We start from the raw sequence: 288358 nt of genomic DNA, 5'->3' as shown, positions 1-288358 counted from the left end.
AAAGCAGAGACATTACTTTGCCAACAAAGGTCCGTCTGGTCAAGGCTATGGTTTTTCCAGTGGTCATGTATGGATGTGAGAGTTGGACTGTGAAGAAAGCTGAGTGCTGAAAAATTGATGCTTTTGAACTGTGGTGTTGGAGAAGACTCTTGAGTCCCTTGGACTGCAAGGAGATCCAACCAGCCCATCCCAAAGGAGATCAGTCCTGGGTGTTCATTGGAAGGACTGATGCTGAAGCTGAAACTCCAATACTTTGGCCACCTGGTGTGAAGAGCTGACTCATTGGAAAAGACCCTGATGCTGGGAGGGATTGGGGGCAGGAGGAGAAGGGGACAACAGAGGATGAGATGGCTGGATGGCATCACTGACTCGATGGACATGAGTTTGAGTAAACTCCAGGAGTTAGTGATGGACAGGGGACAGGGAGGCCTGGCGTGCTGCGATTCACGGGGTTGCAAAGAGTCGGACACGACTGAGCAACTGAACTGAACTGAACTGAGGACTTCCCCGGTAGCCCAGTGGTTAAGACTTTGCATTCCCAGTGCAGGGGGCCAGGGTTTGATCCCTGGTCAGGGAACTAGATCCCGCATAGTGCAACTAAAGATCTTGCATGCCGCAAAAAAGATGGAAGATCCTGAGTGCTGCAACTTAGGCCTGGTGCAGCCACACTAAAAAAAAAAAAAAAAAAAGAATTATGCTGTCTACCACAATTAATGTGGAGAAGGAAATGGCAACCCACTCCAGTATTCTTGCTTGGAAACTCCCATGGACGGAGGAGCCTTGGCAGGCTACAGTCCATGGGGTCACAAAGAGTCAGACACGACTGAGCAACTTCACTAGCACATAATGGGTATGTGTATGGAATAAAATATGAGCACATGGATTAAGATACGATTACTTATACCATCACTCACTTTACAAGTGAGGAAACAGGCCTAGAAGATTAAAATTGCCTTGATAGCAAAACTAGGACTTGGATTTGGAACTTCTGGTTCTTAGCTCAAAGCTAAGAAAGCCTATAAGACTTCTGATTCTTAAGTCGAAGCCTAAAGGTCTAGAGATTTCCACTCCATACCCAACTTCTTTCTCGTATAGTAGAGCTGGGACACATGAACTTTTAAAGAGGTTTCTGTCTAAAATGGCAATTCTTTTAAAGAGTTTAATAAAGTTATCTTTGAGAAAGCAACCCAAGCGTCCATTGATAGATGAGTGGATAAGCAATATATGGTGTATACATACAATGGGTAACTCAGCCCCCTTCTGCGGGAGGACAGAGATTGGGGCTGGATATATCCTGGAAACTGGCCTAGAACAGGCTTTCCCCAAATCAGTTTTTTGGGGCTCTGTGCTTCATTCATCCAAAATGCAGCAAAGACTAAACAAAAGCTCCATCACAGCGTTGTGCTTGGGAGAGAAGGTAAGGAATAAAGCAGCGCTAAAGGTGACCTGAGCCATTCCCACTTTCCCTGTGTAAGGTGAGGGGAGAACCTTGGGACAGGCCTCCACTTCTGTTTCCTGATTTGAGGAAGCACATTACTTTGCCAAGAAAGTTCTGTCTAGTCAAAGCTATGGTTTTTCCAGTAGTCATGTATGGATGTGAGAGTTGGATTATAAGGAAAACTGAGCGCCAAAGAATTGATGCTTTTGAACTGTGGTGTTGGAGAAGACTCTTGAGAGTCCCTTGGACTGCAAGGAGATCCAACCAGTCCATCCTCAAGGAAATCAGTCCTGAATATTCATTGGAAGGACGGATGCTGAAGCTGAAACTCCAATATCTTGGCTACCTGATGCGAAGAGCTGACTCATTTGAAAAGACCCTGATGCTGGGAAAGATTGAAGGCAGGAGGAGAAGGGGATGACAGAGGATGAGATGGTTGGATGGCAATACTGACTCAATAGACATGAGTTTGAGCAAACTCTGGGACATAGTGAAGGACAGGGAAACCTGGTGTGCTGCAGTTCATGGGGCCGCAAAGAGTCGGATGTGGCTGAGCAGCTGAAAAAGAACAACAGCATGCCCAGGAGTGGGATTACTGGATCGTAGGGTAGCTCTATTTTTCGTTTTTTAAGGAACCTCCACACTGTTCTTCACAGTGGCTGCACCAATTTACATTCTCCACCAACAGTGTATGAGGGTTCCCTTTCCTCCACAAGCTCACCAACTTTTGTTATCCATGTTCTTTTTGATGATAGCCATCCTGACATGTACGAGGTGATACCTCGTTGTGGTTTGGACTTGCCTATCTCTGTTAGAGTTGTCACACGTCGTTTCTTCTCTGTCTTTGCCTTTTCCCTTTTGGCTGCAACTGCATGACTTACAGGATCTTAGTTCCCCGATCAGGGATTTAACCCGGGCCCTCAGCAGTCCTAACCATTGGATTGCTCGAGAATTCCCTGAGCATCTTTGCCTGTGCCTGTTGACCATCTGTATGTCTTCTTTGGAAAAGTATCTATTCGACTCTCCTGCTCATTTTTTGATTGGGTTGTTTGTGTATTGAGTTTTTGGAGTTGTTGATCAAATTTTGGATATTAAACCCTTGTCAGTCACATTATTTGCGAATACTCTCTCCCATGCCCTAGGCTGTGTTTTCATTTTGTTGGTGGTTTCCTTTGCAGTGCACAAGCTTTTAAATTTAATTAAGTTCCATTTGTTTACATTTGCTTTTACTTCTTTTGCCTTTGGAGGCTGATCCAAGAAAATCTTGCTACGATTTATGTCAAAGAGCATTCCACCCATGTTCTCCTCTAGGAGTTGTGTGGGTTCAGATCTTTCATTTTGGTCTGTAAACCTGTTTTGAGGGTTTTTTTTTTTTTGTATATGATGTGAGGAAATGTTCTAACCTCATTGTTTAACGTGTCACGGTCCAGTTTTCCCAGCACTACTTGTTGAAGAGACTGCCTTTTCTCCATTGTATATTCTTGCCTCCTTTGTCATAGGGACTTCTGGACTTCCCCGGTGGTCCAGTGGTTAAGAATCCACCTGCCAATGCAGAGGACATGAGTTCAATTCCTGGTTGAGGAACTAAGATCATGCCATGGGGCAACTAAGGCCATGCGCCACAACTACTGAACTTGCAATCTCGAGCCTGCGTGCTGCAGCTCCTGAAGCCTGCACGCCCTAGAGCCTGTGCTCGGCAACAGCAGAAGCCGCCCCGATGAGAAGCCCACACACCACAGCTAGAGAGGAGCCCCATCGCTGCAACTAGAGAAAGCCCGTGGGCAGCAACGAAGACCCCGAGCAGCCAAACATAAATAAATAAACAAATAAAAATGATCGTAGGTATCTGGGTTCAATATTTTTATCGATTTATACTCCATTTAAAGTTATTATGGGGGGGCCTTCCCAGGTGGTCCAGTGGCTAAGACTCTGCACTCCCAATGTAGGGGGCCCAGGCTTGATCCCTGGTCAGGGAGTTAGATCCCAGACACCACAGCTAAGGCTCAGTGCAGTCAAATAAATTTTAAAGAAATTTTTTTTTAAGTTATTACATGGAATTCCCTGGGGGTCCAGTGGTTAGGCCTCTGAACTGTCACTGCAGAGGGCCCTGGTTCAATCCCTGATTGAGGGACTAAAATCCCACAAGCCGTGTGGGGTGGCTATAAATAAAGAAATAAAGTTATTATAAAATGTGGCTACATTTCCCTGTGCTATATATTTTATAAAAATATATCCTTGTTGCTTATTTATTTCCTTTTCTTAAAAATGGTCCCCGGGTGGGGTTCAGGACATACTGCTCCCAAATACGGCACCCTGGATATTGAATATTTTAAGCTGAAGGATTTGAGAAAATACCGGAAGCAGGAAAAGTCATTCTGACCTCCTTCCTTAACCCTTCTTCCCTGAAAGAGTCTCCCATAAAACCCTCAATAAGGGGTGCCCTCTCTCTACCCAGAGGAAAGGAGAATCCTTATCTCTGAAGAAAAAGGGAGGCAAAGAAGAATCCTAAGAAACTGGCATGGCCAGATATCCTCTGTCTGTGCAGGTTCTCTCTGGTGGCTAAGGGGTTAAAAAAAAATCCCCCTGCCAATGCAGAAGACACGGGTTCAAACTCTAGGTCTGGAAGATCCCCTGGAAAAGGAAATGACAACCCACTCAAGTATCCGTGCCTGAGAAATTCCATGGACAGAGGAGCCTGGTGGGCTATAGTCCATGAGGTTGCAAAGAGCTGGACACGCCTGAGCAACTAACACACAACAACAGCAATTTCTACACAGCTGCCCACTGTTTGTCAAGCCTCACATGAATACAGGTAGGTCTCTCCCTACGCATATTGCCTCTGCCTCTGGCTCACCTGGCTCTGCTCCTTGGCCTCAGTTTTCACTCATGTAAAATGGGCCTCTCTAGAGTCCCTTGTGGTTTTAACAGTCCACATAAGTCTATGAAAGTCTTTGCCAAACTGAAAAGAACATTAAGAACTTGAGTCTGACAGCCCATCTGAACGCCTCCCCACTCAGCAGCAAAATGTATTTCTGTCTTGGCATCTAAAACAGAAGCTTAATTGCTGATAAGCGGCTGACAACTGGTAAAGGGCTTGGGGTGGATTAGGGGAACTCAATCTATAATGGGCATCAGATGCTGCTCTCAAAAGTTGAGAGTGAAGCTGGGGGCCTGCAGGCGGTGGGGAAAACGCCTGCCTGACCGGGAACCTGTGGGCCCTGGGAATGACAGCCCCATCCTCCACAGCCTCTCGGCCAGAAGTGACAGCAGAGACAACATGTGCCGCTTAGAGGGCACTTGCTGTGTCCCCCCTGCACTAACTTCTTTTGTGCATTATCTCGTATACTGCTCCTGACGACCCTATGGTCATACCTAATGACGAATATCATTTATTGAAAACACAATTGTGGCAGCTCGATGCTGAGCTTTTCATGTAAAATATCTCATTTCATCCTCTCACCTCTATGGAGGTAGATACTATTATTATACCCAAGTTACAGATGGGAAGGGGCTTCCCTGGTAGCTCAGCTGGTAAAGAATCCGCCTGCAGTGCAGGAGACCCTGGTTCGATTCCTGGGTTGGGAAGATCCCCTGGAGAAGGGAAAGGCTACCCACTCCAGTATTTTGGCCTGGAGAATTCCACAGACTGTATAGTCCATGGGATCGCAAAGAGTCAGACACGACTGAGCAACTTTCACTTTCACTTACAGATGGGAAACTAAGGCACAGGTGCCCAAGTCAAATGTAAGTGGACCTGGGACCTGCATCAATTAATCTGGCTTCAGCATTCATGCTTTTAACTTATATACACTTAATAGTTTTTTTTTTTTGGTCTTGCGGTGAGGCTTGCGGGATCTTAGTTCCCAGACCAGGGATTGAAACTGTGCCCTCAGCAGTGAAAGCTCTGAGTCCTAACCACTGGACTGCCAGGAAATTCCCAACGCAGACAGTTTCAACAAAAATTATTACATATTCACTTTATCCTAAAATAACTGATTCTAAAGAGACAGCAAATTCTTAGTTCACAAGAGGACGCAGCAATGTAATTGCGAAGATAAATAGTAACAGCTAATATTATTGTTTCCATGCCAGCCACCATTCTAAATAGGATGTGTACATTATCACTTTGAATCCTTACAATCACACTCTAAGGTAAACGCTATGATTAAACCCATTTTTCAGCTGAGTTCACTGCTATCCTCTTCACATCTGTCCTCTGCTCTCTTTCAGGATTGTTCTGAAGGAGGTGCTATTATTATTATTATTTCCATTTCATGAATGATGAAACTGAGGCCCAGAGAGGTCAAGGACTGAAGGCTGCATAGCATTTAAGTGACAGAACCAGGATTCAGTCCCAGGTTTATGGGTTTTCAAAGCCCACGTTGTTCACCATCACCCCACATTACCTTTCTGGGTAGGTTACCAAGGGGATGCGGTGTTCCCAGCTCTGTGCTGGGAGCAGCTGGGGAAACACAAGCAGAAGAGAGAAGTTGTGGAAGTGCTGTCAGGCAGGACACATCTGTCTTTGCTCTGGAATTGTCACTAATTCGCTGTGTGGCCTCAGGCAAGTCATGGCCCCTCTCTGGGCCCCTGAGTCCCATCTGTAAATGAGAGGTCGCGTGTTCTCCAATTTGTGGCCAGGACATGTCCAGTGACATGCAAGAAGGATATGAGGGCCTGACAAGGGGCAAACGAAGAGATGATCCAGCTGCTTCAGACTCCCAAGGAGGACAGAGGGCCTCCAGGGTGTGTCCCCATCTCTTTCACTTCTTCCCAGAGGAGAAAGACCAGGAAAAGGAATGATGGGAAAGGGAGGCATGTGTATTAGTCTCCTGTCACCGCTGTGAGGGTTTCCCAGGTGGTGCTAGTGGTAAAGAACACGTCTGCCAATGCAGGAGACATAAAAGATGCGGGTTTGATCCCTCGGTCGGGCAGATCCCCTGGAGGAGGGCATAGCAACCCACTCCAGTATTCTTGCCTGGAGAATGCCATGCACAGAGGAGCCTGGAGGGCTACTGTCCAAGGTCAAAAGGGTTGGACATGACTGAAGTGACGTAGCACACATCACTGTAACAAATTGCCACAAATGTGATGAGAGAAATGTATTTTCTCACAATACTAGAGGCCAGAAATCTAAACCACAGTGTGAGGAGTAGTACTCCTTCGTGAGGCTCTAGGGAAGAATATGTTCCTTGTCTTCTGCTTTGGTGGCTGTCAGCATCCCTTGGCTTGTGGCTGCATCTCTTTCTGCTGCGTTTTCACATGGCCTTCTCTTCTGTGTATCTGTCTTCATCTCCCTCTACCTTCTCTCTCTATATATAATTATATTTATATATTCTCTCTATAAATCTATGTATGTATTTCAAACTGGTGATTTGTGACTTTACTATTAATTCTTTTGTTTATGGATACATTTTCCCCATTTTAAATGTCTCTGTATTTTTTATTATCTTTTGCCCACAATGCACGGCATGTGGGATCTTAGTTCCCCAACCAGGGATTGAACCAGCACTCCCTGCATTGGAAGCACAGAGTCTTAACCACTGGACTACCAGGGAAGCCCTCTTTCCCATTTTTCATTGTGATAAAATATACATAAGATAAAATTCACTTCCTTAGCCATTTTAAGTGTACGATTCAGTGCCATTTAAATACATTCATGATGCCGTACAACCATCATTACCGTCCATTTCCATAACTGTTTTCATCTTGTAAAACAAAACTGTACCCATTAAACAATGACTCCCCAACCTCCCCTCCCCCCCAGCTCCTAACAACCACCATTCTACTTTCTACCCAATGTATCCGACAGCTCTAAGTACCTCATTTAAGTGCAGCTTCATTTGTGACCCGTTTGTTTCACTTAACATAATGTCCTCAAGTTCTCTCCATGTTGTGGCATGTGTCAGAACCTCCTTCTTTCTAAAGCCTGAATAATATTCCATTGCATGTTTATACCACATTCTGCTTAGCAATTCAATGCAAGGACACTTGCGTTGCTTCCACACTTTACCTGTTGTGAGCAACGCTGCTATTCTGCTACACAGTCACTTGTGATTGTATTCAGGGCTCATTGGGACAATCCAAGATGATCTTCTCAAATTCAAAATCCTAAAATTAACTGTATCTGTAACAACCCACTTTCAAAATTAGGTATCATTTACGGGTTCTGGGAACTAGGATATGAACCTATCTTTGTGGGGGGGCATTTTCTTTTTCTATTACATTTTATTATCTTCGTTTTTGGCTTCACACGGGCTCTTCTCTAGTTGCTGCGAGTGGGGGGCTAATCTTCGTTGTGCTTCAGGGGCTTATCACTGGGGAGGCTTCTCTTGTTGCATAGCCTTGGCTCTAGGGGGCGTGGACTTCAGTAGTTGGGGTGAGCGGGCTCAGCTGCTCCCTGACATGTGGAATCTTCCCAGATCAGGGAAAGGATCAAAGCTGTGCCTCCATTGGCGGGCAGATTCTAACCCCTGGACCACCAGGGTAGTACTGAAGGGCGTTTTTCACACGAGGTAAGAGGAAGAAGAAAGAAGGACAAGGTAAGAGGAGCCAGAAAGAGGGACAAATGAAAGTGGGGGGTGGAGGCTTACATGAGGGGTGATTTTTCAAGCCCTCGTCTCTGCCAAAATGCCTAATAATTGCTCTCTGTTGTCCTGTTCCTTTAGTGAGCCTGTGCAGATTTGTATGACCTTCTTGGGTTGTGGCTCAGTTGGTAAAGAATATGCCTGCAATGCGGGAGACCTGGGTTCGACCCCTGGGTTGGGAAGATCCCCTGGAAAAGGATAAGCTACCCACTCCAGTATTCTGGGCCTGGAGAATTCCATGGACTGTATAGTCCACGGCGTTGCAAAGAGTCGGACACGACTGAGCGACTTTCACCTTCACTTGGGTGAGGTGCGTGAGCAGATTCTGTCCTGAGGCCCAACAGGGCGCAGCAGTAGTGTTAGAGTTCCTGCTGGTTTGCCTTCCTGGTGCTGGGAATCCTCTGGACTGTATGCTGAAGGTCTGAAGCCTGGGCCCTCGTTCCAGGTCAGCTGCGCTTGGACCCTCCGTAGGATCTCCAGCGAGATTGCTGCACCCCTCTGAGCCTCAGCGCCTTTCTCACCTTATTCCCTCTGCTCGGATCTCATTTGTTTCCACCCTCTCTCCCATAGCTCAGATCTCAGCGTATATACCTCTTCCAGGGACTTCCCTGGCGGTCCACTGCTTTGAACTTTGCCTTCTAACACAGCAGGTGTGGGTCTGATCCCTGGCTGGGGAACTAAGAGTCCACATGTCTCATGGCCAAAAAAACAAAACATAAAACAGAAGCAATACGCAATAAATTCAATGAAGACTTTAAAAATGGTCAGCATAAAAAAAAAAAACTTAAAAAATAGTATCTCTTCCTGAAGGTCTTTTCTTAGCTCCCAGGGTGGGGCTTCTCGGTGCCCCAGAAATGGCCTATTTCCTTGTCTGTTGTCTGCACACACTTGCCAGACTGCGGCCAACTGCAAGGACCACTATAGTGACCAAGAGCCCGGAGCCTGACTGCCTGGCAACCGATCCAGGCTCTGCCATTTACTATCTGTGTAGCCTCTAGCAAGTTACCATTTCTGCGCCTCCACTTTCCTCCTTTGTAAACGGGAATAATAACAACAACGTGATTGTGATCACTCAGTGAGCTGTTATCCGTCAAGTGCTTAGAGCAGCGCCTGGCGTGAGGTTGGCACAGGTGCTCATGACTGTCTTATCAGGCTCTGTATCCTGGGGTCTGGCACACAGAGGGCACTCCCGGGAACATTGAGTGGAACCAGGTGTTTTCCAAGTCCTTTCTGGTTCTCCCGCTTTTCTGATTTTGTGTAGTTGACATGCATGGATGTGAGAGTTGGATTATAAAGAAAGCCGAGCACCAAAGAATTGATGCTTTTGAACTGGGGTGTTGGAAAAGACCCTTGAGAGTCCCTTGGACTTCAAGGAAATCCAACCAGTCCATCCTAAAGGAGATCAGTCCTGAGTTTTCTTTGGTAAGACTGATGTTGAAGCTGAAACTCCAATACTTTGGCCACCTGATGCGAAGAGCTGACTCCTTTGAAAAGACCTTGATGTTGAGAAAGGGTCTGAGGGCAGGAGGAGAAGGGGACAGCAGAGGATGAGACGGTTGGATGGCATCACCGACTCAATGGAGGTGAGTTTGAGTAAACTCTGGGAGTTGGTGATGGACAGGGAGGCCTGGCGTGCTGTGGTCCATGGGGTCTCAAAGAGTCGGACATGACTGAGCGACTGAACTGGACTGAACTGACAAGCTGGAGCAGTTGAGGCCAAGGAGGAGCCACAGGAAAATGCAGTGACTTGAGAGCATCTGGGCTTGGAGTCTGGGCAGAGTGGAGTTTAGCCACGCGTTTCATCTGTGATAACAGTTTTTCCCAGAGAGGATTCAGCTCTTCTGTTTCTCTTCTCAGTCTCAGCTGCCCCGGTGGATGTTCTCCTAGGATCCGCTTGTCTGAAAGCTGCCATGAACTGAGCAGGTCATTGACTGACCAGCCCCAGAGAGTCCCGGTCCTCAATGTCCGCAGGCGACCACAATGCTGAGTCACCGGGAGGAGGAGCCTGGGCCAGAGCAGACCTGCGGCTCGGCAGGGAGACCTCAAGTCAGCTTCGAGGGAACAGACCCCCCCACACCTGCCCACCTGCCCCCCCCACATTTGTACACTGGCTATGCATGCGAAGTTGTTTCAGTTGTGTCTGGCTCTTTGTGGCCCTCTGGACTGTAGCCCACCAGGCTCCTCTGTCTGTGGGACTCTCCAGGCAAGGATACTGGGTTGCCATGTAAATACTGGAGTGGGTTGCCATGCCCTCCTCCAGGGGATCTTCCCGACCTAGGCAATGAATCCATGTCTCTTAGTCTCCTGCATTGGCAGGTGGGTTCTTTACCACTAGCGCCACCTGGGAAGCCCACCTATTGGCTATAAACACCCCTCTTTTTTATCTCTTGTCTTGGTGGACCAGTTTTGGGACTTATGACATCAAGGGATGAAGAACCCGTGACTCGGGTGGCCTATAAGATTTATTTATTTTATATACTCTGTTTTCTCCCCAAAATAGATCTGAAGCACCAAGAGGTCTTTCAGGGTGACCTCGCCTGGGTTGGCACTGAGCAAAGTTGTAATTCCCTCTTCCTGTCCCCAGGACATGCATCTTCCCACTCCAGTCCCCAAGATTGTGGTCCTTCCCAGCTGCATGTCATCCAAGCCCAGCTGAAGCTTGATTGGTCAATGACCTTTCCTCAGGATGTTTGCATTTGAGAAGAACAGGAAGTCCCAGCATCTTACTTCTTCCAGGCCACATTTCCCAGGAGCCCAGTGTTCTGGGAGATGGTCCCAGATAATTTTATGCATTCAATCAACAACAAACATTCACTGGTGCCAGAGATGGAGCTACAGTGGAGAAAATGAGGATCCTGCTCTAAGGCCTCACCAATAACTAGGGAGACGTTCAAAATAAGATCATTGCAATATTCGAAATGGGAATGAGGTACTATGGGAGGCCAATCATAGGAGCTGACATTTACCCAGGGCTTCCTATTGTCAGGAGTTCTGCTACATACTTCCATTACACTTCATCACATTGGAACTTCATGCTGATCCTGTGAGATGCCCATTTTACAGATGAACAAATTGAGACTCAGGAAAGAAAAGCAATCTGAAAGGTCCCACAGTTCATGAGTACTTGAGCCAGATTTGCCAGACTCAAATCTTCCTGAGAAGTCAGGGAGACTTCACAGAGGAGGCAGGATTTTTTTTTTTTTTTTGCTTCTCTGGGTCTTCGTTGCTATGCGCTGGCTTTTCTCTAGTTGCGGTAAGCAGAGACTATGCTCCATTGCGGTGTGCAGTCTTCTCATTGCAGTGGTTTCTCTTATTGCAGAGCTAGGGCTCTAGAGCACAGGCTTCAGTCTTTGCGGTTCTCAGGCTGACTTGCTTCGCAGCATGCGGGATCTTCCCTGACCAGGGATCAAACCCATGTTTCCTGTATTGGGAGGGATAATCTTTTTTTTCTTTTTTAAATTTTATGTATTTATTCATTTTTGGCTATGCTGTTTCTTCATTGCTGTGTGTGCTTCCTCTAGTTGTGGCGAGCAGGGGCTACTCTCTAGCTGCAGTTCACGGGCTTCTCATTTGCTGTGGCTTCTCTTGTTGCAGGGCACGGGCTCTGGCATGTGCGGGCTTCAGTAGTTGCGGCGTGTGGCCTCAGTGGTTGGGGTTCCTGGACTCTAGAGCACAGACTCAGAAGTCGCAGCACACGGGCTGAGTCGCTCCGCGGCATGTGGGATCCTCCTGGATCAGGGACCAAACCCACATCTCCTGCATTGGCAGGTGGATGCTTAACCACTGGACCACCAGGGATGTTAGAGGAGGCAGCTTTTAAATTGAGCCTTTAAGACGGAACAGGAGATGGCCAGAAGGAAAAATTGAGGGGGGTGGGAGAGGAAGACAGCCCACCAGTTGGTCGATTTTGGTCTCTCCCTTAGCTCTCTGGCAGGAAGCAGTTCAAGGAGGGAAAGTGACAAGAGCACGTGCCTTGGGACTAAACCCACCTGGGTTCAGACTCCAGCTTGGTAACTTCCTAGCTGTGCGGGCAAGGGGCTTTCCATCCCTGAGCCTCTGTTTCCCCACCCGTGATAGGGAGCTGACGCCACCTCTGCAGCCTGTACTAACGCTGAATCACTGGGAGGATGCGGCCAAACCTCCCGTCACTGCCTTGGCACAGCAAGTGGCAGCTGTTATTCTTATTAGGAGGTCCATGGATGACTGCTTCAATTCCAGCTAGTTAATTTCAGGGGCTGAGACATTTTCCATGGGAGCAGATGCCCACTGGCTCTAATGACAGTCTGTGGGCAAAAATCTCTGCAGGATGCAAAGAGGATTAAACTAAACGAAGCAATTCATGTGTACAGAGAGCTCTGTCCAACGGCTAGCACGTAGCGGGTGGTGCTCCAGAAATGAGCGCTCTCCCTGATATTTATAATTCAACAAGCTTTCTTATGCAGACTGAAAATGGCTCTAGCACAAGGTAAATAACCATGACTTAACAGAGGATTTTTTCAGGGATTCATCTCATGCCCCCTATCAAGGGACCCCTATCTTGTGCAATGACTTTATCTCTCTTTACAAACCTTGTTAGGTTCTGTCTGTGTACTTTAAGGAAAAATTACTTTCTGGCAAGCTTGAGTCTATAACCAGGAAAGGGATATGACTGCTTTAGGACCAGAGAACCCGTGTGTGAGGTTGCCATGGAAACAATTTAATGTAAACTTTATTTTACAGTAAACCCAGCTGAGTAATTGGTCGGGAAGGCGAGGAGAGAGGCTAGAAGCAATTTTCTCCAAAAAAAAAAGGAGAGAGAAATAATAATTAGGGAAAAGCTGATGGGTGAAGAGTAATGTTTTTCTGCTCAGGGAAAAGGTAGTTAAAATGTTCATGCTGCTGGTGAGGGGAGAGGCCACGCGAGGCGGACCTGGCTTTCTTTTCTTTCGTTTTCTTCTGTCTATGGATTGAGATACAGGGGCAGATATAGGAGTAGAGAAAAAAGGGACAACAGTAAAGTTAATTAGCACTCCCAACTAAAAATATGTAGTCTTTATGGCTATGAGAACACTGCTGGCAAGTAAGAAAAGCCACATGTATGGCCTTTTGTAGTAAAGGTGTTTTCAAGCCCCACAGAAGTATTTAGATATACATCCCAGGAAGTTTCAGACTGTTAAGAGATGAAGAATGAATTCAAGATACTTTCTGTTCTGGCCAGAGCCCTAAGTCAAGGTTAAAACTAGCAATAATAAATAATGGTTAAGAATTAGTGATACCTGGCTACTTGTATTAAACTAATTGTTATTCTGATTGCATATATATATTAATATTTATCCTATTTGGCTGTACAGGGTCTTAGTTGTGGCATGCAGGATCTTTAGTTGCACCATGTGGGATCTAGTTCCCTGGCCAAACTGCATTGGGGGCACACAGTTCCAGCCACTGGACCACCAGGGAAGTCCCATAATAATATAATATACTATTATATAGAATTATTATTATTATTTCATATAATATGTTATTTTACAGAACAGTAACATTTTGCCAGTGTTTCTTTGGTCTTTTTAAAACACAAAGTTGGGCTTCCCTGGCGGCTCAGTGGTAAAGAATCCCAGGGATTGAACTCACATCCTCTGCATTGGGAGGTAGATTATTAACCGCTACACCACTAGGAAGTCCCGAAACAGATGTGAACCTTGCCCTCCAAAACCTTGCACACCGCGTCAGGAGGCAGCTATGTGAAGGTCTTCCTGACCAGGGTTCTCAGCTCAAAATTAATTAAGCATTGTGACCACAAAAAAAAGAAAAAAGAAAAATCAAAGCAATGGCATTTTATTTTATTTTTTTTAATTAGAAATGTTGTTTTGGACAGAGGTTATTGGTCAGGAATTTGGAAAAATCATCCAGTAGAATTGGTAGGAATAGCCAGGAATCGGGACAGAAGTCCCCAGGATCCAGGGGGGCTCCTGGGTAAAAGGAGAATCCCTTCCACTCCCCAGGGTAGGAGCTCATCTGAACCTCCCTCCTCACTCTTCGGGCAAGCCACCACCTGGACCTGCTCCGAAAACCCTGAACAGCCAAGAATAGTTAACAAGCCTGAAGAGCCAAGAGGAAGGAGGCTTGCGGGACACCCGGGTTTGCTGGGTGCACACCAGGCCTATTTCTAGCATCACCACCTAAAGAGAGCAGCTATCAAGCACGTGAGGCTCCTAGAAACAGGCCTGGAAAAGGAGTGAACCAGGGGAGGCCCCGGGAGACATGGAGGCGACGATCCAGAGGTGGGACCCTTGAGGATCCCACTCACCAATGACCCCTGGGTGACCTTGGGCAGCCAGTGTACCCCCCTGGGCCTTAGTCTCTTCTTCCTGCTATTCCCACCGCTTCCACAGTATGATGTCTCCAAATCCCTGACTGATTCCCGAGAGGAAAGGTGTGTGACCTTGTTTAAGGTCGTGGCTAAGAAGTGAGGTGCCTGGATACAGACCCTGGCTCTCCTCCCCACATGTCTCCATCCTTTCCACACTCAAAGGCTGGGCTCCCGCACCGAGTCAGCCCCTGGAGCAAAGGATCCGTTTGCTCTCAGGGAGTTTCCCTAAATTCGTCCCATCGCACCCCACCTTCTCCCTACTCCTCCCGACCACCCTGGGGCTCCCTGAGAGCCCAACCAGGCATCACTCCCTCATCCTGCCCAACTCATCCCTGAGCACTCAGCGGAACGGGTCTGTGATTGATGAATGCAAGCATTGCCCTGAAAAAATAATTAAAATCCACAGAGCATGTGCAGCCTCAGCTGTTGGGGTGGCAAGTGCTGCCTCGGTTATTTCTGAAATAATTAATGACTGCGCTTGTCTCATCTCACTTGAGGTGTCAGGAGCAGGGAATGCGGGGTGTCGCTGCCTCTGCCCACGAGGGACCAGCAGAGTTTTTTTATAAGTTGGGCCTCAGAGCCTTTGTGGACATAGCCCTCCTTCCCTGTTGGGTGGCTTCAAGACGGCAGACGGTTCTACCTGAACCTCCCCCGAGGAGACAGTTCTAGACACACTTTCCCCATACTCAGGCCACACACAAGCAGTTGTGCACCATCCCCATCAGCTATACCCCAGAAGTCACGCGGAGGATCACAGTACCATTCTAGCCAGAGGCAGGCCGCACCCCCGCAGCATGGCCTCCTCTGGCTGAAACCTCACTGTGCTGAAAGCCAGCAGCTTAGGCATCACATCTACCATGTGCTAGGCTCACTAGCAGCATATTTCCTCTTGCAACATCTGCCTGGAGAGGAGTTTTATCACTTCACCCCCCCCCGCCCCGCCCATTTTTCAGATGGGGAAACGGGTTTAAAGAGAATAAACCGCCTGCCCAGAATTCTATGCATAGCATATGGCAGAGGTGGACCGGACCTCTGGGACCTAGAGCCAGGAAATGAATCTGGGAGAGCCAGAAGTTCAGTGGAAACCAAGCTGAATGGAAATCTCAAATGCGACTGACCATTTGAGCAAAGCATCTCAGGGGTGAACAAAGCCACCGTCTATCTCCTTCCAGAAATAATGAATTTGCAACTCTTAGGGGTCCCAGCCTGGTGGCTCAAATGGTAAAGAAGCTGCTTGCAATGCTGGAGACCCAGGTTTGACCCCTGGGTCGGGAAGATCCCCTGGAGAAGGAAATGGCAACCCACTGCAATATTCTTGCCTGGAAAATCCCATGGACAGAGGAACTTGGCAGGCTACCGTGCATGGGGTCGCAAAGAGTTGGACACGACTGAATGACTAACAATTTCACTTTCACAGGTGTCCAAGCAGCTCTCTGGGGACCATACACCCAGAGGCCCTGGGCAGCTGGAAGAGCCTCTTCCTGCTCAGCCTCCTTGAGGACAGAGGCTGGCATGGGGCCCCAGGAGCTCCTCACTCTGCTTGTGCCTCCCTGTTCTGTTCCTGAAACACGCCGCTCAGATCCCACTAATATACTGGAGAGTATGCATGTTTCTCTTGTGCAGGGCCAGGGAGGTGCTTGGAGGGCCAACTCTGTTGGGGTAGAAACCCAGAACCTGAAACTTCTGAGGAGGAGGAAAGCAACATACATTTTGCCAGAATAGGCTCAAGAAGCCAGCAGAAGCTGTCTGCACCATGTCTGAAGCACCAAAGGTTTGCGTGAAGGTCTTCCTGACCAGGGTTCTCAGCTCAAAATTAATTAAGCATTGTGACCAAAAAAAAAAGAAAGAAAGAAAGAAAAGAAAAATCAAAGCAATGGCAGTTTATTTATTTATTTTTTAACTAGAAATGTTATGCCTGCCTGCGTGCTGTCACCTCAGTTGTGTCTGACTCTTTGCAACCCTATGGAATGCAGCCCGCCAGGCTCCTCTGGCCATGGGATTCTCCAGGCAAGAGTACTAGAGTGGGTTGCCATGCCCTCCTCCAGGGGATCTTTCCAGCCCGGGGATCAGACCTATGTCTCTTACATCTGCCTGCACTGGCAGGCAGATTCTTTACCACGAGCACCACCTGAAAAGCCCAAGTTATGCACGGTCATGTGTAAAGAAAAAATTTCTTTTTTAATGCCTAAACAAGTGTATGTGCGTGTCAGTGTGTATACTGTTAGGGCTTTCTGTTTTTTTTTTTTTTTGCTTTCTTCCCCTAACCAAAAAAATCATTTTTATTATTCTAGAACATACTGTTTTCATTTAATAATATACTGTGGACATCTTTCCAATATTTTTTAGATCTGTGTATTCTTTTAATTAGTCTAAAAGTTTAATAAGGGACTTCCCTGGTGGTCCAGTGACTAAAACTTCATGCTCCCAGTGCAGGGGGCCCAGGTTCAATCTCTGGTCAGGGAAATAGATCTCACATGCCACAACTAAGACCTGGTGCAGCTAATAAATAAATACTAAAAATAAAACAGAGAGAGACCACTAATGCCTGGTACATGGTGAGTTCTCAAAAAATATTTAAAAAATAAATAAAAATAAAATTTTAATAAGCAATACATTCACATGGTTCAAAATTCCAAAGGTACACAAGAGTATTCGAAAGAGGAGCTTGTCCCCACCCCTCTCGTTCAGGTACCTGGCTAACTTGCCAGAAGCAATGAGCTTTACCTTTCTCGTGTATCCTTCTAGATCTGCTAGGCATGGACAAGCAAATATGCACATACATTGTCCCTCCAAGTTTACATGTCAACATATATCATATATATTGCACATATGATATATTCTATTCTGCACCTTTCCTTTTTTCTTAATATCATGTCTAGAAGTCAGTCATATCCATATGCCACGTTTCATTCTGTTTGGTCATTAACAACATTGCACAGGAGGTCTGTAGACTAATTTATTCAGCCCTTCCACGGATGGACCTTCAGGTTGCTTTCCATTTCTTTCATTCTGCTATTACGAAGAGTGAATAGCAGAAACTATTTCAGTGAATCTCCTGTATGCCTACTCATGTGTGGCCATGCTTTTGTTTCAAACTGACAGATTGCTAGAAGTGGAATTGCTGAGTCAAAAAGGATGCAGGCAGGCTTTAAATTTTAACAAGTTGTGCCAGATTATTTTCCCAAAGGTTGGAGCAATTTGTGAGCTCTGTATTTTATGAGTTGTTTACATTTTTTGCCCATCTGATGAGAGAAGAAGATAGCATCTCCTGGTTCAGAATGCACATTTCCCTGACTCCTCTGTGGGGATGAGCATCTTTTCATTAGCATTTACCCATTTGCAGTCAATTTCTGCGATTGTCTGTGTCTTTAGCCCATTTATCACTGGTTCACCCACTAGAACTCTAGTGAGTTCTTCGTCTTCTTATTTACTTCTTAGGACCGGTTTTTGCATTAACCCTTTGTTTTATGTGAAAATATATCCCCCTAATTTATCTCAACATTGTGTATAGTGCCACGTGCCAAAGAGAAAAATTTATCTTTGTGTGTTGTCAAATCTGTTCAGGATGATACTATTTTAAGGAAAAGAAATTTGTTTTTATCTCACAAGATAAAGTTTTTAATTTAGACAGTGAAATTTCAGCACAACTGCCAATTTTGCTTGATTGCCAGATGCTTTACTATTCTAGGAATTGTGAAATAGAAAATGACAGAGGTCACTGGATACAACAAGTCTTTTTACACTGCTTTGTACACTGTCCCCACCTTCCGATGATGGAGATGATAATGATGACGACAAAGACGATGACAAAAGCACCCGCTCTGCATCGCGTGCTATGCTACGCTCTTCATTACACTCTACTCTGCACTATCTCATTTCACCCTTACAACAGCTTTTGAAGGTAGGGTTTTTCTGTTTTGTTTGTTTCCTTGAAATAGAATTCCCAGATCATAAAATTCACCCTTTTAAAATGTATAATTAAAAAAAACCCCAAAGCATAAAATGTATAATTCAGTGATTTTTGGTCTATTCACAAAACTGGGTAACCATCACCACTATCTAAATCTAGAACATTTTCATCATCACCACCCCCCAAAATAACAAAATATCATGGTAAACTGTTCTCATCTCCAGACAAGGAAACAGACTCAGAGAGGTGATGTAACTTGGCCAAGACCACATAGTTGAGTCTGGATTTGAACCAAAGCCCCATTGCCTGAGATGGCATCTTCCTAACAGATCCAGTATTCTAGACCAGGGATCAGCAAACTTTTTCTTTAAAGAGCCAGATGGTAAATATTTTAGACTCTGAGCCACTCAGTAGGTAAGTATTTTTTTTTCATTGAATTTAGGGCAAACCAAGGATAACTCCATATGAAGAAGAACTTTCTAAATGCCCAAAAGTGAGTCAAGATTCCAGGGAGGTATTCAAGCAGAAAGCAGGAAAGTAAGAAACAGTTTTTTTTGTTTTTTTTTAAGAAACAGTTTTAAAGGGTTGGGTCCAGAATAGACGTATTGGAGCAGAGACTCCAGTTCAAAGTCGAGAGCACCAGATCTGTGAGAAATCTCCCCTCTAAGCTCCTATGCCTAAGACCACACCTGGCATACAGCAGGCCATTCGGGGGGTGCATTGTAAGGTCCACAGCATCAGGGTGCTGCCCTGGTCTTTGTGAGTCTCACAGGGCGTCAAAGTCTAGCTCCCCTGCTCCAGACATACTACCCTCCCCCACCACAGGGAAAGGCTCCCCACCCTGCTAATTCCCCTATCAGCCAGATCAGCTGCCCAACCTGACCTGCTCAACCTAGCCTATTCCAACTCCCTGCCAACCTGAGAAATCATTCAAACAAGCCAATCACTTCCTCCCAAGGAAACCAGGGGTCAGCTCACCCTCTCTTTTACTATAAAGCTCACCCCCCACAGCTCCTGCTGGCTCACTCTGTTCCTGAGTGTAACCCCCACGTGGCCCTCTGGCCGGCCATGTCCTCTTCTGGGCTGTGTGTTTGGTTAACGTTACCCGCTATTTGAGCTCATCCGTCCAGGGTCAGGTGTCTTGCGTTCAGCTATCTATACTATTTAGGGCAGAGTTCCTCTCTCAACAACCTGGCAAACAGGGCAAGCAGAAGACATCCCCTGCCCTTCCCCAGCATCATTTTCTGGTGTTGATGATCTGATTTTCCACTGGGAACGCCCACCCCCCAACACAGACCTTGTGGTTCGGGTAGGACTGGCTCCGGCCATAACTCAGACCTGGCTAGTTAGCACGTCACGTCCATTTTGCCACAGTGGTTGGTTCAGAGACAGACACATGACCCAACTTGATCCACTGAGAGTCAATTCCAGGGCTTTTTTCCTTAAACTATTCAGAAAGAGACACTTTCTTTCTGCTAAGGTGGCTAAGCAAGTAAGATAATCACCAGAATTTACTGGTGGCTGCTTTATTTCACTCACGGGGAACCTGTTTGAGAATGAAGCTGATCTAGTGGAAAACAGAGCCTGGATCCAGCTACACCTGAAGTGGTGCCATTCTTAGACATTTTAAGTTCTGTGAGTCAGTAAGTAGCCTCCCCCCCGCCTTTTTTTTTTGGCTTAGCTCAAAAGTGTTGACTAACAATACTCTCAGTAAATACAAACCAAATGAATGAATTCATTCTCAGTGCTTGCTGCATCTGGTAGGTTTTAATCTTTACCACATGAAATCATCCATTTAAGAGAGAAGAAACCTTATCTGCTGGAAGCAGATAGAAGAAATCTAAGATGTGCGTAAAATTTGGAGGGGGGGAAGTTGTGTGTTTTCATGTCCTCAAGCCACCCACTGAGGACACCAAGAACCAGAAAGTACCTCCCTACCCGGGAGGAACGTCCCTTGGTGGGCCTGTTCCCTTGGATGAATTGTTCAAACCAAAGGCTTTTTCCTCCCAGGTGAGTACAATGTGGTTGGAGAGTGTCACGTACTTGGCCAAATATTTGGTTTTCCATGAAACAAGCCACTGACAAGTTATCAAAGCACACCTATGACTGATTCCTAGTATAACTCAATGCAGTGACTATAGTTACAGTCTTCACAGGTAGTGCTAAACTGGGTCTATGGACTCCTGAGTTCCAAGGACAGAATTCAGGCAGGACATGGACTTGAATGGGGAAAAACTTATACCTTCATTTTCACTATCTTCTATCCCAAAGTTAGAATGAATCAGGGCAATAGTCATACCTGTGCTCTTGGTTCCAATAAAAAATCACAGATATTTTGGTTCCACATGTGGAGGAGAGGAGACTAAAAAAGTTGGCTTAAAGCTCAACATTCAGAAAACTAAGATCATGGCATCTGGTCCCATCACTTCATGGCAAATAGATTGGCAAACAGTGGAAACAGTGGATGAGTTTATTTTTGAGGGGCTCCAAGATCCCTGCAGATAGTGATTGCAGCAATGAAACTAAAAGGCACTTACTCCTTGGAAGGAAAGTTATGACCAACCTGAAAGTGAAAGTGAAGTCACTCAGTCGTGTCCGACTCTTTTCAACCCCAGGGACTGTAGCCTGCCAGGATCCTCCGTCCATGGGATTTTCCAGGCAAGAATACCAAGACAGCATATTAAAAAGCAGAGACATTACTTTGCAAACAAAGGTCCATCTAGTCAAGGCTATGGTTTTTCCAGTGGTCATGTATGGATGTGAGAGTTGGACTATAAAGAAAGCTGAGTGCCGAAAAATTGATGCTTTTGAACTATGGTGTTGGGGAAGACTCTTGAGAGTCCCTTGGACTGGAAGGAGATCCACCCAGTCCATCCTAAAGGAGATCAGTCCTGGGTGTTCATTGGAAGGACTGATGTTGAAGCTGAAACTCCAGTATTTTGGCCACCTGATGCGAAGAGCTGACTCATTTGAGAAGACCCTGATGCTGGGAAAGATTGGGGGCAGGAGGAGAAGGGGCCGACAGAGGATGAGATGGTTGGATGGCATCACCAACTCAATGGGCATGGATTTGGGTGGACTCCGTGAGTTGTGATGGACAGGGAGGCCTGGTGTGCTGCAGTTCATGGGGTCGCAAAGAGTTGGATACGACTGAGCGACTGAACTGAACTGAACTGATGGTTATTGCAGATACCCTGAAATATTGTTTACGTCACTGAAGTGAAGTGAAAGTCGCTCAGTTGCGTCCGACTCTTTGCAACACTGTGGACTGTAGTCTGCGGGATTCTCCAGGCCAGAAGACTGGAATGGATAGCCTTTCCTTTCTCCAGGGGATCTTCAAAACCTGGGGATTGAACACAGGTCTCCCAAATTGCAGGCAAATTCTTTACCAGCTAAGCCACAAGGGAAACCCAAGAATACCAGAGTGGGTAGCCTATCCCGTCTCCAGTGGATCTTCCCGACCCAGAAATCAAACCAGGGTCTCCTGCGCAGCAGGTGAATTTTTTACCAGCAGAGCTATCAGGGAAGCCAGTGTATGTCACAACAACTTTGAAATGCGAGTGCCAGGTCTTGTTACTTAACGTGCTAATAAAGAAACACTCTTATTATATCATGGGGCTTTTCAAAAGTATTCTGACAACTGTATTTCATTATCATTTGTTTTCTTGCAACCCTATGTATTTTATTCTGGGCATTTAAAAACACATTCTGAGGAGGAGTCTATAGGTTTCACTAGACTGTCAAAGGGGTCTGAAGCTCAAAAAGATCCCTTTTGTGTTGTTATTCCCTGAATCCAGTTCTTAGCCTCAAGGAACTTCTGTATACCTACCATAAACAGGAACAGGAAAACCTGTATTACAAGGTAATTGTGGGACTTCCCTGGTGGTCCACTGATTAAGACTTTGCACTCCCAATGCAGGGAGTACGGGTTTAATCCCTCGTCAGGGGACTAGATCCCAAATTCCTCAACTAAGGCCTGGCACAGCCAAATAAATAAATATATGGTTTGTTTTTTTTTAATGCAAGATAATTGTAATGTTTAAATGACACAAACCTAGTATCTAGCCTGCTGCTTAAAACATACAAGGGCATCTGGGCATGTTTATTCCCCTTTCTTCATTTCCAGCAGTTCCTAGCTGGTGATGCAGCGTAAGGCACAGGGAATCAACCCTAGAACTTTCCAGGTTCAAATCCCACTTTTGCTGTTTTATTAGCTGTATGATCTTAGTTCTCTAAGTCTGCTTCCTCATTGTTGAACTGGGTCATTTCTTTCCAGTGGTGTTACAAGCATGAAAGATTTTATATATGTAAAATGCCCCACATAGTGCCTGGAGCAGAGGAGATTCTGAAAAATAGAAGCTACAGAGTTCCTTTGTAGTTCCAGTGGCTAAGACTCCTTGTTCCCAACGCAGGGGGCCCGGGTTCCATCCCTGGTCAGGAAACTAGATCCCACATGCCAGAACTGAGACCCGTCACAGCCAAATAAATAAATATTAAAAACAAAAAATAGAAGCTGTTCTCATCACCAACAGTCACAACAGTTTCTATCCAAAAAAAAAAGCCAAACACTGCCTAGCACGTGCCCAAGTTATCCTTGCTTTGCCAGAGAAACAGCCTCATCCTCAGCTCACCCCTTAGTGGTCTTAGTCATCTCTTCTAAGTGTTGGGTAGGTATCTGGGGATTTCTCCTCCCTGATTTAGCTTTTCCCCTAGTCACTCCCTCAGGATAGTTCTGGAGGCAGCCTGGTACTATCCGCACGCATAAAATACTAGGTAGTCAGAGCTGAAATGACCTTTGGACCTTGTGTTATACATGGGGAAACTGAGTCCCATGAGAACAAAGAGTTTTTTTTTTTTTTTCAAGGTTGTGCAGATTTCCTTCAAGAACATAGATTAAGTTGCTATCCTTTCTAGAAATTGTTCCATCTTTTCTCTGCATCCTTCCTCCCTGAAAAAGAATGAAAATGTAGGTGTTTCAAGAAAGCGTAGGTGAATAATAATGAGAAATAATAAAAGAGCTAACTGTTGAGCATTTAATCATGCCTGGCCTTGTGGTACAAAATGAAGCAGGGCAAAGGCTAACAGAGTTTTGCCAAGAGAACGCACTGGTCATAGCAAACACCCTCTTCCAACAACATAGGAGACAGCCCTACACATGGACATCACCAGATGGTCAATACTGAAATCAGATTGATTATTCTTTGCAGCCAAAGATGGAGAAGCTCCATACCGTCAGCAAAAACAAGACTGGGAGCTGATTGTGGCTCAGATCATGAACTCCTTATTGCAAAATTCAGACTTAAATTGAAGAAAGTAGGGAAAACCACTAGATCATTCAGGTATGACCCTTACAATTATACAGTGGAAGTGACAAATAGATTCAAGGGATTAGATCTGTTAGACAGAATGCCTGAAGAACTATGGATGGAGGTTCATAACCCTGAACAGAAAAAGAAATGCAAAATATACAGAAAAAGAAATGCAAAAAGCCCAAATGGTTGTCTGAGGAGGCCTTACAAATAGCTGAGAAAAGAAGAGAAGCTAAAGGCAAAGGAGAAAAGGAAAGATATATCCATCTGAATGCGGAGTTCCAAAGAACAGCAAGGAGAGATAAGAAAGTCTTCCTCAATGATCAATGCAAAGATAGAATGGGAAAGACTAGAGATCTCTTCAAGAAAATTAGAGATACCAAGGGAACATTTCATGCAAAGATGGGCTCAATAAAGGTCAGAAACGGTATGGACCTAACAGGAGCAAAAGATATTAAAAAGAGGTGGCAATAATAGTCAGAAGAACTATACAAAAAAGATTTTCATGACACAGATAATCACAATAGTGTGATCACTCACCTAGAACCAGACATCCTGGACTGTGAGGTCAGGTGGGCCTTAGGAAGCATCACTACGAACAAAGCTAGTGGAGGTGATGGAATTCCAGCTGAGCTATTTCAAATCCTGAAAGATGATGCTGTGAAAGTGCTGCACTCAATATGCCAGCAAATTTGGAAAACTCAGCAATGGCCACAGGACTGAAAAAAGTCAGTTTTCATTCCAATCCCAAAGAAAGGCAATGCCAAAGAATGCTCAAACTACTGCACAATTGCACTCATCTCACATACTAGCAAGGTAATGCTCAAAATTCTCCAAGTTAGGCTTCAACAGTATGTGAACAGAGAACTTCCAGATGTTCAAGCTGGGCTTAGAAAAGGCAGAGGAACCAGAGATCAAATTGCCAACATCCGTTGAATCATCGAAAAAACAAGAGAATTCCAGAAAACTTCTGCTTCACTGACTACACTAAAGCCTTTGACTGTGTGGATCACAACAAACTGGAAAATTCTTAAAGAGGTGGGAATACCAGACCACCTTACCTGCCTCTTGAGGAATCTATAAGCAGTCAAGAAGCAATAGTTAGAACCAGACATGGAACAACGAACTGGTTGCAAATAGGGAAAGGAGTACGTCAAGGCTGTATATTATCACCCTACTTATTTAACTTATATGCAGAGTACATCATGAGAAATGCCTGGCTGGATGATCACAAGCTGGAATCAAGACTGCAGGGAGAAATATCAATAACCGCAGATATGCAGATGACACCACCCTTATGGCAGAAAGTGAAGAGGAACTAAAGAGCCTTTTGATGAAAGTGAATGAGAAGAGTGAAAAAACTGGCTTAAAACTCAACATTCAAAAAATGAAGATCATGGTATCTGGTCCCATCACTTCATGGCAAATAGATGGGGAAACAGTGACAGACTTTATTTTCTTGGGCTCCAAAATCACTGCAGATGGTGACTGAAGCCATGAAATTAAAAGACATTTGCTCCTTGGAAGAAAAGTTATGACCAACCTAGACAGCATATTAAAAAGCAGAAACATTACTTTGCCAACAAAGGTCAAGGCTGTGGTTTTTCCAGTAGTCATGTATGGATTGATGTGAGAGTTGGACTATAAAGAAAGCTGAGTGCTGAAGAATGGATGCTTTTGAACTGTGGTGTTGGAGAAGACTTTTGAGAGTCCATTGGACTGCAAGGAGATCCAACCAGTCCATCCTCAAGGAGATCAGTCCTGAATATTCATTGGAAAGACTGATGTTGAAGCTGAAACTCCAATACTTCAGCCACATGATGTGAAGAACTGAGTCATTTGAAAAGACCCTGATGCTGGGAAAGATTGAAGGCAGGAGGAGAAGGGGACTACAGGGGATGAGACGGTTGGGTGGCATCACCGACTCGATGGACATGAGTTTGAGCAAGTTCCGGGAGTTAGTGGTGGACAGGGAGGCCTGGCGTGCTGCAGTCCATGGATTGCAAAGAGTCAGACACCACTGATCGACTGAACTGAACGGAGCCTTGTGTTAAGAGCTGGACACACAGCCCCTCACACCACCTTGCTCCAACCTAGGAAGCAGGTATTGCTGTCTCCACCTCACAGAAACGGGAGCCCCATAGAGGCATCCCTACCCAGTACCTTGTCCTCAGTCCCCAGGAGCAAGTGGCAGGGCCAGGGCTTGAATCCTGAGCTGGCGCGGCACCTGTGCTCTTTCCCGGGTGACATTCCAAAGCCTCTTGTTCTGCTTCCCAGTTCCGATGACACTGTGACTTTACACTCGTGCTGTTGCCTGGGGTCAGCGCTGCCCCTGGGGGTGGGGGACTCTCACTCCTGGAGTCTATCGCGTGGACAGCACTGTGCCCTCTACCCCGACCCCCGGCGTCAAGAGTTGGTGCCGGCTGTAGTCCATGTCTGCTCCAACCAGAACCCAAGTTCAAGGGGAGCCTTGGAGCTGAGTTGACTAGTGGCCTGCTCCTTGGATATCGCTCTTCCTGTCTCTCATACAGGGCTGCATGGACCTGCTAGGGCTTCCCTGGGGGCTAAGACCTTAAAGAATCCGCCTGCAATGCAGGAAACCTGGTTCAATCCCTGGGTCAGGAAGATCCCCTGGAGAAGGGAATGGCTACCCACTCCAGTATTCTTGCCTGGAGAATTCCCTGGACAGAGGAGCCTGGCAGGCTGCAGCCCATGGGGTTGCAAAGCGTTGGATGAGACTGAGCGGCTAACGCATGCTACGATACCTGCTACATGGACCTGTTAATTGTGTTTGCATTATTGGGGTTGATTTGTATGTGTGCTCAGCGTGCATCCACAGCTCCTACCTTGCAAGCAGATGGGCACTCTGTGCCTTCAAAAGAAACATAATTAAGGCAATTTAGCATCTTTCTCAAAGGATGCTCTTTCTCCACATGGGAGGAAATAACTTTGGAGCTGCGTTAAAATGTTTGAAGTTTAATTCTGTGATGCTCACAGCTGCTCTAATCTAGAGGGGTGGTGGGGGAAGCATTTTTCCCTCTGGGGCGGGATATGGGGGAGGGGACACAAGAAGAGAGGGAGTGGGGCTTCCTTTGTGACTCTGAGAAGGTCTCTTTCCCTTTCTGAGGCTCAGTGACCACATTTGTCTCTTAGGTAACGTAAAAATAAAACAACCACTCAGCGATAGTTTGAGGAGCAGCCTTACTGATTCAGAATCCCTGGAGACACTTAACAAGCTTCACAAGAGATCCTGACTCAAGCCAGGCTGGGAACCCTCTGGTTCAGAATTACAGTATCCTGGGAGACTGGTTCTCAGACATCCTATCGATACCAAAATCCATGATGCTCAGTTCAGTTCAGTTCATTTGTCACTCAGTCATGTCCGACTCTTTGTGACCCCATGGACTGCAGCATACAGGCCTCCCTGTCCATTCCCAACTCCCGGAGCTTACTCCAACTCATGTCCATTGAGTCAGTGATGCCATCCAACCATCTCATCCTCTGTCGTCCCCTTCTCCTCCTGCCTTCAATCTTTCCCAGCATCAGGATCTTTTCCAATGACTCAGTTCTTCACATCAGGTGGCCAAAGTATTGGAGTTTCAGCTTCAGCATCAGTCTTTCCAATGAATATTCAGGTCTGATTTCCTTTAGGATGGACTGGTTGGATCTCCTTGCAGTCCAATGGACTCTCGAGAGTCTTCTCCAACACCACAGTTCAAAAGCATCCATTCTTTGGTGCTCAGCTTTCTTTATAGTCCAACTCTCACATCCATACGTGACTACTGGAAAAACCATAGCTTTGACTAGACAGACCTTTGTTGCAAAGTAATGTCTCTGGTTTTTAATATGCTGTCTAGGTTGGTCATAGCTTTTCTTCCAAGGAGCAAGCATCTTTTAATTTCATGGCTGCAATGAAACTATGAGCCATGCCATGTAGGGCCACCCAAGACGGACAGGTCATGGTGGAGAGTTCTGACAAAATATGGTCCACTGGAGAAGGCAATGGCAAAGCACTTCAGTATTCTTGCCTTGAGAACCCCATGAACAGTATGAAAAGACAGAAAGATAGGACACTGAAAGATGAACTCTCCAGGTTGGTAGGTGCCAATATGCTACTGGAGATCAGTGGAGAAATAACTCCAGAAAGAATGAAGAGATGGAACCAAAGCAAAAACAACACCCAGTTGTGGATGGGACTGGTGATGGAAGTAAAATCCGATGCTGTAAAGAGCAATATTGCATAGGAATCTGGAATGTTAGGTCCATGAATCAAGGCAAATTGGAAGTGGTCAAACAGGAGATGGCAAGAGTGAACATCAACATATTAGGAATCAGCAAACTAAAATGGACTGGAATGGGTGAATTTAACTCAGATGACCATTATATCTACTACTGTGGGCAGGAATCCCTTAGAAGAAATGGAATAGCTATAGTAGTCAACAAAAGAGTCTGAAATGCAGTACTTGGATGCAATCTCAAAAATGACAGAATGATCTCTGTTCGTTTCCAAGGCAAACCATTCAATATCACAGTAATCCAAGTCTATGCCCTGACCAGTAATGCTGAAGAAGGGGAAGCTGAACGGTTCTAGGAAGACCTACAAGACCTTCTAGAACTAACACCAAAAAATGATGATGCTCGAGTCCCTTACAATTGGTCCTACATATCCCTGGTGTGGAACCTGTTGGATAAGGAGAGTCAACTCTATTCTTTGCTTTATTGAAAATGCTTTTATTTTTTGTGTTTGTAGAATTTTAGAGCCAGAATTTTACATAGCTTCTCTTAAATAGTGTGGAACATGAAGCTTGCTAATGTAGTGTAGCTTGCTCAAAAGCCTCATAATTAATTTTTCTCTTATATATGTATATGTATTTTTAAAGTTTATCGACAGTTTATTAAACCACACAAAGACATAACAAATCCAGAAAAATCCCAAAGTACAAGCAGTGCGAAACTTAAAATTTTCTATCATTTTGTATATGTATTTTGAATACACATAAGTTATATAGTTGTTAAAAAAATGCCAACAATAAGAGGAAAATGCCAACATATAAGAGAGTAAAACATGAAATTCCTTTGCATTCACTCTGTTCCCTTCCCTCCTCAGCTGACTTTTAAAAAAATATTTATTTTTATTTATTTTAGCTGTGCCAGGTCTTAGTTGCAGCATGGTGGGACATAGTTCCCTGACTAGGAATCAAACTTGGGCCCCCTGCATTAGGAGGAAGGAGGCTTAGCCACTGGACCACCAGGGAAGTCCCCAGCTGACCACTGTTAATAACTTGGTGTGATTCCTTCCAGGTCACTTTGCTAGCAGTTATGTGCATTTTTAAAGTTTTACATATACACAAATGTAGTTTTGGTACATGAGTGGAATCACACCATACACTGTTCTGTAACTTACTTTTTTCACTTTAGCTTTTTTCACTCAGAGAGCTTATCACACCAATACACAGAAATCTGCCTATTTTTAATTGCTTTATGGTAACTCATAAGTAGACATAAAATAACTTAGTTAGCTAAAGGAATACAAAGGCTTTGAAGTCATCTTCATTTTTTTACAATGATAAACATACATCTGTGTACACATGGGAGAGTTTATTTTTACAATGATGCTTAGCAATGGAATTGTCAAAAGCATGCTTACTCAAACTTTTGATAGTTGAAGCCAATTTATCTTCCAAAAAGACTACCCTTATTTGCACTTCTCTCAGTAGTGAATAGGGCTTCCCTGAAGGTTCATAACAGTAAAGAATCTGCCTGCAATGCCAGAGACCCAGATTCGATCCCTCGGTTGGGAAGATCCCCTGAAGAAGGGAATGGCTACCCACTTCAGTATTCTTGCCTGGAGAATTCCATGGAATTTTGAGAAGCCTGGTGGTCTACAGTCCATGGGGCTGCAAAGAGTCAGGTGTGACGACTGAGCATAGTAGTGAATGAGGGTGCCGTTTCCCCACACCCTAGTCAACGTTGGGATTTTAAAACTTCTCTGATGGGTGAAAGTCAGTTCTAATTTTACAAATTGTGTTTCAGATGAAAGTTTATAGCTGCATGGAATTCAGAGGGTTTTTTTTTTTTACATTTTGAAGGAAACACCTGAGATTTTATTTTATTTATTTATTTTTATTTATTTATTTTCATTTATTTTTATTAGTTGGAGGCTAATTACTTTACAATATTGTAGTGGTTTTTGTCATACATTGACATGAATCAGCCATGGATTTACATGTGTTCCCCACCACCACCTGAGATTTTAAAAGGATGCTTGGGAATCTCAAATGGATCTGTCAAGTCATTATCCATGTCAGAAAGTTCCCTTGAATTTCAGAAACTGTCAAACTTTCTCTTTTTTTGGAGTAATGAGAGCTGATCTTTACCTGATGATTAAATTTGGAAGCATCCGTGCATTTTTTTTCTTCCAAACCACTTTGTAGAATTAAATTGTGCCTTTCAGCTTAGTTGGGGCCCAGTGGGTGTGGTATGATGGGGTTATAAAGTAATGAGACCGGTAGATGTGTGGGTTTACAGCATCAGCCACACTTGTCTCTGCTCAGTCCAACTTTAAGAATCTGTGGGCTTCCCTGGTGGTCCAGAGGCTAAGCCTTAGAGTTCTTAAAGCAAGGGGCTGGGTTTCAATCCTTGGTTGGGGAACTAGATCCCACATTAAAAATTAAAGGATCCTGCACAGCCAAATAAATAAATGTGGGCCCCAGGGCCAGCTGCCTGCATTGGAATCCTGGCGCCGTCATTTACTACCTGTGAGACCTTAGGAAAATTACCACCCTCTCTGTGTTGTTTCCTCATCTGTAAAATTGGGATAATCAAGTACAGACCTCATGATCAGCTGGGAGCTATTTCATGAAAAGTGTGCCTCAAGGTGGTGGTTGGCATCCAACGGGCCCTTAGTGGGTGGCTCTTGATTTTTCCCAGCTCTCGCAACGGAGCCCCAGAGAGTTATTTCAGCCCTCTGAGCCTCAGATAGTCCATCTGTAAAATGGGAACAACAGGGACTTCCGTGGTGGTCCAATGCCTAAGACTCTGGACTCCCAGTGGATCCCAGGTTCAATCCCAGGTCAGGGAACTAGATCCCACATGCTGCAATTAAGACCCAGTGCAGCCAAATAAATCAAATAAATTTTTTAAAAAATGGGAATGAGAGTCCACTCCTCAAATGCTGTTGTGAGATTAGTTAAGGAATTATTTGAGTGCTGTGCCCAGCACCTTGACACCCTCCTGGCCTCATCTGTTTCTCTGGCCTTAGCTCTTTCTCTTGTTGATGGACACGTTGAGAGGAGTGGCGTCCTGGAATTCTCTGGGAACTACAAGATTGTGGAGGGCGGCAGGATTGACTGAGGATGCTCTCTGTGTCTCTCCCTGAGTCTAAAATTGGTCCTGTGGACCTCATGGGCTTCTCAGAAATAGTCTGATTTTTCTTCCCTCATCTTCCCCACAACCACTGCCTGCAGTCAGGCCCCACACCTCCTCCTGCCTGGTCTTCCCTTCTGCAGATCCTCATCTTCACCCACCCTTTACCCTCCACATCACACACCAAGTCTGTGTTACCAAACCAAACCTGGGTCCACTCACCTGGGCAGTAAAACCAGTGAACTGACACTCAGTTGCTGTGAAGACCAGTGCAGCATTTATTGCCGAGCACCGAGCAAGGAGTCCAGGCAGCTAACGCTCAAAAGACCTGAGCCCCTGATGGTTTTTAGAGAAAGTGTTTTTTCTTTCTCTCTCTCTCTCTTCAAAATTTATTCACTTATTTGGCTATGCTGGATCTTAGTTGCAGCATGCAAACTCTTACTTGTAGCATGTGGGATGTTGTTCCCTGACCAAGGATCAAACCTGGGCTTTTTGAACTGTGGTGTTGGAGAAGACTCTTAAGAGTCCCTTGGACTGCAAGGAGATCCAACCAGTTCATCCTAAGGGAAATCAGTCCTGAATATTCATTAGAAGGGCTGATGCTGAAGCTGAAACTCCAATACTTTGGCCACCTGATGTGAAGAACCGACTCATTTGAAAAGACCCTGATGCTGGGAAAGATTGAAGGCAGGAGGAGAAGGGGACAACAGAGGATGAGATGATTGGATGATATCACCGACTTGATGGAAATGAGTTTGAGCAAGCTCTGGGAGTTGGTGATGGACAGTGAAGCCTGGCATGCTGCAGGCAATGGGGTCGCAAAGAGTCAGACACAACTGAGCGACTGAACTGAACTGAACCAGAAAATCAGCTCCTCTTGGGGGACATACCTCCATCCTCAAATAATTAAACAGTTAGACCAAGTTGAATTTTGCCTTTTTTCTCCTTTCAACAGAACTGATCAGTGGATTTTGTTAAAATGACTAATCTGGCCCCAACCACAAGTCAGCCCTTCAGGAAGTGAGGAAAATGCGTTCTCCTTTTTTGCAAATGACTAACTCTCCAACTTAGCCTGGAGACGTTTCAGAGAGGAAGAAAGTTATTCTAAACCACAATCTTTCCTCAGAAATTTCTTCCCTCCATGAAAAATCCTGAGGACCTGGTGGTGATAGAAGGGCTGAATAATGTTCAGATTTAACAAACACTTAAGAAGTGCCTGCTGTGGGCCAGGCTCAGTGAGGTATTTCCATATCCATGTCTCATTTCGTTTTCACAATAACACAGTAAAGTAGGCACTAACATCCCTAGTTTACAGATGAGAAAAGTGTGGCTCAGAGAAGTACCCTACCTGCCCAAGTTCATACCGTAAAAGAATAGCAGCACTGGAATTTTTTCCTGGGCATAATTCCCAAGTGCATTTTTCTGACACTTATCTCCCTTCTGTTTTCCAGTTTCTGTCTTATTTATTCCCTGTCACCCAATAACAAGAAAGATGTTGTTATTCTCATTTTATAGGTAGATCAGGTGAATGCATGGGTGGAGTTATTTCCATTTTACAGATGAGGATGCTGAGGCTCGGGAAGTTAAAGTATCAGAATTTGAACTCAGGCTCACTGGCTTTACACTATAGCCCAACAGCCCCAAGGAAGACAGTTGGAGTGATGTGAATGGGAAAAATGAGAAATATCAAACTTTGCCAAATTCTGTGGCTGGTTTAAACTTCTTACAGTTTGTATCACAGAATCTAAAACGTCCCAAGATCCTGTAGGGAAAGAATCTTGCCTTGGGTGGTTCACACCAAATGTCCTCTGTGAGCCGAACTTCTCTGCTGCAGCTAAACCCCATGGGTTGATCTGAGTCAAAAGAGGCCCTGCCACCCTCTTGGGCTATCACCAGCCTCAGCGCTCCCCTCCCCTTGGATTTCTATTCCCTGGGCAAAGCAATCAAGCTCGTAATTAAATTCTCTGGTTAGAAGTCAAGCCAGAGGAAAACAAACAGAAAAACCTCGCCTGTGGGACCTGTCTCTTCCTTGCAGGGACGTTTGAAGCTGGAGATAGGATCTCAGCTGCACCCGGACGGCCATCCCTCGCTGCTCCTCGGGCATTTCCTGTTGGCTCCTTCCCCGCCGCGGCCCCACCCCGTCTGGCCCAGAGGAAATTGCAAAGGGAGATGTTTGGGATGTTATCAAGAGTCTCCTGCGTGTTCCAGTGAGGAGGAGTCTCTGGACCCCAGTCAGGTCGGGAGGGTGGGGGCTTGAAGCTTTCCAAGGTGGCGAGGAGCAGCGGCAGGAAGTCCTGTGACAGGGCTCAGGGGCCTCTGGGCTCTTCTCCCCAAGGACAGCAGATACCTGATCACAGACATCCTTCCTCCCCAGGCGACTCCCACTCTCCTCCGACTACACTCTAATGGACCCAAGAAGCCGCGGAGAGCTAGAAAGAGCACTGGACTGTGAGTCAGGAAGCCCGGTGTCTAGATCAGATCTGTCACTAACTCAACGCGTGACTGGTTAATCGTAATCAGAGCAAAATGTGTCATGGTGTTACCTGTTAAGTGTTATGCTAAATGCCACACGTGGATAATCTTACTTCATTCTTACAATTTTACCCCTATTTTTCCCCCCAAAGAAACTGAAGTTCAGAGAGGTTAAGTGGCCAACCCAAAGTCACACAGCTCGTAAGTGGTAGAGCAGAGAGATTCAAACCAGTCTGTCTGCAGAGCCCAAGCTCCTGACCACATCCTCTAGTTAGTTCCCCCGTCTAGGTCTCAGCTTCTCCATCTGTAAATGAACAGGATCGGTGTTCTTGCACTCCAAAGACCCTCCCAACTCTGACAATCTGCGCCATATTCAATATTCCCAGGGAATTCTCTGGGCTGGGAATACAAAGATGAGTGAGGCTTAACCTCTGTCACCAGGTTATAAACTCTTTGAGAGTAGAAATCACAGCGGAATTATCCTTACTCACCTGCACTGCTTCCCTCAGCCACCTTGAAGAGAAGTTGCTCAAAGTATTTGTTGACTAGACATATGATTCATGGGGGAGTACGGGCATAGGGACTTAGACATAATTGAAGGACTTCCCTGGTGGTCCAGTGGTTAATAATCTGCCTGCCAATGCAGGGGACGTGGGTCCCATCCCTGGTTCGGAAAGATCCCACATGCCACGGGGCAGCTAAACCTTTGCACCACAACTACCAAAGGCCGAGTGCACTAGAGCCTGTGCTCCGTGACAAAAGAAGCCATTGCAATAAGAAGCCCCTATGTGCCGAAACTAGAGAAAACAGCGATGAGGACCTAGCACAGTCAAAAAAATAATAAATAGATAAAATCAAGGTCCCATCCGCTTACTACCCTTGCAAGAGAAAACCCCCTCACTTCTGTGTCTGGTTGCTTATCCAGCAGCAACCTGCAATGGTACTTCGTTGCAGGGTTATGGAGCGGGGAGTACACATCAAACACTTAGCCTAGTGCTTGGCACATTGGAAAGGAAAGTGAAGTCGCTCAGTCATGTCCAACTCTTTGAGACCCCATGGACTATAGCCTACCAGGCTCCTCTGTCCATGGGATTTTTGAGGCAAGAGTACTGGAGTGGGTTGCCATTTCCTTCTCTAGGAGATCTTCCCGACACAGGGATTGAACCCGGGTCTTCCGCAGTACAGGCAGACGCCTTATTGTCTAAGTCACCAGGGAAGTCCATAAGAACTGCTCAGTAAATATTGGTTCCTTCCCTTGATGGATTCTCCATCCTTCCCCTGACTCTTGACACCAGCTGATGAGGGGCCATGCTGTATCCCTCCCCAGGTCAAAGCTGAGAACTAATTTCCACTGCTGGGGACTAGTAGCCAATTTGCTTAGCCAGCTCCTGAGAGATGAGGAAGGAAGAAAACAGGGAGGAGGCTGGTCTTCCGGTTCTCTGAAATTCCCTGGATTCTGATTCCCAAGCAGTGACTGCTCCTCCCTGGTACAGCTGTCTCTGTCTAGACTGCTCTCCCCTGAAGAAATTACAAACCGCTGACTGTCCGATGACAAAGCTTGCCCCAGACACTAGTCCCCTGACACACCAATTCATTCAGCCCTCTTCAGAAAAGAGCAAGTTGGGGTGGATTTTATGAGAGCAGGAGTGTCTGGATGGCTTCTTTCATTAATTTATCCATCCATCCATCTATCCATTCATCCATTCATCTTTGGTTGAGTGCCTACAAAGCCCGAAACTCAGTGCTGGACATGGAGCGTGGTTAGATGTATAACCTCTACCCTTGGGGAACTCCTGATATTGAGGGAGGTGGATGCAATATAATTGTGAAAAGTGTGGCATTCCAGTTAGAATGACAGTGATAGTGAACACTCATGGAGGGCTTACTGTGTGCCAGGCACTGGGCTATGAACTGAGATACATGACTTTAAGTTGGCCCTCATGATAATCCCACAAAGCAGGGACTGTTATTGTGATCCTTTGACACATGAATAAACTGAGGCTCAGGGCATTTAGATGGGCTTCCAGGTGGCTCAGCGTAAAGAATCCTCCTGCTAAGCAGATCTGGGTTCAATCCCCGGGTCAGGTAGATCCCCTAGAGAAGGAAATGACATCCCACTCCAGTATTCTTGCCTGGGAAATCGCATGGACAGAGGAGCCTGGCGGGCTACCGTCCATGGGGTCGCAGAGTCAGACACGCACAACTTAGTGATTAAATAGCAGCAGCAGCACAGAATTGAGATAACTTGTCCAGGGTTGCACGGTTACTGAGCAGTGAGATCAAGATTCAAACTCAGTCTGATCACTGAGGCAACACTTTTGACTCCCCAAGGAGGGAGTCGCACTCCAAGGAGGGAACCACCATTTCTGCTCAAAGGAAGGAGACGGACCTGGCAGAGAAGGGGATTTTGGAGCTGGGCCTGGAGGGATGAGTCATGGTGAGCCAAGGAGGCATGAAAGATTCTGGAATGGGGGTGGGGGGGATTCTGAGCAAAGGAAATGAAGGTCAGAACTTTCCGCATGGGAGGAAAAGCATAAGCCAGGTTTGAGAAGTCAGGATACAGAGTGGGGACAGGCTGGGAAGAGCCTGGGATGCCAGGACAAGGGAGTCAGGACCTCTTCAGGAGGGAGAGGGGAGGGACTGGAGCTGTCTGGGCAGTGGGGGTCCATGAGTTTAGGAAACCTGCCCTCTTAAAACACGGAGGATGGTTTGGAGTGGGAGAGAGCCCATCAGAAATTGCCCCCAGGTTTTTTTCATCGTGGTGGCCGAAGTGGGGATCGTGGTGATTTCTACCTGGGGGTCAGAGTTCAGGGTACCATGGATTGCCAGTCTGCCAGTCATGCCTCTCCCTTGCCCAAAGCCCTTCCCTGGCTCCCACAGCTCTCAGGATAAAACATGGGCACCTTTACCTGCCATTCAAGGCTCTTCATGAACTGGTCCCTTCCTGCCTCTCCAGCTTCATCTTTTTATTGTTATTATTATTAGTTTTATTGGAATATAGCTGCTTTACGAAGCTGTGTTAGTTTCTGCTGTTAGCAAAGTGAATCCGCCATATGTTCACATATCTCCTCTCTTGTTTGGATTTCCTCCCCACGTAGGTCACCACACAGCACTGCGTACAGTTCCCTGCTCTGTGCAGTAGGTTCCCATTAGTTATCCGTTTTATACATGGTGTCCAAAGTGCATATATGTCAATCCCAGTCTCCCAGTTCATCCCACTCACCCCCTTCCCCTTTGGTATCCATATCTTTGTTCTCTACATCTGTGTCTCTATTTCTGCTTTGCAAATAAGATCATCTATACCATTTTTCTAGATTCCACATATATGCATTCATATACGGTATTTGTTTTCCTCTGTCTGACTTACTTCATTCTATGACAGTCTCTGGGTCCATCCACATCTCTGCACATGACACAGTTTTGATCCTTTTTATGTCCAGCCTCATGCTGACTACTTCTCCCCACTCTAGCAGTATCTGCAGGCTTCCAGTTTCCGTAACCAAATTCACTCTTTTCACCCCTTTGCACACGGTGTTCCTTCTACCAGGGAAGGAACAAAGGTTCGTCTAGTCAAAGCTATGGTTTTTCGAGTAGTCATGTATGGATCTGAGAGTTGGACTATAAAGAAAGCTGAGTGTGGAAGAACTGATGCTTTTGAACTGTGGTGTTGGAGAAGACTCTTAAGAGTCCCTTGGACTGGAAGGAGATCCAACCAGTCCATCCTCAAGGAAATCAGTCCTGAATATTCATTGGAAGGACTGATGCTGAAGCTGAAACTCCAATACTTTGGCCACCTGGTGTGAAGAGCTGACTCTTTTGAAAAGATCCTGATGCTGGGAAAGATTGAAGGTGGGAGGAGAAGGGGACGACAGAGGATGAGATGGTTGGATGGCATCACCGACTTGATGGACATGAGTTTGAGCAGGCTCCGGGAGTTAGTGATGGACACGGAAGCCTGGCATGCTGCAATCCATGGGGTTGCAAAGAGTCAGACACGACTGAGCAACTGAACTGAACTGCCAGAGAACTTGTCTGCTCTCCTTCCCCCTTCTTTGCTCAGAAGCCTCCTACTCACCCTTCAAGGCTCAGCACAGAGTTGGCCCTTGCTCACCTCCAGGTGGGGCAGGGAGTCCTCTGAGTTCCTTACCATGCCCTCCCCACCTCTCCCCCTCCCCCTCCCCCACACGGTGCTATGCTTAAATGCCTGTGGGTTTTTCTTCCTGGTCTGTGTGCTTCCTGAGAGCTGGGACTGGGCTTCACACATCCGCTGGCCCTGGGTGAGGGCTGAGCTGAATTGAACCCTCTCCCGCAGACCCAGCCTTTCCCCTAAACCATCTTTCCAACAGCACTGCGCATCTCTGGCTGCTTTTATTGTTAAATGATGTCAGCTGTCTGCTGAGAGGCTGCAGTCTCACTCTTTTTGCCCTCTCTCCTGTCCCTTCTGTTTCTCATCTCTGGTTAGGGTCGCTTCTGGGGCTGTCAGGGTCTTTTCAGTGAGGACACACCCTAGGCGTATCTATATTTACACTGCTATGTGATTTCCACCGCCGATCTCAGGCTAGGATCTTGGCGGCACCTACAAATGCTTGAGTTGTGTAGACAGGACCCCTTCCTCCTCTACAAACCTTCAACGCGGGACATCAGCAGCACACCCATTTTGGGCAATGCCTACATTTGGCACTCATCGGCCCATCTTCCCACTTCCTCGCTGGGAGAAGAACCCAGGGCCTGAGTAGAGTGGAGAAGGCTGAGGTATGGCTGCCGGTAACTCCTATTTGCCAGTGATTTATCTGCCTGGGATTTGCACTAAGACAAAAAGAACGTTTGCATTATTAATACTCATCGATCACAGCCTTCCAAAAAAGAGAAAGAGGGAGAGAGCTGAAGGTTCCAGGCCGACCATTAGATGGTAAGCCAGGAGGGTGAGGAGTGGAGGAAGGTGGGGAGGGCCAGGTGGGTAGAGAATGCGTGGAGCAGAAGGGCACAGAAGGACACTGGAAAGGAAGTCTGGAGGAGCTGCTGAGTTTGGGGTAAACCAGATGTCAAACAGCTGTGGGTGCTGTAAATAAACCAGCCTCTCCTGACAGCCAGTTAAGGAGACGTCACCACAAGAGCTGTTACCAGGGACAGAGGGTCACTTCATAATGCTAAAAGGATCAGTTCATCAAGAAGACATGACAACCCTAGCAGCGGATGCACAGATTGGAAATAATCCAAATAACACAGCCTGGAAATACATGAACAAGGAGACAGAAAGCTCATAAGGAGACAGAAGGCCAGCTCCCTCTGAAGGCGTGAAACCTGGACCTAGCCAGGCCTGGACCTCCTCCTGAACCTTTCCTGTGGTTCCTCTTTGTGCTCAAAGTCTTCTCTTGACCCTGTTCTCGGAACCAGGCACCCCCAATACCTGCTGGAACCTGGGGGTTGAGAATTTGCTGTTTGCAAGAGGGAGGCAACTGCCCCTTCCCCGGCCTCCCTGACCTCAACTCCTACTCCTCACTGCCCCCCGGGCCGTCCTCACGTGGGGTGTGGTGCCCCCTTATTTCTGCAGGGCTCACTCTCTCACCCCCTGTTCAGATGTCACTTTCCCAGGGAGGCCTCCCCCGACCTCCCTGTTCGAGCCTGCACTTCACTCTATCTCCTTTCTCTGCTTCATCGTCCTCCACGCCATTTACCTCTAAAATCACTTCTTACCTTTTACTCACTACCTGCTCGTCACCTCCTTTAGGTCAACATCCGTTTTGTTCACTGGTCCGTCCCCACTGCCTAGAACGTGCCTGACACACACATCCATCAGTATTTGTTAAATGAAGGAAAGGGGCTTCCGTGGTGGCTCAGATGCTGAAGTGTCTGCCTGCAGTGCGGGAGACCCAGGCTCGATCCCTAGCTAGAGAGAAAGACAGGGGACAGGAACAGATGGGGGAGGCTAGGCTTTCACCAGGGGTCTCGGGCAGGGCCCACCTGTCACCACCCTTCCTCTGGACCCAGTCTGTCCTCTCTCCTACAGGTGGGGCCCCGAGGTACCGGGCTGGGGATTTTCTCAACCTCTCTTCCTTCGCGCCCACCTACCCATGAAGCTGGGGCTGCTGCGAGGGCGGGAGACGTGGGCTCGGAGCTCGGGGCCACGCGTCCGGGATCGGAAGGGGGCCGAGCCTCCCTCGGGCGGGCGGCGGGCAGGGTGGGGAGGGAGCCTCGCGGGGGAGGAGCTGGGGGCAGGGAGCGCAGAGCGGCGGCGGGCGCGGGAAGGGGAGCCTGGAGCCAGAGCCGCAGGGCTCCGGGAGGTGGGCATCGCGAGGGCGCGGGGCCAGGGAAGGGCCCCCGGGGCGGCGGGGCGGGCGGCGCGCCCCGAGCTCCACTAGGGAGGTCGCGGCGGAGATGCGGCGGCCGCCAGCGGGGAGACGAAGCGCTGGCCGAAGACAAGGACCCGGGCCGGCGAGCCCGCGGTCCGCACCTGCGTGCCCGGGAGCGGGTAAGCGCTCGGAGCCCGGTGCCGCCCCGGGGAGGGGCGCCGGGGCCCCGGCGGCTCGCAGTCCGGCCACCCAGGTGGAGCTGGGCGGGGAGGCGGCGCCCTCCTCAGCGCCCCGCGGGCCCGAGCGTCCCGCCTCTCGGCGCCTTCGGACGCGGGGGGCTCTCGCCCGAACGCCTGAAGGGGGTCCCCGGAGGACCTGCCCGGCCGGAGGGGCGCGTCGCGGGGGGCGCCGTCCCGAGCCCCAGGATGGAGGGTGGGTCGAGGCAGCGCCCGGGGGCGGCTGCGGGATGCCTGCCTGGCGCGCGTTCCCGGAGATCTGGCGGGGCGGGAGGCTTCCCCTCACCCCCCGGGCCGGGGGCTGCGACGCCCCCCGCCCCAAGTGGCCGGGGGCGGCCGAGGGAAGCCGGGTGCCGCCCCCTGTCCACCAGGTCCGGGCGCCGCGGGGCCGCTCCTTTCTGGAGTCGGAGGAACGTCTAGTGTGGAGAGCGAAATCCGGCGGCCCTAACTTGCTTTGTGACCTTGGGCGGGTCACCGCGTCTCCTCGAGCCTCAGTGTGCACATCTATCAAATGGAGAAGCTAATTCTTTCACCCTACAGGGTCCGTGCGGGGGGGAAAAATGAGATGCCTTATGAATGTCTTTTTATATACTGTAAAGCTCTGTCCAAATCCCAGTAAATTACATAACATCGGACATGGAAGAGTACTAAGAAAGCTGCTTGACTGCAGGCGCAGAGAGCAGGGGATAAACCTCGCCCAAGGTCATGCTGCGTGGAAGAGAAGAGAAGACCGAAGTCCCTTGCCTCACTAGCTGGGGAAGGTCTAAGGTTAAGAGCAGGGGCTCTCAGTCAGATTGGCTGCCTTAGCACACAGCGCTTGGCTATTTACTAGCTGTGTGACCTTGGGAAAGCCCTTTATTTCTCTGAGCCTTGATTTCCTCCCATGTCAAAACGGGATTTCGGGTGGCCACCTCACAGCGTGGCTGTGCAAATCAAATAGGGTCATTACTGAGCACAGCGCCTGGCTGCAGACAGCAGCTCAGGCACTTGTGGCCGTCATTGCTCCGGTTGGTAGGAGCAACCTCTCACTGTCTTCCCTGGAATCAGCTTCCAATGCTTTTTTTTTTTAATACTCATTGATTTTTATTATTTGGCTCTCCAGGTTTTAGTTGTGGCATGCCAACTCCTAGTTGCAGCATGGGATCTAGCTCCCTGAGCAGGGATTGAACCTGGATCCCCTGCTCTGGGAGCATGGAGTCTTAGCCACTGGACCACCAGGGAAGTCCCTCCAGTGTTTTCTAATCACCACACATTGCTCTCCTCCGGGTGGTTCTCTTCCTCCACAGCCCAGGGTCTTGGCCTTCCTCACCAGGGCATCAAGGAACTCTTTATCAACAGCCACCAGCAAAAGTCACTGGGGCAAAAAAAAAGAAAAAGTCACTGGGGCAACTGGGCCTTTTGCAGCTTTCAGTCCTGTCCAGGTGGTGGGGAGAAGTGGGTGGCCTTTGGCATGAAGGCATTGGGAAGCCAGCACCTAGAGGATAGCATGGGCGTGACTGGCAGGGTCTGGGGCCTCTTCATCTCCTAGTGGTGCCTAGGACAGGCTGGGAAATACAGAGATGCTTCCTCAGTTTGTCAGTTGTCTGATGGGACATAAGTTCGATCCCTGGTCAGGGAACTAAGATCCCCATGCCACCATGGTGCAGCCAAAAAAAAAAAAGAAAGAAAAAGGAAAAGAATTTGGGGTGCATGGCAGGGAAGATTTTGTTTCCCTGGAAGGGAGGTCTCATGGAATAGACATCATTGGCCCCGGGTCCTCTTCACTTGCTGACTCTATTTGTTGCCAGGGCTTAGCTTCAAAGCTGCCTTTTCTTTCTTTTTTATTCATTTATTTATTTTGGCTCCACTGAGTCTTCCTTGCTCTGTGCAGACTTTCTCTAGTTGGCAGCAAGTGGGGGCTACTCTTCGTTGCGGTAGGTGGGCTCTAGGGTTCAAGAGCTTCAGTAGCCGTGGCTTACAGGCTCAAATAGGGTCACTGTGGTGCACCGGCTTAGTGGCCCCACAGCATGTGGAATCTTCCCAGTCCAGGGAGCGAACCTGTGTCCCCTGCGTTGGCAGGAGGATTCTTATCTACTACACCACCAAGGAAGTTCCTTCAAAGCCACTTTCAGCAGGGATCTTAGGGCTGCTGCGGGCGGCTGTCTTTCCCATGGCTCCTTGCCTGCTCCAATGTCCTCCTCCGTGGTGGCAGCTTCCAGGAGGGTTTCCCCAGGGCCATGGTGTCTTCCTAAGAGCAGGACCCACATCTGTGTGGCTCTTGGCAACATGTGATAGGCCTTTTTTTTGGCCACACTGTACAGCTTGTGGAATCTTAGTTGCCCCACCAGGGATCGAACCCGTGCCCCTTGCAACGGGAGCATGGATTCTTAACCACTGGACCGACAGGGAATTCCTGTGATAGGCTTTAAGTCATTCACTATTGAAGGGACGATGAGTCAACAGCTTCAGACAGGTGGAATAGTTTGCCCAAGGTCACAGAGCTAATAAATGGCCGAGCTGGGAAGCAAATTCCCCTAACTCCAAAGCCCTACCTGACTTTGAAGTTTATATTCTCATCATGGCTTGTCTTGTGCGTCCCAGCAGGGAAAGCAGATGGTGAATCCTGTAAATACCAACAAATTCAGTGTTTCATTTCTAGGAAATGAATTCCTGTTGTAAGTACCCTGCTCAACCAGTCTGGAGAAGTCAGCCTCTCCCCCGTCCTGAAAACGGTTTCACTCCATCCATTAGCTCAAGTGCTTTCTGGGGACCCAGATGTGTAGCATCTGGCGGGGAGGGGCAAGTTGAGCTGTAGGACCAGAGGCTGCGGCCCTAGAGGTTTCTTGCAGTGTGGTATGCCCTGCCAGTCTGCTCCCGGGATTACTTCCTTTGTGTGGAAGCTCAGAGGGGAAGTGGGGAGAGGATGTGACAATGCCGGAAGCATGTGGTATGACTTGGGTGTGACAGTGTCTGCATACACCTGCCCTGGATTCTGCCGCCAGCTGGAGACGGTGGATGGAAAGGGGCATGGATGGGACTCCGAAGATGCAGTCTCTGCCTGTAACTCGCCATGTGACCTTTGGCTAGTGTCTTGCCCTTTCTCTCCCTATCAGCACCATCAGGGAGCTGGAGTGGGTCATTCCTAAGGGTCCTTCTTGCTCTGACACGCTGAGATCCTGCCTAAACCCCAGGGCTGACATTACTGTTATCCTCATGCGAGTCGGTGTCATCAGCGGAGCTGCAGCATCACCTGGCAGCCAGTCTGAAATGCTGCGTCTCAGCTCCTGCTCCAGACCCACAGAATCGGAATCTGCATTTTTAAGAAGTAGTTATTTATTGGGACTTCCCTGGTGGCTCAATGGTAGAGTCTGCCTGCCAATGCAGGAGACATGGGTTTGATCCCTGGCCTGGGAAGATCCTACGTGCCGCGGAGCATCTAAGCCCCTGTGCCACAACGACTGAGCCTGGGCTCTGGAGCAACGACTGAGCCCACGTGCCACACTTCTGAAGCTCACACTTCTGGAGCCCGTGCTCTGGAACGAGGGAAGCCACCACAATGAGAAGCCCTCACGCCGTAGCTAGAGTCGCCCCTGCTCGCCGCAGCTAGAGAAAAAGCCCGCACAGCAACAAAGACCCAGCATAGCGAAAATTAAAAAATTTTTAATTAAAAAAAAATTTATTTGGCTATATCAGGTCTTAGTTGCAGCAGGTGGGATCTCTTAGCTGCAGCATGTGGGATCTAGTTCCCTGACCAGTGTTCGAACCTGGGTCTCCAGCGTTGGGAGTGCGGAGTCTTAGCCATTGGACCAGGGAAGTCCCAGAATCTGCATTTTTAAAAAGATTGTAGGTAATGCATGTGTACATTCAAGTGTGAGAAGCACTGCTATAACCACCTTCCTGCCCTTCTCTTTGGGCTGTGGTGAAAAAGCAAGCAGAGGATCGTGTGCAGAGTGCGAAAGGCGGGTGTCTGGGCACCCTCCCCTGGGCCTGAGTCTCTCTCTGGACCTGGCAGAGGGAGGCCCTATTCAGGCGAGAGTGATGGAGCCCAGAACATGCCAGGGACCCAGCGGAGCTTTTTGAACATGTGGCATCACATGTAGTTTAATAGTTGTGAATGAAGAAGCAACAGGGACTGACTTGACTCAGCACCTTTTATGAGTGGTGGAGCTTGGAACAGAGCAATCCAGGTTCCAATTTAGATCTGTAGTGTCCTAACTTTGGGGCCTTAGACAAAACACTTCTTTGAGCCTCAGCTTCCTTCCCTGGGAAATGGATATAATAATAACACCAACCTCAGAGGGTTGTGTCCAGACTTCAGCGAGCTGATATAGAGGAAGTGCTTAGCACAGTGCCTGGCACATAGTAAGCTGTTAATAATGTCGCCCATTACTTGACTACTACTGCTATTCCAACCCCTGCCCACAAGCTCCAGGTAGTGTCCTAAACCCCGTCCTGGGACTGCATGGAATTTCATGAGAATTGTTGTTGAGTTGCTAAGTTGTGTCCGACTTTTTGTGACCCCATGAACTGCAGAACACCAGGCTTCCCTGTCCTTCACTATCTCCCAGAGTTTGCTCAAGTAGTAATATCATCCAACCATCTCATCTTCTATGGCCCCCTTCTCCTCTTGCTCAATCTTTCCCAGCATCAGGGTCTTCTCCAATGAGTCGGCTCTTCACACCAGGCCAAAGTATTTGAACTTCAGCTTCAGCATCAGTCCTTCCACTGAATTTTCAGGTTGATTTTATTTAGGATTGACTGGTTTGATCTCCTTGCAGTCCAAGGGACTCTCAAGAGTCTTCTCCAGCACCACAGTTCAAAAGCAGTAATTCTTTGGCATTCAGCCTTCTTTATGGTCCAACTCTCACATCTGTACATGACTATTAGAAAAACCATAGTTTTGACTATAGACTTTTGTTGGCAAAGTGATGTCCCCGGTTTTTAATATACTGTCTAGGTTTGTCATAGCGTTCCTTCCAAAGAGCAAGGGTCTTTTAATTTCATGGCTGCAGTCACTGTCCGCAGTGATTTTGAAGCCCAAGAAAATAAAGTCTGTCACTGTTTCCTTTGTTTCCCCATCTATTTGCCATGAAGTGATGAGACTGGATGCCATGATCTTTGTTCTTTGAATGTTGAGTTTTAAGCCAGCTTTTTCACTCTCCTCTTTCACCTTCATCAAGAGGCTCTTTAGATCCTTTTTGCTTTCTGCCATAAGGGTGGTGTCATCTGCATATCTGGGGTTATTGATATTTCTCCTGGCAATCTTCACTCCAGCCTGGTATTTTGCATGATGTACTCTTCATATAAGTTAAATAAGCAGGGTGACAATATACAGCCTTGACATACACCTTTTCCAATTTTGAGCCAGTCCATTGTTCCATATCTGGTTATAACTGTTGCTTATTGGCCTGCCTACAGGTTTCTCAGGAGACAGGTAAGGTGGTCTGGTATTCCCATCTCTTGAAGAATTTTCCACAGTTTGTTGTGATCCACATGGTCAAAGGTTTTAGTGTGGTCGATGAAGCAGAAGTAGATGTTTTTTGAAATTCCTTTGCTTTTTCTGTGATCCAGAGGATGTTGGTTATTTGATCTCTGGTTCCTCAGCCTTTTCTAAATCCTGCTTGAACATCTGGAAGCTCTCAGTTCACATACTGTTGAAGCCTAGCTTGAAGGATTTTGAGCATTACTTTACTAGCATGTGAAATGAGCCCAATTGTACGGTAGTTGAAACATTCTTTGGCATCACCTTTATTTGGGATTGGAATGAAAACTGACCTTTTCCAGTCCGGTGGCTACTGCTGAGTTTTCCAAATTTGCTGGCATATTTGAGTGCAGCACTTTAACAGCATCATCTTTTAAGATCTGAAATAGCTCAACTGGAATTCCATCACCTTCACTAGCTTTGTTTGTAATAATGCTTCCCAAGGCCTGCTTGACTTCGCATTCCAGGATGTCTGGCTCTAGGCGAGTGACCACACTTTCGTGGTTATTCAGATCATTAAATCCTTTTTTTGTATAGGTCTTCTGAGTATTCTTGCCATCTCTTCTTAATCTCTTCTGCTTCTATTAGGTCCTTTCTTGCCATTTCTGTCCTTTTTTGTGCTCATCTATGCATGAAATATTCCCATCCCTCCAATTTTCTTGAAGAGATCTCTAATCTTTCCCATTCTATTGCTTTCCTCTATTTCTTTACATTGTTCACTTAAGAAGGCTTTCTTATCTCTCCTTCCTATTCTCTGGAACTCTGCATTCAGTTGGGTATATCTTTCCCTTTCTTCTTTGCTTTCACTTCTCTCTTTTCTCAGCTGTTTAAGGCTTCCTCAGACAACCACTTTGCCTACTTGCATTTTTCTTTTTTGAGACTAGAGTCCCAAAATGATCCCTAGGGGGCAATATTGCTTTTGTTTTCATGTTTTGTTTTTTTTTTGCATATGGGATTTTAGCTCCCAGACCAGGGATTGAGCCAGCTTACCAAGCATTGGAAAGCGAAGTCTTAACCACTGGGCAATCAGGGAAGACCCCACAGATGTAACTGTAGACCTAGAAAATTTAGAGGTAGCCACTTTAAAATAAAAGTGAAATTGATTTTGATATATATTTTACTTATTCAACATATCCAAAATGTCATCATGTGATTGATATAAATATTTATTCTATTAATGGGGTATTTTACATTCTTTTTTGAAGTAAGACTGAAGTCCAGTGTGTTTCACACTTTGAGGCTCTCGGGGCCACATGTGGCCAGTAGTGACTATTCTCCAGTTTCTCGGGACTGGCTGTGAATTCCAGCTGTGCCTCTTACTGCCTGTGTGGCCTTGGGCTAGTCGTTTTACCTCTCTGAACTTCAGCTTCTTCATCTGTAATATGGGGCAATTTCTGCCCCAAGAGGTAGTGTGAGAGGTTACTGGTGAGAGTTTAAAACGTTTCTGCCCTCTTTCTCACAAGCATGAGAGCACCCGGGGGGGTCTTTGTGCAATTTAGTCGTTCAAAGTGGTTCCTTCCCTGTTGAGGGCTGGTAACTGACACAGCACAAGGTTGAAAGTAAAACAGGTTTGGATTCTCGTGTTTCCCTGTTATAAAGGCCTTGGAAACAACCTTTACCTTGTTTCAAGATAACCAGATTGCCAGGGATGAAGATCCCCAGAGATCATCCAGGCCAGTGGTTTCCAAACCTGGTCGCACCTCTGAAACACATGAGGAGCTCTGAACAATTACAGTGCCCGGGCTCTGTCCCTCAGGGGTTTAAGCCTGGACATCTGTATTTTCTTGTTGTTTGTAACGGCATTTGTATTTTTTTTAAAGTTCCCCCAGGTGATTCTGATGCACAGCAAGAGAATCTCTGATCTGACCCAACCCTTTCATTTTCAAGATAAAGACAGTTTCAGAGGAGGTCACAGAGAATTCATGGCAGAACCAAGCTAAAGCCCAGGGCTGCCATCTCTCAGTCCAGTACCCTGTTCTTAGGCCCATTCCTCAGTTCATGGAGCCTTTCATAAACCTTTATTGACCTCTTGCTGTGGGCTAGGTGTCATGGTTATAGGAGCTAAATAAGATATGGTCCCTGCACTCAATCTTCAGTGATGGAGAGTTTGGTGTGGTAAGAGCCTTGGTGGTGGGCATCCAGAAGAGGGGTACCTAACCCGAGCTGGTGGGGGGAAAGCCTTTAGAAAAGGCTTCCTGGGGAGATGCCAGTTTAGTCCTGAAGGGTGACTTAGGCAGAGGACACAGAAGAGACAGAGGTATAGAGCAGGACACAGCACTGGGAATGGGTATGGCAGGAGGGTGCCATCAGGAAATCAAGCAGGTCTGTGATGCTAGACTGTGAAGGTCACAGCCTGCTAGATTCAGAGGTAATGCTGCAGATGTAATTAAAGGTTCATGAAGGGGATTGGGTAGAGAGGGAGGTGGGAGGGGGGATCGGGATGGGGAATACATGTAAATCCATGGCTGATTCATTCAATGTATGACAAAAACCACTACAATATTGTAAAGTAATTAGCCTCCAACTAATAAAAATAAATGAAAAAAAAGGTTCATGAAGGTTCTCTTAGACCCAATGATGGAGCTGAGACTTAATCCCAGGTGCAGGGGGAGCCACTGGAGGATTTTAAGAGACTTTTGTTGGTCAGACTTTTAGTTAAAAGGAAGATTCTGAGTGTTACGTGGTAAGAGAATGGAAGGGAGTGGAGGCAGGGAGATAGTTTAAGCCAGAGACAGACTTCCCTGGTGGTCCAGTGGCTGTGACTCCATGCTTCCAGTGCAGGGGGCTCGGGTTCAATCCCTGGTCAGGGAACTAGATCCCACATGTCACAGATAAGAGTTTGCATACCTCAACTAAAGATCTTGCATGCTGCAAAGAAGATTGAAGATCCTGCGTGCTGCAGCTAAGACCTGGTACAGCTAAATAAATAGATAAAATAAATTAATAAATAAAAACTCTATTAAGCCAGAGGAAATTTTGGCCCCAAACAGGAAGTGGCAACAGGGGTAGAGAAGAATGAAGAGAGCCAAGGCAGAGTTAGGCCTAGGCAGTGAAATTGGTAGAATTCAGTAGTTCAGTACCACTATACTATACTTACTATACTAAGAGGAGACTATATCAGTCACTATGGCTGTGTAACAAGCTACCCTCAAACTCAGTGGATTAAAACAGTAACATTTACTACTAAAATTCATGCTTCTGGAGACCGGCTGATTTAATCTGAAATGGACCGGGCATTTTTGCTATTTTAGCTGGGCTCACACGTGTATCTGCCAGTCAACTGAGGCGCTCTATTCTCCGTGGGGATTTGCTGGGGCCATTGGTATAAGCAGCTCTGTTCCACATGTCTTTGTCCCCTCCTCTTGGGACCAGTGGTTAGCCCATACATGGTCTTCTCATGGAGATGATGGACCACAGGCAGAAATATGCACAGCATCTTGAGAACTAGATTTAGAACAAGTTCACTGTCACCTTTGCCTGACCCTGTTGGCTATAGGTGGTCCATGCTGAGCCCAGATTCAGGAAATATATGCCTTCTCTTGACAGGGGGAGATGGGGGCAGCATGGGGTGGTGGAAACACTGAGCTGAGTTGGGAGGGAGGTAAAACTTTCCTCTCTAATCTTGGGCAAGACACCCGTCTCTTTGGGTCTTAGCATCTCAGCTCATTATATTGGATTATATCATTTTAAAAGTTCCTTCAAGGGATGTCCCTGGTGGTCTAGTGGCTAAGACTCCATGATCCTAGTGCAAGGGGCCCCGGTTCGATCCCTGGTGAGGGAACTAGATCCCACATGCTGCAACTAAAGATCCCCCGCAACTAGGACCCAATGCAGTCAAATAAATAAATGTTTTTAAAAATAAACAAAAAATAAATAAATAAAAGTTCCTTCAAGATCATGTTTGCTAGGGAGGGACTGTTAATTACAACTAACTAAAATGTCTGAAACATCTGCTCCACAGCGGGTGCTTTTCATCCAGCTCATTCAAACAAAATAGCCTTGTGGTGTTGGTACTGTTACCATACCCATTTTCCACATGGAGAAACTAAACTCAAGAGGTTAAATGACAAGTTCCAGGTCCCCTTTAAGCGCAAAACTGGTACCCAGAGTTCTTAGGCACTTAACCACTAATTTTGGGGGGTAAACATTTTTATGAAAGCGAAAGTACCCCAAACACGAATGTACAGCCTGATGAATATTCACAAAGTGAACACACCTTGTTCAAGAAACTGAATACAGTAAGTCCCCTCCATACAAACGAATTATGGTCTGAGAACACAAGTCCAATTTGTTTGTAAGTCTGACCCCATTAGCCTAGGTACCCAACTAACACAATCAGCTATTTAATACTGTGTGATAGGTCTATAATACTTTTCACACAAATAATACATTTTAAAAAACAAAAAATAAAGCATTTTTAATTTTATAGTGCAGTACCTTGGGAAGTACAGTAGTACAGTACAATAGCTGGCATCCAAGGGCTGGCATCGAGTGAACAGGCAAGAAGAGTTACTGACTGCATGAGGGAGGAGAGGTGGGAGATGATAGATCTGAAGGATCGTCAGCAACAGGAGACGGGGGGCAAGCTGCAGTTTCACTCACGCCGGACGTTGATGGCACAGGTTCTGGTTCCTTGCTGGAACCAGATGCAAATATCTTTGAAACTTCACAACTTGAAAGTTCACATGTAGCGGGCTGACTATATGACCTTCACCCAGCAGCCCCTCTCATATTCCCTCCCCATCACTGCCTCTTTCCCCTCAAACACAACACACTAGCATGACTTCCATCACAGCAGGTCAGTTTTGCCCACTCATGAGCTTCAGGAAGTTTGACTCACATGTGGGGACATAGTATTGAGTTTCTTCTGTTCCGTGAAGTTCATCCGCGTGGCTGTGTGTGGCAGGGAGGTGGGACTCATTCTCACTGACCTGTAGTGTTCTGCTGTAGGAATATGCCACAGTGGATTTATCCATTCAACTGTTGACCTTTGTTTTGGGTGGCTTCCAGTTTGGGGTTGCTCAATAGTGCTGTTATGAATAATTCTTGCACATGCCTTTTGGTGAACAGTTGTCTGTGTTTTTATCGTGTATATATCTGGGAGCAGAAGTTCTAGGTCAGAGGTTTGGCTGCTTTTGATTTTTTGACATTTGCCAGATTTTTTAAGAGGCCATTTTATTTTGTTATTATTTTATCGTGAGTGTGCTGGGTCTTTGTTGTGGCACACAGGCTTCTCCAGTTGCAGCACCTGAGCTTAGCTGCCCGGCAGCATGTGGGATCTTAGTTCCCTGACCAGGGATCGAACCCATGTCCTATGCATTGGAAGGTGGATTCTTAGCTACTGGACCACCAAGGAAGTCCCGATTTTCCAGATTTTATAATTGAGGTGAAATGTTGACTTGCTCAAGAAACTGACTAGATTTCAAAACTTGCATTCATTTACAGATATACTGATTGACGGATAGATGGACACACGCTCCTATTAAAATTTTTTAATCTTCCTCTCATATTTATTTCACCCGTGGGAGATAGACTTGATACCCTGATTTTACAGAGAAGCCCAAGACTGTGGGAGGTCCCATGCTGTAGAGAGAATAGATAAAATAACAGCTGTGGATGTGCTTTGTAAAATATAAAGCAGTGTTCAGATTTGAGGAGAATGGTTTCCCCGGTCAGGGCTCACTCATCCGTACCTCACAGCTTCCAGAGAAAGAACAGACATGAATTCCTCCGTGGGGCATTGATTCTGCTGCATCAAATCTTTATCACAGGCTTGTTGGTTTTGTTTTTTTTTTTCCCCTCCAAAAGGACGGGACAGACTTCTGAGGATACATTAAACGCATACATCCTCTTTGTTTCTGGCAAGGTTTTATGACTCACTCAGTTAAAATAAAGCTTCTTCTGAAAGGGGGGGTGACAAATTCTTCTGCAGGCTGGAGGAGATGAGCCTGGGTGGGAAGCCTTAGTGAAGAGGGATTAAAAAGGACGCCTGCGGCGTGACAGCCGCTGTGCCTTCCCGGCATCCACATTGCAGTTCTGGGCAAAAGGCGTTAGGACCCCAATTTGCAGATGAGAAAGAAAAGCGCAGGAGGTGAAATGACTTGCCTCCTTCCCACAGCAGGGATTGTTTGGTGGGAAGGAGCTGAAAATCCTCTGTCTGATTTCTCTTTCTCCCGGCCTGTTGTGTCCATTTGAACTGGCTCAACAGGAAAAGTGTGCTGCTGCTGCTCCTAAGTCACACTCTGTGTGACCCCATAGACGGCAGCCCACCAGGCTCTCCCGTCCCTGGGATTCTCCAGGCAAGAACACTGGAGTGGGTTGCCATTGCCTTCTCCAATGCATGAAAGTGAAAAATGAAAGTGAAGTCACTCAGTCGTGTCCGACTCTTAGCGACCCCATGGACTGCAGCCTACCAGGCTCCTCCATCCACGGGATTTTCCAGCAAGAGTACTGGAGTGGGGTGCCATTGCCTTCTCCACAGGAAAAGTGTAAGTTGCTACAAATGAGGTTTCCTTGGCCCAGAGGCTGCTCGTGGACGTCTAAGGGTAAGGAGTATTCACTAGGCTTGGAAGGCTCCTTCCTTCTCCTCTCCTGGGGCAGGTGGGTCTCCTGCCTCCCTGCTCCCTTCTCCGTGTGCCCTGTCCCCCTGCCTCTCTCTGCGGACCTGTTGGTTGGTGTTTACTGGTGGCTTTTCCCACCCCACCCCCCACCATCACGTGCCCCTTGGTCACGGCTGTGGCCCAATTCCTGCCCCAGCATCCTTAGCGTTGAGTTGCTCCCCCTCCATCAGCTCTCTACCCAGCTGTTCACAGTCTCCAGTTTAAATTCCCCAAAGAAAACCTGCTGGTTTTGGCTCACAAGTCCACCCTGGTCCAGCCAGCTGTGTTCAGCGGTAGCCTGTGGACCAAGTCGGAACTGGGACCCAGGCATCGCTGCTTTTTCCTCTCTACCCCTCTGCAGAGATACTGGCGCTGGGAGGCGTATGGTATGGCTAGAGTCTGTGTGATGTGGACTCCAGGGAAGATGCAGCTGGGCTTGGGAGAGGCCGAGGAAGGTCCTAACTTCCGCTTTGATGACTACCAGGACTGTGGTGGGCAGGGGAGAAGCTCCCTGGTACAGCTGGTAGTTCTGACAATGGTGCCATCACTCGCTAAAATGGACAGGGATGCCTTGTTTCTAGCGAGGGAAGAGACCTGACTGCCTGGAGACCTGAAGATGATTGGATCCATCCTGGAGAAACCAGGAAGTCATCGTTTACTACGTTGGGCATTAAGATCCATGCTCTAATCAGTTCTCCCTAAATTCTGGTGAGGTGTGAATTATCACCTTCATCACTGGAACTCGGAGAGCTTAAGTAACTTACCCAATGGTTACAGCCAGAAAGTGGAGCAACGGGGATTGGGACTTGAGCCTGCCTGACCCAAAATGTATGCTTATGGCCATTCCCCTCCAGCCCCGTTATTATGGTTACATTTGTTCAGGATGCTACAATTACATCCTATCATATATACGATCTTATTGGAACACCCCTTTGGGGCAGCACAGCCATGCTAATGTTCCCGTTTTTTACAAATGAAGAAACTGATAGTCAAAGAGAAATCATATCTTGCCCATGGTTACCCTGCTGATCAGAGGCAGAGCTGGGATCAGAACTCAGAAATTTGGGACTAGGATGTATGGATAGGTATTAATGTGTCAAAATCAAGGTATTGGTGCTGGTTCCAATACTACCAGTGCTGGTCATGTGCATTTCTTTTTTATAATGTACAAAATTGATTAAGAAAAAATATGAAAATATCAATTTCCTACAAAAGAATACATGTGTGTGTGTGTGTGTCTGTGTGAATGTATTTATAAAACATACTTACTGATTAAAGACTAACAATTAACAACCACGTACTCACTACTGCCTTAAAAAACATCACTGATAACCTTTAAAACCCTTCCGTGATGATTACATCCCTGTTTCCTTTCCCCTCTAGTGGTAACCACTAGCCTGAATTTTATTGCTGTTTTTATTTATTTATTTACTACACCGCTTGCAGGATTTTAATTCCCTGATCAGGGATCAAACCCACTCCCCTTCCAATGAAAGCTCTGGACCGCCAGGGAATTCCCCTGAGTTTTATGTTGAATGTTCCCTTGCTTTTCCTTATGGCTTTGCCACATATATTTATATCCTTAAACAGTTTGTTTCTTCTGGCATGTTTTTGTTGTTGGCACTGGTATTCACGCGCTTTGATTTACCCAGTCTCGCTTCTCTGTAGCAGCCGTTACAGGAATATACCACATTCTGCCATCCTGCTCCTGATGGATGATTGGGTGGTTTCCAGTTGTTTGCTGTTACAGTCATTACTACTGTGATTATTCTTGTTGCTGTCTGCCGGGGAACACATTGAAAAGTGTCTCTGTCTTATATACCTGGGAGTGGAATTACTGGGTCATGAAGTGGTCATTGCATTTTTAGATTTATGACATAAGGCCAAATTGTTTGCTAACAAGTGTCCTCCAAAGTATACTTAACCAGTGGGAGGTGATAATTCCTGTTGCTCCCGCCTTTACCAAATGACATGACACAACTAGATTAAAATTTTTTACCTATCTGCTGACTGAAGACGGTAACTCGTTGTTTGAATTTCTGTATTTTTACCTTATTATTTGAAATTACATAAGATTTCTGTTTTTTATCTTTTTATTTATTGGGAGGGTTGACTATGGACCTAGTCTATATCTCCAAAGGTAGCTGGATTGTGGGAAATTCCCCCAACTTTGTTCAAGTTGGGGAACAGTAGACAGGAGACAGCCTCAGAATCATGGGACTCCCAAGCGGCACACAGAAACGGGGGACTATTACTCAGCTGTAAAAGGAACAAAATAGTGTTATTTGCAGAGACATGGACAGACCTAGAAGCAGTCATACAGAGTGAAGTAAGTCAGAAAGAAAAGCAGCTGTTGTATTTAATGCTTCTGCGCGGAATCTACAAAGATTTGGTACAGATGAACTTATTTGCAAAGCAGAAATAGAGACACAGACCTAGAGAACAAAGTTGTGGATGCCAAGGGGTGAATGGGGAAAGGATGAGCTGGGAGATGGGGATCGACAGATATACACTACCGTGTATAAAATAGGTAGCTGATGAGAACTGCCTGTATAGCACAGCGAACTCTACTGAGTGCTCCGTGGTGAGCTAAATGGGAAGCAAATCCAAAGAAGAGAAGGTAGATGTATTCGTATTGTATTCATGGTTCATGATTCATGTATTCATGATTCCCTTTGCTATACAGCAGAGACTAACACAACACTGTAAACAGCTATATGCCAATAAAAATTAATTAAAAAAAAAAAAGAATCATGTGGCTTGCTACAAAACTCCAGCCTGGCATTCCTGACCAAGGCAATCCACACTGTCCTTCTTCCCAAGATGTCACCCACCAGCCTCCTGGGCCTTTCTGAGCCCACGCCTTTCGCTGGAATGCCTGGAACCCAGGGAGTGACCGCCTGGGTCTGTGGGGCAAGCATACCAGTCTTCCGTGGGAGATGACACCACCTTGCTCACCCAGACCATCTGGAGCGAAGAAAATTCTGAACAGTCCAACCTGACTTCACATTTTCCCTGTGAACCAAAGGAGAGCTTCAGCCAGAGGCCTTTGGGGTGGAGGATGGGACAAGGAGAGGGGGTGGGGTAGCGTGAAGGAATCACCACTTTCATTTATCTCCAGGAGATCCCAAACCAGCTTCATGCCTAGAAGCAAACTTGCCGGAGGGCTTTTCTTCCTGAACTGAGGCAGTGTGGAGAGGAGTGGAAATGTCAGAGCTGACCCTGGACCCGGTTTTTCCACTTCCACCTGGTGACCTTGGGGCAGGTGACATCACCTTTCTGAGCACTGGTTGGTTCATTTGTCAGTTGGGGGCCATAGGTGGAGTGGGTCCCAGCCTGGAACACACCAAGAGCTCCATCAAAGGTGCGACGATAATATTCCTCAAATTCAGGGAATGTTTCAGAACAGGTAGCTTAAGAAGGGTTTTCTTAAACTCAGGCTGTTTTCCGTCCTCTAGGCAGATTTTTTTTTTTTAAAGACAAAGCACACTTTTGGGGTGTGAGAGGGAAACTACCATCTTGCATGTTTAGCTTCTTAATGATTTAAAAAAAATAAAAATAAATTAATTAATTAAATAAAAAATAAATAAATAAAATTAAAATAAAAAAAATAAAAAAATACGGACTTCCCTGGTGGTTCAGCAGTTAAGAATCCACCTTCCAATGCAAGGGATGTGGGTTCGATGCTGGTCCAGGAACTCAGATCCCACATGTCATGAGGAGTAACTAAGCCTGCATACTACACCTGCTATGTCCATGGGCCACATCAGGAGAATTCTTGGGCTGCAACTAAAGATCCCACATGACACAACAAAGACCCTGTGTCCCACAACTAAGACCCAACACAACCAAATTAATTAATTAAATCAAAAATAAAACCAATCAACAGCCATAGACTGAACTTTCCCAACAAAGCCCTGAGCCGAGCAGAAGGAGGGAAGTAGGGTGACAGTGATTCTTGACATCTCTCGGGCTTTCAGTGGGTTTCAAAGGCTGACCTTGCCAGGAGCAATGAAAGCCCCACAGCAGTCCTGGTTGGCAGATGGGGTGGCAGCTGTTTTGGGGAAGAAATCTGAGACTTAAGGACTTGCCCAAGGTCACCCAGGAGGGCTGGGGTAGAACAAGGACTAGAGCCTAGACCGCCCCAGTCCAAGCGAAACTCTTACCCCATGCCCTGCTGCCCACCAGCACCCCCCACGCCTGAAGCCTGATCCTCTGCTCTCCGCACTCCAGGCTCCAGACCTTTACTGTTATCTTTCCAGCCACCAGGAACGCCATCCCTCTCGACGCTGACTACTGAGACCCTTCTCCTTAATGTAGGCAACCAATGGAACAACATGCAGTCCTTAAGAATGAAATTGTGGGGACTTCTCTGGTGGTCCAGTGGTTAAGAATCTGCCTTGCAAAACACAGGGGACTGGGGTTTCGAACCCTGGTAGGGGAACTAAGATCCCACCCGCTGCTCGGTACCACCAATAAAGAAAGTGACATCACACTTTTTAGAAAAGCATGTATATATAATATATATTCTGCCTTGCCAGCTCCATCCCAGGGTCCTTGACACTACATGTCTGCCTCCCTTCCTGGGCTGTGAATGCTCTCAGGGCAAGACCTGTTTGCTAAGTTGAGCTGGAAGAGATAACGATAAATGAATTATAGGGATTCCTAGTGGAGTTGTAGCATTCCACACAAGATGGGGGAGACACAGTAGGGTTATTGATGGGGCTAAGGGGTCTTAGCATTCTTCTTCCCAACCCCATACACCCAGGGGCTTCCTGCCAGGCCCTGTGGACTTCAGATACCAGGACTTGCCTGTGTCTCAAATACTGAAACCCAGATTCAAGTCCACAGACACAGAGAAGAAAAGAAAATGATTCTTCAAGATTTTTTTGTGACTTAATTTCCAATTCTCATTTGCAAAGCCAATTTTATTTTTGTATTTAAACTTTCACTGTGAAAAAAAGCACAGGATTTTTATTTTTGCAGTTAGTTGTTTTTGTTTTTGTTTTTTTTGCCACATGGCTCGTGGGATCTTAGTTCCCCAACCAAGGATCAAACCCGGGCCCACAGTCATGAAAGTGGAGAGTCTTTACAGCTGGACCACCAGGGAGTTCCCTGCAGTTCAATTTCTTTGCTTAATGAAAAGGTGTTGTTTCCACTTTTTACTTTAAGAGTCATACATGCTCACTCTAGGAAATTTGGAAAACTCATATGATAGGAAAAAGGTCACCACCGCCCCCTCCCCCAATTCCTAGAGAAACACATGGTAACAATTTGGTATCTTTCCCAGTGGCCTCTGTGTGTGTGTGTGTGTGTGTGTACACAGTTATTTTGTTTAGTTTCCATTGTTTATGAATAAGTAGGATGATTCCTGATTCACAATGCACAGAGCTAGTTTCATGTACTTGTAAGAAACCTGTGATATGTCCAGCAGCTGTGATACTTTGCCCACTCTGAGAATTGTGGGGGTGGGGCACCTTGCCCTCCCCTGTCTTCTCCAGACCTGTGTGAAAATGCCAGTTTGGCTGCACCACTGCCAGCACTAAACAGCATCCTTTTAACCTCATAGTTAATTTCAAACGTCTAAATTGTCCTTCTAGAACCTAACTCTACTTTTTGTCTTTCCTTAACCCCCAGAACTTCTGAACACGTGCCCTTCGGGATGAACCTACAATCATCTCTTTGTTTTGCCTTCTCCCAGCTCAGGCATCTTCGAGTCTTGGTAACTGGAATGTTTTGTCTGTTCAGGCTCCAGACGTTGAGTGGGACAGGAACCAAAGTTAACATCCTCATGACACATGCAGACGAACCTGGGAAAACTGTGAGCTGTTGACTGCACTGCCTCGCTGAACCAGCTGGCACTTCTTTTTGTCTCTAGTTAAAAAAAAAAAAAAAAAAAATCCCCAGGGGTGACCTGAAATCCAGAATCTTCTCAGAATAGAATGGAGGAAATTCTTAAGTTCTCATTAAACACATTTATCTCTCAAGCTTTGGATGGAGCCAAAATGCCAAAAGCAAGAATTCCAGAGCGTTGCAGACACTGTTTTGACATCCTGGTAAATGTCTAACAAATCCAGCATGTGTCCTCAACGCCTGATCAGTTGCTGGGCAGAGTTCCAGAACAGTGAGACATCTTGGGTTTCATCTGATTTAGGAAAGACCTTTAACTACCAGGTGGTAGGCACCTCAGTGTTCTTCCAACGGTCGAGTTTTGAGGGCTTTTCGCTGGGTTCTGTTCTGACGGCTGCCTCCCACCAGTGCGAAACAAAAGGATGACCTTATTCTGTGAGCAGGACAACTGTGAAAGAAGGAGCTGTGTATGTGAAAGTCTGTGGAAAGACAGAGCCACCTAGAATGTCCCCCCCAAACCAGTCAGTAGAAGGGCTTCTGCAGGGGGCTCCCAACAGATCCCTGAATGCCGCAGAAACCCCAGGGGCTTGGGACCCAGGGACCCTCCAAGCCCTCAAGATTGCTTTTGCCGTGGTCCTTTCCATCATCACCCTGGCCACAGTCCTTTCCAATGCCTTTGTGCTTACCACCATCTTCCTGACCAAGAAGCTCCATACCCCAGCCAACTGTCTCATTGGCTCCCTGGCCATGACCGACCTCTTGGTTTCCATCTTGGTCATGCCCATCAGCATCGCCTATACCACCACCCACACCTGGAGCTTCGGCCAACTCCTGTGTGACATCTGGCTGTCCTCTGACGTCACATGCTGCACGGCCTCTATCCTGCATCTCTGCGTCATTGCTCTGGACAGGTACTGGGCCATCACGGATGCCCTGGAGTACAGTAAACGCCGGACTGCGGGCCACGCAGCCGCCATGATCGCCATGGTCTGGGCCATCTCGGTCTGCATCTCCATCCCACCCCTCTTTTGGCGGCAGGCCAAAACTCACGAAGAGATGTCGGACTGCCTGGTGAACACGTCTCAGATCTCCTACACTATCTACTCCACCTGTGGGGCCTTCTACATCCCGTCCGTGTTGCTCATCATCCTCTATGGCCGTATCTACATGGCCGCCCGAAACCGCATCCTGAACCCATCGTCCCTCTACGGGAAGCGCTTCACCACCGCGCATCTCATCACAGGCTCTGCAGGGTCCTCACTGTGCTCACTCAACCCCAGCCTTCACGAGGGGCATTCTCATTCAGCCGGCTCCCCTCTCTTTTTTAACCATGTGAAAATCAAGCTTGCCGATAGTGTCCTGGAACGCAAGAGGATTTCTGCTGCCCGAGAGAGGAAAGCCACAAAAACCCTGGGGATCATTCTGGGGGCCTTTATCGTCTGCTGGCTGCCCTTCTTTGTAGCATCTCTGGTCCTTCCCATCTGCAGAGACTCCTGCTGGATCCACCCAGCACTTTTTGACTTTTTCACCTGGCTAGGCTATCTGAACTCCCTCATCAATCCAATAATCTATACTGTGTTTAACGAAGAGTTTCGGCAAGCGTTTCAGAAAGTTGTCCGTTTCAGGAAAACCTGTTAGTCTTATTTGGTGGTAACTCTTGTTATCTTTTATGTCCTGTAAACCAACTGGAAATTGTCTTTTTTATTTTTCCTGAGAGTTGGGTTAGTTCCAATATCTTGGGGTTTGGTCCAGTTGATAGAATTGTTCAGCGTTCTTTTTTGCTGTTGTCTTCTAGACTTTTGAGCCACCAAAAGCTGGGTAGCTGTGTGAAAGGGGACAAGACTTCACTTAGTGTAATATTTTCATGGTTCATCCATGTTGGAAAGAATGTGATCTACAGGTTTCTCCATTGATGCAATTCAAACAGAAAGCTGGCTGACTCTGTAGAAAGACCCCAAGCTCAAAATGGGAGGCTTTCTGGTCTACCAAAGTTTTTTTATGGTGCTCTAAAGAGAGTCAGTGAAATGAATGACCTGAGTTGAAACAGAATTGGAGTGGGATGAAGGGTTTCCATTCCATGCGGCACCTTAGCTGGAAAATAACACCCAAGTATATCTTGCACTGAGTCCTTCTTAGATTGAACCTCCCTTCGTTGTTCATGAGGAAAGAGTCAGCATCTGAGGTGCCAATGATATAGAGTGATGATACAGAGTGACAGAGAGAGATTTGGAAGCCAGGGGCAGGGGAGTGGATGGCTGGGACCAGATCAGCTACCCATCCTCCTTCTGCACCATCTGAATGTCCTGAAGTTAAAACCCACAATTACCCCCACTGAAGCAGATTGACAGAATTTGCACCTACCAGGCTTTCAATGGAACACCATTCTGAACTTTTTTCCTGAATTATTTTTTTATGTCCCATTCTCATTAAAGATCTTAAGGTGTTGAGTCTTGTCAAATAAAAAGCATGAGACCTCATTATCAGTAAAGTCTTTGAGTAGTTTTTACCCCCTCCCTGGATGTAGGAACTTTTCAATTCAATTTAGTCTCTAGCATTTATTGAGCACCTACCACATGCCAGGCCCTGTGCCAGAATCCTGGTATTTATTGTTTGATGGCAGTCTGATAACAACGGGGCAGGCTAAGTTGCTTCTGTTGTGACCGGCTCTGTGCGACCCTATGGACTGTAGCCCACCAGGCCCCTCTAAGGGATTCTCCAGGCAATACTGGAGTGGGTTGCCATGCCCTCCTCCAGGGGATCTTCCCAACCCAGGGATCGAACCCCCATCTCTTTACATCTCCTGCATTGCAGGTGGATTCTTTATCACCAGCACCCCTTGGGAAGCCCTGTAACAATGGAAGTCAATATAACATGATGACTGATGCCTCTTCAAATCCAAGTACTATCAATTTCTACCTGGATGACCTTGGACAAGTTTCTTAATCTCTCTTTACCTCACGTTCCTCAAATGTGAAATGAGGAAAATAATGGGTGGTTATTGTAGATTTTAATACAGTGGTTGGCACAAGAGCTCTTATCATTTCAGAGATGCAGAAACTCACCTGCCCAAGATTAAGCAACATAAAAATAATAGCTGCTATGTACTGAGTGCCTGCAATGCTCCTCATATACGATTTCTGTCTTGCTTTCCATCCTCATTTTACAGATGCAGTAAAGAAACTTGCCTATGATTAGGGAAGGTTTCATAAGGAGGTGACACATCAGATGATGAACCTTTAGGGGATGGGAAACTGAGAAAGGGGAGGTGTGATGGAGCTTCGGGGGAAGTTGGTTTAGAGCAAAAGGAAGGTAGGGAAGGTCACGCCAGATGGAGAAAAGAGCAAGGACAGAGCCTAGGAGGCCCATAAGGCTCCATGGGATCGCTGGGTACATGGCGAAGAGTCAGGAATACGGAATATCAGAAAGGGAGAGATACGCAGGGAGGCCAAGATTGGGGTAAGGGGAGCACCCAGAGGAGTCTTGTGCTGACCTTTAAGTTTCTGCTCAGCAAAACTCACAGTGTGTTTGCTGACCATCTGCATCAGAATCTCCCAGGGAGACTCTGTCAACCTTGAATTTCTGGTTCCCAACTCAGACCCACTACATCAGTTAAACCCAGGAATTGGGTTTTAAATAAACCTCTCTTCACTTCTTGCATTAGGTGAATTCTATGCACTAGGTTGTTCCCAGTATTCTATAGTTTCTAAAATGACTGCATTATTGTCTTGCTCCCTCCATGGGAGTGCTCCCTGAGTCCAGAGACATGTCTCTGCACACTCACTCCTCTCCTCTGCTCCTGAGTGCCCTTCCTGACTTTCCTTTAAGGCTGCACTCTTCCTCACCAACTCTGTCTCACCTAGGGCCATCTTTCTGATCTGGGAAAGATTAGGAAACCAAAGACTGGACAGGGATCTATGTACACACAGTACGCATCAGTGGTTAAGGGCACAGGCTGTGAGGTCAGAAATACCTGCAGCCAGAGCCCAGTTCTGCCATTTATCAGCTCTGTGAGCTGGGGCAAGTCCCTAATCTCTCCATGCTCCGGTTTCTTCATTGGTTAATGGAGTTGTCCATATCTAAGTCATAGGATCTCTGTGAAGATTAGATGAGGCAGTGATTTGCAAAATGCTTCTCACGTAGCACTTAGCCTGACACTAAGTGCTTCAGTCGCTAAGTCGCTTCAGTCGTGTCCGACTCTGTGCGACCCCATAGATGGCAGCCCACCAGGCTCCCCCGTCCCTGGGATTCTCCAGGCAAGAACACTGGAGTGGGTTTCCATACCTGTTACTGTTTGAGAACTTTGAGCCAGTTCCAAAAGAGGCTCAAATGACACCATTTGAGCCTTCTTTAACTGTCTAGAACAAAAGTTTTTTCTTTATTTCAGTTCTGTTCAGTTCAGTCGCTCAGTCATGTCCGACTCTTTGAGACCCCATGGACTGCAGCACTCCAGGCCTCCAGGTCCATCACCAACTCCTGGAATTTACTCAGGTTCATGTCCATTGAGTCAGTGATGCCATCCAACCATCTCATCCTCTTTCGTCCCCTTCTCTTCCTGCCCTCAATCTTTCCCAGCATCAGGGTCTTTTCCAATGAGTCAGCTCTTCCCATCAGATGGCCAAAGTATTGGAGTTTCAGCTTCAGCATCAGTCCTTTCAATGAACACCCAGGACTGATCTCCTTTAGGATTGACTGGTTGGATCTCCTTGCAGTCCAGTGGACTCTCAAGAGTCTTCTCCAACACCACAGTTCAAAAGCATCAATTCTTTGGCGTTCAGCTTTCTTTATAGTCCAACTCTCACATCCATACATGACTACTGGAAAAACCATAGCCTTGACTAGATGGACCTTTGCTGACAAAGTAATGTCTCTGCTTTATAATATGCTGTCTAGGTTGGTCATAACTTTTCTTCCAAGGAGCAAATGTCTTTTAATTTCTTGGCAGCAGTCACCATCTGCAGTGATTTTGGAGCCCCCCAAAATAAAGTCAGCCACTCTTTCCACTGTTTCCCTATCCATTTGCCATGAAGTGATGGGATCAGATACCATGATCTTAGTTTTCGAATGTTGAGCTTTAGGCCAACTTTTTCACTCTCCTCTTTCACTTTCATCAAGAGGCTCTTTAGTTCTTCTTCACTTTCTGCCATAAGGGTGGTGTCATCTGCATATCTGAGGTTATTGATATTTCTCCCAGCAATCTTGATTCCAGCTTGTGCTTCCTCCAGCCCAGCATTTCTCATGATGTACTCTGCATATAAGTTAAATAAGCAGGGTGACAATATACAGCCTTGACGTACTCCTTTTCCTATTTGGAACCAGTCTGTTGTTCCATGTCCAGTTCTAACTGTTGCTTCCTGACCTGCATACAGATTTCTCAGGAGGCAGGTCAAGTGGTCTGGTATGACCATCTCTTGAGGAATTTCCCACCGTTTATTGCGATCCACACAGTCAGAGGCTGTGGCGCTAGGCTGCACCATATGGGATCTTAGTTCTCTGACCAGAGAGCCAGCTTGTGCCCCCTGCAGTGGAAGTCCATTCTCAACCACTGGACCACCAGGGAATTCTGGTAAACCTTTTAAAAACAGCTTTATTGAGATATAATTCATACACCACACAACTCACTCATTTAAAGTGTACAATTCCATGCCTTATTAGTATTTTCATAGAGTTGTGGAACTATCACCACATTCAGTTTTCATCACCCCAAAAAGAAACCCTTCACCCTTTAGCCATCACTGCCCAGTCTCTCTAGTCCTAAGCAGTCAGTAGTTCATTTTTGCTATAGATGGACTCTTCTGGATATTTCATAAATGGAATCATACACTATGTCACTTTGTGACTGGCTTCTTCTACTTAGCATAATCTTTTCACAGTTCGCCCATATTGTAGCATGTATCACTATTACATTTCTTCTTATCGTTAGAAAATATTCCATTGTATAACTATACTACTTTTTATTTATTCATTCATTCATCACTGGCTACTATGAATAATGCTGCTCTGAAATTTATGGTACAAGTTTTTTGTGGACATATACTTTCATTTCTCTTAGGTATATACCGAGGAGTTGAGCTGCGGGGTCATATGGTTATCTACGTCTCCCCTTGGAGGGACTGCCAGACTTTTTTCCAAAGTGGCTGCACCATTTTTCATTCTCTTTAGCAGTGTGTGAGAGTTCCAGTTTGTTCACATCCTCATCTGTGCTTGTCACTGTGTGTCTTTTATGATAGCCATTCTAGTGGGTGTGAAATGGTATCTCCTTGTGAAGGCTAACTTTAAGAGCCAGATAGTAAATAGTTTCAGCTTCACAGGTCATATAACCTCTGTTGTAATTATTCTACTCTGCCACTGTAGCATGAAAACAGTCATAAACAATACATAAATCGATGAGCTTGGTTGTATTCCAATAAAATGTTATTTACTAAAATAGGTAAGAAGACCTCTGATCCAGAAAAGCAGGTACCCCTTTCCTTCATCTGCCTAACCACCTCTACCCCCGTCTCTGGTTTTCTCTATTATATTTACTACTGATGATGATACATATTAGTTCTTGCTTGTTGTCTGTCTGCCATCTCTAGAATGTCAGCTTCATAAGGGTGAGGATTTTTACATACCATGATTTGATCTCCAACACACTGAAGTGCCTGGACATGGTAGGTATTCAGTAAATATTTGTTTGTTTGAATGAATGAAATGTCGTTTCCAGGTTTACAAATGACTTCTTCTCAAAGCCTTTGTCTTTAAAGCTTTAAGAGATGGTGACTGGTTCCTGTGGCTGGAACCTCACAAATCATGAGCTTTGCTGTCAGGTAAATGTCAGTCAGACTCAGGGTGGTTCTGTCCTGAGTGTAGCTAAGGTAAGAGGTGAGGGAGGAGGCTAGGTGACCCCAATATCCCGCTGGAGCTGGAGCTGGGGCTGACCCCTTAGCCTGCCCTCAGCCCAGCCCCTCTGTCCTGCTCAGATGTCCCCTCCTCCACAGTCTCTACCCAGGGACAGTCAAAGGAAAATCCAGCTCAGGAGAAAAATCAACTGTTTTCTGGGTTTGTTAGTATTACCTGAAAATTGCCCGTTTAGAAATCATGCCTGAAGAATTGCACACTAATTAGATCACATTAGTGTCAGATTAAAAATAAACTTGTTTTCCATGACCACAGAGGAAGCCTGTATTTTGGGGCCTTTCTCCTTCCCCCCTCCCCCAACATCCTTGTCATGCTCCTAATTCTTTCACACTTAGTCACAAACACACACACGCAGCATGGTGGTGATGATGCCGGTGGAGAGCAGAGCCTAGCCTAGGACAGGAGTTTTCTGGTTTCTGATGCACACAAGTGTGGCAGACACTGCAGATGCCCGTCTAGCAGCCAATCCTGCTTCCTTGCTCACAGAACCTCACAGCAGGTTAAACGGCAACATGCCATTTCCCCCAAGAGGTAAATCTTGATTGGTTTAAACCAGTTGGAATACTTCCATTCTCTTTACTAGTGATTGGTCAAGGGATGGACATTGACCCAGTTCTGGCCAATGGTATATAAGTAGGGACACCAACTGGTCAGATCTGCCAGGGAGGAGGGGGTTCCCAGGATCTGCAAATTTAGGTGAAAAATGGAAAAGTACCTGGCAAACCGAGACAAAATTGTTATGCAAGGTATAAGGGGAAACTAACACAACATCGTAAATCAACTATACTTCAATTTTTAAAATTAATAAATAAAAAGATATAAGGGGAATTTGCTAGTGGCTTTGGGAAAGATACTCCTTATAGGAAAAGAGAGACATGCAAGGGAAAAAAGGTTCTTCCTGCTTAAGGGCTGTCTGGTGAGGATGGGAAGCTTAGGCAGTCATCCCGTGATCCTGCAGGAAAAACATTGTGGATGCCCTGAAGATGGCAGAGGAGAAAGAGCAACATCCTTGACTGAATCACCGAGGTACCAAAGCATCCCTGGAACCACCTGTTGCAGATTACTTGTTAAGTGAGTAGTGACCATCCTGTAACAGTAACACTGTTCGCTGGATTTTTCCGTTACTTGCTTCTGATCACGTCCAGACAGACACCAGGAGGACACACCTCTTTCTTGCTATTCGGTCCTCCCAGAGGCTGGATGGCAGCGAGGCTGGGCAGCACTCTCAGACTGGCACGGGGTTGGTGTCCTGAGCAGGGATCTGGGGACAGCCAGAGGATGTTTCTCAGTGTGAGCCAGTCCGTGGGGTAAATAGCTGATGTTCACTGGCTGCTTCGAGAGGTGACCCAGGGATTTCCAGTGCATCATGAGTACTCTCTGAGGTCCACGGGCTCAGAGAGGAGGACTTCTCTGAGGTCACGCTCACATTAACTAGTCTGAATCAAGGTCCGTCCCATCCAAAGTGCATACTCTTTTCTTTCTCTTCACAACACAGTCTTGGTTACATCTCAAAGAAGGGATACCTCTTAGAACATTCTTGGTGACAAGGAGATCAGTGCCCAGGAGATGCCCAGGCCATCTTGGTCAGCACTGACTGATCTTCCCTCTGGGTCCAAATCTGATTTCTGGTAACTTCCACTTGCCTGTGACTTTTTTTTTTTTTAATAATCTTATTTATTTATTTTTGGTTGTGCTGGGTTTTTGTTGCTGCTTGAGTGGTTTTCTCTAGTTTTGGCGATGGGGGCTACTTTCTAGTTGCGGTCCACGGGTGTCTCATTGCAGTATTGTCTCTTATTTCAAGCTCTAGGGTTTTCGGGCTTCAGTAGTTATGGCACATGGGTTCAGTAGTTTTGGCTCCTGAACTCTAGAGCAAGGGCTCAATAGCTGTGGTACATGGGCTTAGTTGCTCCACAACATGTGGGATCTTCCTGCACCAGGGATCGAACCCATGTCTCTTGCGCTGGCAGTCGGAGTCTTTACCACTGAGCCACTAGGGAAGCCCTGCCTGTCCCTATCTTGACTTTCTGAAACCTGGAGGCCAGAGATGTGTCTCCTCAGGCTGATCAGCCTCATGTCTCATCATGACTTAACCCAGGAAGGAATCAAAGTATGACTTCTAGTCAAACTAAAAGTGCCAAGTCTTTTCTTTTAAATATATATTCATGTATTTGACTGTGTCGAGTCTTAGCTGTGGCATGCACAAGGGCTGCTCTCCAGCTGTGCACTTGGGCTCCATGGTGTGGGCTCAGCAGTCGTGGTGCCCAGGCTCAGCTGCCCTGTGGCGTGTGGAACCTTAGTCCCCGGACCAGGAATCGAATCTGTGTGCCCTACATTGCAAGGTCAATTCTGAACCACTGGGTCACCAGAGAAGTTCCTCAAAATGCCAAGTATTTATCCACGTCTAGTGTTTTTTATCTGCCCGCACTCTCCCACCCCCGACCCCTGACTCTATCTCTGCACAATTGAGCCCAAGGGGAGGACTTTTCACTGATCCGTGTTACACTTCTTGTAGATTCCTACACATTGTTCTGAAGATTAAGTGGGTTTTGAATCCTGATTATTTCAGCCTCTATATTTGCTCTCTCTCCCGGCTTTGTGTGATCCTTGTAGTAAATGCATCCCAAATATTAACCAACTGTTACATCTACTGGGGACAGTGTCAAGGCCCTCGGACGAGCTTCTTCAGGCTAGGATCGCTAAACATAAGAAGGATATCTCTTCTGGCAAAGGTATTGGTACTGCCCCTCCTTTTTCAGAATTCTCCAGAGAAATGGAACAAATAGGACATGCATTTATATAAAAGGAGATTTATTTCAAGGAATCGACTTATGTAATTGTGGAGGCTTGATGAATCCAAAATCTGATGGGGAGGCCAACAGGCTGTAGATTCAGACAAAAGAGTCCCACCTTGCAGACTTTCCAGATGGTCCAGCGGCTAAGACTCTATGTTCCGAATGCAGGGGGGCCCAGGTTCAATCCCTGGTCAGGAAACTAGATCTCACATGCTTCAGCTGAAAGATCTCACATACTGCAATGAAAATCGAAGATCCTGTGTGCCACAACTAAACTGGTACAGCCAACTAAGTAAATAAATAAACATTTTTTTTAGAAAGTTCCACCTTGAGTCTAAAGGCAGTCTGCTGTAGAAGAGCCAGCATTGCTGATGAAGTCCAAAGGCCATCTTCTTAAGAAGTCACTCTTGCTTGTGTTTTATTTGGGCTTTAAACTGATCGGATAAGGCCCACCCACATTATGGAGGGCAATCTGCTTTTCTCAAAGTCCACTGGCTTAAACATCCATCTCATCCAAAAAGAACCTCACGGAAACATCCAGAGTAATATTTGACTGACTATCTGGGCACTGTGGTCCTGACAAGCTGACATGTAGAGTCCACCACCACCCGCCTTGCTTCCCCAGCCAGGCTCCCTGACAGCAGTCGCTCTGACCTCTGTCCTCTGATCAGACCTTGAGCCCCACAGGGACTCTCATTGATCTTTGTACTCCCAGTACCTGGCACACAGCCAGTGCTCAACTGATGATAACAATAGCCAGCATTTATTGAACTCTTACTGTGTACCCAGGTACAGTCCTAAGTGTTTTATGGGCATTAACTCATTTAACCTGCATGCAGATGGTCCAAATCCCAGACGTCCCGAGAGGTTAGATGATTTGCCCAGCATCACGCTGCTAGTTAGTGCCAAGTGAAGTGTCCGATTCTTTGCGACCCCATGCGCTGTAGCCCATCAGGCTCCTCTGTCCATGGAATTTTCCAGGCAAGAATAATGGAGTGGATTGCCGTTTCCTACTCCAGGGGGGGCGGGTCTTCCCAACCCAGGATCAAACCTGCATCTCTTGTATCTACTGCACTGGCGGGCAGATTCATTACCAACAGCGTCACCTGGGAAGCTGGTTAGTGGTAGAGCCCGAATTCTAGCCCTACAGTTATAACTCAAGAGTTCACACTCAACCCCAGAGGATGTGTCCAGGGCCAAAATGGCATGTGGTTGTGAGGGAAAAGCACAGGCTTGAGAATCAGACGGATGGGGCTACATGAGCCAGCTCTTCCATTGCTTGTTTACCATCTCCGTGAGCCTTGGTTTGCTCTCTGTGCGGCACAGATAATGATAACGCTGGCCTCACAGGGTGGTTGAGACCTGACTCAGTGTCCAGGACTGTGGCATTCAAAACCAGGCGGACTATTGGGACTTCCCTGGTGGCCCAGGGAGGCTAAACTTGGCTAAATTGGCTAAAACTCTCCCAATACAGGCAGCCCGGGTTTTATCCCTGATCAGGAAACTAATCCATGTTCCACAATAAGGAGTTTGTATGCCACAGCCAAAGATTACACATGCCACAACTTAAAAGATCCCACATGCTGCAACCAAGACCCAGCACAGCCGAATAAATAAATATTTAAAACAAAACAGAAGCAGGGAGAATATTGATTGAGCCTGGGCCATGGTTTACTCATGAGGAATTTTCATTGAGCACCTGCTATGTTCCAGATGCTTTACATACATTTTCGTATTTAATCTTCGCATCAACTCTGGGAGGAGTCTGTGTCGTTATCCTCCTTCTTGCAGATGAGGAAATGGAGTTCAGAGCGCTCGTGCATCACATAACAGACTAGGATTTGTCCCATTGTCCTCAGATATTACAAAGCCCATGCTCTTCCCCAGGGTCCCCTGCAGGCTGCTCCCAGGGTCACAAAGAATCTCAGGGATCATAAACTCAAGGGACTAAGGCTCAGAATGGTTAAGTGACTTGCACAGTCGTAAGTGCCTGAAGCTGACTGGTGTGATACGACTAGGAGGTATGGGGACTGGTGACTGAGGCTCATGTGCCCTGACCTAAGGTGGCAGCCACTGCTCATCTCCTATGACCTCTCCCAGGCAGAAGTATACCAGCTCTACTGACTCTGAAAAGAGTAAGGAATTGGGATTTTCTATGAAATTCCCTTATTTTTAAATGTTGACAACTAGTTTAAAAGCAAACCACTGTGCAACTATCCAGACCGCAAATCAAACCCGAGGGCCCGATCTGGCCCCTGGGCCACCATGTGGCAACCTCTGAACCTCCCCCGGCTATTGGTTAATGTTTGTACCCTGGACAGCAGTTGGATCCCTCATGGGGCTCATAGTTTATCTGGGGACCAAAGTGCACGAGCAGATTAGAGAGCCAGACAGCCTGTTCACCACTGCACTGTCCCATAACCATCCTGTGTCCGCCCCCTCGGCTTCCTCAGATGCCAAACTCAAACACAGGAAAGGCTGGCTTGTGGAGCAGGGGAGGGCAGTGCCCTGGTTACCTGCCCCTGGCAAGGAGCAGATGCAAGCACTCCTCTGGGAGTCTTAGGACAGTGCATTTACCTCCTTCCCCAGGGTCCCCTGCATTCTGCTCCCAGAGGCAAAGGCAGAGAATCCAGACCTGAAGAATATCAGACGGGAGGGGACCTTCAAGGTCATCCAGGACAACCCCAATCAAACCACTAACATCAAAGCGTGCAGGTGTGCTAAGTCGCTTCAGTCATGTCCGACTTTTTGCGACCCCATGGACTGTAGCCCGCCAGGCTCTTCTGTCCAGGGATTCTCCAGGCAAGAATACTGGAGTGGGTTGCCATGCCCTTCTCCAACATCAAAGCAGCAGTGCACGTTTTGATTGCTTTACCTTCTTCATCCGCCAACAACTTGGTGAGGCAGGAACTACTTATCCCCATTCTGCAGCTGGGGAGACTGAGACTCAGAACGGTGAAGTGAGTTACACAGCAATTAAATGGCAAAGCCAGGATAAACATCTAGTCGGTGTGCCAAGAATCAGTATTGCTAACTATCAGCCTGCACGGCCTCCCCGAGCCACAGTTCTGCTGGCTGCTCAACTCCTTCCCATTCCTATCAAGTTATCCTGGAGCCTCTGCTCACACGTCCAGTGATGGGTGCTCACTCCCTGTCTACGTTTTTAACCACAGCTATACTCACCCAGCACCAACTAGGCCCTGGGCCTTGCACTAGGCATTTTAAAAATATTTCGTATCGTTCTTTCCTTGCAACAGTCCTGTGTACCCCACATTATACCCATTTTACAGATGAGTGAACCAAGGCTTACCATGATGAAGAAACTTGTCCAAGGTTACAAACACACAGCCATTGGGAACTCTATGGTGACCTAGATGGATGGGATGGGAGCGGGGTGGGAGGCAGATCCCACAGTGAGGGGATATATGTTTGTATGTAACTAATTCACCTTGTGGTACAGCAGAGGCTGGCACATCCTTGTAGAGCAACTATACTCTATTTTTTAAAAATATCTAGTTAGGCGCAGACTGGGATTTAAATTCAGGTCTGTTCTTTTTTTTCTAGCTCAGACTGAAAACTTCTTTTGGTTAGGGGGGAGAAATATCTGTCCCCTTGAAGTAGCAGCCTTTATTCCTAGTTCTCCCAGTCCTTTCCCCCAGATTCCCTCTCCAGATATTTGAAGGAAGACACATGTACCCCTTGAGTCTTTTTTAGACCAGAGTCAATATTCTGGTTCCTTCAACTGTTCCCCCGTATAATGTGGTTTTTTGAGATCCCTCTTTCAGCTATTATTTCGTGAATGAGTTATACTTTCTCCGTGTCATTTTCAAAGTTCTGATTCCAAATGGGACCTCAGACATGGGCAGAATGCCTTTCACCTCTTTCATTGTATACCGTTGTTGCTTACTTGCTAAGTCCCTTCTGACTCTTTCATGTCCGACTCTTTCATGACCCCATAAACGGAGTGGGTCGCCATTTCCTCCTCCAGGGGATCGTCCCAACCCAGGCATCAAACCTGCGTCTCCTGTGGCTCCTGCATTGGCAGCTGCGTTCTTTACCATTGACCCACCAGGGAAGCCCCACATGGTATCTTCAGTGTTTCTGTGAATGCAGCCGCAAACCCAGTAACGCATCTATGAATGAAGCACTGACTGGTGCGCTTGTGATAGAGAGGGAACAAGCCAGCAACTTCCCTGACTTCCTGGAATTTACATTCTTCCCACGGAGCTAAGGAAGGAGGCAGAGTCACAGGTCACTTAGTGAACTTCAGACATAACCCTAGAACACCAGAGCTGGTAGGGCCCAGTCTCTTCAGGCCCGTTTTTATAAATGAGGATCCTGAACCCAGAGAGGGGAAGTGACAGGCCCAAGAATCCACGGAATTGAGACGGAATCAAGGCAAGTGAGTCTGCCTTTCTCCAAATTTCAGGTGCAGGTGAGCCCTGGGGTCTTAGAGGGGAATGTAGGCTGAGATGAAAATGCTTTTTACCCTGGAGAATTTGTTTAATGTGCTTCCATCCTCAGAGCAGAAAGCCCTCTATTCCAGGTATGACCACCAGGTGGCGGAAGGGCACCAGAGAAAGGCACAGAAATCGGCGGGCGGGTGGGTGCCTTCCTCATTCAGAGCAATTCTCTTTGGCAAGTGGGAATAATGAGATGGGAAGACTATGTGCTCTGGGACAGCATCCGGCAACTGTGTTCATTATGGACATACACAGGGGTGAATTCTGCCTCCACCAAGGAGACCATGTAAGGGAATTGTTAAAAGCTTGGGCACAGGCATCATGGAGACTTGGAAGGAAATCTAGCTTCCCTTCACTGTTTTATCATGTCAGCTCCCCAACAGTTAGCCTCGGACACAGAGAAAGGATGCCGGATAATGTCCTCGTTTTCCAGGGTTCTACACAGAGCCCGAGTTGCTGGTGCTGGCTTCCCGACTGATCCCTTTTCCGGGTCGATGGTTAGCAGTTCCTCCTGGCAAAGATGTTTCGGTCAGAGGGCAGGGAGAAGGTGAGACTGACAGACTGACAGATACCCAGCTTAGGCTGGCAGCTCGTTCACCTCATATCACACAGGGAACCCCAGGGCTGGAAACCATGAATATTTGGGTCCATGGGGCCCAAAGATGCCTGAGAGCAAAGAGTGGGTTGGAGAGGTAGGCTGGACCTTGAGGGTCACAGCAAATAACTGACTTCAAACTTTATTCTGGGAGCAACAGGGAGCTACAGAAGGTTATTTAGCAGAGGAATGACTTGGTTAGATAAGTGTTGAAAACCATCACCTGAGCTGTATGTGAAAGGAGGAAGGGTGGTGGTGGAGCCTGGAAACTGAAAGAGAGACCAACCAGGAGATGAGACTGGACTTGGTGATGATATCGGTGGCTGGTTTTCCACCCACTCAGAGCTTCCGACCAGCTTGAGTCACTCCACTGACACTGTGTGTCTTACCCAAGAGATGGTTCTCACAGGGGAAGGGACTGCCCAGACAGGAGGAATAAGTTGGTCCCTGCAGCATATGTTTCCTAGAAGATCCTTGAGAAAAACAAACAGCTTAGGTTCATGAGAGAGAGGAGATCCTGGCCCAGGGTGGAAGGGAGAGGCCGTGTTGCCTAGTGGTTAGAAATGCATGCTAGTGTCAGACACATCTCTCTCATGTCCCAGCCTTGCCACTTCTTAGCTGTGTGACCCTAGACAGATCACTTTGCTTCTCTGATCTTCAGTTTGAAAAGAAAGTGAAAAGCATAAGTGAAGTCACTCAGTCGTGTCTGACTCTTTGCAACTCCGTGGACTGTAGCCTACCAGGCTCCTCCGTCCATGGGAATTTCCAGGCAAGGATACTGGAGTGGGTTACCATTTCCTTCTCCAGGAGATCTTCCCAATCCAAGGATTAAACCCAGGTCTCCCGCTTTGTAGGCAGACTCTTTGCCGTCTGAGCCACCAGGGAAGTCCTTCAGTTTACTCATACATAAAATGTGATTGCTGACACGGCTTGCCCTTTGAAGCTGTTGTGGCGGTTAGGCAAGATAATATGTGAAGCACCCAACACGTGGAAACCCAAGGAGGAGATTTTAGTTCTCATTTCCCCTCAAAGACAGTCTTTTGCTGTAGCATAGTAGTTATTCTGGGCTTTCCAGGTGGCCCAGTGGTAAAGAATCCACCTGCAATGCAGGAGACGTGAGTTCGATCCCTGGGTTGGGAAGATCCCCTGGAGGAGAGCATTGCAACCCATTCCAGTATTCTTGCCTGGAGAATCCCATGGACAGAGGAGCCTGGTGGGCTACAGTCCACGGGGTCACAAAGAGTCGGACACAACTGAGCACACAGTGGTCATTCTGGCTGTGCGGTACCTCACTGGGCAGAGGGGGCTCCAAAAACAGACCAGCTTGTGCTGCACAACATACTGAATCAGGCCAAGGGGATTCCAGCCAGAAGCAAGAAAGTAATGCTTTGGTCAGCCCCAGGAACACATCCCGGGGCAAATGGACCAATTCTGTTTCCATTTTTAAAAATTTTATATTTATTTATTTTCGTCGCATGGCATGTGGGATCTTAGTTCCCTGACCAGGGATGGAACCTGAGCCCCCTATAGTGAAAACTCAGAGTCTTACCTGTTCTCCTTTTGGAAGCATTAAAAATTATTCTCAGGCTTCCCTCGTGGTCCAATGTTTAAAAAGCGCCTTGAAATGCAAGGGACACCTGTTTCACCCCTGCTCCGGGAAGATCCCACATGCTGCGGAGCAACTAGCGATGTGTCACAACTACTGAGCCAGCGCTAAAAAGGCCGAGAGCCAAAACTCCTGAGCACACACGCTGCAGCTCCTGAAGCCTGAGTGCCTAGAGCCCATGCTCCGCTACAAGAAAAGCCATTGCAATGAGAAGCCCGCGGATAGCAACAAAGAGTAGCCCTTACTCCCCGCAGTCTGAGTACAGCAACAAAGACCTCCCATAGCCAATAAATAAATAAATAAACCTTTAAAAATAAGATTCTCCTTACTCCAGGGGTCTCAGGTGAGATTCCCTATTTTAAATTTGGCAGTTTCTTCCCTATTTTGTGAGTGTCAGTGTAGCACAGTCTTCCCATAGTTCCAGTCATTGTGACAATGGTTTTGTATCCATCCTTTCCCATAGTCTTTGTAGCAACTCTCTTGGGTAGATACTATTTCTTATTGTCCCCCCTCTATGGATGAAGAACTGAGGCTTGAAAAGGTTGACAAACGAACCTGAGTCTATCTGACATCAGCCCCTTTGCTTGTCGCCACAACACTTACCTGCCTTGGGGGCGGGTCATCAGTAAGGCACCTAAGGCACCCCAACAATCTGCCCCCCAAATTACCTACTGAATAGAATGCTAAGGCTTGTCTGGACCAAAAGCCAATAAGACAAATGACTGTGTGATACAGGCTCCAGCAGTTGTGGTAAATCTGATTAAGGCATAGTCCATTGTATTAGTTGGGGTCCCTTATAGAATACATTCCTCTGAGAGTTTAGTAAAGGGAAAAAAATTGTCTTTTGCAAATCACCAACATGATTCTTCCAATCAGACTGTGGCAATAGCTAATTCTTATATAGAATTCACCCCATGTGATAGGCCTGTTATAAGATCTGAATATGCCTTGGCTCATTTAATCCTTTTATTGATCATAAGAGCACATCATCTCCATTTTTTAGATTAAAAAAAAAAAAAAGAAGCACCGAGAATTTAAGTAATTGCCTAAGTAAGTGGTAGAGCTGGGCTTCAAAGCAACACAATCTGGTTCTGGGGTTTGTGTGGCTAATCAAACATTTACTGCTTCCTACATAATTTGTAACATCCTCTTTCCCTCTTTGCTTGGACTGCCAGGAAACTCAGAGCTATGGGCTTTTTTGCTCTGTCACAGTTGTTATCCTTAGAAAACTTGACCAAGCATTTCTGTTATAATTAGTCAATTTTTCATTTTTCTTTCCTTCTTCTCCACTGGCCTTTGGCCCAGGCTTTCATTACTCCTTGATTCTTGCTCTTTAATTAACCATCAAATAGGCTTGTGGCTACAATGGAAACCACCTCAAAACCCTTTTGGGAATAGAAAGGATGAAGTGAATCAGTGAGATGAACAGAGACTATTTCTTGCCCAGCTGAACCAGCTGGACACAGTCAGTACAAATGGACATCTTTAAGCAGCTTTTCTATGACCAACACCTTGCTTTGTGAAGTGGAGGTCGTAACAATGAACGCAGGTTGGTCCCAGTGTTTGTTAAAGTGATGCTAACTGATGAAATAGAGAAATCCTGAGAGATCAATGTCTGAACACTAAGTAGAAGTTGGTTCAATGTGGCACAATTCAGTCAAGTGACTTGAGTGAAACCCAGGCTGACCAAGGTTCTCCTGTGTTTAACACGTGGTTTCCCAAGTTCACCTGTGTTGGCATGCAGTTGGCGTGTGCATGTGCTAAGTCACTTCAGTCGTGTCCAACTCTTTGAGACCCTATGGACTGTAGCCCACCAGGCTCCTCTGTCCATGGGATTCTCCAGGCAAGAATACTGGAGTGGGTTACCACACCCTCCTCCAGGGCATCTTCCTGACTCAGGGATCGAACCTGTGTCTCCTGCATTGGCAGGCAGTTTCTTTACCAGTAGCGCCACCTGGGAAGCCCATACAGTTGGCAGACAGAGAGAGAAGACAGAGCTTTGAGAAAACATACATAGTTTTTAACTTGGATTTGGCCTGGACATGGCACACATTGTCTCTGCCCATAGCCCATTGTCACATACTTATTTGCAAGGGGTGCTGGAAAATGTAGTCTGGGCTGCTTTTCTCTGAAACAACTCAACACAATGGAAGAGGAATGCCTTTGGTGAAGAGCTGGTGTTGTTTAAGTTCACAAACACTTAAAATTATTAAACCTTTATAAAACGGCTAAGAATACCATGTGGTATACACTCTGGTCATGAGAAGAGAAATGGTCTTCCTCTGTTTACAAGGAACCATGAGCCAAATGAAGTATTTACATTTTAGACCAAACATATTTGTTCAACAGAGGAAAGGATTACGGTGGGAGAGACAGAGAGTTTGTCATGGTAGGACGTATTGAAGCAGAGGTTGAATTTTCCCTGTGATGAAGGCTCTATAAGGAGTCAGATAAGATGCCTCCTACTAGTCTTGCTAACTTTGAGCTTCTCTGCTAGGTTCCAGGAGGCTTCCCTGGTGGTGCAGAGGTAAAGAATCCACCTGCCAATGCAGGATATGCAAGAGATGCAGGTTTGATCCCTGGGTAGGGAAGATGGCAACCCATTCCAGTATCCTTGCCTGGAAAAATCCCAGGGACAGAAGAATCTGGCAGACTACAGCCCATGGGGTTGCAAAGAGTCCAACATGACTGAGCATGTGCGCAACGCGCTGGGCTCCAGGGTCCCCTCCGAGCACTTGTTTTGTGTCAAATTCCAAGTGGCGTTTGGGGGACCCAGAAACAAAGAAAACAGGGTTCTGACTCTCAGGTTACTCACTGTAAGGAGTTGAAATAGGACATCTGGGAAGCAGGACAGTGGGATGGCCTGAGCTCCAGAAACAGGAGACTGGCATTTAACTCCTAGCTGTGTGACACTGCAGAAACCACTTGACTTCTCTGGTTCTCAGTTTCTCATTTATAACATAAGGACAATAGTTATCTTCATAGGTTCTGGGGGCTCAGAGACACAGTTACTTTAGCGCATTTGTAGCACAGCACCTGGTAGGTAGTGAGCACTTTTTTTTTTTTTTTATCAGTAGCAATGTTTTTATGATGTCACTTCACTTTTTCAGCCTTCGGTTTCTCATCCGTATAATGAAATTAACTAACTTCCATCGCGGGATTGGAATCTCTCTGGGCTGTGTGGTCTGGGGTCTGCCGTTTCTTCTTGCATCGTGCTCAATATGTCAGGACGAGAAGATTATGGACCACGACCGGCATCGTCCTGGGACACAGCAGGAACCTGAGCGAACCAGGACGCGATTTCCTGGCTGCGCTCCCGGGAAGGAGGTTTGTGCTGGGTCCCATCCCCCGGCCGGTCCAGCTCAGGAAACGCGGAGAGAAAGCCAGGAACCAGGCCTGCCGGGCCCCGCGGCCCCTCCGCGCCTCCCCCCCTCGGCTGCCCCGGACTGCAGGAAGCCGGCCGGCGGGAACGCCCTGCCCGGCGGGTGGGAACGGCCTCGCCGGCTTCCCAGGCCCGCGGCGGCGCGGAGCTGTCACTGCGGCAGGCACGCCGCCTCCCCCGCCGCCCGCGCTCTCGCTGCAGTCGGTCCATCAGGACCAACAGCGAAGCGCCGCAGCCCCGGTCTCGGCGCCCGAGCCGAGCGGCCTGGGTCCCGCGGGCGCCAGCGCCGACCCGGCACGCAGCCCACGCCGCGGGGGGCCGGACTGGGAAGAGAGAGGTGGCCGAGTCTTTCTTTGCGGAGGTGAGACGCTAAGGCCCGAGGGTTTGTAGGTGAGTGGTCCAAGGTCATGGCTAGTAAACTGTAGGGCCGGAATTCGACCCATGGGCTGCTCGACTCTCAAGTTTGTGTCTTGAATCTGTGGACCTTGTCCCGGTTCGTGAGGGGCTCGGGAGGGTCCAGGTTCTTATGGAGGCCCGAGAACAGGAGGCCTGGGTAATTGATGACCTCCTAGAGGTCTGTGAACGCCTGGATTTTGTGCAAAGCCTGTTGTAGGTTGCATTTTTTTTCCCTCAAAGTGTCAGTGACTCCAAAACCGTCTTAGCTTTCCAAGGCGCAGGGGTTGATGCTGGCTTTTTGGGGGCCTGAGCCTCCTCTATAGTCTTTATAGCATCTTAAGAATGTCTCTGTGGGGGAGGGACTTGGGGTCTCTACATGGTCCCAGGATCTTTCTCCTGGATCTTGAGAATCTTTTTATGGAGTTCTGGGGTCTGTCTCTGAATCCGAGGTCCCCATGGGGCCCTGGTGTCTTGTCTGAGGTTCTGAGAATCTCACTGTAAGGTTCTCATGGTGTGAGCTCTAAACCTGGGCCTCACAATGCCTATGAACCCCCTGAAATTGCAGGCAAGATTCTGTGGGTCTGTGTCCATGTAGTTCCTAGGAGAGGTTTCATGGATTTCACCAGATTTTCAAAGAGGGCTCTGACCCCTCAATCTGCGGAAAATATTGCTTTGGAGCATCCTATGTTAGACAGGCCTTGCTCCCTCTCCCTGTTAAGAGTCAGGAAAAAGTAGGAGAGAGGAGATAAAAGGCAATGTTGTCTAGTAGAGGAATATGTGTTTGGGAGTCGGGGCTTCTGGGTTAAAATCCCCGCTTTACCACCTAGCAGCTGTGTGACCTTAAGCAGATTTCTTAACCTCTCTGAGCCTCAAGGCCACCTCCTCTAGGAAGCCTTCCCTGTGTCTGGAATTCATTTAGGTCCCCACTCCACATTCCCCAAGCTGTTATTGCACCTGGCCTGATACTCTGTGGGATTTAATCCAGTTGTTATGAAATAATTAATTGTGCTTAATTTTTTCTTGTCCCTCCACCCACCAGTCTTTTTTGTTTGTTTTGGTTTTTGAAATTTTTTTTTTTGAGCACTGCTTTAAAAAAAAAAAATTACTTACTTATTTGCCTGCATTGGGTCTTAGTTGCCATATGGGAGATCTTTGTTGGATCATGCAGGATCTTTCGTTGTGGCTTGTGAATTCTCTAGTTGTGACACATAGGCTTCTGTAGTTGTGGCATGGGCTTAGTTGCTCTATAACATGTGGGATTTTCATTCCTGGACCAGAGATTGAACCTGCAGCCCCTGCATTGCAAGGTGGATTCTTAACCACTGCACCACCAGGGAAGTCCCTTCATCAGTCTTAAGGTCCAAAAAGGCAGAGACCTTTGCTATCTTACACATGTTAGGCTCTCAATCACTTGTTATGAAATAAAGAAAAGAATGAAGGAAAGGAGGAAACACCAGACCCTGTGCTGGAGATCAGATCAGAAAGGGATCAGAAATGAATAAGCATCGTTCCCCTACTTGAGAAGGTCCCAGGCTAGTGGGGGGAATAATATGCGTTTCTGTGAGGAAGAATGTCCTAAATGTGTTAATGGGGAGTAAAACATTCATGGGGATACACACTAACAGGAATGTGCCAAGTGGAATCATTTCCAGAAGAGCTGATGTAACAACTTCTCTTTGTGATATAACTTACAAAGCACTCAACTTATGCAAAATATCCAGGTATGCCCTTACTCCCGAGAGATGGGCAAACTGCTCCTGGAAGAGTTCAGTGACTTGCCCGAAGCCACCCAGGCAATCATAGTGGCCTGAGTGCGCAGCTCACTCACTTTGGAATTCAGTCCTCATACTTTAGGAATTGGGTTTTAATGTTATGAAGGTCTTCCTTTAGATTCCTCTAGATGTGAGACTTTGGGCAAGTTACTTTACTTCCTTGAGCCTTGTTTTTCTAATCTGCAAGGTGGGAATAATGACCTTCATAACCTGTATGGTGCTTGGTTTATAGCAGAGGATCCATAGGTGTTTGTTGAGTGGATGAATGAAATACATGTGTTGATGCATGGTCTGAAATGTGAGGAGACTTAAAAGCGTGACATTTGAGGGGTGGTAGGAGAAACTGAGGGTGATTTTCTCCCTTCCCGCTCTCACTTTCTCTGATCCTGTGAGACTTAAGCACTGGCCGCAACCACATTGTTCTAATTTATTGATTGCAAATCAACAAAAGGGAACCACCTTGGGCTTGGTTAGCTTTCTTTTTTACCTGCATCCTTACTGCCGCTCTTCTGATGACCAAGTAATATGTCCTCCTTGTAAAAAACTTAAATTACAGAAATATATAATGAGAGAATTAGACTGCAGTCAGGTTTAGGCACTGTGGGTATAAGATGCTGACAGATTGTTTTTCCTTGGGAGGTGGGAATTGGGCATAGGACAGGGAGAAAAAAAAAAATTCTTCCTGCGTAAAGGTCTCTCCTCCTGGCCTTGCCATGGTTCCTGGGAGTTCTGTTCAGAGTCCTGCCTCTGACTATACCACTGAAAAGTTCAACTGCAGCTAAAGGCTGGGGAGATGGAGAAGGTGAGAATTGTCTGGGCAGGGGCTTTCCTTGGAATGCCAAGAAGAATGAGATGGAACCTGTAGAATTTTCTACAGCTTATGAAGAGTTGGCCCAGATGTCCGTTGCTGGATACACCTTGTAGCTATGTCTTCATCCTTTTTCCTCTCTCTTAGCATTCAGTGGAGTCTTTTTTTGAAAATTCCTGCTATATATACACACAGGCACAGACACAAAGAAAGCAAAGCAAAAAGGAAGGAGAAAAGGTGAAGATTTCTTATTTAGTTTTCTATATTCTCCATTAAAAATTTTCTTTCTTTCTTCTTTGGCTGTGTCAAGTCCCAGCTGTGGTACTACAGCCCTTCTTTGCCACACACAGACTCTCTAGCTGTGGTCCACAGGCTTCAGTAGTTGTGGTACGTGGGCTTCATTGCTACTCAACATGCGAGATTTTAGTTCTCGACCAGGGATTGAACCTGTGTTGCCTGCATTGAAGGGCAGATTCTTTGGACCACCAAAGAAGTCCCCAGTATTCTCCATTTTTAGTGCATATACTAAGTATATAATTATGAGATGCTACTACACCTGATAATTCTGCAATTTTTGTTTGTTTAACAATATCCGGTAGACACCTTCTCTTGGTTATTCCTGAAAATCTCCTCCATTCCTTTTACCAAATGAGCTTCTCATGGTCAGGACTGTTACTTCCACTCCACATGCCAGCACATGAGAGGCCTTACCGGGAGGTCCTGCTGGAATGGTAACAGTAGCCACCATATCCTGACATGAACTAGATGCCAGCCGCTGGACACAGCTCTTTCACACGTTATACCATTTGATCCTCACAGCCCCTGTGCCACTGTATGAAATAGGTACTGTTATTACTCACATTCTTCAGACCAGAAACTGAGGTGCAGACCCTTGAAAGCCCAAGGTCACACAACTGGTAAGTGGTGGAATTGAGATTTGAATCCTATCTGTCCTGTGACAAGGCTTTTGCTTAAATGAATGAATAAGTGGCTGATGGGGTCATGGGTCCTGGAGAGAAAGTTCTATCTTCAGAACCTCCCCTGTATGTCCTGGGTTCTCACTTCCCAGTGTCTGCAATGCTTGGACTCAGCACATAAGAGGGACTCAGTCAAGGCCCATTCTTTGCCGGCAGCAATCCCGTGGCTGTGCCTTCCTTTCAAGGGAAGTGGCATTTTTGAATCTCTTATTCTAAAAATAAGCTGCAATTTGTTAGGAGCCCTTGAGGACCAGCCCAGGCAATTCAGAACAGCCATTTGCCTGTCAGCCTCGCAGGAAATTAATCAGAACCCCAAAGCCTTTTCCCTTTTCCCACAGGCCAGCACTCTGGAAACGCCCAGTGCCTTGCTACAGCTCTGCTAGAAGACTGTGGGGGTGTCAAGGGCAGTTTAACACAGATCCATCTCTCTGTAAGGAAAATGAGAGGAGAGAGGCACGAGGGAGAACCGGGTCAGCTCTGCTGCCAAAGATGAGAACTCGAAGGTGTCCCCAACCTGGACGGGTGCTGAGTGACAGAGACACTCCAGCGTATCAGCTGTGACTCTGCAGAATCCACCTGGGGTCTAGAAACTGGAGTTCCTATCCCAATGGCCATGCTGTGCAGGGTCCCTCTCAGAGAGTCTCTTTCTCTCTCAGCCCCTTAGAGTCTCCCACTATGAAATGATTGGGTGTATCATCACTAGGGATGCTATCTGGTGTTAGGAACTAGAAACAGTATTGCTGATAATAATAATAATAACAACAAAAATAAATAGGAATGGCAGCTACATCATTTGTGGAGCACTGCTTTTGGTGCTTTCCACACAGTGTCTTCTCTGATTTTAAAACAAACACCACAATGACTGTCTTAATATGCCCATTTGACAGATGAGGAGAATGAGTTTCAAAGAGAGCTAGTATGGGCCAGAACATGGATATATCATCACAAGGTTTTCTGGCATCAGAAGCTGAGCTCCACAAACTTATGTGTGGGTTCTGACCTCAAGGAAGTGAGGAAGTGCTAAGAAACAAAGGGGAGGTCAGTTTGACACAAGTTAAAATGTTTGTGCCTACATGAGAGTTAACACAATGCCATGCAGGGAAGGGAGAGTCAGCTTCTGGCTGGGGGAAACTAGGAGGAGTTGTAAACTGAGATGAGACAGTAAGGGCAGAGCATGAGCAATGGGCAGATGTGGGAAAGCAGTGGGTGTGCTAGGGGAAGTTTGGATAAACTCTGCGTGTGTGTGTGTGTGTGTGTGTGTGTGTGTGTGTAAAGGTAGGAAGAGATCAGACCAGGCCAGACATTTGGCCTTTATTCCATAGACAATAAGGAGCTTACACAAGTGATGTCTCAAGAGACGAGCTATGCTGCTGCAATCAGAGAGGAAGCGGGCCTCGGTGCATCTGTGTCCCGGCTTGTGAACGCAACTCTACGCCAGTACGTGGGAGGGCACCAGCCAGGAGAGCGTCTAGAGCTCTGTCCTGTACCATGCTGGGGCTGGGTCTTGGACTCCCTTCAAAGGCCCCCTCCCCACTTCTCTGGGCCCCCAAGGTGCTTTGCACATAGTATAGTTCCACAGGTAAATGTCACAGTATTATTGGAGGGCTCTTTGAGACCATCTGGTCATGGCCCCCTCCCATTTTAAAGGCAACAGGAGGGAATGTAGATAGCAAAGGACTTTCCTAGGATCACACAAGGAATTAATAGCGGAGGTGGGGACTGGAACCCACCATGCCTTCTGAGTTCAAGCTGAGTTCCTTTTCTACATTTTGCTGAGTAATAGAAATAGTGTTTGTTGAGAGATTACTCCATACCAGGCCCTGGGCTAAATACCTTTATATGGATTATCTCATTTAATCCCACAATCCCCTGAGAATGCCCCTCTTGAAAACTGGTCTTGTCTTCCATTTCGATTTGCCACCGCGCCTAGCACAGGCGCTGGGTACTCTAGCTAGACCGGCGGTAAAAACTTGGAATAGTTCAAGTCCTAGAGACGGGGAAAAGGCAAGATGAAGGGGGCGGGACCATCGATTAGCCCCGCCCCTAAACAAAACCACGCCTTTTAGGACCTTGACGTCACCAGATAGTCCCGCCCCTCATTGTCAGTCCCGGGAGCCGGAGGAGGCGCCGGCTGTGGAGAGCTGAGCGCCGGAGCCCGTGGCGGGCGGGAGCGCGGGCCAGAGCCGCTGAGGTGAGGAGTCCGCGGGGAAGTGGCGGGAGGGCGGCGCGGGAGGCCGGGCGGCCGGGCAGAGAGAGGAGAGCGCTCGGAGGGGGCGGCCTGCTCCGCCAAAGGGGGTCGGGGCACCCAGGGGTGACCCAGCAGAACCGGCGGGCGCACCCCGGCGAGGGCGGGCGGGGGTGAGGTGTGTGGAGTTGAAGTGGGGGGTAGAGTTTGAGCGGCATTTCGGAGAAAGAGCTCCGAAGGGGACATCTCTGGAGCGAGACCTTGAGAATTCTTTTAGAGTTGAGAGATTTTTTTTCTTTTTTTTCCTTTGGAGGGTGGGTGGTGGGGGGGCAGGGAAGGTTCTGAGAGACTTCTTGGTGGGAGAGCGAGAATCTGAGGTAGAAAAAAAAATGTTTGGGGCCAAGAACTGAGGGGAACGTGTTTGAGGGGGCAGAGGAGGAGTTTTGGGGTCGAGTTTGGGAGTTGTGGGGGGGTGGTGGTGGTGGTGGGGAGACGCGCGGGGCGCGGGGGCCCGGTGGGGGGCGGGGAGCGGCTTGGCCGGGCGGGGTGTGGGGGGGAGCCGGGACCGCCGGGGAGGGGGGCTGCGCGGGGCCCGCGGGCACCCGGGGAGGAAGGAAGTGATCTTACAGGAAGAGCCCGAGAGCTCCCGAGGAGGAGGAGGAGGAGAGGAGGAGGAGAGATTTGGGAGCGCGCGGGCCGGCTTGCGGGCAGGGCTGCGGGGCCCGGCGGCGGGGGCGGGGGCGCGGACCGCGCGAGGGAAGGGCTCCGCCGCAGCCGTCGGTCGGCCCGCAGCGCCCGCCCCGCGCGCCCCGGCCCGATGGTGCTCTCGCGGCCAGACCGCTGGGCCGGGAAGGAATTCGAGGCATTCGCTTTGTTTAAGTTGCCAGTAGACAGTCCTCAGGACTAATTAATGGTGGAATCTGCTGGGGAACGCGGGCGAGCGGGGCCGGGGCCGCCCCTAGCCCGCCCGCCCGCCGGCCGGCCGCCGCGGTGAACTTTCCGCAGAGCGCGCGGCCCGCCTCTCCGCACTGCACCCCCCAGCCCCGCGCGGGGCGGGGAAGGAGCCATGGCTTCCCGGAGCGCAGGAATGAAGTGCGGTTTCTGGGGCCGGTGGCCTCGGGCGGCGAAGGCTGCTGAAGGAAGCTCGGCGTCCCCGGGGCGGCCGGGCTGGGGGTGTTAGGAGCCGGGAGTACAGAACTCCCTGGGGTGCCTGCGGTTTCTGTTAATAACCCTGGAGGAGGCTCTGCGAGCCGAGAAAGACCATCTTGCTTTGGAGCATCTGTTTCTTCATCGCGTCAGCCCCTTTCCTTACGCTGCAGAGCTTGTTGTGGCTTGTTTCGGAAATGCCGAGACCAGTGCTCACACTTGAAGGGTGGGAGAGGGGAAGAGAATAGGCAGTCCCCCCACCCGCTTCCAAAAAAAAAAAAAGGAAAAAAAATCCCTGCAGTGTGATCTCCAGAAAGCCAGAGAGACTGCAGATTCCCCGTCGCACCTCCACTGACTTGAATGACCTTGAATGAAAGGAATTGTGCCTCTAGTGCTTTATCTGTCGATGAAGGAGAAAATACTCTCTGGACCTCCCTGCCTTTTGGGGATATTTCGAGAGGTGGGGTTTGTTCAGGGCATTTTACAGACTGCTGCACTTCTGGCCTAAGGAGTTGGACTGGTGTCAGAGCTGGGGGAATTCAGATCGCCTGTTAAGATTTTACTACCTAAGACTAGGGAGGGAGGTGTTTGGATTTTAGGGGGCTGTTTCCCTTCGGAGGATCTGTACAGTATGTTCCAGATGGTTTTCTGTTACTTTGTGTGCAGCCTTGGTGGCATTCATGTGGTTAAAATGAATAACCTCCATAGAAAAAATTCTTTTCTTGTTAGAAATAATTATTTTGCTCAGAATTCCCCTTGGGGCAGATGAAGGTTTTGCTCAATTTACTCAGAAGAATTTTCCAGGTTTCTAAAATTAAGTCACTTCTAAACATAGTAACTGAAGTTTGAAGAACTGGGATGGGAAGGAAGTTGATGTGGAGTATGAACAAGGCAGAAAATAGGAATTGTGAATTAACTTTGACTAATAGATATTTTCTTACTCTTAAATAATTGAAGACCAAGAAAGGGAACTAATCATGTCATGCCCAGTAATTGTACTGGGTGGTATTGGTCTCGTATAGTCTTCACAACAATGCTGTGAGATGGTAGTTGGCATCCCTGTTTCACAGATGAGCAAACTGAAGTTGACTTTGCTAAGTGTATGCATATAGCTAGTAAGAAGTGGAGCTGGAATTCGAACCCAAGTTTGTTTCTAAGGTCCACTGTGCGTATTGAGTTGGGATCCAGGAGGCCTAGTTTCTAGGCCTTTGAGTCAGCTATGGTGTCACCATGGATCCTAGAATGAGTCAATTAAGCCTATTCCCTGATAATACTGTCTTCTGGCAATGTTGTCAGTAAGTTTTGATATATTTCTTTCTTTTTTTTTTGATAGAAAGATAAACATAAGGGTGTGGTGGTGATATATACAGTAGGTGCTTAATTTTTTTCTTGTGATGGAAGGGTTTGTATTAAAATAAAGAGCATAGATTTCATTGATGTGATGGAAGATGATGGATAGCTAATGGTCCTTCTGCTGTAGAGGCCATCATTAAGGTGACATTCATAATCAGAAATGGAGCTATTTTCGTGGAACATGGCTTTTGAGGACAGTATTAGTTTATGAGTAGAGCATACACATTACATACAGATAGGACCCAGATAGTCAAGCTGAAAGATGTGATATAAACTTTGATGCACAATAGATGCTCAGTAAATATTTGCTGGATGAATGAATGCATGCATTCTCTTGTAAAAAAAAAAATCAGCTTTATTGAGGTGTAATTTACATATGATAAGATTCACCAGTTTGAAATGTACAGTTTAATGAGCTTTGATAAACACATACAGTTGTGTAATCACCACGACCGCCTTTGTTTGTTTAAACCATGTGTTATCTCTTAGCTATTGGTTAGCAAAGTGATCAGTTGGGAATGCTGTGAAGTTTCTATGTTTAGAATCAATACTGGTGAGATCAGAGTGAATCCTAGTGAGTCAGCGTGCCAACTTTGTAGGAAGCAGCGGGAACTATAGGTGTTTAATGGTGAGGTGCATGAGAAGAGTGAGAGGTAGAGATGGGGACACTTATCAGATCAGCAGAAAGATAAATTCATGAGCAACCAGGTTTTCATTACTTTTTAGGATGGGGGTACACTGTGGGGAAAATAAAAATTACCTGAAAATTTGTTAAAAACTTGAACTTTGATTTTTGTATCTTTTTTGAAATGGTAGCTCTTGAAATATGAAACTTAACATCTTTGGCTATACTTAAGGAGTACTTTACACATTATGGTTGTTCAAATAATTCTGAAGGGTGGGGATGCCATAAAATGATTAAAGGCCTTGCCCTTCCACCTGTGATAGAATATTCTTAGTGTTAATCTCTAACTTGTTTTAGCTAATATTCCACAAAGGGAATACATTAGGTAGGAATTCCATCTTGCTGGGGAAACGTATATTGTCTTTTCCTTCTCTTAATTTCTCAAGTCACTGCACCTGTCCCCAGTCTGCTTTAGCATAAGTCTCTGTCTTAGAAAATGCTTGAAACCACTTTATCCGAACTGCTAGAAGCCACTTGTTTATCTTCGACCCCTTGTATTCTGCGCCGCCCCCCCCGCCCGCCCGCATGGCATTCAGGATGTTAGTTCCCCAACCAGGGATTGAACCTGTGCCCCCTGCAGCGGAAGTGCAGAGTCTTAACCACTGGACCGCTAGGGAAGTTCCTCTCTTGTTTTTCCTTATCCGTGCTGTTTCTGTATGTTGACTCTTATATAATCCTCTTCTCCCACCTGTGAATCTTGAGGATGGAAACCCATTCGACCCTCCATGTACCATTGCGGCTGCTGCTTAGTCACTCAGCCATATACCATTAGGAAATTATAAATTAAAATACCAGTCTACCAACTCAACATTTTAGGTGGTGATAGAAAACAATAACTATGAGGTAGTCATTATCCTCTTTGTACATGAGGGAGCTGAGCTCAGAGCAGTTACTGCCAGAGCTGGCGAGGGGCAGACTTGATTTCAGCTCAGATTTGATTGATGCTCAAGTTTAGAATCTTTCTGTTTCATCACACTGTTGTTTTGGAGTTGGGACAGGAAGGGAAGTGCTTGAAAATACCATATAAAAAATAAGTTAAAAGATAACAAGCATTGCTAAACTTTTTAGGCATTGCTGCTTTCGTCTATTCCTTTTTTAATTTCTAGAGGTACCTCCTTACATTCTAAGGACTTTATAGCTTATCTTTTATTGCATAACTCCCTTTCTAGACCTAACTTTTATTCTTTATAAACATGGTACTTTGTATTCACTGGTTGCTTGACTTACCCTTTCCCCTATATTATATGTATCTGAAAACTTCTACCAGGTTAATCTGTCAATCAAGTCCTTCCATATTTGCATGTGCTCCTCTGTTGCCATTTTATCTGGACAGAGTAATATTTTAAAAACATGTTACTAAAAACTTCCCCTCAAAATTGAAACATTATTACATGTTTTAATTGGAGTATGTAGTATTTATATGTAGGAAAGTACATTTACCAGTACAACTTGATGATTTTTTCACAAACTGAATGTACTCATCTAACCAGCTCCCAGATCAAGAAACAATGTTACCAGGACCTAGAAGAAGCCCCTGTTGAGTTCCCTTCAGGTTCTTGCTGCCCTTCCACCCACCCAGCATAATCACCATCCTGACTTCTTTTAGATCAGTTTTTGTACTTTTGTAAAAATGGAATCATATAGCATATACCCTTTTGGGTCTGCCTCCTCTTATTCAGCAGTATGTGAGTATGTAGAAACTTTTATTTATTTATTTGGCTGTTCTGGGTCTTCATTGTGCTCAAGGGCTTTCTGTAGTTAGGGTGAGCGGGGGTTACTCTCTAGTTTGGTGTGTGGGCTTCTCATTGCAGTGGTTTCTCTTGTTGCAGACCGCAGGCCCCAGAGCACCTGGGCTTCAGTAGTTGTGGTAGGTGGGCTCAGTAGTTGTGGGGAGCAGGCTTAGTTGCCCCTCAGCATGTGAAATCTTCCTGGACCAGGGGTCGAACCCATGTCCCCTGTATTGGTTGGCGCATTCTTAACCGCTGGCATACAAGAGAAGTCCTGCAGAAACTTTCAATGGATTTAACTTTCTTTGAGACTTAAAATCCAAATTTGAACTCTGTCTTGGCCTGTAATGGTTTGTATAACCTGGCCCCTGGGTACCACTTCATCTTATGTTAGTTTCATGGTACTGTTATGCTTCTGTCCCACTAGCTGCTTACTTATTTTTAAACCCAAGTTCTTTCCTGTCTCAGGGCCTTTGTACATGTGGCTCTTTCTTTTTCGAACACTCTCTCCCCTGCTCTTTGCCTGGCTGCCTCCTTCTAGCCTCAGCTTATGATTCAGAGATACTTTTCTTCATCATCTTATCTTGCTAGTCCTTTCCCGTTATTCCCTGTTACTGGCGTCTGTTGCTTCTCTTTATAACACCTGTTACAATTATAATGGTATATCTGCCTGCCTGATTATTATCTGTCTTCCCCAGTAGACTTCACAGGGGCAGGAAACTCATCTGCTTTGTTCACCTAGTACATAACACAGTGACTGACATGTAGTAGGTATTTAATAAATATTTAATGACCATATTCACAATTTAGCACCTTTATTTCCACTATCTTTTGTCCTTTTCTTTTTTGCTGTTTAATTTCATTTTTTCCACCCTTCAGGGCTCAGCTCAGTTCCCCATCTTTGAAGTCTGTCCTGACTTTGCAGTAGTGTTTCTTCTCTAAAATTTTGACATTTATTGCTGATACTCCTCAAGTTCTTGGTTAAGTCACACTAGCTTGTATTTCCTTAGTCAGGTCAGAAGCTTCTTACTTTCTCAAAAATCTTGCGGCTTGTAATGCTCGTACCCTTCGTGTTCTTGGTTAATTTGATTAGCTCGTATCTTCATTAATTAATTTGATCAGAAGGTTCTTGATTAGAAGCTGGGTTTGTCTTTTTTTTGGGGGGGGAGCGTTTGTCTTCACTGGTACTCACCTCAATTCCTTTCACTGAGTTTTGCACATACTAGACCCTCAGTAGAGTTTCAGGTGATTGATCATAATGATGCTTATGTATAGGTAACAGTTTAATTTCTTAGGCTTATTAACATTTTAATGAGAATTCTGCTTAATATTTTCTCTAATCCAAAGGCTGAGATGCCCCAGTTGCTTCAGGTGAGAAGGTACAGGAGTCCATTCCTGGTGCAGCTACTTTGGAATCTGTCACTGGCAAAGGACTATGTACAGTTTCTTTTTGGAATGACCCTTAATCAAGTGTTTGTCTAATGCTCAGATTGAGCTCTTAACTGAAATGAGATACTGGGTAGTACCTCATTTGAATTACTTTGTTGAATAATATTTTATTTTGATATCAACAAAGAAAAATTTAAGCCACTTAAGTCTGTTTAAAGCCACCTTCTTTGACTTGCCAATAAGCTCTCTCAGTAGTTATTCTTTTTTATTAAAGGTAGGAAAATGTGGGACTTCCTTGTTGGTCCAGCGGTTAAGATACTTCCAATTCAAGGGGATCCCACATGCTTCCTGGTGTGGCCAAAAAAAAAAAAAAAAGAAAAAAGGAAGAATGTATATATGAATTTCCTACATATTTACTTTAAGCCAGTTTAAGTGCAAATTTGAATTAGTAGTAACTGGGAGAGTTTAACTTAATATAAGTGTAACACAATTGAGTGATAAATATAAATCTGTTTTTTAAGAGATACCTATGTATTCTAAATTTCTTTTCTTCTTTTTCGGCTGGCTGTGTGACTTTCGGGGATTGACTCGGGATTGAGCTTGGGCCCTCAGCAGTGAAAACACAGTCCAAAACCACTGGATCGCTCGGGAATTTTTGATACTATGTGTTCTAAAGCAGTGATCATTTGAGTTTTCTGATGGAACTATATCAGAAGATTATAGGGTAACTTAATAATTGTTTTTATGGAATTATTGGACAGATATTTAGGAAATTTCTGAGACATTGGAGTGATTTTTTAAACTTTCATAATCTTCTTATTGTTACATTATTCTTTAGCAATTTAATAATATTTTATGAAATCAGTCTATTGCTTTTTAGCTTTTACTCCAATTAGGTGTAAAGATAATAAGTATAGGTGGAATGCATTTACATTTATCCATACTTCAAAACACTAGTAAACTTCAGTAATCAGAACTTTCTTTTGAAGTGTAAGGAAGCAAATGATAAGCTGTGGTGAATTCATTACAAAAAATAATTTTCAGAATATATTACAAAGTTTGTATATATTCAAACTAATCGCCTACACTTTACACATTCACTGTAGAATTGTTTGTAATGTTGGCTTCTAAGCATCATGAGATCTTGGAGTACATTTCTGAATCATTAGATTTTATTCAAATAAAGCTTTATTAATGTGGTTTATTGTTTTCTGATTCTTTGACAGATTATTCATTTGTGCTTTATTTTCATACTTGTGACTATTTTGGTTAAATAGCACCTTACCTTATAAGTAAGATTATGTAAAACTCTATGATTCCAGTTCTGTAGCCTGAGAAAGCCTTCATTTCCCCATTTTTAAGATGGTGAGAGTGGTTGTGAGGATTAAATAATTCAACATATAAAAGTCTTTCCTGGTGGCTCAATGGTAAAGAATCCACCTGCCAATGCAGGAGACACGGGTTTGATCCAGACCTGTGGGTTGAGAAGATCCCTGGAGAAGGAAATAGCAACCCACTCCAGAATTCTTGCCTGGGAAAATCCAATGGATAGAGGATCCTGGTGGACTTGCAGTCCATGGGGTTGCAAAAGAGTTGAACACAGACTTAGTGACTAAACAAAACAAATGGATAAAAACAGTTAGATCATAATGTTAGGGTGGGTCTCTGGTGGCTAAGATGGTAAAGAATCTGCCTGCAGTGCAGGAGACCTGAGTTTGATCCTTGGGTTGGGAAAATCCCCTGGAGAAGGGAATGGCAACCCACTCCAGTATTCTTGCCTGGAGAATTCCATGGACAGAGGAGCCTGGTGGGCTACAGTCCATAGGGTCACAAAGAGTCAGACACCACTGAGGCAACTTAACAAGCACGCAGTTTACCCAAACTGGTGTGAATCAAATTAAATTTTCAAGAGAAATGGATATTAATAACCTTATTAAATGTTGTTCCTTCAGAGGCACTCAAGGGGGGAGCAAATACGGAAGCATGGAGTTTAATGGTTCAAATTGAACAACTTTAGTCATTATCCACAGTACTATTTTCTTGCTTTACATAGATCCAGTACTCATTCAGATTTCTAGTTTTGTTACTATGTAGTTTTTTAAAAGATTTTTATTTATTTGTTTGGCTGCACTGGGTATTAGTTGTGGCATGTGGGATCTAGTTCCCTGATCAGGGATTGATCTCTCCATTGGGAGCATGGAGTCTCAGCCACTGGACCACCAGGAAGTCCCTGTAAAGGGTATGTGTAAGGGAATATGACTGCTTTTTAAAAACAGTTTCCAAAATGAATAGTTATATATTTATTTTAATGAGATTTCCAAACTGAAATATTTGGTGTGCTTCTTTTGAACTTATCTATAGAACATATTTCATGTTCTTAATCCTGTTAAGTCTTCATTTGGGGGAATTATACTTAATTTTTGGGGATAAGTCTGGTGAATGAAGTGAGTAATCAACATTATGTTGGTCATAAATTAGATGTAATTCTCAAGGTGGAGACTAGGATATTTTTGGTGTATGAGGCTTGTCTTTAAGAATCTCAGAAAAGAAGTTTCAAAAAGGTTTTGAGCCTTGGCGGCATTGTTGAAAGCAAAACTTGCTTCCCAAAATGACTTGTATAACAGTACTCATTTTTACCCTCTAAAGATAACAATAATTACATGAACTTATTTAACTTGTATTATGATTGAGTGGAAACTCTCTAATGAAAGCATTATCTTATATTAATATCAACATGGTTTTATTTGTAGCCTTTTAAAAATTAATCTTTTTTTTTTTTTTTTTACTAAAAGTTTTTGAAAAGGGGAAAAGGAACATTTTTAGTGTGCTGAGAGTCAAATCTATATGGGAACAGATTTGAAATTACTTACAATAAAAAAGTGAAAGGTATTTTCCCACTTACCAAGGCATTATTTGTATTGACTTTCTGCAGAGGCTAAAGAGTTCAAATAGAAAAATGACAGCATTTTCCTGTTTTTAAACATAAAATCTCTACTTTCATCCAGTTTCAAGCATTTAACTGGAAAAATTTAATGCTGAACAGATAATAGAAGCAGTTTTTGGCTCTTTAAACCTTGAAACAGATTTCAAATACACTGTCTATTTCTAATTACTTGGGATAATTTATCTGGTTTAGTCCATCTGAGTGATTTATATCTAATATCAATGAATCAGCTCATTTAAGTCTTATACTTGAAAATTTTTCTAAGGAATCTTTCTTATTGAGGACTAATAATGAAACCTAGTGTTTATTGACTATGTTCCAGCCACTGTACTTAAGTGCTTTTTATATCTTTATTTAATCTTCCTCTTAACAACCCTTTGGGGGTAGATACTGTTAATTATCCCCATTTAATAGATGAAAAATCCTTAAGATATGAGCTCGGTTGCCCAAAGTCAACTGGTGAATGCCAAGCTAGGTTTTGACTCCATCTTTGCTCTTGAAAATTACATTGCTCAAACCAGAAGACGAGATGATTTTATGAACTGTGTCCATTTAAGATCATTATTCCCTGAGTAAATGAGGTCAGCTTTGGCTTACGTTCCTGAGGATAGGAAGAATACCATTTTTAGGTCTTGATAAACTTAAAGATACAGTAAATGTCTTTAACATGAAAGACTGTTATGGAATATACAGAAGCTAATTGAAGATAGAAGATATAACAAATGCAGTTAGGCTGTTTGTGTAATAATGTAATGGACTCTGGTAAGTTTATGTCAGGAATAACAATTTTAATGCTTTCTACCACAGCTGTCCTGGAGTGCAGCATGGGATGGTTTTAATATAATTTGATAAAATTATGTACTTCTTAACATTTGCTAAGTTTTTGGGGGGTAGGAACTTGAGGACTGGTGATTATGTTAGACTTTTGTTTTTAAGTCTCCATCCGCCCCCCCGCCAAAAAAAAAAGTCTCCATCCCAAGGATCTTATAGTCGTATGATGGAAAACTAGATGGGTGGGTAGTGAGGCAATTAACGGAACAAGGAGAAATAATAAGGTAACAGGGATAAAATTTCAGATTATAAAGAGAGGTAAGAGGGGTGTGATCTGAGCAGAAATATTGGAAGATAGTAGTTGTTCACTAAGTAGGTGCAGTCCACAGGGCTGCAGAGAACCTTTAGAGAAGAGGAATGGAGAGGAGACAAAGAACACAGGTTTCAGTTACATTTTTGGTCAGTTTAACATCAAATGTAAAAGCCAGGAATTTTGTGAATTTTATTCATTTTATAGTTCAGGTTTTATATTTGATCCAGGCCTAATTAATGTGGAGAAAACAAAAAGACAAAGGAAGTGCATTATATAACCTGTGTTCTTAAGGAATTTAAAATTCTCATTGGGGAGACAGTGTGTAGTTTTTAAAATAGTTCTGCAAGTCTTGGAACATATATAAATGCCAAAATGGGGGATGTAGGCTTGTGGTTCCAGAGCTTGGGTTTCATAAAACCAGTCATATTTCAAAAGAGGTTTTTGTTTTCCAAGTAAGGACATGAAAATGAAAAACAATTTTCTCATCTAATACCACCATTTTGTAGATGAAACATTTTAAAACAAATGAAAGGGCGTCTCAGATGAAAGGAGTTTTTTTATATTGAATAATTTAGCCTCATGAAAAGTTTACTTTGGTGGTTTGTGTGTGTATGTATATGTGAAAATGCCATTGGATCTATTGTACAACAGCACTGCTCTAGGAGGTCTGTTATGCTACTGACATATCAAAATGATAGGTCTTAGTTTACTGAGATGAATCTGGGCTGAAGTGGTCAGTGAGCTTCATGGAGGCAGTTAGACTGGAGTTTACAGTGATGGAAGGGCTTCCCTGATAGCTCAGTTGGTAAAGAATCCTCCTGCAATGCAGGAGACCCTGGTTCGATTCCTGGGTCATTAAGATTCCCCTGGAGAAGGGATAGGCCACCCATTCTAGTATTCTGGTCTGGAGAATTCCAGATTGCAGAGTCAGACACAACTGAGTGGCTTTCATTTACAGTGATGGATGGATAGGATTTGAATAGGCAGAAGGGAAGGGGATAGGTTTCCAGGCCAAGATACTGAGATTGGAACAAACTTGTAATATTTATTGTTTGATCCTATAATAGAGTTTAGATTATGGACCATGAGGAGATAAGATTAGTGAGGTAATGCTCGGTCCGATTATGAACAGTCTTGAAAGTTATACTGAGGAATGTGGACTTGATCTTGCCAACATTTGGGAATCACTGAAAGTTCTGAATATGACCATGACTTGATAAACTTGGAATCGTAGGCTGATTAATCAGGAGTGGCTTCCCTTGTGGCCCAGCTGGTAAAGAATCCATCTGCAATGTGGGAGACCTGGGTTCAATCCCTGAGTTGGGAAGATCCCCTGAGAAGGGAAAGACGACCCACTCCAGTATTCTGTCTTGGAGAATTCAATGGACTATACAGTCCTTGGGGTGGAAAAGAGTCAGACACAGTTGAGCGACCTTCACTTTCATCATGTAGATTGTTAGAAAGGCGGCCTGTTAAGAATTGCTTTAGAAATTCATCTGTGAACACTACTGAGACCTGAATTTTGGGAGTGAAAAATGAAAGGGGGGGATATGTTGGAGAGAAGTTTTGGAGAGGGAAGAGATAGGACTTACTGATGATGTAGAGAAAGAAGGAAATGATAACTAAAATTATAGATTGGTAAAACTGAGGAACGTTTGTGATATTAGTTAACTCTGATGTTGGGAAAAGGGGCAGGACATAGCCTTTTGCCTCGAATTCTACTTGCCTGCTTGCCTGAATTCTAATTGCCTCGAATTCAAACTACTTTACATCTATGTGTTTTTACAACTCGAGATTTGTTGAGAATCTGATATTGCCCTGGGGTTGAATTGGAAGGTTTCCTCTATTTCGGAAGTAGTAATTACTAGCGGGGTGGGGTGGGGAGGGAGGTACGTTTCAAACCACTAAGTTCTTAGTTATGGACATTATACCCCAAAAATAACATCATCATTAGATTATCAAGTGCAACAGAATTTTTGGAGTACATTTTTCCTTTAGGATTTTTTAAAACAATTTTTCCTGTGTATATTAGCAGTGTAGCAATAAACTTGTTCACCTTGGATGGCTTAATTTATAATAATATTAGTTAAAATAGTCTTCCAGTTTCTGTTGTTGCAACAAATTTTAGGAGAATGTATTACCTGATATTTCTTTAGCATCTGCTGTATAGCAGATAATTGCTGTCTAATTCTTTACAACTATCTCATGAAATAGGTACTGTTATTCCTACTTTATAGAGGGGGAAACTGAAACTCATAAGGGCTTAAGAAATATCCCTGGGGGACTGGTAGGGTTAGGACTCTAGATCACCATGACAGAAAACAAGTGTTTGTTCAGTTCACTTCGTTGTGTCCGATTCTTTGCAATTGTTCAGTTCACTTCAGTCGCTCAGTCGTGTCCGATTCTTTGCGACCCCATGGACTGCAGCACCCAGGCCTTCCTGTCCGTCACCAACTTCCGGAGTTTACTCAAACTCATGCCCATTGAGTCGGTGATGCCATCCAGCCATCTCATCCTCTGTCGTCTCCTCCCACCTTCAGTCTTTGCTAGCGTGTGAGATGAGTGCAACTGTGTGGTAGTTTGAGCATTCTTTGGCATTGCCTTTCTTTGGGATTGGAATGAAAACTGACCTTTTTCCAGTCCTGTGGCCACTGCTGAGTTTTCCAAATTTGCTGGCATATTGAGTGTAGCACTTTTATAGCATCATCTTTTAGGATCTGAAACAGCTCAACTGGAATTCCATCACCTCTACTAGCTTTGTTCATAGTGATGCTTCCTAAGGCCCACTTGACTTTACATTCCAGGATGTCTGGCTGTAGGTGAGTGATCACACCATCATGATTATCTGGGTCGTGAAGACGTTTTTGTATAGTTCTTCTGACTGTTCTTGCCACCTCTTCTTAGTATCTCCTGCTTCTGTTAGGTCCATACCATTTCTGTCCTTTATTGTGCCCATCTTTGCATGAAAAGTTCCCTTGGTATCTCTCATTTTCTTGAAGAGATCTCTAGTCTTTCCCATTCTGTTGCTTTCCTCTATTTCTTTGCATTAATCACTGAGAAAGGCTTTCTTATCTCTCCTTGCTATTCTTCGGAACTCTGCATTCAAATGGTGTATCTTTCCTTTCCTCCGTTGCCTTTCATGTCTCTTCCATTCACAGCTGTTTGTAAGGCCTCCTCAGACGGCCGTTTGGCCTTTTTGCGTTTCTTTTCTTTGGGGATGGTCTTGATCCCTGTGTTCTGTACAGTGTCAGGAACCTCCGTCCACAGTTCTTCAGGCTCTCTGTCAGATCTAATCCCTTGAATCTATTTCTTACTTTCACTGTATAATCATAAGGGGTTTGATTTTTAGGTCATACCTGAATGGTTTAGTGGTTTTCCCTACTTTCTTCAATTTAAGTCTGAATTTGGCAATAAGGAGTTCATGATCTGAGCCACAGTCAGCTCCCAGTTTTGTTTTTGCTGACTTTATAGAGCTTCTCCATCTTTGGCTGCGAAGAATATAATCAATTTGATTTCGGTATTTTGTGTTCTTTATACTATTCTATTCTTGAATTAGACCTCTTAAGAATAAAAATAAAGCATGGGTTGGTTGAGATAATTGATTAGGTAGTAATTCAGATTAGTGAATTGTTCTCCAGATTTAACAGTTGTTATCTACCCTTTCCATCCTGTCTGTGTGGGTGGGGTGGGGTGGAGTCAGCTTAAAAGACCAAATAGGGTCTGTAGCTCTAGTTCTAGTAAATTATATTCACTTATATCTTGGATAATGTTCCTCAGATCCTTTTGTAGAGTGCTTAGCAAATCCTTATTAAGAACAAATGTTCAATTCAGAAAACGAAAAAAACCCCAAACTTTTGAGACAGTTCAGCAAATTGCTAATCTTGGCAAATGAAATAAAAGGAAGTTTCAGGGTCCAGCTTCTGGGAAAGTGGGACTGAAGATCATTCTACTTGAAAGTGTAGTTAGTACCAGAGACACACTGTTGGTGATACTCAGCTCTTTTTTGGTCTGTTCCTCTCTTCATTCCTCTATCATCTGCAGCCATAAAATTCTTTAGCTTGCTCTGCTTCATGTTTGCCATTGATAATTACTTTAAATTCTATTTTTACTGTCTCCTCAACATTATACTTCTAAGCTCTATCCGTTTCCACCTCATATCTGGTGTTCCTTTACGAGCTGCTGGTTCTGGGTCTTGTAAAACCTGTGCACAAATGTGAGCTGAGTCCTAGGCTCTTAATCTTTTCTCCCAGGATTTCTCCATCTCATAACCCATAACTGAAAACTCTCCTCTCTGATGAGACGAATTATTCCTATTTTTGCTGGTTGAATACGGGGATCGATCGATATACATATTTCTGGTTCTTCACCGTCACTTCCAGACCATTGTTTTGCCATTATTGTGTGGCTTTTGATTTTTCAAAGCCCCTACCGTCCTCTCTCCATTTTCATTGCATTTGTCTTGTGGCTTTTAGGATCCACATGAATCACTTGTCCTCTCCATTCTGGTCCCTAGAATCCACTTTGGTTATTAGTACCTCCCTCTTAGCAGTTACTCTCTTTCTCTTGTATTTTTAGCTTCACTATTTAAAAACAAACAAACAAATATTTATTTATTTATGACTGTTCTGGGTCTTCGCTGCACTTGGGCTTTCTCTAGTTGTGGTGAGTGGGTGCTCCTCTTCATTGTGGCGTGTGGGCTTCTCACGGCAGTGGCTTCTGTTGTGGAGCATGGGCTCCAGGGCATGTGTGGGCTCAGGAGTTGGGAAGCATGGCTTATTTGCCCCGTGGCATGTGGAATCTTCCCAGACCAGGGATCAATCTCATGTCCTCTGTATTGACAGTTGGATTCTTAACCTCTGGACCACCAGGGAAGTCTGACTTCACTCTTTATTGAGTCTTTTTCCTTTCAGATTAAAAATACACTGAGGTCTTTTCTATCCTAAAACAGAAGTAAAAATCCCTTTGCCTTTCTATCTCTTAGAGTTATTGGGATTTTTTTTCACTCTGAAACATCTTTAAAAAGGGGGCATTTTGTATGCAGCTTTTTCTTTTACGCTCATTTGCTTATTCTTTAACATCTTTCCTGTCTTGTTTCTGTCCCTAACATTTTATTATAAAGACCCTTTCAGAAGATCCATTGTCCTTGTATTCAGGCATTTTCATAGCCTTAATCTCTTGATCCTTAATCTCTCTGCAGTATATAAGATATTGATCATCTTCCTCCTTGAACCTCTGTTCTTTGATTCAGAGTTAAAAAAAATGTGTTTGACTCCATCGAGCCTGGTAGGGCCATTTTACTCAGAGCTTGGCTGGTTGTTGAGGACTCTGGTGTTCATCTTGTAGCCTATACTGACTAGCAGAGAAGGGGTGGAGCAGATCGGCACTGTACACCTTACAGCACTCTGTACCTTGTGGACTTTTACATAAATAATTGATTTGACTTGCCCGTCTTCCTGTCTCTTTCTCTTTCCCTGATTCTGCTTGTATGTAAAATGTATTCTAGTCTTGACTCTGGTTATACTATAATACCAAAACAAACATATCTCTTTTAGAACAGACTTTTGGAAAGAGTGATATGAATTGAGTTCTCTGGTAAACTTATGTGAGATTTGAAATGCTCCAGAAAATTTGGGAAAATTGAATGAATATCAATTAATGGAATGAATGAGAAAAATTTTGTCTTTCTTACTTGAGAATGATTTTCATGAAACGTTATTTCTAGAAAAACAGATTGGCTTCTATCACAGCAAAAATAACTATACTGAGAATCTTAGCAGAGTTTCTAATTTCTAAGCCGTACTTATTAATGTTTTCAGGAGTATTTGCTATAGTAACACTGTGCTGTTCTCCGGAGTTTATTAGGATTTTGACCTGACTTTGTGCCAAGACAGTTTCAGAAAGTGCAGAGACAGCTGGGAAGGTGTAACCTGAGTAAATATGGGTTAGCCTAACACAAATATAATAGAGTAAATTTTTTGAGATGACATGATTTTTTTGAGAAGGAAACTACTGAGTAATGCCACTTTTTTGTTGTTGTTGTTGTTTTTGCTATATTAAATGAACGATGAAGCCTTGCATCCTGTTTGTTTGTATTTTTTTTAATCCTTAGAGGTGTTGAGTCATTCTCTATTCTCTGATGTTTATCACCTTTTCCTGACAGGAAATGGAATTATTTAGCTCAGAGAGATGATAAAGAACTTTGGACTGGGTCTGGAGGTTTTGGTTAAGTCTTTGTTGTTATCTAGCTGTACAGACGTGAGCAAGTTTCTTTATAGTTTGGACTTCAGATTCGTCAAATGAGAAGCTGGGGTAATTAATTTCTAAGAAGATACTACCATTGAGGAGTTTTGCAATATGTTGTTTGACATGTAAGAAATACAGTGTAGTGTGAATTCTTTCTGGTAGCTATTATAGCTGTCTTACACATGAGGACCTCGAGGCACAGTTAAATAACTTGTCAGTGCTCCTCTTCACAGTGACATGTTGTCTGTGACCAGCTCCTGTGTCCCACATAGCTGTCTCTGTTACATGTTAATTTTATAATGCATACCAATGATGGCTTATGGTGCTGGGAACAAAGCAGAATTCAGATATTTGTTACATATTTGACAAGGTCATTGTGTTTCTTCCTTAAGCCATGTGTTATTCTAACATACTTTTCATTACATATTACATTAGTATAGAAATATATACTCACAGTTGTTAACCGATACACCTCGGTTTGTAGTTCTACCATATTATATTTGCATAAACTCGGAAAGGAACTCCACCTCTTTGTGCCTCAGTTTACTTATCTGAAAAATGAGGTCAGTATTATCTGCCTCATGACATTGTTGTCGGAAATAAAGGAGTTCACGCGAAGGGCTTAGACTGACACTAAGTCGACATACAATAAATGCTAGTTATTGTTATGATATTATGCTTTTAACTTTTCCAAGTACTTTAAATAACGTTTCCTTCACACATTCCTATGAGAGGGGTAAACATATGGAGTCTAGCATGTTTAGTCCATTTTACAATTAAGAAATTCATGAAGAAACTTGTGTAAGGATATGATAGCAAAATTAAATGGAATAAAATTTAAGAGTATTTGACCCCAGTCTGAAAGGAAAAAAAATTAGTTTGAAATGAGTGTCATAATAGTCGCCTCTTTTATATGGGTAGGACAAACCTGAGGTGTTCGGAATGAGAAAGAAAATCATTCCCAGCTACTCTTTTTTTCTTCTGGTCCTTGGTTCTCTTCCTGCTGTTAGGAGGGAGCTGAGGAGGATGTTGCTGCGTCATTCCTCTGTGCTAGTCTAGCCATCTAGCAAGCTGAGAAACGTATCCGATTTGCTTCGAACTGAGAAAACAGCTTACCTTTCCTATGTGGGAAAACAAGGTAGAATGAGTGGGAGTTACCAGTAGGAGCTGTTGGCTGTCACGTGAGTTGTTTCATGGGTTTAACTCTTGCACTGCTTCAACTTAATACCACACCCCACTCTTTCGTCTTTGTCAGTTTCCTGCTCTTGTTTAAATCTTAACTGTGTCTGTGTTTCCCTTCCCCCCCCCTTACACAGCTTGTTATCTCTCAGCTGTCAGCACCTGATTTTGCTGCAGTGTGTACCACATGATCTCTGCATTGCTGTAACCAGATCATGGTCAAGCTTGCCCTTTCCATCTTTTTGATCAGAAGATTTCTTTGCATCTCTCACTCAGGGGCTTGCTGTAGTCTGCTGTAGCTTTGGAGGCTCTTTCCTACCTCTTGGAAAAACCTGAAGAGAAAAGAGTTTTCGAGAAGTCACCTTGTTTGGTGGTGTCTCTTGGCTAGGATTTCTCCTGTTAACCTTTACTTAGGTCTAATACAGAGAAACAAACAGTGTCTTCAGCAGATGTTGTGCTTTTTCATGTAAGAGACCACTGCTCCTAGTCACTGGAAATACAGAGTATAAACGTTGAAGCATATTGAATTAGACTGAATAATGATTAAGGATAGATGAAGCAGATGATCTGTGTATTGGGAAGATCCCCCTGGAGGAGGGCATGGCAACCCACTCCAGTATTCTTGTCTGGAGAACCCCATGGACAGAGGAGCCTGGCGGGCTGCAGTCCATAGAGGGTTCGCAAAGAGTTAGACATGCCTGAAGTGACTTAGCATGCATACATGCATAGATGAATGAAAAAATCTTTAGGATCAAGCAGGCCTGGACTTAATTACCAGTTCTGCCTTTGTATTACCAGTGCTACTGCAGGCAAATTGCTTAAACTCCTTAAATCTTAGTTTTCTTATATACAAAAGAGAAGTACTAGTAATACCTGGTCCTGAGGGTGTTTTTTTTTTTGGCTGCACAGGGTCTTAGTTGCGGCATATGGGTTCTTCCATGTTTATTGCGGCATGCAAGATGTTTAGTTGCAGCATGTGGGATCAAATTCCCTGAGCAGAGATCAAACCTGGTTCCCCTGCATTGGAGTGTGGAGTCTTAACCACTGGACCACCAAGGAAGTCCCCTTAGGGTTGTTTTCAGGATTAATTGAGAGGATGAATTTATGACACTGAACAGAATGCATAGGTATCGTATTGTGAGCTCTTACTTTCTGAAGTTGAGTTCCTCTTTGGAATCATTAGAACTTAGTTCAAGTTTGTTGTAAAGATTAAATGAGGACAGAAAGATAGATAGCTGACCTAGATTTTACATGTGCAAGAAAAAACTGGAAACTTACTGTAGGCAGTATTTCTTTGGAAGAAGCAAAATAAAATGCTGCCCAGGCCATACCAACACGAGCACCTAGTCAGTGCTACTTTAGCGGTTTGTTCAGGTTTCTTTTGCTGTGCTAGGCTAAATATGTGTATTTCTAATTGTATTTTGCCCTTGATTCATTGTTTCCTCAGTTTGTCTCAAAGTCCAGTCCCTTCTTCTTTATATATAATCATATTCTACTCATTTTCAAAGATCAACTTAAATTTCACCATGAAACTCTTTTGGATCACTCCAGAGAAATGATTTGTCCCTCTTTTAAATGCCTTTATGACACAGTTTGGACTGATATATATATATATATATATATATATAATTTTTGCTTCCATTATCTGTCTGGAGATAATCTAGTTTAGACTTTTTCTAGGAAATCTTTCTTGACTCCGTAATAAATCATCTTCTGTACTTTTTTCATCTTTTGTTGTGATTGTATCCTGTTGTGTTGTAATTATTTGCTTACCTTTGTATACTTACAGTCTTACGAATATCCTGAGAACAGAATATTTCTGAATTCCCACCTTTAAAAAAAATGATTTAAAAAATTTCTTTATTTTTAGCTGTGCTGTGTCTGTCTTGCTTCGTGGGCTTTTCTCTAGTTGCAGCGAGTGGGGACTGGTCTTCATTGCGTTGCTCAGGCTTCTTATTGCAATGGCTTCTTCTGTTGCGAAGCACAGGCTTGAGGGCACCGAGCTTCAGTAGTTGTGGCAAGTAGGCTCAAGAGTTGTGGTTCTTGGGCTCTAGCGCAGAGGCTCAGTAGTTGTGGCCAATGGGCTCAGTTGCTCCGTGGCATCTGGAATCTTTTCTGGATCAGGGATCGAACTCCAGTCTCTGCATTGGTGGGTGGATTCTTTACCACTGAGCCACCAGGGAAGCCCCTGAATTCCCACTTTTACAACACATGCCTTGCTCAATAACTACTGAGACTGATGCATTAACCTTGTGTTGGTATTTTTCTTTACACAACCCAAGAGGGAATGAGTGGGGATTTCACTTTGATGTCTCTCTGTGTGTTTTAAAACAAAACAAATAAAAACATTATTGATTTGATTCACATACCATAAAATTCACCATTTGAAGGCATGCAATTCACTTTTTAAAAAAAATACATTTACAGAGTTTGTGTAGTCATCGTCACTATCTAATTTCAGAATATTTTCACCACTCCAAAAAGAAGCCCCATGCCCATTAGCAGTCACTGTCCATTCTTTTCTACCTCCAGTCTCTGGCAGCCATAATGTACTTTATATCTTTATGGATTTACCTATTCTGGACATTCCATACAAATGAAAACATAACAACCTGTAGACTTTGTTTGTCTGGCTTCTTTTCACCTATCACAGTGTTTTCAAGGTTCATCTGTATTACAGCTTGTATCAGTGCTTCATTCATTTTTAGGGCTGAATAGTATCCTGTTGTATAATATACCACATTTTGTTTATCTATTCATCAGTTAGTAGACATTTGGATTGCTTTAGCTTTTGGCTATTATGAATGTTATTGTACAAGTTTTTATATGGATGTAAGTCGTCTTTTCAGTATATACCTAGTGTAGAATTGCTGGATCATATGGTAACAGTAGTTAACTTTCTGCAGAGCTACCAGTCTGTTTTCATAGCACCTACACCATTTTGCATTCCCACCAATAATGTACAAGGGTTCCAGTTTCTCCACATTCTCGCAAGACTTGTTATTGTCTTCCTTTTTGATTGCTTATAGTTATATTAGTGGGTGTGAAGTGGTATTGCATTGTGATTTTGATTTGCATTTCCCTAATGATTAACAGTAGGATTAACATTTGGAACAGACTAGTTCCAAATAGGAGAAGGAGTACGTCAAGGCTGTATATTGTCACCTTGCTTATTTAACTTATATGCAGAGTACATCATGAGAAACGCTGAGCTGAAAGAAGCACAAGCTGGAATCAAGACTGCCGGGAGAAATATCAATACCCTCAGATATGCAGATGACACCACCCTTATGGCAGAAAGTGAAGAGGAACTAAAGAGCCTCTTGATGAAAGTGAAAGAGGAGAGTGAAAAAGTTGGCTTAAAGCTCAACATTCAGAAAACTAAGATCATGGCATCTGGTTCCATCACTTCATGGGAAATAGATGGGGAGACAGTGGAAACAGTGGCTGACTTTATTTTTTGGGGCTCCAAAATCACTGCCATGAAATTAAAAGACATTTACTCCTTGGAAGGAAAGTTATGACCGACCTAGATAGCATATTAAAAAGCAGAGACATTACTTTGCCAACAAAGGTCCATCTAGTCAAGGCTATGGTTTTTCCAGTGGTCATGTATGGATGTGAGAGTTGGACTGTGAAGAAAGCTGAGTGCCGAAAAATTGATGCTTTTGAACCGTGGTATTGGAGAAGACTCTTCAGAGTCCCTTGGACTGCAAGGAGATCCAACCGGTCCATCTTAGAGGAGATCAGTCCTGGGTGTTCATTGGAAGGACTGATGCTGAAACTGAAACTCCAATACTTTGGCCACCTCATGTGAAGAGTTGACTTACTGGAAAAGACCCTGATGCTGGGAGGGATTGGGGGCAGGAGGAGAAGAGGACGACAGAGGATGAGATAGCTGGATGGCATCACCGACTCAATGGACATGAGTTTGAGTAGACTCCAGGAGTTGGTGATGGACAGGGAGGCCTGGCGTGCTGCGATTCATGGGGTCGCAAAGAGTCTGACACGACTGAGCAACTGAACTGAATGATTAATGATGTTGGAGCATCTTTTCGTGTATTTATTGGCCATTTGTGTATCTTCTTTGGAGAAATGCCTGTGCAAATCCTTTGCCCGTTTTTAAATTTGTTGCCTTTTAATTGTTGAATTATAAGAGTTCTCTCTATACTTTGGGTACTAGTGTCTTATCACATATTTGCAAGTATTCTCTGTGAGTTTTTGGATTTATTTGCCGAGAATTCTTTGCTCATCTCGTACATGTATATGATATAGTAGAACTAGAGGTCCTGAAAGAGCATATGTTGATTGAAGTGGTTGCCATAGTACAGGTAACACTGCAGTTAGGTCATTCTGGAAGCCTTGGGTTACAGGAAAGATAGCATTTGACTGGGAACTGGGGAAATTTGGGTTTTAGTCTTGGCATTGCCACACCCAGATAATATGACCTTGAGCACATCATGTAATTTTTCTGGGTCTCAGTTTTCTCATCTGTAAAGTGGTTTGGATTAGATGATAGTTATTAATCAGTCCTGAATATTCATTGGAAGGAGTGATGCTGAAGCTGAAACTCCAGCACTTTGGCCACCTGTTGCGAAGAGCTGACTCATTTGAAAAGACCCTAATGCTGGGAAAGGTTGAGGGCAGGAGAAGGGGATGAGAGGATGAGATGGTTGGATGGCATCACCGACTCAATTGACATGGGTTTGGGTGAACTCTGGGAGTTGGTGATGGACAGGGAGGCCTGGCGTGCTGCGGTTCATGGGGTCGCAAAGAGTTGGACACAACTGAGCGACTGAACTGAACTGAATTAAGGTCACCACTAAAGTTGTTTGAGTTGATAAGGTCCTTGGGGGCACATGCATTGTAAGTCAAACTGTATTCCATCTCACTTGTTCTTAAAAATATCTACAAGTTTTTACATCCCTCTCCTGTGTTTTTATGTTTTTAATGTCATATTTTATATCTTCATGTTTATCACTTCACTGTCTATTATGGTAATAGTTGCTTTCTGCCAGTTACCAGTGTGTTTTCAGTGAGACTTGCTCCATAGTTAGGTGTATTTTTCATGTTTTCATGGGGCCAGCTGAGCTCCACCCTGTCTTCTTCCATTGTCTTTTTTTTTTCCCTCTCTTTTTTTTTTTCTCTTCCACTGTCTTGATCTCCCTTTACCTCATTTGTTAACACATAACTCTTCTTCATGTTGTTACTTTTGCTGGAAAACTTTTTTTCTCTTTGATCAAGGACCCTCTCTTTCTTTAAAATTAGTCATAATTAATTCTGACCACCTCTAGTCGTATTAATAAACCTGGGTTTTGTTAAAGAATTTATAGCTTAAAAGAGACCTTCAGAGATTTTTTAATCTAGTGTTCTCTATTACAAATGAATTAGAGGTTCAAAAAAGTTAGGTTTAAGGATTTAACATCCCATTTGCTGGGTGTTTACTATGATCCTGGCTCAGGATGTTTGACTAGTTAGTGGCTGAATTGAGATGAGAATTGAAGTGTCCTGGACTCTCAGTTCACTACTGTTTCTAGTATACTACTTTGTCATGGATAATTAAATTGGAATGTAGTTGAGATGTAGTATCAGGAATTTGTTAGTATTTCAACTAAGGGCTACAATAATTTGCCTCCGAATTCTGACTCCTAATTAATTTGGATCTTTCTGACCCAGGGATCGAAACCTGGTCTCCTGCAATGCAGGCAAATTCTTTACTGTCTGAGCCACCAGGGAAACCCAAATAATTTGTAGTATCAAATAGAACTGGCATATTTGTTACATATTTCAGATGTACATTGATGCATGGTTCTAATCTTTAATCATGACTGCTGGAAAAACCATAGTTTTGACTATATAGACCTTTGTTGGTAAAGTGATGTTTCTGCTTTTTAATCCACTATGGGTTTGTCATAGCTTTTCTTCCAAGGGGCAAAGCGTCTTTTAATTTCATGGCTGCAGTCACCATCTGCAGTGATTTTGGAGCCCAAGGCAATAAAATCTGCCACTGCTGCCTCTTTTCCCTCTTCTGTTTGCCATGAATTGATGGGACCAGATGCCATGATCTTCATTTTGTTTTTGTTTTTTGGATTTTATTCATTCATTTTGGCTGTGCTGGGTCATTTTGTTGTTGCACGGACTTTTCTCTAGTTTTAGTGAGTGGGCTTCCATTGCAGTGGCTTCTCTTGTAGTTTCGGCCCCTGGGCTCTAGAGCACAGGCTTAAGAGCATATGGGATCTTCCCAGATCAGGTATTGAACCTGTGTCTCCTGCATTAGCAGACAGATTCTTTACCACTGAGCCATCAGGGAAGCCCCCATCTTCTTTTTTTGAATATTGAGTTTTAAGCCAGCTTTTTCACTCCTCTTTCACCCTTGTTAAGAGGTTTTTAGTTCCTCTTTGCTTTCTGCCATTAGAGTGGTATCATCTGCATATCTGAGGTTCTCCTGGCATTCTTGATTCTCCTGGCATTGTGATTTGTCCAGCCTGGCATTTCATATGATGTGCTCTGACTTTAAGTTAAATAAGCAGGATGACAATATACAGCCTCGACATACTACTTTTCCAATTTTGAACCAGTCTGTTGTGACTTTCACATAGATTATTCTATATCTGGTTCTAACTGTTGCTTCTTGACCTGCATACAGGTTTCTCAGGAGACAGGTAAGGTGGTCTGGTATTCCCATCTCTTGAAGAATTTTCTAGTTGTAATCCACACAGTCAAAGGCTTTAGTGTAATCAACGAAACAGAAGTAGATATTTTTCTGGAATTCCCTTTCTCTCTCCCTGATCCAGTGAATGTTGGCAGTTTGATCTCTGATTCCTTCCTCTACGTTTTCTGAATCCTTCTTTCACATCTGTAAAGTTCTCGGTTCATGTACTGTTGAAGTCTAGCTTGAAGGATTTTGAGCATTAGCTTGCTAGCATGTGAAATAAGTACACAATTGTATGGTAGTTTGAACATTCTTTGGCATTACCCTTCTTTGGGATTGGAATGAAAACTGACCTTTTCAAGGGTTGTGGCCATTCCTGAGTTTTCCAAATTTGCCAACATAATGAGTGCAGCACTTCAACAGGATCATCTTTTAGGATTTGAAATAACTCAGCTGCAATTCATCACCTCTACTAGCTTTGTTCATAGAAATGCTCCGAAGGCCCACTTGAGTTCATACTCCAGGATGTCTGACTCTAGGTTAGTGACCACACTATCATGGTTATCAGGTCATTAAGATCATTTTTTTTTAATGTTTTTTATATTCTTGCAACCTCTTAATCTCTTCTGTTAGGTCCTTAGTGTTTCTGTCCTTAATCATGCCCATCCTTGCATGAAATATTCCCTTGATATCTCCAATTTTCTTGAAGGGATCTCTAGTCTTTCCCATTCTATTGTTTTCCTCTATTTCTTTGTATTGTTCACTTAAGAAGGTTTTCTTATCTCTTCTTGCTATTGTCTGGAACTCAACATTCAGTTGAGTAGTTAGTATTATGAGTAGTCATAGATCTTTCCACCTACATTGGTGGTTCTGGAAGGGTTATTCACAGGTTGTCAGGAGGTATCCAAGACCCTTTAAGGGGATTTGCAAAATCAAACTATTTTCATAATACTAAGATATAATTTACATTTTTCACTGTGGTGACATTTGTGCTGATGATGCAAAAGCAGTCAGTGATGGATAAAGTTGCTTGTGTATTAGCACAAATCAATGTAGTGGTATCAAATTGTAGTAGTAATAATTGTGTTTGTAACATACTTCCTGTAAAACAAAAATGCTGGTTTCACTTAAGAATATCCTTGATGAAGCAGTAAAAGGATTAATCTTGAACTTTGAGTAAACATCTTTTTAATATTCTATGTAATGAAATGAGAAGTACTTCTTTGCATATCAAGATAGTGTGATTATTTGAGGGAAAATACTAGTATGAGTGTTTGAATTGCAAGCTAAACTAACCTCTTTTAATGAAACATCATTTTTATTTGAAATAATGATTGACAGGTTAACTGGTTATTCAGATTTGGGAATTTGGCGGACATTTTCTTGGGAATGAATGAAATGATGCTTGTTGCTTCAAGGAAAATAACTGACAGTATCTGTTGTCAATGATAAGATTAGAACTTTCAAGCAAAAATTAGAATTGGCATAGTTTTATTTGCCATGGTGAGCTTGGCAGCTTCCCAGCACTTAGTCTTTTCTCTTTTTTGGCTGCTCTGTTGCTGGGAGTGGGCTTTCTCTAGTTGCACTGAGTCAGGGGCTACTCTCTAGGTGCAGTGTGCAGGCTTCTCGTTGAGTGGCTTCTCTTGTTGCAGGGCACAGGCTCTCGGGTGCATGGGCTTCAGTAGTTGCGGCATGCGGCCTCAGCTGTGGCACATGGGCTTAGTTGCCCTGCAGGATGTGGAATCTTCCCAGACCAGGGATGGGACCTGTGTCCCCTGCACTAGTAGGTGGATTTTCAACTACTGGAGCAGCAGAGAAGTCCAGTGCGCAGTCTTCTCTGATGAGATTGATGGTGATATTAACAAAAGTGATTTTTTTTTTGATGTACAATGAAATGTGTCAAGAGATCTGCATATCTGTCAACTTAGTGAACCAGTATTTTCCAAATGATCAATGTATGGTTTTTTTTAAGATCATGCCTGGGTAAAAGATCCATTCAAACTGCAAGATAGACCAATAGATTTTAATGTAACAAAGCATGAATAGCTGATATATTTGGCTTTAGATTCCACACTGCAACTAATGTGTAAGAAACTACCACTTGTCAGGTGGTGTTATCAAAGAACAATTATCTCTAATCATCTTAAAAGACTTAAAATACTCAATTTTCGGGTACATATTTTGTGAAATTGTATTTTCTTCATATACTTCAAACAAAATACCTTAAGGCTTGAATGCAGAAGCAGATGAGAATGGAACAGACATTCAAAGAAATTTGCAAAAGTATAAAAGCCAATGTAACTCTTACTAAGTTTTTTGTTTTTGAAAAGTGTAGTTACTTTTCATAAAATACCTTATTTGTGTTAACATATAATGAATGAGCTTGTTGTTACTTTAAAATTGACACATGTTTAAACACTCTCAGTTTTCATTTCTTCAACAGCAAATATACGTAGATATAACTCATATAAACAAAAGTCTTTTGGGGTCTTTGGCAGTCTTTAAGAAGTGTAAATGAGTCCTGAGATAAAAAAGTTTTGAGAACCACTAACTCAGATTCACAGTTAATATTTTGTTAACATTTGCTTTATTTGCTTTTTTCTGAAACACCTGAAAACAAGTACATTGTGACTTACAACACCAAAATACTTCTGCATTCAACATTCAACAATGTCTAATAATAATTAGTTCATGTTCAGATATCTGAACATATAAATGTTCTTTGTAACTTTCCCTCCCCTTCAGAATTCACTTTAAGAATTTCTTGTTACATTTATTGTTGTGTCTCTTAGTTTAGAGCAGAGATTAGCAAACTTCTGTAAAGGACCAGATGGTAAATAAATATTTTTTTAAAGTTTATTTAAAATTTTTTAGTGATTAAGTATTTTTTACTTTGTGGATCATACTGTCTCTTGCAAGAGAAAAGCAGCCATAGACAAATGTGTAAATCAATGGGTATGATCATACTCCAATAAAACTTTAGTTTGAAGACCTTGATCTAGAACAGCCCCACTCTTTTTTTTTTTTCTGTATATGTCTTTAACAATAGTTTTCTTTTTAAGAGTCAGGGCCAGTTATAGTGTCCTGTAAATTGGATTTTTCTTATTGTTTTCTCATCCTTAAATTCAGGGTAAACATTTTTGGTGAGAAATATTACATGGATGGTGCTGTCTACTTCCCCTGTGTCATATTGGGAGGCACATGATATTAGTCTGTCCCATGATTGTTGATGATAAGTATGATCTTGTTATTGTTAAGGGACCTACTTAAGCCCCTTTGTAAGTAATCTGTGGGGTGACTTTGAGACAATGTGAACATCTTTTCTCCTACCAAATAGTTTTAGCATCCATTGCTGAGGACTGCCTGAATCAGTGTTTTTGTTTTCGGTGTTGTCTTTTGTGCTGTTTGGCTGTACTGTCTTAGTTCCTTGAACAGGGATTGAACCTGGGTCACAGCAGTGAAAGCACTGAGTCCTAACCACTGAACCACCAGGGCATTCCCTGAATCAGTTATCACTATGGTGCTTGTGATTGTAGTTCTTAATATCTGCTTAAGTGACAACAGCAATAAAGATCAAATTGTATTTTCAAAATACTCATGAGCTTATTTAGAAAGCCCTATTCATATATATTGTTCTTGTGGTTCTGTGGTTTAATTTCCCATCATAGATTATCTCTGGGAGAGTGAGGCTGAAAGATTGGGTTTGCATGCATTGTGCTGAACGACTGCCTTCTAGAAACAGGATTTCAAAATATCTTTTTTCTTCCACAGCTGCTTAAGAAGAAGGGACTGGTCTAGCCTAGACTACATATTGTCTTTGCTTAGGGTAGTTTTTCCTTTCCCTTACCTCTTTTGTCATTACTTCTTGTATTTTAATGGTTGTGAATCCTATGGTACTCTCTGGGCCAATTATATGTTGAAGCTTGTATTGAAAACCAGCCAGTAGTTATAGCTTAGAGAATTAATATTAATTCTATTAATATTAACATATTAATATTTTAAGAGAAACATTTTTTCCCCATCAGTTTCTTAGGAAAAATCTCAAACTTATAGAAAAGCTAGGCTTCTCCGGTGGCTCAGTAGTAAAGAATCTGCCTGCTAATGCAGGAGACATGGGTTCCATCCCTGGTCCGGGAAGATCCCACATGCTGTGGAGCAGCTAAGCCCATGCACACAGCTACTGAGCCTGTACTCTAGAGCCCGGGAGCTGCAGCTGCTGAAGCCCAAGCACCCTGGATCCCATGCTCAGCAGCAAGAGAAGCCACTGTTGTGAGAAGCCCTGTGCACCACACGAGGAGTAGCTTTTGCTCACTGCAACTGGGGAACAACCCATGCAGCAACGAAGACGCAGCACAGCCAAAAGTAAATAGATAAATAAGTAAAATTATATATATATAAAAGAAAAGCTAATAGTCTAAATAATACTCATACCTTTTACTTGGATTCATTAATTAACTGTTGGCTTTATTATACCTAAGTAGCTGTAAATCTGTATATATATCCATTTTTTCCTTAATTAGCTGATACCTGCAGATGTGTAACTCCCTAGAATAAGGACACTTCACTCTATAGTCACCATGCCATTATTACACCTAAAAAAATTATGTTTTTAATGTGTAATATCAGTCCAAGTTCAAATATCTCCAGATTTCTCAAGGATGTCTCTTATAGTTTTTTTTTAAATTAGAGTATAGTTGATTTACAATATTGTGTTAATTTCAGGTGTATAGCATAGTGATTCAGTATTTTTGCAGGTTATATTCCATTATAGTTTATTATAAAATAATAGATATAATTCCCTGTGGTATCCAGTATATCTTTGTTGCTCATCTTTTTACATACAGTAGTTTGTATTTGTTAATTCCTTACCCCGAATTTGTTCTTCTCTTTCGCTTTCCCCTTTGGTGACCATAAATTTATTTTCTGTATCTGTGAGTCCGTTTCTGTTTTGTATATACATTCATTTGTATTATTTTTTTTAGATTCTACATATAAATGATATATTATTTGTCTTTCTCTATTTGACTGACTTCACTAAGCATAATATCCATGTTGTTGGAAATGGCATTGTTTCATTCTTTTTATGGCCAAGTAATATTCCATTGGATATAGATGCACCACATTTTCCTAATCCAGTCATCTGTTGATGGGTACTTGGGTTGCTTCCATGTCTTGCCTGTTAGAAATAGTACTGCTATGAATATTGGGGTGCATTTATCCTTTTGAGCTAGTGTTTTCATTTTTTCTAGATATGTACTCAGAAGTGGAATTGCTGGATCATGTGGTCATTTAGTCTTGAAAGGAACTTCCATACTGCTTTCCACAGTGGTTGCACCAGTTTACATCTCCACCAACACTGTATAAGGATTCGCTTTTCTCTGCATTCTCTCCAACAGTACAGTTGTGTTTTGAGAGAGATTCTCTTGAAGAACAATGATAGATGAGAGATTGACGTATCATTGAACAGTATGTGGTCTCTGGTATAGAAAATAACTGCAATTGGCCTTCTGTATCTGTGGATTCAGCTAACCACAGTGGGAAATATTTGGGGGAAAAAATTTCCTGAAAGTTCTGAAAGCAAAACTTGAATTTGCCATGCATGAGGCAACTACCTTCCTAGCCTTTGCATTGTATTTACATAGCATTTATGCTGTATTAGGGATTATAAGTGATCTGGAATTGATATGGGAGAATGTGTCTAGGTTATATGCAAATGCTATACTTTTTTATATGAGATTTGAGCATTGACAAATTTTGGTATCCATAAGGTGGGTGGTGGTTTTAAGATGACTTTACTAAGTTTATATGGTGTCCTGCTGCAATAAGTTACATTTCATTGATCAAAAAAATGAGGTCATCTGACTGTCAGGGAGAGGATTCAGGTCTTCTTTAGCTTATGATCAAGTATTAGATCATTCAGAATATCAGTCATGAACATGATAAATTAGGAAAGTAAGAAATTAGGATGATACCTCATTCTAATGCTCGTGCCTGGTTCATAGTAAGTACTTAAAATTTGTTGACTTAAAGATATAAATGGAAGGGCGTGTGTACTCAGTCATTTATTGATTCTAGTGCATTTAGTCTGGTAGGTGCTGTGGAAGATAAAGACATAGAAAACTATTCACGCTCTTGAGGAGAACTACAGAATTAGCTGAGAGGAAACTCTTTGTTTTTTTTTTGGTTAATGTTTATTGACTGTTTCCTATGTGCTGGGTAGTTTTTTAGGCACTGGGATACAGTGGTGAACAAGACTGGCAAAGTTCTTGCCCTCAAGGAATTTATAGACTAGTTGGGAGAGATAAGCAGTAGACCTATGTTTTTGAAATAATTTCAGATAGATATAAAGGAAAAGAAAATAGTTTGATATGATAGGAAGTAATGGGAGGAAGGGAGTATACCTTTAACTAGGGTTGTCAGGAAGGCGTCCCGAGGAAGCGGCATTCGAACTGTGACTAGAATTACAAGGAGGCAGCAGCCTTGGGAATTTCTGGTAGAAGCAGGGGAAGCTGAAGGTACAAAGATCCTAAGGTTGTAATCGAGCTGGCCTTGGTGAGGAGCCAAGGAAGCCAGTGTGTAGGGAGCAGAGAGGGATCAGAGAGAGTGTTGGAAGAATATGATAGGAGATGAAGGCAATGACCACATTGTGTAGGGTTTTTATTTTAAGTGATAGGAAACCATTGAGAAATACAAATTGTACTGTATAAAATAACTGAAGGATTTTAGGTCATTGATAATGGCCTGATTTTAATATTAACTTTATATATCCTGAGGATACTGCCCTCTACTCTCCTTTATTGAAAAACTCTTATATTCATAACATGGTGCTGGTGGAAATGCAAAGAAACAATAAGTTCATACTACATCTTTGAAGAGTTTTACCATTGTAGTTGGAGTAATAGGGTGTAAATGCAAAAAATATGTCTATGTAGTGTGTAAGAGAATAGGACATCTGTCATATATATGCATATATGCTAAACAGCAGAAGGTGCTCAGGAAGGGAGGGGTTAAGGTATGGTGGGTGTGGGAGAGCTGCCCTGAAGAGGTGGTATTGGATTATTTATTGAGTAAATTTGACCGAGACGGAGGTAATTCCAGGCAGGGGAAATGTCTGAGTAAAGATGTAATGTGAGCAATTGGCCCTTAGGAAATAATGAGTAGGTCACTCTGTCTGGAGAAGGAAAAAGGTAATGTCCAGCATGCTTAGGGGCTGGCATAACAGACTAAGGAATTTAGACTGTGATCTGTTGTTGTAGTGGGTGCACTTCACAAATCTGATTTGTGCATTAGTCACTTGTATGCTGTTTATTCAACTAATATTTATGGTCTACTGTGTGCACTTGTATTCTGTATAATGTAACAGCCTTGATCACTTGTAGATATAAAATTGAGTTGTGATTCTGGTATATAGATAGAGAAACAGGGAGAAAATGAATGAACCAGGAAAAAATACTTTTAAGTGATCTTATTTCCTTAGGCAAGTTTGATGGAGTAGGATTTGTATCACTGCTGCTGCTGCTGCTGCTGCTAAGTCGCTTCAGTCGTGTCCGACTCTGTGCAACCCCATAGATGGCAGCCCACCAGGCTCCCACGTCCCTGGGATTCTCCAGGCAAGAACACTGGAGTGGGTTGCCATTTCCTTCTCCAATGCGTGAAAGTGAAGTCGCTCAGTCGTGTCCAACTCTTCTCGACCCCATGGACTGCAGCCCACCGGACTCCTCAGTCCATGGGATTTTCCAGGCAAGAGTACTGGAGTGGGGTGCCATCGCCTTCTCCGTTTGTATCACTAGTAGGTGCTGAATAGTTAGTTATAGGATTTTATTGAGTGATGGATTAGGGAAAACGTTGAAACTGTATGAAGGCTCTGCTGATGTTAAAATGTATTTCAAGATTCCAAATCTCATTATTATCTTTATATTCTGGATCTTGATAGAGCAATGGTTGTTAACATTTAAGGGGCTGAAAATAAGAGAATGGTGAGCCTAATGATGAGACTTTTCTTGTCTTGTTCATTCTTTAAAATACAATCACGGGGGCTTCTCTGGTGATCCAGTGGTTAAGAATCTGCCTTGCAATGCAAGGGACACAGGTTCAAATCCTGGCTGGGAATTAAGAACCCACATGACACAACTAGAGAGTCTTTGCACTGCAGTGGATGATCCTGAATGACACAACGAAGATCCCACGGGCTGCAACTAAGACCCGACATAGCCAAATAAATAAATATTAAAAAAATACAACCATGTGTAACAAACATGCAGTCCCAATAGCTCCTTAACTAATTGATTCCTTCCTTCTCCCTCCCCTTTTCCTTCTCCCTCTCCCCATATCTCCTACCCAAGCCTCACGGGCTTTAAAAAGACATTTATCATTCCTTACCAATTGCAATGATGTCTTTGATAAATGCACTTTATGGCATTAATTAGTACCATTGCTATAGTCTCTTATTTAATATTATTGAGAGTCTTGTGTACTTTCTCTTTAGCTTATGGAGGACTGAGCCAATATAGGCATATGCTGATAGTGTTTATTGGCTTTCCTAAGAATTACAGCTTTCATAGCTGGAAGAAATCATCTGGACTCTTTTTTTTTTTACCCCATTTTCTAGATCTGACAACTGTTGTTCCTTATCCTAAAGGAAGGAATTACTATTTAGATATAGAGGAGCCTGTCTCTCCCTTACCCTTCATGCATTGTAATGAGGTCATTGTTGGTCCTTCTCAAAACATAGCAAGATATTGATGTTCACATCCTAGTTCTCTGTTATTAAAATGGCAGTTGAAGAGATAAGCCTTAGACATAAAAAGATTAATAATGGCTAAGCCATGAAAGAGTTAGTTGCTCAGTGATGTCCAACTCTTTGCAACCCCATGGACTGTAGCCCACCAGGCTCTTCTGTCCATGGAATTCTGCAGGCAAGAATGCTGGAATGGGTAGACATTCCCTTCTGCAGAGGATCTGCCCAACCCAGGGATCGAACCTGGTCTCCTGCATTGCAGGCAGGATTCTTTACTGTCTGAGCCACCAGGGAAGCCCAAGACTTAGACATAAAAAGATTAATAATGGGTAAGCCATATCCTTTCTTTATTAAGCATAAACTAGTTGGAGTTTAGGACGTTTACCTCTTTCCACGCTCCAGCGATAGTGGGACTCTTAATAATGCTGGCCTCATCGGTTAATAGTCTTACTTATACAGGTGTTTATCCTTTCATCAGGTTCAAATTATACTAGTAATTATCTTTGTATAACATATTATATGTTATATACATATATGTATAACATAATATGAAGCAGGGCAAAGGCTACGAGAGTTTTGCCAAGAGAACGAATTGGTCATAGTAAACACCCTTTTCCAACAACACAAGAGAGGACTCTACACATAGACATCACCAGATGGTCAATACAGAAATCAGATTGATTCTATTCTTTGCAGCCAAAGATGGAGAAGCTCTATATAGTCAGCAAAAACAAGACCGGGAGCTGACTGTGGCCCAGACCATGAACTCCCTATTGCCAAATTCAGACTGAAATTGAAGAAAGTAGGGAAAACCACTAGACCATTCAGGTATGACCTAAATCAAATCCCTTATGATTATACAGTGAAAGTGACAAATAGATTCAAGGGATTAGATCTGATAGAGTGCCTGAAGAACTATGGATGGAGGTTCCTGACATTGTACAGGAGGCAGGGATCAAGACCATCCCCAAGGAAAAGAAATGCAAAAAGGCCAAATGGTTGTCTGAGGAGGCCTTACAAATAGCTGTGAATAGAAGAGAAGTGAAAGGCAAAGAAGAAAATACCCATTCAGTACCCAACTGAATGCTGAGTTCCAAGGAATAGCAAGGAGATATAAGAAAACCTTCCTCAGTGACCAGTGCAAAGAAGTAGAGGAAAACAATAGAATGGGAAAGACTAGAGAGCTCTTAAAGAAAATGAGGGATACCAAGGGAACATTTCATGCAAAGATGGGCACAATAAAGGACAGAAATGGTGTGGACCTAACAGAAGCAAAGATATTAAGAAGAGGTGGCCATAATAGTCAGAAGAACTATATAAAAAAGATCTTCATGACCCAGATAATCATGATGGTGTGATCACTCACCTAGAGCTGGGCATCCTGGAATGCAAAGTCAAGTGGGCCTTGGGAAGCATCACTATGAACAAAGCTAGTGGAGGTGATGGAATTCCAATTGAGCTATTTCAGATCCTAAAAAGATGATGCTGTGAAAGTGCTGCACTCAATGTGCCAGCAAATTTAGAAAAGTCAGTACTGGCCACAGGACTGGAAAAAGGTCAGTTTTCATTCCAATGCCAAAGAAGGCTCAAACTACTACTACACAGTTACTACACAGTTGTACTCACCTCACACGCTAGCAAAGTAATGCTCAAAATTCTCCAAGCCAGCCTTCAACAGTACATGAACCGTGAACTTCCAGGTGTTCAAGCTGGATTTAGAAAAGGCAGAGGAACCAGATATCAAATTGCCAACATCCATTGTATCATCACGGAGAAGGCAATGGCACCCCACTCCAGTACTCTTGCCTGGAAAATCCCGTGGATGGAGGAGCCTGGTAGGCTGCAGTCCATGGGGTCATGAAGAGTCGCATACGACTGAGCAACTGAACTGAACATGTTGCAGTTTTTGAAGTGTTTTTATAGGCATTATCATGTTTGTTTTTTAGGGCACCATTGTTAGGTGGAGGGGCAAGAGAATCTGGAAACTGCACTGCTTCTGTGATTTCACTTGCTTTGTATACATTTCTCCATATTAATGAATTATGTTTTGATAGTTTCCATTTTGGAATAAATATAATATTTTTATTTATTTAAGTTATTTGCTGCACTGAGTCTTACTTGCAGCACTCGGGATCTTTGATTTTTGTTCAGCATGTGGGCACTTTTAGTTGTGGTATGCAGAATCTTTAGTAATGGCGTGTGGGATCTAGTTCCTTGACCAGGAATCAAACCTAGGCCCCCTACATTGGGAACCTGAAGTCTTAGCCACTTGGCCACCAGGGAAACCCCAACCCAATCTCTTTTAAACTGAAAAAGCTGTATTTTCCATTCCATTTTTAAAAATTATTCAGAGGGAATTGAATGAACTTGATTATTTTGGTTTTTAAAAGCTGAAGGACTGAAGAATTTGATCTTAGGTGATTTCTTGAGTTTGAATTAAAATATCCTATTTAACACTCATGGATTCAGCAAATGTGTATCACATGTCTTTTATGTGCCAGGCTTAGTACAGGGGGAGGGCGATATTAGTGTGTGTGGGTAGTGGGGAGGGGTGTGGTGGGGCTTAAGAGTCAAAGTGTTAGAATGAAAAGAGCAAGAATTTAAAGTCAAGTAGAGTGACTTCCCTTTTTGGTTATGGGTTTCGTCCCTGGCTCCAGAAGATCCCACATGCCTTTGGGCAACTAAGCCGGTGGGCCACAGCTACTGAGCCTGCGCTGTAGGGCCTGTGAGCCTAACAAGAGAAGCCATCGCATTGAGCAGCCCACGCACGGCAGTGAAGAAGCTACGCTTCCACTTGCTGCAGCTAGAGAAAGCCCACACACAGCAACAAAGATCCTGCACAGCCAAAGATAATAAATAAAATAAAGTAAAAAAAAGTCAGGTAGACCTGCATTCAAATCCCAGCCTGCTACTTATTAGTTGCAAATAGCTTAACTTTTTAGTTGTAAATGGCTTAACTTCTTGGAATATCAATTTTCTAATCTATAAATTGAGGATAATACCTATTTTGTAGGGTTTTTAGGATTAGGGTGATGTTTATAGAGCATGTAAAGTATGTACTTTATAGGATATTGTTGCACATAATGGACAAATGTATGGTGAGAGCTGAGTTTTGACAGAAAGTGTTTGGCTGACCTAGTGAAGAATAGAGTAAGGTGATTTTGGCTGCCAGCATACTATGTTCTGCTTTGTCGAAACTTGCAGCTTTCACATTGGTCTTTGCCAGCACTGTGTTTGACTTCTCACATGGTAGGAGCCAAGTCATTCCTATGGAGTGTGAGTCATTTGGAAACATCTGTAACCTAGACCTTTGAAAACTCTATTGTAGTTTAGTTGGAAAAAAATCTCACATTACCATTGGGTAGTGAAAGTCACGTGGTGGGGAGCCTCCCTGGGCTGACACCTAGATTCAGTTTTCTGAATAATGTAACCTTCGAAAGGAAGGATTATCACCCAGGCTGTAAAGTCCTGTGACAGTGAGTAAATTGAATAGGATGAAAGACCAAGAACCTACTTTGTTTTCTGAAATGGTGCTTAATTTATAAACATTTATTGAGTACCTACTATATGCTAGGCACTGTTCTGGTGCAGGGAATACAGTGGGGTAGGGGGACCCCCTTTTCTAATAGAACTTACCTTCCAATGAGGGAGAGTGTAAATAAATGTTAAATATAAAATGCAACGAATCTTAGGTGATGCTAAGAACCATCAAGAGAAAGCAGGAGAAACAGATTGCAGGTGAGAGAAGGGGTATTTTCAGATAGGATCTCTATTTTTTTTAAACATAGAGACTTTAAAAATTGATTTGTTTATTTTTTATTTATTTATTTTGCTGGATCTTAGTTGTGGTGTGTGGAACCTGGCCCCCTGCAATGGGATTTCAGAGTCTGGACCACTGGACCAGCGGGGAAGACCCAGGTTTAGAGGGTGTCATGGAAGACTTCCTGGAGAGGTCTGAGAATGAAGCCAGTGAGTGACCCTCTAAGATAAGGAGTGAGGCCTCTTTGATATAAGGAGTGGAAGTAGCACTGACTTGAGAAGTTGCTTTAGGAGGTCGAAGGTAGAATTACCTTAAGTGATTGAAATTAACCCATATTTATTCTCAAGAACCTATTGAAGGGAAGGGGCAGATTCAGTTCTGTTGAAAATCAGCTTGCATGCTGTCTTTGGAATATATATTGTAGGTTGCACCACTTAAGAAAATGTGCATTTTGGTGTCTAGGAGACCTAACAATTCCCGCGCGCGGCCGCCCCCCCCCCCCCCAATAGTATTTTTTCTTTTTTTCTGTTTTTTGGGGATTAGAGAATTATTTATTTATTTATTTATTATTTATTTTTCCATTTATTTTTATTAGTTGGAGGCTAATTACTTTACAATATTGTAGTGGTTTTTGCCATACATTGACATGAATCAGCCATGGATTTACATGTATTCCCCATTCCGATCCCCCCTCCCACCTCCCTCTCTACCCCATCCCTCTGGGTCTTCCCAGTGCACCAGCCCCGAGCACTTGTCTCATGCATCCAACCTGGGCTGGTGATCTGTTTCACTCTTGATAGTATACATGTTTCAATGCTGTTCTCTCAAAACATCCCACCATCTCCTTCTCCCACAGAGTCCAAAAGTCTGTTCTGTACATCTGTGTCTCTTTTCTGTTTTGCATATAGGGTTAGTTATCGTTACCATCTTTCTAAATTCCATATATATGCGTTAGTATACTGTATTGGTCTAAAAATATGGAACGCTTCACGAATTTGCGTATCATCCTTGCGCAGGGGCCATGCTAATCTTCTCTGTATCGTTCCAATTTTAGTATATGTGCTGCTGAAGCGAGCACCCCCAATAGTATTTTTAAAAGTATAGTGTTTGTACCATCAGAATCAGGATAAAAATGGGAACTAAGAAATAGAAATTGGACCTCTACAACAGGTCCAATTAACCAGAGTTTATGTGGATGGTACTTGGGAATTTGCAGTTTTTTTGCAAATTTGCAATTTGCAAGTAATTCCATATCCATACTGAAATATGAAATTTGAAAATTACCATTTGTTACCTTGTTGATGGGAATCATCGTTATTTCTGGCTTAGTGGGTGGGGAGGCAAGTCCTTGCTTAGTTAAGATTCATTACTTTTCATGATTTATGCTGGAGTGTCCATTTCCTTTTATATTGATTTAATTCTTGTCTTAAATCTCTGATATACTGTAACTTCCATATTAAGATATGTTGATGAGAGAGCAGAAAATGAAACTCTTTTCCTCTTTGCTTACTTTTTTTTTCATTTTCACCATCAGCCACATCCCTGGGAAGGAGCACCCACTGAGCAAGGAGAACACTGAACTGGCTATATAGACTGATATGATTTAGAACAAAGCTTGCTTACACTCATTAGTGTTCTCATTTTCTATTAATGGAACATTAGAGTTTTAAAATTTTTATTTATTTGGTTGCATTGGGGCTTAGTTGCATCATGTAGGATCTTTCATTGTGGTGTGTGAACTCTTCAGTTATGGTACGTGGGCTTAGTTGCTCTGAGGCATGTAGGATCTTAGTTCCCTGTGCAGGGATGGAACCCATGTCCCCTGCATCACAAGGATTATTCTTAGCTGCTGAACCACTGGGGACATCCCTGTAATTATTTATTTGTGATTAAAGTTTTTTTAAAATTTCTTTCATAGGTCTTTAAATCTCTGATATGCAAAATGCTGAATGAAAGAGGAAAACAGAATGAGGATATTGAGAAAGTGTTTAATATGTCTAATGGTAGACAATAAATAGGGTTTCGCTGGTGGTTCAAATGGTAAAGAATCTGCCTGCAATGTGGGAGAACCAGGTTCTTTCCCTGGGTTAGGAAGATTCCCTGGAGAAGGGAATGGCAACCCATTTCAGTATTTTTGCCTGGAGAATTCCTTGGACAGAGGACCCTGGCTGGCTACAGGCTTTTAGAAGTCGTCTTTTAAAAATGTGCCCTCTTCCCCCAGAGGATTTTATTTTTCTGTTTAAGGATTCTTGTAGTTGTTCCATCCTAGTATTTGGTTGATTTTAAAAAATATTTTTTTATTTACTTGGCTGAGCCAGGTCTTGGTTGCGGCATGTGGAATTGTCAGTCTTCATTGCAGCATGTGTGATCTTTAGTTGTGGCACATGGGATCTAGTTCCCTGACCAGGGATCGAACCTGGCTCCCCTGCATTGGAGTGTTTAGCCACTGGACCACCCAGGGAAGTCCCTTGGTTGATTTTTGATGTTGCCTATCCAGTGATTAGGAGCCCTATTAGTGTGTGAATGGCAGTACATATCTTGCTTTTAGTAAAAATTCCCCAGTGGCTCAGTGGTAAAGAATCCACCTGACAGTGCAGGAGATGCAGGAGATGCAGGTTTGATCCCTGGATTGGGAAGATCCCTTGAAAGAGGAAATGGCAATCCACTCCAGTATTCTTGCCTGGGAAATCCCATAGACAGGAGCCTGGCAGGCTACAGTCCAAAGGGTTGCAAAGAGCCGGATGTGACTGAGCACAGAGCATGGAAATTTAATATTTAAGAGACAAGCTCTTAAAATTAAGGCATTTGGAGGAGCAGTAACTGGCCCTGCGGATTGTCCTGCTCCAGCAGCAGAGGAGAATTCTCAGTGTTGGTCTCTTTGGCACCTTTTTTTTCCCCTTTCCTTTCCCATAGCCACTTGACTCCCATAAACTCAGTCTTCCATAGAGGTATGGTGTGGCGTAAGAGTCCTGAGTTGGGAGTCTGGACACCTAGGTCTTAGGTTCAACTTTGCTCCAACCTACATTTCCTTTCCTCTGGCCTTATTTTTCCCATCTTTAAAATGAAAATCAGGGAATTCCCTGGCAGTCCAGGAGTTAGGACTCTACAGTTCCACTGCAGGGGGTCCAGGTTCCATTCCTGGTTGGGGAGCTAAGATCCTGCAAGCCACACAGCATGCCAAAAAAATAAATAAAGTGAAAATCAGGACTGGATAATTGACCCCCAAAGATGTTTCCAACTCTGATAATTCTTTGATTTCATGAATCCTGGAAGGGCCACAGCTTGCAGTTTGCTCTCAGAGCATAGGATTCTGCACTGGAACTTTATCACAGTGAAGGCTTTTTCTTTTTTTTTTTTTCAGGAAGAATGTTTCTGAGAGTATGGATTTTATAGATAAGCCAGTTTTTGTTTTGTTTTAAGCAGATGCGTGTGTGCCAAGTCGCTTAGGTTGTGTCCGATTCCTTGCGACCCTATGGACTGTAGCCCACCAGGCTCCTCTGTCCATGGGATTCTCCAGGCAAGAATACAGGAGTGGGTTGTCATGCCCTCCTCCAAGGGATCTTCCCAACCCAGGGATCGAACTGACGTCTCTTAACATTTATGCATTGGCAGATGGGTTCTTTACCACTAGTGCCACCTGGGAAGAGATAATAAAAGGTTAAAAATAGGTGTTAGAGAACTTCACTGGTGGTCCAGTGGTTAAGAATCCGCCTGCCAATGCAGGGGACTCGGGTTCCATCCTTGATCCAGGAGGATTTACATGCCATGGAGCAACTAAGCCCACATGCCACAACTGAGCTTGTGCTCTAGGCGTAGCTACTAAGCCCATATGCTGCAACTGCTGAAGCCCAAGTGCCTAGAGCCAGAGCTGCACAAAGAGAAGCCACCGCAGTGAGAAGCCTGAGCCCTGCAGTGAAGAGTAGCCCCACTTACTACAGCTAGAGAAAGCCCTCTCGCAGCAACGGAGACCCAACACAACCAAAAATAAATTAAAAAAAATAAAAAAATAGGAGAGAAGACTTGAAAGTTGGATCTTTGAAAAGTAACTGTTCTGCAACAGCAAATGCTTTGTTAGGTCCATAGAGGGTGGCCGAATATTGTGGTGTTCTCTTGATGCTATTGCAGGGAACATGGGGCCATAAGGAAGTTCAGAGTCCATGTTAGTTTCCACCTCTAGAAAAGGCATCCCTGATATCAGGGCTTCCCTGTTAGCTCAGTTGGTAAAGAATCCTCCTGCAATGCAGGAGACCCTGGTTTGATTCCTGGGTCGGGAAGATCTGCTGGAGAAGGGATAGGCTACTCACTCCAATATTCTTGGGCTACCCTTGTAGCTCAGCTGGTAAAGAATCAATGCGGGAGATCTGGGTTCGATCCCTGGTTTGGGAAGATTCCCTGGAGAAGGGAAAGGCAACCCACTCCAGTATTCTGGCCTGGAAAATTCCATGGACTGTATGGTCCATGGGGTCACAAAGAGTCGAACACGACTGAGTGACTTTCACTTGGAAAAGGAGTGCTGGTTTTTCCCCAGGACCTGAGAGGAGGACAGCTCCTAATGATTCGAGCCCCTCTCTAGGCACTTTGTAGTTCCCTGGTAGCTCAGTTGGTAAAGAATCTGCCTGCAGTGCAGGTGACCGGGGTGTGATTTCTGGGTCGGAAAGATCCACTGGAGAAGGAGATGACAATCCATTCCAGTCTTCTTGCCCGGGAAATCCCACGGCCAGAGAGGAGCCTGGTGGGCTACAGCCAGATGTTACTTAGTGACTACACCACCACTCAGCACTTTATGACCAGAAGGTCTGCAGTTAACCCTGACTTGTTGGGTTTAAGTTACGGACGTTTATTTCCCCTGAAAATGTCATTTCAATCTGGGACAGACTAATGGTTCTTGTGGGATACTCAGGGCTCTTTGGGTATGCATTTGTCCCCAGAGGAGGCTTGACGGATATGTTGTCAGATGATAAGGTACAGTCTTACTCTGTGCTGGAAACCATTCACCCTTAAGCTTTATTTTTCTAAGTGGGTGGAGTTCCTTCCATTTCTGCCTGAATGAAAAGCATGTACCAATTTCCTGATCATGCCCTGTCTTGTCCTTCATTTTTTCTTTGCTTTTCATTATTAGCTGCAGCTCAGCCCATCATCCATTTGTGGCTCAACACAAGGCAGGGGCCACCAAAGCTTTGTATATGCTTGTTGTTAGAAAAGAAACTTCAAAAGCTCGAGTTGAAAAAAGGGTTTAGGTCTCTTGCTGCAGTCACAAGTTTAGGATGAAGAGGGAAGCTGGAGGGCATGGGGAGGCTTGGATCCAGTAAAACACTCTGGATGAAGGATTTGAGGAAATGGAATTTTGGGTTGCTGACAGGGCGAAAATAGTTGAGGAATGCTCCCGATTTGATAAATAGGTTATTTTTAGTTTGCTGAAAAAGAGTAATTTCATCAGTGTAGTGGAATCTTGCAGTTGTGTTTGTAACCTAAACTAATCGGCTTAGGTTGTGCCAGAAAAGTGTCAGGTGGCAGGCTCATTTCCTCCTCACTTTTAGTGTTGCCAGGTTTAACTCCTGCAGTCCTGTGTCTGGACTTCAGGACAGTGGTCGTGGGGTGGAACCAGGGGGAGGAGCAGCTACTGCTGAGCTAGCTGCTAGTAGAGGAGAGAGAATTGTAAGGTAGCTTCCTGCCCTAATGCAAGCTCTTGGGCTGTGGAGTCTGCTGTAGGGTGGCATGCAGTGCCTAAAACCAGTGGTTCCTTGAGAGACCCCCAGCTATGACTTTGGGTGGGACTGACTTAGAATCTGACTTTTTTTTTTTTTTTTCCCAATTAAGTTGGCATTCTGTTTCCATTTCTCCTGGTTCTTGGTTATTGTATCCTGCTTTAAATGATTTTTCATGGATTTTGAGCTCTTGGTTATCATTCAGTCAGTTCACTGTTACTGCGTTCCCACTCAGATGTGTGCCTGGGTTCATTGCAGGTGCTGTGTCCTTTGGTGTTTGTCTTTTAGAGACTAGATGTTATTCTGTTTAGAATGTCAACTTGCTAATTACTTAGAAGTATTTAATATCTTAAGTACTTATATTTTAAAAAGCGTTTAAATTTTTTATTTTGGGAAAGGCAGTTTATGTAAATTACAAGTTCAGAAAAACATGGTCCACGTTTGGTTTGGGTACTGTGTGCTCATTTATAGGAGACAGACCTTCCTAACTGGATTAGGTGACCTTTGCTCTTGAAGAATTTGCTGTGGTGAGGAGAAAACATAGACAGTGCAAATCTTTGAAGAAAATATAAAAACAAGTACAACCTAAATCCGCTATGCATAACTACCTGATTGCTGCAGGGCTGTTTGGTTAGTAGGTTTACACTTCCATGCTGGAACAAGTTTTGCTCTTACTTCTTTAGCTTTACACACAAGAACATTAGCAAGAAGCTTTTGAGTATGGTTGTTTGTAGACATGAGATTTTTCTCCTTAGACTTGATTTATTTTTTCTTAAAACATAAAAATGATCCATTTAACTGATTCTCATAGGGACAAGGAAAATTTAGACAGTAGTCAGCTCCATAAATAAAGCAAAAGCAGTTAGGGGACTGATACCCCACTCGTTTGGAGAGGCCAGGGGAGCAGAGGTGGTGATGTTCCTGTTTTTCCTCCTTCCGGGCACTGAAGAAAGAGGCTACATAAGAAAGCCCTCCTTTTGTTGATTTCAGTATACCTTAGGTTAGCAAATTATTTAAGATAAGAGCCTCAGTTTGCTCATTATAGAAAATGGATTCGATAATACCTCCTTATAGACTTGTTATGAGGACTAATTGAGATTATGGAAGTGAAAGTACTTTGAACTATGAAATAAGGTATAAGTATTAGAAATTATTAGGTATATTATTTGGGGAGGAGGAGTCCTGGACTTTTGAGGCCTTCTGGTGGGACATTGCTAGGGAGCCTTTCTGATGATTCTGGGTTATTTTAGAATCTGGACTTTCTTTAGTTGGTATCAATAAGGAAAATATTATTATTCAGTGTTTTTTGAAAGGGGTCTATATGCGGGAGATGAATCATTCTTATAAGTCTAGCGGTTATGATTCCTGGTTTTCACCCAGGTGGCCCGGGTTTGACTCCCGGTTTGGGAAGGAAGAACTTTTTGGGCTTGCCAGGTGCCAGCTATTGGTAAAGAATGCACCTGCCAATGCAGGAGACCTAAGAGACGTGGGTTTGATCCCTGGGTTGGGAAGATCCTCTGGAGGAGGAAATGGCAACCCACTCCATTATTCTTGCTCAGAGAATCCCATGGACAGAGGAGCCAGGCGGGCTACAGTCTATGCAGTTGCAAAGAGTCAGACACGACTCTTTGAGAGATTCTGAGCTATATAAGTACATCTATACTTATAAGAACAAAAGGATAGGCACTCATAATTTGCAGCTATTTAACTGTTGAACATTTAATGAATTATTATTGTGTGCCAGATTCTATGCATATGCTTCGATTCAGAAACAAAATATATAATCCTGGCCTTTCAAGAGCTCTAGGTTTGGTGGGAGGAGATAAACCCTCCAGTAGGTAATTACAGTACAGAATGATAAGTGAGTGCTATGCTAGAGATAAACCTAGGGTCCTTCAAAAAGGCTTGTTCTTACTTGATCGCTCTCACCTTCCTCTCCAAACTGTTTAAAAATTTAAGAGATCTTAGCGGGGCCTAGAGAAAGGAAGCAGTTTGCATTAAGGCCACAACCATAGCTAGTCAGAAATGAAGCTGGAACTAGAATCTGAGTTGTCATACTCACATCTTCTTCAGCTGTGTTCTTTTTTTAAGCTCTGTCAGCACTGACTTCGATTTTTCCTCCCTTGTTCTGAATTCTTACTTTCAAATTTCAAGAAGTGCCCCTCGCCCACTCCCTGTACCACCATCTTTCCAATCTTCAGTTTTGTTTTTGTTTTTTTAATTACCTTGTCTCACAGTTACTGCTGAAGTAGAATTAGGAAGACCTGGGAGTCTTAAGTTTGAGTTGTTGAGGTAGATGACGTAGTTGGCGGTGGACAGGGAGGCCTGGATGGAGTGCTGCAGTCCATGGGGTTGCAAAGATTTGGACACGACTGAGCGACTGAACTGAACTGTTGAGGTAGAAGAATGTTTCTTAGCATTGATCGCACATTAGGATTATCTCCAGAGCTTTTATAAAATATGATACCTAAGATTCTGATTTTTACTCCAGTATTTGTTATTAAATATTTATATCTATGCTAAAGTACACAAAAATACTCAATGATTTTTGTATGTGTAAGCATTCATGTAAGGACTACTCACATCAAGATATGCACTAGATCAAAACACACAACATTTTCAAAACTCCAGAAGGCTCCCTCATACTTCTTCCTTATCAATTACTGGCTGCCTAAGTAATCAGTTGGACTTCCCTGGTGGCTCAGATGGTAAAGAATCTGACCGCAATGCAGGAGACCTGGGTTTGATCCCTGGGTCAGGAAGTTTCCCTAGAGAAGGAAATGGCTTCTCACCCCAGTATTCTTGCCTGGAGAATTCCATGGACAGAGAAGCTTGGTGGGCTACAGTCGGACATGACTGAGTGACTAACACACTTTCAAGTAGTCACATATTCTGACTTCTGTCATCATTGATTAGCTTTGTCTATTCTTGAGTTTCATATAAGTAGAAGTAGATAGCGTGCATTCCTTTTGGGTCTGGATTTTTTGCTCAATATCACATCTGGGTATTCATCTGTGTTGTGTTTATTCATCTAGTATGTAGTATCTCTTTGTTTGGATGTACCACAATTACTTATTCTACTAATGCAAAGCTTTTGGGACAGTTTTGGCTATATGACAAAGCTGCCATGAACATTCATAGTCTTGTATATGTTTTTTGGTAGACAGACACTCATTTCTGTTGGATATATATCTAGAAATAAGATTGCTGGGTCATATTTGCTCAGCTTTGGTAGATGCTGATGAAAGAGTTTTATGGTATACATAGGTGTCAGCATTAAAAAATATATATATATATATATTTTAATTTTGAAAATTGCAAATATTCACAGAACTGGAGAGGCTAATACAGTGAACCTATCTATCTCAGTCAGTTCAGTCGCTCAGTCGTGTCTGACTCTTTGCGATCCCATGGACTGCGGCACGCCAGGCCTCCCTGTCCATCACCAACTCCTGGAGTTTACTCAAATTCATGTTGATTGAGTCAGTGATGCCATCCCACCATATAAATCTATCTAGATCCAATAATTTTCAAGATTTTGCTACATTTGCTTCATTTTTTAAAAACTTTGCTGAAGAAAAGCAAATCCAAGATATCATGTCATTTACCCCTGCACACTTCCATATGCATCTTGCTTAGGTTTCTTTACATCTAGAGAGGTTCCTCTTCCCTATCTATTCCCTTTTTCAAATCATTGACTTGTAGAAATTGAGTCAGTTGTCAGACAGTAGTGATAGTTTTGAAAGCTCCCTAGACTTCTCTAATACTTAGCCAAATTGAAAACCCCTCAGATGGAGTATTACCTCAGAAGAGAGGGTGCAGAGTAGGGGGTGGAATATAAAGATTGTGTGAGTGATTGGAGTTATCATGACAGATTCGAGCATGGACATCTTATACAGTAGAAGTGGGATGTGGCAGTGGTGATGTGCCTCAAAGAAGCATGTGGGAACTGGTTACCCAGTTCCCATTTGTCTGTCCTAATTTCACTTTGTTGTGTGAATATTATTGTTCAGTAGGAACGTCAAAGATGGATTCTCTAACCTAAGAATTAGAGACTCTGACAAGAAAAAGCAGATATGATCTCTTCCTTGTTGAAGTTTTTTTCATGGGGAAATGTAGACCTGAGATTTTCTTTTTTAATTAGCTGAACAAAATTGAAGAGAAAATAGGTCATACCAGTCGAGATACATGAGGCGTAATGAAAGAAAACTGTAAGGGATTAAAAAATTAAATTTGCACACAGCATAGGGAGCAAATGTTAAAATGCTTATACTGGCCAGAGACTGGTGTGCCCTGCTGCTGCTGCTGCTACTGCTAGGTCGCTTCAGTTGTGTCCAACTCTGTGTGACCCCATAGATGGCAGCCCACCAGGCTCCCCCGTCCCTGGGATTCTCCAGGCAAGAACACTGGAGTGGGTTGCCATTTCCTTCTCCAATGCGTGAAAGTGAAAAGTGAAAGTGAAGTCGCTCAGTTGTGTCCGACTCGTAGTGACCCCATGGACTGCAGCCTACCAGGCTCCTCCGTCCATGGGATTTTCTAGGCAAGAGTACTGGAGTGGGGTGCCATTGCCTTCTCCAGGTGTGCCCTAAGGGTGGCTAAAATAAAGTACAGCAGGTCATGGTTTTCTACATGAGGAATCCCTAGGGTGGTTCCTCCTAGTTTTTGCCAGGTGGTTTAGTTGCTAAGTTGTGTCTGACTCTCTGTGACCCCATGGACTGCAGCATACCAGGCTTCCCTGTCCATCACTATCTCTTGGACTTTGCTCAAACTCATGTCCATTGAGTCACTGATGCCATCCAACCATCTCATCCTCTGTTGCCCCCTTCTCCTCCAGCCCTCGGTCTTTCGTAGCATCAGAGTCTTTTACAGTGAGTCAGGTCTTTCTATCAGGTGGCCAAATTATTGGAGCTTCACCTCCAGCATCAGTCCTTCTAGTGAATATTCAGGGTTGATTTCCTTTAGGATGGACTGGTTTGATCTCCTTGCAGTCCAGGGGACCAAGAGGCTTCTCCAGCACCACAGTTCGAACAATTGTCTCAAGGACCTTCTAGCAATTAGCCATCATATTACTCCATTCTCTTCACCTACCGAGGCTGAATTGTCTAAATTATCTTATTTTAATTACCTCATCACCTGTAGGTGCTCAGTGGAATTTTTGTGGGAAAGTGATAATGTGGGTCACTGGCATGGACTGAAATGTTAAATCCAGTTCAGAAAACCCGGGGAAGGTTAGAGCATAGGGTTTGAGGTGCTGTGGGCTCAGATTATTGGAACTAGGAGGACCCTTGGGTCTTGGATTTTACCCATCCCTCCCTCTTTCTGAGGCTTTTTGTTATAGAGAGTTTCAAACTTAAACAAAAGGGAACTTCATAACAAACTCCCATGTACCCACACAGCTGCAAGAGTTATAAACTTAGGGTTGTCTTGTTTCATTTTTATAGTTTATACCCTCATCCACTTGACCCCATCCTGTATTATTTTGAAACCCCATCCTGTATTATTTTGAAGCAAATTCCAGACATCATATCATTTCATCTGTAAGCATTTTGGTGTGTATCTTTAAATAAAAGTTAACTTAAAAAAAAAAAAGTAACCTGGGAATTCTCTGGCGGTCCAATGGTTAGAACTGCGTACTCTCATTGACAAGGGCCTGGTTTCAGTCCCTGGCCCAGGAACTGAGACCCCTCCCCCCCCTACAAGCTGCATGGGTGCAATCAAAACAAACAAAAAAACCAACCAAACAAACCTACAATTTTAATTTCATATCAAAAAGTTAATAAGAATTCTTTAATACCATCAGATATCTCGTCATTCAACTTTTAATTATTTCATCAATGTAATGATTCTGTTTTTTACAGTTTTAATCTGGTCTATACTTTGTGATTGATATGCCATTTAAGAATCTTTTAATCCATCCACCCACCCTATTTTTGTTTTTTTTTTAAATACCAGAGTGTCTTTGTTATATGTTGCCACATAATAAAATTTAACAGCATGAAACAATATGCATTTACTATATCACAACTTCTGTGAGTTAGGAGCCTGGGCAGGGCTTAGCTGGGTCCCCTGCTTCAGGATCTCATATAGGGCTGCAGTCACCTCATCATGTGCCTGGAGAAGGGCCAGCTTCAAAGTTCTGTCAGTGGTCATTGGCAGGATTCAATTCCTTTGGGGTGTGGGACTGAGGACCTCAGTTCCTTGTTGGTTGGTGGGTGGTTGTAAGCATTTTAAGTCGCTTCAGTTGTGTCTGACTCTTTGTGAGCCTATAAACTGTAGCTCACCAGGCTCCTCTGTCCAAGGGATTGTCCAAGCAAGAATACTGGAATGGGTTTGCCATTTCCTTCTCCAGGTGATCTTCCTGACCCAAGAATTAAAGCTGGGTCTCTTACATTGCAGGCAGACATTCAATTCCTTTCCACATGGGCCTTTCCAGGGTAGCAACTGGCTTCATCAGACAAGGGGTGGAGAGAGAGAGCCTGAGAGAGAGTGAGCGAAGAGCGAGAAGGAGAGAGACAGACAGGCAGCAAGAAAGAATTCAGTCCTTTGTACCTAATCTCAGAAATGACGTCTCATAACTCTTGCTGTATTCTGTTAATTAGAAGCAAGTCATTAGGTCCAGCCCACACTCAAGGGGAGGAGCCCCCATAGAACATGGATACTAGGAGGTGGAGATCACTGGGAGCCAATTTGGAAGATCACTTCCCTCCTAGAGATGAACTTAAGAGTCCAGGTCTGCTGACTTTGCCTTTTGACCATCTTATTGATGCCACTGGGGAGAAAAAGTGCCTCTAACCCCTGCATTCCACTTGCTTCTATCCATGTAAGAGCTCTGTTATACAATTTCCTTCTATGAGAGTCTGATAAATGTCATATTTATTTATGTCAGTAACCATCGGCAGTTGTTAAAAATCACAAGTAGGATAGGTTGATTGGCTCAGAGGTTGATCAAGGTAAAAAGTCATAATCAGGAAATGAACTAGTCATCAATTCTTAAGAAAATACTGTGTTTCACACTGTACCAGACTTAGGGAGCTACAGAAGGAATATGAAAGGATGAGATAGTATATACTTCTTGTGTAGAATGGACAATAAGTGCGAAAAATAAGAAATCAGCATTGAGTCAGTTCGTCCAGTACTTCTTGAGTACTTTCTGTGTACAGAGCTCTATGTTAAGTGCTATGGGGAATATTAAACTCAGAAAGACAACCTTCTCTTTCCTTAGGAGTGATATAAGATAAAGCTATAAAGGAAAGTAGACTGGAAATTGCTCAAGTAGGGAGATGAAGTGCTTTGAAAGATAGGATGGAGAGGCTTAGAATATCCAAGCCCAAAGGGCCCTTTGAGATCAAGTCTAATGTCTTTACCTTTTTGGGGACATGGAGCAATTTAGTCAGAGAAAGTCGAGAAACCTTGCGGAGATAATGGAATCATGTGGAATTAGAAAGAATATAGATTTTTCAGGTGCCAGGGACAGAGGGACTTGGGTTGGAGGTAGGTAGCCTTGGGTCATAGAACAGAGTACACCAGAACTGGGGACGTTTTCAGTCAACCTTACACTTAAACTGGCCAAAGGTAAACTCTGTAACTGCTTTGTGGACCTATCATATAACAATAACCACATGTTATAGTGTGCAAAGTACTTTCACATATGTTATTTCATTTGATACTGTCATTCTGTAGTCATGGCAGATTGTTATTTCTATCTTAACAAATGAGGAAACTTTGAGTAAAAGTTTTTCTGAGTAAGATAATTAGAATAATTCTCTACAATGGTCCAGACCTAATAAACTGGAGAAAGACTGGGACCCAGGATCCCATTACCCTTTGTACATCCCAGTATGTATGTATGAGTGTTTTGTTTGTTTTTAATACTGAAGACATTGGCTTGAGACTTGTTGGCAGGCATGACTTACTAAAAGAGCATGATACAGAGACACAGCCTCAACTGCAAGAAGGAGCTTGGAGGGGGTCGCGGGAGACCCTGGCAGGGAGCCCGACTTGTTTCTTCTCACTCAGGAATCCTCCCTGCCCTCTCAGATGTTGCTTGGTTACACCTCTGGCTCCACCCATCCACCTCTTTTAGTACTACTTTAAAACTCTTTAGGTTGGAACTGGGCAAATACATTTCTCAAGCTGCTTCTCCTTTTCCTGGTGTGCATAGACAGAGGAAAAGAGAAACTGAATGAACTTGGGCAGGGGATGTAAGGTTTAATCAGAATGGTAATGAGAAGAAAACTGAATTAACATTTGTAGCATGTATTTGATGCTAGGCCTATGTTCTTAGGCATTTAATGTATGTTTTCATAAAACCCTTACAACAACCACCCCCATGAAGTTTGGATATTATCATTTCTGTATCCACTTGAAAACAACTGAGATGGTGAGGTTTAGTCCCCTGACCTGATAGGAGACTGAATTATAGTGGGAACCCAGATTCCCAACTCCTAAGACGATGTGTACTCTTTCCATTATAGTGTGTTGCCTGGGAAGCAGGCAGGGTGGAGAGGGAGTATGGGAGAAAGACAAAGGGAAGTGCTCTCGGGGCTATAAAATGGAAACAGACTTCTTGTTGGGGTAGAAATAGTGACCCCCAGTTGTGCCTTGAAGTTAAAATGGCAGCAGAAAACCTTTTAAACGCAGTCCTTTTAGTAAGAAAGCCCAGTATTCTGCTCCTGACAGCACTTAGTGAGAGGATATAGAAGGGTGTTTTTATCTTCCACTGTAGTGAGGGAGATGAGATGTACATGTAAACAAAAACTTCTAGAGACTCTGGGCATTTAGGAACCAGTCCAAGGCAGGCGGTATCCTAAGCTGGGTGTGAGGGTGTGAAACTTTTGGGTGACTTGCAGCTTGTGAATGCAGCAGTGCTGCTTGGATGAGTGACCCAAGAAACAAAGCAACTCTTTAAACAGAAACAGAACAACTCTTCTTCAACCCCACATTCTCTTTAATCCATTACCTTTGCTTTCAAATAGCCAAACTTTTCAAAAAAGTTGTCTATACTCACTGCCTCACTGTACTCACTCAGCCTGCTCCAGTCTGGCTTCTGCTCTTATCATTTCAGGGCAACACCTCTTACTAAGGTCACTGATGTTCTCCATGAAGCTGAATTCAACAGATACTTTTCGTCTTTAATTTTCGTAGTGAAGATGACACTGTTGACCACCCAGTTTTTCCAGAAACAAACCCTCTCTTCTCTTGGCTCCAGTGACGTACTATCATCCTATTCTTCCTCGTACTTCTCTGTTGTTTTTGCAGGCGCATCCTCCATTCTTCAGCTATTAAATGCTCTGCTTTCCCAGGCCCTCCTCTCTCCTCATAGTGGACACTCTCCCTGGGTGATATCATCTGCCCCATTGACTTTAGTAGCCACACCTCTTACACATGACTCATAAATGCATGTCTCCAGCCTAGATCACTTCCCTGTGCTGAAGATTCATCTATTTATTGTCAGTCAGTCACTGTTCTAGACCTTGGGGATACCGTGAAGGGCTAGCAGTAGGTGATGGTAGGGGTGGGGAGGAAGAGACAAGCAATAAACAAATAGACAAAGTGTCAGATAGGGTTGAGTGTTAAGGTGAGCATAAACTAGGGTGATAGGTTAGAAGGTGAGAGCTTTAAATTGGCTGGCCAAGTCTTCACAGAGGTGGTAAAATTTAAGCTGACTCTTTAGTGACCAAAAGGAGCCAGCTGTACAAAGGGAAAAGAGAACAGTGCAGAGGCCCTAAGACGAGAATGAACTATGTGTGTGCAGGGAACAGGAAGTGAGGAGGGAACCTGGTGGGAGATGAGGTCAGAGAGGTAGGGGCCAGATCATGTAGGGTCTTGTAGGCCGTGATGAGGACTTTGGATTATATTAAGTGAAAGGGAAAGCCATTAGAGGTTAGTCTTGATCTGATTAAATTTTTAGAAATTTAATTCACCATTATTTGGTGAATGGGGACAGCCGGTAGCAGGGAGACTTAAGGAAAGGCTCTTGTAGTTGGTAGGGTGAGAGTCTAGGTGCTTGGACCAGAGTGCTTCTTAAGGAGTGTAGAGGGCAGAGGGACAGAGTCCAGAAAATCTGGAAGTAGAGTTGATGGGGCTTGCATGTGGGTTTGCATGTGGAATGTGAGGGAAAGAAGAATCCAGGATGATTCCAGGTATTTGGCCTGGACAGTTGGGTGGATGGTGTGGCTGTTAACTGAGATGGGGAAAGAGGAATGGCATTGGGGAGAGAAGAGTAGACAGTGAAGACCAACAAGAATATAAGAAGTTTTTTCACAAAAATGGCACCGAAGGTGAAGAAGGAAGCCCTGCCCCTCCCGAAGCCAAAGCCAAAGCAAAGGCTTTGAAGGCCAAGAAAGCAGTGTTGAAAGATGTCCACAACCACAAAAAATAGAAGATCCAGATGTCGCCCACCTTCCCGTGGCCCAAAACACTGCAGCTAAGGAGGCAGCCCAAATATCCTCAGAAGAGCCGCCCCTTGCAGAAACAAATTTGACCACTATGCCATCATCAGATTCCCCCCACCACCAAATCAGCCATGAAGAAAATAGAAGACAGCAACACACTAGTGTTCACTGTGGATGTCGGGGCCAACAAGCACCAAACTAAACAAGCTGTGAAGAAGCTCTAGGACACTGATGTGACTAAGGTCAACACCCTGATCAGGCCTGATGGCATTTGTTTGATTGGCTTCTGACTATGATGCTTTGGCTATTGCCAATAAAATTGGGATCATCTAAACTGAGTTCAAGACTCTTGAGAGTCCCTTGGACTGCAGGAAGATCCAACTGGTCCATCCTAGAGGAGATCAGTCCTGAGTTTTCATTGGAAGGACTGATGCTGAAGCTGAAACTCCAGTACTTTGGCCATCTCATGCGAAGAGTTGACTTATTGGAAAAGACCCTGATGGTGGGAAGGGTTGGGGGCAGGAGGAAAAGGAGATGACAGAGGATGAGATGGCTGGATGGCATCACCGACTCGATGGGCATGAGTTTGAGTAAACTCTGGGAGCTGGTGATGGACAGGGAGGCCTGGCGTGCTGTGATTCATGGGGTCGCAAAGAGTTGGACACGACTGAGCAACTGAACTAAAACTGAGTTCAGCTGGCTAATTCCAAATATAAAAGTTTTCAGTAAATTTAAAAAAAAACTGAGACTGTGGATTTGATGTTGATTAGATGTCTGGGTAGAGATGTCAGGTAACTTGTTGGATATGCTACTGGAGTTTAGTGGGGGTCACTGATGAGGAAAGCTTTTGCAGCCATTGTGCTTCAAAAGTCCTGGGACTGGATGAGATTACCCAAAGAAATGAGGTTACAGATAAAGGGACTGGCCCTTGTCGAGTAGAGGAGGAGCCAACAAAAATGAATAACAGTGAGCCAGTGGAGTAGGAAGAAGCTCAGGAAAGTATGATATCCTGGAATTAAGGAAGAAGGTGTTTTGATGGAGAAACAGTGGTTCTTTGTGTTAATGCTATTTAGAGGGCAAAGAGATGGTCTAGAATTTGGCACCATTGAGGCCTTTGACCCTTATGAACAGTTCTGGTGTGTTGAGGATGGAAGACTGGTTGGAGTGAACTGAGAGGAGGAGAGAGGAGGAAACGAATAGTAGACAACCTTTCAAGAGAAGAGACATTGGAGCTGGAGTACCGGAGGAAGTGAGCTCGAGAGAGAGTTTCTTCTTTTTTTTTTTGGTCTTGTTTTTTGTTTTTTTTGTTTTTTTTTGTTTTTTTTTTGTTTTTTTTTGTTTTTTTTTTGGTCTTGTTTTTTAAGATGAGAAATTCTAGAATCTTGCTTCTCAAATGTGGCCTTGGATCTAATCTGTCCAGGACCTACATTGGTGAAAGTGTGAAGTTAAAAGTGTTAGTCGATCGGTTGTGTCCGACTGTTTGTGACCCCATGGACTGTAGCCTGCCAGGCTTCTCTGTCCATGAGATTCTCCAGGCAAGAATACTGGGAGTGGGTTGCTCCTTCCTTCCTCAGGGGATCTTCCCAACCCAGGGATCAAACCCAGGTCTCCTGCATTGCAGGTGAACTCTACCATCTGAGCCTCCAGGGAAGCCCACACATGGTAGCACTGTGTAGGATCTGTACATAGCTCACTTCACACATGACTCACTATTTGAGTTCACCAACACCCTTACTGGTCTACCATTTGAGATGTCCACTGATCCTGTGCTTGGATGTCACAGCAGTGTCACGTTGCCGCACGAATGTCTACATACCTCATCTCAATTGCTGTACCTATAGTGGTACAGAAGTAGTCAAAGCTGTGGTTATTCCAGTGGTCATGTATGGATGTGAGAGCTGGACCATAAAGAAGGCTGAGTGCCAAAGAATCAGTGCTTTTCAACTGTGGTGTTGGAGAAAACTCTTGAGAGTCCCTTGGACTGCAAGGAGATCAAAGTTGTCAATCCTAAAGAAAATCAATCCTGAATATTTATTAGAGGGACTGATGTTGAAGCTGAAACTCCAGTACTTTGGCCACCTGATGCAAAGAGCTGACTCATTGGAAAAGACCCTGATGCTGGGAAAGATTGAAGGCAGGAGGAGAAAGGGACGACGGAGGACGGGATGATTGGATGGCATCACCGACTCAATGGACATATGTTTGAGCAAGCTCTGGGAGATGGTGATCCTTGGTGTGATGCAGTCCATGGGGTCGCAAAGAGTTGGACGTGACTGAACAATAACATCATACTGGTAACAGTTTGTGAGCCAGTGCCAAGTTTGTGGATCAAACTTCAAGTAGCTAATTTCTTGAGCATGTTTGTATGCTGGTGGACATGAATCTTTAAAGAGAGAAAACAATGATGTAAGAGGGAGTGGGGATAACTGTATATGAAGCTAAGAGGAAACTAGAGCCATAGTAGGTATGAAAGGTTGTACTCTATATAACCAGTGGAGACTCTTCATTATCACAGTAGAGGAAGCAGAATGCTGGTGTGTGGTTAGATTTGGAGTTAGGAAAATGATGGTCTGACTGTTGCTTCTTGGTTTTGATACTGTTTCAAATTTGGGGAGCCACCTTGATGTCAACTTTATTTAACGCAAGTGCCATTTCAGCAACAATACATGCATATCAGAGAAAGAACATAGTGAACTGGATACTACTGAACGTTGCCTCTTGGTGACAGGGTTATTAGCTGATGGGGGCTGGAGGTTTATCGGGAGGGGAAAAAGATGTGAATCATTTTGGGGAGTAGAAAAGTGAACCTACTAAGGAAAATGTAGCAGGATTACTGGCAGCACTGAGAGAGAATTGTTGGAAATTTGTGGTGATAAATTTAAAATCTTATCAGTGAATATGGTTATATTTTCTCTAGAGATACAGTTAGTTTATAATTTAGATGCTTTGGTGTTGGCCTGGAGAGGTTGTTAGTTTGGTTTAACAAGGGCTGAAGTTTCACTAGTTGAATATGAAGAAGGAAATGCAAAGGACTAACTGTGAGGGAAGTGAGGACACAACGGGGAGGGATGTAATTCTGTTAAGTTACTTAACCTTATATTATATCCTATCTGTTTACTACTGATAATAGTATCTGTCTCACAGAGTTGTTGTGAGGATTAAGTTAGTTCACATAAATGGCCCCGAACAGGGCCTGTACATCACACGTGCGCTGGGACGTCACACGGGCGCTGGTGCATCATGTGATGTGCCCTGTTACTGTTGATTCTGAACCACAGGACCAGCCTCCTTTCTGATCTCTTGGCACCATCTTTACCTCCTTCCATCTGTTGTTCATACTGAAGTCAAAGTGATCTTCTTGAAATGTGTACATTTCAATGTAAAAAGTTATCTCTTTTTAACACTTAGATGACTTAAACTATTTGGATATAGACGCAAATCCATGATTTGGGCTCCAGGGGCCTACACGGTATGACTCTCTCCAAATGTCTCCTGCCTCGTCACATCTCTTGTATTTAATGTTTCTCCCTTCTTTGGTTACATAGATTTACTTTAGTTCTGCCAGCTCACTCTTCTACTTGGAACGTTCTCACCCTGGTTGGAGCTTTTGTAGACCTACGCCAGTGGGTCACTTTCTATTAATGGTATTTCATGTACTTTGTATTTTATATGATTCTTTAATCCTCTCCCACATGGTCTAGCAGTTAGGATTCCTGGTTTTCACCCAGGCGGCCCAGGTTTGACTCCCAGTGTGGAAAGGAAGAACTTTCTGGGCTTCCCAGGTGGCGCTAGTGGTAAAGAATCTGCCTGTCATGGCAGGAGTCATAAGAGACGCGAGTTTGATCCCTGGGTTGGGAAGATCTTCTGGAGGAGGGCATGGAAACCCATTCCAGTGTTTTTGCCTGAAGAATCCCATGGACAGAGGAGCCTGGCGAGCTACAATCCATGGGGTTGCAAAGAGCAGTCAGTACTTAGAAAAGTATCATATTAAACAGTAAATGCCTTGAAGACAATCTGTTTCTACTCACTGTTTTATTCCCAGTGCTTGCCCCAGAGCCTAATGCACTGTCAGTCAATGTTTGAATGAATGAATGGACAAACTACCCATCAACCTCATGAAGGTTTGTGACGTTTGGACTGGATCAGGACTGGCTTTTCTTTGGGTGAGATCTGAGAGCTGATTGCTTAGAGAGGTATAATGGAGAGGAGAAAGCATATTTTGGGACAGAAATAGCTAGGTGAGACTCCACTTACCAGTTACCACTTATTAGCTCCATGACTTTGAACCTTTAATTTCCTCTCATTTATGAGATAAGCATGATGGTATTTTCCTGATAGGGTTACTGTGAAGATTAGGTTATAAAAGCACTTCGGTTCCTTTCTCCTTAGGGGTAATTTCTGTGACTTGCTGTTTTTAACTACATTCACCATTGTTGTTTAGTTGCTCAGTCACGTCCAACTCTTTGTGACTCCATGGACTGTAGTCCGTCAGGCTCCTTCAGTCCATGGAGTTTCTCAGGCAAAAATGCTGGTGAGGGTTGCCATTTACTTCTCCAGGGGATCTTCCTGACCCAGGGATCAAACCCGCATCTCCTGCATTGGCAGGCAGGTTCTTTACCACTGAGCCACCAAGGAAGCCCATTTGCCATTACTTGATACCATCCTTACGGCTCCTTGATACCCTAATGATAGACTTCTAGAGGTTAAAGGCAGCCAACATGTTCTTCTGAAGCAGCCAACTTTGTTAAAGCAGGTGACTAACCAACAATTTCAGGCATGTGGTTCAGTTGCTAAACCCCACAAACATGGGCTAATTGCAAAGAGACCTAGTCTCAATTATAACCTACTAGTTAGGAAGGGCAGCAGAAGAGCCAGGTGGCATCCTTGAGGGCCTGCATTTAAATAGAAGTGCTAATCGCAAGCTAGTCTTATCAGTTGTTTGTTAGTAGTAAGTTCTTAAGAGCCTAAGCCCTTTCTTTTCAATTCCGGTCTGTATTTTTGACTCTTTGTTGGGCACGGCTTCTTTAGTGAAGTGAAGAAAAACCCTGTAGCTCAGAGGTAGGATTACTAGATACCAGTCCTGTCTGTTTCCTAAAAGGTTTCCTAAAAGGGTCACACGGCTCTCAGTCTGTTTGCTCATCTGTCATATGGAGGATAAGAGAGTATCTTCTCATTTTAAGAATTTCAGGAGTAATAAGTTATCCTGGGAGGAGCACAAAAGGAAAGACATTATTCTAGCAGAGATAATTCGAGCAGACATTATCCTCCATCAGAGATAAGTGTTGAAATCTCTGTTATTAACACAATTTAAGAATTAATCATGGCACTTGAGAACAGAGCACTTGCACTGGATTCTGTTCCCTGCAGCAGGTGGGCTAGGTGGAGCAGAGAGGCAGTAGAAGGCAGGACTTATGGAAACTGACAAGTCTTGCAGCTGAACTCCAATGATGACCTAAGCGTGGGATGCTGGCCACTGGGGGCACGAGGTTGGCTGTCACCAAGTTGCTCTCTTCAGCTCCAGACCGCCGTTTGATTGATCCCACCCTATCCTGCGAGTAGCCTGTTTCCTAGGTTGGATTTTTGTTGAAGAGACCGCATAGGGCAGAGAAAGGTTAAAATCCCTCCTGACTTTTTTCACAAATAATCCTGAGAATGCCACCTCAGCAGTTATAGGGGAAAACATGACTATCTCCTGGATTCTTAGTACACACAGTGGAGCATTAGATTTGATTCTTAGGACTTTGAGTAGTATGGTTGTCTCAGGTTTACATTTTTTCCCCTGCCTTCTCATTTTCCACCTTTATACTTTCTTCTTTGCTTATGTTTGAAAGGCCACAATAGGTTAATTAGTAGATGGGGGTAAACCTGGTCCAAAAGAATTGCAGGTAATGGTTTCTCTGTGATCTCTAGTCATTCTGGTTCTCTCTGATACCTGTTTTTCTGATAATAGAAAGTAATCACCACATATACTTAGGTGCAAGGCCTGAAGGTGATTTTTCTAGAGACTGTGGATGACCCAGTTATTTCAGTTTGAATAATGTCTGTTGATCTACAAGTTTCATTGACTCTTTTCTGTGTAATCTCCATTCTCTTCTTAAACCCACTCATTCAGAGAACTTTAAAATTTCAGATCCTGCATTTCTGTTCTGAAATTTCAACACCCCCCCCCACCCCCGCCCCCAATTTCTCTGCTTTTAATAGCTGGTAACAATAGCTGCTTTAATATCCTGATATTCCAACGTCTGGGGAATCTTAGTGTTGCCCTCTGTTGATTTTTTTTTTTCTCTTGCAAATGGGTTTACGTCTTTTAGTTCTTCATGTGATTTAGGATTGTGTCCTTGACATGGATGCATGTGAATGTTATGGTATAGAGACTGGTTTCCACTGATGTGTGTATTTTAGCAGGCAGTTAACTTGGTCAGACTTAAATTGCACATTCTTTCTCATGTGTGGTGGGTGGCAGTTCCAATCTCAGTCCGGTTCTTTTGTCCTTAGCTGAGGTCCTTGGATTCTGCCCCGTGAAGTTGTGGTTCAGGGGTCAGCTGGAGACTGGGCAGAGCATCAAGCAGAACCTGGGCTCTCATCTCTGGCTGTCTCTCATTGTCTGTGGCTGCCCTGGTCTCTCTGTCCTCCGGTTCCAGTGGACAGAAAGCCTTGGGTTTGATTTTTAATTGGAACTTCAGCTGGACAACCCTGAAGTCAAAGCTCCAAAAATGGGGAATTCATGCCCTGCCAGTCCTTTCTTCCAGTTTTCAACTCTCTAAATTCTTCTCTTAGCCATTATGCACTTCAGATAGTTGTTTCTTTTTATATTTTGTTCAGAGCGTTTGGTTGTTTGTCTATGACAGGAATGTACTAGAAGCAGAACTCCCCACTAGCATTTTTATCCATTATCAAAGTGTTTTGGGAACAAAAGTAATACACATTTAAGAGAGTTTTGTTGTTGTTACATGAATTAACTCTTGTATTATAGGTTAGCAACATTCCAAATGGTGGTGTTTCTACTACTGGTCCTTCAGTCTCTTCAGTCTTCTGATGGCTGACTTTACTGTGACAGCAGAAATAGTGTTGTAGGTCCAACCACCACAGCTGCCAGCTACATTTTCATGCAGAAAGCATAGTCCAAGTTGCCCATAAGCCGTCTCTTCATCTTGGTTTTGCCACAGAAGGAGCAAGCGTACTTGCTGTGCTGGCTGATTTCAACTTTCTTCACCGCTTTCCTGATGAAGTTATTAGTACTATAATGGGTCTTGTATTTACCCACGATTCTGACCTTGGTGCCTTTAGTCATATCACTGCAACCTCGGTCTGAGCCCAAAGAGTAAGAGAACTTTTACGTTCAGCAATCAAATGAGGATGGACTGATGCATTTCTTTTCTGTGGCTTGTTAATTATCTCAGGTGGACTCAATGTGTTCACTTCAGCCAGCTTTGCTACCTTGGGCCAGTTTCTTCTCCTTTGCCGGGACTCCTTTTCTTCTCTGGAAGATGAGGCAGTTGGACTCCCTGTGATCTGTAAGGGTCCTTTTATCTCTTTTCCTAGACAGACAGCACATACAGGCAGAACCAGCACCATTACCACCAACAGTAACAGCACAGCCCCAGAAGAGATGCCTCAGGGAAGTGACGTGGCGAGATCTGTCAGGGTGGAAAGGCTCTGAAGAGGCAGCGCTGAAGAGTTTGAGGATGTTTACAGTTATCCTTTGTTTCTGGGGACAGAGGACCAGTGCTCCGAGGATGCAAGAAGTAAGTGACATTCAGGAGCAAAGGAAAGAAATCATTTGCCCTTAGTGTGGACTTCCTGGTGGCTCAGACGGTAAAGCGTCTGTCTACAATGCGGGAGACCTGGGTTCGATCCCTGGCTTGGGAAGATCCCCTGGAGGAGGAAATGGCAGTCCACTCCAGTACTCTTGCCTCGAAAATCCCATGGACAGAGAAGCCTGGTAGGCTACAGTCCATGGGGTTGCAAAGAGTCGGACATGACTGAGCGACTTCACTAGAAATAAGGAGAGACTTTGTGTCAGTGGAAAACAAATGAGGATCATCTGGAGTTCCTGTTTGTTTGATTTTTGGCAGGGTGTTCTATCCTGTTTTGAAGAGACGGGCTCCTGGGCTTTGTTAATAGGCCAGCAGATTTGGCTGGAGGTGGGGCAGCAGCTTTCAGTAGAGGCGCTGCTGTCTCTGTTAGGGCTGCAGAGACCGTGGTGGTGACAGACCAGATTTATGTGGCCATTTCTTGGAGTTTAGAATGTTTATGTAGGAAAGGTTCTAGGCTATGCAAAGGAAAAGATGTGTGTGTGTGTAAAAGGTGGGTGGAGAGGGGCAGGACAGAAGGTCTGTGGGCCAGTCCTGCTGTTTGAAAAGCAACCACACTTAATCTGCTTAGACTGATTCTTTTTTTGAAGCATGCCCACCCAGGCCATCCCTCAGGTGCTGCTGTTAGTACAGGTCCTTTTTCTACTTCTTTTCTAGCTGTGTTCATTGCTTATCAATAATTTTCTCTTAGGTCTTATTGGCTTGAGGCTTCAAACCCTCATCTTTTTAAAGGCCATTTGGGAAAAGCTATCATTTTATTACTTCTCCATCTTTATTCTAGCCTTTCTCCTTGGGAGGATGGAGGTACAGGCAGATTCTGTATATGTGAATGTGTTATGGGGTTGGTAGTGAAGGTGTGGAAATTGGATTAAAGGGGACCAAGCAACCTTGCAGGGAGGTCACAGGGTGGTCTCTGGTGTATGCAAGGGAGGGATGGGCAGCTGTGATGAAAGGGGGTGCCGTGGGTGCAGGACCAGGCACGGAAACCTCTAAGCTTGCCACTAGCTTAGAAGCCATCTTTCTATTCTTCCTTAAGACCGGGATAGACAGATGTTAAACCCAGATCTGCCACCTTCATTTACTCTTCTCCAGTGTTGGGGTAAGATTCAGTGGGTTAGGAGGCTTTTCAACTCTCTTGTAGAAGGTTTTTTACAAAATGGGGTAAAGTTTGCAGACAGAGAGGCTCTATTTTTTAAATTTTGTTTTATTTTCTATTTGGCTGCTCTGAGTCTCTGTTGCTGCACGGACTTTCTCTAGTTGTGAGTGGGGGCTGCTCTCCGGTTTTGGTGCACAGCCTTCTCACTACAGTGGCTTCTCTTTGTGGAGTGTGGGCTCCAGGACACATGGGTTCAGTAGTTCAGTGGGCAGGCTCAGTAGTTGCTGCGTATGGGCTTACTGGCCCTGAGGCATGTGGGATCTTCCCAGACCAGGGATCAAACCCGTGTCCCCCGCATTGGCAGGCAGATTCTTAACCACTGGACCACCAGAAAAGTTCAGGAGGCTCTGTTTTTGTTCTAATTGATATTGGCTGGTTCAGGGCTGTTTTGAGAACCAAGTCTAGAAGGTACCCCAGTGAGAGTTAGCATGGTGACATGACTTTTGTAGTTGGACAGTCTTGGATTTAAAGTCTCTGTCACTCACAGCTAAGATGTTGGACAAGTCACTTGTCTTGTTGAAATTTAGATTCTTTGTCTATAAGGGGGTAACATTATTGTGTTATTGTCTGGTATAAAACATAAAACATATTGTCCAGGGTGTGGTGGATACTCCACAGATGTTTGGGTTTTTTCCCTTGCCCGTATTCCAGAACATCTTATTTTCAGTGGAATCCCAGCTTCAGCCCTAAGCAATTGTGTGACTCACCCTTTCCAAGCTTTAGTTTCCTTCCTTAAAATGAGGGCATTTAACTAGATTTCTGAGATCCCTTCTGGAGGTAAACTGTCATGAATGTTTAGACCATTGGGGAATGTATAGGTCTGTTAATTTCAGGAATGACAGTGTAGTCTTGGGACCATGCCATCCGATAGGAAAGGGGAAGTTTCCAGAGCCAGATGCCCCCTCTTCCCTGAGGAGGGAGACAGGCTCAGCCCAATCTTGTACAATTCACATTTTACCTATCTCTACCCTTCTATTTATATTCTCTCCAGGTCAAGAGGCAGCTGCCATTGCAAGATAGTGAGTGACTGTTTCCACGACAGCAAGCATCAGGGGAGCAGCCAGAAGCATTGACGGGAAACTTCAATCACCTAAATGGTAAGTGTGATACACGTGCGCACAGCCACACTGGGGGAGGGAGTGGTTTCTGAAGTCTCTACAATTTTTCCACCATTGCAAGAGAGGGAGGTATTTATCGATGATCTGTTCTGAACCAAGTACTGTGCCAAGCACCTCACATGTTTTCTCATTCAGTCTACCAGCCAATCTTCAGAAATAGGCCTAGCTACCATTTACTGAACACTTACTATATGCCAGACATTATCTCCCTTAGTATTTACACCAACCCTGTGAGGTAAGTGTTGTTATTTTCACCACAAAGAAATGAGCTTTGATGGGTTAAATAACTTCTCTAAGTTCATACAAGTAGCAGATGGCAGAACTAGATTTTAAACCTGGTTATTTTCATTTCATTAAGATGTTTCTTTTTTGAGCACGTCACTTTTTGGTTGAGGGTGACTGACAGTTACTTTTCCTAGCCCTTTCTGGACTCTATATGCCAGTGTTTTATTGGTGGTGTTGAATAAGGAAGTGGAGGATACTAACGAAACAGAAGACTCTTGAGCAGAGTGGCCAGAGGACCTCGTGGTCTTGGTCCTTAGTTGGTGGCTGTAGACTAGTTAGAGTAGGGTTCTCGGGAAGGTGGGGCAATGGGGCAACCAGAGAGTGAGTCTGGGAAATGGGTTCTATGCATAGGAGTGACTGGACACAGGAAAGGAATCTTAGTGAGATTTCTCAATCTCACGGGAGCTCCTGGAAGCAGGCACAGTTAGGAACAGGACAGGCTCTTCTTGAGAGAGTGGGGAATTTCAAGGCAAATCTTGACCTGTTAATTGGTTCAGGATTCTTGCTCTATTCCTTTCCCTGGAGCATTTTTCCTACCTCAGGGAACTGGGTAGGTAATGAAATTCATTTTTGGTTGGGTGGAATGGCAGTCAGTATTCATTTGTTCATTGATCTTTCTGAGGGTACTTTAGTCTTTTTATTGGAGCACCCCCCTTTTTTTAAATATACTTGGTGAATTTGGGAGGGGGGAGTAATCATTTTCATCAACAAAATTTACTACACGTACCTCTCATACATATTTTGCCATATACTGTGCTTATGTGCTGAGGGTACCACTTACCACATGCTTAGCATAGTTCTTAGAGCTAAGTATTCAGCATTGAACAAAACAGAAAAAAATTCTTGTTCTCAGGGAATATACTCTAATGGGTCAAAACATTAAAAAAGTGAGTAGTTAGATATAGTAAATAAGTAACACCTATATGTGATAGGTGCGCAGAAGAACAAAAGCTGGGTAAAGTGGTAATTGGAACTGATGAGGAGCTGAGAGACTGTTACTTTATGTCAGGTCATCTGGAAAGGTCTCTGATGAGGTGATACTTTAAGCCAAGATCTGAAAGATGTGAGAAACACACCCAAGGAGTCACCTGGGAGAAGAGCATTCCAGGCAGAGGGAACAGCAGATCTAGAAGCCCTGAGACACAAGCGTGACTGTTGCTGTCCCAGGACCAGCAGGGCTGCCCGTGTGCTGGAGAGGAGCAGCGGGGGAAGCGCAGAGGGGACCGGAGCGGAGCAGAGCCGGCCGCAGCTCACCGAGGGCCCGAGAGCTGGGGTAGGGCCTCCGGAGCGCGTTTTATTGTGAGATAGCCACTGAGGAGTGGACGACAGAAGAGAGACATGATTTGACTGGTTTTGTTTTGTTTTTCTTTTTAATAAATACTTATCTGGCTGTGCCGGGTCTTAGTCGCAGCACTCAGGGTCTTTTTAATTGTGAATGTGGGATCTTCAGTGGCGGCATGGGAGCTCTAGTTCCCTGATCAGGGATCAAACCTGGGCCCTCTGCATTGGAAGCACAGAATCTCAGCCACTGGACAACCATGGAAGTCCTGACTTATGTTTTAAAAGGCTTACTCTGTTTGCTGTTGGGGAGTAGACTGTGGAGGATGGGGAAAATGGTCAATGGCGGAAGCAAGGAGACCAGGTAGGAAGCTTTTGCCTCTGTCAGTAGTCGGGACAGGGACGAAGGTGGCAGTGCTGCATAGCCCTAGAAAGGAATGGATTCTGGACATAGAGTTTGAAGGCAGAGTCAAATTCTGATTGTCCCTGTAGAGATGTTTGATTTATCTGGAGTTAACCTCTAGGTCACATGGGCTTGAGGGTATCATTGGAAACTTGACAGTGATCCTGGGAGAATTTTAAAGCAGATTAAGCAAAGGATAAGAACACAGGGATGACCCTGCAAGTCACTAGCTCATACAAACCGGTCATTTTTTTTTTCCTTGGGTTTTGCCATGATTTTATGTAAATTGTAAAATCAGTACAAGTTACTGAAATATTGAGGGGGGGCGGGAATCACACCATCCAGGGATAATTAACCATATATTTAGCACTTTGATGTATATCAGGGCAGTTCATTTTCATTTTTTGAAAAGGCTCCTAGGCTGGAGTGGGGGTTCAGAAATATACTAAAAAAGTAATATGTCTTAAGTGCTAAAATTAGGTATTTACCATTTTCTCATGTGACCCCAAGACAGAATTTGGGGCCGGCTTGCATGTAGGTGATGTGCAAGTACTGGTTAATAGATTGATGTTTATCTAGAGGGGTTGTTTTTAATGGCATTCTGGAGGGCTTTTCTTGGTTATATTTTATTTAACAATTTGAAAATCAATTTGGATGAAGATACAGAAAAGACATACTTGTTAGATAAACAGTGAATGCTTGTAAATTGGAAGGTGTAGAAAATATTTAGACAGTTGAAACTATTGATCGAAACTAACTTTCAAGTTGAAATGGGGAAAAAAAAAAGGTAAACAATGTAAGTGTAAGATGGATCAGGTCACCCAGAAATATTAAATGGAAAACTCCGGAAATAAATGGGGGCTATCCTGATGGCTCAGCGGGTAAGGAATCTGCCTGCAGTGCAGGAGACACCAGGGAAGCAGGTTTGATCCCTGGGTCAGGAAGATCCTCTGAAGGAGGTAATGGCAACCCATTCCAGTATTCTTGCCTGAAAAATTCCATAGACAGAGAGCCTGGCAGGCTATAGTTCAAAGGGTCACGAAAAGTTGGACACGACTAAGAACACATACACAGAAATAAAGAATTTATAACTTGGAGTTGCTTGCTGTTCTGGGTAATGTGAATGAATTCTTGACCCAGCCTTTATCCAGTTGACTTCTGAACAGTGCAGGTTTGAACTGTGTGGGTCCATTTTTATGTGGATGCTTTTCAGTAGCAAATGCTACAGTACAGCATGGTCTGCAGTTGGTTGAATCCGTAGACACAGAACCCGGGATGCAGAGGAATTGAATCTATGGAGGGCCAAGTGTAAGTTACACACAGATTTTTGAGTGCTTAGAAGGTCGTTGCCCCTAACCCATGTTGTTCCAGGGTCAAGTGTACAGGAAAAAACATCGTACATACAGGGTTTGGAACTGTGTGTGGTTTCAGGCATCCACCAGGGGTCTTGAAACATATCACTTGTGCATAAGAGGGGGATTTTGTATCTACAAGTTTTAGGGCTGTGCACTTTTGTTGGAGGAGGGTCTGTCTGAACAGACTTGAGAAAACTACAGTGAGAGATGATCAACCATCAGAATGGGGCAGGGAAGGCTTGGAAGAAAGAGGAAAAGGGAAAGGGGGGAATTCTAAATGTACCCCTGAAACATTACCGCTTCAGCCTCTGCACTTGCTGTGAAATTTCAAGGGCTTCTGTGTTGCGCGAGCCGTACCAGTGTACCTGCTCCGCTGCTCCCTTGTGGCTGTCGTGTCAGTACTGCTGAGTTACTTAACGTCCCCCAAATGCAGCACTGTTTTACTTGCCCGCCCTCCCTTCCTCCCTCTCTGTAAATGATTACTTTATACCATTTATGTACCGCTGTTCAAACTCCTGGAAAGACAGCAGTAAAAAAGAGGTACTGGGGGGGGGGGGGGAAAACCATGTTCCTGACCTCGTAGATTGTACAATCTAGTAAAGAGACAGTAAGTAAGTTCACAAAGAATTAAGTGGTAAAACGTGCTGAGAAGAAACAAGTAGAGTATCTTGCCTTAGAGCTGTCTGAAGATGAAATGAGTTGCCTTGGGAGGAAATGAGTATCCTTCCTGTCATTAGAATTGTTTGAATAGGAGCTGAATAACTACTTGCTAGATAATTTCTTCATTGAGTGGGAGGTTGGATCAGATGATCTCTAAATCCTATCCAACCCAGAGAACCTGTATATGCTAGTTGGGCTCCCAACCCCAAGGTTTGCATATCTAAAATACATGAATTTATGATTCTGGGAAAAATCATTTAAGTTCAGTAATTAAATAGAAACACTCAAGAAGTAATGGTGAGATGTGGACAGCTGAAGGTTTTAAGACAGGTAACTAGGAATTGTCAGGAGGAAGCTGCTTTAAAATAGTTCTCTCATTTTCCTTTAGATCAGGGACTTGCAAACTGGTCCACAGGCCCACTGCCTATGTTTGAAAATAAAGTTTAGTTGAAACACAGATGCGTCATTTGCTTATGTATTGTGTATGGCTGCTTCACGCTGTGATGACAGGGTTGAGTAGTTGGACAGAGACCTTGGGCCTTACAAAGCCTAAAATACTCGCTCTCAAGCTAAGTCATATACTTATATGGATACCATCAAACTTGAAAGAAAAAATTTGCAGATCCTCTACTTTAAATGACTCTTGGAAACAGGAAGTGAATCATGGCAGCTGTGTTGGGGGAAAGGGCAGGCCACGTTTGACTATGTACTATTTCAGACCTGGCCCACCAGGACAGGAAAAAGAGCCAGCCTCCAGAATGCTAGATAGGGCCACTTGGAACTGGGTTCAAAACCTTTGGCAGAAAGGGGCTCATGAGCGACACTTGGTGGGGCATCTTGCTAGTATGAGCTGGAGCTGAGGGAGACACCGGTGGGGAGGGGGAAGTTGGCATTAAAGAATAGTCTCCCTGTCCCGTTCCTCACTTTCCCATGATTTCTGAGGCTTAATATACATAATTTCCTTCCCAGACCACACCCTTGGGCACAATTAATTGCTTCTTCTAAGCTCCCAGCACATTTATCAGGTGGTGAAATGTGTTAAGTGAAAAAAAAACAGGAAAAGAGAACAAGGAGCAGAAGAGTGGGTGCTATGTTTTGTGAGATGGTCAGGGAGGCCTCTTCATTCTTGTTTTATAGTTAGGTCTAGCTTTCTGGCTCCTTAAAGGCAGGGGTTGAGTTTTAACCATCTCTCTCTAGCACTTGGCTGGATAGTGGGTGCATCATGGATGTTCCATAGATGTCTACAAAATAAGTGAGTTTTAACTGGAGACACATACTTGATGGGGAATGCAGTAAGGCTGGAAGGAAAGGCGTCTGTCTCTTCCCTTTGCGGATGTTCCCGGAGGAGCAGAGCATCTCTTTCTCTGGCTGTGCATGGGGCCGGAAGGTCAGAGATGAGCGCCACTAACCCCATTTTCAGTCCATCTCCTTGTTTTCCCAGGGTGGAGGGCTGATGTTAGAGAGTCGCTCTTTTTAGGAGGATTCTGCCTAGAGAAATTTACCTTAGGTATGCATAGGACTTTTCAAAGAGCTTTTGCTGACCTTAACTTTTGCTGTGAAGTAGGTGGGGTTGATAAGGCATGGGGAAAGCTCAAATGAGTCGGCCAAACAGGTTAGCATTCTTAAAGGAATATGGTCTTTGGAACTTGGGTTCACCATCTAGCTGTCCTGCTTACTAACTGTGTGACCTTGGGCAAGTGTGAGGGTCCCTATTCCAAAAGGTTATTGCCAAGCTGAGTAGTTAGTGTTAGCTGCTCAGCTGTGTCCAACTCTTTGCAACCCCATAGACTGTAGCGGGCCAGTCTCCTCTGTCCATGGAATTCTTCAGGCAAGAATACTGGAGTGGGTTGCCATTCCCTTCTCCAGGGTATCTTCCAGACCCAGGGATTGACCTGGGGTCTCCAGCATTGCACGAAGATTCTTTACCGTCTGAGCCACAAGTAATAGTAATAGCTACTATTTGTTGTACTTGTGTGGGAGGCATTCTGCTAAGTGCATTCCATGCCAGGGGATTACCATATTGTCTTTGGATGGATGAAAAAACATCAGAGAACTAATTTATTCACGTAGATATGTGAGGGATTCCTACAGAAAGCCTGTATAGTAACTACTTGATAGAGTGTCTGTAGTATAGTCGTGCTCAGTTTGGGATTGTCCTGTATTTGTTTCCTTTATACCTGTTACTGGTCTGTATGTAATCAGAACTCCTCACTTTGTAAAAGTGCTGAAGAATTTGTAGGGAAGTGATTTAATCTGATGCGAAGAGTTCTGGGTAGAGTCAGGAGATTAAAGTCCTTGATTTTGCTAAGTTGCTGGAGAGATCCTGAGTCTCTGTTCTTTCATTCTTAAAATTAGAGGATTAGGCCAAACAGGCAGTTTTATTTTAAATAAAAGCAGTAGAACTCTTTCGTTACAGTCATATGGGGGAAGCCCAATATGTTAGGACCTTCCCTGATAGCTCAGTTGGTAAAGAGGAGTCTTACCAACTCCCATCATTGCAGGAGTCCTGCAATGCAGGAGAGCCCAGTTTGATTCCTGGGTCTGGAAGATCTGCTGGAGAAGGGATAGGCTACCCACTCCAGTATTCTTGGGCTTCCCTGGTGGCTCAGCTGGTAAAGAATCCGCCTGCAATGTGGGAGACCTGGGTTCAATCCCTGGGTTGGGGAGGTCCCCTGGAGAAGAAAAAGGCTACCCACTCCAGTATTCTGGCCTGGAGACTTCCATGGACTATATATAGTCTATGGGGTCGCAAAGAGTCGGGCACAACTGAGCGACTTTCACTTTCAATATGTTAAGAAACTAAAATCAGCTTCTTTGGTTGACAGAGAAAGGGGCCCTGACAGCCTGCTTAGACCTTTGCCCCTCTCTTATCCCCGAGGTGGACCCCGGGGTAGGAGTTGCCGAGTCCAGTTTGAAAGTCAGTGGATTGAATGATATTTTAACTGGTATATTTTGGCTCTGAAATCACTTGCTAAGGAGAGGAAGAAGATCCAAAAATATTTTTTGCTTCAACACTTTCTCCAGTAGTGAGAGTCTGCGTGAATGGTGTGGTTTTCTGGTATTTATGTCGTATTTCCGAGGCATAGCCCTGAAAGCCAGATGGGTCATTGTCCAACAGGGAGAGGCACTGTGCCAGTCTTAGGGCTTGGGAGGAGACCTTTCAGAGGATCACCACAGGACCCACTGTCTGCGCTGGCTGCATCTGTTCTTGTCCGTTGTTTTCTGCATTGTAATTCATGAGTAACTGGCTCCTTGACATCATTTATTATTATTATTATTATTTTCTGTTAATGGTTAGTGCCAAAGGATTGATCAGCTATTTGATAATTAGGGGGCACATTCAGCCATTCATTCACCAAATTTTAAGCATTAATTATGTGCTAGGCTTCTTGCTGGGTGCTGAGAATACAGTGATGAATAAGGAACAAGTTGGAGAGATAAGATGAGTAAATAAAACCTGAAGGCATTGTGGTAAGTGCTGTGGTGGGATCAATACAGCAGATTAACGTGCATGAAAGTGGTGCCCGATCTCGTTCAGGGTTTCAGGAGGGACACGCTCCAGGAGGAACTGCCTATGGTGGGATTTGAAGCAAATGAGAAGGGATGATTACCAGCCTAGTGAAGGCCTGGAGGTGAGATGGAGTGCACGGTTTGTGGAACTTGGAGAATGCAGAGCCTATGTGGAGTTTGAAGATGAGGCTGAAGAGATAGGCAAGGTGGATTATGAAGGACCTCACATGCCATTTGGAGAAGGAAATGGCAACCCACTTCAGTATTCTTGCCTGGAGAATTCCATGGACAGAGGAGCCTGGCAGGCTGCAGCCCCTGGGGTCACAAAGAGTTGGATGCGACTGAGCGATGTTCACTTCACGCACATGCCATGCTGGGGACTTTGAGTCGTGGTGCGTGATGACTTTCTGTTTATATTTGCTGTATATTCAGCGCGTGCTGCAGCCCGTGGGGGCGCAGAGGGTTGGACGCGACTGAGGGACCGAACAGCAACCACAGCCGCGTGTGCTCAGTCGCTCAGTCATGTCTGAGTCTTTGCGGCCCCATGAACTGTAATCCACCAGGTTCCTCTGTCCATGGGGTTTTCCACGCAAGAATACCGGAGCAGGTTGCCATTTCTGTTCCAGGGGATCGTCCCAACTCTGGGATCGAACCCACAACTCTTGGGTCACCTTCATTGGCAGGCAGATTCTTTACCACAAGTGCCACCTGGGAAGCCTGATATATTCCGTGGGTTTAGTTTTTTCATTCTTTGATTCATATCAGAGTCTTGAACAAAACATGTAGAATCCAAATGAATTTTAAAAAGCAGTTATTCCTGGACTCTACTAATTCAGAATTCTAATTTATAGATGCGACTGTACTTAAGTTTAACATTTCCCTTTTCTGAGAAGGGGATTTGTTTATGAAAAATACAGTATAAATTAGTATAAATAAGACATGTTGAAGAGAAGTTTCAGTTTGGGGTAAGCTGAACAGTTCCTCTCATGAAGTTCCTGTCTTTAAAGTATACAATTTAATGTCTGTCTATCATATTTATGAGAATAAACTGTTTTAAAGCATTTTGTCTGCTGCTCTTCCTGGTGGCCCAGGCAGTAAAGCATCTGTCTGCAATGCGGGAGACCTGGGTTCGATCCCTGGGTCAGGAAGATCCCCTGGAGAAGGAAGTGGCAACCTACTCCAGTACTCTGGCCTCGAAAATCCCATGGATGGAGGAGCCTGGTAGGCTACAGTCCATGGGGTCACAAAGAGTTGGACACGACTGAGCGACTTCTCTTTGTTGAAGCATCGTATATCATTTGTCCTCCAATAACTGCTATGCCAATATAGATCCTTTGTATCTATTCACTTAAAAGTGATTTATGGCCCATACTTAGTTCAGTCCCCTGTCCCCTCCACCCTGCGTATAAAATTGGTAGTTAAAAAAATTATACAGCAATTATCCTTCAATTAAAAAATAAATTTAAAAAATTGTAATTAATTTTTTTTCTTTCTTTTTTTTTTTTTTTCACTGTTGTTCAGTCTCTAAGCTGTGTTCCGCTCTTTCTGACTCCGTGGACTGCAGCACACCAGGCTCCTCTGTTCTTCACTGTCCCTCCAAGCTTGCTCACATTCATGTCCATTGAGTTGGTGATGCTATCCAACTGTCTCATCCTCTGCTGCCCCCTTCTCTTTTTGTCTTCAGTCTTTCCCAGCATGAGGGTCTTTTCTAATGAGTCAGTTCTTTGCATCAGGTGGCCAAAGTATTGGAGCTTCAGCATCAGTCCTTCCCGTGAATATTCAGGATTGATTTCCTTTAGGATTGACTGGTTGGATCTCCTCACAGTCCAAGGGACTCTCAAGAGTCTTCTCCAACACCACAGTTCAAAAGCATCAATTCTTTGGTGTTCAGCCTTCTTTATAGTCCAACTCTCACATCCATACATGACTACTGGAAAAACCATAGCTTTGACTATGGAGACCTTTGTCAGCAAAGTGATGTCTCTGCTTTTCAATACACTGTCTGGGTTTGTTAAAACTTTACTTTGAAGGAGCAAGCATCTTTTAATTTCACGGCTGCAGTCACCGTCTGCAGTAATTTTGGAGCCCAAGAAAATAAAATCTGTCACTGCTTCTACTTTTTCCTCTTCTGTCTGCCTTGAAGTTATAGAACTGGATGCCATGATCTTAGTTTTTTGAATGTTGAGTTTCAAGCCAGCTTTTTTACTCTCTTCTTTCACCCTTATTAAGAGGCTTTTTTTTTTTAAACTTCTGTTTAGTCTCTTAAGTCATGTCTGGGTCTTTGAGACTTCAGGGACTATAGCCCGCCAGGCTTCTCTGTCCATGGGATTTCCCAGTCAAGAATACTGAAGTGGCCTAAAGATAATTTATAAGGTCCTTTAAGGCACTCAGTCCCCTGCCTGCCTTCCTATTCATTCACAGTCCGCTACTCTTCCCACGTACTCACAGGATTTCTTCTCTCCCTTCTTCCACAGCAGTTTAAAAAAATAAAATACTGGAGTGGGTTGTCATTTCCTTCTCTAGATCTTCCTGACCCAAGGGTTGAACCTGCATCTCCTGCATCGGCAAGTGGGTTCTTTACTGCTGAGCCAGCAGGGAAGTATGAAAGCAGTGTGTGTGTGTGTGTGTGTGTGAATTATTTGGTTGTGCTGGGCCTTAGTTGCAGCATGTGGGATCTCCCGTCTTCGTTGCTGTTATGTGAGCTCTCTTGTTGTGGTCCGTGGGATCTAGTTCCCTGATCAGAGATTGAACCTGGGCCTCCTGCACTGGGAGCTCTGAATCTGAGCCACTGGACCACCAGGGAGGTCCAAAACAAGTGTTTTTGTATGTGGAAATGTAGATGGGGATAAGGAAAGAGGTTTCTTTCTTATAAAAAATACCACTGAAGGGGTTTTTTACTCTCCATTCTTGAGAATGAGGAAGCCTGTAAGCTTGGGGAAAGAAGAAGGGGAGATGGAAAGAACCAAAAGTGAGAGGACAGAGATAAAACACAGGGGAGCCAAGTGGTGGAGAGGGAAGAATGATCCTCAAGTGGGCATGCTCTGAAGGCTGAGGAGCGAGGCTCTATTTCCAACACCTCTGACCTTAGTGTTTTTCAGAAGCTGAGCATGGGCTCCACCTGGTGGCTGTAGGCTTTAAGTATAATTAATGGGGGATCTTGGGGTTGGAGAGCAGTAGTAGCATTTGGCATCTCCTCAAATCACTCTTGGGCTTCCCTTGTGGCTCAGACGGTAAAGAATCCACCTGCAAAGCGGGATACCTGGGTTCAGTCCCTTGTTTGGGAAGCTCTCCTGGAGGAGGGCATGGCAACCCACTTCAGTATTCTTGCCTGGAGAATCCCATGGACAGAGCCTGGCGGGCTGCAGTCCATGGGGTCGCAAGAGTTGGACACGACTGAAGTGACTAAGCATGCATTTTGTTCTTGTTCAGTCGCTCAGTCATGTCCAACTCTTGGCAACCCCATGGACTGCAGCATGCCAGGCCTCCCTGTCCATCACTATGTTCCAGAGCTTGCTGAAACTCACATCCATTGAGCCATCCAACCATCTTGTCCTTTGTCGTCCCCTTCTCCTCCTGCATTCAGTCTTTTCTAGCATCAGGGTCTTTTCAAATGAGTCAGTTCTTCGCATAAGGTGGCCAAAGTATTGGAGCTTCTAGCTTCAGCATCAATCCTTCCAGTGAATATTCAGGACAGATTTCCTTTAGGATTGACTGGTTGGATTTCCTTGCAGTCCAAAGGACTCTCAAGAGTCTTTTCCAACACCACAGTTTGAAAAGATCAATTCTTTGGCACTCAGCCTTCTTTATGGTCCAACTCTCACATTCATACATGAATATTGGAAAAACCATAGCTTTGACTAGATGGACCTTTGTTGGCAAAGTAATGTCTCTGCTTCTTAATATGCTGTCTAGGTTTGTCATAGCTTTTCTTCCAAGGAGCAAGCATCTTTTAATTTCATGGCTTCAGTCACCATCTGTGACTGGTGGCTCAGAAGGTAAAAACATCTGCCTGCAATGCAGGAGACCTGGGTTCAATCCCTGGGTCAGGAAGATCCCCTGGAGAAGGAAATGGCAACCCACTCCAGTACTCTCACCTGGAAAATTCCATGGATGGAGGAGCCTGATAGGCTACAGTCCATGGCGTTGCAAAGAGTTGAACATGACTGAGTGACTTCACTTTCAGTCACCATCTGCAGTGATTTTGGAGCCCAAGAAAATAAAGTCTGTCACTGTTACCGTGCAATGCAGGAGACCCCGGTTCAACTCCCAGGTTGGGAAGATCTGCTAGAGAAGGGATAGGCTACCCACTCTAGTGAATTCTTGAGCTTCTCTTGTAGCTCAGCTGGTAAAGAATCCACCTGCATTGTGGGAGATCTGGGTTCAATCCCTGGGTTGGGAAGATCCCCTGGAGAAGGGAAAGGCTACCCACTCCAATATTATGGCCTGGAGAATTCCATGGATTGTATAGTCCATGGAGTCACAATGAGTTGGACACGACTGAGCAACTTTCACTTTCACTGTTTCCACTGGTTCCCCGTCTATTTGCCATGAAGTGATGGGACCGGATACCATGATCTTAGTTTTTTGAAATGTTGAGTTTTAAGCCAGCTTTTCACTCTCCTCATTCACTTTCATCAAAAGTCTCTTTAGTTCCTCTTTGCTTTCTGCCAAAAGGTTGGTATCATCATCATATCTGAGGTTATTAATATTTCTCTTGGCAATCTTGATTCCAGATTGTGCTTCATCCAGCCTGGCATTTCGTGTGATGTGCTCTACATATAAGTTAAATAAGCAGGGTGACAATATATAGTCTTGACATACTGCTTTCCCAGTTTTGAAACATTCCGTTATTTAGTGTCCAGTTGCTTATTGGCCTGCATATAGGTTTCTCAGGAGTCAAGTGAGGTGGTCTGGTATTCCCATCTCTAAGAATTTTCCACAATTTGTTGTGATCCACACACTCAGAGGCTTTAGTGTAAGGTCAGTGAAGCAGAAGTAGATGTTTTCTGGAATTCTCTTGCTTTTTCTATGATCCAGTGGATGTTGGAAATTTGACCCCTGCCTTTTCTAAATCCAGCTTGAACACCTGGAAGTTCTCTGTTCAAGAGAGAACTGTTGAAGCCTAGCTTGGAGAATTTTGAGCATTACTTTGCTAGCGTGTGAAATGAGTGCAATTGTGTGGTAGTTTGAGCATTCTTTGGCGTTGCCTTTCTTTGGGATTGGAATGAAAACTGACCTTTTCCAGTCCTGTGCCCACTGCTGAGTTTTCCAAATTTGCTAGCTTATTGAGTGCAGCACTTTAACAGCATCATTTTTAAGGATTTGAAATAACTCAGCTGGAATTGCATCACCTCCACTAGCTTTGTTCATAGTAATGCTTCCTAAGGCCCACTTGACTTCACACTCCAGGATGTCTGGCTTCACACTCCAGGATGTCTGGCTTTAGGTGAGTGATCACAGCATCGTGGTTATCTGGGTCATGAAGATCTTTTTTGTATAGTTCTTCTGTGTATTTTTGCCATCTCTTCTTAATATCTTCTGCGTCTGATAGGTCCGTATCATTTCTGTCCTTTATTGTGCACATCTTTGCATGAAAATTTCCCTTGGTATCTCTAATTTTCTTGACGAGATCTCTAGTCTTTCCCATTCTATTGTTTTCTTCTATTTCTTTGCATTGATCACTGAGGAAGGCTTTCTTATCTCTCCTTGCTATTCTTTGGAACTCTGCATTCAGATGGGTGTATCTTTCCTTTTCTCCTTGCCTTTAGCCCTGTTGAAGGAAAAGGCTACCCACTCTAGTATTCTGGCCTGGAGAATTCCGTGGACTGTATATAGTCCATGGGGCGGGGGTGGGGGTCACAAAGAGTCTGACACAACTAAACGACTTTCACTTCACTTCACTTCTTTTCTCAGCTATTTGTAAGGCCTCCTCAGACAACCATTTTGCCTTTCTGCGTTTCTTTTTCTTGGGGATGGTTTTGATCACCGCCTCCTGTACAATGTTACGAACCGTCGCCCGTAGTTCTTCAGGCACTTTATCAGACCTAATCTGTTAAATCTATTTGTCACTTCCACTGTATAATTGTAAGAGATTTGAAAATCCTGTTTAAGGTTGTGTGAATTTGGTGGATTGTGTCTCTGAAGAAATTGATCTGTTTCAAGTATAGTTATTGAATTTGTGTATATAGAGTTGTTCATAATATTCCTTTATTATCAGTGAGATCTGTAGTGATGTCCTTCTTTTATTTCTGATATGAGTAATTTGTGTTTTCACTCTCTCTGTCTCTTTTTTTAATTTAGCCTGGCAAGAAGCTGGTTGTTTTTATTTCTATTTTTAGAAAGTCAGCTTTTGGTTTCATTGAATTTTTTTTCTAATGATTTTTAAGTTTTATTGATTTCTACTCTAATTTTTATTATTTTCTTCAGCTTACTTTGATTTTAATTTGTTCTTCTTTTTCTAAGAAAAAGATAGGAGCTTAGATTGCCTAAGATAGGAGCTTAGATTATTGATTGTAAGTCTTTATTCTTTTCTAACATTTGCATTCAGTGCTATAAACTTGACCCTAAGCATTGCTTTTGCTATACTCCACAACTGTTAATAAAGTTGATTTCATTTTCATTCCTTTCCAATACTTGAAATTTTTAGTGTATTTTGGATTTCCAGCTATCTTTGTGGTATGGATTTCTAGTTTCATTCCATTGTGGTCTGAGAGCAGACACTGTATGATTTGTATTCTTTTAAATTTGTTCGGGTATATTTGATGGCCCAGAATATAGTCTGTCTTGGTGAATGTTTCATGTAGACTTGAGAAGAATGTTTATTCTGTTGTATGAAATAGTCTGTAGATGTCTGTTGTATCCCATTGATTGATGGTATTGCTGAGTTCAGCTGCGTCCTTACACTACTTGTCTGCCTGCTGGATCTGTCCACTTATGATAGACAGGTGTTGAACGCTCCAGCTATAGTAATTTGATTTATCTCTTTCTTGCAGTTCCATCATTTTTTACGTCACGTATTTTGATGCACACACACATTAAGGACTGTCAGGTCTTCTTGGAGAATTGACCCTTTATCGTTATGTGATATTCCCTCTTTGCCCTTGATAACATTCCTTGTTCTGAAATCTGCTATCTGATATTTATGTAGCTACTCCAGCTTGCTTTTGATTAGTGTTAGATAGTGTATCTTTCTCCATCTCTTTACTTTTAAACTGTATCTTTCTTAAAATTTAAAGTGGGCTTTTGTAGACAGCATGTTCAAGTCTTAATTTTTTGATCCACTCAAATAGTCTGTCTTCTAATCAATGTGTTTAGACTGTTGGTATTTAAAATGATTATTTATTTTGTTGGCTTAGTATCTACCATGTTTGTTACTGTTTTCTGTTTCTCTTGTTTTTTGTCTTCTACTTTCTACCTTCTGTGGTTTTAGTTGAACATTTAATATGGTTCCATTTTCTCTCCTTTCTTAGCATATCAATTAAACTTTTAAAACTTTTTTTCTAGTGGTTTCCCTGTTTGAGTGTACATTTATAGGTAGTACAAGTACCTTATAATAACAAAGTATTCCTGATTCCTCTCTCCTATCATTGCTGTGATTCACTTACTTACACATACACTATAACCACTTGAATACAGTATTGCTATTATTATGAACAAATTATCTGTTAGATAAATCAAGAATAGAAGAAATCAAGTTTTATTTTACTCATACTCATTCCTTCTCTAATGCTCTTTTTTTGTTTTTAATGTAGTCTTAAGTTTTTGTCATATATCATTTCCTTCTCACTGAAGAACTTCTTTTAACATTTCTTGTAAGGTGGATCTACTGGCAACAGATCCCCTCAATTTTTATTTGTCCTAGAAAGTGTTTATTTCATCTTCACCGTTGAAGGACAATTTTGTAGGGTACAGAAATCTAGATTGGTAGTGTTTTTCTCTCAACATTTAAAATATTTCACTCTACTGTCTTCTCATGGGCTTGATTTCTGAGAAGTCAGATGTTACTTCTTAACTTTGTTTTTCTATAGGTTAGGTATTTTTCTCCTCTGAGTTCTTTCAGGATTTTTTCCCATTTATCTTTCATTTTCTGCAGTGTGAATATGACATGCCTTGGGGCTTTTGTTTTAGTATTTATCCTGCATGGTGTTCTGAGCTTCCTGAATCTGTGGTTTGCTGTCTGACAGTTTTGGGAAATTGTGTCATTATTGCTTCAAATTTTCTTCTCTTCCTTTCTTCTTCTGGTATCCCCATTACACTTGTGCTAAACTTCTTGTAGTTATCCCACACTTCTTGGATATTCTGTTCCATCCCCCCCCCCCTTTTTTTTTCCTCTTTGCTTTTCAGATTTAGAAGTTTCTGCTGACATACCCTCAAGTGCAGAGACTCTACCAGCTGTGTCTGGTCTGCTAATGAGACAGTCAGCGACGTTCTTCATTCGTTAGTGAGTTTGACCTCTAACATTTCCTTTTGATGCTTTACTATAATTTCCATTTCTTTGCCTCCCTTACCCAGATGTTCTTGGATGTTGTCTACTTTTTCCATTAGAGCCTTTAGCATATTATAGTTTTGAATTTCTAATAATTCCAACAGCTCTGCCATACCTGAGTCTGGTTCTGATTGTTGCTCTGTTTCTTTAAAAACTGTATTTTTAGTTTTTAGTACACTTTGTAATTTGTGTTGAAAGCCGAACATGATGGGTAAAAAGAACTTGGGTGAGTAGGCCTTCAGTGATGTGGTGGTCAGGTGTAGGGGAAGTATTCTCTTGTTCCATGATTAGGTCTGAGTTTTTAGTGAGCCTCAGGCCCCTGGGCTGTGAATTTCACACATGCTTCTCATTGTCAGGTCCACACGCCACCCCTCTCCCTGCCCCACCCCTGGGTGATACAGGGGGGCTTGAGTTGGGCGTATTCCTTCCTCCATGTAGAACGTTAGAGGGGGCAGGAGTTAGGCATTTCCCATCCCCCAGGTCGGGTAGGTTTGGATAAGACTCCAGTAGCTGTGACACTGCTTCCATAATGGTTAATTTTACCCTCCTCCAGCTGGCAGCGCAAGGGGATTTTCCTCCCATCTTCACTGTGGGGACCTGGAGATACAGCTCACAAAAGTGTGGCGCATCTTTCCCCACCTCCCCCCAAAAACCCGAGACAAGCTGCCTGTTCTTCTGCCTCCCGAAGGTGTCCACGCTGACAAAACTGCAGTTTGTCAGTGCAGTTTAGGTTTTCCTACTCTGGTACTAGTTCCCATGGAGGTTTCCACTTAGGCATTTATGCTGTGGTAAACTGTGATTCTCTGTATCAGCTTGTCTGTCTAACTTGGGGGAAGCGGTTTTCTCTGAGGCCTCAGTTCTCTGATGGATCTGAGGAGAGTTGTTGATTTTGTTTCTTCAGCTTTTTATCGTCAGGAAGAAGTGATGGTTTTAGAAGCTCCTTACATGCTGGGCCCAAAACTGAAAGTCTGCCCTCCTTCTCTATGCTTTTTACTTCTTTTGTGCCTTAACATTTAAAAAAAATATTTTTTATTTTGGCAAAAAATGCATACAGTGTGTCATCTTAACCATTTCTAAATGTAAGCTTTATTAGTGTTATGTATATATTCACATTGTTGTCCAACCAATATCTAGAACATTTTTTATCTTGCAGAACTGAAACTTTATACCCATTGAACAAGTCCCTATTTCCTCTTTCCTTCAGCCTCTGGCAATCACCATTGTATTTCATTTCTATGAATCTGACTATTTCAGTGAAGTGAAAGTGTTAGTTGCTTAGTTGTGTCTGGCTCTTTGCGACCCCATGAACTGTAGCCCACCAGGCTCTGCTGTCCGTGGAATTCTCCAGGCAAGAATACTGGAGTGGGTTGCCATTTCCTTCTCCAGAGAATCTTCCTGACCCAGGGATTGAATCTGGGTCTCCGGCACTGCAGGTAGATTCTCTGTTGTCTGAGCCACCAGGGAAGACTTATTCAGATACCTCATGTAAGTAAAATCGTACAATACTTTGTCTTTTGTGACAGCATTATTTCACTTAGTACAGTGTCCTCAAGGTGCATCCATGTTGCATGTTGTAGCACGTATCAGAATTTTCTTCCTTTTTAAGACTGAATAATGTTTCATGGTATGTATATACATGTTGTGTATGCATTCATCCACTGGTGCACACTTAGGTTGCTTCCACCTTTTGGCTTTTGTGAAAAATGCTATGATCACAGGTATGGGGAATTCCCTTGTGGTCCAGTGGTTAGAACTCTGCACCTCTGTGCTTCTGGTGGGGGCCTGGGGTTTGATCTCTGGTTGAGGAATCAAGATCCTGCAAGCTATGTGGTATGGTGCCACCACGAGGTGGGGGGGAAACCCCAAAAACAGGTGTGCAAGTATCTGAGGTCATTCTTTTATTTTTTTGAATATGTGCCCAGAAGTGGAATTGCTAGATCATATGGTAATTCTGCTTCTAAGTTTTTGAGAAACCATCATGTTTTTTCATACAGCATTTTCCCAGCAGCAGTGTATAAGGGTTCTAGTTCTTCATGTCTGTATACTTTTTGTTTTTTTGATAGTAGTCATCTTTGGATATCATCTTTGGAGAAATGTCTATGCAAATCCTCTGCCCATTTTAAAATCAGGTTCTTTTTTGTTGTTAAGTTTAGGAGTTCTTTTTATATTCTGCCTATTAATACCTTAGCAGATATGTGATTAATATCTATTCTTAACAGGGTCTGAGGTTAGTTGTAATGGCACTGTCCTCTTCCCAAAGAATATAACATTTTAAGAACACTTGAATTCTGATTTCTCTCTTTATGACTTACATGTTATTATTGTTTAGTGTTTTAGTTCCACTTTGGTTTTATCCTGTTCTTCGCCCCAGTCAGTCCTCAGTTGATCTTTATTGTTTAACTGAATCATTGCTTGAGTTCAGGTTAATTTCTTTTCTGTCTTGCATCTCATGCCTTCTTTAAGTGGTCAGTTTCTATATTTTGAAGTATATCCATAAATCGATCTTTCTGTGATGGTCTGTTAATAATAAACACTTAAGGTTTTATTTTCTTCTTAGTCTCAAAAACTGTCTCTTATTTTATCTTTTTTTCATAGTTCCTCTGGGTTATTTACTTCTCGGTTACAGTTATTTTCTCTTAGAACTTTTTAAAGATATTATTATCATGTCTTATTATCTTCTACTGACACCCACTTAAAAGTTTCTGCTGAGAATCCAGTGCAGTTGTTATTTCTTTCTTCACAGAATATTTTCCCTTTCTCCCCCCAACTTATTGCTTTTAAAAAGATCTTGTGGTATTTTGCTGTATCCTTATGATGTGTAAGTGCAGATTTTATTTTTATCCTCCTTAGGTTGGGAGTTTGCTTCCTGAATATGGAACAATTGGTCATGTGAATGAGGCATTTTTCTGTGTCTTTTTGCTATGCTGCCATTGGTGGCGTTCTTCATTAGGGTGAAACTAGGCATCAGCCATAAAGAACCAGTGTTTTCCTGCAGGTTTAGTCAGATTTAGTCATTCAGTAAATTTGAATACTTACCATGTTCTAGGCTCAAGAATTACATATGGGAACTCTTACAACTGGGAGCTGAAGTGGAGACTTTAGATTTGCTGCCTAACATGATTTCTGCTTTCTTCTGTAGACTGAGAATGGTCTCCAACTGCCAAAGAAGGTTGTGGATGCCAAGAGAAAGGTAACCGTTTCTCATCCCCTCGAGTGGAATTGGTTGCCTCTGGGAGCCCACATTGGCTGGCAGTAGACATGGCTGAGTTTACAAGCTACAAAGACACTGCTTCCAGCCGCCACCTGCGGTTCAAGTTACAGAGTCTAAGCCGCCGCCTTGATGAGTTGGAGGAAGCCACAAAAAACCTCCAGAAAGCAGAGGATGAGCTCCTGGACCTCCAGGACAAGGTGATTCAGGCAGAAGGCAGCAACTCCAGCATGTTAGCCGAGATTGAAGTGCTGCGCCAGCGAGTGCTGAGGATTGAAGGCAAAGATGAGGAAATCAAGAGAGCAGAGGACCTCTGTCAGCTGATGAAGGAGAAGCTTGAAGAGGAGGAAAACCTCACCCGGGAGCTGAAATCTGAGATTGAGCGGCTTCAGAAACGGATGGCGGAACTGGAGAAGCTAGAGGAGGCCTTCAGCAGGAGTAAGAATGACTGCACCCAGCTCTGTCTGAGCCTGAATGAGGAGAGAAACCTGACGAAGAAGATCTCCTCGGAGCTGGAGATGCTCCGGGTCAAAGTGAAAGAACTGGAGTCTTCCGAGGACCGGCTGGATAAGACCGAGCAGGGTTTAGTGTCCGAGTTAGAGAAGCTGAAGTCACTCACTCTGAGCTTCGTCAGCGAGAGGAAACACTGGAATGAAAAGGAGAAGGAAAACGAGAAACTCATAAGAGAGCTTACTCAGAAATTAGAGCAGAACAAAAAAATAAACCGGGATTACGCCAGGAATGCTTCTAATCTTCTGGAGAGGAACGACCTGCGGATTGAAGATGGGATCTCTTCCACACTGCCGTCCAAAGAATCAAGAAGGAAGGGCGCTCTGGACTACCTGAAGCAGGCCGAGAATGAAACAAGAAACAAGTCAGAAAATGAAAAGAACCGAAATCAGGAAGACAACAAAGTAAAAGACCTTAACCAAGAGATTGAGAAACTTAAGACACAGATCAAACATTTTGAATCTTTGGAGGAAGAGCTTAAGAAAATGAGGGCCAAAAATAATGATCTTCAGGATAATTACCTAAGTGAACAAAATAAAAACAAACTCTTAGCCAGCCAGCTGGAGGAGATAAAGCTACAAATCAAGAAACAGAAAGAATTAGAGAACGGGGAGGTGGAAGGGGAAGACGCTTTCCTCTCCAGCAGAGGCAGGCATGAGAGGACTAAGCTTAGAGGCCATGGGAATGAGGCATCAATGAAGCACACGGCCCGGGAACTGTCCCCTCAGCATAAGCGGGAAAGGCACCGGAACAGGGAATTGGCTCTCAACAATGAAAACCCTCTGAACAACAGGCAGGTTTCCTCTCCCAGCTTTACCAGCAGGAGGGCAGCCAAAGCTTCCCACGCAGGGCCAGGTGCAGACAGTGGGGCTCAGGAGACGAGGAGAGCCGAAGATCGATTCACGTCTGGCTCCTCGCAGAGCGAAGGGAAGAAGTCCAGGGAGCAGCCGTCGGTGCTCAGCCGCTACCCGCCGGCCGCTCAGGAGCACAATAAGGGCTGGAAGGGCGCTCCCAAGCCAGGTGCTGAGAGTGGGTTGAAGGGAAAAGTAGAGAAGGCAACACGAACGTTTAGTGATAACACCCATGGATCTGTTTCCAATGACGTGCTGGGGAGAGGTGACAAGGCTTCCGACACCTCCACTGAGGCCCCCTTTGGCAAGAGGGGGCATGTGCCTGGCAGTGGGAGTCAAACAACGCCGGCTGCAGATTCTGGCAGCTCTAAAGCCGTTGGAGCCCTGGCCACATCGCGACGATCTTCCTCAGAAGGGCTCTCTAAGGGGAAAAAGGCGGCCAGTGGCCTGGAGGCTGACACCAGTTTCCCCAGTTCCAAGACTCCACCTCTATCAAAGTATCCGTATAGCTCCAGGAGCCAAGAGAACATCCTTCAGGGCTTTTCAACCTCAAGTAAAGAAGGAGTTGAACAACCTGTGGCAGTTGTGATGGAAGACAGTAGTCAGCATGAGGCCCTGAGGTGTCGAGTCACCAAGTCCAGTGGCAGAGAGAAGCCAGACTCGGACGATGACATGGACGTGGTGTCTCTTGTTACTGCCAAGTTGGTGAACACGACCATCACTCCAGAGCCAGAACCCCCGCAGCAGCCCCACGCGAGAGAAAAGGCCAAATCCCGGGGGGTTAGAGCCTCCCTGTTTGAGAATGATAAAGACGTGGGAACAGAAAATGAATCTGGGAAAGCTGTCAGAGCCTCCACCAATGCCATGGAGCTCCCAGAGGCCAACGGCCCCGGGGCAAAAAGCCAGCGGCCCTTCAGCCCCAGAGAGGCCTTGCGGTCTAGAGCCATCATCAAACCTGTCATCATTGATAAGGATGTGAAAAAAATCATGGGAGGATCTGGAACTGAGGCCGCATTGGAAAAACAGAAATCTGCTTCCAGACCAGGGCCAAACAAAGTGACCAGCAGCATAACTATCTACCCCTCGGACAGTGGAAGCCCGCGAGCCGCTCCGGGTGAGGCCCCGCGGGAGAGGCACACGTCCACCGGCAACATCCAGGTGGGGCTGCCGGAGCCCGCCTCAGTGAGCAACCACGTCAGCGCCCCCTTTGAGCTCTCCATCCACAAACACGACATCACCCTGCAGTTCAGCGAAGCGGAGAGAACGGGAGATGGGTCCCCGAAGAACAGGCCGGAAACTGTGGTCTCTCGGAGCAGCATTATAATCAAGCCGTCGGACCCCGTGGAGAGGAGCAGCCACGCGCCCACAGCGGAGACGATCAGGTGGAAGAGCCACAGTGCGCCTTCAGAAGCGGGCGCTTCGGATGCCAGACACGTCACTGTGCGCAACGCCTGGAAGAGCAGACGAGACGTGAACTCTTCAGAAGACTCCCCAGGTCGGGTAGGTAAACACGCGGAGTCTCCCAACCTCCACACCCAGAGATCGTCCACAGACTGTTCAGACTTTGAGCAGCCCGGCTCGTACCTTTCTGAGCAGGGCACTCGAAGGAGCGGCACCTCTGGGGATGCCCCCGAGCTCGCCTGCAGAAGGACCCACAGCAGCCTCACTGTGTCGGAGGTGTTCGCGCGGCGGAGTCGGGCAGGGGACGCCGTCCCAGCTGAGGCCTGGAACCACTCGGTGAGCATGGTAGGTCCCGCTTCTCCCCGTTGCCCCCTTCTCCTCCCACCTTTGCCCTTCTCTCCTGCGCTTTCTTCTTGGTTCTCCTTTCCCCCGGCCTGTGTGACTCGGGATGCTGGAGACTTTGGGGTTAGGAGACACTGAGCAAGAACTGCGTGGTTCAGAGGACTGCTGAACATAAGGTGGACTGGGCTGGAAAGAAGAGGGCAGTACCTTGCAGAATGTATTGGGCAGAGAGCAGCATGAATTTCCAAAACCTCTTTTCCCAATTTGTCTTTTCCGTTTGCCCCCATACATGAAGGGTACAGAAGAGGAGAGATGCGGCCTCTTCTCGCGGTTTGCCGGAGCAGCCAGAGGCGCTCGGCTCCTGGCCCTGCAGAGGGGCACGCAGGCTGCTGGGAGGCGCTGGTGAAACGAGCCCCGCGCCCTCTCTGTAGGCAGAGGCGGGCCGAGGCAGGGAGCGCTTTGGCTACCTCAGGTTAGACTGCAGAGTTTTGCCAGCCGCTGGCATGTAGGGGCTGAGGAGAGCTAGGGCTTACCCTGGGCCTATGGTGATAGGCTTTGCGCCTGAGCATCACTCTTTATCCCCCGTGTCTGTCTAGCCCGTTATACCGCCAGTCTGAGGGCAGGGCTGGTTGTCTCTGTGTGGCCTGTTACTGAACAGACAGATCCAGAATCTCCCCTTACCCGAGGGTCCGAGGCCAGATCAGCATGTGGTGGGAAGCCCCCGGCAGTGTCTTTCAGATGTGAGTCCTGTGATGAAGAAAGACATCTTCGACCCAAGATATTGTTCCCTTCTTTTAAAAGGCAGGGGGTGACTGTGTTGGGTTAAAAAGCCCTGGGAGTCTTTACAGGGTACTCAATACCGGACAGCACTTCTCTACCCAGCGTCCCATTCATTCTCTCCAGCAGCCCTGGGGTCTGTGGGGGGCGGTGATATTATTCCTGTGTTTCAGACACAGAAGCTGAGGGTCAGAGACACAAGGTGCCTCACCCAAGGCCACCCAGCAGAATTACCCGAAGAGCTAAGATCTGAATCCACAATTCTGATCTCTAAACCCAGTGCTCGTTTGCCTTGCCAGCTGGACCTTCTCGCTCACACTTGCATTCTCTGATCTGCATTTGCTTGGGTGGGAGGACCAACAAGAGCATTCGAAAGGCAGAATTCTGCAAGGAGTGGAGAAAGTTGGATGAAGCTGAAGCTTTGGTTGTCTGAAAAGTGTAGGGTGAAGGGCACGTACGGGATCCGGTAGGAAAGGCCTGTGAGCCTTTGGTAGTTTGTGGGCGGGAAGTCGGATAAGCGCTGGCCATCTTCCTTCTCACACCTCCCTGCCTGTCCACCGAGCACATGGCTCTGACCCCGAGAGGCAGGCAGCCTGCGTTTGCAGCCCTCCAGGACTGCTGGCCCCTATTGGGGGCCCCACCTCAGTGCCCCTGCTTCTGGTGCGGTCCATCTTGGGGTTCCCCTTCAGCTGTGAGCCTCCAGTCTACCTCGGGAGCCCTGAGCAGCTCAGAGCTGGCCACGGGAGCTTGTCTGCCGGCCTCCCCTTTCCAGCTCTGCCGTGGGCTCTCTGTACCCCATCTCCCCCTGCTGGGAAGGACCACGGGGCTGGGTGTGCGGGCATCTCGTTCCTCACTTGGGTTGTCCTGCGTAGCTGACTTTCGTCCTGTTGGCACAGGAGGAAGGGGACGACTGCACCCTCAGCGTCTACAGGCGACTGCACAACTCCCTCGAGAGGTCTGAACTGTCCGTGAAGCAGGGGCCGACGGAGCCCGGGCGCACGCGGGCTGAGGAGCGGTTGCGGCCCACCAGGCCCTGTGCCGAGGACAACTGAGCCGGCCGGGCGACGCCTGCCGTCTTCTCTGCCCCTGCTTCTCAGCTCATCCACCTTTGTGCCCTGTGAAGGAGCCAGGCCATGGCTGGGAGACTGTGCCGGAGAGCCCGGCTGTGGCCTGTTGCTTGCCAGTTGGCCAGAGGGGATCAGAAACTACACGTGGGACATGGTCACCCGGGCCCAGCCTTCCCTGATGCATGAGTTTTCTCTCCTTGTCCCTGTGCCCCGGGTAGGATGGGCCAGTCCGGCCCCCAAATGAGGAAAGATCTAGAGAACCCCTTGGATCCCCACCACCCAACAGCAGCCAAATCTCCTCCCAGCTCCTGGGTGGGTTGTGTCGTTGGGCAACCCCTTCTGTGTGGTTAACGTTCTGATTCCTTAGTATCCTCACCGCATCCAGCTCACTCATCATTTGCCCAAGGGGCCTGCGCACCCACCAGCCATCAGCTCCATCTGGGGGGGCCTCCGTTTCTTCCCCGGTGGAGCTCCTCAGACTTTTACAGTGAGAGAGATCTGTGTCGCCTCTAAGCGTTTACGGAACTACCCTTTAGGTTGACGTCTCTCTGACTTGTCCCCCTGGCTGACCATTGTTTTCCGGGGGCAGAGCACACGGGTACCCTGCCTACTGGAATGGCATCATCCCTCCCCGCCAACCCCGGCTCTCTGCTCACCTTCCAAAGGCACCTGGAAGCGCACGAGCCTCACGCGTCTCCCTCCCTGGCCGCCAACTGTGCTGCTGGCCTGGCCTGCACCTCCCCTGCAGCTGCTGCGTTATCTCCTCCTCTGGAATATTCCCAGACTCCACTGGGCCAGACCCAGCATCCTCTACCTTCTAGGAAGTGCCAGCGTGGGGGAAAGTGGACAGGAAGAAGCAGTTTCCCTTTAGTCACTCCATAAAGCAATAGCTCCATGAAAAAGGCGTGGACTCTGTTCATCCTCCTGATCCCTGTGGAGGAGGTATCGCACTTTACCAAGTTGATGCATTCCTACCAGAAGCGGGCCCATGAGTTCTGCAAACCAACGATCGTTGTGATGACTTCATTGGAGGAAAGGTAATACGTGCCCATCAAGAGCCCCAGGTTTATACAATTCAGAATGCAGCAAACCTTTCAGGAAGCCACATAAATAAAAATTGATTACAGTTTCCTTATACCAATCCCGTGGGGAAGAACCATATATTCTTCGCACTGCTTTTTCTATAGCATTCTCTCAGTTCAAAGGGATCCCTTTTCAAAGGCTGCCTTTATGAAGCCAACACTGTTCCTTCATAATGACAGATGGCATTGGAGTCAAGGTTGAGAAAGCTGAATTTTCTTCATGGCTTTACACTTCCCTCCTGTGTGACCTTGGGCAAATCATTGTCCTCTTGGGGCCTCAGTTTCCTTATCTATAAAATTAGTTCTTTAAAATGGTCTCTGAGGGTCGTAAACCTGGCATTTTAAGTTTTGTTTCCACCCTGTAGGGGGGGTAATTCTCACTGTTGGAAGCTATTAACCAAATGGGTTTACATGTGTCCTTCCCACTGCCTTTGTTTTTCTGGGCCTTATTCTTTCCAGTTTCCTGTGTTTTAATGTCGAGAGGATGAACTCAGAGAAGTTACCTTGGCCTGCTTTCCCAGTCTGTGAAACGGAAGGGCTGGGTGAGGTGGTCTCTGTGGCCCTTCTCAACACCAGCCTTGCCCAGGGCCGCGCAGCAGGCCACGGACTCCCACCCAGTGCTCCTCGCGTCTTCTCTGCCCCCACTCGGGGTGGGGACCAGCACTCGCCCCTCCCTCGTTGGCGCCAGGCCTGGCAGACCTGGAGGGGGCGTGGGGAGCACCTCCCTGACTTTGACGGACAGGAGTGTTTTGCTCATACTCCCATTTCCCGGAGTTTTGCCAATCTAAGGGTTGTAATGTGGTTTGCCTTTTCTCCTCATTGCTGCCTCAGATGCTCAAGATGCTGTTTTCAGAATCTCTTCCTGCTGCTTTTCCTGGCTCAAGGCTGCAACCCCTCACTTGTAGCCTCCCTGCCATTCTTCACTGGTCAGCAACCCTTCAAGTCCAGAGGAAATCAGACCTGTGTGGTCATCAACTGAGACTGTAGGAAGTTGGGTCTGTGGCTCTTTGCGGGTGGAAACAGGCGCCAGACGTGCCTGCAGAGGTCTCGCCAGTCATTCTTCTCTCTGGGCGTTTGGAGCCCTGGATTCTGGTGCTGTATACAGCTCCTGGTGCCAAAGTCTGGATCTTTCCCCAGCTCAGCGGCACCAGCGTCTGCCACCGCCCAGAATGCTCTGTGGGAGAGGGACGGCTGTGGGGCCCTCTTGCTGGGGCTGCTGACTTAAACTCTGAGTGCAATAGGGTTTGATTGTACAATTATTTCAGGATAAATATTGTTTCCTTATTCTGCACACTTTCTAGAGCCCGCTGTAAAATAGATTTTATTTTTAAACGTCCTCACCATTGCAGAAAATACTATTTGTAATAGCAAGTGAAGGCTAGAGACGCAGTTCCTCGGGCTTCAAATGGCTGGCAAGGCTGGCTCTCAAAATTCCAAAGTTGGAAGGCCCGTTTCCGAAAAGCAATCTAGGCGTGACTGTCTGGCCCCGGACCTCACCATCAGAGGTCCTGGAGGAAACTTCCAAATGGGAGACCTAGTAGTTGAATAATTGTCTTATCAAGCCAAATATTCCCACTGTCGCAGCCAACACACCCACTTTTTACGACCAGCCTCTTCCACAGCCTGGCTCTGACTCGGACTTTTCCTGGCAGGTGTGTGGCTGTGGGAGGCTCCTAGGAGGGTCGGGGAATCTGGCACTCCAAGAGCTGCTCGGCTGGAGGAAGGGGTGCTGGAGGCAGAGCTGGCTACACGCGAGGAGCTGGTCTCCGCCACCTGCTGCCGCCTGCCTCACCACCCGTGACACTCGGAACAGTCAGAGAAAGGAAGGACGGGGATGGTGGGCAGGGAAACCGTAGCTGTCCTGCTCTTGTGAGGCGAGGAAACAGTTACGGGTGGCGGACGGGCTGCAGTGGGCCAAGGACCCCAACCTCAGCCACAGGCGAGCTTGCACATAACTCCTCACCCTCTCATGGGGGTGGGGGCGTCTGTACTGATCTTGGACTTGTCTCGGGGCAGTTTTACTTCTTTACATTCAGTGGGTTAGTGCCAAGTGCTCCCACTTCCCAGGAAAGGACTGGTGACCCCATCTCTGGGTCCCCAGCTGCCTTTGTTGGTGTGGGCTTATTGTTACTCTGACAAGACTGCTTTGGAAGAGCTGCTTTTAGGGATTCCCTTTAAATACCCCAGGTTGGGAACAGGGTTCTCACAGCCTCACAGCCAAGATCATAGGAAAGGGGCCCTATTTTCCTGCTGCTTCACAGCTCAGAACATGTACTGAATGGAATGTATTTTTAAGAGAATAAAGTCTATTTTTTCTTTTTTTTGTATTTTAAAGATTGGGAGGGCCAGGGAAGTAGCCCTCAAATAAACTGTTATTACCTAATAGGCCCCCTGGCTGGGGACGCATCAGTGTGTTGGTCTCCACCCACTCGCTCAGGCGGGTCCTCTGGCCGCTCCCGTGCCCCTTGGAGGCTGGGTGCAGCAGCTTCTTTTACATTCCTGCTCCAAGCACGGGACCAAGGAGGCCAGACCCTGTCGCTGGAAACCAGGGCAAAGCCGTGAGCAGTGACTCAGGGCTCCTGGGGTGCATGTGTATAGTTGAAGCTGCCTGTCTGCATGTATCCTCTGGCTCTAATGCGGTCTGTTGGCTCTGCAGCACAATATGTAACCAATAAAGCTCCCTAGTTTCCACATGCTCTGTGTGAGTGTGGGTCAGTGATGCCGTTTTCCTTGATGTCATGTCTGTGTACAACTGTTGCTATGCACTGGTGCAGCTAGTGTATTTCACTGTGTTTTACTGAAAATACTCAGCCAATTACAGATGCCGTTAAGGGCTGGAAACCCAGCTGAGGCTATGGACGTTTCCTCACACTCACGTAAGTGGAGTTAGAATCACAAAGCAGTTATTTTATTGCTGCATTTTACTTTTAGGCTTATCTGTCATCAAATACACACAAAACAATTATCTGTATCTCCCAGGCTGCCTATATCATTAAATAACACAAACTCTTTAAAGAGCACATATCACTACATCAGACACCTAAGCCCCTGAGGTAACAGATGTTCATGGCAAAGCCAGGGTTCAAATATAGGTTGTATTCCAAAGTCAGTATACTTTCTGCTCCCTGTTCTCACCTTGACGTCATGGTTACACCACTTGTCCTAATCCCGGTATGCAAATTTTCCCATGGTTGTCATTCATTCCACCTAGGGAAAATGCCCTCTCCCTCTCCACCTTCTAGTCAGACTATAACGTCCTTAAATCTTACTAAGGATAAAACCTCATTTAAACTATTCTTAGGAAAGAATTGACTAACAGGAGTAAAATCCAATTTATTGAAGCAGATTATGTACCCACACTTAACCGGTAACATAGTCTGTTAGGAGCCCTTTGGAAGAAACAGGTGCTGTTCCTTTTTTGTAAAAACGTTTTAACCTTACATGGCGAAGACGATTTTGCAAATGTGACTAAGCGTTTTGACATAGGAGAGGTGATCTGGGTGGGCCTTAAATGAAATCAGAAGTATCCTTATAAGAGGGAGACCAGAACAAGATAGGGTGATGATGGAAGCAGAGACTGGGTAATGTGTTTTTAAGATGAGGAAGGGGCCACAAGCCAAAGAATACAGTCACTAGAAGCTGAAGGAGCAAGGAAATGGAATATTCTGACAGAGTCTGCGTAGCTATTATCTAAACCCTTGATCTCCTTAAAACTTTCACATCAGTACCTTGGAGAGAAGTGGAAAGTCAGCATGCACCCATGGGAGGGAATCTAGGGGAATAAAGCCAGAACGGTCTGCCAGAGGCCCAACCAACCTTTGTGTCAAAGCTTGTGTTTTATCTTGGAAATTCATTCAGCTTCCTAACACCCATATGCATGACCTGCAGGTCCATATCCGTGGCACACGGTCACCCCACAGTCCTGGTGGTGGGCAAGTCTAGCCCCACAGACAAGGAAGCGTTCTGCTTCTATGTGAAACCCCTTGGTCCTGTCTTCTGATCACACCAAACCATTTTATCTCATTTAAACATGGATAAACTTGGCAAACTTGGCATTTTCAAAGGAGTATCACCCCTGCTTTATATAGAACTCTAACCCCAAGGGGAAACAAAAATCAGTCCTGATTTTCTATGAAGTTTTATTCTCAAAATATAAAAAACCACCACAGACAGAGACTAAGACCTTCTCCCAGTACTTGCTTCCCTCAGTCTTGATGAAGAACAGACTCTCAGACTAATGGAACAAGTGCCTCCCTAGCTCTAAGTCACAGAGGAGGCCACCTCCTCGGCCACCTGGCCATTAGGGGCTTTGCTTAGCAGCGAGCTGGAGCCCAGAGGCGGGGCGAGTGTCTCAGTGGAATCTGTACTTTTTGCTAGAAGAGCTTTGCTTATTATGCAGCAGGAGACGCGCGCGCGGGCTGCTTCCCTTAGAACACGCCGTCTCACATGCTCGGGGCCTGCTGTGCAGGGACGCCGGGTGTGGCCTGGCGAGGCAGGGTGTACATGGCCCCCAAGAACTGGTCTGCAATCCTTCCTGCTTCTCGCAGCCCGCTCAGCAGAGCACCATGGACCGTGGCTGGGTAGTTACGGATTGTATGTTCTCCAGCAAAGAAGAGTCGAGGAATAGGCTATTTCAGGGGAAAAAAAAAAGAGAAAATCAGCAGGCTGCAAATATGCCTTATTATTGTATTTGAACTGCCAAACTCCTGTTGGCCTTTGAAGGCTCACTACCTCCGTTCCATTACTGGTCCATCATCCTACCAAAAAGGGTCTCCCTTATTAGCAGGCAACTCCCTAAAGCACACAGGAGTAGAACCAGGGCACTGAAGCTCAGTGCAGCCTTAGTTCCAGGGTGATGTTTACCTGCACCTGGGCTTATTTATCAGTTTAGTTCTGGGGAACACCCAGTAGACCTTCCTTTGCCTGATGTAGCATGTACTGGGGGCGTGGTGTCCTGACTACTCTGAATCACAGACAACACAGTACTTGTTCTTATTCTGGGACACCTGCCTCAGTTTAGAGCAGACCTCCCTCACCACAGGGCTCTGGGAAACCATGACTGCTCATAAAGACCTCAGGTTATTTCTTAGGGGCATTTCCTGGAAGCCGCTAAGTAACTGGGATGCTGCAACAATCCTATGAGCCAGTACAAAATGGGGCACAATTAAAGATTAAAACACACACAATCTGAATAAGGAAAAAGGAACTGGTTTATACTTTGGACTCTTCCATTCTGAACACAGACTAGACTGACAAAGCCTATAAGTAACAACTAAGACACACAATATTTCTCCTCCCTTTCCTTCTGCTCTTGATTATCTGAAAGGGTTCGAGAACAGATTAAAAATCTGAAGAAAATCTTTTTAAAAGATTAAAATCTAAAAAAAACAACCAAACCAATAGCACTATTTCACCCTGAAATCCTGGGGTACTGGCCTATTTCCAAATAAGCTCAGGCAGAGTCTGCCAGTTTCTCACCTGTGGGGCACCTGGAATTGAGGGGCCAGGAGTGATTGGCTGAGCCATTAAGTCATAGTCATTTCCAGACGATCCTGCGGCTACATAGGAATAGGAGCCTCGGGCCCAGGGATCAGCACGCCAGCGAGACACTACAGTTTCCTTGGGCTAAAGAAAAAAACAATAAGTGGAAGTTATTACTGGACACTAAGGACAAATCATGCATTTCTGAAAGGTGGAAAAGCTGTAATGGGCTAGGATACAGTGAGACATGAGTGCTGGCCAAGTGATAAATGCTGCTGCTCTGAAACAAAACACAGATGCCTTCTCAGGCTGCAAGGAGGTTCCAGGCTGCCTTCTCTGCTATGAATCCAGAGATTTACCTAGGACTTGACCTGTATTCCCTTTTGATTTTAAAATTCACATGAAGCATTAATATGCCTTATCTCAAAGGAATCATAAGAGTGTTTCAATGGACTTAAAGAAAGAATAATAGAAAAAAAAAATCAAGATAATCTCTTAAAACTTCCTTAAGGGAGTTTGGCCACTTTATCTAAAAGGTGGTCGGGGAAGTTGGGGGGCAGGTGAGGGGTGTGATTGCACAAGTAGAGACGACAGACAACACAAGTGAACAAAGGCAGCAGACAGCCTTCTCAATCCCCGGCCTCATGCACTGGGGGCTTTTCTCAAAACTATACTTGGGGCATGAACTCTAAACAGTAAACCCAGCACACACTTGATTCTGGCTGAAACTGCCCTGATTAAGAATTATGCTGCGACTGGCGATCCGTCAAACCCTGTTGTAGTCTTACGGCCCCAGATCCCTGCCTGCCCCGCCCCGCTTACTCACCTGGGGCACCGCACTGCTGCCAAAAATCCCCTTGAGGATGGCCAGGCATCGGCCAACAATCACATCATCACTTATGTTTTCCATGATCCCAGCAGCTTCTCCTGCCACGAGGGCCAACAGTATTGGAGCTGAAGAGACAAAGGATAATTCTAGAGTCCTACAGACTTTCCCCAAGTACTTCCTTATCAGGTCCCACGTCATTCTTGGCTGTTTGAAATCTGATGGCCAACAGACTAGATATGCACCACTCATGCTAGATGTATTTCTGAGCTAGGAACTTGAATCCTGTCCCCTGAAGGGAGCTGGCAAATCACAGTAAGTGAAACGTGACTCATGTACTTCACTGCATATAACCTGGCAGAATACAGAAGTCCTGAAGATACCACTTCAGACCCTGCTAACAAGTGTCCCTTTATTTAGGCACAGAATTCTTCAAGACATCTCCATGACCAGGGCTGCAGCCTCTTAGCTGTCATCCGAGGCCCTTCCATACTCACCATTACCTTTCCTCACCCATTTCATGGCCCTGTGTGCAACAGGATACGTGATAGGCACAGTGTTAGATGCTGGGGATATAAAAACTATAGACTATATACCCCAAAGAGCAACAAAAAAAATCAGATACATAATTATGAACTATGATAAAAGCTAGGAAAACAGAAAAGAACACAGGACATAATTTACATTTGAGGCAGTGGGGACAGATGTATCCTGGAAAGTCTCTTTGAAAAAGGTCATTTAGGTCAAGACTGAAGGCTGGGTAGAGTGTGCTAGGTTGGCAAGAAAGAAAAGGGGACAAAGAAAAGCACCCCAGCCCAGGCCCCAGTACAATGCAGAGGCCCCAGTACAACGTGGAAGTAGTAGACAGGATGGTGCATTTCAGGGTTCCAGGGGAGCAGACAAGGGTGTCTGGAGGCTGGGGAGGGGATGGACAATGAGGAAGCTGATAGAAAAGAAGGGTTAGATTAATTACCCTTCACGCTGGCCATGAAAATGAAAACCATCAAAAGAAAGAAGCAGGGATAGCAGTCAGTGGTTACTGGTGATTAGACAGGAATGCACAGGTAAGAGTGGCTTGGACTGGGAGGTGGGCAGTGGGAAAGAGAGAGCATTCAGCGGTCGTTGGAAGCACCGTGCCCAGGGAGCAAATGAAGGGTGAAGGGTGGCTACGTGCAGGATGCTTCAGTATCAGGCAGTAAGCAGTGATGGCAAGAACCAGGGTGGCGGTCAAACTGGTTCATCACTGTGTCTGCACTGTCAAGGCCAGGCCTCCTGAAACTGCTGCCCAGAATGTCTTACACCTTTTTCTTAGAATGAGGCAGCATCTAAACATACTTTTCTTTTTTAAAAAAAAGTTCTATATAAAGTTAAGAGCAACCCAATTACATAAGAATATAAAACAAGAAGTGATCAAAGATTCAGGGGTAGGTCAGATACAAGAGTCTGAGAATGAGGAATTCAAGCTGTCCTTTCCCGGAAGCGTTCCTGGGCCTGGCCCCGGCTGAGTGGATTCCTCCTCCATGTTTTCTTCCGCAGCGCCCTGGGCTTGCACCCTGTCACGCCTCCACTCGCTGCCCCACTCTGAGGCTGCCCCCTCCTTCCTATATGTATTTCCCACTAAGTTGTGCGCTCCCTGAAGGCAAGTACAGCATTACTAATTCTCTGTTCCTCTAAGGGTGTGAGAAGGATGAAAACGAGGAGGCAGTACCTTTATAGAGGTTCCAGAAGAGGAAGAGCTCTCCCCTGCTTGCGGTGGTGCTGCCAACGTGGCCGAACAGGTTGACACTTGGGTCCCAGAACACCCGGTCAAAACACAGCACCACCTGTCGTCAGAGAAGCACGTGAGCCGGTGACAGAGCTCGGAGAACGCGGCTTGAGGCACAGCTGGGTCTCAGCAGGGACGCACTTCTTCCTCAGAAAGGTTCTTCTAATCTACTCTCAATGCAAGTTTAGACACCCCTATTACAAAAGTACTACTCAGGAGGACCTTTAGCACTCTCTCTCTCTAGGCTTGGGTTTGAGAGGTGACCTCAGAAGACAGTCCTTGTCGATACTTTCACATATAATTAGGAACTAAAGGGAATGGACAGACAGCCCTCACCCTGACATCAGTTTAGAGCACAACAAAATGTTAAACCCGCAGCTCTCTCCGAGTGAAGGGCAGTCAGACTGGGAACGCGGAGGTGCCCCGTTACCTTGTTAAGGTTGCCAAACCCCATCCTCTGGACTGCAGACGTTTTCCACTCGGGAAGAGGCGGCACGAACTGCACAGCAGGCGGCTGCTGCTTCAGCACGCCCAAGGGCAGGGTGCAGAGAACCGCGTCACACTTATAAATAAAGGTCTGGCTTGTGGAGCGGGTGTTGACAGCTATCACTTCACATCCTAGAGAGGTTGGAGGGAAAAGGCTTTACCAGTGATGAGGATGATACTGACGAGGGCACTGAACACTTAGTGCCCAGCAGACTCCACATGCTGTCTCAGGGGATTCTTACTACCTGTCCATGAAATCAGTTCTACTCATTTTTTACAAAAGAAAACAGGCAGAAGTAAACTTGTCTGAAGCCATATAGCTAACAAGTGCCAGGATTCAAACCCAACAGTCAACTTCAGAGTCCTCGAACTTCACCACCATGCCACCCCACACCTTCCTGACTGATACCCCAGTGCTCTTCTGTACTAACAAGACCTTATCATTTACCAAAGTTTTGTAAATTTAGGCCAAAATTAAGAGTAAATGCCTATTCCAATAGAAGCAATACCTCTCCACTGTGGTTAAGGAGCTCATGAGGACCAAGAGGCGAATGGTGCCCGAAGACAGAAGACTGTTGTGCAGGTCTAGGGGATGCGGCCTGCAACCATAGAGCGCGCTATCCTTGAGATGCACCAGGGTGTGATGCTTAGCTTGCCAGGATATGAGTGAGCTCAAAGCTGACCACAGAAAAGGTACTGTAAGTCAGTTAATGTAATTTTCTCTCAATTGTGTTCAATGTTTTCCTCAATGAATGCCTCTTCACATAATTTACAAAAAATATACAAACAGCTCAAAATAAGAATAAAGCACTCCATACACGCCCATTTTCTGTGGCTGCAGAATTAAGGAAAATGACACAAAAAGCTAGTTTCACTGTTCTCCACCTGCCTGCAAGTGGCTATTTAAAGGCCGCAGATCTTCTTAACACCATCAACTAGAAGCTGCCTCTGAGGGGAAAATTAAATGGAAAATTGTTTCATTTGTTGTAAAAAAAAAAAAAAAAAATCTGTGGTGATCTTGGCAACTCCAGAAAAGGGGCCATGGAGGGCAAGATTGGTGGCCACATCTCCATTTGTCATGAGAGTCCGTACAGAGGGGGTCAAAAAGCTTTTGTAAGGTGTTCAAGTAGATTCCAAAGGTGGTTGGAATGATAGGTTCTCTGCACTCCACATGAAGTGTATCCTCAGAGCAGCAAAAATGAGCATAGAGACCACTACCATAGGAATCAAAGGGCAATTCAGTCTCTGAGGTCAACCTATCAGCAGAACTGCTCCAAAAACGAGAAACCAGTCTAAGTAGTTAGCCCACCTGAACAGGAAAAGCCAAAGACGATGATGCAGATGGTAAAATACAAGGAGTGGCTCTCAATGGAACCTAGGGGCCCAATTCCTGGTATTTAAGAATTTACTTAGCAAAATTAGATCCAAACTCACTGGATCTAAATACCAAACTAATTCAGTCAATCTTAAAGGAAATCAACCCTAAATATTCATCAGAAGGACTGATGCTAAAGCTTCTGAAGCTTCAATACTTTGGCCAACTGATGCAAAGAGCTGACTCACTGGAAAAGACCCCGATGATGGGAAAGACTGAGGGCAAAAGGAGAAGAGGGTAGCAAGAGGATGAGATGGTTAGGTAGCATCATTGACTCAATGGCCATGACCTTGAGCAGACTCCAGGAGATAGTGGAGGACAGGGAAGCCTGGAACCCTACAGTCCATGGGGTCGCAGACAGACATGACTTAGCAACTCAACAACAGTAACAAACAAATTCATGCTAACTGCTAATCCATTCAAACTGGAGACTCTGAAAATTGCCCCAGTTGTCTGGTTTGTACTATGATGGGGTCAGAACCTCTAAAGGCTCTACTGGCTCAATACTTTTGTAAATGAAAAAAACTTAATTCAGGAATCATAGTTTATAAGACACTCTATCAGGAAATGTAACTAATATTTTTTCAGTAGGTCAAACTCAACAGAAGATCAGTACTCTATTTCAGAGTAAGAGGTTTATCTTACTAGAAAAGACGTACCTGAAGCTGTGTAGCGAACCTGCCGAACCGCAGTATTCAGTTTAATGTCCAGGCCTTCTGCTAAAGCCACAGGCACACAGGAGTAGCCATTCCTCACTGTCAGGTGGCTGCCAGTAAACTCAAAGTCATCATCCTAAAGCGGACAGAAAAGGGCACGTCTTCATTCTTTCTTAGTCTAACTGATGTCACTTATACCGAGTCCTAAAAAATAATGCTGAAGAAACACGAGCTTATGAAAAGTCAATATTCTAAGACATAAATTAAAGGGCAATCCCTCAGTCTTCAGCTACAGCTGCCCCAGGAAACTGAAGGGAAAAGAAAAAAAAAGCCAAAATGTCGCTTATGGCTAACTCTGGGCAGTGAAATTAGGGCAGTTTCTTTTTTCCTGAGACAGACTTTCTAACATCAAAGCCCTACACCACCAAGCTCAGACTGCCCCTAGAGGGCAGGAGAGGGAAGAAAGCTGATTCAGTAAATTCAGATGGTTAGCTACCACAGCAGTTTTTGGCTTTTGCCTGCACGACAGATTTGGCAGGACATCAGGATCACCCTCCTAATTACATTTTCTGCTACATAACAGCAAAATCATTTTCATGCCCTAAACCTACAAGTTTTAAAGTCGAGGAAAACTTCCAAAACTAAGGTTGGTCAAACTAGACGAAGGCAATATAAGATTATAAAGACCCGCCCAAGATAATCCAAAGAGTGAAGAAGTCAAGATTTGGCCTGGAAGAATTCCCAAAATGATTTCATGTCTCTGAATTTACTGAAAAATCTTCCAAATGAAAAACTTTTGAAGGTTATTCATTAAACTTCTGGGAAAAACATACAACAATTCTTAGGAATTAGATAAAAATATATTGGGTTGGCAGCAGAACATTCACTACTTAAGTGACTGACTCATCTGTTCTCCATATGGATCATCACCTACATTCAAACTTGAAATGAATATATATTGAAACATCAGTGACTAGGATAGGAGTAATTCAGTATTTACATGAAAAACCATAAGGAAACTGGAAATTCTGCAAGATATGTACCACTAACAAGTCCAATCCTTACCATAACTCAAATTCTAAAGAATACGAGGACAGGATCTAAAGATGAGGAAGTCAAAATAATTTTACTAGGAAAATGAATAGTAAAAATGAAAATATGTAAGTAAAATATAACATTTACTCCTGTACAATCTTAAGTCTGGCCCAAGTCTCAGATTTAGAGATTGGTTCATTAGCATCTAAGAAATGCTGTGATTTGCCACAAGTTCAAGAGTAAATCACACTGAAAACACCTAAAAATTACTTAACAAAAGATATGTGAGACTGGGACACCGAGGACTGCAAAATACTGCTGAGATAAATGAAAGAAAGCCTAAATAAACGGAGAGGTATACCATGTTCAAGGATTTGAAGACTCACTATTGTTAAGATGACAATCGTAGAAGGTAATTTTTGTAGAAACTGATAAACTGGTTCTAAAATTTTATAGACATGTCAACTTAAAAAAAAACGCACAATTAGAGTTGCAAGTTCTATCTGAGGCAATATGAGGATTATAGTCAGGGAGGCAGCATTTCAGAGGCTCTGGGAAACTGCTCCAGAGAAGCAGGGGGAAGCCGGTACCTACTGATTTTGGTAACTGGGGAGCACATGCAATCAAAGCACATATTTTTTGCAGAAGGTTAATGCTGGTCTCGTTACTGTGAGTCCCAAGAAGCGGACACCACCATGAAGGATTTTAGTGCTCTTCTAGATACGAGAAGATACAAGTGTGTGTGTGTGTGTGTGTGTGTGTACGTGCTCAGTTGTGTCTGACTCTCTAGGACCCCACAGACTGTATCCTGGAGTGGGTTACAACTTCCTCCTCCAGGGGACCTTCCTGACCCAGGGATTGAACCTGCGTCTACTGTGTCACCTGCATTGGCTGGCGGACTCTAGCTCTGAGTCATCTGGGAATCCCAGAGATACAAGAGGTAGGCTAATAAAATCAGCTCTGGAAAATATCTAACTAGATGAAGACCTGTTCTGCCAGCTTTTCCCAGAGCAGAGAGTGCCTCATTTCTGCTCTCTGCCCTAAACTCCGTTCAGAGGATGATGAAAACTAGCTGCAGCAGCACAAGATTTAATCCCTGCAGAGGCAGATGGCAAGTGCCAATCTGTAGTTGAGAGAGCTGAACTAGTCAAAACACTTTCAAAGGTGAATAACTTATACTACCTGATTTCAAAATGTCCTATAAAGCAACCGTGATCAGGACAGTGACAGTGGCGTATCGAGAGACAGGTGTTGAATGGAAGAGCTGATTTTCAACTAACGTGACAAAGACAAACGAAGAGAAAAGGTGGTGCTAGATTAGTAAGATAACATACAGAAAACTATGAGCTACCCTCACCTCTCACTATATATAAAAATTAACTGAAAGTGAGTCATAGACCTAACATAACAGCTAAATTCATAAAACTTTAGGAAGAAAATAGAAAATCTTTGCAGTCCCGGTTACGACAAACATTTTTCAGGATACAAAAAGCACAAAGCCTAAAAGAAAGAGTTGACAAATAGGACTTTATAAAATTAAAAATATTTCTCTTTGAAAGATTATCACTGAGAAAAGGAAAATGCAAGCTACAGAGTAGAAGAAAGAATTTTCAAACCATAAACCTTCAAATCCAGGATTTGAACAACATAATGAACTCTTACAAGAGAACAAGCAACTACATTTTTAAAAAGCAGGCAAAAGATCTGACAGCCTTTTCACCAAATAACTGACATATGAATGGCCAATAAGCACATGAAAAGATGCTTCACTTTATTGGTCATCACAAAAGTGCAAATTAAAACCACAGTGAAAAATTACCAACCATTAAAACAGCTAAAAAATTTAAAGCTGGTAGAGTATCAAGTGCTGGTGAGGGTGTGGAACAACAGAACTTGTGTACACTACTGATGAGACGGTAGTTTGGAAAACACTTTAAAAATCTACCTCCCACAGTAAAAATTTTACTTCTAGATATTTACCCAAGAGAAAGACATGAATATTCATAGTAGCTTCAATTATTTATAGCCAAAAATGAAACAACCTAAATGTCCCTCAACATACCAGTGAATGGATGCATTCTGTGGCATATCCATACAATGGATGTGAATATTACTAAACAACAGAAGGAACAGACTACTGATACATACAACAACAATGAATCTCAAAATGAAAAGTCACACAAAAGGCTACAGACGGTACAATTATGTACTGTATGGTTCAGTTTACATGTAATTCTAGGAAAAGCAAAACTATAACGACAGAAAGCAAATCAGTGGTTGTGCAGGGCCAGGAGCTGAAGGGCGGGTGACTGACTGCAAAGGGGCAAAGAGAAGACCTCTCAGGATGACAGCGACATTCTATGTCTTAAATGCGGTGCTGGTTCATAATTACGTAAGTTTGGCAAAATATCAAACTGCTCACTTAAAATAGGTTTTATGGTATATACATTATAACTAACTAAAGCTGTTTAAAAACACACATACAGACAAATTAACAGTTTCTCTTAGGAGCCCTCTCAGAGACACGTGCAACAAAATACATGACAAAGGAATTTTTACCTGATCCCAGTGCTTAAGGGAGAGTGTAGAGAGAGGTGTGGCATTAGCGAATTCAAGATTTGCAAAATGCCAATCAAGTATCTGTCTGTCTCTTGATGAGAGATATACATCACTGCAAAATGAGAACGAAGGAGCTCAAGGTTACTAAAGGGCATTACTACCATTCTCAATGGGCTGATGTTGATGATTTCAGTGGGACTATGCCTTTTATGAAGAAATTCTAAGTCAAAAAACAAAATCTCATCTGTCTTATTAAACCCTTCATTGCTAGTGCCCAGGAGCAATGCCAAGCTTCCTACATAAAGCAAAGACCTAACTGTAATTCAGATAAAAAAATTAGTTTGGAAAAAAAGTCTTCTTTATACTATTTACCTTGCATTATAAAAGCTGACTTGTATCAATTTTTTTGTTGTTTTACATTTTGAATAAAGCATTTTTTTTTAAAGACAGGCGGCATCCCTGACTAGAGAAACAGCAGATGTATGTGGACAATAGATGCCCCGTGGAGCGCTTGTCACCACATAAGGGCACACTGTCAAAAGTCCAACAGAAATTGAGGGTAACACTTTTCTAATCCCCAGAATTTTGAAATTTAAAGCAATACCACCTTCTACCTCACTCAAAGACAATTTTCATTAATATACCAAATCTTACGGGAAAAAGCTATCGTTTTAAAAAGATACCTTGATTTAAGTATCTAGGACACTCTTACATATTAACATATAAGAAGAGAGTATTAAGGAACCTGACAAGTAGTCCTATGTGCACAGACACTTTCCATTCATGAAATAATCTACAATGCATTCACTGAACATACATAAAAGGCCAGGGTCTTTGTAATCTTCCTTCTAAATTTAACAGAAAGAAGAGTAAAAGTTATCTGTTGGAGCATTTACCTTGGGGGATTGGCTTCCAACTCTTGAAGTTTTTCTTCTAGTTTTCCTTGTGTTTCAGCTAATTCATCATATTCCTGGTGGAATTAAGAGAACCGGGTTGGTCGGGATGAGTCAGAGATGCATCTAGTTATTGACACCACAGAGGGTCAGGCCTGCACCACATCCCTGTTCAGGTCAGTTACAAGGGTGCCTTGGCTGAAGGCTGGGTCAGGGTGCAAGGATAGTTGTTCCTGAAGACAAGTTACAATGTAACAGGAGAGTGTGGTGGGGGAAGAGGATGAAGAAGAAATACACTAGTATTTTACACAGTAAGGATAGAAAAGAATAGTGACTTTCACTTCTCATGCATTTACTGTGTCCCTAGTATGACTAAGCACTTCAGATCCCTCTACAAGTGAGGTAGTACTTAACACCATGTCACAGATGAGGTGACTAAGGGGTCACATGGCTAGGAGATTCTAAGTTAAGAAACTTCAACCAGACAGTCTGACTCCAATAACTCTAAAGTCCACCTTCATTAACATTACTCTAAACTGTCAGGGATAAGCTATCACAGAGGGCTAACCTGAGATGTGGGTAAGCTAAAGGATGATACTGTGAAAGCAAGGCAGGAATTCTGCAGAAAAAGCAGACAAAACTAACCCATTAAGTCCCCAGAGCTCCTGCGTACCAAACCCCCTTCTTACTGCTCTAGGCACCTGTGACTGGCTAATGGCCAAAACTTCCCAGATCTATACTTATCACTTAGGATTCCAAATAAAATCAGCGAGGCATGTATGTATATCATACCTTGCACAGGGCAGTTAGATCCCTGTGTTTGCTTTTCACTAAGAACTCAGCAGTGATATCTCTGGGTGGTTTGACTTCAGATGCTTCTTTGTATTGCTGATGGAGTTCTTTAATTTTCTCTTTTAAATTCACCATCTAAGAGAGAAAAATACAAATTTACCATTGCAGACAGTGACATAATTCATCACCAAAGCATGTGCTTTGGCTCCTCCCCTAAACTGCTATCATACCAAAACAGGGTTACACTGCGCAACATCTGTGGAATTAAGTACCTCTTCCAAATGATGATATTTAAAACAGGAAAAAGTCCTATATGGCTCAACACAGAGGTGTCACATCACTATCAGATAAGCAGGATTGACTCTGTCTTCCAAAACAAATGGGAGAACTAGGAGTGTTCCATTAATAAAAATAATGTCCCCAAAATAAAAATTAATTAAAAATTTAACTACCAGGCAAAAAAATAAAACCTGTCACCAATAAAACACAGTTTTGAGAAACAAATTATCATGATTTGTTTTTTAAATACGTAAAAGGTCAAATCATCACATGAAGAACCTTAAGGAACCATTCCCAATGTCATTTTTCCAGGTTTCTGAGGGAAAGGTTAAAGCCTGAAACTAGGAGCTCCACAGCTCTGGCTATTTGTTCTCTGCCACTCTTCTCGCTTCCTCCACACCACAGTTCATGAAGGTGGTGTGCCAGAGACCTCTTCATTTGACAAGATGAAGGCGTGAAGCATAGTCAAAGAGTGAAGCCAAAAGCCCAGTCAAAAGATGCACCCAGATTTTGCAATTATAAAGCCTCCAATTTGGCAGGATGGGGAGAAACAAATGGTTTCCCAGTCTGGAGCTGGGGCTTTAGCAGGTGAATACAAAGGGCCCCCTTGTTCATACCACTGAGGAATAGCCTCATATTGGTACCTCAAGTGAAATCCTTAGGCCAACGAATTATGATCCTGGCTACTGACATGTTGTCTTCATCAGTGGGAACTTGACCCCAGCATAGCTGATCTCCCTTTCATCCTAGACTCCAGCAGAGGGCACTAGACTAAGTTGGCAACAGTCAAAGGCAACCTGTCATAGGAAATATCTATTTCCCCCAGCAACAATTATCAATAATGCCATACTGAAAGACTGACATAAAAATACAGAATTTTACCTTATTAAGAAGTTCCTTCAGTTCCTCCTGAGTTTTCACTATCTTCTTCCAATGTTCAATCTGCTCATCTTTGACATGCTTTTCTTGTAACCTGAAGAGACAATATATGTGCTTTGGTCACACAGCTAGCCGTGCTGTGTAAGACAGGTGCCCATCCAAAACATCGGATGGTATCAAGGCCCACTAAAATTTCTAACACTTTGGAATAAGAAAGTTGGCTGGTGGCAAATTATTTTCTAGGTTATGTTAAATACAATCAATTCAATACCATAGAAGACATGAGTTTTACAACTAAGAGAGCCTTAAGGATCATGTATGGACTTATTTTAAAAAGATTTATTTTTAGATTTAACTATCACATAAAAATAAGTGAAAACTAGCTCAAATAAGACTTGATGGAAACTTAAAACATTACTCCGCAATCTATAAACAAAATCCACAATACAATAAGCAGTATCAAAGTACTTACTGAATGACAACTTCCAATGCCTGGCCAAGGGACACAGGCTTATTATTGAGGACGTTGAAGTCCAGCTGATGACTAAGGTAAGACGTAGCTTCTAGCAACCGGTTAAACTCTTGCTCTACCATTTCATCTTTCTCCTTAGGAACCTGAAAATTCGAAGTAGGGCAGAGTTGGTCCTTACAAGACTAAACATAATCATCCATGAAAACACAAATGCTCTACAGTTTAAAAGGTCAAAATATGTATCTCAAAGGAGAAACCTTTGAGGACAATGATTCAAACTATCTCTTCTATGAAGTGGTCAATTCCATTAAATGAGATATGAAATGTTTCAGCCCGGATACTCCCTATCCTCATGATTCTGCCCTCAGAGCTGGAACTCCAGTCTATGAACAGCCACAGGAGTCACACTGGTGGTGAGTGAAGTCATGTGGAGCACAAGGCGCCCTGGAGCTGACATGCACTGAGATAAGCTGGGCTGACATGCAGACAACACACTGGCAAAGTCCTGGAGAACAAAGGCTGCCAACATCCCCAAACACCTTGTAAATAAGGGCAGGGTGAAAAAAATAAGAACAAGGTATGTGCTTCCCCTCTAAGATAACAATCTCAGGTAGGAGTAGTGAAGAGAGAAGTGAAATTCATGGCTATTAATAAGAACACAACAGCATATTAATTCTCAGAGTACTAGTGTTTTACGGCACCAATTAAGTTCAAGGTTGAATGTCCAAAGCTCTTACTACGAGTGACTGGGGTACCAAGTCTGGCTCACTACTGTGGGGGGAGGAGAACAGATTGTAAAGCCGATCATTAAGCTGCAAGACCATGCTCCTAAATCCCTGCTGTGCCCCTGCCTAGTGATGCCATCAGTTAGCTGACACAAATCCCTCTGCTAATGCTCAATTCAGCCCCAAAGTAAACTGTATCTGCAGTTCCACTGCTGAATTCATAGGGATAGTGAGAAGAAAAAGTATGTCTAAGGAAAGCATCTCTTGCCATAATAAGTTAGGCATGGGAAATGGGTTTCAAAATTTAGAATTTCACTTTACAATCAACCTAAAATTGGTAATAAGAAACAAAAAGTTCTAATAATCACTAAGGTGAGGAAGAATAATCGTTTACAATTAGAGGTAACTATTATGAACCAGATCATCACAGTAAAACTCTTGCTTCTCATTTGAAACACCTTCACTTTTGCCCTTCACAATTAAACAGATGATTTCAAAGCACTAGCCTCTGCCCTCTCAATGATGAGCTGCACAAGTAACTCTATCAGATGAGCCATGGTATGGCAAAAAGAATATGGTGAGAAGTATAATCTGCACCAAAACAAAGGGAAAAGGACAGCATTTCTCCTTTTGAACTGTAAATATGAAAGACACTATAACTGATTCAATCAAAATAATCTTTTAAAGCATCAAGTTCTAAAAGTTCACATATGGAAAACATCAGGAAATCTTTGTGAATTAGAGAATCCCCCTGAGCCTAAGAAATAGATACCTGGGAGAATCTTCTGGTTTATGTTGAGAAACAAGGCTTTGAATCAGGCTCTGGAGCTTGGTACCATTTATGTATCAGGGTGGTACCTGGGACTTGGTGGATCGAACATAGCTGACCTACCCCATTCAATCCCACAGCCAGAGAAAGGAGCTCTTGGCGACATCCCTACTTGTTCTGTTTTCACAGCTACCAGAGCAGATGGAAGTGATCTTCTTGTCAGGAATTTCATTTACTTTCCCATCAGTTACTTTTCCTCATTGACATGATACAGTGAAGGTCATATACAGGTCATATACAGAGAAGCTCAAAGCAAAGCTGAAATTTTGCTTGGTGTTAATTCCCTCAAATGATGTTATAAAAGATGATTCTAAAAACTCTAAATCTGGTGCTCCTTTAAAAAAGGAAACAATTATATTTTCAATATGAAACCTCCATATTTATGAAATCTTAACTGATCACAGACACAATGTGAAGGACTGCTTTTCCTGGAGTACAAATGGTGATATTTCCATACACGGCTTCTAAAATGCCTAGCAAGAGGATGCTATAGCAGTAAGAGGGGCCAGATCACATATGCCACTACAATAGGGCAGAACATGCCAATACATATGTGTGCAAACAGTACTGATTAAAGCTCTTCCAGTGCCAACTGTATGGCTTGCTTTAGACAAGCTTTAATCTTTGCAGCTAGAGTGACAGTCACATAGGGAAGTTCATACTGAAAAAGTATGCAACATTTCAAGGCTCAGTAACTGGGGTCCAGGGTGTGTGGTAGAGAAATATTTAAAGGGACACTGTCAAGGTTAGAGGGACCAAATTTGACCTTTTATTCTTCCCTCTGTTTGCTGAGCAGCCCACTTGATTCATTACACTTTCCCCTTTAGTCCACCCACGCCACCACAAAAAACTTGACTTTTTACATGCGCTTTCAATGACAAAAACTCAAATGGCACCAGTCCAACATATAGGCGCAACTCTACAACAACAAACCAGTGTGAATGTATGATGGAGAGGATCTTTGGAAGCGAAAGATTTACGTTTCAAGCTTTTAATGGGTTATTATAAACAGTGAGGAAAATGACTTGAAAAATTATGAAGAAAAAATACCTTGACAGTGTCCTTTTAACCAGTGCAGCAGAGAGAGAAATAAACTGTAAATAACAGCCCAACAGCCACATCAAGTTTAGTTTTGTAAGACAGCTGTAAAATCAAGGCTTTAAACACACAGCATGACAGAAGCATTGTTAGCTCAGAAGCTGCAACCACCAGAGAAATAAGGAACAGACTGTACAGAGACTAAAACGGGAAAGTCAAGGCATAGAAATGGGCAAAAGAAAGGCACTTTTGGTGGTGGTGGAGGGTAGGGAGGTCAAGGGAGATGGTGTCAGAAAGCAGAGGATAAAGCAAAATTCAATAAAAGAGAAAAAGAAAAACACAGAACAGCAACACAAACACAGAATCAAACAAACACCAAACCAAAAGATCACCACCACACCTGATTGACATCAGAATGACATGACTACATCCCTAGAGCACTCTCTAACTTAGGGTTACAGTCAACAGTAAGGCCCCATCCATTATCTGCTAGTTAAGCAGTTATAGGAATGTTGGCAGTGAGACCAGGGATACCTTTGATACCTGGATTTTCTTCCCATTAATTTAAAAATTCCACTTTAAAATTAAAGAAATTATTTGGAAAACAGTAAATAAAATACTTGTCCATTAGGAAATCAATACTGACTGGGAGAAAACCAAAATGTGTTTTTGATGTATTTAAACCTTGAATCTGTTTCTAAAATTAAGCTAATGATATATGTTCCAGTTGACTCAGACAATGAAAAGAATTTTAGCAACTGACTACCTTAAGCACTCCTTAAGTACTGTTTCAGGTCATTTCTTTCCTTTTGGTGAGAACCCTTGGACTCTGTTAGTTTCACAAATAATTATGAAAGGATGCTGAAATATTGGCAGTCTTTAAATACAAGTCTCAATAATTTTAGTTTAATTTGACCATTCTATTCTAGATTCTCAGTTGCATTCTGAGACAGGAACTCAGCAAATGATCACCAGGGTTATTAGCACCATGTCTGACGGCAGCTGGATTTCCGTATTACACCACAGTGAGAACAGAAAACAACAAACTATGCATTCTTTTGGGAAAGAATCACTGATACAGTTTTCTAGCAAAGAATCAAACAAAAAGGCTATCACTTGAAACAGATTTTGTGATTCTTCAAAACCATTTATTTCTCTACAAGTCTCCAAATAAATGGTTCCTTTAAGACAAAAAATTTGGTGAGTCTCACTCCTGTAAATGGATTATAATCCTGACTGTTTTGGTCCTGTAGATTATATGGAGCATCCCTGAACATGGTCATGAGTTGGGGAGACCATGTTACTGGCCCATGCAGAATAAATTTTGGGAAAGCCAAGCAACTTTCTGGACAGGGTCCCTGATTCTGCAAGAAGTCATTGCAAAGAAAAGACAGCTCTCAGTTCTATCTCTGGTTGCATTCTATCATCACAAACTTGATAGGTCTTCAAAAACACTGCCTATCTGTCACACTTCCAGTCAGCGTAAGTCCTCTAGCAGCTGAGCAAAAATGGAGTTAAGGTACACCTAGGTTCCAGGTACTCAAAAGTTCTGACATTTAGCAAGAGAAATCCTCAGGAAAAAGTAACACACTGAAAAAAGTTGTAATGCCAAATCTGGCCAACAGAGGTTACAGTCAATCTCCACCTCTCCCATCTCCAAGCACTTCTATAATTACAATAAAACGAAACATTGGTTCCTTTGGTAAATCGTGGAAGAACAAATTTACATCTGAGGGGTTTTCAACTCAGATTCTGAAATAGCTAAGGGAAATTAAAGATAGATATTGACCCTAAAGGGTGAATAAGGCAAGGGGTCTATCCTTAATCTAAATATTGGGTAGGCCAAAAAGTTCATTCAGGTTTTTCTGTAACATCATACAAAAACCCAAATGAACTTTTTGGCCAACTCAATAAAATTCAGTGTGATTCTATAAATGGAGACTGCTGCCTCCCTCCCAGTTTAACTCATAAGATATTAGGGGATGTAAATAACTGACTTTACTAGAGCAGGGACTAAGCCATGTGAAGACGGAACACATGGCATGTCTAAGGAGTACACTAGCAATTTTTAGCACATAAGTGCTCAGTAAATTCTTGTTAAATGAATAAATTAATATAGTTTGGAAAAGTAAAGTCAGTAACTATATTTGAGGGAAAAATAACTATTCTGCAACTTCAGAAACATTAAAGGGGGGCATGAGATTTTTACATAAAAAGCAGAGACTGGCAGTTATGATTTTCAAAGGTAGAGAAAGACTGCCTTAAAGATACCAAAGATGTTTCCAAAAAGGATGATGAAAACTGAAAAGGCCAAGACACCTGTGTCAAAAGTATAGTAACCTAGACACCACTCTATATGAACACAACTGGAAACCTGGTAAGTTACAATGGTCACTGAGTATACCCAATCAATGGTATTTGTAAGAAGCCTGGTATGCATTACCTTTCAAGAGTTACCTTTCTTCCTCTGAGTCATTCCCAAGTAGAAAATCAGGATCTGTTTCTCCAAGTAGTTACTGAGCCTTTGGATCTCACTTGATAAAAACAACACACACACACACACCTTCTCTCTCTCACATTCACTCACTTAAGATACCTATTCATGACTCAAAAAAAGCTGAAAACAAAACTAGAATCTAAAGCCCCCTAGTTACTAGCTGGTATACAGGAGATGCAGAAAACACTCAGCCATTTCTCCAGTCTCCCCCACAATCCAGGTTTTCATACCTCCCACTGGTGACTCCCAAAATGCTACTGAAAACATGAATTACCCTATTTCCCAACTTTATCCATTCAAAACTAATTACAGCATAATTCAGAGTATGACTCCATCATCAATTAATGATGACAATGAGCAGGGAAGCTGCTTCATTAGCTCGGACTGTTTTTATAGGCTTGGAAGATACTTCTATTAGTTCAACATCCTAGCTGCCAGTGCAGGACCAGAGAGAAAGGAGAGGCAAGCTCTTTCAGGGATTCTTGTGACTGATTAAAACAATAACAAGGTAATATAACAAAACTACTTACTACATGATTTTTTTTCCTCTAACAGCAAAATGCCTGGATATGGTAATATGTTCCTAAGACAACACTGTTGTTGTTTAGTCACTAAGTCATGTCCGAGTCTTTGCAATCCCATGGACTACAGCCTGCCAGGTCCTTCTGTCCATGGGACTTTTCAGTCAAGAATACTGGAGTGGGTTCCCATTTCCTTCTCCAGGGGATCTTCATAACTCAGAGATTGAACTTACATCTCCTGCATTGTCAGGTGGGTTCTTTACCACTGAGTCACCAGGGAAGCCCTTAAGACAATATTACAAGTGGTATTTATAACTGAGTTTGCTGCTGCCCTTGTACAGGATGAAATAATTAATTTCTGTGTACTAACAAAAGAACCATCTAATTACCCTCTTTTCCACTGAGGCTATCCAGAGAGAATGGGGAAACACATAGCATTTTGTATAATCATTTACTAAAGAAAAAGCAATGGCTGAGTGAGTATCATCACTCTAGGTGGGCCTCCATAGAGTAACTATTAAAAAAGAGTTCTTTTAGTAAAAGGAGGAGACTCAGCTGAGGCAGTCACACTGACAGAACTGCACACCTCTCCTGCCCCAGCCTTCCCTGGACTCGAGCCAGGCGGAACAGCACTAAGCACCAGGGCAAGTGGGATGGACTGGAGACTGAACTGACACACACACACGACTAGGCATGAGGCAGATAACCAGTTAGAACCCACTGTGTAGCAAAGGGAACTTACTCGGTGCTCCGTGGTGACCTCATTGGGAAGGAAATCCAAGAGGAGAGAGATGTTCATGTGGCTGAGTCACTGCCGTACAGTGACTAACACACGCCATAAAGCAACTACACTCCAATAAAACCTTTTTTTTAAAGTTTAAAAAAAAAAAAAGCTAAAACACCAGATAAGAGACCTGACTCTACAATTTATTGACTATGGTGATGTCAGGCAAACACATGTGTGTGCTTTAGATTCTTCCCCTGCAAAATAAGGAAACAAGGCAACTAAGTCAGATTCCCTAGATTTCTAAAGCCATTAAACGTATCTGACTATGAGTATAAATTAATCTGGCTATAAGCCAAAAGCCAGTCTGCTAGTCAATAGGTATCCATTCCTCCTCTGAACTAGATTACCGGGAACAGCAAGATACAGAAACATTAATAGGGCAAGCAGAACTCAAAGCTACAAAGAAATTCTTTCCCCAAATTTAACAATGCCTAAAGAATTCTCCTTACTATTCAGCTGCATTACCAAATACAAACCAACCAAGAAAAATCCTATAAAGATCAGAGTTGAATGACAACAAAATGCTGAAAACCACACATTAGCTTAACAACTGTTTACTAGAATGCTATTCAAAGAGCTGGTCCTGGTGAGAAAAGGAGCTTATACCAGAACATAAACTAAAGCAACATTTCTTCCACTGAGAAAAGTCCTGCTACCAAAGCCATCTGAACTAACACTGTGGTTAAAAGGATGCAGTTTATTTACACTCTGGCACAAGATATTTCTCTCATCCCAAACTAGTAACCAACAGTTCATGAACTGGCAGCTGGTTGTAGGCCATATTTGAGTGAATGCTGCTATACTATAGGCTTCCTTGATGGCTCAGATGGTAAAGAAACTGCCTGTAATGCAGGAGACCCAGGTCTGATCCCTGGGTTGGGATGATTCCCCTGGAGAAGGGCATTTATTTGGAAACAAATGTTTTTCAAAATGTTTTACAGCTTACCTAATACCACAAAAGCAGACCATTCCTCTGGATATCTCTACTAGGGGAAAAAACCTCACATTTTACTGTCAGAAAGACTAAATGAGACTGTTCTACATTCAGGAAAGTCAAAAGAAAAAGATAGTGTCTCAAAGATCAGTGATAATCTTTGGCTTGGATTCCATTACTTCTTGAGGATGTAATATCAACTTCAAAGACCTTGCTTCCACAATTCAATTCTCTAAATTTATTGTCTATCTACCTAAAACATCTATCTGGTCATGTCACTTCCCCCGCTCTCAACAAGACTGGATAGATGAAACTAGACTGGAAAAATGGAAGCCTATTATAGTACTCTTTCTACATTTGTATATGTTTGAAAATTGTGTACAAGTCCCACCAGACTGTAGGGTCTTATATGGCAGGGACTGTCTTATTCATCTCTGCATTTTTTTTTTTAAACAGATCTTTGCAAGTAATAGAAGTTTATAGAATTGCTGAATTAACATCTACTTCATCTTTTTCTATTTTATTCTGTTGGAAGGCTGCCTGCCCTTTTCCCTCACCCCCAGAAAAGCCCTGGAAGTAAATTTGGATCCAGAATGGTGGGGAAGGGAACCAAAGCATTCCCTGAAAGTCTGTACTTCTCTGATATGAACCCTATAAAACAGTCTTTTCCTAAAGGTAGACAGTAAAAGGCAAGGATGTCCCATAGGACCTATGACAAAAAATTTTGGAGTTGGAATGTTACCACTTTCAATAACAGTAGCTACACTGCCATATACATAGCAAACCTTCTCTTCCTTGATATATAAAGGTGATAATGAGTTTATATCCTGAGAACTAAAGACTCTTTTACTCCTAACAGGGGAGCTGGCAAAACTTCCACTGAAAACAAACTTCTGAGTTTCTCAGACCCCTAAAAATCAGAGCCGACATATAACCTATCAGGCAGTTGTTAAAACCCTCCCCCTCTCCACGCTAAACATCACTGTCGTGTTACTGCCGTCTTGACTACAGGAAGCCCCTATCTGGGCTTCCCTGGTGCTCAGTGCAGTCCATCCCTGAGTTGGGAAGATCTCCTGGAGAAGGAAATGGCAACCCAATCCAGTATTCCTGCCTGGGAAATCCCGTGGACTGGCAGGCTACAGTCTATTGGGTTGCAAGAAGTGACTAAACAACAACAACAAATGCCTCTGATAAATATTTTCACCTACCTAAGCATCAATTTAGTACTACCATTCACTATCAGCTCATCAAAAACCTGACCGTACGAACATAACACTGAAACCGTGACGAGCACACAAAGCTAAAGCACACGATGGGAGGCACAGTACAAAGAGATGAAGAGTCAGGCGGTCAGTTTCACAGGTCTCTTAGGGTACAGGTGGCCACAGCCAAATAAAAAGATTAATCACTTGGCTAGCCTAAATTTCATTAAGCATTTAAACACTTAAGCAGCTATTATAACTCCTTCCTATATAGCTCAGAGTTAAGAATCTGAATAAAGCCACATTATTTCTACCCTCAGTTCATATTTGTATGTGTGTATATTCATCCACATATTTCCCCAAAATTGCTTTCAACTGAACCAAAGAAATTGTATAAAGTTGCTTGCTGTCAACTTACAGCTTGTCCATTCGCTTCATAAAGTGGGCATTTTTGCTTGATCTTGGCCAGTTCCATATTTACTTGTTTGCTGACCACAGCCATGGGATTCCCTCCTAGGAAAAACTCCAACAATTAAATTCACATACCTTATGAAAACGGAACAAAAACTTCAAAGCAAAAATATTTTTACTCAAATTTTAAAATGTTAAAGCTTAGGGTATGTGAATTAATACCAAAAAAATGCCCAAAGTAAAACAAATATATAAGTAAGCACAAAGAAGAAAGCAAAACACTGTGTGCGTGTGTGCTCACTCAACCTATTACCAAAAATCAGGTAACATTACAGATCCTTCTAGACTTTACATGCATAAAATTAGACATTACATACAAAAGGATCACAACACACGCACTGTTTTATAATCATTTTTCAACTTAGCAATAAATTGTGGACATAATTTCATGTCAATATGGAGCTACAAATTTTTAGCAGCTGGACAGTTCTCACTGCTTAACGATTTAATCTTCTAATCTGCAGTTTCTGTTATCCCACACTGAAAATGTTTTGAACACAATATGGTTCACTTGTCTATTTTCTTTAGATTAATTTCCTAGAACTGGATCTGCTAGGGCAAAATCTACACACATTTTAAATTATGCACATACTGATGTATCTTTTCAGAAAACTGTTTGCCAATTTACCTTTCACTAACACTGAAAACAGGCTTCCCAGCTGGTGCAGTGGTAAACATCCCACCTGACAATGCAGAGACACAAGTCTGATCTCTGGGTGGGGAAGACCCCCTGGAGGAGGAAATGGCAACCCACGCCACTATTCTTGCCGGGAAAATTCCACAGACTGAAGGTGGTCACAAACAGTTGGACATGACTCAGCAACTGAGCACATACACACAAAACTAAGAACAGAATCCTAACCAATATATTTAAAAGCTGAATCTATGACTTTATAAGATTAAACCATTTTGTGAGTCTCAGACCCTGAAATCATAACACAAAACTAAGAACTACTTACCAAGACCTGTTACTACCATGGCTCCAAGGTCAGCTACATAGTTTCCTTTGCGAAATGTAGCAACTCGTCCACCCACGCGATCCTGTTTTTTAAAAATTAAATGGCTAAAATTAATTCCAGTTTAATCATAATAACCTGGCAAAGTTCCATCTCAGGCCTCTTTGATAACTTAAAAAGAAAAAGGTGTAGAGTTTACATGGAGTATGATGTTAGCTCAAAAAGCAAATGAAGTTTAACTATTTGAGGGAATGGTAGATAATGAATGACACATAAGAGGAACAGAATTAAGTGCTATGAGGTAGGAAAAAATTTAATAGTCAGAAGACATCAGTTATAGGTACTATTAGCTCTCAACCCCAATATCTCTAATACCACTTATTGTAAAGGCTGAGCAAGGGCCACCCACATAGAAAATACCTGCATACAAATTTCAACACTTAAAGTCATTTTCCTACCACCATGTTCTGACTCTTGTCCCCCAGTGTCACGGTCAGCTGTGACTGACTTGACAGACAATTTCTCTGAGAAATGCCTCTTCAGTGCAGCCTCATGCCCAAGGGCAGTGTCTACTGAACATGAACCGCTGACAATACCTCTCATTTCTAAACAGGCCCAAGTGTTATCTTTGCTGACTGGAGATTTTCAAGTATAGGAAAATCTTACTGAGCTGCAGTGAAACCTCAGTCATGAGTTACATGAGTACTCTGTAAACTCCAGACCAACAAATGAAAAAAAGCAAAACAAAACAAAAATCTATACACATGGGTAGGAATCATAATGATCCTCCATTATTCTTTACTGTATTCTCAGTATATAGGATACATAGGCACACAGATATTTTCCAATTAAGGAGTAAAATATTATTTTTAGTAAGACTGTATCACAAATTGTTTATTTTGATTTCCCCATACTATCTGAAAAGAACATTAAAAAAAATTAAATTTAGATTGTACTGCACGAAACATTTTGAAAGCTTTTATAAAATTTTAAATGGTTTAGGTTATGTGAGAAGTGTTTTTTAGTTGTTGCTATTGTTTTTTTTAAGTGGCAGGAGTCCACAGAGGTCTTTAAGCCACTGAAAGATAATTAAATTTCAAAAATTACTCATAAAAATGATTTGAATAGTGACGTCCTAATGGGATGTTCTTTTTTTTTACTCTGTGCCATCATCCTCGTCCTCCTTCCGCTTCCATTTCTCTCTCTGGACTAATGGTAAGGAGCCAGTATCTTGGGTTCACCAAAGCTGTAAAAGACGGCTGCTGCCTGAGAAGCAACTCCTCTCCCTTCACTATCGAACAGAATATAGTCACCGTGTTCCACCACTAAAAGTAACTGCATTCTATAAAGGGTATTCCAACAAAGCCCCCCAATTGAAAGTTGCTAATTATAAGAAACAATGACCTGAAAATATATACCAAAGGGCTATATAGATTATTCATAAACTCTAAATACTCACTGAGTCCTTTTCAAAGTTTTGTCAAAAATGCTTTACTCGATGTAGTTATTAACACTATCAAAATACTTTATTATTTAAATCAGTTTGGTTTAGTTCAATTTGTATGATTCCTTAATTTACCACAGATAATTTCCTTACTATATTTTCATCAGGTTGGGCTTCTAAACCCAAACTAAAATTCTTACCCTGGCTTCCAGAAGTGTGACATCCATTCCAAAACTTTGTAACTGACGAGCTGCTGCCAAGCCTGAGACCCCAGAGCCTATGATGATTACCTTTCCTGTCTTCTTAGCTGAAATTAAAAAATGAACAAAAATTAAAACACTGTTATAGTTTTAATAGTTTTTATCATTTTTTATCAAGAAAATTTCTAAATTCTTTACATTATGATATCTCACAAAGTAAATAATTCAGTTATTTTCCAAATATGAAAACTAAATGAATACAAATTAACAAATATCTGAGACTTATGCTTTAACTCAATGTTGAAAATTTATAAATGGAATTCTTTATCTTAAAATTTACTTTCTCATTACTTCAGTCATGTGCTTCAGTGTCTGTGACCCTTGGTAAACTTATTATGCATAATCTCCCATATTTGCCTCACAATTGTAACTAGGACAATTTGAACAGTCAACCAATTGATTCTTAAAGCTATTTTCTATAAGCTGTACTTCTGCAGTCTTTCCTTTTCTTAAAAATTATTAAAGCAGAGGGGACTTCTCTGGTGGTCCAGTGGTTGGAACTCTGTGCTCTCAATGCAGGGGACACGAGTTCAATCCCTGGACAGGGAACTAGACCCCACATTCCACAACTGAGAGTTCGAATGCTGCAGCTAAAGATTTGGCACGCTGCAACTAAAAATCCCATATGCCACAACTAAGACTAGGCATAGCCAGATAAATATATAAATTTTAAAAAATTATTAAAGCAAAAAAATAAATGTATTATAAACAGGTGTGTGTGCTTAGCTGCTCAGTTGTGCCCGACTCTTTGTGACCCCATGGACTGTAGCCACCAGGCTCCTCTGTCCATAGGGACTCTCCAGGCAAGAACACTGGAGTGGGTTGCCATGCCCTGCCTCCACAGGATCGTCCCAACCCAGGGATCAAACCCAGGTGTCCCACATTGCAGGCAGCTTCTTTACTGTCTGAGTCACCAGCGAAGTGCAAACAGACAGAGAGATACATTAATTCTCAGAATACCCCTATCTTCTGATTCCTGGCAGACACTATCCAGACACCACTAAAGGGGTAAACAGCATTGAAAAATATAAAAATGCAACCCTTAGCACTGCACTAAAGAACTGCTCAATGAGAGAAAACAAACTTCCTACTTTCATAACTGATCTTTTTCATTTTTAATAAACTATCTTTGTTTTTTTCTTAAATTGGAAATTCATATCTTTTACCAAGTATTTTATCAAACCAGAAATTATAGGGAATTCATATTTATAAGATTTTACTTTAAATTTGAGTTACAAGAAGATAAGCTTGGGAATATTCTGGCTCTAAATATGGATTCAGAAATCAAAATAAAATGCTAAAGGCCTCCTGGAATCTAATCTAAAACAATGAAGCTCATTGGCCAGTCCTTACTTGGGAGCGGCTTTATCCTCTTATAGATGCCGAAGTTGATAAGACCATGACGCTCTAAATAACTGTGAACTCGGTGGACAAGCACAGTATCACCTACAGAAAAATTAATTTAAACACATGTTTATCTTTTTAGCACTTTAAATGGAAAACTCTGATTCTTCATTTCTCCATCATGAAATCATTCTATTCATCTTTTCCATAAGCTTCAAGTCATATGACTCCTTTAGAAAAGTGATTTTGAGAACTGTTAGTCCACATGGTAGTCCAAAACGCCTATCACATAATCTTGAATTTTTAAGAATGACATCCCAATACAGATGAAATGAAGGACAAAACCAACCCTTTAAATAGTAGTATTATGCTCATTTACTTTGGGAAAAACTTTACAAGACCACTGGTGGCAAGTGGGAAATGAGAAAGCCAAACAGACAGCCAACTGAATGCCACCAAAGTATTCTGTGGATTAAAGTTGGAACACAGATCTGGAGAGATTATTAGCAATTTCTTGAACTCCTTCACCTGTCAACACAAATAAAAATTGAGAACAATTACAAACACACGGAACAGTGTTGCTAAAAGGTTCACTTTTGCACAGCACAGGTGTGAAATAAAATTAATATATGTATGAAAATTAATTAACAAATTCATTATCAAGGAGCCATGAGCTTCTGGAAGAAAATGTCAATTTTCACAATTCAGTTCAAGACCAGTCCTATGGCAAATGCTACTTACTGTTGTAAGGCGCTTCTAATTGTTGGAGAGTAGCTTCAAATGTCAGCTGAATCTTCGGATTATCCAACCACAGCTGCAACTGTAATTGAATGATAGAAAACTGTATTACATACAACTAGACATATACTATTTGATTGCCTCAAATACGGGTTTTCCTTTCTATGAAACAGTAAGGTTTTTATTTCTGACAAAGAAACTAATGAAACACAAAACCATGGCAAATGAGTGAATAATTAAAGAAGCTGGGAAATATTTGGCCTACCAAGTAACTTGCCAAGATCATTCAGCTGGGGAGCAACAAGGATTTAAACCTAGATTAGGTATCTCCAGAGATACTGAGTTGATACAAAATTAAATGATCAATTAGATATGTGGTGACATGTGTGCACAAAAGAGAACTCCTCAGTTATTAGCCTGCACAACTAAATGAATTGGTATACCATTTACTGAATGAGGTGAGGGACACTGAAATAAGAGATCATGAGTTGAGTTTAAAGACAATAAGAGGAGCTGAAGACTGGCACCTAGATATGTAGCTGGAGTTCAGAGAGTTGAGGTTTAGAGCCTCTTGCTTATGGGTATAACTGAAGTCAAGTGTGCAGAAGAAGGGCTCCTAGCAGAAAATACAGGGGAGAGAGGAGAGGACCTTAAGGACCTCCAGCCAGTTCACACAGTTGGCCTGTTGTTAAGGACAACCCTACAAATCATTCAGAGAAGACAACAACCAGGGAAGCAAGAGGAAAACTAGAATACTGTGTTAAGCTAAGGAAGCTGTGTATTTAAGAAAGGAATCAATTATTTCTAATACTGCTGAAAAAGCAGTAAAATGAGGAATGAAAAATATTATGGTACAATCAATGGCCTCTAACATGAATTCTCTTCAAACTGAATACATACCTACAAAAGGCAAGACCAGCGGAATACTATCATATTTAAGTCTTAGCTAAAAGTTAATAAATACTGCTCCATCAAATTTCAAAGGAGTTAATGTGTAAATAAATTCAGTTACAAAGAGATATGACCAAATTCATATCACAAATTTTCTCTGTGGCCACTGTCAAAAGGAAAATGGAATTCCTCAATCATGCTGTGGGCCCAAGCCCATCAAACCTCAACATAAGCTTCTTCCTCCTTCCATCTTATAATACAAAGCTCACATCACAGGTTCTAGTTGAATAATTCTAAAATTGTGGTTTTAAAATCTGGAAGCAAAGGATGCAATTTAACATGAGACAATTGACACAGTCCTTATAGGAAAGAATGACTTAAATTCTGTTTTTTAGCCAGAGACCACAACTCTAAACCTGCGCTAGTCCTTCCCCAAATCTGAACTTCTGTCACAGGGAATGAATCAGAGGAAACAAACTGCTATAAATCTACCACTGAAATTCAAGTAAAAAGTGAAAACTTCCCTCAGATGAAAAAAAAAAATGACAATTTTGTCTGAAATCTACTTAGAACAAATGTTAACAAGCTACACACAGAAGCTGATTCAATTATAAGACAAATCAGCCTCAAAAATGCACATTAAGACTTTTCCATTCACTTTTAAAAATATCACCCAATTTTTCTATACAAACCTACCAATCAATCTAGCTAAATGGCATCTAACAATCCAAATTTAGCAGTAGTTTTACAATCTAATGGTCAAAATGATGTTAGTGGTGAATAAAAAGACATCTCTGAGTATCTATTCAGCTATAACCAAAATAGCTGAAATTCAACATGAGTTTCTTCTACTCTGTTTCACCCGAGTATAACAAATGGAGCTTCCCTGGTGGCTCGGCCAGCAGGTAAAGAATCTGCCTTCAATGCAGCAGACCCTGGTTCAATCCCTGACTTGGGAAGATTCCCTGGAGAAGAGAATGGCTCTTGCCTTGAGAATTCCAGTATTCTTGCCTTGAGAATTCCATGGACAGAGGAGCCTGGCAGGCTACGTCCATGGGGTCGCAAAGAGTTGGACACGACTGAAGTGACTAACACTTTCACTTCCAGAGTATAACAAACATGTTCTGAACAGTATACAATTAAAGAATTTCTGATGGGACTTCCCTGGTGGTCCAGTGGCTAAGACTGTGTTCCCAAAGCAGGGTACCTGGCTTTGATTCCTAGTCAGGGAACTAGATCCCACAGGCCAACTAAGACCCCAGAGCAGCCAAATTAAAAAAAAAAAAAAAGAAGAAGAAAAAGAACTTCAGATGAATAAAGAACGTAAAAGAAAAATTCACAGAAGAAATGCAAATGACTAACAAATATGAAAAAGCAATCAGTCTAAGTAATCAAAGAAATGGAAGATAAATGAAATGATCTTGGCCTACTACAGCAGCACAGATTATCATCAATCAGACCATAAAGAATCTGCCTGCAATGCAGGAAACCTGAGTTCAGATCCCTGTGTTGAAAAGATCCCCTGGAGAAGGCAATGGCTACCCACTCCAGTATTCTTGCCTGGAAAATCCCATGGACAGAGGAACCTGGTGGGTTACGGTCCATGTGGTCACAAAGAATTGGATATGACTGAACAACCAACACTTTCACTCAATGAGCGCATCAACAGGGTCAGGCTCCCTGGGAAATAATCTGACAACATGTATCAAATCTTAAAAAGTGTTCATACTTTTTGAGAAGGTAGTTTTCCTTCTACAACTCTATCTAGAATTCGATCATAAGGAAATAATCAGAGATGAGAGTCAACAATGTATAAAGCTGTTCAGAGCTTCACTTTAATAAGTAAAATGGACATTTAACTGTCCAACAGTTAAAAGTATGACCCATCTGTCAAATAAAATATTACACAGATATTAAAATCAATCATTTAGCCAGAGAAGGATGATGAACCAGATGAGCAGAAGAGAATAAGGGTTTCTCTTATGCTGAGAAGAAAAGACAAAGTGATTATTTTTAAACGTTTATAAAGATTCTTATTGTGTGTTTATAAGGTTACTGAAGAATGAAAAGAATCCAAAGAATGCATGGAAGGAGGATCTCAATTTTTTAAGAAAAATTATATACATTTAAAAAAATACGTAGAGGAAAAAAACTAATTTTTAACAGTGGTTATCTCTGGATAATAGTAATATAGATAACTTAAATTTCTTTCCTCTCTGCTTTCCCCCCTGTATTCTATATAAAATAATATGTACCTTTTAGAATTCAGGTGGAAAAAAACTAACAAGGAAACTTACTGTGCGATTTCTAATGAACAGAAAAACCTTCTGGGTCTGCTGTGGTCCACTGATGATATCCGGAAAACAGGCTGCTTCTTGAGAAGTCATCCGGTCATGAGGAAGTCTACTCTGGAAAGCTGCACCCTCCACACCTAGCAAAAAAAAGCAAAGGGTTTCTGGGAAATGTGCAAGTGAATGTAGAACTAGGGATAGTTGTTATGCCTCAAACTCCTTTCCATGAAGAACTTCTGTAGAGCTTTGCCTTGTTCACAGACTGATCTCACTTCCTTTTTTAAAAAAAACTTTCAATTTGCTCAAAAGCTGAAACACCCTTAAAAAGTAGTCATTCTTTTGAGCTTAACATTCCTAAAATCAGTTTACTAATGAGAGAAACAATATACATTAAAAAATGTAACAAGGCATTTAGAATCTTTTCTTCATCCACAGAAAGCTTTAAAATACTTGAGGACACTCAACTAAAATTAGCACCATTAACAGTATACAATAAATCTTAAAACTAAAGAACAAGAGTAAAGGAGAAAAGACTAACAAGAAAGCAAAAGAGGCCATGGAATGAAAAACACAATCACATACTTTTTTAGGACAACAATAGGGAACATGAAGAGGATCTAACGTTTAAAAACAAACATATGGTCTCATCAATGGCACCATCCATTAGTTCTCATAATTCAATTGCTGGCAAGCAGTGACAGAAATTAAGCAGACTACAATGAAGAGACAAAAGAAAGCAAGAAATTCATCTTTTCTGGTAGAAACATTAGAAATGCTTTACTACTAACTGCAAGTAAAATATGTCACTGCATATACTATATAGTACTACATATACATATATATAATTTATTTAACAAGTGTAAGTCTTAAATTGGGTATTAAATTGAAATTTTTATAAGCTGGTAGTTAAGTACATCTTTATAAGATATCCTAAGAAATACATTTACATATATTTTACTTTTATTTCTAAGATGATCTTCCCCTGGTAGTCCAGTGGTTAGGACTTGGTGCACTCTATATAGGATGATCTTATAAATATATATTTAACCATTAGCTTCTGCACATATCAAAACACAATATAAAGAGTTTAAAAATTCAGTATCATTGAAGTAATTATGTAAGTAATAAAATAGGTACCAGATATCCATATTTAATCATTTAAAAGCACAAAAAAACAAGAAGTTGGAAGCACTGATAATGGAAGCAACACTAAAGAAAAGGCATCAGTAAGATTAGGAGAACAAAAAGAACAAGGGAGGTAAAGATGTAACTTAGAAAATTACAGTTAAGCTATTGAGGTATTGTTTCCGTAAAGACGTCCAAACACTATTTAGAAAAAAATAATGATTAATGAGAGGTTAAGCAAAAATGCCTAATGCTACTGTATATTAGGGAATACTGTTCTTGGAAACACGCAGTAAAACTCATTCATCCACAGTAAGTAATGAGGGCACAAACAATGTATTCACAATAGTAGATCAAATTAATAATCCTCACATTCAATGAATCACAACCTAAAATTAAGACTCTCAGGGAAATTGTTCTACAAGAAGAAAAAAAAAAGTAACAGCCATACTGTGGAGGGCAGAGCAGGAAATCAAGGCATGAAAAGAAGAAATGCTGATTATCAGAAGTAGAGGTTATTTCAGTAAACTGAAAGTTTCCAATACTTTACAGCTTCAAAGTCCCCAGTCCTGTATTCCCAAATCATAATAAATAAAAAATAAAGCCAAGTCCAAAATCATGTCACATTTATAAGAAATATTATCTACTCAATAACCCTGAGTATTTGAACCAAATATAGGTTATATCTTGGTATATTTCATGAGTGTATACTATTAACAAGAAAACCAATGAACTCTATAAACTTTACTTCTCCTTTCCCAAAACAGGGTAGTTTTCTTTCTTAGTTATATTATCTTCTATATGTATGTTTAATAAGCGATCCCTGACTATCAATGCTATTGCAAAATACTATTGTCATGACAGCCAGAAAAACCATGTGGGGGGGGGAACTAACTAAATTTTACATTATATACGGTTTCTCACTCCAAGTGTTATCAACAGAAATCACTTTAATATAGTTGGCTAATTTGAGAAATCTGGAGAAAATGTAACAATTAAGAAATTTTATATCAGTCACAAGTTTTAAATTATCTTTTGATCAAACATCAAAAGTTTAACGAAAGGAATTAAAGAAGACCAAAGTTGTAACATTAATGTACATGTGGAATAACAGTATTCTCCATCTCTAACTTCTGCATAACAGCTAAAAAAAAAAATTATGCTTAAAAATAAACTTTTTAAAAATGAAAAACGGACCCTAAAAATTCTAATTACTGCCTTCCTTCTAGCTTTTAAGGATGAGACTAGTATTTTAAGAAGAAAACCATTATCAAAATCAAGATGAAAAGTGTACAAGATTTTAAACATCTAACTTTTCCCCAAAGAAACAAAAAATTTGAAAACTAAACTGCTCAGAAGCTAAATCAAAACATTCTTTTAAAAATACTGCAAAATGAACAGAGCACTATCTCCTTTAAAGGGAAAAGTCTTACAGAACACAACTGTCTCTAACAATGTCCTTACTGAAAGCACCAACAGCACACACGACCCACAAGTAGCTCACGCCTGGCTCTGGAGCGGTTCTGTGCTTTGGTGCTGTGTGCCCTTTAACAGAGCCTGCTATTCTGGAAGTTCAGAATGCTTCAAAGACACTACCTTCTGTTTCTAAAAGCCCCAAGGCTGCCTACATAACCAATCTTGCCCTCTGTTCGTCTTTCTTACCACTCCAGCACAGGATATTTCCAGCATCACCTTTCAAAATGCAGTCATGCTAAAGCTTAACTGCCCTGTCTAAGGGTCTGACTGGCTCATACTTTCTCTGAAAACAAAGTAAAAGTAGTTACATATTTAAAGGAATGACTTTCTGAATCTATTAATTAGACAGAAAAAGGGAGGGGGAAAGTGAGACTCCAGGACCATTAAAAACATTTCCCCCCAGTTCTGTTGGAACACAGGCAGCATCTTGAATAAAGTAACAGAGATATGACAACAGAAGAGAAAAGAAGACCTCCATGAGAGTTTCTCGGCTTTCCCCACACTTCATTAAAGTAGATAAAATTTAACTATAACTAGATTTCTAGCTAAAGGATGGAAACAAGAGCCTGATAAGATGTACATATAAACTTCCTAAAATTAGTAACTATAGATGCACCATGTATTAGTGTTAGTCACTCAGTCATGTTTGATTCTGCAACCCCGTGGACTGTAGCCAGCCAGGCTCCTGTGTCCATGGAATTCTCCAGGCAAGAATACTGCAGTGGGTAGCCATGCCCTTCTCCAGGGGATTTTCCCAACCCAGGGATCAAACCCGGGTCTCCTGCACTGCAGGCGGATTCTTTACTGCCTGAGCCATCAGGGAAGCCCTGATGCACTACATGCAGTCTAAGAATAGCTTAAAAATAAAAGAATAAAAAGAGAGAAAAAGGAAGAAAAAGGAGAGCATTTCTTATGCTTTAGATTTTTAACTTTTAGGGTAAATGCATACTTTAAATGATTCTATGAGGGAGAGTGTAAGGAATAGTATATGCATAAGAAACAAGACCTCTGCGTTCTCACTCCTCCGCTGCTGGTATATCCCTAGTCGAGTCATTTACTTTGTGCTTCAGGACCTAACTGATAAAACAGGGGTGATGCAAATACCATCTGTTTGAAGGGAGAAAACTAGGTAAGATGACCTCAAGTTCCCCCCTCATTTTTAAGGTTTAGGATGTAAATACCAACTTGATGTGATTTTTTAAGGTCAAGATATGATCCTGGTCCCAAGATACTCATGAGGGTCACATGGTTTTGTTAAGAGAAGAACACTGATTACTTATAAGCATACTTTTCTAACTCGGACTGATCATATCACAAACGCAAGCTTCTGAATAAGCTGAACAAGATCTAAAGAGACCCTGACAGGCTCAGAACGGTCACCGCCACCCTGGAAGCACCTGAAGCTCACGCTCTGCTCCTATTAAAGGAGCAGCGCCGGTTCATATGGAGTCTGTTTTTACTCTCAGCAATACGACACACTGTTCTCTTAAGCGAAAGAGTCAATTTATTAATTATTCACGTAAAAACAAAAAGCAACAAGAAAACTCTATTTCTTCAATATTAAAAGTTCTAAAAGCTATCCCTGCTCCTCGGCAGTTCCATAGAAGATCCAATCATGCATCATTTGATGAAAAGCACTGTTGAAGATTTATCTGCCAGATAAATGAGAATTTTAACTCCTCTAAGACAACCATGTACTGATTATCAAACTTCAATCCTTTGGACAGCATTTAAAGAAGTCTACTTCTAACATTCTGAATCCCCTAGATACTAACACTGAAGTATCTTTGATCCAAGATAGTAAAATACAAATATTCCCTGGACCTGCTTACACAAACTGTAATAAATAATTTTGAAGTAGATTTAAGAGTTGAAAAGTGACAAACTCCAAAAGTGGTATCTATTCCAAATCTATCAAAATGTATATGCAAAATAGTTTTGAGCACTGGCATATACAATAACATCCTTTAAGAGGTAAAGGATGAAATCCAGACAATTCTACTTTAGATTCCTGGAACAAACTTTAACTGTTCCAGACGGGCCCCTATAAATCATTTAACCCTTTACGTTTTCCTAGAAGTTAAAAATCTCATAGTTTGGTCTGAAAATAAAAGAGTGCTTTGAGCAGACTTTTAAAAAAAATTTTCATGTGAGAAACAAAATGTTTAAAACTGAAAAATTAACTATGTAATAATGTTAGTTGAAAAACTGTATCCAATACCACTTAACAATCATTTCTAAGGAGTCAACTTGCCCACATAATTCCTTTGACTAATCTTAGAATGCCTTTCCATCCTATTTTTCAGCCTATGGCTTCCCCTTTCTGTGTATTATTACATTATAGTTCTGTGTAAAGGTCCCATGATTTCTAAGCCTATGTTTTATATTATGTTTGCTGTTACTATAAAGTCTGCTGGGGAGAAAAGTGCCCGCCATCTCCTCAAAAATATGAAGAAGAGTGGAGGGCTGAGATCGGCCTGAGGACTTCAAAAGATTTTGCTTGCCTTTGTTCTGGCTACACTTTCTATTATACTACTCTATCCTGTGGCTCATAGTCCTTCCTTGCGCTTCTGGCTAAAATGGGGTACCACAGCCAAAGACACTCGCAAGCATCAACCCTGACTTGGCGGCTCTTGCTAAGTGGCAAGCATCTAACGCCACCCTCACCTGATGCTTGGCCGTCTCCATACCCTCCAGAACTGTCGTCTTGAAGTCCTCCTGCTTGCCCTGTGGAAGGAAAGAGGAGAACTCAGGGACCTTACTCCATAAATTGAGATAATATCTGGACATATAGTTGGGATAATGTCTGGCCTAACAGTTGGTGACTCATGACTTCACCACCAACTAGTAAACCCATATTCAGAGAGCTCTTTCTTCTGGAATCAAGGCCCAGGGAATCACATTATAGTGTTCCAAATTCTGGTCAGGAAATGTCAACTTTGCATGCTCATTCTTGTTGAAAGGTAGCAGAAAAAGTACGTAGTATTTCTAATTGCTAAATCCTTGCTGTCAGTCTTAAATGTCAAGACTGGATGGGGAAAAGGGATTCCAAATGTCTTTTACTACTTATTGCTAGACTGAGAGTGGGTGTGGCAAGGGCTCTAGGATCTGGAGTGGCAACAATTCAGCATTCACTCAATGTCTCTTAAACTTTACCTTTCTACCTAAAAAGTATATATATATACACACAAATATATATATAAGAAAACAAACAAAAGACGTAATTTTAATGAGAAAGTCTCCCCTTGATTTCAAAGAAGGGACAATAACTACAAGATTCAGTTCCAAAAGAAGTTTCATTCACTATACAAACTACACAGTGCCAGATCTGAACATGCCAGCGCTTCCTTAGAAAACTTTAAAACACAACATAAGCCACCTCGTGGTTACATGCCAAGTACTGCAGAGAGACACAAGGGAAAAGGCTGAAGCAGGGAAGACTGTGGGGAGCTTCTACCTCAAGCTACACAATAAGCCTGTAAGAAATTTTCTTCATTGATTAATGTACAGAAATAGCGTCAAGAAAAGTATCACAGCTTGAAAGTTCAATCTGAGACAGTTAGATCATCTTTAAGACTCTTCCAAAGTCAATCACCAAGACAGACGCAATGGTCATCTTAAGCTTCTAGCCACCTGATACACTATGTGTATGATACACAGTGTGATCTCTGGAAGATATGAGACACCATCCCCACAAGATCTAAAACTTGACAAGCTTCATTAAATAGTTTAAAAGAATCTCAACTAGAAAGCAGACTGATTATTCCATCATTTGAGTTGAGAAAGCAGGAAAATAAAACTAACATTACCCCCTTACTGTAAGAAGGATTCTATGACTGTGATACTTAAAACAACACTTTGATCGCTAAGTGTATGAAGGTATTCAGACATAAATGATTTTTTACAACATTAAAATATGCTGCTAGATGGTATATGATCTGCTTTGAAAGGAGAATAGAATCTCATTCTAAAATTATTGCACATTGCTCTTGTATGAAGGGTCCTTTAGGTTCCAGAAGATTATGCTTCTCAGACAAGTTACAAGGTGTGTGGATCTGTTGTTTACAGCCTTTGAAAAACGGCTTATACATATGAAGAGATAACTCCAATTATGAATCCAATCTGTAAATCTATCTTGAAAATGCAGGATCTACATTTAAAATTTTATTTTTAAAGTTTAAGGTAAAAAAAGTTCATTCTCAATAAACACGGATTAATTCATTTAAAAATCTTTCAGAGTTGAAAAGTTTCTGAGTAAAAATTATTGTCATAACTTTGGTTCCAAAATAGAACCAAACTAGATCAGAAGATTAAACTATATTTTAGAAAAGAGGGGAAAGGGGCTCAAAACAATGAAATCATTTCCAAGAAGAACATTTAGGCATTAGAAATAATAATATAGCTCGTCTTTAGCAAATTATGTTCCTGGCTTAACAAAGAATGAAAATAACCATCTCTTGTCATGATGGTATCTCATCACTTCTTAGTAAGTAAAAACAAAAAACACTTTCAAGCCTGCCATCAAGTATTAATTATTTTAATCCTTCTTATTTCTATGATTTTCCTTCTTCTCCCACTACATGTCATACAACATGTTATGTACTTTATTCACTGATTTTTTTCTATCAATGGTACTTCATAGAAATATGGAGTTCTTATCCTTGACTTATGTACTCAGAAGGGCAACAAGGAAAGGCAGTCTTTCTTGTCTTCTGCTTTCAAAGAGGAACTAACAAAATTCTTATAAAGCCACAGTTTTTTTTCTTTTTGAGACTGTTCCTTGATAAAAAAAAAAAAATTGGAGGAGAAACAACGAAAATATCCAATACATTGGGAAGATTTTTAAAAGGTATCTCTTATAACAGCAGTCAAAAAAAAAAAAAAAAAGACGTGAAACTCTGAGGTATTACTTAAGCAGAGAAACAGGAGAAAACCAAGCAGAAGGCAACCCACTCCAGTATTCTTGCCTGGAGAATTCCATGGACAGAGGAGCCTGGTGGGCTATAATCCATGGGGTGGCAAAGAGTTGGACATGACTAAGCGACTAACACTTTCACACAGAAAAATGTTTGCAGCTAACTTTACATCCAGGTAGTGTCTCTGACTAGAACACATAAAATGCTGTATTCATTTCTTCTTTGGGTCTTTCAGGTCTAGAACTTTTCTTCTGACAGTGGTACAAAGACATGGAACATCAGGCAAATATGGTTTTTGTTTTCCATAAGCTCAAATCCAAAACAGAAGACAAAATTACACAAAGCAACTTTTTAATATTAACTTAATTTGGCACTCCTGCGTGAGAAGACTTCCTGTTGTTTTTACTCCACTCCCCTCTACCACACACACAAATACACACACACAAAATCCTCAAGTCTGAATCATAGACCCTTAATATAGTTTATTTGTGCATATTTTCTCCAAGTTCAAAATCTTTTTGGTTTATTTTACATAGCAGTCTTTCAGTCATCCTCTAATAAATCTGCAGATACGTAAAGTTATTCTTGAAGAACAGCGAAGTACTTTAGTTATAGTCACACTACTGAATATTTTTTCATCTTAATTCTTAAAACTCTTAATTCAAAATTCATACTCTTCCAACATCTTCAGAGGAAGTCTGTTGCTTCCAAATATTTTCACTTAGCCAGGCATGGAGGTGAGAATCATGGTTTACTGTTCCCATTAACATACTAAACAACATATTCATCACATTTTGACTAGTTTCTTGGAAACACATTGATAATTTTTATAAACATTTTGACGAACTTCTAAATCTTAGAGGAAGCAATCATTTTTAAACAGAAAATCAATCAAAATTTTACCAAATTTACAGAATAAAAATGACTGCCAAGGATTGACTTCAATCAAACCTGACAAACTAGCAAAGGGAAAAAAAAAAATCTCAAAAACCCATCTTTGAATATACAAGTTTCCACTATATTAACACACTAGTTGAATTTCTTAATAACCTCACAAATTTAATGTTTACTGAAAACCCAAACAAAAACTGTCACACACAAAATCAAAGGTAGAATAGTGTGTGTGTGTGTGTGTGCACGCACGCACTCAGTTGCAACTCTTTGGGACCCCATGAACTGTAACCTCCCAGGCTGTTCTGACCGTGGAATTTTCTAGGCAAGAATACTGGAGTGGGTTGCCATTTCCTACTCAAGGGGATATTCCTGACCCAGGGATCTAACCTGAGTCTCTTCTGCCTCCTGCATTGGCAGGCAGATCCTTTACAACTACACTATCCGGGAAGACCTGAGTGTCTACTTTCAAAGGGTTTATGATCTACTTGGGGAAAGACGAAAAAATACCTGGAAACTTTTATTTTAAAGAGGAAACAAGTACAGACTTAGGGGAATCATGGAAGCTTTTCTGAACAAATTCAGAGAGATCTGGAGAGACTGGGGGTGGGGGGGAGCAGTGAAACCACTGGCATGGCCCAAAACATTTACAAAAGCAAGGAGAAAAGCACAGATACGGTATGTGCAAAGAACTGCACACAGCATGCTGCTTAATGAAGGATATGATCTCAAAGAGCAGTGGGAAACACACAGGATAGGCAAAAATGCACCACCTTCAGGGCCAAAACTTAAACTTGGTTTTATTGGTAATGCAGTAAAAATGTATGATTTTTACCAAGAAAACAATAAAACAAGTGACATTTTAATTAAACCAATCTGGTCATTTTGTACCAGATATATCAGAGGGGAAAGGTGAGCTAGATGAAGGAGATTCAATAGAAAGACTACTGAAATAATTTGGATATGAAGCAAAATCCACTAAAATTAAAAAGGAGACAGTAAAAATGGATAAGGCACATAACAAGTCAAAGTTGTGCACAGGAAGACACATGACTTTTCAAGAGAGTTGATGAAAGAGATAAGGTAATTTTAAGATGACTGCAAGCTTCCAAAGTTCAGGAGAATGGACTTCAGTAATAAAATGTATAAAACAGTAAATCTGGGAGACAGGTTAGTAAAATTAAATGGGCTCAGACGGTAAAGTGTCTGCCTACAATGCAGAAGACCCAGGTTCAATCCCTGGGTGGGGAAGATCTCCTGGAGAAGGAAATGGCAACCCACTCCAGTATACTTGCCTGGAAAATCCCATGGATGGAGGAGCCTGGTAGGCTACAGTCCATGGGGTCGCAAAGAGTCGGATACCACTGAGCGACTTCACGTCACTCTAAAGATGGTGGGAACTAAAAGACTGGAACTCACAAGTGAGAATGGGACTAAGAAATTTTAAATTAGCATGGAGGTAAAAAGAGTCTGAAGCAGCTATATGTTTATCTCATAAGGAAAGACGCCCTTTCAAAGAAGAACTGGTCCGTGAAAATGACAAAAAAAAGTTAAAAAAAAAAAAATTGAGAAAAGCTGAGTTATTGGTGACCATCCCCAACCACTTCATGCTGCTTTTCCATCCTTGCTTTAGTGACAGGCGGCTTAAAAATGGTATATACTCTTTTCTGCTAACTTTTTCACTATGACTTTCAGCAGAAGAATAAATGATCTATAGCAGCTGAAAGGAATATAGGGGCTAAGAAAGGTAGACCTAAATTAGCCTAAAGGAGCCTCAGGGGTTCCTTTGAAGTACATCAGAGGCATTTAAAAACACCTAACACTGACCAATGGAGAAGGGAATGGCAATCCACTCCAGTACTCTTGCCTGGAGAATTCCATGGACAGAGAAGCCTGGTGGGCTACAGTCCGTGGGGTCGGACATGACTGAGCGACTAACACACACACACACTGATCAATACTCTCCAACAAAATTAATCAAAATGAAATCTCCAATTAGAGCAGCAATTCTAGGGTTACACTGTCATTTAAAATAATGAACTAAGAATAGATAACCTTAAAGTGTGAAAAGCAAGAAAACTGCTGCCTGAGGTAGGAGCCTGCCTGGAATTTTTTCACTGTACCACTGGAAAAAGTGTGGTACAGCATTTGCTCCAGAACTTAACATGGGACGGAACTGAGAAGCTCAGCAGCAGGGATCCTATATAAAAGAAAGTAAAGGCCCTACAAGCTAGGGACGAAAGCAAAACTTTTAGAAACCAATTGGAAGAACTGACTTCTTCCATGTTATTTCCTTCCACATTGCATAGAGCAGATTTTCCTTATTTTGTTGCAAAATCTTGGTTTGTAGTTCACTTTTCAAAATGTTGCAAGGAAAATCTACAATTCGGATGCTATACTATATTGCTCAACTACCAAGCTTAATCTATGTCTGAGTAGTTAAAAACAAAGCTTATTTTTGTAGTTATTTACCTGCTTTTAAAAAGTCCAATATGACGGTACTGGCACAAAGACAGAAATATAGATCAGTGGAACAAAATAGAAAGCCCAGAGATAAATCCACATACCTACGGACACCTTATCTTCAACAAAGGAGGCAAGGATATACAATGGAAAAAAGACAACCTCTTTAACAAGTGGTGCTGGGAAAACTGGTCAACCACTTGTAAAAGAATGAAACTAGAACACTTTCTAACACCATACACAAAAATAAACTCAAAATGGATTAAAGATCTAAATGTAAGACCAGAAACTATAAAACTCCTAGAGGAGAACATAGGCAAAACACTCTCCGACATAAATCACAGCAAGATCCTCTATGACCCACCTCCCAGAATACTGGAAATAAAAGCAAAACTAAACAAATGGGACCTAATGAAACTTAAAAGCTTTTGCACTACAAAGGAAACTATAAGCAAGGTGAAAAGACAGCCCTCAGATTGGGAGAAAATAATAGCAAATGAAGAAACAGACAAAGGATTAATCTCAAAAATATACAAGCAACTCCTGCAGCTCAATTCCAGAAAAATAAATGACCCAATCAAAAAATGGGCCAAAGAACTAAACAGACATTTCTCCAAAGAAGACATACAGATGGCTAACAAACACATGAAAAGATGCTCAACATCACTCATTATTAGAGAAATGCAAATCAAAACCACAATGAGGTACCATTACACGCCAGTCAGGATGGCTGCTATCCAAAAGTCTACAAGCAATAAATGCTGGAGAGGGTGTGGAGAAAAGGGAACCCTCTTACACTGTTGGTGGGAATGCAAACTTGTACAGCCGCTATGGAAAACAGTGTGGAGATTTCTTAAAAAACTGGAAATAGAACTGCCATATGACCCAGCAATCCCACTTCTGGGCATACACACTGAGGAAACCAGATCTGAAAGAGACACGTGCACCCCAATGTTCATCACAGCACTGTTTATAATAGCCAGGACATGGAAGCAACCTAGATGCCCATCAGCAGATGAATGGATAAGGAAGCTGTGGTACATATACACCATGGAATATTACTCAGCCATTAAAAAGAATTCATTTGAACCAGTCCTAATGAGATGGATGAAGCTGGAGCCCATTATACACAGTAAAGTAAGCCAGAAAGATAAAGAACATTACAGCATACTAACACATATATATGGAATTTAGAAAGGTGATAACGATAACCCTATATGCAAAACAGAAAAAGAGACACAGAAATACAGAACAGACTTTTGAACTTTGTGGGAGAATGTGAGGGTGGGATATTTCAAAAGAACAGCATGTATACTATCTATGGTGAAACAGATCACCAGCCCAGGTGGGATGCATGAGACAAGTGCTCCGGCCTGGTGCACTGAGAAGATCCAGAGGAATCGGGTGGAGAGGGAGGTGGGAGGGGGGATCGGGATTGGGAATACATGTAAATCCATGGCTGATTCATATCAATGTATGACAAAACCCACTGGAAAAAAAAAATAATAATAAATAAATAAAATAAAATAAAATTTAAAAAAAAAAAAAAAAAAAGATGGTAACAATAACCCTATATGCAAAACAGAAAAAGAGACACAGATGTAAAGAACAGACTTTTGGACTCTGTGGGAGAAGGCGAGGGTGGGATGTTCTGAGAGAATAGCACTGAAACAAGTATACTATCAAGGGTGAAACAGATCAGCAGCCCAGGTTGGATGCATGAGACAAGTGCTCAGGGCTGGTGCAGTGGGAAGACCCAGAGGGATGGATGGGATGGGGAGGGAGGCGGGAGAGGGGATCAGGATGGGGAACACATGTAAATCCATGGCTGATTCATGTCAATGTATGGCAAAAACCACTACAATATTGTAAAGTAATTAGCCCCCAACTAATAAAAATAAATGAAAAAATAAGTTATTAAAAAAAACACCTGCAAAAAACTGAAAAGAAAAATAAATAAATAAATAAAAATAAAAAGGCCAATATGGAACTTTATTCTGGACCTGCTATCAAAAGAACCATTATACCTTTTCACAACTGATAACCATGAATGTATTTCCCAATAGGAGAATCCCCTTTTCCTGCTCAGGTAGGTTTTTCAGAATTCTTGCTATCCACACCTTCCTGGGTTATGATTAGAGGCTCCCTCCGTCTGAAATATAATTTGAGTCTATGATACTATGAAAAACATACAACTTCTTAGAAATGCATTAATCATATGTACTCTTCTATCTTCAAATATCAGAAGATGCTAAAAAACAGCAAAAGTAAAAACAATACTACTTTCAAATGTTTAAAACCTCTGTGACCAGCAAATATGGCAAAATTTAACATGTTATATCTTAATAGTTGACACATGGATTTACACTGTTATTCTCTGAGGGAAGGCTGTATTTGCCAAGATTTGCCACTCTTCCAACGATTTAACATATGAAAGCTTAAAAAATGATCTATCTTGCAAAGAAAGATCTATTCATATTACTGAAAATGGGCTTAAACACTTGCCAGTTTCCAAAAGTGACAGAATATATATGTCAACCTAGTCCATAACCTCACCTGATTTTTTCCTGATTAAAATGCCAACCCAATGCAACTACAGATTATCATACTAAGTGAAGCAAGTGAGAAAGACAAATACCATATGATATCACTTATATGTGTAATCTAAACTATAACCCAAATGAACCTATCTATGAAACAGAATCACAGACACTGAGAACAGTGTGGCTCTTGGTGGCAACCTTAGTGGCTGCCAAGGGAATGGGGTTTCAGGGCAGGATGGATTGAGAGGTTGGGGTTAGCAGATGTAAACTGTTATACACAGAATGGATTAACAGTAAGGTCCTACCGACCACTATATACAGAATGGGTAAACAGTAAGGTCCTACCGACCGCTATATACAGAATGGGTAAACAGTAAGGTCCTACCGACCGCTATATACAGAATGGATTAACAGTAAGGTCCTACCGACCGCTATATACAGAATGGATTAACAGTAAGGTCCTACCGACCGCTATATACAGAATGGATTAACAGTAAGGTCCTATCGTATAGCATAGAGAACTATATCTGATATCCTGTGATAAACCATAATAGAAAAGAATACTAAATAAAGAATATACATTTAACTAAATATATATATATATGTACGTATAACTGAATCACTTGGCTGTGCAGCGGTAATTAACACAACATTGTAAATCACCTATATTTCAATAAAAAAACCTCCACCAATCCACTTTACTCCTGGTTCAACTCTGTGTTTAATAAATACAAGATGTTTGTACACAAAGTGAAGTGCATATGTTCTCATTTGATCCTCATATCAAGACCCATTTTGCAGATGACAAAATCCTCACAAAGTATCCTGCTCTTCTATTATCCATGATCACATCAAATAAACCATGGCAGCAAAAAGAATACAAGGAGATTATAAAAATAAAGTTGTTCAACTAAACAAATTACTGTTTTGTATTAATAGAAAATAAAGCAAAATAATAAAATAAAATCAGTCATTAAGAAAAGCAGCACAATCTCTAAAAGACCAAACATAACTTGGTAGCATCTCATTCAAAGGTTCTTATCAGCCAAAAGCAGTAGACAGTTAAAAATCAAGGCTCTCAAACTGCTTCATAAAAGCCTAACTTCATTCTTTCATGTTTAAAGTACAACTTCCAAAACCCAATTTTGGGAAAAATATCTAAAAACAACTTCTGAGATCTCATCAAACTTTGAATAGACTTTTACTGTATTGTTTCTTCATTACTGTCAATTAATGTATCTATAAACCTAAACTGGACTGTGAATTTTTTGTAGGACAGTCTTCAGCCTTGAACCCTCAGAATCTAGCACCATGCCTGGAATAAAACACTATAGTTTTACAATTAATGTATGTAAAATACAGAGAATGAGCAGCTGTACATTTGAGGGAATCTTACTTTGTGTAAAAAATGTCTCTGTAATAAATTTTTCTCCTCCATACTATCAATCCCCTTCCTTGTTGGGTTTCTTTTTTTGTTTTTTAATTCTTCCAGTAAGTAAAGAAGAATCTGAAGACTTCCTTCCTTTCCACCCTTTCTGCCTCAAAGTCTCTCCAAATTCCTATTCTTTAACGTAACACTTAAGGGTATTTTGCCATTGACAATAATACAGCTGTATCTCATATCAAGCTACAAATTATCTAAGAGTGGGGACCATGTATTGGATAATAATATACATTTTGGTCCATTTTTAGTAATCTCTCAAAATATAAAAATTTTGTTGATTTGATCTAGATTACCTTTTCAGGCTGTGACATTTTCCCCCAGATCTCTAGTAAGTTATTCTGGTGCATAGTTCCAAATCAGAACACTGAAATGATGCTATACAAAAAAAAAAAAAAGGCAAGAAAATTAATCCCAGGTCTGTTTTCTAAATGTATGCATAACACTTCATATGATAAGAAAAATCAAATGATTTCGGCACTTAATTGACACTATAAGCCAAAATGGCAACATAAACAACTCTCCAGGAATGAATTTCCTAGCAACTTCTATTAAATCTATAAAAGAGGGTCTGTTGCTGGGTATGGGGGCTGTGCACTTGTAGGCATGGAGAGAGAAAAGCCTGCAATAAGCCACTAGAGAGCACTTATAGCATGAAAAACAAAAACATTCACCTGATCTCTGACCATAACTATCCATGCTGCTGAATCCAGCACTTTCACTGATTGCAATCAGCGTCACTGACTCACAGGGAAGATGACCAGGGCATGTTGTAAACAAAGAACTATGAAAAATATAAGGACCACTTACAAATATTGGGAATGACCACTGATATTTCCTTTTGAAGTAAGGTCCATCTTCAGCTCTTCTCTGGTCAAATTTAATTGTATCAAGTTCTAAAGCATTTTGATACAAATTTAATTGTATCAAGTTCAGCATTTGCTGAACCAAATAAAGCAATTCATCAAATTTTTGGTCATCAACCTTTTGTCATATGGATATTTTCCTTATAATATTCCTTGTGATCAAATTTCAGTTTTAAGCTAAATTCTTCTACCCATAAAGATACATTTGGAATATTTTCTATAAATTTAGTGGGGTTTTTTTGTATTTTTACTTCTTAAGGTTACATTCTCCTTTTGTGTGATTTTTAAAATATACTTTCAATCTACAGCATGATTATTACAAGATCAAGGTCCTCAAATTATTAAAACTACACAAAACTGTCATACCAGTCTCCTGTGTCTCAATGTTTTATAATTTGCTTAATAGCTTACATCTCTTTCAAACATATACACCACACACATCCAAAATTACCAGGTACAATAAAGAGAAATACTTTCCTTTCTGTTCTTACCAGAATCCTTAAACAAGGACGTAAAGTGATTCTTCCCACAGTCACTTAATAAAACAGAATATTATAGAGTAGTCACTGATCAGCAAACAATATCTAACAAAATTGATTTAAAGAGTTAATCAATGGTTAATGAAAGCCTTCGAGTTTCATTACAGAGTATTAGTGTAGCACTGAGTCTGGAAAAATGGTACACAAAAGACACATGCATACACATAAATATATTTTAAACATACTTCTGATGTTTCTATTGAGAAATTCATTACTGTGAAGAAATCTTAAGATAGGCAACTTAATAACATATTTCAAATTTCATTTTATTTTAGAATATGTTTCCATCAAAGTCTTAAGTTATATACAACTAAGCTACTTCTAACCTCAAGTGTTAGAGTTCCTAAACAGTAATCTCAAACCAGAGTTCCTAAACAGTAATCCAATACAAAATTTAAATACAGGAACTACTAGTGAGATTTTCCTGGAAAATTTCAATTGCTGAAAAGCAGTGAAGGGGAAAAAAATTATGTTTTTCTATGAAAATAAAAAGCAAAGTGCTAGCAAATTAGTTAACATAGTAAAACCTCACTGAGGAATAATCTAAGGTTCATAGGGTAACAATAGATTCAAAAGGGGAAGAAAGTTTTTCTCCAACAGAAAGCTACTTTAACAGAGGGGCAATTATTTTAAATCAGTATGTAAACTCCAACCGAGATTTCACTCTATTTTATCGAAGCTCCACTATTATGTGACACCACTAATAACCAAACACGCAATGCCAAAGACAATCTGTTGAGGCTGAGTTGCCATGACCCCCGCCCCCAAAACAAACCACTTTTATCTTGATAGAAAAGGTACTAGAAAACCAAATAAAACCATCGTTTGTTAAAATATATTCAGAAGTATACAGCAAATGTAAAAATAGATGGGAAATGTTTAAGAAAATAAACTAGGTGAATTTTAAATATAAGCAGCAATATTTAGTATGAAAAATACATTTACCCAAGTAACTACATGGAACTACATGCCACATTGTTATAATTAAAAACTGACAAATCTACAATGTTTAACCCAGAACAGAAAGCTTTTTTCCCAAGTAAGTTCAAACAGAAAAAAACCCAAACTTTTCTTTTTTTGGTTGGGGGGAAGGGGCATACCGCGCATGCTTGCCTAATCTTAGTTCCCTGGCCAGGGATCCAACACAGGCCCTGGCAGTGAAAGTGTGGGGTCCTAACCACTGGACTGCCAGGAAATCCCCGAAACTCAAACCTCTTGTTTCCACAGAAATTCAACTTTGATATTGACAGCATTTTTCTTCTGATCAAAATCCAGTAAAGTCAATTACCAAAAAGTCTAAAAATCATCTCTCCAATCCATCTCTTTACTCCTTTACTTCACCTTTAAATTGCAGATAGGTTGATTTTTCCAAAACATGTTTTTTGGTAAATACCCTTTACTCAAAAGACCTCAGTGTTACTACCTCTGACCACATCCTCCCAGAGTTCAAAGGACATTAAGTTCCTTAGCCTGGTAACAAAGGCTCCAACTTCCCTTTCTGGCCTCCTCTTAGAACTCTCCTAGAGGAATCTTCTCCAATCAAATCATTTGACCCACTGACTTCAGAATATCACACTGCAATTTCATAATTAACAAAATAGCTTATTCTAAAGATTAACACTATGGAAAGCAAAGCAAATTTTCTAAACATGTTTAAAAATTGGTAAGAATGAAATGTATTCAAACCTTATATATTTTAAGAGACTAAGTTAACGTCTTGTTGTTGCTGTTCAGTCACTAAACTGTGTCCGACGCTTGCAACCCCATGGACTGTAGTCCACCGGGCTCTTCTGTCCATGGGATTTCCCAGGCAAGAATACTGGAGTGGATTGCCATTTCCTCCTCCAAGTTAATGTCTAGTTATCACCTAAAATGACTGAAAAGATCTGGAATAGAACCAGACCTAGGGCTTCCCTGGGTGGCCCAGTGGTTAAGAATCCACCGGTTAATGCAGGAGACACAAGTTCGATCCCTGCTCTGGGAAGAACCCACACGCTGCATGGCAACTAAGCAGGTGCACCGCAACTACTCAGCCAGCATCCAGAGCCCTGCAGCCCCAACCACAGAGCCCACGTGCCACAACTGCTGAAGCATGCCCAAAAGCCGGGGCTCCGCAGCGAGAGAGGCCACCTCAATGAGAAGCCCACACGTCACAATGAAGAGCAGTCCCTGCTTACCACAACAAGAAAAGACGGCACTTAGCAACAAGCAACAAAGACCCAGCACAGCTAAAGATAAATAAATCTTTATATACACATACACACACACACACACACACACACAGAACCAAACCCATATCGTCTCTCAAGATTTTAAGATACCCATGCGGCAAAGCCACCATTCATTCCTGAATGAAAACTTACGTGACAGAACTAGTTCGGATAGCAGGAGAGATGTGGAAAACCTGGACAGTTTCTACATACTTGAACTCCCCTGACAATATTTAATTATTCACCATGAGGACCCAAACTGTTTCTAAATTCTGCAGGCCAGTAAGTTACCACTACTTTCCCAGTGAAAGTACTTCCCTAATTTCACCCTACAATGTTTTAAAAAAATTTAAGTTGTTTTAGAGGAAAGATAACTATTTTCATAAGCACAAATGGTTAGGAAGTTTTGGCTGTAATCAACAAACTTCTGAGCACTGAAGTTTAGATCCTAAACTTGAGAAAATCAACTTTCTCCAAATTATTAAATAGTTTAAAACTTATTTAAACTAAACCACTGGAATAAAATGAACTAGAACATAAAGGCGTAACAACAGTTCCACAGATCCTAAATCCCTTTGCTAAGATATTTACTTTTTGTAGAAACAGTACCTGACATTTATGGAAAAAGAAAGCAAAATAAAAAACTTCTTTTACAAGAAAGAAAACACTGAGACTTGGTTTAAAATTTTCAGAGGACAAAGTGTGTATCAACTTAACCAGTAAACCCGCTTCTTCCTGGAGATACTGACAACCACACAAAAAAAGAGAGGGAGGCAGTATCTGAGACATCAGGTTATCTGATTATTCCCATGTGCCGCATAAGCAAATCTACAGCAAAGGCAGAAGAAAAGAAAGGCAAGAATCAAAGAAAGTTATAGAAGAAAGGAGTAGAGAGTCAAGGGGAGAGTTAGGAGTAAGGATAGAAATAAGGGGAAAGAGCTAAATGTAAAAGACTAGAACGAAGAGGAAAAATAGATCAACAAAAAGAGAGGCAGTGTTGCTGAGGTACATTTGCCACAGGGACATTACTCCCAAAGGTAATATGCCACTCCCAGGAAGTAACTGATAAGTCATTTGAAAACCATTCTTAGAAAATCTGATTCTTAAGAATTAAACCCAGAATCTTTTTCTAAATGCTCTCAAATTGTATACTTTTATTACACTTACTTACAATTATTGTAAATTATAAATTTTTATTTTTGAATTTTAACCTCAGAATCTGTTTGATAAGTTCTAAGTTTAAACTAACACCTGATTTGTTATACTCTCAAGTGATACATCAGTATTAATCCCTTAAAAAAAAAATACAGTAACTTCTGGGTATTTATATAACATAATAGAGGAGAAAAACAAACAGCAATAACTACAAAAAAAAAAACTAAAAAAATGATAAAATTTCTTAAAGATAGTATGTCTTAATCAGGGTACCTATGAAAGTGATGCAACATACAGCAGATGGGATCTGAAACAAGTACTTTATTTTTAAAAGGTGCAGAACTAAAAGAATTGGTGAGGTGAATGGGCCTGGAGCTGGTACTGGAAATACAGAAAATATTTTAAAGAGAAGAACTAGTAAAAATCCAAAGTCAAGAAGAGTTAATGAAATGCCTTTAAAGACGGAAGATATGAAATATTAACTAAGATTCTACTTTTGTCTGGTCTTCCAAAACAAAAGGGTATTCCTGACTGGTCTGGGTATCTTTAGCAGGACTCATGAAGGGATGTTAGTGAGAATTTTTAAAGATGTTTGAAGCTCTGAAAAGAGTACCATAGACTCCTACAATCTTTCCAGGTCACAGGGAAGATTGTGTGACCTTAGAATCTCTTCATAGATTTTTCTCACAACATTCTTTCCAATACAGGGCTCAATAACTAAACAATAGGCATTTAGGCCTTTTCTTTTTGACCTTAGACTACATTTTACATTTGTTCACCAGAAAGACCCTCTTCAAAACTGACACACACGATGACAGTTTTATCAGAAAGTATCTAACCATAAAGTAAGTGGCACAATTTAGCCAGAATAATTTCAGAACCATTCTACCTCTAAATTCTGAATCAGAGTTACCAGTGAGAGGTTTGGTTCTTTGGGTTTGACTTTTGTATGTTTTCTCCAATTGTTCATTTTCTCCAACTTTCCAACTGCCTTACATAGCCATTATCCTTTTACCCTCCTTCTTTACTTTCCTCCTATATGTACAGATACACACAAAAAGAATGTCAGTACCATTATGTGTGTATATGTATGTGTGTAAACATGTATAGGCACATATATACATACTAAAATACACATGGCTAATATCAGAGTATAAACCAAAGACATGAATAACATTGCAGAATAGGAGTAAATTCATTTATTCTTATTTCTAAGCTAAAACACAACTGTGGTTAGCTACTACAACTCACCAGATGGTTCCTCAGGCTCACTTTCATTTTCTTCCTCAGGTGGGGCTTGAGGGGGTGGTGGAGGAAGCTTCTTTTCCTTCTCTGCTTTAGCATTTCTCTCTTCTTCTGAATAATACTCGTCTTCTGAGAGGTTGGCCAAACTTTCATCCATCTCTCTGTACTCTACCTATATGGAGATTATACCAGGGAAAGCTAAATACAGTGGCCATCTGAAGTCAGACACTCTATTTGAAACTGTAGGTAAATATGAATTGCTTTCTATCTTCAATTTTTAAAGGAAATACGCAGAGAACAAAGAACAGGTTAGCTCCTAACAGGTAACCATTAAAAACAAAATCTCTCATGAAACAATCTAGTGTCAGTTCAGATTTAGCCTAAACTCACTTTCACATCACAGTACTGAAATTCTAATCAATGACTCTGGGGCTCTCTACAACTAAAAACTGTGTTTGTGCATGATCTATATGTAAGTATATATTATGTTCACATACTGCAAGTTCCAACAAAAGACAAACAATCCTCGGTCAGACAAAAATATAGTCAACTAGAATAACAAGTCTGTCCAATGCCAATCTGTACTTCTAACTACTATTACATAGGAAATAGGAAAACAGCAAAAGAATTTCAGAAACCAAATCAGAGGTGTGGTGGTAGGCAGGGAATAAAAGCTGCAAATGGTAATAGTCAAGTTAAAAACAATATAAAGGTACATTTGCTCAAAGAAACAAAACACTGGTGACTGAAGAGAGTTGAATGATTAGAGCAAAGAATTCTTATGATCACAAACTAAGAAGTAAGTCATGGGGAAATGGAGACTACAAGCCTTATTACTACTAATTTATACTGGTTATAAAGAGGAAATCCAGGTCACAAGTAGAAAGAGGAAGCAGTCCTACTGAATGTTTTATTGTGGGGTAGAGCAACTTAGGATAGAGAAGATTATTATGGACCTCTCTGTTAAAATGTGTAATGTGGTATTACAAACAGTCATCAACCTTGTTCAATTCAGTCACTCAGTCATGTCCAACTCTTTTCAACTCAATGGACTGCAGCACAACAGGCTCCCCTGTCCATCACCAATTCTCAGAGCTTGCTCAAACTCATGTCCATCAAGTCTGTGATGCCATCCAACCATCTCCTCCTCTGTCATCCCCTTCTCCTCCTGCCTTCAATCTTTCTCAGCATCAGGGTCTTTTCAGATGAGTCAGTTCTTTGCATCAGGTGGCCAAAGTACTGGAGTTTCAGTTTCAGCATCAGTCCTTCCAATGAATATTCAGGACTGATTTCCTTTAGGACGGACTGGTTTGATCTCCTTGCAGTCCAAGGGACTCTCAAGAGTTTTCTCCAACACCACAGTTCAAAAGCATCAATTCTTTGGCACTCAGCTTTCTTTATAGTCCAACTCTCACATCCATAAATGACTACTGGAAAAACCACAGCTTTGACAAAAGACTAAAGCAGTCCTCAGTCAGACAAAAATATAGTCAACTAGAGTAACAGGTCTGTCTAATGCCAATCTGTACTTCTAACTCCTATTCCATAGGAAACAGGAAAAAACCTTGGAACACTGTCAAATCATCATTTTGACTCCCATCCCAATAAAGATTTCAAGAAGCCACAGAAACAACAGCTGTCTATCCTGGATTCAATGAAAAGACAAAATGAATAAAATAAACAATAATTTACTGGCTGTGGAGACAGGGCAAGGACAACATGGCTTCCACATAAAACACACCTAACTTATTAGCGTTCTGAAATGTGAAATCCTGTGGATTAGAGAGAATATAATCTATTTTAATTTTTGAAACATCTCTAAAACAGCTCCAGATTGCTGGCTGCTATTATCTGTCTTCTTTTTTTAAAAGTGACATGACCACAGATTTGGGGAGTCAGTAGCTAAGGGAATAGAGGCAAGAGTTTTACTGAAAACATGGATGGGATTAGAAAATGGAAACAATTATGTAAAAACTGAATAGTTTTGATGTGCTCTAAGAATCTTCAAATCTCTTATGATTATACAGTGGAAGTGAGAAATAGATTTAAGGGGCTAGATCTGATAGAAAGAGGTCCTGATGAACTATGGATGAAGGTCCGTGACATTGTAGGGAGACAGGGATCAAGACCATCCCCAAGAAAAATAAATGCAAAAAAGCAAAATGGCTGTCTGAGGAGGCCTTACAAATAGCTGTGAAAAGAAGAGAAACTAAAAGCAAAGGAGAAAAGGAAAGATATACCATTTGAATGCAGAAGTTCCAAAGAATAGCAAGGAGAGATAAGAAAGCCTTCCTCAGTGATCAATGCAAAGAAATAGAGGAAAACAACAGAATGGGAATCACTAGAGATCTCTTCAAGAAAATCAGAGATACCAAGGGAACATTTCATGCAAAGATGAGCTCAATAAAGGACAGAAATGGTATGGACCTAACAGAAGCAGAAGCTATTAAGAAGAGGTGGCAAGAATACACAGAAGAACTGTACAAAAAAGATCTTCATGACCCAGATAATCACGATGGTGTGATCACTCACCTAGAGCCAGACATCCTGGAATGTGAAGTCAAGTGGGCCTTAGGAAGCATCATACGAACAAAGCTAGTGGAGGTGATGGAATTCCAGTTGAGCTATTCAAATCCTAACAGATGATGTTTTGAAAGTGCTGCACTCAATATGTCAGCAAATTTGGAAAACTCAGCAGTGGTCACAGGACTGGAAAAGGTCAGTTTTCATTACAATCCCAAAGAAAGGCAATGCCAAAGAATGCTCAAACTACTGCACAATTGCACTCATCTCACACACTAGCAAAGTAATGCTCAAAATTCTCCAAGCCAGACTTCAGCAATATGTGAACTGTGAACTTCCAGATGTTCAAGCTGGTTTTAGAAAAGGCAGAGGAACCAGAGATCAAATTGCCAACATCCGCTGGATCATTGAAAAAGCAAGAGAGTTCCAGGAAAACTTTTATTTCTGTTTTATTGACTATGCCAAAGGCTTTGACTGTGTGGATCACAATAAACTGTGGAAAATTCTGAAAGAGATGGGAATACCAGACCACCTGACCTGCCTCTTGAGAAATCTGTATGCAGGTCAGGAAGCAACAGTTAAAACTGGACATAGAACAACAGACTGGTTCCAAATAGGAAAAGGAGTATGTCAAGGCTGTATATTGTCACCCTGCTTATTTAACTTACATGCAGAGTACATCATGAGAAACGCTGGGCTGGAAGAAGCACAAGCTGGAATCAAGATTGCTGGGAGAAATATCAATAACCTCAGATATGCAGATGACACCACCCTTATGGCAGAAAGTGAAGAAGAACTAAAGAGCCTCTTGATGAAAGTGAAAGAGGAGAGTGAAAAAGTTGGCTTAAAGCTCCACATTAGATCATGGCATCCGGTCCCATCACTTCATCACTTCATGGCAGACAGATGGGGAAACAATGGCTGACTTTATTTTTTTGGGCTCCAAAATCACTGCAGATGGTGACTGCAGCCATGAAATTAAAAGACGCTTACTCCTTGGAAGGAAAGTTATGACCAACCTAGACAGTATATTAAAAGGCAGAGACATTACTTTGCCAACAAAGGTCTATCTGGTCAAGGCTACAATTTTTCCAGTGGTCATGTATGGATGTGAGAGTTGGACTATAAAGAAAGCTGAGGCCGAAGAATTGATGCTTTTGAACTGTGGTGTTGGAGAAGACTCTTCAGAGTCCCTTGGACTGCAAGGAGATCCAACCAGTCCATCCTAAAGGAGATCAGTCCTGGGTGTTCATTGGAAGGACTGATGTTGAAGCTGAAACTCCAATACTTTGGCCACCTGATGCGAAGGGCTGACTCATTTGAAAAGACCCTGATGCTGGGAAAGACTGAAGGCAAGAGGAGAAAGAAATGACAGAAGATGATATGGCTGGATGGCATCACCGGCTCTATGGACATGAGTTTGAGCAAACTCTGGGAGATAGAAGGACAGGGAAGTGGACATGACTGAGCAACTGGACAACAACATAAAATTTTATTTTATAAAAACGGACTTTTTCCACTTGCATCTCAAAGAATCATACAAACTCTAAAAAATAAAAACTATTCCCCTGAGAAAAAGAATGGATGCTCTGAACACAAACAGTTGGGAATCTTTTGTGTGCTGTGCTAAGTCGCTTCAGTCATTTCTGACTCTGTGCGACTCCATGGAGTATAGCCTGCCAGGCTCCCCTGTTCACGGGATTCTCCAGGCAAGATTACTGGAGTGGACTGCCAGTGAATCTTCCCAACCCAGGGATCCAACTCGAACCTCTTAAGTCTTCCACACTGGCAGCTGGGTTCTGTACCAGTGGCACCAACTCAGAAGACTGAATTCTCTGAACACAAAGGATTGGGAATCTTTTACCCCTAAGTATAACCCTCTGCTTATTTAGCTTGTATGTACAGTATATTATGTGAAATGCTGGGCTGGATGACGAACAAGCTGGAAACAAGGTTTTTGGAAGAAGTATCAGTAACCTCAGATAAGCAGATGACACCACCCTTAAGCAGAAAACAAAGAGGAACTAAAGAGCCTCTGGATGAAGGTGAAAGAGGAGAGTGAAAAAGCTGGCTTAAAACTCAACATTCAAAAAACTAAGATCACAGCATCTGGGCCCATCACTTCATGGCAAATAGATGGGGGAAACAATGGCAACAGTGACAGACTTTACTTTCCAGGGCTCCAAAATCACTGCAGCCATGAAATTAAAAGTTGCTTGGTTCTTGGAAGAAAAGTTATGACAAAATCTAAACAGCGTATTAAAAAGCAGAGACATTACTTTGGGGACAAAGGTCCGTCTAGTCAAAGCTCTGGTTTTTCCAGTAGTCATGTATGGATGTGAGAATTAGACCAGAAAGAAGGCTGAGTGCCGAAGAATGCTTCTGATGTTGAAGAAGACCCTTGAGAGTCCCTTGGACAGCAAGAAGATCAAATCAGTCAATCCTAAAAGAAATCAATCCTGAATATTCACTGGAGGGACTGATGCTGAGGATGATGCTCCAATACTTTAGCCACCTGATTTGAAGAGCCGACTCACTGGAAAAGACCAATGCTGGGAAAGATCTAAGGCAGGAAGAGAAGGGGCCAACAAAAAAGGACAATTGGTTGGATGACATCACCGACTCAATGGACATGAGTTTGCACCAGCTCTGGGAAATGGTGAAGGACAGGGAAGCCTGGCAATGCTGCAGTCCATGGGATCGCAAAGAGTTGGACATGACTGAGAGACTGAATAACAACAAAATCCTCTGAGTCAGGGGTTCTACAACTACTTATAACCAAGGACAAACAGATGTCCCAAGAGGCAGATATGAGTCAGCAGAGTACTTGTTCTTACCTGTACACCCATGACTCTCAAATTTACATCTCTAGTCTCTCCTCTCCTCCACTCCCTAGCTAGAGTGATTCACTCACTTCCCAATCACCTTAAAGCTCATCTTTTAACAGTGCTTCCTTGTAACTCACCTAGGATACAACTGCCAGATTAATTTTTCCAAATACGTGATATTTCACATAGTTTAACAGATGAATGCCAAAACTGTCATAGCAGCATATAAACTCTCTGGCTCTAGCTAGTCAAACTTACCTCTAATCATTTTCTAACATACTAGTCAAAATCATCCCTAAACTCCCTAAAAGCTACCCTCATCTTTTTCTGTAAATCCAATGCCTAAAATTCAAGGACCACCTCCTCTGCAAATCACTCCCTGAGTCTTCCACACTCACAAATATATCTTTCCCTTCTCTATAAATTCTCATAGTACTTACACTTCATAATCTAGCAATATTGTCTGATAGAATTTTCTGTGATAATGGTAAAGTTGTGCATCTGTGCTTCCAATAAGGTAGCAGATGTTCAAGCTGGTTTTAGAAAAGGCAGAGGAACCAGGGATCAAATTGCCAACATGATCATCGAAAAAGCAAGAGAGTTCCAGTAAAACATCTATTTCTGTTTTATTGACTATGCCAAAGCCTTTGATTGTGTGAATCACAATAAACTGTGGAAAATTCTGAAAGAGGTGGGAATACCAGACCACCTGACCTGCCTCTTGAGAAATCTGCATGCAGGTCAGGAAGCAACATTTAGAACTGGACATGGAACAACAGACTGGATCCAAATAGGAAAAGAAGTACGTCAAGGCCATATATTGTCACCCTGCTTATTTAACTCATATTCAGAGTGCATCATGAGAAACGCTGGACTGGAGGAAGCACAAGCTGGAATCAAGATTGCCAGGAGAAATATCAATAACCTCAGATATGCAGATGACACCACCTTTATGACAGAAAATGAGGAACTAAAGAGCCTCTTGATGAAAGTGAAAGAGGAGAGTGAAAAAGTTGGCTTAAAACTCAACATTCAGAAAACTAAGATCATGGCATCTGCTCCCATCACTTCATGGCAGACAGATAGGGAAACAGTGGCTGACTATTTCTTTGGGCTCCAAAATCACTGCAGATGGTGACTGCAGCCATGAAATTAAAAGACGCTTACTCCTTGGAAGGAAAGTTATGACCAACCTAGACAGTATATTAAAAGGCAGAGACATTACTTTGCCAACAAAGGTCTATCTGGTCAAGGCTACGATTTTTCCAGTGGTCATGTATGGATGTGAGAGTTGGGCTACAAAGAAAGCTGAGTGCCGAAGAATTGATGCTTTTGACCTGTGGTGTTGGAGAAGACTCTTCAGAGTCCCTTGGATTGCAAGGAGATCCAACCAGTCCATCCTAAAGGAGATCAGTCCTGGGTGTTCATTGGAAGGACTGATGTTGAAGCTGAAACTCCAATACTTTGGCCACCTGATGCGAAGGGCTGACTCATTTGAAAAGATCTTGATGCTGGGAAAGATTGAAGGCAGGAGGAGAAAGAAACGACAGAGGATGAGACAGTTGGATGGCATCACCGACTCAATGGACATGGGTTTTGGTAGACTCCGGCAGTTGGTGATGGACAGGGAGGCCTGGCGTGCTGCGGTTCATGGGGTCGCTAAGTTGGACACGATTGAGTGACTGAACTGAACTGAACCGTGGCTATTGAGCACTTGTTATTGTTGTTCAGTTGCTTAGTAGTGTCTGATTTTCATGACCCCATAGAGTGTAGTGACCAGGCTCCTCTGTCCACGGGATGTCCCAGGCAAGAATACTGGAGTAGGTTGCCGTTTTCTTCTCCAGGGCGTCTTTCTGACCCAGGAATTGAACCTGCATCTCCTGTATTGTCAGGTAGGTTCTTTACCACTGAGCCACCAGGGAAGCCTCTCACCATGTGGCTATTTAGGACTAAATTAAAATTAAAAATTCAGTTTCCTCAATCTACTAGCCACATGTTAAGTGCTACCACATTGAACAGTACAGATCTAATGTTTGGATCTCTACAACCTAGACAGAACTCTATACAATACTCTGACTACAATCCCTCCAACTTTCTTGCTCCTAGAAAAATCTCATTTCCAATTAAATTCTTTTGCCCATTGTTCCCAACATTCAGTTGTCCACTATGGATTTCCTATCTGCTTTTCAAACCACTTTCTATTATATTCCAAGCATTTCTCACCTCTTTTTCTTAGCTGGTAGCACTTACATTGGGTACCTACTTACTTATTCCAGACACTGAAATAAGCATTTTGTTTACATTATATATAAACCTAATAATGTTATAGATAGATTTTCCTGAGGAAAAGGAATCACAGGAGGATGAGTTAATCCCAGAAGTTCATCCTTTTCCAGACTACTATAAAAAATTCTGCCCTTTTTCAAGGTTCAGCTCAAGGACGCCATTCCTTAAGCTGTATGTTGTTCCCAAAGCCTCAGTCCAACCCAACAATTTCAAACCTTAGTTTGCCATAATGTAAGCATACACATTCAGAGGTGAACTTATTCTTAAACTAATGGAACTTGAGCATCAGGGAACTTCAATTGCCTGGATTCCTTTCAATACAATACCCTAAACTTAATTTCGATCACACAATTATATATACACTTACTTATTTATATAATTATATATTATGTATATATAATTTTAAAATCCCCCCCAAAAAACTGAATAAACTCCCAAGCAAAAAAATACATATATATCCCTTGGATAAACCTCAGAACTCTTGAAGCAAGGCCTATCTACACTGGACTCAGCTTACATTTTACCCCTTTATGGACACTCTCTCCCTGAGGTCTGTTTTCTCTGGCTCCCAAGACTAGCTGTGAATACGGAGGCCAGCTTCCCCAGTTCTTTACTTTCTAGGTGGCTCTCCAAATAAACACGCAACCCATTTTTCTTTTGGGAGTTTCAGAGCTAATCACAAAGGAAAATTAAAACAAACACAGGAGAATTACAAAGACAGAAGTCTTATAGCATGATCCAAATTAATCTACAGATTCAACATGATACCAATCAGAATTTCAGTTGCCTTTTTTTCAGAAATGACAAACTGATCCTAAAATTTATATGGATATGCAAGAGATACAGAATGGTCAAAACAATCTTGAAAAAGAATAAAGTTGGAGAACTCACACTTCCTGATTTCAAAACATATTGTCAACCTACAGTAATCAGGTCAAGATGTTGCTGGCCTAAGAACAGAAATACAGAACAATGGGATAGAACTGAGAGTCCAAAAATAAACTCATACTTACAGTCAAGCAACAAGGGTGTCAACCATTCACAGGGAGACAGAACAGCTTCAACAAATTGTGTTGGGACAAGTAGATATACACAGGCAAAAGAATGAAGCTGAACTTCTACCTCATGCCATCTACATGACATCTACAAAAATTAACTCCAAAATGATCACTGTATAAAACTGTTAGAAGAAAACACAGGAGTAAATCTTTATGACATTGGATTAGGCAATAGTTACTTAGATGGAACACTAGAAGCAAAAGGGACAAAAGAAAAAAATTAATAAATTGGAAACCAAAATTAAAACTTTTGTAATCACCATATATACAGAACTCGAACTACTCAACAATAAAAATACAACACAATTTAAAGATGAGCCAAGGAGGGGTTCCCTGGTGGCTCAGTGATAAAGAAGTGTTAGTCACTCAGTCACGTCCGACTCTTAGCGACCCCGTGGACTACAGTCCTGTCCAGGCTCCTCTGTCCTTGGAACTCTCCAAGCAAGAAAACTAGACTAGGTTGCCTTTTCCTTCTCCAGGGGATCTTCCTGACCCAGAGATTAAACCTGGGTCTCCTGCACTGCAGACAGATTCTTTCCTGTCTGAGCCACCAGGGAAGCTTTCAGCGGTTAAAAAAAAAAAAAAAAAAATCCACCTGCCAACACAATGCACAGGTTCAATCCCTAATCATGGAAGATCCCACGTGCCCCAGAGCAACTAAGCCCTGGGCCACAACTACTGAGCCTGTGCTCCAGAGCCTGGGAGCCACAATTACTGAGCCCATGTGCTGCAACTAATGAAGCCTGTGTGCCCTAGAGCCCATGCTCTGCAACAAGAGATGCTGCTGCAATGAGAAGCATGTGCACCACAAATAGAGAGCAGGCCCCGTTCAGCTCAGCTCAGTCGCTCAGTCGTGTCCCCGACTTTGCGACCCCATGGACGGCAGCACGACAGGCCTCCCTGTCCATCACCAACTCCAGGAGCTTACTCAAACTCATGTCCATTGAGTTGTGATACCATCCAACCATCTCATCCTCTGTCATTCCCTTCTTCTCCCGCCTTCAATCTTTCCCAGTATCAGGGTCTTTTCAAATGAGTCAGTTCTTCGCATCAGGTAGCCCCCGCTAGCTGCAACTAGAGAAAAGCCCTTCCAGCAATGAAGACCCAACACAGCCAAAAATAAGTTAAAGAAACAAAGAGCCAATGATAGAAAGACATCTTTCACCAAAAAAGATATACAAATGATCAATAAGTATACGGGAAAATACTCAATTCAACATCTTTAGCTTACATATTACAAAACCACAATGAGATACCACTTCACACCCACTAGAATGGCTATAAATAAAAAGACAATATCAAGTGTAAACAGGATTGGAGAAATTGGGACTCTCAAATATTGATAGTGGGAATGTAAAATGATGAGGCTGCTACGGAAAACTGTTTGGCAGCTCCTCAAAAAGTTAAACAGTCCATGTGTGCTAAGTTGCATCCCATACAACCCAGTAATTCCACTCCTAGGTATCAAATCCAAGAGAACCAAAAACATTCACACAGGGCTTCCCTGGTGGTCCAGAGAATCCGTCTGCCAATGCAGAGCACACAGGTTCGATCCCTGGTCCAGGAAGATCCCACATTCCTCGGAGCAACTAAGCCTGGCACCACACTATTGAGGCCGTGCACCTAGAGACCATACTCCACGAGAGAAGCCACCACAAGAAGCAGCCCAGGCACTGCAACTAGAGAAAGCCCATGTGTGGCAACAAAGACCCAGCAGAGTAAAAAATAATCTAATTAAAAAAAGTTCACACAAAAACTTCACAAATGTTCACAGCAGCAATACTCATAATAGCCAAAAAGTGGAAACACCCCAAATGTCTATAAAATGATACATGGATAAACAAAATGTGCTATATTCGTACACTGGAATATTAGCCAGTGAACTATTAAGTTCTGAATGGAAGTACTACAACATGGATGAACTCTGAAAACATGCTAAAGCCAAACACAAAAGGCCAAATATAATATGGCTCCATTTACATAAAATGTCCAGAAAAGGCAAATCCAGTGACAGAAATTAGTTATTGCCAGGGGCTGGGGTTAAGGAGGAATGGAGAGTGCCCGCTAATGTTACAAGTGTCTTTAGGGGATGATGAAACATCCTAAAATTGACTGTTGTGCTGGTTGCCAACTTTGTGACTATGATAAAAATCACTGAATAGACTCAAAAATGGTAAATTTATTGTCTGTAAATTCCCTCAATAAACTTTTTTTTTCCTTTTTTTAAATCTCATCATCTGCTTTTCTGGCCACATTCTCTACTGAAATAGTAAAATCAAAACCCAATTGGGCTTCTGCCCTCTATTTCATTTCAGTTGGAAGTTGCCAACCTGTGTTTTGGCTAATCTCCCTCTCCCCTCAAGACATCCCTAGGGCAGGGTATTCTTGGTAAGAGAGCTCTCAAAACTGGGCAATTTATTCTGAGGGCTCTCAGTATGGGCAATACTCAAGAAGCTCCTCATACACACTGAACTGGTATACCTATTTAAATTATAAAGATAATATGCGTAAGTTACATGATTTAAATATTTAGTTACTTAGAACTATGATTCCAGTTTTTTCAACTGTACCATGAAATCTCCAGAACAGGCCCATGTCTAAAGTCTGCGCTCTAGCACTGCCCCAGTGCCCTGCTCACTGCTGGTGTCCCATGTGGTCCTTTGTTTCAGAGGTTGATGATACCCTACCGTGTTCTAAGTGTAGGGTTTATATTCCAGTTCCACCACTTACTTAGCTTTCTGACTCTGGACAAGTTGCTTAAACTGGGAGCTTCAGCTTACTCATTCCTGAAATGAGGCTAGCAATACCTGCCAGTTACTATTATTTTAACAAACATAAAAATGCTGGTCACGCTTTGAACACAGCATCTGGCACCCAAAATTGTGAGGCAACTATTGTCTGTATGTATTGTCCTTTTAACAGTGCCTTGACTAAATGATATTAATCAGCTTCCTCATCTGTAAAAATCTACATCAAAAGATCTCTGATAGAATAAAAGGGAAAAGGGGGAAACTCGCTAACACACAGCACAGGGCTCAAAAAAAAAAAAAAAAAAAAAAAAGTTCCTCCCCCCCCATCCCCACCCCATCTCTCCGGCTAAGGCAATTTCTTTACCATCATCCTACAGCCTCAATGTGCTCCCAGCTGAAACACAAAAATATCGCCGAGCAGCTTCCAGACACATCTGTGGACAAACAAGGGATGAATGTCCCCGACAAGGCCAACCACAGCTCCAAGTCAGGGAGCCATTTTTTTCTTTTTCCAGTCAAGAAAACGAAAAGGTGGACGAGATGTAAATGAGTAAAAGACTCCCCTCCAAGATCCCCCTTTTCCTGGGACGGCCGGGTCCCTGCACAAAGACGCGTTCACCACAGGCAAACACCTTCCCTTCTCTCACCCCACCCAGTCAGTCAGCCGGGAGGTGGGTGGAGGTCGGGGTGGGCGTGGGGCTCAGGGCCCGAGACCCGGGCTCGCGGAGGTGGAGGTGGGGGTAATGAGGCCTGGACAACCTCAGGGGAGCTAGGCACCGGAATTTTGTGGTTCGAGGGTGGGCAGTCGGATCTCACCTTCGCTCGCTTGCGCCGGCTGGTCCGTCGCCCCTCCGGTGTCTCTGCGATTCCCGTTTCCATGGGGGTCGCAGACCCGGGCACTGCGGTAGGCCCGGCCTGAGGCCCGGCGGACCCCGGCGGCTCCGCCAGACCGCCCGGGGGAGAGGCCCGCGGGGGCTCCTTCTTGCGGGGAGTGCGCTCCCCAGCCGCCCCCGGCCCCGCCTCGCCAGGGCCGGACAGGCCCGTGGGCGGTGCGGCCACCTCAGAGCCGTTCTCCGCGCCACCCGCTACCCCCGCACCGGCCTCCGACCCGGCAGCCGCCGCCGCCGCCGCCGCCGCCGCTGCAGCCGCTGCCTTCTTCCCAGATAACATGTCGGGCCGCCTGGCCGCCGACGGCCGTAGGGGCCGCCCGGTCTGTCGGTCCGTGAGTCCGGAGCCGCCTCGCCTCACTTCACACAGTACGCGCGCTGCCAACCGCCGCCGCGTACGCACGCGCTGTGCGCGCTCCCGCCGCGCCCGGACAATAAGGCCCGGGACGCCCACGGCCCCGCCCTCCTCGCTGCCATAGAGTGGCGTCCTCGAGGCTAGAGCGGCGCCACGGCAAATTGCGCGAAGCTTTGCTAGAGCGTCTCCTTAGCCTTCGGGATCCGTCCTGGGACGGTTCTCATCCTAGGGCTTCTGGGCCAGACCGTACATCCGAGGGCGACCAATTCTTCTAGAGACTTGCGTGTATTTATAAATTCATTCGTTCATTTACTCATTCATTACTTCAACTAGTATTAATATGCTTACTACGTGGCAAGAGTTTAAAGTTCTTGCTTTCAAAGAGTTTACAGTCTAGTGAGGGGAAGACACTGAAATGTAGCTGGTAGATCATCTTATTTACTATTCATAATTGTCCTGCTTGGATGGATTGGCAAAATCTTGGAGCACAAATGAATTTCATGGTGATAAAATGGACAAAGTTAGGAAATCCACAAGGAGTCCAAATGGAATCATCATTTCTTACTGGACTTTGTACATACTCTTCCTTCTATAGGGACCCCCCCCCCCCCCCCACCACATTTGCACTTTGGCACTTGCACCTCCTCATGCTCCTGTGTTCCCCATCCCCATTGCACATGACAGCTTTCCACTCCAGGTTAATTCTAATGTCGGCCCAGATTGTTAGTCAGTCAGTTCAGTCGCTCAGTTGTGTCTGACTCTGTGACCCCATGGACTGCAGCACGCCAGGCCTCCCTGTCCATCACCAGCTCCTGAAGCTTGCTCAAACTCATGTCCATTGAGTCGGTGATGCCGTCCAACCATCTCATCCTCTGCCTTCCCCTTCTCCTCTTGCCTTCAATCCTTCCCAGCATCAAGATCTTTTCCAATGAGTCAGTTCTTCGCATCAGATGCCCAAAGTATTGGAGCTTCAGCTTCAGCATCAGTCCTTCCAATGAATATTCAGGACTGATTTCCTTTAGGAAGGACTGCTTGGATCTCCTTGCAGTCCAAGAGACTCTCAAGAGTCTTCTCCAAAACCACAGTTCAAAAGCATCAGTTCTTTGCCACTCAACTGTCTTTATGGTCCAATTCTCACATCTATACATGACTACTGGGAAAACCATAGCTTTGACTATATGGACCTTTATTGGTAAAGTAATGTCTCTACTTTTTAATATGCTGTCTGGTGGCGGTGGTTTATTCTTCTAATTCTTCCAGGAATACTTCACTGACCCAACAATGAAACAGGCCTTGTGTTCTTCAAGCTTATTTCCATCAGGTCACAGAGTTGTCATTGCTTTTCTTACAAGTTTGTGACTTCAAAGTATAATTTTCAAAAAATGATTCCATTTACATGATGTTGAAGGACTAGTCCAACTGACCTCTAGTGATAGAATCTAATCAGTGGTTGCCTGGGATGAGGGTGGGATTTGACTTCAAAAGAGCAGTAAAGAACTTGCTGGTAGTGATGGAAATGGTGTATATCTTGACTGGAGTGTTTATACAAGAGTCAAAACTCATTGAACTGCACATGGAAATAGGTATATTTTATTTTACGTTGATTGCATGTTAAAGAAGTTGATTTTTTTTTTTTTTACTAAGTACATAGAAAAAAGTCAAGTTCTGGAAAATTAAGTTCAGGGAAACTAAAACTATGCCATAAAGAAAATCATAGTACAGCATATGGTTCAGCTGTGAGCAACACATGTCCAAAATAACATGAACAATGAATATTATTTTAACCAAAGGGATAGAATTATATTGAGAGAATGGAGAAAAGAGAAAGTTTATGGAGGAGAGGCGTGAGAGAGGTTTACAGAAGAGTCAGAATGGGGATAGATGAGGTTCTACATTGAAGCTAAATTCCCATCTTCCATCATAAAATGATAGTATATAATGTTGAAACCAAGTAAGACCCTATGGTACTTGTCCTCCATGTCCTCTACCTGCCTTTTGTCTGAGGAAAATCTTTAGCCAAAGAACAAGTTTAATCAGAGAAGTGAGAAATTGCAGAAACAAAGGAAAATGGTCAAAAGAGACCAAATAACAGTTTAGTCATTAAGCAAAGTCAAGTACCTTTAGTTCCTTCTCAAAGGCTATAGATAATACTCTGAGCCATATCCTGTGAGCTGACTTATGGATTCTGAAACTCCCACTAGGTGGAAGAAGTTAACTACATAATGACCAAATTATAACCATGACATAAGCTGCCACAGTTCTGAGAATTGGCCTCAAGGAAATGTGAACAAAACAACCATCAACCATAGAACTGAAGACTAACTGTACTTAAGACAATCAAGATGAAACTGGTCACATCACTGATGACCAATTTCAAGATGACTGTCAGAGATGACTGTGCTATTTCTACATGTAGCCCCACTCAGACTGGCATCGACCCCCCACATTCCCCCCTTGGTGGCATCCAAAAACTTTCTGTTCCAACCTGCCCTCTTTAATGGCTTTCGAGTGGCAAGCAGTCTAACCCCCACTATCATTTACAATGTCAAAACAGAAATTCTGAAATAACAGAATAAGCATACTATTGAGATGTCTTGTTGTTTTTCAGTTGCTCAGTCATGTCCAACTCCTTGTGACCCCATGGACTGCAGCACACCAGGCTTCCCTGTCCATCACCATCTCCTGGAGCTTGCTCAAACTCATGTCCATTGAGTCGGTGATGCCATCCAACCATCTCATTCTCTGTCGTCCCCTTCTCCTCCTGCTGTCTTTTCCAATGAGTTGGCTCTTCACATCAGGTGGCCAAAGTATTGAAGCTTCAGCTTCAACATCAGTCCTTCCAATGAATATTCCAGTTTGATTTTTTAGGATTAATTGGTCCAATCTCCTTGAAGTCCAAAGGACTCTCAAGAGTCTTCTCCAACACCACAGTTCAAAACCATCAATTCTTCAATGCTCAGCCTTCTTTATAGTCCAACTCTCTTCCCAGGTGGTGCTAGTGGTAAACAACCCACCTGCCAATGCAGGAGACCTAAGAGACTCGGGTTTGATCTTTGGGTGGGGAAGATCCCCTGGACGAGGAAATGGCAACCCACGCCAGTACTCTTGTCTGGAGAATCCCATGGACAGAGGAGCCTACAGTCCATAGGGTCGCAAAGAGTCAGACATGACTGAAGCAACTTAGCACACATGCACACTCACATCCATACATGACCACCGGGAAAACCATAGCTTTGACTAGATAGACCTCTGTCTCCAAAGTAATGTCTCTGCTTTTTAATATGCTGTCTAGCTTTGTCATAGCTTTTCTTCCAAGGAGCAAGGGTCTTTTAATTTCATGGCTGCAGTCACTGTCCACAGTGATTTTGGAGCCCAAGGAAATAAAGTCTGTCACTGTTTCCATTGTTTCCCCATCTATTTGCCATGAAGTGATGGGACCAGATGCCATAATCTTAGTTTTCTGAATGTTCAGTTTTAAGCCAGCTTTTTCACTCTCCTCTTTCATCTTTATCAAGAGACTCTTTAGTTCCTCTTCGCTTTCTGCCTAAGGGTGGTGTCATCTGCATATCTGAGGTTATTGATCTTTCCCCCCTGCAATCTTGGTTCCAGCTTGTGATTCATCCAGCCCAACATTTCTCATGATGTACTCTGCATGTAAGTTACTATTTAGATATATCAAGATAAATACCACAAGAAACAGCTAAAAGAATTGGAATTGGTTGTTTGAGTTGTGGAATGTGAGGGTGGGAAAGAGTGAGATAGGAGATGGAAACTTGTTTGTTTTAAACCCTATAGTTCTAGCTGACTAGCTTGCAAGTTTAGTAACTTAGTACCTGTAAACATTTATTTTTTTGGCCAGGCCAAGCAGCTTATAGAGATCTTAGTTTCTCCACCAGGGATCAAACCTATGCCCCCTGCGGTAGAAGCACAGAGCCCTAATCACTGGACCACTAGGGAATCCCAGTCATCTGATAAAATTTAAAATTAAATTTTGCTAAAGTATCTGCTTGCAATACAGGAGACCTGGATTTGATCCCTGGATGGGGAAGATTCCTCTGGGGAAGGGAATGGCAACCCTCTTCAGTATTCTTGCCTGGAGAATTCCATGGACAGAGGAACCTAGAAGACTACAGTCCACGGGGTTGCAGAGTCAGACACAACTGACTGACTAACAACACACACAAAATTAGATTTTAAAATATGCAACCTCTTTGGACCCAGCAACTCTACTTTCAGAAAAACATTCTAGGAAAATGTTTCAGTATATGTACAAAGATTTAACTTCAATGTGTTTATCTCAGGTTCCTACAGGCCCAACAAGTGGCAACTAACTGAATATACTATTAGAATAATATAGTCATTAAAGTTTACATTTGAACATAAAGAACTCTCATACAAAATAGTGAGCATATGTCAAAGATGTATTTAACGAATTATTGAGAGGACCAGCAGGTTGATAAAGCTGGTTCAAAGGAAACTATAAGAAAATGATAAATAGTCACTGGTCATTAGAACACAGAATGCTGGAATAAGACTGTAAAGTTTAATAAGAAAAAAAAAAAGTCCTACAAGGCTGTAAACTGTAAACACTGAGGTTACTTTTTCTATCAGAATTCATTTGCATCTATTTACAAAAAAAATCATTTGCAAATTATCCATTTTTTCCAGAAATAACTAAGTCATTTTGAAATTGTAATTCATTTTAAGTTAACGTTTAAAAATTGGAGTAAATTACACATAGCATAAAATTTACGATCTTAACCGTTTTAAAGTGTACAGTTCACTAGTGTTAAGAGTGTTCACATGATTCTGCAAACAGTCTCAAGAATGCTTTTCATCTTATAAAACTGTACCCATTAAACAACTCATCATTCCCCTCTGTCTGCAACCCCTGCCAACCAACAAAATTCTACCTCTGTCTCCGTAAATTAAAAAAAAATTTTTTTGACCAGGCTGAGTCTTTGTTGCTGCTCACCATTTTTCTCAAGTTTCAGAGGGCAGGAGTTACTTCCTAGTTGCAATGTATGGGCTTCTCACTGGGTGGCTTCTCTGGTTGCGGAGAACAGGCTTAGGTGTACAGCCTTCAGTAGTCATGGTGCACGGGCTTAGCTTCCCTGCAACGTGTAGGATCTTCCTGGACCAACGATCGAACCCATGTCCCCTGCACTGGCAGGCAAATTCTTAACAACTGCCCCACTAGGGAAGTCCTGTCTCTATAAATCTGATCACACTATTTAGCTCATAAGTGAGTCAAACAGCTTTTACTTTTTGCTTATTTCACTTAGCATAATGTTCTCAAAGTTTATCCATGTGGTAGCATGTGTCAGAATTTCCTTCCTTTTTAAGACTAATCCCACTGTAGTTATATACAACTTTTAAAAATTATTATACCATAAATAAGTTTTATTTATCCATTTGTTTGTTGGTGGATTTGGGGATTGCTTCCACCTTTTAGCTATTATGAGTAATACTGGTATGAATATGGGTATACAAGTATCTCTGCAAGACCCTGGTTTCGATTCTTTGGGATATATCCAAGTGAAATTGCTGGATCAACTTTTCCATCTGACTTTAGAGAGTCAGGGCCCTAATCAATATTAAATCCAATAAAACAACAAGTGACCAACAAGTGGGCCAGTTAGACAATATCCTAGTATGACCACAAACAAGCCCGCAGAAATCTTTTTGCCTTATTTCCAAGGTTTGATGATTTTTCTTTGCAGTCTCACTCTCTGTGAGGGGAGGGACTCTGTGCTGCTCACCACTTTATCCCCAGCAACTAGGAGGCCTGGAAGTATGGCTGAATGGCTGAGGTATCACAGAGGCCCCCATCACTTGGCTGGTGTGAGGATGTCATGAGATGATGCCTGTGAACTGCCTGTCAAAGTCTGGCACATTGTGGCTGCTTGAGACATCAGGGGAGTTAATATTATTGTTACGCGGCAGCTGGGGATAGGGGCCCGTTATGACTCAGAGGGGGAAGTAGCCATGACTCCTGTCATGGAGGGCAACTGTCCTAGATGGGGGGACTGAGGCAGGACCTCAGGGCCTGGGTGCTCTCAAGCCATAATGCTGGGGGACCTCATGTCTCTTTTTAGGAGTCTCCACGGGATGCTTGCTTCCTCGGGCACCATAGGAGCATTGATGGCTTGGATGATCAGCTATAAGCCAGCCTTGTTTGGCTTTCTATTCCTTCTGCTGTTGCTTAGCAACTGGCTGGTCAAGCATGAACTCAAACCTACTCCTCAAGAGCCCCAGCAGGTGAGCAAGAGGGCCTTAGCTTCCGCTGAGGGTGATGGCAGAGTCACAGCTAGATTGTGGGGTGGGGAAGACAGGGAAGGTATCAGGAGAATTGGGCAAGATGGAGAAATCCAACTCTGGTCTAAGAGTCTTGTTCTGTAGCTCCCTCTTGGGTGATGGGGGGACAAACCATTTTCTTCATTAAGCTTCAGTTGCCTCGACTAACAACTAGGGCCCACCCCAGACTTCCCTACTTCATGTTTGATGACAACAGGCTTTGACAACAGTAACAGCTTCTTTATGTATTTTTTAACATTTATTTTTATTCTATTTGGTTGTAACGGGTCTTAGTTGCAGCACATGGGATCCTTAGTTGTGGCATACGATCTCTTAGTTTCAGCATGTGGGATCTAGTTCCCTGACCAAGGATGGAACTTGGGCCCCCTGCATTGGAAGCATGGAGTCTTAACCACTGGACTACCAGGGAACTACTCTAAGAACTACTTTAAAGGGGGGAAATTAAAATGGGTAAAGTTAAAAACATGTGTAACATAGATACATCTCTCAAACTGAATAATGAAGACAGCAGAAATATATCTAGATTATGACATCTTTTATATAAAGTTAAAAAAACATGCAAAATAATATCCTGCCTTGGGTATGGATACCTTGTACAGTGAAAGTACATTAAGGCAGGGTTTCTCAACCTCTGCATGACTGACATTTGGGGCTGGATAATTCTCCGTAATGAGGGGACTGTCTTGCACAGTGCAGGAATTTTGTCAGTATCCCTCCGCCCACAAGGTGTCATCAGCACTCCTCACCTTTTGTGACAGCTAGAAAGTTCTCCAGACGTAGCCAAGTGTTCCCAGGGGAGGGCAGAATAGCCTCCCACTGAGAACTGGTATCAAACGGAGTAAAGATATTCATGGAAAAAATAAATGCCAAATTCAGGATTACGGTTGAGATAAGGTTCAGGGATGGAGGGAACACGGCAGGAGCAGACTCCACAGAGGACATCAATTACCTTTGTGATATTGTATTTCTTAAGCTGATGTAGCAACATGGGTATTTGTTGTGATATTTACTTTTTCTGCATGTCTGAAGTATTTGATTCTTAAATGGCTTTAAAGACCAGGAATTTGTAGTTGAATACTAAAAGAAAAAAAAATTGTATTCTTATCAACTGCCTGCAGAGAGGGGCGCGACAGATAAAGATGACAGAGATCAGAGTATTACATGAACCACTGAGACTTGGAGGTTTTATGAGGCCCGACTAAATTCTCAGAGAGGCGTGCTGGGACTTAGAAAATGAACTTACGGTTGCTGTGGGGAGGACGGGTCGGGGAAGGGATAGTTACAGAGTTTGGGATGGACGAGTACACATTGCTATACTTAAAATGGATAACCAACAAGGAATTAATACACAGCACAGGGATGTGCAGCCTGGATGGGAGGGGAATTTGGGGGGAAATGGACATGTGTATATGTATGGCTGAGTCCCTTTGCTGTCCTCCTGAAACTATCACAACATTGTTAATTGGCTATACTCCAATACAAAATAAAAAATATATATATTTTTTAAAGAGGCATGTTGGGAAAAGCACAAGCTCTAGAGACAGATATGTTTGGGTTAAGGATTTTACGTCCTCTGTAAATGTAATGGGCCGTTTCACTTACTCCTATGAACCAAAGGCAGCCCTAGGTCCTGGGAGTTTGGGGGCTCTCATGAAGGCTGGGTGATGCTGACAAAGGGCCATTTCCTCCCTGGGCTCCATTCTTTCACTCACGAGATGAGGCAAAGATGCTGGTCATGAAATTGACCAAGATCATGTTTGTAACTCACCTGGCATGGGAAAGGATGACCATTATTAACCAACTTTTCCTCTGTTTGTGGCCATGGGGAGTTTAGGAAGAGGCCGAGCAATCCAAGACTTGCGAAGCTAAAACCAACGGCAACTGCCTAAACACGAAAGAAGTGGAGAGACTGCACGCCTGCTTTGCCCTCCAGGACAAGATCCTTGAACGGCTTATGTTCAGTGAAATGAAACTGAAAGTCTTAGAAAATCAGATGTTCATCGTATGGAATAGAATGAATCACCACAAGCAGTCAAGCCGACGGCGGACTTTTCCAGCAGGAAAACACAGAATGCGGAGGCGGGAGTCTCTTTTCTCCATCCTCTCTGATTGCACTTCCAATTCCCCCTAATGAGGCCGCAGAGACTGTGGTGGGCTGGCCTCTTCTGATGTTATCTTTCCTCAGTAAAGCCCAATCAGAGACTACTGAATTTTCTTAGTGAATCACAGTGGACAGGACAATGGGAGGCAGAGAGATCGGTCGCCTCTAGAAAAGAAATTGGTACTCACCAGGGCAGCCAGATGGCACCTTCTGACACAGCGTGCTGGGGGCTCTCAAATCCAGCCCTTCCTCTCTTTCCACCTTCGCCCTGGTCCAGGGCCCTCTCTTCCTGTTCAACTTGAGTCTTATAACCGCCTCCCCAGTGCGGTCCCAGCCTCCAGTCACCCCTCCCGCTGGGCTCAGAGGCCACAGCCAGCCCTGTCAAGCATAGATCTGAGACCCTTCATTACCTTTTCTTGGGCCAATGCCTGGCCACAGTTGACAGAACTCCTCACCATGGTGTTCAGGCCCCCCATGATCTGACCCCCTTCCCAGGCTTCTTTCTCAGTTTCTCCCTTTTGCCTGCTTTTTCCCCTATACCAGAGTATCCTAAGCATCAATCACTGGTATGCTACCTTTGTATTTTTTCCAGAGCTGTGAACCACCTGAATGTTTACCTCAATATTGTCCCTTTGAATCGACTGTTTTTTCCTTAATAAGTTTACCTGTAAAGGAAAATAATAATACAAATAAATAATTTATCTGTAAATTAAAAAACAGTACCATTTGCTTGAAATAGAACCTGTCAAAATAAAGACAATTAAAAGAGAACGACGTTATGAAGCTCCATCCGGAGCTTAGTTGTTCACTTGAAGGCCTGAATCAGTAAAATTTGGGTTAAAAAGGGAGTTTAGCGAGTGTTAGCGCTTGAAAGATATGCAGCCCTCAGCTGAGACGTTTCTCCAAAAAGGAGAATTGGGAAGGAAGTCTCTACCTTGCTCTGTGATCCAGTGTGACTTAGTGCCCTGTGGGTATCCCACTTAAAATCATCTCTCTGGAATTTCCCTGGTGGTCCAGAGGCTAAGACTCCATGCTTCGAATGCAGGGGGCCCAGGTTCAATCCCTGGTCAGGGAACTAGACCCCACATGTTACAACTAAGAGATCACATGCTGCAATGAAAATCAAAGATCCTGTGTGTCACAACTAAGACCTGGTACAGCCAAATAAATAAATATTAAAAACATTGTTGGTAAAAATAAATCAATGCAATAAGTCATCTCTCTTGTACTCGCCTCAGTTGAGGTTGACCAGCCATCCCCCAAATGCAGTCACATCTTTGCTCACATGGTTTCTTCCCCTGGAATCCCTTATCTTCCCCTTTCTGCTGTTACAATTCTACACTTCTTCCACAGTGGCCACCTGCAGAAAGCTTCCCTCAACCGAGCTGTAATGAATCTCTTTCCTTAGTCTTCTTATGGCATTTAAAAAAGTTCTTAAAACATTTATTTTTGGCTCTGCTGGGTCTTTGTTACTTTCTCTAGTTGCGGCAAGCAGGGGCAGCAGTGGGCAGGCTTCTCACTGTGGAGGCTTCTCTTGTTGCAGAGCGCAGGCTCTGCGGGCATAGGCTTTAGTAATAGCGGGTCATGGGCTCAGGAGTTGCGGCTCAGGAGTTGAGGCACGCAGGCCCCGTTGCTCTGCGCCACGTGGAATCCTCCCGGGCCAGGGACTGAACCTGCGTCACTTACTGGCAGGTGGATTCTTTACCACTGAGCCACCAGGGAAGCCCCTCTTACAGCCTTTTATCTGTAATGCTACCGTTCACTTCAGTTCAGTTCAGTCGCTCAGTCGTGTCTGACTCTTTGCGACCCCATGGACTGCAGCACGCCAGGCCTCCCTGTCCATCACCAACTCCTGGAGTTTATCCAAACTCATGTCCATTAAGTCGGTGATGCCATCCAACCTTCTCATCCTCTGTCATCCCCTTCTCCTCCTGCCCTCAATCCTCCCAGCATCGGTGTCTTTTCAAATGAGTCAGCTCTTCGCATCAGGTGGCCAAAGTATTGGAGTTTCAGCTTCAACATCAGTCCTTCCAATGAACACTCAGGACTGATCTCCTTTAGGATGGACTGGTTGGATCTCCTTGCAGTCAGTCCAAGGGACTCTCAAAAGTCTTCTCCAACACCACAGTTCAAAAGCATCAGTTCTTCAGCACTCAGCTTTCTTTATAGTCCAACTCTCACATCTATACATGACTACTGGAGAAACCATGGCCTTGACTAGATGGACCTTTGTTGGCAAAGTAATGTCCCTGCTTTTTAATAGGGTCATAGGTTGGTCATAACTGTTCTTCCAAGGAGCAAGTATCTTTTAATTTCATGGCTGCAGTCACCATCTGCAGTGATTTTGGAGCCCCCCAAAATAAAGTCTGCCACTGTTTCTCCAACTATTTGCCATGAAGTGATGGGACCAGATGCCATGATCTTAGTTTTCTGAATGTTGAGTTTTAAGCCAACTTTTTAACTCTCCTCTTTCACTTTTATCAAGAGGCTCTTTAGTTCTTCTTCATTTTCTGCCATAAGGGTGGTGTCATCTGCATATCTGAGGTTATTGATATTTCTCCCAGCAATCTTGATTCCAGCTTGTGCTTCTTCCAGCCCAGCGTTTCTCAATGTACTCTGCATATAAGTTAAATAAGCAGGGTGACAATATACAGCCTTGACATACTCCTTTTCCTATTTGGAACCAGTCTATTGTTCTATGTCCAGTTTTAAGTGTTGCTTCCTGACCTGCATACAGATTTCTCAAGAGGCAGGTCAGGTGGTCTGGTATTCCCACCTCTTTCAGAATTTTCCACAGTTTATTGTGATCCACACAGTCAAAGCCTTTGGCATAGTCAATAAAACAGAAATAAATGTTTTTCTGGAACTCTCTTGCTTTTTCAATGATCCAACGGATGTTGGCAATTTGATCTCTGGTTCCTCTGCCTTTTCTAAAACCGGCTTGAACATCTGTAACTTCCCAGTTCATGTACTGCTAAAACCTGGTTTGGAGAATTTTAAGCATTACTTTACTAGTGTGTGAGATGAGTACAATTGTGCAGTAGTTTGAGCATTCTTTGGCATTGCCTTTCTTTGGGATTGGAATGAAAACTGACCTTTTCCAGTCCTGTGCCCACTGCTGAGTTTTCCAAATTTGCTGGCATATTGAGTGCAGCACTTTCACAGCACCATCATTTAAGATTTGAAACAGCTCAACCGGAATTCCATCACCTCCACTAGCTTTGTTCATAGTGATGCTTCCTAAGGCCCACTTGACTTCACATTCCAGGATGTCTGGCTCTAGGTGAGTGATCACACCATCGTGATCATCTGGGTCATGAAGATCTTTTTTGTCCAGTTCTTCTGTGTATTCTTGCCCCCTCTTCTTAATAGCTTCTGCTTCTGTTAGGTCCATACCATTTCTGTCCTTTATTGAGCCCATCTTTGCATGAAATGTTCCCTTGGTATCTCTAATTTTCCTGAAGAGATCTCTACCATAGAATGTATCACAACCTGTTCGTACAGATGGCTATACTCCCCCACCACTCTTCAACTAGATTATGGACTCTTTGGAGGCAAGCACAGCATCTTGTCCATCTTGTATACCTGTCCATAGCACCTAACACCATGGCTAGCATACAGTCAGTGCTCAATACACGGAAGGAGGAAACAGACAGAGCTAGACTCCATCTCAGGCCAGGCTGCGAACATTAGGCTACACGCATGGTCACCCCCCGCAGTGGACTCTGAACTTTGTGCCCGGTGTCTATAGAAATGGCATACCAATGGAAAACCAGACCCCCCGGATAAAAAAGCCTCAGGACTTGTACTTGGACTCTCCATTGCTTAAAAGAATATGCTAATTATCTCTGTAACAGAACAAAGTGGTAGATTCCATTAACATTTATCGGGATATGACCACAGGCCTATTGATAAATATCCACTGTTTATCTAGTCTTGTGACACATGAATCATGGGTTAACTTTGATCGAATCTCTCTTTTACCTTGTCCAGACTAGTTTCAAGGAATTTGGGGAGGTGGGTTTGAGCAAGTACATTTAGGGTATATAAGGTTTTCACAAAAACTGGTTGGGGTCCTTGGCTAAGAGGAGACTCTGCCTCAGGCCCGCCGGTGTAATAAACTGCACTCCGCTATCTGCATTGTCCTTCTGAGTGAGTTTGTTTCCCGGAACGCATGGCTACAACAACAAAACAAGTATGACTGTTGATCACAGTCGTGCATGTCCTGACATTTTCTTTGCCCTTTCATTTTATGATGACTTCCCTAAATCCCATTTTGTTTAAGAGCAGGATCCCTGGAGCTAAACTCCCCGGTGTCAGATTCCAACTCAGGCAACTCTTCGCTGTGTGATTCTGGACAACGAGTAAGTTAAGTGCCGTACGTCAGTTTCCTCAGCTCTAAGACGGCCTCATCAATTGTCGTGAGGATTAGATACATTATCACAGGTCTTTGCTCAAATGATCCCTTCCTAGTGAGGACTAGGCCACCCTATCTAAAATCGCACCCTCCCCTGTGTGTCGGCATCTTCCACTTGCCCCTCCAGGCCCACTCTCCATCCTTCTGCGTTTTCTGCCAGGGAGCCAACCTGCATCATCAGGTTCCTTTGCTCCTGGTCTTCCAGTTGAGTTTGGCTGAGAGGGAAGGCTGGCAGAGGATGCGAGGGCAGGAGGGGGTTGGGGTGTTTATTGTCTCGTGTGGGGTTGCCTGGGGCTGGTTTAGGGCTGGCTGGGTAATCACAGAGGAGGCTCTCTCTACAAGACCTTCTTCCCATTCCCTTCTGGTCCAAGGGCAGTAGTGTTCCCCTAGTTACCAGCCCAGGGGTACTGCCCCGCCTTGTAGCTTCTCTATAGCCTGTTCACATCTTTGTAAATAGTCCATTTTACATAGCTTCATGAGCCATTGCTAATGGTCTTGCTGCAGGGCCAAGTCTTTGAACCACCCAGAACCGGACCATTAGGAGAATGTCCATATGGGAACCCTTGTTGTGGAGATTGATTCAACAATGAGACAACAAACTCAATCTAATGTTACCATACAAATGAACCTGCAGTAAGGCCCTGCATCTTAAAGAGAGCATCTGGAATGAAAAAGCTGATTAAAAGACTATGTGGTCATGGGGACGTCCCTGGTGGTTCAGTGATTAAGAATCCACCTTTTGTCCAGGGGACGCAGGTTCTATCCCCGGTCTGGGAATGAAGATCTCACGTGAAATGGAGCAACACCCGATGGTCCTTGCCTCTCCCACCATGTCACCTGCCTGCCTTTTGTCTGTGGAAAACTTTAGTCAAAGAATACGTTTAGTCAGAAAAGTGAGAAATGTGGAAAGAAAGAAAAACAGTCAAAGGAGACTAAATAATAATAATAACAGTGTAGTCATTAAATATAGTCAAGAACCTTTAGTTCTTTCTCAAAGGCTGTAGATAATGTTCTGAGCCATATCCTGTGAGCTGTCTTATCGATACTAAAACACCAGGTGAAGAAGTTAACTCCATGATGACTAGACTGTACTCAGGACAGAAGCTGCCATAATTCTAAGAACTGACCTCAAAGAAATGGGAACAAATGGACCCTAGAACCGAAGATTAACTGTACTTAAAGCAACCAAGATGAGGCTGGTCAGACCAGTGGTGACCAATTTGAAGGTGACGGTCAGCTGGCTGTGCTGCTTCTGCGCGTAGCCCCTCCCCCTCACTCTATGAAAGCTCTCACTCCCTGCTTGTTGGAGCAGTTGGCGGTGGTGGGGGGTGGCGGAGGCCTTGGGACAGATATGCGCCCCCCTCCCCGCTCAGTTGCCGGCATCTGAACTAAAGCAAGCCTTCCTTTCCACCAGCCTGGCCTATTTATTGGCTTTTGAGCAGCCGGACTCACACACTTCTTTCGGTAACTCATGTAGGGTCCATGTGCCACCACAAAAGATCCTGAATGAAGAAACAAAAATTCCACGTGCTGAAACTAAGATAAATTTAAAAAGAAAGAGAGAGAGAGAGATTGTGCGGCTATCACATCCACTTTGGTGCACTAGATCCACACTTGGACCTACCATAACAGCGAAACCACTATCGTAGGTCTGGGAGGGCCCATTGAGGACCTGTTTGACTTATGAAGTTACTCGCACTCAGGGAATATGCATTACTTGCCAGGAACGTTGACCTATGGCTCCGGGTGGCACAGGGGCCTCCGGATCTGACCAACTGCAAAGCGATTGTCGTGGATTCTGACCGCTGTGAGCGAGGGCTGTGTGTACGGAGTGGCTGCTCTCGTCCACCACGCCGGGAGCACCGAGACTCTCAGGACTCTGATGAGCACCTGTGTCGGGCTCAGGGCTTCCCTGCTAGGATACAGTCTGCTGATGATGGCGCCTCTTCCAGCTGTCAACTTGGAATTCGCTTGCTCTTCCACACGTGCCACCTGCAGGTGGGGGGTACAATGAGGCTTGGCGTGGCTGGTTCGGGGAGCAATGACATGAGCCATCCCCTCAAGATCCTCCCTGGGCACCGAGGAGGTGGACAAGCCCCCCGGTGGGTCAGGCAAGTGTGGCGATTCCTGGGTGCTTACGGAGGTAACCGTTCTGGGAAAGGGCAGATTGACTACCCCATCCCAGGCACACGACAGACTCCACAAATCTAGGAAGAACATACACAAGCGAGCTCAGGAAACAGAGCGGGGTGGAGGGTAAATAACCTCTCTCCTCTTCTTCCAGACCTGAATAAGCAATGCTAAACAGCCTCAATCAGCTGCCCATGCCAGAGCCAGGGCATGAATCTGCCACAGTAATAGACCATTCCTACCGTGCTCAATTATGGGAAACCTTATCGGTGTCTCGCTCTCTGACAGTGGCAGGGAGCTTGCCCCCAGCAGGCCACAGCCACTACCTGCTGTGCCTGCATCCGTTACAACCATGTGCTCATCCTCTTCATGGATGATTTTTAAAAAATTATTTATTTGGCTGCACCAGATCTTATTTGCAGCATGCAAGATCTTAGATCAGGGACCTAGTTTCCTGACCAAGGATCAAACCCAGGCCCCCTGCATTGGGAGCTCGGAGACTTAGCCACTGGGCCACCAGGGAAGTCCTCCAGGGATGATGCTGAGGCCTGCTGGAAGAATATTGAGCCGTGGCACCCTTTGTAACCCCCAAACTGCCCTGCATTCTGGATATCGGTCCTTCCTTGCTTTCTCCTTGGACATAATGGTACCTGCATACAACCCTTCATGATCACACAAGACCGGAGGGCAAGGCGACATTTTCCAGCACCAGCCTCAGGTGCCGCTGACACAACACATTCCCGGGTACTAAGTATACGGCTTTCACCATTTTAGGCAGGTTTCCCTCCCATAGACAGGCAGAATCGTGATCCACGACCGCTCTGGAAGGAAATCACCCTGGGGACAGCCAGGGCTTGCACTGTCAAGGTTATCACGACTCCATAACTCAGGATCTAACCACACAGCTTTGGACGATTTGCTGGCCAGCTAGGGGAGTAACCACACCGGCCAACATCTCCTGCTGCTTCTGGGTTAACACTTTGAGCCAAGTCAAGAAGCCCATGCAGCGACTGTAGCAGCAAGCCCAATGCCCCCAGGCTACTCCTCCATCTGAACCTGGGGCTTTCTCTCTAGACTTGGCATGGTCTCCATGGCCAGATGGCTAAAGCCTCCGTGATGGGCTTTGTACGATGACTACTCCAGGCCTCCCTCCAGCATTCATCCATCATTGCCTGTCTGGAAGTGACTTATCAGCTCAGTTGAATCTACTCATTTTTTTTTTTTTTTTTTGGTAATATCTATTTATGTATTTGGCCGCACTGGGTCCCAGTTACGGCAACCAGAATCTTCAGTTTCAGCTTAAATTGCAGCATGCACGCTCTCATTTATGGCATGTGGGGTCTAGTTCCCTGACTGGGGATTGAGCCTGGGCCCCCTGCACTGGGAGAGCAGACACTTAGCCACTGGTCCATCAGTGAAGTCCCTGTACTTATTGATTTCTACTCCCATTTGGCAGGCTTATGTTTCATGAGCCCCTAGGTCAGAGGATGGGCCTTGGAAAAACAGTTTGGACTGTGCTGGAAGACCCCAGCGCACACTCCAGGTTTCTAGCAGCAGCTGGGCTCCAGGGGGGCCTCCCTTCCCAAAGCAGAAATGATTCCACATAGTCTCTACTTCCGATGGGCGGCTCCTGCCCTCAGCACTGCAAATAATTCCCCTGGGGTCTGAGCTCAGATCAGGTTTTCTTTACTTGCAAGGCTAATCTTACACTTGCCAAAAAAATGCAGAGTAGGGGATGGGGGCGAGGGGTCCATCTCCTGCAGCATACTCTAGGAGGTTTGCAGCTACACCCGGACCCCCACGTCTCTCTCCACATGAAGATGAGAGGTTGGACCGATGACCCAATGCCTCCAAGTTTCCCCAGTAAAGCCGGATTTGCACCTGGACTGTGTGACTTTGTGAATTCACCTTCACCTTCACTACTCACATCTCCTGGACCTTGGGGTTCAGTACTCAGATCCTTCCTTTACTCCTTCTCACTCTCTTGGTGATGGTTTTAAATACCATTCTACTGGGACTTCCCTGGGGTCCTAGTGGCTAAGACTCCACACCCCCAGTGCAGGGCGCCTGGGTTCAATCCCTGGTCAGGGAACTAGATCTTGCATACTGCAACTAAGACCTGTTGCAGCCAAATAAATAAATACCATCTTCTGGTACATGTCAGTGATTTTCTAAACTGTATCTTTAATACAGACCTCTATGTTCCAGACTCTAATGTCGAACTGCCTGCTTCCACACCTTCACTTGGACATCTCAAAATCCACAGAGTCCATCCTGAACTCTCTGCCTCCTCTCAAACGCCATCCCACATGCAGGCTTCCCCATCTCATAGTAAAAGTCAGCCCTCCGCTTCCAGTTGCTCAGGCTGAAAAGTTTGGAGCTGGTCCCGACTCCTCTCTCCTTCTCTCACATTCATCAGCAGTGCTATTGGCTCTACCTTCCAAGCAGCTCAATTCCTGGGTTAGGAAGATCCACTGGAGAGGGGATAGGCTACCCATTCCAGTATTCTTGGGCTTGGTGGATCAGCTGGTAAAGAATCTGCCTGCAATGCGAGAGACCTGGGTTTGATCCCTGGTTGGGAAGATCCGCTGAAGAAGTGAAAGGCTACCCACTCCAGTATTCTGGCCTAGAGAATTCCATGGACTATATAGTCCATGGGGTCGCAAAGAGTCGGACACAACTGAGTGACTTTCACTTTCACTTTCCAAGCATATCCAGAGTATTCTCACTGCCTCCCCTGCAGCTCCATGCCATCACCATCTCTTACCTGAATGGGACCCAGGTCTTCCTGCCCCTGCCCTTGCCCTCTAGTCCTATCTCAACACGAAAGCTGGAGTGCTTGCTTCCTTAACATTGTGTCAGGCTGGAATTCCCTGACGGCACAGTGGATAGGAATCCACCTGCCAATGCAGGGGACACGGGCACGAACCCTGGTCCAGGAAGATACCAGATGCTGCAGCAGCTAAGCTGGTGTGCCACAATTACTGAGCCCATGCTCTAAAGCCTCTAAGCTGCAATTTCCGAGCCCGTGTGCTGCAGCTACTGAAGCCCGTGCCCCACAGCAAAGAGGAGCGTCTGTTCGATGCAACTACACAACAAAGGCCCAGTGCAGCCAAAAATAAATACTTTTGAAAAAAGTGTCAGGTCATGCCCTTCTGCTCCAAACTCTGCAATGACTCCCATCTCACTCTGAGTGAGAATCACGGTCCCTTCTGTGGCTTGTGAGGTTCTCTATAACCTCGCCCTCCACTATCTTTCTGACCTCGCCTCTACTGTCCCTCACCTAACCTGCTCAGCTACTGGCCTCTTTGCTGCTCTACACACTCTTACTAAGGCTCTGCCATGGCCTGTCTTTCTCTGTTGTCCACACACCTAACTCCCTCACTCCCCTTCGGTGACTTGCCAAATGTTTCTTCCTCAAGGAGGCCATCCTGACTGCCCAGTTTAAAACTATAATCCACCCCCTTTTACTAGGTTCTACTTCCATTTTCATAGCATGCATCACTTAAAAAAATTATTTATTTATTTATTCGTCTGCACTGGCTCTTAGTTGCAGTGTGTGGGATCTAGTTCCCTGACCAGGGATTGAGCCTAGGCCCCCTCCCCTGCACTGCGAGTGTGGAGTCTGAGCCACTGGACTTCTTACAGTGTAAGAAGTCACTGTAAGGACTTCTTACAGAGAAGTCCTACGTGTATCACTTTCTAATATACTATTGAACATGCTGCCCCTATAAGAAGAAAGAGTAAGAACAGAAAAAAAGTGGGGAGAAGCAGAGATGGAGAAAAGGAAAGAGAGAGGAAGAGACCCTAGGGACCGTGAGGGGAGCCCTCCTGTCTGATGGTAACGAGGGGTTATCGTTTTCCGAGCACTTACCACGTGCGGCACAGAACCACGTGCTCTACATGTCTTATGTAATCCTCACCTGGACCACGAAGGACTAGGTTCTATTCCATTACCCTGTTTTACAGATCTGCACACCAAGACCCAAGAATAGCCAAGAAATCTGACCAAGGTGACATAAATGATAAGTGGTGGAGCTGGGATCTGAGCCCCCAGCAGTCTAATGCAAGGGTCCACTGGGCAGGCTTCTAGACGGCAGGTTGAGAATTTTTATTTTTCCAGAGAGCAGTGGGCAGCCATGAAAAGTTATTTAAGCAAAGGACTAATATGATCTCTCATCTATAAAGAGGATGAATGCACCGGGTTATTGTGGAGGTTATCTTGGTTCATGGGTGGAAAGCCCTTGGACAAATGCCTAGAGAGAGATGCAGGGCAGACAGGGTGGACTGGAAGAGTTTACAGGTGGTCATCTGCTGCCACCATGTGGTCATTTTGCTGTATGACATGATATGGATTCTGCTGCTAAGTCATTTCAGTCGTGTCCAACTCTGTGCGACCCCACAGACGGCAGCCCATGAGGCTCCCCTGTCCCTGGGATTCTCCAGGCAAGAACACTGGAGTGGGTTGTCATTTCCTTCTCCAATGTGTGAAAGTGAAAAGTGAAAGTGAAGTCGCTCAGTCGTATCCGACTTTTAGCGACCCCATGGACCGCAGCCTACTCCATCCGTGGAGTAGCCTCCTCCATCCATGGGATTTTCCAGGCAAGAGTACTGGATTCTGGTCTGACTAAATTTGGTGGAGGTGGCATGGTCTGGGTGGAGAAACTGCTTTAAGGCTGGAGCAAAGGGCAAAGGAACAGAACTCTGGAGAAATCTGTATGCAGGTCAGGAAGCAACAGTTAAAACTGGACATAGAACAGACTGGTTCCACATAGGAAAAGGAGTATGTCAAGGCCGTATATTGTCACCCTGCTTATTTATCTTATATGCAGAGTACATCATGAGAAGTGCTGGGCTGAATGAAGCACAAGCTGGAATCAAGATTGCTAGAAGAAATATCAATAACCTCAGATATGCAGATGACACCACCCTTATGGTAGAAAGTGAAGAACCAAAGAGCCTCTTGATGAAAGTGAAAGAGGAGAGTGAAAAAGTTGGCTTAAAGCTCGGTATTCAGAAAACAAAGATCATGGCATTCTGTCCCATCACTTCATGGCAAATAGATGGAGAAACAGTGGAAACAATGGCTGACTTTATTTTTTGGGGCTCCAAGATCACTGCAGATGGTGACTCTGGTGGTGAAATACAAAGACGCTTGCTCCTTGGAAGAAAAGTTATGACCAACCTAAACAGCATATTAAAAGCAGAGACGTTACTTTGTCAGCAAAGATCCATCTAGTCAAGGCAAGGCTATGGTTTTTCCAGTAGTCATGTATGGATGTGAGAGCTGGACTATAAAGAAAGCTGAGTGCCAAAAAATTGATGTTTTTGAACTGTGGTGTTGGAGAAGACTCCTGAGAGTCCCTTGGACTGCAAGGAGATCCAGTCAGTCCATCCTAAAGGAGATCAGTCCTGAATATTCATTGGAAGGACTGATGGTGAAGCTGAAACTCCAATACTTCGGCCACCTCATGCGAAGAACTGAGTCATTTGAAAAGACCCTGATGCTGGGAAAGATTGAAGGTTGGAGGAGAAGGGGACAACAGATGATGAGATGGTTGGACGGCATCACCGACTCAATGGGCATGAGTTTTGAGTTAATTCCGGGAGTTGGTGATGGACAGGGAGGCCTGGCGTGCTGCAGTCTGTGGGGTCGCAAAGAGTTGGAGACGACCGAAAGACTGAACTGAACTGAAAGGACAAGGGAAGAGCTTCCAAAGAGGAGCTGGTGTCCTGGGGGTGAGGGTCTTTATCAGCAGAAATGCAGAACTCTGGAGTGGATTAAAGTGAATTGAAGTGAAAGTCACTCAGGCGTGTATGACTCTTTGCGACCCCATGGACTATACAGTCCGTGGAATTCTCCAGGCCAGAATACTAGAATGAGTAGCCTTTTCCTTCTCCAGGGGATCTTCCCAACCCAGGGATCAACCCAGGTTTCCCGCATTGCAGGTGGGTTCTTTACCAGCTGAGCCACAAGAGAAGCCTAAGAATACCGGATTAACTGAGTTAGATATTGAACCCTGGTTTGCCAGCGCAAACCAGAATGAGAAGTGATCCTTACCCTGCGCATGTGCTAAGTCACTTCAGTCATGTCCGACTCTGTGAGACCCTCTGGCCTGTAGCCCCCCAGGTTCCTTTGTTCATGGGATTTTCCAGGCAAGACTACTGGGTTGCCATGACCTCCTGTAGGGGATCTTCCCAACCCTGGGATCGAACCCACGTCTCTTACATCTCCTGTATCGGGAAGTGGGCTCTTTTACCACTAAGACCACCCATGAAGCCCAGATCCTTACCCTAAAAAACCTCATAGTCTGATGGGGAGATAGCATGGGAGATGCATTAATGTCTGGGAAACAGCGAAGACTCCTGGGTTTGAATCCCAGTCCTGCCACTTCCTGCAGACTTCACTTCTCAGAGCTTTGTTTTCCTCACTGGGGAATAAAACCTGCCTCGTGGGATTGCTATGAAGACCACGGATGTAACACAGAAAACATTAAACACCTCAGAGCCTCAGTAGAGATGAAGAAAGCAGCCAGGTCCAAGGGGAGAGAAGTCCTGGGTCCCAGGTCCCTTGCTGTCCCTAAGTTCTCTATGTGACCTTAGCAAGTCAGCTCCCTGCTCATCGCCTATTTCACCAGCCAAACAATGTGGGGCTCAGACAAGATTACTCAGATCTCTTCTCACTCTAATTTATCAAGCCCTTTTTCTGGGTCAGTCCAGATTTTTGGTCTCCCAAGAGGAAGATCCAGAAGGCTTGCCTCTACCCATTCACATACTTGATCTTGAGCATCAGCCAAACAGAATAATTCAAGCCCTGTCCAGTTGTGGAGTGATTGGGAGGCAATTATGACGTTCTAATGAGATAATGATATGGAAGCTGGTGAAGTCCATGAATTGCAGAGGAGCCTTGCTCCTCAAAGTGTGGTCCATAGACCAGCAGTAATGTCATCTGGGAGTTTGTTAGAGATGGAGATCCTCAGGTCCCACCCCCACCCACTGAGTCAGCACCTGCAGTTTAACTTGATTCCCAGGCTGTTCCTACCTGCCTTTGGAACGAATTGGAGACCAAGTGCTCTGGGGCAATGGTTCTCAACCTTGACCACACCGCAGAATCAATGAGGATCTTTCAAAAACTGTGATGCCTGGGCTGTATCCCTGGGGACTAATGGGGGTTGTGCCCCAGACCCTGGTGGTTTTTATAAGCTCTCCAAGTAATTCCAATGTGCAGCCATATCTAGTGCCAAGAAGGCAAACACATTCCCTCTTTTGTGCCAACTAAAATCAATGGGTAGTGACTTTCTAGAATATTCACTGGGGAAGATCTGTGTCTGCCACAGGTGCTGAGTAGGAAGTGTGGCATAAAAGCCAGGTTATAGAAAGAAAGTCACTTTGACAGAACCCTTCCTAGGGGCCGGGTCCTGGCCTACCTGTTTGCACACACATATTGCAGTTTAATCCTCACAATAACATAGACATCATCCCCATTTTATAGATGGAAAAATAAAGAGGACCCCAAGGTGAAGGATAGCTACATGGCTCAAAATAGCCTGGAGTTAAAACTCCCTTCTGGGTCCTCCCCATCATTCTATGCAAAGCAAAGGAAAAAATGGGCCTGAAGGTTGATTACGCCCAGCTCCCAGCTGGTCCAGCCTCTAGCCGATCTCCAGAATTTCTCGCCCCAGCCCTTTAAGAGATAACTACTCCGAACAGCCGTGGAGGAGACAGTCGCTTTCCACACCCATGCCTATATGTACTTACTCTTTTCTTGGGGTAGTGCAGCAAGCAGCTCCCTAATCTGACTTCTGTCCCTTCTCACCGCATTAAAGGTGAACTGTTCCTATAAAGTGCTGGTCTCGTTCTTTTTCTGAACCTCGCCTTCTCTGACTTCCTTACCCTACACAAGGTAGTTACACAACTGGGATTTGAACGGAGTTATGTGAATATGTGTGGGCTTCCCAGGTGACTCAGCGGTAAAGAATCTGCCTGCCAATGCAGGAGATGAGATTCGACCCCTGGGTTGAGAATATCCCCTAGAGAAGGAAATGACAACCCACTCCAGTATTCTTACCTGGAAAATCCCATGGACAGAGGAGCCTGGTGCTATGGTCCATGGGGTGGCCAAGAGTCAGACATGACCGAGCACGCACACACACGAATGAATATGCAACAACGAGGCTGATCCTGGTGGTCTTCAAACTGTGTTCCTCGGAGTCCAGGGTCCCTCAGAGGCCGCCGGAGGAGCTGGTGTGGGTGATGGCAGTTCTGGGGGGCCCCAGGGTCGACTCGAGGCTGTTTCCTGGCAGTTCCCATTGCCTTTCCTACCCACGCGGGGCTGGGCAGACACGCCTCTTGGAGAGAGCATTCCCGGGTCAAGGGCCCAGAGCGTTTCGGGTCATGTGGTGCCACGCAGTCTCCCTGACAGATGTGCCCCCCTCCCCGCTGCTCGGGGACCCCAGAAACTAATCCCCCTGGCGTACGGAGGATTAGGGCCGGGAAATCGGAGCCACATCTGGCAGCCTCCGGGGAGCCGGCAGGGAGCTTGTGCAGGGCCATCCTCTTACCCGGGAACACGGGGGCTCCGGGAGGCGCAGGTCAGAGCTGCCCCGTCCTCCTGAGCCTGCCAGGAGAGGGTGAGTCGGGGGCAAGCCCCTAGGGCTCTGACAAGGCTTGTTTCTGAGGTTTGAAGCGGGAGGAGGAGCTGGAGGTAGAGACAGTGGTGGGGAGAGTGACCAACTGTGCTGGTTCCCCCCGGACGGAAGGGGTTTGGGGCTTTCGTGCTGAAATCAGGACAGACGGGGCAGACCTGGGCAGCCAGGGTTTTTTCCTGAGTTTGTTTGTTGTTGAGCCTTTGAGACGGAGCTTCATGAAATGGGGACATGGTCCTTACCCTAGAAAACCTCATGGTGTTGGTTGGGGGTGTGGAGACAACATGGGAGATGTATTCACGTCTGGGAACTGCGAGGGCTGGTCTTGGTCTTCCTGCCTCGTCTTCTGGTGTTTCTCCAGCTCCCTCTTCTCTTTTCCAGCCTCCAGGAACTCTCTTCTCTCCACTGACTCAAATTCCCCACTCACAGGGTCTCCTGGACTATAGATCTGACTCCTCAAGGGCTGGAATCTTGCACGCCATGGAGAGAATGAAGACCCAGGTGAGGCATAGCCCCACAAAGTCTTGCTTCAGATATTGACCTAAATCATAAATCACCCCCACATCACCTTCCTTGTCATCCCTCACATCTCTAGAGTTTGCACTGCAGGCCGGGAACCATTTCAGGTGTTTTCTGGGTATTGTAAGATTCTCAAAACAAACCGGAAATGGATCCTCCTCTTTTTTCTGTCTCAGGGGGCCTGCCTGGAGTGCCCCCAACTCAGCCCCAACCACCTTTTCAATGAAACTTTCCTCCTGCTCCCACCCTGAGGCTGAGCTCAGCAGCATCTCAGAGCCCCAGAGCCCCGTGACAAGATCTGTTTACATCTCTTGCCCAGAGGAATTATTATAACAACGTCAGCTTCCAGTTCATGAGTAGCTAGTTTTGAGGGGTTTTGCCTGCATTCTCTCAGTTCAGTTCAGTTCAGTTCAGTCGCTCACTCTTTGCGACCCCATGGACTGCAGCACAGCAGGCCTCCCTGTCCTTCACAGTCTCCTGGAGCTTGCTCAAACTCATGTCCTGAGTTGGTGATGCCATCCAACCATCTCATCCTCTGTTGTCCCCTTTTCCTCCTGCCTTCAATCTTTCCCAGCAACAGGGTCTTTTCCAATGAGTCAGCTCTTCTCATCAGGTGGCCAAAGTATTGGAGTTTCAGCTTCAGCATCAGTCCTTCCAGTGAATATTCAGGACTGATTTCCTTTAGGATGGACTGGTTGGATTTCCTTGCAGTTCAAAGGACTCTCAAGAGTCTTCTCCAACACCACAGTTCAAAAGCATCAATCTTTGGTGCTCAGCTTTCTTTATAGTCCAACTTTCCCATCCATACATGACCACTGGAAAAGCCAGTAGTTTTCTCGTTTACTCTCCCCTAAAGTCTATGAGGTGTAGGAATGATGGCCATGCCCATTATGCAGACAGGGAAACTGAGACTCACAGAGGGGAAATCATTTGTCCACAGCTTGTCCACAGCTAATAAGGACAGAGCCAGAATCAAGTGCCAGGCCCCAGAGCCCTTGTGCCTGACCTCCAATCACCCTGCTGGCTCCATGAGGGACAGACGTGAGCCGAAGGGAGGAGGGCTGGGCCCCGGACACAGCCAGCCCCTGGGGGTTGTATTCCGAATGAATGGCTGGGTAAGGTCTGTCCCAGAGTAGCCAGTGAGGAGAAGAGAGCTGAGGGTCTCTGGGCTACAGACCATCTGGAGAGGGAGCTGAGTAAACTGTGTTATGGCTGGGATTTGAGAGAGTTTGGCTCTGCGGCCCTACTCTGCGAGCATCTTCCAGTTGGGAAGGGAGAGGGGAGAGATGCCCTGTGGCCATTTCAAGTCAGAATGTGAGCAGCCGGGGAGCACCTTTAGACACTAGACATGGACCCCACCTTTGGGTTTACTAGAATAAATCCTGAGACTAGAGAGACATGAGATGAGGCCGGACTCCAGAGGAGGGCTGCAAATCAGGCATGCAGAGAACCCAGTCACAAGTTGGGGTCGGGTGGTACAGGGATGGGGCTAAAACCCCACCTCCATCATCTACCGCCCATGACTTCTGCAAGTCATCGCAAGTCTGTGAATTTCGTTACCTCCAAAAGAGACCTGTACCCCATTAGCAATCATTCTCCTGTACCTCCAGCCACCGGCAACCACCATCTACTTTCTGTCTGTATGGATCTGCACATTTGATATTAAGGGAATTATATGAGGACATTTAATATAAAGGGACATTTATACTAAAGGGAATTATACATGGCTTTTTGTGGCTGTGGGTTTATAATGTTTTCAAGGTGTATCGATGTTGTAGTACCTCATTCCTTCTTGTGGCTGAATAATATTCCATTAGATATCCCTAACTTTATGTGTTCATCATTGGATAGACCTTTGGGTTGTTCCCATTTTTTGGCTACTATGAGTAGTGTTGCTATGGATATTCAAGCACACATGTTTGTGCAGACATGTGTGAGCTCATTCATCAAGGGCAGCAGAAATAGCCCAGTGTTAAGGATGCCAGACTCTGGAGCCACCTGTATAGGCTCAGGGTCCAGCTCTGCCACATGATACTGTGTGGTTTGGGGTAAAGGGCTCAGCAACCCTGACACTCAGCTTCCTCACTTGTAAACTATAGGTAGTAGTAATAATACTATCTCATGGGCTATTATGGGAATTAAATAATTTTAAGCTTCCCTGGTGGATCAGTTGGTAAAGAATCCGCCTGCCAATGCAGGGGACATGAGTTCGGTTCCTGGGTCGGGAAGATCCCCTGGAGAAGGAAATAGCAACCCACTCTGGTATTCTTGCCTGGGAAATCCCATAGACAGAAGAAGCCTGGCGGGCTACAGTCCATGGGGTTGCAAAAGAGTCTGAGCAATTAAACAAGACGACTGAGCAACTAGACAACAATACAACAGCAACATAAAGTAGTTACAGTAATGCTCCACACATAGCAGGTGCTTACTATGTCTACTGTCTCAAAACAACTTGGCAAGGTTACTACCTTTCCTATCTTACAGATGAAGAAACTGGGAGTGGCCCAGGATTTTCTGGGTCTTAGGGTGATGTATCCTGGATTTGAACATGGGCTTTGCTTTGTAAGGGTGTCATCTGTGATTAAACATTCTAGAGGCCCGATGTTGAGACCCAGCTCTCCAGCAGCTGGCCGTTTCTCACTCTTAGAGGAGTTGTGCTATGCTTACCCACTCACTGAGCAAATCCTCACCAGGCCCCTAGAGCAGGTTAGCCACTGAGGTCAGCAGGGAGCTCAGCCGGGAGACTGTGCAGAGTTGGGCCAGCCAGGATGGCTAGGCCTTAGACATCAGCAGGTCAGCTCCCTGAGGACAGGAATTCTGACACTGGCTCACTGCTTAGTCCCCAGGGCCTGGAACAATTGTTGTTTAGTTGCTAAGTTGTGTCCGACTCTATGCAACCCTATAGATTGTAGCCCCCCAGGCTCCTCTGTCCATGGGATTTCCCAGGCAAGAATACTGGAGTGGACTGCCATTTCTTTTTCTCCAGGGGATCTTCCTGACCCGGGGATCAAACTCACGTCTCCTGCATTGGCAAGCAAATTCTTTACCACTGAGTCACCTTGGTAGCCCCCAGGCCAGCTCCCTGCAGACAGGAATCCTGCCACTGGCTCACTGCTGAGCCCCGGGGGCCTGGAACAGTGTCTGACACCTAATAGGTGCCAGGAGAGGGCTGTTAAAAGCATGAATAAATGAAACAGAGCAGGCTAGCCCTCAGTCCTGGGACAAGAGGTCTGAATCTTGAATTCCTTCCCAGTTTTCTCGTTCTGCAGGCCCCCTAGGAGGGACAGAGGAGGGTTAGGGAAGACCAGGGAAGAGTCCTTTCACAGCACAGTTTAGGTTACAGCAGCAATGAAGATAGTTCAAAAGAGACATAAAGCAGGACCTCCCTGATGGTCCAGTGGTGAAGAATCCGCCTGTCAGTGCAGGGGACACAGGTTCGATCCCTGGTCCTGGAAGATTCCACATACCTGGGAGCAACTAAGCCCGTATCACAGCTATTGAACTTGCACTCTAGAGCCCGCAAATTGCAACAAGAGAAGCTCACATACCGCAACTACAGAAACCCCACATGCAGCAATGAAGACCCTGTGCAGTTAAAAAAAAAAAAAAAAGAGAGAGAGAGAGAGTGACGTAAGATGCACTAGGATATAAAGGTGGAGAGTCGAGCCAGTTGGATTTGAATCCCAGCTTTGCTACCACCTTGCTCTGCAACCTTGAGCAAGTTGCTTCACTGCTCTGAGCCCCATTTAATCACATCTAAAATGAAAGTTCTCAAATCCACTTCAGGAGCAGATAGTGAAATGTGGTAAAATAACACTTGTTTAGCTGAACAGCACAGGCCAGGCATAAAGCTCACACTTAACATATGATGTTCATCATTTTTTAGACGGGTCCTTTCCTTCCTGTAACTGCAGTTTGCCCACCTGGAATTAAGAAGTTTCAACAAATGCTTGTGAAGGCTCGTCAAGAACTTTGGTTGAGTAGCTCTGCATCTAGCTGTGTGCCTTTGGGCAAGTCACTTAACTTCTCTGAGCCTTATCTGTGACATCAGGGCACTAACGCACCTACCTAACAGGGCGCCCGATTCACCTCTTAAAAGGCTTAGCACAGTGTCTGCAACACTACCTGGAAATGTTTCCAGGAGACTAAGTTGGCCTCGAGGGAACACGTAGCTTTTCCTGGGGGCCAGGTCACAGTACGCACTGTCTCTTTAGATTCCTTCCCACCTCCCCACCAGGCCTTCCTCACCCTCTGTGTGACTTCAGGCCTTGGTCTCATTTTATAATCCCTGTTTCCTGCCCTTGCCCACCTTCCAAGCCACACTTCCTCAGCCCCCCCATCTGTCTGAGGGAAAAGGTCCCTGTTTCTCTGAGCCTCACCCTTCCTTGAGCTTTCCGGGCAGGTCCCTTTTCACTGCAATGTTTTTAAAAATATTTATATTTGGCTGCACTGGGTCTTAGTTGCAGTGCACAGGTTCTTTTCAGGTTCTTTCAGTTGCAGCATGTGGGATTCAGTTCCCCACCTAGGGATCAAACCCTATCGCACCGATAATTGTAGAACAACTGCTCTCCTAGAGAGAGAACTGGATTTGCACGCAGTGGAGGCTTATGCCAAGTGCCCTTGGAGGGACCTGGGGGAGGAGAGTTGGGGAAGGCTTCATGGAGGAGGTGGTATTTCAGGTGGTCTTAGATATCTCGCTAAATACACAGGAGAGAGAGGGCATGCCCAGCAGAGGAAACAGGCTAGGCAGAGGCACAGAGGTCTGCGGGGCAGAGCTGTCGAAGGGGCCGTACTGGGGAGGTGCTTGGTTTTACAGGTGCGAAACTCACCCCAAGCTGTGGGCTCCCCTGGTGTCTGGGTGAACCTAAGGCATAGGACTCATTTGAAAAGACCCTGATGCTAGGAAAGATTGAGGGCAGGAGGAGAAGCGGATGACAGAGGATGAGATGGTTGGATGGCATCACCAACTCAGTGAACATGAGTTTGGGTAGACTCTGGGAGTTGGTGATGGACAGGGAGGCCTGGCGTGCTGCGGTTCATGCAGTCGCAAAGAGTCAGACATGACTGAGTGACTGAACTGAACTGAACTGAAGGCATAGGAAGGGCCAGGCCCGGGGGGGTCCCTCTCTCCTCCCCAGTGCTGACCCCGTGTGGGCCTGCCTTGCCCTTCCCCTTCCAGGCTGGCCGGCAGCTCAGTCTGCTGAAAGTGAAGAAGAAGTGGCTCTTACCAGCTTCCTGCAGCTTTTTCTTCGTGCTCTCTGTGCTCATGACCGGCTGCTTCCTGTGGCAGTATTACCTCCCCAAGCTGAAGACTGGTGAGTGCCGGAGCCTCCTTGAGTCGTTCCCTGTCCCCGATGGTCCCCATGGGCTTTGAGTCACCACTCCTGACCTGAGGGAGGACCACAGATTCAGACTCAGGAGCTCTGACCTCCATGCAGACTCTAGCTCTCATGAACTGTGCATCTTTGGACCTCCTTCTGTGCCTCGATGCCCTTCTGTATAACCTGAGGATCCTAATGCCCCTGGGGTTTTCTTAAGCCATTGACTCTGGGGTGGGGGGTAAAACTCAGGGTCCTCCCCCCCGCAAAGTGCAGTGTTTCTCTTGCTCTGCCTTCAGCCCTCAGGGTGAAATCTCCAGGCTCCACCTCCCTTTAGAGGCATTCCTCCAGCTTCAGCTAAGACCCTGGGAGGAACATGTGCCGGTGTACATGGACAGCAGCTGCCATTTCTTGACCTCTGCATCCTGGGCTGGTTAAGGCTCAGCAAATGAACCTCTAGGGCAGGTAACATCCTGGCCCTCTGTTGCTATAGCAACCCCTGGGCCCATTGGCCTGCTGGGATCCCGGATGGTCCAGGGTCCCAGGTCTCTGCTGCAGTTGGGGAGAATGTCTCTCTCCGTTCCTCTGAGTCATCCTGTGTTACAAATGCCTGGGCTCCCAGAATCCTGCAGAGTTTTGCAGAAATGCCTCCTTTTATTTTCTTGCCAGCTTCTTCCTCTCCCAGCCTACCCTTTCTTTCTAGGGTAAATTCCTTTATCAAGGGTTTCTTAGTCCCTCTAGCGAACAGTCGCCAAGAGGGTAGGTTGGCCTGTTCTCCAGGGCCTTGCTTCTCAAACTATCAAACTACCAATCTGTGGCAGACCAGCCTTATGAAATAAATTAAAAAATGAATTATATTAGGGAAATAAATGAAAAAGACTACAAAATAGAAGCCCAGGTTTTCAGTAATTAGATTCAACATTCACAAGATTACTCTGAGAAACTGCTATAAAAGTTTCTAAATGTTCTCTCTCCAATTTTGTACTTAATTTGTCAAAAATGGGAAACAGTTTATGGAACCATCCTGGGTCCATTGACTACAGTGATCTGCGTCCTTATCCTCACATAGGCATCACCTGAGAGGTTGTTATTAATAACAATGAGGATGAAGTCATTGAGAGATCTTCTGTAGGGTTTGTGATTTTCCTGCTTGGGACCGTATCATCTGATGCTGGGTAACAAACCACCTAAACTTACTGGCTTCAAACAGTGATCTATCATCTCTCATGATTCTATGCGCTGGCTGGCAGTTCTCCTGCTGGTCTAACCTGGGTTCTCCAATGCAAGCAAGTTCAGTGGACCTCTCCCCCATGTGGATTTTCCCTCTCAAGGTCGCTATCCCAGGCTTGTCCACGAGAGGGAAGTGTTCCAAAACAGCAAAGGCGGATTAAGGTCTAGCTTTGGGAGGTGCACAATCAATTCAACCTCATTCTTTCTGCCAAAACAAGTCACACAGCCCCTCTGATTCAGGAGGTGGGAGGGTCTCAAGAGCTTGTAGCCACTGTGAACCTCAGGGAGCCTTCTCCCAGTTCTGAGTGGTCTTGGGAGGCAGTGGAAGGTTTATTTATTTAAGTGAACTTTTTTTTTTTTCTCCAAAGCATCTCACCAGACACAAGACCTGCTGGCACATTAAAAAAATAATAATTTTTTATTGTTTTTTGGCTGCATTACACAATATGCAGAGTCTTCGTTCCCCAACCAGGGCTCGAAACTGCATCTCCTGCAGTGGAAGTGCAGTCTTAACCACTGGACCACCAGGGACGTCCCTGGAAGGTTTAGGAAAAGGTGGTCCTGGGGGGTTCTCATTCTTACCACCCCACACCATCCTTAAAGGATGCGGGGAGGTCCGGGGGCCGTAGAGATGGTCTCAAGCCTGAGTCCTGTCCTGCCAAGTTCCATACCTTCCCTCTGAGGTTGCAAGGAAGCATACACCAGGATAAAAGCAGGATGGGGCTCAAACCCGGATGCCCAGACGCACTGCTCTGGGGATGGAATGAGTCCTTCCTGGTGGTTTAAGCCTGAAGCCTCAGCCCTGAGTCCACTTCTCCATCCAGATATATAATCAGAGCTGGAGAAAGGGGGACAGAGAGAGATGTTGCTGTGGCTGCCCCTCGGAGCTGGAACCTAAGTCTGCTGACTCTACAGAGGGAGGAGGCTGGTCATATGAGACAGAAGGGCTGCCAATGGGCACCTGTGGCCTGACTGGTCTCTCGAAGGCCAAGCCGCAGGTGGTGAGTTTGGGACTGAGCTGTTTCCTCCCAGGCAGGCTCTGCCTTTTGCTCTTGACTGCCCAGGGCTGGTACCTTGTGGTCAGGGGGTGCCAGGTGGAGGGCTGGTCCTAGGGCATGAGCCTGGCACTTGCTGCCACCTTCCCACCTCCTCTACAATGACCCCTAGACTCCTATCCTGATTTCTGTCCTTCTCTCATTTTGTGATGTTCCCTCCAGGTTCCTTGGGACCAGAGGTGACCTCTGCCCCCGTGAGGATGTGTCCCCAGCACCCTGAGCCTGTGCCCCTGGCCCATCCCCTCCCTGTGTTGAAGGAGGCCCTGGAAAAGGTCAGTGATGACCCAGGAGAGAACTGACTCTGTGCACCAGGCCAGGCTGAGGAAGGGGAGGGCACGCCCTCTGCACTGATAGTGGCATTCATTCATTCAGTGTATAATTCTTGAGCACTTGCTCTGTCCTACACACCAGCGATATGGCAGAAAGAAGACCCTGTTCCGCTCTGAAGGAGCTACTAGTCTGGAATGAAGAGAACAGTCAACATAATAAGTATTTATCACAAGGGCAAGAGTGAGGACAGGGAAAGTTTAGGGGTCATGGGACTTGGAGTCATGGAACACTTCTGGAGGAAGTGGTGTCTAAACTGAGAGCTGAGCAGGTAGGAGATACCCAGAGGTTATGTGTGTATATAGTAAGGGAGCTTGGGGGTGTGAATGGTGTGTTCCAGATAGAGGGAACAGCATGTGCAAAGGCCCAGAGGCAGCAAAGTCAGTAGGAGACACATGTAGAAAATTATGAGGAAATTCAGCCTAGTGGGGGCCATAACTGGAGGTGGAGAAAGATGAGGTGGGGAGGATCACAGAGCTATTGTAATATGATTAAAGACACTCCATGAAATTAAAACATGCTTGCTCCTTGGAAAAAAAACTGTGACAAACCTAGACAGTGTATTAAAAAGCAGAGACATCACTTTGCCAACAAACGCCCACCTAGTCAAAGATATGGCTTTTCCAGTAGTCATGTATAGATGTGAGAGTTGGGCCATAAAGAAGGCTGAGCGCCGAAGAACTGATGCTTTCTAATTGTGGGGCTGGAGAAGACTCTTGAGAGTCCCTTGGACTGCAAGGAGATCAAACCAGTCAGCCCTAAAGGAAATCAATCCTGAATTCTCATTGGAAGGACTGATGTTGAAGCTGAAGCTACAATATTTTGGCCACCTGATGCGAAGAGCTGACTCATTGGAAAAGACCTTGATGCTGGAAAAGATGGAAGGCAAAAGGAGAAGGGGGTGGCAGAGGATGAGATAGATAGCATCACCGACTCAACAGACACGAATCTGAGCAAACTCTGGGAGATAGTGAAGGACAGAGGAGCCTGGTGTGCCGCAGTCCCTGGGGTCGTAAAGAGTTGGACACAAGGACAAGAACAACCGCCCATTACACTTACCATCGCAGGATGGCCTGACACTAGAGGGCGCTGTCAGTCAGGTCTAGTCTGTGCCACTGAGACCCCCGTCACTTGGGTCACACACCTTCAGTCAGTTCAGTCGCTCAGTTGTGTCTGACTCTTTGTGACCCCACGGACTGCAGCACGCCAGGCCTCCCTGTCCATCACCAACTCCCGGAGATTACTCAAACTCATGTCCATTGAGTCGGTGATGCCATCCAACCATCTCATCCTCTGTCGTCCCCTTCTCCTCCCACCTTCAATTTTCCCCAGCATCAGGGTCTTTTCCAGTGACTCAGTTCTTCGCATCAGGTGGCCAAAGTATTGGAGCCTCAGCTTCAGCATCAGTCCTTCTGATGAATATTCAGGACTGATCTCCTTTACGATTGACTGACTTGATCTCACCTTCAGAGACATAAAGATCAGAAAGTGGAATCTAGAAAAATGATACAGATGAACTTATCTGCAAAGCAGAAACAGAGACACAGACGTGGAATACAAACCAAACGTATGGAGACCAAGGAGGATAAAGGGGATGGGATGAACGGGGAGACTGGCGTTGGCATATATACCCGCTGCTGCTGCGTCATGTCAATCATGTCCGACTCTGTGCGACCCCATAGATGGCAGCCCACCAGGCTCCCGTCCCTGGGATTCTCCAGGCAAGAACACTGGAGTGGGCTGCCATTTCCTTCTCCAATATGCTACTATGTAAAAATTTTTAAAAAGGAGTATATGTGCAGCAGCCTGGGTCACACAGCCTGGCAGCGGTGGGGAAGGGTTTGAAATTCAGTCTGTGGGACAGATGAAGGAAAGGAGGATGATGTGTTCACGTAACAGCAGGCATAGGCCAGTGCAGAGAGACACAGTCCCTGCCTGCAAATACACAAGAAGCTTTTGTGAGGGAGACAGAGCAGAAGTACTGCCTCCCAGGGGTGATACTAATTTAAAAAAATACATCAACAATAATAACTGTAGCTGCCTTCTCGTGAGAACTGGCGTATGCCTTGCAGTGTGCTAACTTCCCTTTATGTTATCACCGTGTGAAACCCTAGCTAAAGAGGAGGAAACTGCGGCAAAGTTAGCACAGGTGGGCTTCCCTGGTGGTCCAGTGGTTAAGAATACGCCTGCCAGTGCAGGAGACACGGTCCGGGAAGATCCCACAGGCCAGGGAGCAACAGAGCCCATGAGCCTAGAGCCCATCCTTCCCAACAAGAGAGGCTGCCGCAGTGAGAAGCCAGAGCACCGCAACTAGAGAGGAGCCTTTGCTCGCTGCAACGAGAGAAAGCCCTCCCGGCCACAGAGACCCAGCGCAGCCAAAAATACATAAATTAGAGGAAAAGTTAGTACAGGGGTGGAAACTACAGGTAGACTGAATTCAGTTCAGAGAATGTCAAATCTCTTGGCCAGGAGATGCTGGAATGAGCATTGGGTTCCAATCCTGATTTCCCTGTCATGAGCCACTGGGGCAAGTGGCTTCATATCTCAGATTTTCTCACCTGTAAAACTAGGGGGGAAATCAGCACTGACTTATTATGAGGATTAAGCAAGACAAGATATGAACATCATTTTGTATTGTGTCTGGCACATTCTAAATGTCCAATAAGTGTTAGCAGTTAATCATCATTAAACTTCATCACCGAAAATAATGAAGTATTAATATTTCCAACAAATGTTCAAAGAGAGCATTAGGGGCCCTCTACAAATACTGAATTCTCCAACGCTAGGGGTCAGACGAGGCTTTTGCTGTTGTTCAGTTGCTAAGTTGTATCTGACTCCTGGTGACTCCATGGACTGCTTTGTCCATGGGATTTCCCAAGAATACTGGAGTGGGTTGCCATTTTCTTCTCCAGGGGATCTTCCCGACCCAGGGCTCGAACCCACATCTCCTGCACTGCAGGCAGATTCTTGACCACTGAGCAACCAGGGAAAGCCCAAGATGAGGCCTACTGAAGGTTTTCTAGGGCATCAGACAAGGGTTTGATTAGGTCTTAACCCCTCCTTCTTCTTATATATTTCCAAGGAAATGTTTCTTTGAACGAAAATCTTACAAGGAAACCTTATATACAAAACAGATTCCAGGGGATCTGCTTTGATTGCAGGTGGGTGGTGGCCGACCCCATGGGAGATAGTTTGACAGCCCAAGGTCTGGAGGCTCACTGGGGCTCCCTTCCAGCCGCTGGCAGGGAGGTCAGAGGGGAGCTAGACAGTGGGTGCTGTGTGCAGGGGGTGGCGGTGGAAGGGCCTGGTGGGGAGAAGGACACGTGTGCTCTAAGCCGCCCGCTCGTCTCTTCCCAGGTGGACAGGATCCTCCGCCAGGCCCTGTCTGCCCCGGGCCTGGCTGCCATGTCTGCAGTTGTCATCCACAATGACACGGTGCTCTGGACTGGGAACTTCGGGAAGAAGAACGGTTCAGACCCGGCTTCTGGGCCCCCCAATGAGTACACCATGTACCGGTCAGCTGGGGGTCCTGTGGCGGGGGCGAGGGATGGGAGGACCAGGCGGACTTGGGAGGCAGGAGGACTCATGAGAATTATGACTGGGTTGGGGGGGGCGGATCTGAGCTACCAGGGCCCTTTCTTAAGTCTTGGTAATTTCATAGGCGAGGAGACTGAGGTCCAGAGTGGCCCAGTGAGGGTCTAACATCACACCACAGGCTAACAGTGAGGTCCAGAGTGGACCAGTGAGGGCCTAACATCACGCCACAGGGTAACAGCTCAGAAAGGAATCCCTTTGGGAGAGTCCTTAGCCTCAAAACTCCCAAACTGGAAAAGACCCCCGTGTGTTCCACCCTACCCCCCTTCCAAGTGACACAAAGGAGCTGTAACTTGTTCCTGGGTCCCCCAGCCAGGTTTCTGACAGTCAGCAGCAGTGGTCCAGATGGAAGTAACTTGGGACACACCCAGAGTCTCCCCTCCTGGGTGCTACCTGTAGGATCCTCGGCCCTCACAGTGCTAAGTGAATACATTTGCGCCTAGGGATACTTGTGAGGATTACAGGAGTTTCAGTCACGCTGCACCTGCTATGTGCCAGCCAAGGGGCAAAAAATATTTGCTATCACCTATTGAGGGCTTCTCTGGTAGCTTAGGGATAAAGAATCTGCTTGCCAAGCAGAAGACACTGGTTTGATCCCTGGGTCAGGAAGATCCCATTGAGAAAGAAATGGCAATCCACTCCAGTATTCTTGTCTGGGAAATCCCATGGACACAGGAGCCTAGTGGGCTACAGTCCATGGGGTCGCAAGTCGGACACGACTGAGTGACTAAACAATAACAAATCACCTACTGAGCACTTACTACCTGCCAGGGATGTTGCTAAGCACCTTGCATGCATAATCTTGTTCCATCCTTTCTAAAATCCATGAGACAAGACAATGAAATTAAATCTCAGAAAAGTCAAGTATTTTTTCCAAGGAAACTCAGCTGGTGAGAGGCAGAGGTATGATCCCAACTCGGGTCTGTCCCAGAGTGGGGAGTTCCTGGTGAGGGCCTGGTGCAGGAGGAGGTGGTCAATGGGTATCCCTCCGGCCCAGCCTCATTGCCTCTGCTATGTTCTCAAGCATCTCAATGGCATTCCACAGAGGCTTGTGGATTTCCACCTGATACGGTGAATAAGGGTGGACTCAGTGCTTTCCTGGGCTTCTCAGGTGGCTCAGTGGGTAAAGAATCTGGCTGCAATACAGGAGATGCAGAAGACACAAGTTTGATCCCTAGGTCAGGAAGATCCCCTGGTGGAGGGCATGGCAACCCACTCCAGTATTCTTGCCTGGAGAATCCCATGGACAGAGGAGCCTGGTGGGTTACAGTCCGTGGCGTTGAAAGAGTCAGACGCGACTGAAGCGGCTGAGCTCACATACACACAGCGCGTTCCTGATGACACCAGAAAGTTGGAGGCTGGCGGTGCAGGGTGGAGGTGGGCTGTGGAGCCAACGATGCCCGCTGCACCCTTATGCCTCTCATTGCCCAGGATCTCCAGCGTCTCCAAGATCTTTCCTGTCCTGATGCTGTACCGCCTGTGGGAAGAGGGCACCGTGGCCTCTCTGGATGACCCTCTGGAGCGGTACGCCAGCGCCTTCACCATTAACAACCCACTGGGTATGACATCAGCCCCCCAACAAAAGAGTCTGGTGGATGGGCTGGAGGAGGTGGGCCCAGCCCCGAGGCCTTCACCTGTCACCCTCCGAAGGATGGCCAGCCAGCTGTCGGGTGAGTGACTCTGAACTTGACCTAGCTTAGCCCAAACCATTTCAGGTAGGGGCACCAAGAAGCATGTTCTCACCCAGCCAGGCTGGGCCCACCCTCCGCTCTGTTTCCATGTATAATGTACATATCACATGACATGTATACATATACATATACATTATGTGTGTGTGTCTATGTATATATATGAACATGCATCACCCATCTTTGGAAGGAGAATAGGAATTAAACCATTGGGTTGCCTCCAAGGAGAGGAACTTGGTGGCTAGGGAGAAGAGGGGGAGGAACACTTTTCATTGTATACCCTTTGGGGTCTTTGGGATTTTGAATCATGTAAATGAACTATTTATTAAAAACTAAATAAAAAGAATAATGATAAAAGATGTGCTAACAAGCCAAGATGAAGTCTCCACGGTGGAAGGGCAAGGGCAGGCTGGGATGCTGGAAGACAAAAGCAGTGGACAGGAATTGGGCAGGAATGGGTGGGAGGGGGTCCGTGGTCTGTGGTGACTGCCCCAGCCAAGGGGGAGAAGGCAGGCACTACATGCACCACCCCGAAATGCCTTCTATTGTTCAAATTTTCAGTCGTCAACCCATCTGATGGTAGGAATTCATCACAAGTGCCTACTATTTCAGCATTTGACAAAGTGTGTTCAGGTCTGAGGTCTCAATCTATGGACATGGCTGGTTTTCGCTCCCATTAGTGGATGGTGAACCTGAGGCTCAGCCAGAGAATGCAACCTCCTGAAATTGCCTAGGGAGAACACGATCAGGGGAGGGTGGCCCAGTGGCTAAGGGCACAAGCACTGAAATTCTAACTCTGCCTCCTAGTTGTGTGATTTTGGGCAAGTCACATAACCTCTCTGAGCCTTGTTTTTCTCCTCTGTAAAATGACCAGTTCATGCTATTTTGAGGAATTAAGTGTGCTAATGAATGTGAAGCACTTAGCTGACAGCAGGTACTTGCCAATGTAGCTCTGGTTATTACAGTCAGGAGTAGACCTAGGTTTATTGGGGCCTGATACCATTTTAGGGTCCTCTTTAAAAATATTCCCTGATAGCTCAGGACGTCCCTGATAGCTCAGTTGGTAAAGAATCCTCCCGCAATGCAGAAGACTCCGGTTCGACTCCTGGGTCGAGAAGATCCGCTGGAGAAGGGATAGGCTACCCACTCCAGTATCCTTGGGCTTCCCCTGTGGCTCAGTCAGTAAAGGATCTGCCTGCAATGTGGGAGACCTGGGTTTGATCCCTGGGTTAGGAAGATCCCCTGGAGAAGGGCAAGGCTGCTCACTCCAATATTCTGGCCTGGAGAATTCCATGGACTGTATAGTCCATGGGGTCACAAAGAGTGAGACACGACTGAGCGACTTTCACTTTCACTTTAAAAATACTATAAATTCAAACTTATCTACAGGCCTTGGAAGGCGTCAGGCTTTTGCTCCACGAACCTCCTATTAAATCCACTCCTGGTTATAACCTGACCCTAGGGCTCCCTCTAGGGGTACATTGTAGACTCTTCTTCACCTATAGCCAAGGAACCCACCACAGGAACACATGTAAATCCATGGCTGATTCATGTCAATGTATGGCAAAAACCACTACAATATTGTAAAGTAATTAGCCTCCAACTAATAAAAATAAATGAAAAAAAAAAAACTCCCTACATGTCCTCTCAGTCCCAAAGGGACCAGCTGACCACAGGGCTGCCTGGGTAATTTATAGGCTCCCAGGGTCTTTTATGATTGACCTTCACCCTAATCTGGAGCTTTCTCCCATTCTGAGCTTTTCATGCATTCTTAGTTAGGCCCTGCAACAGCTCCCAGGGAGATCAATACAGGTGCTTCAGCCCACTTTACAGTGAGCAAATAGAGGCCCAGAGAGGTAAAGCACACGGTTTGTGGTCACACAGCAAGAAGCGCTAGAGTTAGAATTTAAACCCAGGACTTGGGACTTCAGCCCCCAGTTGTTCAGGCCAAGAGCCTTAGTTATCTCTGGAACCTCTCACTCACTCCCATACCCTCCATATCCCCTCCAGTAGCAAATTCTGTTGGCTCCACTATCAAAATATGTTCAGAACCCAACCCCTACTCACTTGCCCAATCCACCATCATTTAAACATGGACTTTTGAAAGTCTCCTTACAGGATTCCCTGTGTCTGCCATTGCCTGCCCCCTACCCCCCAAGTCTGCTTTCACATAGCAGTCAAAGCTACCCTGATATATGTCAGATTATATCTTTTCTCTGCTCAAACCAATTAGCCCCATCCCAATTAGAGAAGAGACCACGTCCTTCTAGTATCCTATAGCACCCTACAGGTCGGGTGCCTGCACCCCCGATCTCTCTCATCTCCAAAGCCTTCCCTTTTCTCACCCCTCTCCAGCCACACTGGCTGTTTCCTGAGGATCCTCAAACATTCCTGCCTCAGGGCCTTTGCATCTGCTGTTCCCTCTGCCTGAGATATTCTTTCTTCACGGAAGTGTGTGGCTCATTCCCTCACCTCTTCCAGGTCTCACCTGCTCAAGGGTTGCTTTCCCTGTGACGCCTTCCTCTGACCACTTTGTATAAAATAACAACCCCTCCTTTCACACATGTAATTATTTCCCTCCACTGCATGAATATTTATTTGCTTCTTGTCTGTCTCCTCTGCTAGAATGCAGACTCCACGTGGGCAGGGACTTGGTGTGGCTCACCCCTGAGTCCCAGCACCCAGAACAGCCTTTGGCACAGAACAAATGCTTGAACACTATTGTTGAGTGAATGGATGGGAAGGATCCTAATCCTGCGAGCCTTCCCATACTGTCACATCCAAAATCAGAAAACCCCAAGCGGTCAGAGGAGTCAGTTCCACAAGACATACTTGGGCAGCAACCTCAAACATTTTATGGAATTGAAGGTCTATGGTTGATGATAATCATGCTCAGCATTTTATTTCACTGAATCCTCATACCAGCCCCATGGTGGGAATTATTTCCATCCTGTTACAGATAAGGGGACTCTGGCTCAGAGAGGTTAACTGGCTTGCCCAACAAAACACTGGCAGGGGACTTCCCTGGTGGTCCAGTGGTTAAGACTCCATACTTCCATTTCAGGGACATGGGTTGGATCCCTGGTTGGGGAACTAAGGATCCCACATGCTGCATAGTGCAGGAAAAAACAAAACAAAACAAAACCAACAACCCAAAGGACACAAAACCCAGGCAGGACTAGAGTCCATGCTAGAGGATTTTTTTTTTTTAAAGCTGATTTTATCTTTCAACCCATGGAAGGTGGGGGAGGGGTGCACCCAGGGGCCCCCCACCCCACCCTCCGCTGACCCAGCAAATCTGACCACGGCTCCTCCCTAGGGCTGCCCCGAAGGCTCCGCTCCACTTCGCTGTTGTGGAGGGGCAGCACCCAGGAGGCCCTGAGCCTGCTCAAAGATGACGTGTTGGTGGCGGATCCAGGAACGAGGTGAGGGGTGAGCGCCGATGCCAGGAACCTCACAAAGGCACACACCTGTCCTGGGAGACAGCCCATGTAACCATATCCTAGGTGGTCAGAGCCAGGAAAGACCTCAGGGATGACTGATAACCCTGATAACCTCTGGGGAGACTGAGGCCCATGGACGGATGGCAGAGCAAGGCAGTGGGGGAGCCGGGCCCAGATCCAGTTCTGTTTGAATCTCAAGTTCTTTTGATGAATCAACTCAACATTTATTGGGCAGCCACTCTGTGCTTGGAATGTGCAAACCTGAGAAACAGCAGCGAACGAATCCACTCGGTGCCTTCTCATGGAGTTTGCATTCTTGCCAGTCAACAGTGAACATTCTTATTGCTAAACAAATAAACAAGATAAATACAGCTTTTTCCAAGTGCTGGGAAATAAACAGGATGCTGATGAGATAGGGAGTGGAAAGCTGGGATAGCCACTGAACAGAGAAGCTGGGCTCCTGGAGCAGTGGGGCTGTGAGCTGGACAGAGGACAGCAGGCACTCTCCTGCCTCAGATGCCCTCTTCTAGGCCCTGGGCAAGTGCCCTTTTTCCAAATTTGTCCCTCTGTTTCTCCAAATGCTGAACCTCAGGGCCCACTTCTCTTAAGAAAGAAAGGATCTAAGACTTAGCCGTCTGTAGGCTAGAGTCCGCCTTCCAGCTCTGACACTAACTTCCTGAGCAACCTTGGAGGAAGCATCTGCTTCTGTGAACTTCACTTTTCTTATCTGCAAAAAAAAAAAAAAAAAAAAAAAAAAGAGGCTGGGCTCCTTCAAGAATGTCTAATAGGATTTGTGCATTTTCACCCATTCCCGTGCCTTCCTGAGGCACTATTTTAGAGATTCTGAAACAGCGTCTGCTCTGGGAAAGAAAAGCAACTCCCTATTGATTATTGGTGTCTGCCATGGCTGGGAAGAAGGGGGTGAGATCTTGCCTCCTAGTTGCTATCCTTGAGCTATGTGATCACTATCATTACTTGCGCCACCCAATCCCAGCAGTCTGAGGCTCGTTTTCCTGATAAAGTAAATTATACTGATGTGTAAAGTAGAATCGTTTTAGCACGTTCCCAGGTGCACTGCTAAGACTAGGTCTTTGCCAATCTGCCGTGTGACCCTGAGCAATTCTCTGCCTCTCGCTGGGCCGTTCTCTTTCCAGAGGTAGAATAAATACTGAGTTGTATTCAATGATCTCTGAAGTCTCTGCTAGGTCTGACCATCTCCAATGCCGTAAAGCAGGTTCCTTTCCCGTCTACCTGGTAAAATGAAACTCGGAAGGCTTTTCAGACAATCCGAGCAAGTGGGAAGGGTTTATTTGGGGCCTGGTGATGCCCATCCTAGGCTGCAGGCCAGCTTCCACCCTTCCTCTTCCAGGTGTCATTACAGCACGCTGGCTTTCTCGCTTCTGGCCCACGTCTTGGCAGCTCACACCGTCCAGGGTGACTACCAGCGCTGGATCTTGGAGAAGGTGCTGGAGCCGCTGGGGATGGCAGACACAGGCTTCGATCTGACGCCTTCTGTGCGCGCCCGGTTGGCAGTGGGCTTTTATGGCAGCGGGCGGCCGGCACCTCTGTATAACCTGGGCTGGTACCGGCCGTCGGGCCAGATGTACTCCACTGCCGCTGACCTGGCCAAGCTGGCCATGGTGCTCCTGGGCGGCGGGCCCCAGCGGCTCCTGCGCCCGGATGCGTCAAAGACGCTGCTGGCGCCGCTGCTGGCCTGCTCAGGCGCCTACTTCGCAAACGAGACGGGCACGCCGTGGGAGTTCCACGCGCAGCGGGGCTACCGCGTGGTGCGCAAGGACGGCGAGCTGGACGGCTACGCGGCCACCTTCTCCCTGGTGCCGCCGCTGCGCCTGGGTCTCACGCTGCTTCTGGCCGGGCCGCGGCCGCCCGGGCCCGACCTCGTGGCGCAGGCCTACGACGTGCTCCTGCCGGCCATGGAGAGGGCCCTGCGGGGTGCCGAGCTCAGCCCGGCGCCGCCGCCCAGCGCGCGCCCCTTCACCGGCTACTTCACCTTCTCCAACTTGACCTTCTACGACGTGCGCCCCGGGCCGGCGGGCGAGCTGCGCCTGCGCCAGTTCGGGCCCCGCGTGGAGGCGCTGGTGCCCGCCGCCTTCCGCACGCTCACGCTGCGCCACGTGCACGGCCGCGTCTTCCAGCTGCACGTGGCCCGCGAGTTCCCGTGCGCCCTGCCGCTCGGCGACTCCTGGCTGTCCCTGGAGGCCCAGCACGGGCAGCTGGTCAACTTCTACCCCTTGGACCGCCACGGGCTGTCCCCGGGCTTCGATGTGCCGGGCCTCAACACGTACCGGGTGTTGCGGCTGTCGCACAAGCCGGTGTTCAAGACCCAGTGACCCTGGACTCCGTTTTCCCCTGTTGTTGCCTCCCAGCTGTCCAACCTAGTTTTGCAAAGTAAGGCTGCATGAAGGTTTATTGGAGAACCCAAGGAGGGGTAGGGAAGTGGCCCTCAGGGTTGTGGTTCGTGGACCACCGCCGGTTGCCAGCTGTCAAGTTATCTGTCGGAGAGGAAGAGTTAGGTAAGCATTTAGAAACTAATAGCGAGTTGACAGAGTACTTTTGTGTGTGTGTGTTGAATCTGAGACAGAATAGCATTGTATCTTTTAAAAATCAACCTTATAGAGTTATAATTTTATGTAAAAGGAAATGAACACATTATCAGGGTACAGTTTGATTTCGACAGATAGGTACACCTATGCCCACAATCAAGAGAATAGAAAAATTTCATCACTCGCCCAAACATCCGTCCTACTGCTTTGCAGTCAGCTTCCTTCCCTGCTCCCAGCCCTGGGCAACCACTGGTCTTCTCTGTCACTTTACATTAGTTTTAGCCTGGAATTTTGTATAAATGGAATCATAGAGTGTAATCTTTTGTGTCTGCCTGCTTTTGCTCAGCAGGATGTTTTTGAGGTTCATTTGTGTCTTTGTGTATATCAATATTTTGTTTCTTTTTGTTGCTGAATAGTATTGGGTTGTACAGATATGCCACAATTGGTTTATCCTTCACCTTTGATGGGTGTTTGGGTTGTTTCTAGATTGGGGCTTTATGAAACAGCATTCCTGTATAAGTCTGTTTTTGTGAATACATGCTTTCATATCTCGGGTAAGTATCTAGGTGTGACTGCCATGCAGTTTTATAAAGCACTGGTACCATTTTATGTTCCCACCAGCCATATACAATGTCTCCACATCTCTGCTACCACTTAGCGTTGTCAGCCTTTTCAGTTTTAGTCATGCTAGTGGTAGTAGTTGTGAAGTCTTCTCTCACTGTAGTTTTAATTGCATTGTATTTATCATATTGTAAAACTTCTTTAAATGTTGTGGGTAGAAGTCCTTTGTTGGATACAAACATTGCAAAGATTTCCCCCCAGTCTTTGGCTTGCATTTTCCTTTTCTTGATGTCTTTTGAAGAGCAGAAGTTATAAAATTTTAATGAATTTTATGCCTGATGAATCTGAATGAATTTGGAGTGTGGGCTTGCCTTTCCTTTTAACAATTAAGCATTTAATTTTGAGAAAATTGTAGATTCATGTGCAGTTGTAAGAAATAATCAGTATACACTTCACCCAGTTTTCTCCCATGGAAACATCTGGCACGACTAGGGTTCAGTATCATAGGCAAGTTATTGACATTGATGCCATCAAGATACAGAACCTTTCTATCAGCTCAGGAATCCCTCCTGTTGCCGTTTTCTGCTCACACCTGCTTGTTTACCAGTCCATCCTGTCCTTTTATCGCCTGGCGACCGACCCTGGCAACATTTCTGTAATTTTGTCACCTCAAGAATATTATATAACAGAAAATAGAGATGCAGATGTGGAGAATGGAATTGTGGACCCAGCAGGGGAAGGAGAGAGTGGGACCTATTGAGAGAGGGGCAGTGACAGAGATACACAACCATGTATGAAATAGCTGGTGGGAAGCTGCTGCTTATAGCCCAGGGCGCTCTGCTCGGTGCTCTGTGATGACCTGGAGGGGTGGGACAGCGGGGGTGAAAGGGAGGCTCAAGAGAGAGGGGGTGTATGTATACTCACTGCCGAGTCACACTGTTGTACAGAAGAAACTTAACACAACTTGCTAAAGCAACTGTTTTCCAATGAAAAGGTTAAATTTTAACCAGGAGTATTCTATAAATGGAGTGATGGAAGAAATTTTCACATACTGAGGTATGGGAAAGGCATTCTACTTACAGTACATGGTTTAGCTTGAACTTTGTGCTAACTAGAACAGATTGCCTTGTGGCCTGTCAAACATACACTGTTGCTTTTCTCTAACCATTAAAGAAATGTGTGCATTGTCCAGACCCTAAGAATGTCTGTTTGGGGACTTCCCGGGTGGTCCAGTGGTTAAGAATCTGCCTTCCAATGCAAGAGACACGGATTTGATCCCTGGTCGAGCAGCTGAGATCTCACATGTTGTGGGGCAACTGAAGGTTGAGTGATGGCTTTTTATTTTTAACGAAACTGCCAAACTGTTCTCCAGAGTGGTTGTACCATTTTATATTCTGGCCAACACTGTGAGTGATCTGATCTCTGCACATTTTGGCTTGCATTTGGTATTGTCTCTCTTTTAACTTTTATTTTAAAAAAAAGTATTTATTTATTTTTGGCCATACTGGATCTTCGTTGCTGTGCGTGCGTTTTCTCTAGTTGCGGCGAGTGGGGACTAACTCTCTAGTTGTGCTGCATGGGGCTTCTCATTGCCATGACTTCTCTTGCTTGTTGTGGAGCATGGGCTCCAGGGCGCCTGGGCTTCAGTAGTTGTGACGCATGTGGGATCTTCCCAGACCAGACCAGGGATCGAACCTGTGTCCCCTGCATTGAAACTGCTCCAGAGAAGCATGGTTTTCAGCACAGCTTTAAACAAAGAACATCAAGCATGACAGGGGTACCTTCCTTCAAAGTAACCCAAAAATACAGATTTGCACACAAACAGCAAGTTAGTGTGGCCTTGGCACCTACGGAGGGAGACTTATTGAAGTACTAGTGACATTGACGTCCCAGGAAGGGAGGCAAATATCTGTCTTCAAAACAGACATTGTTTTACACTTTCATTTATTTATTTATTATTTTGGCTTTGCTGGGTCTTCACTGCAGCACTCAGGCTCTCTAGCTGCGTGTTTTTGCGTGGACGTGTCTTTAAGTCGTTTGGGTAAACACCAAAGAGCGCAGTTGCTGGGTTGTATGGTAGGCGTATGTTTAGTTTTGTAAGAAACTGCCCAGCTGTCTTCCAGGGTGGGTGTGCCACTCTGCTTTCTCACCAGCAGTGAGTGAGAGTTCCTGTGGCTCCCCGTCCTTGTCAGTATCTGATGATGTTAGTGTTTTAGATTCTAATAGATACCAATATATGATGCTGTCACATTGTCATTTTAATTTGCATTTCCCTGATGACGTGTCTGTTAAAGTCTTTGGCCCATTTTAAAAATTGGGTTGTTTTGAGTTTTGAGAGTGTTTGTGTACTTTAAGTAGCAGTCCTTTATCAAATGTGTCTTTTGCAAATCTTTCCCCCAGTCTGTGGCTTGCATTCTCATTTTCTTGACATTTTTGCAGAGCAGTTTTGCAGAGCAGTGTTTTGCAGAGCAGTTTTAAATTTTCATGAAGTCTAGCTTATCAGTGTTCCTTTTGTGGATTGTGCCTTTGGTATTGTATCAAGAAAGTCATCACCGTACCCGAGGTCATTTAGGTTTCCTCCTGTATCATCTTCTAGGAGTTTTCTAGTCTTGCATTTTACATTTAAGTTTGTGACCCATTTTGAGTTATTTTTTTGTGAAATATGTAAGATCTGTGTCTAGATTCTTTTTTTTTTTTTTTGGATGTGTATATCTAGTTGTTCCAGCTTCATTTGTTGAAAAGACTGTCTTTTCTTCATTGCATTTCCTTTGCTTCTTTGTCAAAGATCCACTGACTGTATTTATGTGGGTTTGCTTCTGGGCTCTTTATTCTATTCCACTAACCTGTCTGTCTGTCCCTTTGCCAGTACCACACTGTGTCTTGATTACCGTAGCTTTGCATTAAGTCTGGAAGCTGGGTATTGTCAGTTCTCCCCCTTTGTTCCTCTCCTTCAATATTGAGTTGGCTATTGAGGATTTTTTGCCTCTCCATATAAACTTTAGAATCGGTTTGTTGATAGCCATGAAATAATGTACCAGGATTTTGATTAGATTGCGTTGAATCTGTAGACTAAGTTGGGAATCCTGTTATTTATGTGTTTATTGGCCACACTGGGTCTTCACTGTGGCATGTGGGCTCTCTAGTTGCAGTTCGAGGCTGAGTTACTCTGAGGCTTGTGGGACCTTAGTTTTCTGACCAGGGATTGAACCTGTGTCTCCTCCATTGGAAGGCATATTCTTCACCACTAGAGAAGTCCTAAATCCTGTCATTTTAAATTGTTATATTAATGAAAAACATCAGTGTGGCAAATAAAAGATGAGCACAAATTGCTTGCTGTTCTTTTTATTGGAAGCTGAGATCTGTCCCTGCTTCTTGTATCCAGGTGGGCCCTGGGACTGCTTAACCCAGAAGAATGTAAGAGAGGTGATGAGATTCCAGTTTCTGGACCAAGGCTTGAGACACCAGCAGCTTTCTCTTCCTCTCTTGGACACTCTCTCTTGGGGCCTTGAGCTTTTAAAGTCTGATTACTCTGAGACCTGCTGTACTGGGGCTACCTGTAGACACATAGAGTTTAGAGTCCCAGAGGGGCTCAGACTTCTAGGCAAGCCCAGGCTCCCAGCCATCCCTGCCAGGACTCCAGAAAAGCTGTGAGTGAATCTGTTTTAGATTTCCAGACTGGCAGATCCACCTGCTGAATACCCCTGCTTGAGTTCCTTTAATGCTGTGTGACACCAGAAAAGCCATTACTGAATTCCTGACTCACAAAATGAGTAACTGACTAAATCAATAATATTACAATAAAATAATATTCACCAGTGAATTGTTAATTAAAAATAAAATAATTATTTTAAGTGACTAAGTTTTGGAGTCCTCTGTTGCACAGCAAGAGGTACCTGGAACAGTGAGTCATGAGGCACCCAAGGGAAACTGAGTCATGGCCATGGTTTGAAAACACGCTGATATAAATGCATTGAGCCTTTGCACACCTGTCTGTTTCTGTGGGCATGAGTGGGGGGCTGGATAATATATTAAAAATGAACTTATGTTTGTGCTCATCATGGTTTTCTCTCCAGTTTTCAAAAGGAATCCAGAGATTTAGTATTTTTCTTCTCTGTCTGGGACTTTTGCTAGGTGAAAGCCAGATGATGCTTAAAGGTGGGGGGGCACACACCTGGCATACAGACTGCGCCAGGTGGGGTTGTGTGGGGGGGTGAGCATCTATGGGAGGAGAGATGGGAGACGTCCTAAGGCTGGAGAGGATTCCTCAGCCATCATCTCATCACCTAAGGCTGGAGAGGATTCCTCAGCCATCATCTCATCACCTAAGGCTGGAGAGGATTCCTCAGCCATCATCTCATCATGAGTGAGATGAGTTTCTAGTAGTTTCTGAACATCTTTCAGCTGTCATTCTTGTTTCTAAAACATCCAA

General features: G+C 44.0%; 5 protein-coding genes, 1 long non-coding RNA gene, 3 other non-coding genes and 1 pseudogene across 24 annotated transcripts in view; 5 read left to right on the top strand and 5 right to left on the bottom strand.

The window, feature by feature from the left end:
* Positions 1-2947, bottom strand: part of LOC122698325 — a 7462-nt gene extending 4515 nt beyond the window's left edge. Inside the window, exon 1 of the long non-coding RNA XR_006342314.1 lies at positions 2842-2947. This is a non-coding gene — a long non-coding RNA (uncharacterized LOC122698325). The remainder of the gene's footprint in view (positions 1-2841) is intronic.
* A 36724-nt stretch (positions 2948-39671) lies between these two features.
* HTR1D (5-hydroxytryptamine receptor 1D) lies at positions 39672-60320 on the top strand. 4 transcript variants are annotated; one of them, XM_043909187.1, is made up of 2 exons: positions 39672-39708; positions 57651-60320. In XM_043909187.1, the coding sequence occupies exon 2, from the start codon at positions 58368-58370 to the stop codon at positions 59499-59501; it is 1134 nt and encodes a 377-aa protein (XP_043765122.1). In that variant the 5' UTR covers positions 39672-39708; positions 57651-58367; the 3' UTR covers positions 59502-60320. The 4 variants fall into 4 exon arrangements, with proteins under 4 accessions (XP_043765122.1, XP_043765123.1, XP_043765120.1 ...); XM_043909188.1 differs by having other exon boundaries at positions 39693-39896; positions 57762-60320; XM_043909185.1 differs by having other exon boundaries at positions 39693-39896.
* A 17470-nt stretch (positions 60321-77790) lies between these two features.
* Positions 77791-174729, top strand: LUZP1 (leucine zipper protein 1). 12 transcript variants are annotated; one of them, XM_043909182.1, is made up of 7 exons: positions 77805-77959; positions 83618-83742; positions 144277-144479; positions 146696-146801; positions 165938-168867; positions 168964-169113; positions 170784-174729. In XM_043909182.1, exons 5-7 carry the CDS (start codon positions 166057-166059, stop codon positions 170937-170939), a joined length of 3117 nt encoding a protein of 1038 aa, XP_043765117.1. In that variant the 5' UTR covers positions 77805-77959; positions 83618-83742; positions 144277-144479; positions 146696-146801; positions 165938-166056; the 3' UTR covers positions 170940-174729. The 12 variants fall into 12 exon arrangements, with proteins under 12 accessions (XP_043765112.1, XP_043765117.1, XP_043765116.1 ...); XM_043909181.1 differs by having other exon boundaries at positions 165938-169104; positions 170787-174729; XM_043909180.1 differs by having other exon boundaries at positions 165938-169104.
* LOC122699036 lies at positions 121607-121713 on the bottom strand. Its single transcript, XR_006342523.1, has one exon. It is a non-coding gene; the product is annotated as a U6 spliceosomal RNA (small nuclear RNA).
* LOC122698322 lies at positions 143739-144025 on the bottom strand (annotated as a pseudogene).
* A 1429-nt stretch (positions 174730-176158) lies between the features above and the next one.
* On the bottom strand, positions 176159-240088 carry KDM1A (lysine demethylase 1A). 2 transcript variants are annotated; one of them, XM_043909183.1, is made up of 20 exons: positions 239594-240088; positions 227339-227504; positions 211731-211790; positions 206469-206602; positions 203284-203362; positions 202552-202644; positions 201139-201245; positions 199498-199579; positions 198486-198580; positions 189535-189677; positions 189066-189156; positions 187905-188039; positions 187116-187189; positions 186220-186331; positions 182629-182761; positions 180539-180726; positions 180052-180166; positions 178344-178471; positions 177515-177661; positions 176159-176664 (listed from the first exon to the last, which is right to left on the bottom strand). In XM_043909183.1, exons 1-20 carry the CDS (start codon positions 239945-239947, stop codon positions 176479-176481), a joined length of 2622 nt encoding a protein of 873 aa, XP_043765118.1. In that variant the 5' UTR covers positions 239948-240088; the 3' UTR covers positions 176159-176478. The 2 variants fall into 2 exon arrangements, with proteins under 2 accessions (XP_043765118.1, XP_043765119.1); XM_043909184.1 differs by lacking the exon at positions 211731-211790.
* Positions 240089-246088: 6000 nt separating this feature from the next.
* TEX46 (testis expressed 46) lies at positions 246089-248468 on the top strand. The gene is made up of 2 exons (XM_043910559.1): positions 246089-246280; positions 248271-248468. The coding sequence occupies exons 1-2, from the start codon at positions 246089-246091 to the stop codon at positions 248466-248468; spliced, it is 390 nt and encodes a 129-aa protein (XP_043766494.1).
* On the bottom strand, positions 246674-246746 carry TRNAW-CCA. Its single transcript has one exon. It is a non-coding gene; the product is annotated as a tRNA-Trp (tRNA).
* A 972-nt stretch (positions 248469-249440) lies between the features above and the next one.
* TRNAS-CGA lies at positions 249441-249513 on the top strand. The gene has a single exon. It is a non-coding gene; the product is annotated as a tRNA-Ser (tRNA).
* Positions 249514-264011: 14498 nt separating this feature from the next.
* LACTBL1 (lactamase beta like 1) lies at positions 264012-287416 on the top strand. Its single transcript, XM_043910637.1, has 8 exons — positions 264012-264131; positions 269329-269464; positions 271915-272024; positions 275437-275594; positions 277105-277343; positions 280681-280786; positions 282174-283338; positions 287312-287416. Exons 1-7 carry the CDS (start codon positions 264111-264113, stop codon positions 283153-283155), a joined length of 1752 nt encoding a protein of 583 aa, XP_043766572.1. The 5' UTR covers positions 264012-264110; the 3' UTR covers positions 283156-283338; positions 287312-287416.
* The last annotated feature ends 942 nt before the right edge of the window (positions 287417-288358 follow it).

Source organism: Cervus elaphus, chromosome 8, assembly GCF_910594005.1.
Source record: "Cervus elaphus chromosome 8, mCerEla1.1, whole genome shotgun sequence".
Taxonomy (NCBI): Eukaryota; Metazoa; Chordata; class Mammalia; order Artiodactyla; family Cervidae; genus Cervus; species Cervus elaphus.
The sequence above is the reverse complement of the archived record's forward strand: the minus strand, read 5'-3'. Positions and strand labels throughout refer to the sequence as shown.

Bases quoted from the DNA above. Each gene is read 5' to 3' on its own strand.
- TEX46 (XM_043910559.1), top strand. From the start codon at position 246,089: ATGCTGGGGGACCTCATGTCTCTTTTTAGGAGTCTCCACGGGATGCTT. The intron at 246,281-248,270 runs GTGAGCAAGAGG...TTTGCCCTCCAG, and splicing joins CTCCTCAAGAGCCCCAGCAG to GACAAGATCCTTGAACGGCT.
- LACTBL1 (XM_043910637.1), top strand. From the start codon at position 264,111: ATGGAGAGAATGAAGACCCAG. The intron at 264,132-269,328 runs GTGAGGCATAGC...TTCCCCTTCCAG, and splicing joins TGGAGAGAATGAAGACCCAG to GCTGGCCGGCAGCTCAGTCT. The intron at 269,465-271,914 runs GTGAGTGCCGGA...TGTTCCCTCCAG, and splicing joins CCTCCCCAAGCTGAAGACTG to GTTCCTTGGGACCAGAGGTG.
- HTR1D (XM_043909187.1), top strand. From the start codon at position 58,368: ATGTCCCCCCCAAACCAGTCAGTAGAAGGGCTTCTGCAGGGGGCTCCC.
- KDM1A (XM_043909183.1), bottom strand. From the start codon at position 239,947: ATGTTATCTGGGAAGAAGGCAGCGGCTGCAGCGGCGGCGGCGGCGGCG. The intron at 188,040-189,065 runs GTAAAATTCTGT...TTTCTCTCTTAG, and splicing joins TGAAGGAACTTCTTAATAAG to ATGGTGAATTTAAAAGAGAA. The intron at 186,332-187,115 runs GTAAATGCTCCA...CTCATTTTGCAG, and splicing joins TTGGAAGCCAATCCCCCAAG to TGATGTATATCTCTCATCAA.
- LUZP1 (XM_043909177.1), top strand. From the start codon at position 166,057: ATGGCTGAGTTTACAAGCTACAAAGACACTGCTTCCAGCCGCCACCTG. The intron at 169,114-170,783 runs GTAGGTCCCGCT...CTGTTGGCACAG, and splicing joins GGAACCACTCGGTGAGCATG to GAGGAAGGGGACGACTGCAC.